This window comes from Solea solea, chromosome 8 (assembly GCF_958295425.1).
Source record: "Solea solea chromosome 8, fSolSol10.1, whole genome shotgun sequence".
NCBI lineage: Eukaryota > Metazoa > Chordata > Actinopteri > Pleuronectiformes > Soleidae > Solea > Solea solea.
The window spans coordinates 17,249,858-17,490,862 of NC_081141.1; the positions used below are offsets into that span (position 1 = coordinate 17,249,858).

At 40.3% G+C, this 241,005-nt stretch overlaps 7 protein-coding genes across 12 annotated transcripts; 4 read left to right on the top strand and 3 right to left on the bottom strand.

Annotated features, from left to right (window-relative positions):
- Window positions 1–13,036: 13,036 nt before the first annotated feature.
- On the top strand, window positions 13,037–47,555 carry fancc (FA complementation group C). 3 transcript variants are annotated; one of them, XM_058636064.1, is made up of 16 exons: window positions 13,037–13,195; window positions 16,684–16,931; window positions 21,401–21,488; window positions 21,649–21,743; window positions 26,343–26,450; window positions 26,531–26,595; window positions 26,888–27,052; window positions 27,555–27,711; window positions 31,364–31,419; window positions 31,928–32,027; window positions 33,218–33,293; window positions 34,765–34,873; window positions 36,792–36,969; window positions 38,087–38,299; window positions 38,992–39,197; window positions 47,416–47,555. In XM_058636064.1, the coding sequence occupies exons 2-15, from the start codon at window positions 16,770–16,772 to the stop codon at window positions 39,190–39,192; spliced, it is 1,773 nt and encodes a 590-aa protein (XP_058492047.1). In that variant the 5' UTR covers window positions 13,037–13,195; window positions 16,684–16,769; the 3' UTR covers window positions 39,193–39,197; window positions 47,416–47,555. The 3 variants fall into 3 exon arrangements, with proteins under 3 accessions (XP_058492047.1, XP_058492048.1, XP_058492049.1); XM_058636065.1 differs by lacking the exon at window positions 47,416–47,555 and adding an exon at window positions 45,449–46,997; XM_058636066.1 differs by lacking the exon at window positions 26,888–27,052.
- Window positions 40,357–113,562, bottom strand: aopep (aminopeptidase O (putative)). 3 transcript variants are annotated; one of them, XM_058636061.1, is made up of 18 exons: window positions 113,521–113,562; window positions 111,523–112,394; window positions 110,841–111,010; window positions 110,257–110,503; window positions 109,222–109,438; window positions 108,733–108,857; window positions 94,086–94,299; window positions 92,872–92,978; window positions 87,576–87,678; window positions 87,373–87,480; window positions 86,799–86,842; window positions 84,328–84,388; window positions 80,043–80,105; window positions 78,413–78,499; window positions 58,985–59,101; window positions 47,691–47,777; window positions 47,402–47,550; window positions 40,357–40,870 (listed from the first exon to the last, which is right to left on the bottom strand). In XM_058636061.1, the coding sequence occupies exons 2-17, from the start codon at window positions 112,350–112,352 to the stop codon at window positions 47,410–47,412; spliced, it is 2,721 nt and encodes a 906-aa protein (XP_058492044.1). In that variant the 5' UTR covers window positions 112,353–112,394; window positions 113,521–113,562; the 3' UTR covers window positions 40,357–40,870; window positions 47,402–47,409. The 3 variants fall into 3 exon arrangements, with proteins under 3 accessions (XP_058492044.1, XP_058492043.1, XP_058492045.1); XM_058636060.1 differs by having other exon boundaries at window positions 47,397–47,550; XM_058636062.1 differs by lacking the exons at window positions 40,357–40,870; window positions 47,402–47,550; window positions 47,691–47,777; ... (1 more) ...; window positions 78,413–78,499; window positions 80,043–80,105 and adding an exon at window positions 80,192–80,349.
- Window positions 113,563–114,202: 640 nt separating this feature from the next.
- On the bottom strand, window positions 114,203–166,713 carry dock8 (dedicator of cytokinesis 8). 2 transcript variants are annotated; one of them, XM_058635808.1, is made up of 48 exons: window positions 166,468–166,713; window positions 158,095–158,191; window positions 153,137–153,312; window positions 152,545–152,616; window positions 151,926–152,034; window positions 148,314–148,523; window positions 147,799–147,884; window positions 147,074–147,140; window positions 142,990–143,139; window positions 142,717–142,797; window positions 142,451–142,610; window positions 142,173–142,309; window positions 141,751–141,844; window positions 140,810–140,972; window positions 139,917–140,034; window positions 139,609–139,679; window positions 139,367–139,511; window positions 138,820–138,921; window positions 138,283–138,378; window positions 137,900–138,134; window positions 136,841–137,005; window positions 136,519–136,697; window positions 135,108–135,200; window positions 134,515–134,610; window positions 133,943–134,092; window positions 133,696–133,809; window positions 133,447–133,602; window positions 133,116–133,255; window positions 132,681–132,844; window positions 132,082–132,233; window positions 130,621–130,803; window positions 130,303–130,429; window positions 129,935–130,022; window positions 129,764–129,860; window positions 128,668–128,802; window positions 128,211–128,363; window positions 126,026–126,184; window positions 125,797–125,897; window positions 123,892–124,084; window positions 123,004–123,147; window positions 122,561–122,692; window positions 122,221–122,355; window positions 121,881–121,970; window positions 121,081–121,317; window positions 120,845–120,988; window positions 118,413–118,519; window positions 116,337–116,507; window positions 114,203–115,952 (listed from the first exon to the last, which is right to left on the bottom strand). In XM_058635808.1, exons 1-48 carry the CDS (start codon window positions 166,518–166,520, stop codon window positions 115,901–115,903), a joined length of 6,279 nt encoding a protein of 2,092 aa, XP_058491791.1. In that variant the 5' UTR covers window positions 166,521–166,713; the 3' UTR covers window positions 114,203–115,900. The 2 variants fall into 2 exon arrangements, with proteins under 2 accessions (XP_058491791.1, XP_058491792.1); XM_058635809.1 differs by lacking the exons at window positions 158,095–158,191; window positions 166,468–166,713 and adding an exon at window positions 155,842–156,125.
- Window positions 166,714–169,930: 3,217 nt separating this feature from the next.
- Window positions 169,931–184,125, top strand: cbwd (COBW domain containing). The gene is made up of 15 exons (XM_058636374.1): window positions 169,931–170,064; window positions 170,914–171,000; window positions 171,438–171,534; window positions 171,738–171,829; window positions 173,864–173,923; window positions 174,864–174,901; window positions 176,008–176,054; window positions 176,919–177,005; window positions 177,134–177,178; window positions 177,799–177,855; window positions 181,089–181,140; window positions 182,750–182,818; window positions 182,908–182,973; window positions 183,106–183,232; window positions 183,542–184,125. Exons 1-15 carry the CDS (start codon window positions 169,950–169,952, stop codon window positions 183,613–183,615), a joined length of 1,113 nt encoding a protein of 370 aa, XP_058492357.1. The 5' UTR covers window positions 169,931–169,949; the 3' UTR covers window positions 183,616–184,125.
- Window positions 184,126–186,768: 2,643 nt separating this feature from the next.
- Window positions 186,769–188,254, top strand: foxd5 (forkhead box D5). The gene has a single exon (XM_058636375.1). It carries the CDS (start codon window positions 186,942–186,944, stop codon window positions 187,998–188,000), a length of 1,059 nt encoding a protein of 352 aa, XP_058492358.1. The 5' UTR covers window positions 186,769–186,941; the 3' UTR covers window positions 188,001–188,254.
- A 2,676-nt stretch (window positions 188,255–190,930) lies between these two features.
- pgm5 (phosphoglucomutase 5) lies at window positions 190,931–217,075 on the top strand. The gene is made up of 11 exons (XM_058637170.1): window positions 190,931–191,471; window positions 193,442–193,604; window positions 193,690–193,836; window positions 193,910–194,035; window positions 194,128–194,318; window positions 197,115–197,269; window positions 204,147–204,262; window positions 207,708–207,843; window positions 208,665–208,848; window positions 212,901–213,038; window positions 216,272–217,075. Exons 1-11 carry the CDS (start codon window positions 191,214–191,216, stop codon window positions 216,359–216,361), a joined length of 1,704 nt encoding a protein of 567 aa, XP_058493153.1. The 5' UTR covers window positions 190,931–191,213; the 3' UTR covers window positions 216,362–217,075.
- On the bottom strand, window positions 216,588–220,180 carry LOC131464598 (transmembrane protein 252-like). The gene is made up of 2 exons (XM_058637172.1): window positions 219,715–220,180; window positions 216,588–219,031 (listed from the first exon to the last, which is right to left on the bottom strand). Exons 1-2 carry the CDS (start codon window positions 219,963–219,965, stop codon window positions 218,773–218,775), a joined length of 510 nt encoding a protein of 169 aa, XP_058493155.1. The 5' UTR covers window positions 219,966–220,180; the 3' UTR covers window positions 216,588–218,772.
- Window positions 220,181–241,005: the final 20,825 nt, after the last annotated feature.

Consider the following 241,005-nt stretch of genomic DNA (forward strand, 5'->3'; position numbering starts at 1 on the left):
GCTGCAAGAGAAACTTTTATACTCACTGTGCAGGAAAATACAAATACAGCACGTTATGTGTTGCTACATACTCCACTGCAAATCTGTCTGTGTATCAAGAAGATCGAGCTGTGTTCATTCTGTTTTTCTTACCTAAAATAAAAGGATAATTTTATCCACAGTTAAAATGTCAACCTGGGCCTCAGGCTGAGGAACTCTGTGACCCAGGATCGGCAGTTAGACACACGCAGTATGGCACATCATTTTCTTTTAAAGCCACTAAAGACACAGTGCTCCGCTGCATGCTGTCCAAACAGTGCAAAGAGGCAGGCTGACATCTTACAAATGACAGGGGGAGGAGGGGGGGATTTCGTTTGCTCCTCAAGGAAAACACTGAGTAAATGGAAAAAACAACAACAATGAAGGTAATAATGGGGGCAGTTAAAAGCACGATTAAGTTTGTGGAATTTGTAGAATGGGCACAATAATCTCAGTTTTTACGTAAGTGTGCTTTAAAAGGTCACTTATGGGTTTTCGATTTAAGTATTTTTATTATTAAATTTACAAGTCTACATGCTAAAGATCCAGTGAAAGAAAAGAAAAACAGCAACTGTAAACAAAAGATACACGTTCAGATTCATTCATTCATATTCCACCCCCAAATAATAATTAATCTATTCAAATATGTGAAGCAGTATTACATACAATCACCCCAGTACTTCATGACATAAATTCACACATACTGTACTTGCATACATGGATACAGATAAGTAATTAGAGTTCACTATCAATATATCCATCTTCTTCTTTAGCCTTATTTGTCATTCGTATATTATAGTATTTAAGACTATTTAAGAGTATTTAAGCAGGACCCGGTTTCTTTTTACACAAATATGTAAATGGTCTGTATTTATATAGCGCTTTTCTAGTCTTGATGACCACTCATAGCTGCTTTACACTACAGTTTTGCCATTCATCCATTCACACCCATTCACTCACACTTTCATACAGCGCATGTATTGCCATGTTTCCAGGGCTTGGTCCCAGCTCGCCTTGCCTTGGCACAGCACAGCTCGTCTCCACACGGTTTGGTTGGTTTTCCATTACAATACAGTACCTCCTCAACGTGGGCGGAGTCACCACTGCACGGCTGCATGAAACTGCCGTGACTTTGTTTTACACACAAAGTGGTGACTAGTGACTTGTAATGCAGTGGTTTCCAGTGTACTGAATCATTAGAATCAGTTGGCGCACAGACTCCTCTGTTAAATGATGAGATTTTAGACATTTCCTTGCTAAATGTTGGAGATTAAACCACTATTTCAGGATTGTTGTGTCGGACGTCGCGCTTGTGCCTCTTCCTGGGACGACACCAATCAGTGCACGGCAGTCTGACAGCATCACACATAGTATCGGCTCGGCTCGCTCGGAACCTCGCCCGTGCAGGTACTAAAAAAAGGATCTGTAAAAAACAAACAGACAGAAATGTAATAAAGGGTGAATGAAATATCTGTGGTCGTTTAGGTGATATGGTTCAATGAGCTCTAATGTTGTGAATTTCTTCCTCCTCAGAAACCCCCACCACCACCACCCCTCATCATCTGCTGGAGGACCCCGGGTCACCAAACCAACACGCACCCTCCTCTGGCCCTCCCTTGGCCTTTGGCTCCACTCACCTCCAGCCTCTTTACAAAAACATATACACACACACACACACACACACACACACTTGGAGTTGCCTTCAAAGGTGGAGCTGCACATATTGTGGAGAGGGCTTCATTGAGGCTAATGAGTGCCGGGTTGTTAATGAATGAGTGTTTCCTGTACCTGTCCTCAACCAACAGAAAAGGGGTTGGAAGTGGAGAAAGACAGATGACGGACAAAAGAGGAAGCGAGAGAGGAGGCAATTAAGACGTCCCCTCTCTGCTGCACTAATGGACGTTTCAGCTGTGGCTCTCTGCCCAAACCTCTTTGACAATGGAGCGGATATGTACTCCACGACTCCATGTCTTCCTTTTTTTTTCTTTTACTTATTCATTTCTATCCCTATTTCGCTCAACTCCTTATTTCCTAGCGTATGTGAGAGGACTTACACAGAGGGACATTTTTGCATATTCTTATGCTCAAGTCTTCCTTTTCCATCCATCTGCGCCCCCCCCCCCCCCCGTCCTCTTTTCATCCTGAAAGGTTTGTCTATCGTCACCTGCCGGCAGAGCTAAACCCTCTAAGTGTATACTCTGTTCTACATGAGTGATTGCCCTGCTGACATGACTGCATGGGACACACAGTCGGACACGCACGCACGCACACATATCAGCACACACTTGGCAGACCCGGGACCAGAGTTAAACATTCTTTATTTATATATAAGCAAAGTACCTTAAAGGTGATACTTGAGTACAAGTATCTTACCAGAAAATGTCTTTTGGTAGAAGTCCAATTTCTTTTTATAATATTACTTACGTAAAAGTCTTAAAGTATATGACATTTGCTGTACTTAAACGTATCAAAAATGTTTTTCTGATATCATTTAGCAATGGTGGCTCAGTGGTAGGAAGGCTGTGGGTTCAGTTCCTGGCTCTGCCAGTCCATATGTGTCTATATATATATATAGCTACCATGGTTTTAGACTCATACTTTGTCTTGTTTTCATATTGAACTTGAATTGAACTTGAATTTTCTGCCTTTGCTCGGACAAATAACATTTTGGATGAGATCAGCTCTTTACAAAAACAGCCACGTTATTTTTTTTTAACATACATAACACGTGACGGCTCTTCACCAAAATTGGCAGAATGCATACGCTACTACAGCTCTTCAGGAATCCTGCGAGAGAGAGAGAGAGAGAGAGAGAAAGAGAAAAGGAAGGGAGGGAGAAGTTGAAGACAGTGAGGGAACCACGTCCAAATCCTAGGAACAGCTGACATGATTCACTGTGCATTCAGCGCCTCTCAAAGGCTTCTGCTGCAAAAGCGTACACCTACAGAGCCAAAGATTGTATCTCCCCTCAGAGTCTGCAGTAAAAACCTCAAGAGATTGGCCAAGAGTATTATTAGCGTTGGCTGTTGTCACTGCATGCAGACAACACTCTAAATGAAATGCTGACATGCGGACTTTTGTAGTTCTCCATCGTTTAGGGCCTCATATTTCTTCGTCTTCTTCTTCCTCCTCTGTGTGGTCACACCTGAACCAACCTTGACATGAAAAGTCTGAGACAGGTGACTTTTAAAGGGAAATGGAGTCACTCGTGAGACATAGAGAGGGAAGTCAAAGGTATAGTCAAGGCGCAGAGAAAGGGGAAGAAAAAAGGTTTGGGAGCAAAGGCAGATGGAAAATGCAGGGAGGAGGAGAGTGAAGGAGGGGAGGAGGGTGGTCGATGGTGGATGGGAGTAGCCGTATGAGAGTAATTATAATGACTGATGTTGTTTACTCCCATTTCCCTTCGCATCATTTATTCTGTGGAGGTGGAAAACCCACCCACTCTTTCTTTGTGTTACAGATGAGTGCTACAGAGCGGTGCCAAGCCATGTCATAATCTCTCTTCTTCCGTTAATACTGGAACCATTTATCCTGCCCTAAGCTCCTCTCTTTCCATCCTCCTTTGCTTATTTTCTGCTTCACTTGGACGTCTCTGTTCTTGTCTTTGTCTCAACTTTCCATGCGCCTTTGTTTCTATCCATCTCGCTCTCGTCCATTCTTTTGTCTTCTGTTCTGGCTGTGATGACACGGACGTGTGTGAAACCCGTGATTGGGGCTCAGCACATGTGAGACGTGAACGTGATGCACGGCTGTTTACACTGACGATGACAAACTGGGGTTGGAGGCTGTCTTCCTTTCTTCCTTTTGTTTAATGTAGTCCTGGTGGGATGCATACTGTACACACACACACACACACCCACACACACACACACACTCTCTCCAGATGAACACACCACCCACCTCTTTGTTTAAACTTGGTGCTGTTTGTCTTTGCCAGAAAACATGCAGCAACGTATGGAAACAGATGCATCATCTTAAGCTGCAAGGGGGACAGAAGAGGGGTAAGAAAAAACCCCACATCGGAATATTTTCATCTGTGTCCCAGAGTGTTTTTTTTTATGTAATTAACATTGTATTAAATTTAAAATGGCAGCCACAAATACAGATTATTTAAAGACCTACACAGTATGAAACAAAGGGATACTATTAAGCAATTAATCATTTTTTTATAAAAGCCACACCAGTACAAATAAAATAAAGACAGAGAGTGTTGTGTTGTAATAAGGTTAAAACCAGCAGCTGCATGTTGCTTTGCAGTATAGGTTTATCTTCATAATGTAATATAAAAACAGTTTTTGAATAATATTGACCCATCTTGGCCAGCAGAGTAAAGGGAAATCTGTCAGTACGAGTGTCGAGTGAATAAATAAATAGTTCTGAAAACAGATTTCACAAGCTTTAAACACTTTGCACAGCAGGTAAAAGCCCCAAAAAGGAAATAGGCATCATTTCAATTACTAAAAGCTACAGTTAGTTTGTGGAGGGTCTTGGAGAGGAGAGGAGAAAGGAGAGTCATTTTTTATTCTTCCATCTGTGCTTATTGATTCTGGCACCATGACAGATGCCTAATGAGGAACAGGGCTGGAGGAGAGCGTCGACGACCCCGGGGGGACCCTCAGTTTGAATCAACACACAGACACATGTACAGAAAATATACGAGCAGATATGAGCGCACCACGTACCTACGTGTGCACGTCCGCTCACGCTTGATGTGAACACACAGAGAGGTGAGCTTTAAAAGTGAACTTTAAAAGTATTAAGAGACACAGAGGATAATATGGTAAAATGCTCGTTTATGTCACCGACATTCACTGGTTTTTGAAGCACTGTAAAGTTGTTATTCCAAGCTCTTAATGATGTTTCAAGATTCAGTACTTTATGGCGTCACCAACTTGGTCAATGGGAACTTAATTCTCTAAGCTTTTTTTTTTTTAAAGAAACCCACCGCAGAATAAGCCATAATTAACTGTAATAATAATATATATATAAAAAAAACAGGTTACAGGTATATCAGCACATATGATTGACTGATTGGAAATGATGTGGGTCTGAAAAAGTGACTCCCTCTCTGTCACACACTCACGCACGCACACACACACACACACACACACACACGCAGACACTCAAACTTAAACAGAGAAATGATTGGAGTGGAAGCTGTCGGAGAAGGATTTCAGAGCAGGAAGTGTGTAATTATCGTAGACAGAGGGGCAGATAGATGGATGTGTGTGTGTTTAACACTCCCACTCAATTTCCCTGCAATCTACTGGACTAATAGAAAGCAGGTGTGTGTGCGAGAGAGTGTGTGTGTGTGCGTGTGTGTACACAAAAGATACACTGTATGTGATTCACTGTGTCACCATTCAAAAAAGGACACACAGTTCCAGTATCGGGTTGTAAAGCGTAAACGATAAATGACTGACAGGGACAAAGTCGCGTTGGGGCCGATTCACCGCTGTTTTGAGGTCAAGTGGAGTCCTGGGGGCCCGGTGTAATCAAAAGTGAGTTCAGCTTTTTCGCAAAACAAAAACTCAGATTCATAATTCATACAACAAAGGGAAAACGAGAAATGCATTGTCCTCTGTTGACTGCAGTTAAACATTTTATGGTTTTAATCAGTGCTTCACTTACAACGTTCATGTTTCATGTATCTAATCAAGGTGGGGTTGAGTTGATTGTTCCTCTCTACATCATTAAGGAGATTGTGCCTTTATTTAACATCATTTAGGGCTTTGGGCTTCATCACTTGGGTTCTTATCCCAGAATGAGCTTTTTACATTTATATCAGTAGGGGGGTCAGCTGTACGGAGGCCCTCAATGGACAAACATCCTAAATGTCTTTTGAGATTTGATGCTAACCAAACGCTGCCTAGGTTCTCCAATACACTTAGGTAAGGGGGAAGATAAAGGGATATTCAGCTGCAACACGCCACATCACCAATACATTAGCTACATTTTATACACAGTACCTTTATACTTCATACACTGGAATTGATTGCATATGATTTTCAGCTGCTTCTCTACTTACTAGTTGATTACCGCGCTGCAGCTGAAGCTGAAGCTGGCAGCTGTGTAATACACGACCTTCTGTAATCAGAGGACATGCTGGATTAACCTGTGGAGCGCACACACACACAAACACACACCACACACATATAAAAGCACATACCTAATGGCAAAATGTAAACACAGTATAAAATATACTGTATAACAATAATAATAATAAATCATAAGATAACTACATAAAGACCTGTATGACTATGTGATGTTACCTAAAGGCTTTCATATTTGTTCTTCACAGTACAGTGTGTACATTGGTGTGTAGTGGCTGTGCTGTTTCACATTGGTCACAGAAACTCTCTCCCTCTCTCAGCCAATCCCCAAATACCTCTTAAAGCAACAACAACAAAAAATGCCTGGAAATGTCATGAATTGTGTCCTTCATGATTACACGTGTTTATACTTGGGGGTAAAATGAATCCCCTATAGATGAATGATGCAAAAATGAGGGATGTGATCTGTTCCTCTGGCCAGGATTTTGTATCTACTGTGGCTAATCAGACATTTTAAGGAAGTATAGAGGGTGAATAATTTCCTTTTATGCCTTCTCTGCATTGGACATTATTTTCTACTATCATGCTTCTAGATTGGTTAGTTGGTTAGAAGACGTGTTAATCAGCTGAGCTTGGCACCCGCGCCCCCCGAGACCCCCATGTGGAGGATAAAGCGGTAGAATTTGGATGCATAAATTGGACACATTATGTCACTCTGATCGTATATTGATTGGAGACACTTCCTTTCTCTCCTTCCTTCATCCTTGTGCCCTCCTCTTCTCTCTCTTAACATCCGGACATTCAGAATTGAGCCTGAACAAATCAGAAGATTTTTAATGACTCATTCCTCAGATTTGATTTGAATCAGAATCTTTTCTGTCTCTATTGCTTTACCTAGCAGGGCAGCCTCCTACATCCACAAAAAGCTTATCTCCCAGGCCCCATCATAAAGATTGAATAACAGATTTAACTGAAGCTGCAAGCTGTGCTTACGTGGTCTGAATCAGTTTTTTTAAGGTTTTAGCATCAGCATTCTGCACAACCTGTTGGAGAAAGGTCACACAGTCCTGTTGATCGTTGGCTTCACATCATAACCTTCTCCAACCAGCAGGGGGCAGGATATTAGCTATTCATGCATTGTCAAAAATTCAGTTACAAAGACATAATTTGCTAATTCTATCTGGACAACTTAGGAATTTCTTTTTCTTTACAAAAATGTATTCATTTTAAAAGTCTGTGTGTCACCACCATTAAAGAAAATTTGCATTTTCATTTTACTGTAAAATATATAAAATAGAAATGTCAAATCAAAAGTATTCACATAAATATAAGGAGCTCTAAAAATACAATACCAACTCCCAAAAACACACCCACAACGCACAAAACAAAATCATTTCATTTAAAAAGATTAAAAACACACAAGGTGTGGCTTAAGGGAAGTCCTGATGTCAAATATAAAAAGAGAACGCAATCACATCTCAACGCAGCTGATCGTGGTTGTTCATATTTTCCTCTCCTCCTGTGACAGAGGACACCACACACACACACACACACACTGAACCGACTGGCCAACAAAGCGAGCAGCAACAGTGTGTGGTGGTGCGTCACTTCTCTGGCAGGGCCAGGTAGGTAATCACTTTGGTCTGGACCTGAACTGGTAATAGGATTGGTCTGGATCAGAAATAACAAATTTGTCAGCAGCTGTGTGGCTCCCCGGTCTCAGTGAGGCCGGGATAAGCTCCAGAGTCTGATACCCAAGCTCTCCGCCCGGCTCCATCTCTCTGTGGCCAAACCACATGGTCCAAAAAACAAATATACTTTAAAAATTAGCTATCACGCTCTCTGCCTTCTTCCCCACCCCCACCCCCCAAAAAAAATCTATTTATGGTTGCATTTTTGTTTTATTAGGACTAGATTTATAATTTCCAGATGAGATAAAATAAATATGGTTACATACATTTTTCACACTTAGTTGTCCTAAACAGGACAAAATGAGGCTAATACCAAAAATAAGGTGGAGCATCTATTTTATATAGCCAAAAGCAATTTTTTTGTGTTTATTCTACACACACATACACATATATCACTGCCAAATTCAAATGTCTGGATTCAGTTTGTTTCAAAATCACAAACAGTGAAAGGACAATGACAGCATGCTGGGGTAGTTTGTTGGCAAATGGCCGTGATCAAGTACTAAAGCATACATACTGTACACACACACACACACACACACACACACACAGACATACGGACCAGTGGCTGCCTGACTGCGTGACAACCCGTCTCTTGGCTCTGTAATAATCACAGAGTAGCAGTACAGTAAAAACACACGTGGTTTACACTACATTTCTCCTAGCATCCATATGTGTGCCCATACAAGCAAAGGCATAGCAGCACACATGCACAGCCACAAGGACTCACACACACACACACACACATACGTGCAATACATAAACACACAAAAACACAAAACCATCAGTGTGTGGGTTTCCACTTTGGGCATCAAACCACGCTCTCAAGTTTTTTGCCGTGGTTTTTCTTTCCTTCTCTTTCGTTTTTTCGAGTTTTGCCAAGGAACTTGTTCCAAACCCATATGCTGATGTTTTTACAAGACTTAGACACACGCGCGGGTGCACACACACACACACACACACACACACACACACACACACACACGTACAGGTTTTTTGCACAGTTATTCTTCTTAGGACACTTCACCGACTTCCATTCATTTGAACAGTCTAAACAATGCATTACCCATAACCTTAGAATAACCACAATTCATATCTTAGCCCCAAACCTAGCCAGTTCCTTAGAAATTAGGTTCTGCCTCATTAGGACCAGGTTTTGGTCTTCATGAGGACGACTGGTCCTGACAAGGTCAATGTTTGTGCCAGAAAATGTCACATGCACACAATCATTTTGTGCAGAAGTGAGGACCATCATAGCCCCTTAGCCTAAACCTAACCTAAACCCAATTGTAACCCTAACCCTAAAACTCAAAAAAGTAATTTTAAGGGGTGACAGAATGGGAGGACCAGCTAAAAGGACCTCACTTTCCTAAAATGTCCTCACTCCTTTAGGTTTATAAGTTTATAACACACACACACAGAGAGAGAGAGAGAGAGAGAGAGAGAGAGAGAGAGAGAGAGAGAGAAAGAGAGAAATCTAGCCCTGGTTGACCTACATGGTGGCAGCAGCAGCTTGGGTGGAGCTGATGGTGAACCTGGACCATGGCCTTATGATTTAAGCTGCTGTCTTCACTGGACATGTTATAATGGAAACACCAGCATGAATGTTAAATGTTAAAAGAAAGTACTTTAGTCTTCACTTTAAAAAAAAATAATTCAAACATCAAGACCAGTTTTATTATATAAATATATATATATATGTATGTATATATATATATATGGTTAAAATCAAGTTGTGTTTCTGTGTGTGCACATTTCATGCAGGAATGCAAGTGTTTTCTTTGAAACATTTATTTATATTAATTTACATGTGTACACATATTTAGAAAAGAATCAGAGATTTAAATTGTGAAATGTTCATTTTCCTATTAATAACAGCAGGGGTGATGTCATTGTATTGACAAAATAACTCACTAACCAACTCGATTAAAGATTAAAGTCTAAATGACTGGGCTAGTGAAATTGAGAAAGCTAATAATAGTGGCCTACAGTTTCCTGGAAATGTGGTGAAATGTATTTTAATGGAAAACTTCAGACATTAAGAAAAAAGATACTGCCCCTCACAGACGTTTGTGCACACACACAGTTTCCATGTTCTCTTTGGGAAGCAGGCCACAAGTGCCAAGCGACGAGAGGAGCCACATGCACTCACACACAGACACACACACACACACACTATGTGGACACACACCTGTGCACAAACACATACTCCTGCTAACTCATACGCACACGCCGACATGTTTTTTTTTGTTTCCTCAGAAATTCTGGTGTTTAATGTGGAGCCACTGATAACTTGAAGCACATTCTGAGAGACTGCACTGCCTCACTGTGTGAGTGCAGGGCATGTGCATAAAGAATGCAATGCAGAAGAAGAGAAAGCTTTATTACCGATATTATGTGCAGATGAGATAAACAACTTTTGCCTGCAGCGTGATTCCTGGCTGTCATTTAAACTATAACTTGCTACAACTTGCACTAGATTTTGTCGAGTAAAATAATCAATGATACAGTATTTCATTCAAGTTATGATTACTTTTCTATTATTTCTATTATTTAGAAACATTTAACAGTTTTTAAGAACATCATTTTAAATTAAATTTGATTATGTTTTTCAGCTGGTGCAGAGTGTAGTTATACCATTATATAATAAAGTATTATGCACTTTTGCTATTGCTCGTTCATTTTAATACATCAGGTCATAACATCATGTAAGTGTAAAAATATAATGAGAGATTTAATGTCGTTCTCATTAGTTTTCTTTAGTGTCTCTGCATGTTTATTTTATGGCTGTGGCTCATGATGAGTTTTGTCCATAATGTTGTTTAAAGTTTCTCCAGGGTGTGTGTTTTTCTGTCTGATCAACTATCCAAAAGACAAACAAATTTACTTTACCTCCATAGATTAAGGAAAAATATATTAAATCATCACATGTTATGAGCGGAAACAAACATTTTATCAAAATGTACTTCCTATTGACAGGTGAACTTTTTTTATTTTTACACTTTGTGAATCAACAACGAGGAGAAGGCATGTGTAAAAGTCCATTAGTGATTGTATTTTCTCAATTTTTCTTTTATTTTTGTTCATAAAAACGAGCCAAGCGAACTTTGAACAGTGACTATGACATATTTCACACATTATTATGATATTGCAAACCATTTTAGCCTCTCTAAATACATTTTTTCATATTAAATGGGGAAAAAAGCAGCCTCAATGCTCTAAGGGTTAACCTCTTAATCTCTGATGACATATGATGGACATTTCATGACTTAATACAATACATTTCTTACATGTAGACCATGTCCCCATGCAGACACAAACACAAGAAGTTCTTTAAGTTCTATTAAGAGACACCAGTGTGTGTGTGTGTGTGTGTGTGTGTGCAGTACAAAAACTCACAGTTTTCTTGCATATACATACACACACACACACCATATGTTTGAACAACCATTGCCTGGTTCATCTAGGCTGCTCTGGGTCTGGTTAGAGCCTCTGGGTGATTTGTCAGTTGGAGCCATGCAAGCTGGGAACTCCACAAAGTTTGCTTTGGGTTTCAGAGGGACACACGCTCCAGGACCCCTGAATTCCTGGCCATGGTATGCACTCGGCTTCACTCTCTGGACCTTCAACCCCTTAAATGCATGACACACGTGTACGCGCACTCCTGCAGATGGAATCATAAACATATGAACAGAGAAGGTGTATATTTTTCAAATGTGGAAAGATTTGCACATTATACAAACACACACAGCACAGCCATTGTTCCAGGTATTCCTAAACTTCTTTTAACCCTTGAACTACTAATGAGTGGGTGACAGCGCGAGGTCAGAACCACAGCCAGTGAGTCCAACTGTTTAAATGTCTGACAAAAAAAACGATACTGTAATAAAACAAAGAGAAAAAAAGAGAAAGAGTGTATAAAGTAGTGTATAAAGAGATGAACATACTTATGGAAGGGTATATTCATTCATTCATTCATTCACTCATTCACTCATTGTCTACCGCTTTGCTTTATCCTCCACATGAGGGTCACAAGGGCTGCTGGAGTCAATCCCAGCAGAGATATAGCGAAAGGCGGTGTACCCCCTGGACAGGTCGCCATGCAGTCCATCGCAGGGCAAACACACAGAGACAAACAGCCATTCACTCTCACACTCACACCTACAGTCAATCCAGAGCAGGAGCCAATGAATAACTAATCTGGTCAGCAGGAGGCCAGTGAAGTGGAAAAAAACCTGACATGAACTTAAAATATATCACGATATTCCATCGTGATGTTGCAATATTGATATTTGTGATTTGATTGGTGTGCCGCATATGGCCAAGTGTGAGACCTCTGAGTGTCCAGTTAACCTCTGAAAGTCTTTCAACTATGGCAGGAAACCAGAGAATCTGGAGAAAACCCACGTGCAAACAGGGAGAACATGCAAACTCTATACAGAAAGGGCCTCGCTCAGACCGGGGTCATGAAGACTGGTCTTTTTGCTTAATTTGGCAACAGTTCTCACCACTACTTTTTGCCAGGAAATCCTCCTAAATGTTACAGACTGGATCGTTTTAAAATGAATATATTGTTCAAGAGGACAAGGCCAGAAAATATTCTCCCATGTAGAACTCCAAGACAATTTATAGTTGTGTGTGGTCACAGTGACCTTGACCTTTGACCATCAAATTCCACTCCATGTCCATGAGTCCATGTAAATGTTTATAATTAAGTGTCTTACAGGGGTTCTTAAAACATCATGTTCACAAAAATATTAAGTCACTGTGCCCTTAATGTTTTGACATTTTTATAAAAGTTAATTTAACCAATGATAATGTGGTGGGGATGGAAGAAGAAGTTGAAAGGGAAGCTGAAAAGTACAACCCCTCTCATCCAGGCAGTTCAAGAGCACATTTGGCCCCAGAATTAAACATATTATTTTATATCAATGAAATAATTCTAATGAAGATTTCTACATTCACAAAACAAACCTTTCTTGAAACCTAAATTCAGTGTGTTTGACAAGGAATTCCTATCATTCTTAAATACAATACCCTTGAAATAATGAAAATTAAAAATGTATAAAATTATTTACTTATCCAGTGATGTATGTATCTGTCCAATATGTTACTTTTACGTTGTAATTTTTATTCATTATTTTTATTTGTGTAAGGTTTAAATAAATATATTAAAAAAAAAAAAAAAACAACCCTCGGAGAATAATAGGACCTATGACTCAATTTCCCAGCAGGCACTGCGGGACTCTCTCAGCCAATAGCCTCCCCCGTACACGGAAATGTGAAGGAAGAAGAGGGAATTTCAGTTTGTGTGACTTGCCTTGCTAAACGTGTGTTGTTGTTGTCTGAAAATGTGAAAACTGAGTGGACGTAGCTGACCTTTGCTGTGTGAAGACCGACAATAGTTTGGCGTTTTTCCTGAACGTCTCACACGTAAGTCCACGTCTGCGTTAACCGCAGCTTTAGAGTACTTGTTCTACTCTTAACAGCCGAAATAGCTATCAGGGATGACAAGGCTGTTATGTTTTTGTCGGTTTAAAGCGTTGACAGGCATGTTCACACGGCTGTTATGTAGTGAAGTTATTCTGTGTCAAATTAAATAAAACTGATATAATATTTCCCTACAACTACATGTACATGTAAAGTGGAGGAAACACTGGCATCATGTGGTGTGGAGTAATTGGTGCACCTGAACGTTTCAGTGAAGGTTCGTGTGCAGAAAAGTGTGCAATTACTATCAAAAAGGGAGCAGTTAAGTACAAGACAGGAAGTTACAATTACTTTCATGAAATTGTATTTGTACCAATTATAGTTTAAAAATCTATTAAAAGTAAAACGTAGCTTATTTAAAATGTACTTGGATTCTTGATTAATTGAGTAGTTGTTTTGTCCATAAAATGTCATAAAATGTTGAAAAATGTTGATCGGTGTTTACCGAACCTGGAAAGATGATGTTCTCGAATATCTTGTTTTGTCCACAAACCAAAATTGGTGTTTTTGTTATATGGAGCTAAGAAACCAGAAGATATTCACATTTAAGAAGCTGGAAAATCAGATAACTTTTTTAAATTATTAAAAAAATGACCTCAAACCCATTAATTGATTATCAAAAATAATGATGATTTATTTAGTAATTGATTAATAATTGATTAGTCAATTAATCGTTGTAGCCCTGACATGGATTAAAAGTTTCTTATTTACTTGTAACAGAGTGTCCTGTGTAGAACAAAAAGTATAAGCAAATATAGATTCAAACAATTAAAAAACAACAACAAAAGAACAAAAAAACATTAACTATCGAGCAGGGTATTAATTCTATGCATTGGATATGTATTTTGATCTAATTTTCAACAAAGATTCATTATATCAATCAATTTAACAACTCACAGCTGGTTTAGTACAGAGGCAGTAAATTAAAGGTGTCAATTAAAAGGTCCAGAGAGAAAAGAATTCCTCATGCAAGAGTCTGTCTCCCCCTGTATATGTCCTACTCTCATTTTTGACTCTGGTCCAAACACTAATATGAGATGCCAGCATCTGTATCCAGATCAGAACAACTTAGCTAATATTAATAAATGAATACAAATGTATGCTTATTACACATTTTGCCCCCCATTTCAACATTCCACTGAATAAGTGAGTGGAGAAAACGTAACTGATACCCAAAGTCACTGAGCGGTTTGATGAATAAGGAAAGGAAATCATTTTATTTTGTAAACCTATAGCATTTGATTCATATAATTTTGTTTTTCATCAAACCATTTCAAGATCCCACATCTGTGTTGACTATGTTTTTGCAGTTTTTTTTATACATGTATGGGTTAGTGTGGTTGCATAAAAAATGCCAGAAATAAAGAATGTCAAGTTAGCTAAATTAAACTCTTCCTTTTATGACTATTACTGACGGAGCACTGAATCCAGGTGTCCTTAAATATAACATACTGCAGTGTACAGAAAATAATTTTGAGAAAGTTAACTGATTTGATTATACTGAAATAACGTCAACAATCTCATAATTGGAACAGCAAACTTACCCTTACCCAAAGTCCACAAACTTAGCTTAACAAATTTTCAAGGTAATATTTGACCAGTCACATCTCATTCCTATTCCAGAATGTGTTCAGCCAACATGAGAGCTCCTGTTGAGAGTGTGTTTGTGCTCATGTACATTATTTTTGTAGCATGTGTAACATGTGTTTGCGCTTACACCTTTTGTGTGAGTATTATGTACAGTATAAAATGCCTGTGTATATGTTGTATATGCCAATGTGTCTGTGCATGGTCGATGTTTTGGTAGGGAGTATCTGCTTCTTAGGTATTCAGCATGCAAGTTCTTTTCCACTTCTGCTTTACTGAAAACGTAGTCCCCAACACAAGTCAACAAGAAGCGTTTGTTCTTAATTTGGTTGGGCTTTTTTCCTCCCTGAAAATGAGTATTTATATATTCACATCAGTGAGCCATAGGGGCTTTCCAGCAGAGATGATGGCAAGGCATTAAACAAATCGTATGTAACGAGGTGATCGTAAAACACAACCCTGTGGTGTCCCACACAGACCTGTCATTATGGCAAAAAACAACAAACACACACATACCCACACACCATTCTCAGGCTATATGCAGACATGAAACACATCCTCACACATATACCCCCATGATATACCCCTGCACTGTCAATTTCTCAGTAGGCACTCTGGAACGTACAGAATGTCGGAAAAGGCTTTGTTGCCTACAGCTTAATGGTTTAATTGGATGGTTGTGGTAACAAGATCTTAACATAACTAGATTAAAACATGTTGCTTCAATTTATCTTCCACTTATTGTTACTTCCACTCATTGCATTGCCCACCTTTGCTTTTGTAGACTGTGGTAAATGATGTGGGCCACACATTCATGTATTAAAGCAGAGCTTCATTACATTGTTAGCTCATTATGTACTGGTGATGGTTGTTGTGCTTAGAAAGGTTCAGTTCTGACAGATTTATTTCAAAAGTATTTGTATATATTTATTTTTTTATTCAAATTATCTAAAAGTAACCAACATGCCAAGTCATGTCTTTAGTTATTGTATGTTTTATTCCAGGAATAGGGTACATCATTTATTAATAGGTAAAACTTGATGATTGTTTAATAATGTATTACTTTGATGACAACCGTAACAATGGAAACAGTTGCTCTTACCACGTCAAATAGTCCTAATTAATCAGTGATCAAAATAGTTGCAGATTAATAATCCTAATCGTAGCAGCCCCACCTTCTTGTAAGGATTTTCTGGATTGCAATCAGCCTTTCCCCCCAAAAACCCAACAAATCAACACAGTGTGTGTCCTTGGGGTAATAGTAGTATGGTTAACTTTATTTCCTTCCTCTTTAAACATTTGAAAAGCTAATAAATAAAGTGCTCTCTGCACTGCCTTTTGTTAATCACTCGTGGCTGTAGATATGCATCTTTGTGTATGTGCATGACAAATAGGGCTGCAAAAATGAATCTCCAACAATTTACATAAAGTGAGGAAGGTTCAAATAAAAACTTTTTGTTTAGATTTAGATTTTATCCTCTTACTTGAATACGATGGTCTTGCATTTTATGGAACAAACATGCAATCGATTAATCAAGAAGATAATCAACAGCTTAATCAGTAATAAAAAGCATAATAATAATCATTAATTGCAGCCCTTTATGACAGACAAACGTGGACACACTGTCGTATAGTTATTACTGTTCAGAAACTCCACTGTACACCTTTTAAAGATGTTTTGTTTTCACAAAATGTCACATTTGTTACAGTCAAACAGTGAAACTTTTTTAAAAACATATAGGGAGGCTGATATTTTACAGTTGTATGACGTGAACATTACTCAGTTCTAACAGTAACAAAAGTGCAGGTAATGAGGATACTTGTGTTTTGTTTATCTCATTCAGGTCTCCTTCTTAGCTCTTAAATAACTTCACCTAGATAAGAAGAAGCCCCATGTTTCTGTGGCTGCCAGTGATCCAGCTACAGCAAAATGACTGAGCCTTTGCTAGATGTCCAGGAGAAGCAGTTCTGGCTGGAAAAAGTGATGGCATGGGGCCAAGCTGACAGTTCAGACTCTCAGAAGGACATCAGTCTGCACCTGAGAAGACTAAGCAGTTACCTCCAGCAACTGCTGACACACATCAACAACATGGTAAGCACATAACATAAGTTGAGTCTTCTACTCCCATATGCCTGTAAAGTCTAATTTAATGGTGTATAAAGTGTATACAGGCTCAACACATCTTACCCAATGGAATAAATTATATAATAAACAGCTAATCAGTTATGCTGAGCAGCCAAAAAGCCATCTGATTAATGAAGCACAGAGTTGTTTCAAATACCAGTTCAGTGCTCACACACTTGCAGACGTGCACAAGCTCACTCTTAGTCCCCGCCAGAACATGAACAGTAAGTCCAGAGTTGGTAGGCTCCTGCTAACAGAGGCCGCTCTGTGCTCTGTGCAGAGGCTGTGTATGTCTGGCTGGCAGTGCTGCAGTGTTGAGTTAGTCAGGTAATAGCCGCAATGGGACCTTCAGCGCTAACCTAATGTATCCCCATATCAGGTCGGCAAATTTGTGAAGGCAGCAGAGGACAGGAGGGGTGCAAAACTTTCAGATTTCAGTGCTACTGTCATGCTTCCTCCTTTCACCTATTTCTCCTCAGGGCTCCCTCTTATAACCTCCCTTTCTCTCACATTTCTCCCTCACATAATATGCTCTTTTCCTCATGTACATAGTAGTTTTTCTTGTTAGTTTTAAAGTCATGGTGCTCTTGCAGGTTTTAATTTGTGACTGTCTTCAGTCCATGTGTTTTACTGTAACACTCTGGTTAGAATCAGTCTCAGTGTCTGTGTCTGTCTTATGTTTTAGTTTTTCTCTACTCTGGCAACTGTTCATGAACTTTTATAGACTAAAGCACTGACTGTCTTTCTCTGTTAGCATTATTTGGAGTGCACGTCATACAGAGGTGTCACTGTGATAGGGATAATGATCAAAATGATAAGATATGATATAGCTTATGATATGGTTTCATTTGGCCTGACGTTGTTTTCACTGGCAGATGACTCATAAAACACAAGCTGGGAGGAGAGCCTACTTCTTGGCAGCATTTTGTATCACTTAATGACTTTATTTTCCTGTGGCTTATGCCCTGAGATGGAAATTACCCAGAGTTATTATTAATTTCAAGGTACACTTGGTTGGAAGTTTTTTTTTTAAATCTCAGCCCTTTTAAAGCCTTTCTTAATGGAATTCTTTGACGTGTTTCATTTAGTCACAGCGCTCACTCTCTTCTGCATTGGGTTTATTGAATATTAAGCAGCTGTTTCACTTAGCATAGCGTTGCACTGAAGGGAAGGTGGACGGAATAGAATAATCTTGTCATTACTCAGGGGTAACCACCTTAACCAGTGTGACATTGTCCTAATTATCTTAAATTTAATTAAAAAAAACATTCAGGTTTTTGTATGGATTAAACAAATGAGATATAACTGAGCCTCTGCTGGCTCCAGCCTCATATTGAAAGCACAAATATGAGAGTCGATTGTTGATCGTCTTATTTACTTCTCAAAGGGAAATTAAAAAAAAATAAAAGCTTTTCCAAAATGTCAAACTATACTGCTGCTCTAGCTTAGCTAATGATGTACCCCTGTATCAAATGTCCTATTCAGACTAACAGTCCAAAATCCATACAGCTTTAGTTCATTATAATATATGACATTCATGACAAGCATTTTTATTCACCTATTCTCTGATTGACTAATGGCAGGGTTTTTCCATGTACATGCTTGCCATATACAGATCCAGATACAAGGGTGATGATATGATACATTTTGGGATACCATAAGCTAGACGTTATATTTTTTTCCCCCTCCAAATCATTTGAGAAAAGCTCTCATAGTTAAAATAACAATGTTTTATGCAGTAAAGTATTTGTCTAGTGAGAGGAGCAGGAGTCAAATGGCCAAAGGCCTGCTGCCAACACGTAAATGGAGGCGTAAATGCAACACAAAACCTCTGTTAAGAATATTTTCCAATAGATTGAAAGAGCACTTCAGAGAATCAATACCATATCATGCCATGAGGTATAGCAATATCTTAGTGTATTGATATTTTCTTACATCCCTGAATGTCATGCATCTTGTCACATTAGAAAACCTCTATGTATTTATTATTTTTTTGTTGCTACAGTAAAAACACGGTGTTACGACACACTCGAGCGTATGTTATGTTTATGTTCTCACCATAGTAACTTCAATTTGTTGTTTGGGCTACTCTGATTGCTGCTCGGTGATGTCAGAGACAGAAGTGTTTCCTCACTGCTCTCTTTATTATTGTCTATAAACTTGTCCCCTTTGCCTCCCTTTTCGAGAACATTCTTAGTCACTTCTGTGTAAGATGTCATTCCACTAATCAAAACAATACTTGGTCTCAAAGCTCATTATAATTAGGGATAATGTTGACAAGGCTTTGATGGTGATTTGGCCTCAGAAGTCAGTGATAATTGCTTTCTTTTGTGATGGCCTATTCCTATGGGCCTTCCTGAAGTCACGAAGAACTCTACTGTCTCTATTGTAAATGATCATTCCTTCTTGAATGCATCACTTACACATATATACTCACATAGACGAAACGTTTACCATGTGTTGTTGGATTGATAGGAAGGCTGAGTTTTGAGGGCTGCGTTCCAATCAACATCAGTTGCGTTATGGGGGATAATAATGAGCGCTTTGAAAGAGACTTGACTCGGCCCCTTACAATTATGCTTCCCATTAATGTGATCTCATCCACTTGAATGAGTCAAGTGGGACTCACTGTCTGGCTGATGCTCTTTTACAATGTATAGGCCTAAAGCTTCCATAACAATGCTTCAGTATGTCAAGACTGATTATTTCCTCATGAAAAGACCTCTATTGAGGTACATTTAAAATGGACAATGGACAGTTAACTGGATCAGTAACTTAGTTGGACTAATTATGAAAATGCGTTATTGATACACACATATAAGAGTATGACAGGATTAGAGGTGTTTACCTAATGCCAATTTTTGTGCACGTTTTTGCAACATTTTAATAGTAACAAATAATTACTGAAAAAACCTTTCCATTGCCTTTTATGTCTGTACTACAGTAAAGACAGTGAATATATTTTAAATGGAAAAAATAATGCAATAATTAATACTTATAATATAATATATATATATATATATATATATATAATATAATTATGAAAATACTAAACTTTGTTTAAACAATTACAAAGCAGCATTTATCAAGGTTCTGAGAACAAACATATGGAAACCTACATAAACCAGCAATAATCAGCCAGTTAAATAATATTTGGCCTTTAGACAGGAGTGTATTGACAATGATGTGATTATTGGTCCAAAGAAAGAAAGTTTTGAAAGCCCAACAGAAAAGCTTTAGCTTCCACAGTACATTCATGCAAGTGAAGCCATATTTGGTTAATAAAGTGCTTCAATTACACCTGGAGATTTTATTTTGTGGTCTATTCTCATGAAAGCTGTTATTAACAGTCCAGCTAGCCCAGGGGCAAAATTTGTGATATGCTCTGTTAAAATAAAAACTAATATTGTACACATGCATGATTCATGGGCAAGTGTGCATAGAAGCTTGTAAAATTAAGTCATACACGTCACCTTTTTTTTTTTGATCAAACGGATCAAACAGTTGATATGTTTTACAATATCAACTGTAGTGGTATTGTAAAACATAATTGAGTCTATGGATTTATTAAAGCCAGGAAAGCAGTCCGGTGGAATGGTACACCTGTGTTTTCTTGAATCAATTAATTTCACTTGAAAGTGTTTTTCTCCTGTTTAAACTGTGTGCTTGTTGCTTTTCAGTGGACAATTAAAAATGATTTCTGAATGCCTTTTTTCATTTATAAATAATGCCCCGCTGCCATATTGTCTCATGTTAGACTGGAACGATGAGTCTTTCAGTCACACTCTTTTGGTTTTGGTGATTTCAGTGAGCTCCCTCTGTAGCATGTCATATTTCAAATTGTTCCCAAAAGTAAGTGCTAATGTTTGCAAACGATCCTGATCCTGTGTTTTCAAAACAGAAATGTGTTGGAGATCAGGATCAAAGTTTATTCTGCATTAGGTCAAAACCATGGATATTCTAATTTGATGTGAGATGAAATGAATCACATGGTCTCATGTTGTTAACTTGCAGACGCATACACACACGCGCTTAATTCCTTCCAGTTACAGCACCATAGACCAGAGCTCGGTTCTACATCTGCACTGTGTTCTGTCTACTGTATCTTTCACTTTTGACATTCTGGTGAGATTTTTGACATGACGCAAACAGTTTGGGTTCTGTAATGTTTAGTGTAGTGGTAATAGTTTGCTAGGTTAAAAGGATAAAATGGGAAATGATGAAACGGGTGAGGATGTGTTGATATGTGTAATATTTTCATTTTGTATTTACTTTTATTTACTTGTCATGTTTTAGTTAGATTATTGCTTTATCTGTCTTGCACCTAAACAAATAAACCTATGAAGTGTAGCAGTTTCAAAGGTGTAAGGATATTTAAGATATTATTATTAAATCCATTATCTCATATCTGTGGTTATCTCTGTTCTTTGCCTCAGAGCTCCACAACAGAATCCATGAAGAGGCTGCCCTTCCTAGGCCAGTTTCTTGGCCGACTGTGTTGGAACGCTTATGTTACTGCTGATGGTGAGTGTTTCTGGGCAGATTTAACAGAATTACTATGGATCAGGTCCAATGTCATGTTAGCCTCTCAGTCTGAAATAAGGTTTTCAGAACCCCCACTAAAACAGAAGTACTAATGATAATAATGATACTGAGATCTTGGTGTGTACTATGATGTCTGCAGATACAAGCAGAGGGTTGCTGTTCCAGTGTCTGTGGGGACTGTACTCACAGCATCCAAGTAATGCTTTGGAAACAAAAGCCAACCAGTGGATACGGGTATGGAACAGATATTCTTTCTATTAACAACACTCAAGGTTCATTAATAAAAGAGCAGCAGAGTAAACTTACAACGCAGACTGTATTTCAAATGAGGGACAAGGTTTGTCATAGGTTTACGTAACCCATGACGTTTGTTTTTTTTAAATATATAAATCGGGCTGGAGTGCAATGGTTACCCAAATTAATCCCCTGTTCACACCCTGCCTAGAGGTATTGTTTGTATGTCATTTCCCATCATTACTTTAACCTTGTGCCTGTAATGTTTCTAATAAGATAAAAATATGAAATGCCATCCTTACCCGTATCTCTCTCAATAGTTTTGGTTTCATGATGTAGTATTTTTGGTACTTCTCACTAGAGCTGAAACGATTAATTGATGAATCGATTATTAATCGATTACTAAATTAATCGACAACTATTTTGATAATCAATTAATCGGTTTGAAGCTTTTTTCATGATTAAAACAAGATTTCTGATTGTTTAACCTTCTTAAATATGAATATTTATATATATATATTTTCTCTGGATAACACATTAATCATTAAAAGTCAATCATTTTGGTTTGTGGACAAAACAAGACGTTTGAGATCATCATCATTTCCAGGTTTGACGAACACCGATTTTTTATGGTTTTCTGATATTTTATGGACCAAACGATTCATCGATTAATCGACAGATTAATCGATTATGAAAATAATCGTTTGTTGCAGCTCTACTTCTCACCAAACATGGGTTCTATAATGCACCTGTTGTCTAAATGCATCCATGTTAAATTTTTTCTTGATCAGAAACAGCTGTACAAGAAATAAAATGGAACAGTGCAGCAGCCTCATTTGCCATATGATCTCCACTCCAGTGGGACATCATTTAGGGAAGATTAAAAGGTGAAGATAAAATATTCATGAAATTAAGTTGTGGTTTTAATAACAGAAATTGTAACTGAATATTCTCTGGCCTGATCCGTTTGCCGTTTGTTGGTGTCTGAATGAGTTCTGGACAAACTTGACTTAGAGAAAATTAACAGATCATCCTTTAACATATTTTTTCTCTGAGTGTCTTTAGGCTGAGATATTCTGTTCAATTTAACTTTTTAATAGGATGGATGAGTAAATGTCACAGCATATTCTGTAAAATATCAGCACGACTGTTTCACCACCTCTTGTCACCAGAGAGGGATTGGGCTTGATATTATGGTTGGTTGATCCTACTCTTTCAGTTTTTAGGGCACATACACAAAGGAGGGAAAGAGAACAGAGGGAAATCAAGATTCAGCAATTTTCAACTCTGAGAGGGTTCACACAGATGGTGTATGATAAACAATGTGGGACCTTCACATTTTAGCCAGATTAACTGTGTTTGTATTCTTTTGATTAATTTCTCATCTAATAAAACATCTTGCTAATTAAAACAGGGCCTTGAAAGTAAACCTTGAATTTGCCAGATGACCCATAAAAGGGGAAGCAGAGTGCATGTGTCTGTTGTTGTGTTTGAATCTATGTCTGTGTTTTTATGGGCACATGTTTTTGTATGCAATCTATATTAATTTAATGTGCAGAATGTGGCTGTGATGGAGGATGAGATGGTGCAAAGATTTATGTTACATATTTGTAAAGCCTTGATTATGATTAATTATGAGATTAGTATGCCTAATCAATAATGAAAATAATAGTTGGGTGCAGCTCTGGTTTAAATCCAGCCTCTCTATTTATGCTGTGTTTTCAACAGTGTATAGAACTAGTTAATCTTTGTTCTTGTTGTTTTACTTTGGGTTCACTCGGGCCACTCCTACCAAAACTGCACGCATTTTATTCTGTGTCCAAAGAGCACAAGTACAATAAACTTTCAGACCAGCCTCTCCTTTTTCTCCCTCTCTTTTCTTCCGTAGAAGCTTCCACTTCCCACTAATGACAGGAATGGCGGGAAGCACAAAAAAAACCTATTCACCACATCTCCGCCTGTCTTGAGGAGCAGGGCAGATGCATGGTTTTAGGCCAGAGATGGTGTGTGCCTCTGTGCGTCTCACTGTGCTACCCTGGAATGCTGAATGCAGCCTGTTTTTGTTAGCCCCATCTCATTTGCTCCCCAACATTGTTTTCTTGCTGCTGGTGCTCAGTGGCACCTAAAATACTGTGTTTGTGTAGCTTTGTGCATTTTCTAGCGTATATTTATAAGGTTCTATAAGGATACATGCGTTTTACTGCTACTGTCAAAACCATTAGTAGCCACATGGATTTGCAAAGAGTATTAAGCATTTTTTTCCGATCATGTCTTCACTTCACCCCTCCCTGCCTGCCTCTCCGTGCCACATCTGAGTGATCTCACTGTGTTTGATGAATGCTTGGTATTGCCACATAGCTACAGCAATGTTCAATAGTACTTTGCTCAACTGGTGTTTTTCTTAACATCCTGTACCAGCAAGGGGGACCACACAGTGCCACACAGATGCTGAGGAGATGACAGGTGATTAGGGCATAAGAGTGTAATATTAGAGGGTCAGAGGATAGACACTTGATACTTGAATGTTTGATGTGTGTCTTTAGTGAGGGGTAAACCATTGGTATTCCTTGGGGCTGCTCTGGCTGCTTTATAGTTTTAAAACATATTTCTAAATCTTAGCTCCCAACAGCTGTTATATTAGATGCTTTTATCTGAAGATGAAACAATAACACTTCCCTATCATTTTCTCCTTCCTCTTCTTGGGTGTCATTCCTACACTGACAGTTCTATTTATATTTAATACATTCAATCTAAAACGGTAGTCTAGCATTATGTAAAATATCATTGTGAATGACATGGAGGAATTTAGGTATAACTACTTTATGGCTCATTAGAATACATATTGTGCTTAATTGTACATGTCTGTATATAAATAACACGTGTCCATGTGTTCATAATGCGCTCTGTCAGTGCACCAAGTTTGAGCACAATGGCTTACAGCTCCATTACTTTTACTTGGTCACCCTGCCTGTCTTCTCTTCTCATTTCCCTCATTTTATCTTTGCTGTTTTGGCCATCGGAGGCTATACTTGAGTCTTTCATTGGTTTTGAGAGAATTCAATCATGGCCTAGTAATTGTTAACAGGCAGCCATGAAAACCAACCAAAGTCTTTGCCTTGTGCATTTTTCTATGTCCTATGTTTTAATTTTAGATTTATAGAGGGATAATTTCTATGGCAGCAGCATGTCAAAGCCCCCGAAGCCAGCTCAGCTGCAGTTTTCTGTGAGAGAAAGATGACTTTTGACCTAAAGTATTTGCCAGCCATCTATCCATTTGTCCTTAATCCCATTCCTTCTGGTGACCACACCCTTTCTTTCCCCCCTGATCCAAATGCAGCCATTACTGTGCGTTCCAGTCTCTCTCCGCCATTCCTTCTAACCAACCTTTCTTCTGTCTTTTATCCCCCAGCCCCTCTGTGCCTCCTTACAAGGGTGGGATAAGTGTGATTGGTTTTGTATGTACTCAGAGTGCAGGGTTTGAGGGTGCTCAGATGGTAGTGATGGGGTTGTTTTCTGAGACTATGTGGAGGGTAAGCATCCTAGCGTGCTGTAGGGCCTGGCCAATGAAACCACACAACTCCACCAACAGCACTGCAGCACTCCTCTCCCTGGGATTTTTTTTTTTTTTTTTTTCATAACCCTCACTGTTTTGCGACCTTGTTTTCTACATTATGCCTCCCTCAATCTCATTCTCTCCTCATCTTGATCACAGATTCTGTTTTATCTGCAGTTTTACAGTGATTTGTCCTTTTTTTTACTCCACTCTTTGTGGAGATGATGCTCCTCTGCTTTTGGTTCATCTAAGTTGTAAAAACAGATGTGTGCCGAAGACGTGAGGCCCTGGCTGTTTATGTTGGATCACACTTTGTATCAGTAAATCAACTTATCATGGTCAAGTAGAGATGATTGTTTAGGTTTAAATCAATCTCAAATTTAAACTTCTAGGCTTTTGTTTTTTTTTTTTGGAGGGAAAACCAGTTAAGAAAATTCTTGTTAAATGTGCAGTGTATTAATCATTAGATCACTGACTGCTGTGTGGCATCATAATTATTTTTTGGAAATCCTAACATGGACAGTAAAATGAGTCAATATGTCTAAAATCCTCCTTGTGTCATTAAATATCTTTATTTATTGAAGAAAAGATTCTTTTGAATCTTTCCTTTTTCTGAACATTATCCAAGCACAACTTCTGTAACATTTTAACTGACAGAGTAAGTTAAGGTGTGTTCCTTCATTATGATGAGCCCTTTTCACAGATGAGAATAGCTGAGTTTATATGTCTGGTTTTATCAGTGTATGATGAGGCCCCTTCTGAAAAATGCTTGTAAAACACCAAGGCTCTCCATAACAAAGAATGTTTATTCTGAACTTGCTCATATGCTGTCCATACATTCTCATTTACTGGAATGCCTTTTCACCACTCATGCGGTTCAAATGATATGACGCCATCCGAGTCATCCTGTATTCCAGTAACTAATTAGCTTTGATGTTACTGATCTGGGGGTCTAGGCAGATTGTATTAAATCCTGTTCCCTCATACAGATATGCACATTAAATGTTAATAATTTGCTGCATGATGTGTTTCTCACCCACCCACAGAATGTGTTACGTCAACTTGCCACAGAAGAAGACGATGCTGTGGCACAGGCGTTGATGAAGCATTTGGGTGTACCGTCTAAAGAGTATCATCTCAAAGTCCTGAGAAAGGTATTCTCTGTTTATTGTTGTTGATCTGCATTGTATATAATTGTGTTGACATAATGCATATTTGCATTTCCACTTTTTAGATGGTAGCATTGCTGCAGGAAAAGGTTGGAAAGAGCTGCAGCGCTCTGGGTGACATAAATCATAGGTACGGCATGATTATGTTCATAATTGATTTTCTGCTAATTAGTTTCTTCACTTATTAATGTATTTATATTGTACCTTTTCAAAGAACTTTAATTAACTGTCTGGTCTATGAAATTGTGACTAAAAGAACATCACATTTTCTGAAAGTCCTAAGCGATAAATATTTTGTCTTTGTCAAGAAAACATATAGATTCTCTACCCAAGATATTGTTAACTTTCTATTTCCAATCTTTCCCATCTTTGATAATAGTTTGCTATATATTATTCAACATCACCTGAACATCTCTGTACAGGTGTTCATGTGACAGCATTCTGGCTACATCAGAGGCATGTGTCCCTCTGGTTACATGTCCAGAGGCGGGTCCTCTCATTGGTTTACTGCTGCAGCAGCCAGGGACTTGTGTCAAAGCAGCTCTCAGTGAAAATTTCCTGGATGCCCTTACCTCTGCCTACTCAAGGTAGGGGAACATGGAAAGACACAGGAGTAGAGACGCGTTGAAAAGCCTAATTGTCTGAAGTAATGTTTCAGTTATAGTATCTTACATTGCAGTTTGTTTACAATCCATCAATGATGTTGTGCATGTTTGTGATTAGGCTATCATCAACAAGTTTCATTTAAAACTCTGAATGTAATGGAACAAAAAAAATCCCTTTTATTGGCATTTATGTACTACCTTTTGCTAATAAGCCCACAATGCATTGCATTTTACAGATGTTACTGTACAGCTTTCAAATGATGCTGCAAATGGATATCTCATTTACTGCTCACTCTTATTGTTTCTTCATTATACCAAGAATAGTAAAGTGAGGGGAGGGACTTACAATGACCTGTTTTATTTTCTACAAAGCTGTCACCAAACATGTGATGTATATACAAGTGTATGGATGGACTATATCCAATGATGTAAGATATGAAATCATTTGACGTGACATAAATGCATCACTTCTGTTCTTTTCCAGCCATGGTTTGTTATTGGAAGAGCAGGCAGTCGTCTCTTTGTGGTGCCACAGTCTGTCTAGCCTGGAAGAGGCGGTGCTGAGTCTGCTGCAGTCTGTTCTTACCAACACGGGGTCAACACAACACAAGCTGGAGCAGCAGGTATCACAGTCACTGCTGGTAGGTAGTTGGAATAATTACTGTGAAAACTTTCATCTTTAAATGCACAGTATGTAATTTCTGTCAGTAGGGGGATCTTTCATTCAAAACAACAACAAAACACCTTTTGATGATGCCATGAAGCAGCGTGGGATCATGGGAATTGTCTTTTTATCTTGTTTGGTTCCCCCGGTGCTTTTGTGCTTTATGGGGAGAGCTTCGGCAGGAGAAGTAAACTGGCTAAACAGAAGTGCAGAATATTTCTCTTTTCAATGTTTCATAGCGAGATTGACCCTACTCAATAACTGATAAATAAATGTTATATCTTAAACTTTATAAATTTAAGGAAATGCGCAGGTTAGATTCTGTCATTAATTACTATTCAGTCAACAGCTTGTCACCTGTATCAGGTTTTGTTTTTTCTTATTCTTATTTGCTTAATATTCCTTACCTCACCCTTCCCTTCAAGTGTGTTGAAAAGCCTTCAGTAAGCATCGAATCTCAAAAGATATTCAGTTAGCCCATTGTGGGCTATGGTAAATCCACAATGGATTTAAATTTAAATATGAATGTTTTATCTTTTATTTCTGGCAAATTCATCTAGTCACTCAAATGGATTTAGTCTTATTTAATTTCTGTTGATCAATTTAGCAATTAATCTACACCTGAATCCAGGTCTAGTTTAGTTTAAGGGTAAAATGTTTTTTTTTCTTTCAAACCAGCTAATGGAAACTGTTTAAGATTACATTTCATTGACCTCCATGAATAAGTATTTTGGTAGCACCTCAGAAATGTATTGTGGGATAGAATGGATGTATTCCATATGGAGAGCTGAACTTGTGATAAGGAGAGTGCATCTGAAGTGTCTGTAAATACCTCACATGTCATCTTTGTAACTGCTGAGGCCTCATTTTATCTTCACGATCTCAGATGCAGTGAAATGTGTAGAATGTTATGTCTTTGTACTGTGACGTTATGTGCAACTTTACTGCCGAACGATTTGGCAGCATTTCAGACTGCTGATAAATTGGCGATATATTGCTGCTGGTAAATGGGTTTGTTATGTACATAGTTTGACTCATCTGCCCTGCATTACCAATGCGCAGAGATCACTGTGCACTCCTTATGTGTTCAGCTCTAATTTGAACAGTTTTGTAAGCGGTAAAACCAAACTGTTACAATATAAGTCACGCTCATTTTGCTCTGAGAATGGACTGTTTTCATATGTACAGTTCTTTATTGACTGTTTTTGCCTGGCTAACTCACACCAATTGGCTTTGCTCTGCATGAATCTCACATCATTTGGCTAGCTCCAAACCACTTCCCACATCATTTGGCTTGTGCAACACAGACTTCACTGTGTGGCGGAAGCACTGAACCCTCTGTCACTGTAGCCCATGCTCCTCGCTTCATATAACTTAAGATCATGGCCAGTTCATAAGTCAGGATATTTAACATTAAAAGAGTAGATCGTTGTCATGACAGTGCAGTTGGAAAACAGCAGTGAAATGGGTTCAACTTTTTATCCCGAACTTGGAACATGTTGGAACAATTTAGAGCACCGACTTAATGGAGCATAACAATAAAATAACTGAATGTATTGCAGATTACAGACTATTCAACAAAACCTGGACAAAACTCTGAAAATAGAAACATTTAGATGTGTTTCCAGGGTATGTCCATGTCTTCCAATTGTTTTTGCCAAATGTCTTTGCCCAGCAATAAAGCAAATTTTGTGTATGGTTATAAATGGCATCCTGTTTACCTAAGTTGCTGATTGCATTACCTTTGGTAGCTATAAATGTCACAGAAACCTGAGTGGGAGAGAAGAATTGACTGGCTGATTTGCTTCATGTGAACTCGGGTTTGTCAGTTGTGTTGCTCCTGTTTTCCCAGAGTGATGGTCCACTTGAGCTGTGTTTATAACAGTGAGGCAATGTGCACTGTCTAATTTTTGTAATGTCAGTAAAAATTTAAGATGGATCGCATTCGGAACACTATAGTACGTGACTGTTGATTGCACTTCCAACCTATTGAGTTTGTAAATACTTCTGTGTGGCTAAGATGAATCCTCCTGTGTAAACACAAAAGTGTGTGTGTGTGTGTATTTGTGAGCTTGTATTTGTTACCTCTTTACCTTTTCTGGCATGAACCTTTTGAGACTAAAACCTGGTTCTAATCAGTCAGAAACTAATTTCTAAGGAACTGGTTAAGTTTAGGGCTGAGATTTAACTTGAGTTGTTTACCTTCTTGTTCATCTCTGATTGACCTCACGTCACGTGCATGCATACAGTACATGTAAACCCTTTCCACACACTTCACCCGCCATGGTTTTGTTAAGATATTACATCTGGTTAAGTGTATCAGTTGTAAAAAGGGTGGGCGGCATTTGTAAAAGTCTCACTTAACCTTCAGGGTTTTTTTTGGGTGTCAGATGTGTGTTTCATGTGAGTGTCTTTGGAGTCAAGTCTGTGTTATAGTGTGTGAGTTAAAGAGGGGGGGAAAGCAGGGGTGTGCGTGTGCAGACGGGCTTCTTCCTCTCCTCACCTTCCTTTCACTCACTTAGTTTAACTGCAATCAAAAATGGGAAATGTGAAATTAGGCTCACATTTCTTGTTTTGGCCCGTCCCGCCCCCCATGTGATCCAGTGAGAGACTTGGGCCCAATAACAATAAATACTCACTTCCTGGGCTTGACTGCCAAAAACAGGATGTTTGTTGTATGCTGTAATTGACCCTCCTTGAAGTGTTAGTGGTAAGGTATGGAGGAGGATGCTAAAAATCCCCACATGTTTTCACAAGGGGGAATCATGACAGTTTACACACATGCTTGCGTGCTGGTGTGTAACCAGATGCACGCTGACGTACTGTAATGCACACGAATGGTATGCGAACAGTTTGGCCACCCATACCCGCACAGTTAAGACCAGTTTTGTTTAGTTAATTAAATGTTGTTGCCCGAATGGACAAAAAAGAAACGGCTATATCAAAACAGAGAATGAAAGCATTTTGCTTTGTTTGTTGGGACATTGTAATGACACCATATAAACACTGGGTGGGGTTGTTTGTTCTTACTTTAATTGGTCTGGAGCACTGGCACACAGTCAGTTGTGCAGTAACATGTGTGTCTGGACTCAATAGAAAGAGACTCTTATAAAAACCAGGGTGTGGCTTATATATACTAGTATCATACCATTGCAATACTGTATACCAGTTACCACTTTTAACCAGGCACATCAGTGGCAGCTTTTAAATCAGCAACACGACAGGTTTGTTCATGTCGGATTTGACGTTCTTTTCCTTTCAGTGTGGAGGGGTTCAGGGAAGATTAATTAGGGAGTAGAGGAAATAAAAAGGGAGGCAGATATGAGCTGTACAGCTGTTAAATGTTTACACTTGGGTATTTAAGAATGTGTCAAATCTAAAACACATGAAGAGTGTACATTAGGAGATCATGAGAGAATCAGTCTGTGTGGGCCTGACAGTGGCAAACCAGCATTGAGAACGGGAACAAACTGAAGCATGTTGAGACGATGCAACAGTGACACCTAGTGGTCTCTTTTGTTAGTACATTTCTTTCTCATCTTGTGTTTTTTTCTGCACTTTGTTTATGTTTGGTGCTGGATGTTAGTGATTTTATAGATTTTATAGATTTGTGTCTTTCTGTGTTTCAGCCTAAAGCCTGTGCTCAGCATTACTCAATATTTTTGGTTGTAAATGACATCTTCAGGTGAGTGCTGGTGTGTTTTATTCTGAGATTGCTGTGACAGTTATGTTTTTTTGTTCAAAGTATATACAATGCTTTAAAAGTTTATTAGACCACCACCCAAAGCCACAGCTGCTTTAAATTAACAGCATTGGTAACAGCATTTTTTTTATCTTTCTGTTATCGTTAATACACCAGTATGTAGAAGCGCTTTAATTGAAATGATATTTTATGTATTGAAAAAATGTGTGAAGCACATGATTATTTCTTGGTTAAGCCCAGTGAGCTATAGGTGAATTCAGTTTTGTTATTTGCCAAATAAATAACAATAACATATTAAGTTTTTGAAAGATTTCTAGAATATTTATGTTTTCTGGTTTTTATGACAGGTGGTCTAATAAATTTGTTAAGCACTGTATATGCTACTTCACTTCAGTGTGCACTTCTCAGTTGTTGTTTTGCATATGTTGCTGTTGATGTGGTGTGTAGTACATTATATTGACACATATGTGTTTTTGTGTGTGTCTGACAGGTCCACCCTTAAACATGCTGAGGGAAACGAGTGTGTTAAGTCTCTTATACAAACCTTTACCTGCTGTTTCCTAAAGGAAAAGGCACTACTACAGCCTCAGGTAGGTGGATATAGTTTATTTTGGGCTGCAGGTGATGTCCATTAGTTAATCTGCCTATTGCTGATTTATCATTTGTAAAAAAAACAATGCATGATTATAGTGAATAATGGCTGTTAGAATTTCCAATTTTCCCATCATTTAAATTGAGGGGGGGAATATGTTTGTGTTTTTGCAAATATTTAGTTATCAGAATTGTTTAATTTGTATACTATTATTTGCAAAAACAGCAGATTAATCAACATTTTAGAGGTTCTTGGACAAAAAAGTACAAAATCTAATTGCAATATTAATTTGTTGGAGGTCCTATATGTTTTCCTATCACAGTTTATTTACTCTTCAGGTGCAGCTGATTTCTTAATCAGTAGGTACACGACACATTAGTCTACACTTCCATGCCATATAGGATGAGCCAAGTGATTCTTTTTTATACTGCTGCTTTAATGGTTATACTGACATAATGTTTAAGGATTTGAAAGCTATTCCTTTTAAGCACTCAGTGCCACAGAAGATAGAGTTTCACCAACTTCACCAACCAATACAATTTTGATAATACAGCAAAGTTTATGACGAGTGAAACTAATCATCATATTCTCTAGAAATCGATGAATTGTTACATTTATGCAGCAGGCTTAGGTGATGACACAGTGGGATGAACAGCATCCTTCTATCCTTCTGCAGGAAAACACACACACACACTCACAATAAACTTGCCTAATAAACAATGAATGCAAATCAATTTGTATGTAATAACTGTATAGAGAAAACACCCTCATAGACTCTACAAGATATACTTTATATAAATGCGTTGTTTTGTTGTCGTCCTACTTTGTATTCTTTTCCATTCACATCATCAAAAGGCAAGAAAAGGAGCAATGTTTCTTCATAGGTTTGATATATTTATTACTTACTGCACTATTTTGTGAGTAGAGTTTTACTCTTTTTCACCTCTATTTACCACTAGATGGCAGTGCTACAGTGCATTTACAGTAGACTCGGCTTTTAAATGGCTGTAGTCACACTGCACTTAACGCCACCTATTACACGCTACATTACACATTAGCACCTACTGTTTCACCGTTACACAGCCTCCCATTCAAAATGTCATTTTTCAGGCTGTCAGAGCACAGTGATGTATGAGTTCAAGGCAAATGAGATTTATCTTTTACAAAAAGTGCTTTCTGTTGTTCCAGATGTGTGTACCTTTGAAGGTTTTCTTCCCACAGACTCCTCGGAGTCTGTTGATTCCTCTGTTGACCCTGCCATCAGGTCAGTGTGCAGATACGCTCTTCCTGTTTTTTTTAGATAATTTACCCTCATACAATGAACAAAACCATGTATTGTATAAAGGTGCACTCAGGTACCCTTTAACCGTGCATACATAGTTCTCCTGCTGTAGAGTGAATGGACTCCAGTGTTCTTAATAATCAATAATAGTGAGCTATTATTGAACTCAAATCAATGTTTTATGTCTGCTTGTGACACGATGTTGAACTGAAGTGAAGGTTACATATTCTCATAATGATTTAAGTGTCATTTCTTATTTCAACTCCATACGAAAGTTTAATAACTGAAACCATTGATTATCTCACACAAACACACTAATTAGAGGTAGTCTGATTAATTTTGTAATAATTGGCATTGGTTGATTAATATTTAATTTCCTAACTGTGACAGCTCTACCACCTCCATTCCATCCACAGCCACTTTCTTATTTTGTTTTTTTTATTTGTTAGAAAAAAAAAGAGAGGCTTATTTGGCAGTTGAATGTAGGTTTAAATATTATGGCAGGGTGGATAAAATAACCAAATGATTATTTGTAAGTACATTTTTTTATTATTATTATTATTATTATGTGTTTTTATGTTTGATTTTTAGTTTATATATGTACATATACAGTACATACGGGTAGGTGAACTGATCAATCATGTGGGCGTACAATGTATATAAGTGCAGGGGCACAGTGGAGCAGTGCTTATCTGTATGTGCCCAGACTGGAGCCATTTAGGGACACACTGTAAACAAGCCAGAAGTCTGAGTTAATTATTACCCTCTGTGTGTATGTGTGTGCGTGTATGTGTGTGAGAGTGAAAAAAGTAGAAGAGTTGAAGTTTTATCATGATTTATGCACCATCTAAAATATACGGCTCAGCATTGCATTGTTCAAACCGTCAGAGAGCAAGATGTGGATTTAAGATACCAAGTGTCTGAAATATTTGTCAGTCTGTTTGTGAGTTTCTTGGAATTTAGTGCAAAATGTTATTTATGACAGAACAATGTAACGCATCACAATACCAGGCTTGCCCTTTAAAGCAGGTTTAAAAAAAAAAAAAATAATAATAACAAGAAAGAACTTAAAGAAGTTCATCCAGCTCTGCAGAAGAAATACTCACGTCTGTTATTTGGAAAGTAGACGGCAGTAACTTAACTTTATTTAGTGTGAAGTGTTTTACGTTTAAAAAGAAGAATCATCAGACAGACTATGGGTATCTGTTGTGGTTATTCTGTACTGTTATGTTGAGTAAATAATTAATGAATTAAGAAAATATAGACTCTTGTGCAAATGTTAAGGAGAGATTAGTGGCAGGCCTAATTCTTGGTTCAAAGGGCTTTATAATCCTGTTGTGGGACACGAGAGTGGCAATAATGTTGCTGTCTAACCTGTGTTGAACTGTAAAAAATATGCAGATTCTCATCAGTAGTAATCATTATTTCTGTGTTTCTGAATCTCGTCTTACAGAGATGCCTCAGGAGGCTTGGCAACATCACCTGAACTGGCTCAGCAGCTCATTACAGAGACTGACTGAGGAAGAAGAGGAGGGAGACGAAAACGGCAGCAATAGCACCAGGTTAGAGACAGAGAGGCTCGTAGAGAAAGAATGTGTTAATGTGTGTCTACTTCCATCACCCTAGTGAATTCTTATTTCCATTAGCTGCTGTTGAGGGGGTGGTTAGTCAGAGTTTTTCCTCCTGCATCACAGCAGAGAGGTCCTGGTGCACTGCATGGCTCCTCCAAGTGCTCATTAAAGGCTGTTAGCTTGGGAATGGGAGAGCTGTGTTGAAATCAAGTGTTGGAAAGAATGAGAAAGGGAATGAATGAAGAAGAAGAAGAAGCAGGGCCCAAGTGGACGGAGGAAAAATGAATTAAATGAAAGAGAAAAAGCAGCGAGTGAGCAGCCTTGGTTTGACAGATTAGAAGAAAATGAGGACATGGGATGTGGAGAAAAAGCAGAATGTAGTTGATGTCCTAGAGATGGCGACAGCTGACTTTATACCCACCAGCTGTGGGTTTTTTTACAGGGCCCATTATCCTCACTACCACTCCTTTTCTGGAGCACTGTGAAAAATTCCCAAAACAATGATCCGAGCCAGTGGTGGGAAAGTAGTACGTTGTGTTGCCGTAAGCGAAGATGCAGCTGCCAGAGCCTGCAGAGGGCCACTGCTGCTTGTATTTGGGAGCCAATGGGAAAGGGGGGAGATGAGGAGGAGAGCTCTAATGAGGGTATTAAGGAAATTTGAGAGAGATTCTTGTTTACGCTCTTCTAAGTTTTAGCCTCGCTGTTGCAGCTGTGTAGCTCCGATTCACATCTTCGTTCTCTTTCAAATCTCAAGTTCATCTCGCATTCGCATTTAGCAATATAATAATCCTTTTATGGCAATTTTTAAATAGCTCATGGTAATAGACAGCAAATTAAGTGTAATTTATTGGGCTGACAATTATCCGTTGGACTTAACAACCGTATTTTTGGGCAGCAAACTGGAGAAGGAGAGGGTTGCACGTTACACTTTACCTTGGAAAAACTGAGGGTTGGGATTGGTAGAGAGCCAGGCTATTTACAAATGAAGTCAGGCCACCCAAATCTCCTCGGTTTATTAAAACCTTTATATAGCACTTGTAGCCCCATATACTTGGGACGTCCCACTGTAATGTTGTTTGTAAATGGCAATTGCAAACAGAATTACCACACAGTTCAGCCACAGTTTGTCATCACTGCATCTGTGGATTGGGTTGGCTAAGATGTGATTTAGGAAGTTTATGTTACTTTGACCACATGCACCTCCATGAAGGCCACTAAAGTTGAGGTGAAACCAGACACACCGCAGCTAGACGTTGTGATTAGTTTCCAAAGGTCAAGAGCAGATTTTTGTAACCTTAATATAACTGATGAAATTATTCACTCCTTCAGAATTCTAGTCCACACAGCATGAGGCGTGTAGTTATGTTATCTGGTGTAATTTGTCACTGCTGCTGCAGCAGTAAAATCAAATCCTTTAGATTTGATCAAGCCATGTTGAGTCATGTGTTTGAAATCTAGTGTGCAACATTTAGGAGGTTTTGTTGGCAGAAACCAAACACATTACCCATTAATATGTTTGTAAAGGTGTATAATCACCTTTAAAATAAAGGATGTTTGTTTTTTATACCCTAGTAACAATCCTCTTTTATGTGTACTTTAGGCAGGGACTTTGCTTTATGGAGGTTGCCATCTTGTGCCACAATTTATTTTTTTATTGCAGCCTAAATAGACAAGCATTTTGAAGCTAATGCTTACTAGAAAAACAAAGAAAAATGGCTCCACCTACACAAACCAACAAAGAAAAAGAAATGGCCGGAGTGGGAAAAATGAAATAGTCTTTACATTCTTTCTGGCATACAAAGACCAAATAGAGGATGAGTGGACGAGTCCTCCCTTTTTCTCACCATTTTCTATCACTGATTCTTACACGTTACCTCGATTGCTTAGCGTGGTTTCTTGTCCTTTCCAGTAGGGGGCACCATAAAGTGTTTGAGTCCTGGTTCCTGCTGGTTCAGTGTGGCCACTGGGTGCAAGTGGCTGTTCAGCTACTGGGGACAAAAGGACTTGAGAACTGTGGCCCGCTTCTGTGGTTGCTCACCTTCTACTACCACCCAACCAACAGGGGGCACCAAAGAGCTGTACAGCTGGTAAGATTTGCTTTTGAAACATATTAGATTTATTTATTTGGCGCCTTCATACGTCTCGTTTACAAGAGGACTCGATTTGTCTCCGCCTCCCTACTCTCGTATTCACAACTTTGTAGTTGCATCGTGACGTTTCTGCTCCTTTATTCATCATTTGTCATTTTTCAGTGGATCTTAAGTTAATATATTATAATTCTAGACTTACAGAGTTTGTAATTTCCCAACAATTGATGTATATTAATGTTACCTGCATGTATAGCTGCTTTTCAGATTGTTGTGTTCAGAAATTCCCATGTTGTGATTGTGAACACAAGTTTCCCCTCCACTGTATGTACATTATACTTTGTTGTACTTGTTTTCGAGCTAATTAGCAAATCTTAGCATAAATATGGCACATGCTGTGTAGTAACATTGTCAACATGCTGATGTTACTGTATAATATAAACAGCCTTGCTGATCTGTTAGCATGGCTACAGACACCGAAGGGTTAGGAAACTCTTGTAAATCTGCATCAGCATTGCTGCTAAGTCATGAAGAATAACACTGTATTCATGTTCATACAATCATTTTAATTTGACTGCGTAAAGTTGTTTGTACCCTTTTGTAGACGAGACAATATCATAACTCGGCAGCACAACAATGTGGATGCTCTCTCAGCTGGTCTGCTGTCGCTGAAAGCCACAGAACAAAAACAAAGAGAGAAACACATTAAAGAATAAATTATGGATGACCCCTATCTGAGAGGGAGACAGTTGAGACAGTGGCGAGCAGAGGGAGAGATACAGATGAGAGAGAGGAGCTGGGTGAGAAGGGTGATGTAGTATTGATTTCTCAGTGAGTGTCTGGCCAGTTGGCCTGAGTTTCATCTCTCTGTCTCCTGTTTGTCCGCCTCCTCTCATAACCCTGGGAGACTCACTTTATTCACCGTCATCTCTCCAATTACGACCTTAGGTTCAACTCACACAGGTTGTCTTTGTTCATCATTTGTGAAATACTAACGTATTGATTTTTGTTCATGTGCAGGAAGGATACTTATGGCAATGCTTCTTGATTCCAGCGTGGTCTATAAATAAACGTCTCATCAGCTGACTTTCAGTGTATCTTGTTTACTATTTTCCAGGTGCGTACCAAAGAGGCGTGGAACCACCTCCGCTCTCTTCTCTCAGCATCTGCTCATCCACCCTCTGTCGACCTCCTGCAGCCATTGGTCACTCTGCTGTCACCACAACCTCAGCAGCCATCAGCGTCTCCTCTATCCATCCTCAGCCTCCTCGTGAACGTTGCCGTTTTTTCCCAGCAGCCACTGAGCGAGTCAACACACATTTTACAGACGGTGAGAAAAGTGATGCACAGTAAATATTTCTGTAATGTAAATGTAATCACAGTGTGGATGACTGTGTTATACTAATGGACTATACAAAAATGTCCTGTTATGAAGCCTCCTGAATTGCAAATTGACTGGTGCCATGACAGTTTTTGCCATCTGCAATTATACAACACCAGCTGTCGGCCACACTGGTGTCCACTGTATTGTCTATTTTCCACTAAATGGGAAAATTATTTATAACATCAACACCATGTGCTTTTGGAGAAGACCTGAAATAAGCAATTGAGACCATAAACTCCTCAGGAAAATGTTTACTGATGTTGTAAATCAATGAGAAGTGGGCTCATTTTCCCATAGACTTCCATTCAAGTCAAGTTCTTTTGGTGACGAGCAGAGTCGCCCCCTGGTGGCTTACTGCTTCACTTTGGAAGACAATGTCCATTTTCTCATGCAGTCTATGGTTTGCAGTTTGCAGTGGAGAATATTAGATATTATACGAGACACTTTAATATTAGGTGGTATTTGTGGGTCTGGTCACTTTCTTTTAATGCAGAATCTTTTATTCCATGCACATCAGCTCTTTAGTTTCTAAATGGGCAACTAATCAGTCTTTCAATTCCTTGTGTTGCTCTGAAGAGGTTTGGCCCTCAAGCAATATCTTTTTGTGTGTGTGTGTGTGTGTGTGTTGTTGTGACCAGGTGGTGGATCGGTCTGGTCTGCTTCAAGAGGCGGCGTATGTTCTCAGCTCACTGGAGCTCAGACTAAACGCAGGAAGCTGCTCATCGAGCAACACTAACAGAGTTCATGTCAGGATCAAGGCACTGCAGAACACTCTGACACATATGAATGCAGCATGGTCCATGGAGCCCTGCTGTGAACCAGACGCACACACACTGTAAAGGAGGTGAGAGCGCTTATTCACTCACACACACACACACACACACATGCATTAATACAAAGAACCACACACAGCAGTGAGTTCCTCCTCGGTGCAGGGTTTTTTCAGGACACATTTTGCCAATTGACAAATTGCACACACTTTTGTGTGGATGTGCTCGGGACAGTGACAGGAATATGTCAAAACACCTCACAGCAAGGACAGATTATGCAGAGAGGCTTCAATTATAAACACACACATAAACAGCACAACTCCAAGGCCCACAAGGACATTTTAGGAGTGACAGATCGCACTGCAAAGAAACATCAGTGGTTCAACGTCCTCCCACTCGTACCATATAACTGTCTCACAAAAGAAGTCCTTTAGGCTACACATGCTGAATGTGAGATATTTAGGTCTGAAGAAAACTCTCTGTAGTTGGTATTAGATTCATAATTGTAGTTAAATGACTATTTAAGTGATTTTACAGCATTAATATTGTATATCGTAAACAAGCAATTTCTGCAGATCTATAATGGCTAAATAATAGGTGAGCTGTGGCATCATTCAGGATTAAGTGAGCTTCCATTTGTTCTTTTTTTGTTAATTTGTGTAAATGTTATAGTAAGATCGTAGACTGAATCACCTCGCAGGTCAATGGTCTCCAATAAACATTGTTGTCTAAAATCATCTGAATAGGGTTTACAGATGTAGTTCTGTCCCAGAAATTATTATTAATTTAAATATTACAGCAAGAACACTTGTCTGAGCTTGTTTGTAAAGAAATATGAAAGAAATATGTAATCAGTCAATAGCACCAAGTTGAAGAAAGGGAAAGGTGATTTAAGTGACTTTGAATGTGGCATAGGTAGTTGGTGCCAGATGGGCTGGTCTGAGTGTTTTGGAAACTACTGATCTACTCAGATATTACACAGTTGGAAATGAAATGTAGGCAATAACTCAAATAACCATGAGATTCAGAAGACCATCTCTGAATATACAACGCTTCAGTGCTCAAAGCAGATGGGACACAGTAGCAGAGGACCACACAAAATGCTACTCCTGCTACTTTAATAGGTGTTTTGTGTTCCTAATAAAGTGGCTGGTTAGTGTATGCGTACATAAAATGAGTCTTGCTATATGTATTTATAAGGCTTTAGTGAATTAAGCTTGAAAAAACAAGTCATGGATTTACGAAAACAATTTTATTTTAACATGGAACACATGTGAACACAGCACAGTTATAAAACCATCAGTAACATGAATATAAAAATGCCCTGAGCATTGTCCATTGTATATATTTTCCAGTGTCGTTCCTGGCCAGAATGACATGAAGTCATTTGTTATCTATAAAAACATCATTCACCTGGAAGGATTTTCACTCACTCGTACTCTAAAGAACCGGCTCATGGATTCAGACTAAACACTCTCTCTCTCTCTCTCACACACACACACAGTGTAATTTTTTTCAGCTATAAAGAAGGCACCAGACTGTATCTTACTACACAGCTTGTATCGCTGGTGGTTTACATCATTTAGTTAGACTTGAATGAACACAACTGCTGCTCTTTTAAACCTCGCCAGTTGGCCTTGGCTTTATAGAAAGAGCACGGCAGCCTTGTGCTGTTCAGTGATTCTTCATCCCGCCTGGACCTATGTGTCCATTTGCCTCTTGTCCCCAACCGTCTCCAGTCAGCAACCTGAAAGAGGAAGATACCGACAGATTAGAGAATTACAGAAACATTTGCCAAATGTCTACAGTTTGTCCTCGATTTTAGAAAAGTTAATTACGAGTTGTGACACAAGAAAGCAAATGATAAGGACATTTAAAAAGTTGGAAAATAAACACACTAGTGTCCTCTGCTGTACAATGTAACAATGCCGCATATTCTATTCATCATTCTGCAAATACAATGCAAACCTAAAAATATGTCTTTAACATACTACAGATTAATACCTTTACACAGAGGGCTGCAACTGAAAGTCTTTCTTTTATTCATTTTCATCTATAAAATGTGAGTGTACCAAAACAGCTCAAAACCCAAAGTAAAATCATCACAATAATGAAATAAATAGTATCATATTTGGCAATCGATAATTGGCAAATTGTGTTTTGTTCATGAGATAATAACAGCAGCACATGTTTGTCCCAAAATATGTAAACCCATTGATAATTTGAGTTTTCTCACACTTTTTTTATAATGTTCAAACAACAATATTTTAAGGCTGCAGTTTTTTTTGCTACAAAAAGGACAAAATCAATAAAAAAAACAAACAAACTAATACTCAATACTCCTACTGTGCCAACACAAAAAAATACATGCCATTTGTAAAAACTAGGGATGGGAATCGGTATCGGTCCGATACTGATCCAAATCGCTGGATCATGTATAGGACACATAAAAATGTAGAGGCCAATATAATCCAAAAATCCTATATATCACATGCTTCATCATGCACAGACTGGTATCACCATCATTTATTTTTAGACCGGACAAAGATTTGAAAATTTGTACGTATAGTGAGAGGCTGAGTGCCAGTGTTGTTGGTTCGATGGTGAGTGGACTGGACTCCTGTTCCTGCTGAACTGAGCCAGTGGTTGTGTAGGACTGATAATCAGCTCAGTAGGCACAGGAAGCCAAGCCCCAATGTCTTTTCCCGTCTGCTCATGAAGCTCTGGTTAACCATGGACACCTTTTTTTTTTCCTTTTCTTTTTCTTCCTATGCCTGCAATGAAGTGCCAGGTCAGGCTGTGAGGCAGCGTTCAGCTCTGCCAAAACCCATAAGAAACACCAAAACTCCAGGTCCATTTAAACGGCTGCGGTTATTGGATCACACTTGGTTGTGAGAGGTGGGGCAGACACGGTCGAGTAATCTAAAAATAATTCATGCACTGTTGGCACGAAGAAAGGGTTCCGAGACTATTTTGGTCTGATGGTAAAAAAATGAATCCATCAAAATCACATTCCACCTCCTTTATATGAGGAGATGCACACACGTACTGTACACGCCGCATTAGTTTAAACAGAGGAAAGTGCAAACATATTATACTTCAAAATGGAATCTAATGAAATGGCTTCACACTGTTGGGTCTGCTTGATTTGTGGGAAGAGAAGAGAGTACGAGGCGGTGTGTGCTGAGCGCGTTTATTTTTGGTGTCTTTATACAATGTTGCCTTGCACTTTGATGTGCAGAGCGCCATTTCCCTCCCATTAGAGTGTAATAAATCACCTTTTAGATTTGTGCTCTGATCGCAATTCCTCTTTTCACAGCCCCTTTGATGGTCATTACTCTTTTAACAGGCCCTAAATATAGGTCTAAAAATGGCAGGCTCCACATGGCCCTCATTTCTAATTTACACATCTGTCCTCGTTTAGTCGCCATTTTGTCGTTGTGAATATGCAGCGCTACGGTCCCTCCTCGGGCCTCGTAATCTGATTGGCAAAAAAAGGCTGACTGGTTTTAAAATACCACTTTCAACCATCTGTCACTGTTTGGATTCGGGAACAGTCGGACCGGAACGGTACAACGCTACGCCGAGTCTCAACCACATTTGACTTATTTTGTACGACACCGCGGCGTTAGCTGATGAGTCCAGTTTGCAGGGATTACTTCACTGTGCTTACGGTGGTTGAACGCCACTTCCAACACAATTTTATTTCTTTGGCTATGTAAGACAAGGCTGAGATTTATTAATTGTTGTTTTGACAGATGGTGCTTCATTAACAAAGTCATAGTTTTTGCGATAAAAGTCATGCTGAATGATTCTGGAAACTGCTCTACACTAACACTAGAAACAAAGTATTGTTTTTCTTTGACCTGCGCGTGTTTTACTGGATATTTCTTCGCCTGACATAAAGTGACGTAAGCGTACATATATCACTCAGTACAGTATTTTAAAAATAAAATGAGGCTGACGGAAGAAATCGTTGCGAGATGCTTCCTCGCTCTTGTTTTCCTTCACAGTGTGGCACAGTGTGAATCCGTCTGCTTTAATGGATCTCTGTAACTTGGCTTCCTCAAGCTGAGATTAGATCGGAAATCAATACATATCAGCCAGCGACGCACCGGCCAAGAAATTTAAAGTTTAAAATGCGCAGGTGGTAAAATTAGCTTACCATAAAGACTGTGAACAGGGAGAACTGGCTATCTTGGCTCTAAGAATCAAGTTCTGAGCTCTATAAGTGTTTTTTTTTTTTTGGCTTTATTGGACAGGACAGTGAAGGTAGAGTGTCCCTTGCCACAGCCTCAGAGCAGAGAATGAAGCCAAATGATTACATGATTTAAAACCACATTTTTTTAAACCCTTAGCAACTTTTTTTAATCACTTCCTGTGGGGTGAAGAAATCAGAAGTGATGTTTTTATCACTTTACAGGGACTTTAAGGAGGCTCATGTGTTAAATTGTGTTTGGGTCAGAAAGTCAGTCAAGCTTTTCAGTGCTGAGTTCCAAAAACAACGGAGATGGAGAAAGGAAAGCAGGAGAGTTAAATGAGAAAAGAGGTAGGAGTGGAAGGTGAAAGGGGATGCAGGACAATCAAGTAAGGAGTGAGAAAACAGAAGACAAAGGTGGAGGAGTTCTGTGATTGAAGTCTACAAGCACACATTAGATAGTTAAAGTGGGAAAATAAGGCTCAACTGTACACACACACACACACACACACACACACTCATAGACATCATGCATTCCCTAGCACCTTTCCTCAAGCATCACACCGAAATGCCTCAATCCAACTCTGACCCAAACCCAATTCCAAACCTAAAACCAATCAAAATGCCCTTTAAAGAATTGTGGAGCAGCAAAAATGTCCTCATAAGGTCACAGTGTCCTCACAAAGATAGGTTTCAGTTCAAATGTGTCCTCACGGCCTACTGCAGACATGTACACACACACATACACACTACTGTAGGCCCATTGTTCTGCTTCTTTCACACCGAGTCATTGTCTTCCTTTGTCTGCTTGTCTGGGTCATGCTCTCCTCAGGTGCAGAACTTAGCCACTGTGAACAAAGAGGAAATCAATCACTGTTCACCAATCAGCTAAGCTCTGTGCCTGCGTGGAGAGAGGATACAAAACTGCCTGTCTGACCGAGTGATGCGCACACACACGCACACACACACGCACACACACACACATACATCAAGATCCTCTGGCTCCCTCATCATCCTTTCTTTTCTCCGCACTTGCAAATCATCACCCCCTCAAACACAATCACTTAGATAATCATGTCTTCTTTATTTTTATTTTTTTATTTTTTAGGGGATGACGATGAGCGTGTGTGTGTGTGTGTGTGTGTGTGTGTGTGTGTAGGAGGAGTTGTGGTTGCCATAGCAGACGGCTGGGTCAGGGCTGTGTGGTAATCCCTGGCAATGTGATTTTATCATAAGTCACAAATCAGCACGCCAGGAACCCTCACAACCCAGACATGAAAAAACAAGATCTTCCGTCTTTTCTTTCCCCCCTCTCTTTCTCTCTCTACGAACATCCTCATCCACGTCTAGTCCACCACTAATTTGCACCCCACTCCAAAATGAAAAATCTAACTTTCTCTGGCGATTTTCTCCTTCTCTATTCTCCCCCACGTCTGCCATCAGAGCACAGTCACGAAAGACCGGACCTGTGGGTCCTCGTTCCCACTTTCACACAGTTTTTCCTTGGTTGCCCCTCTCCTCCTCTCCCATTCGCCACGCTTGGCTAACCCAGCGATATGCCCCTCATTAAGCGGATCAAGAGGGATTCCAGAGGCATGTACCAGGGGAAGAAAAGAACGAGAGAGTGCGCGGGGAGGGGAAAAAGAAAGGATGGGAAGAGACCACCCTTCTCCTTTTAAAAGATTGTGCTTTTTAGGTTTAAAAACAGAGCAGGGAGCGCGCCTTCAGAGACATGTTGTTTTCAATTAAAACCTTCTCCGTCAGCCGTTTCCACTGTGCGCCCCCACCGTATTGTGGTCTGTGTATTGTTGAGAGGGGGGGGCGTAAAAGAGGAACTGCTCAACTTAAGAAAGAACAACAGGGGAACACACACCGAGCACTAAACATAAATCCATCTCCCCACAGTGTAATATGCAATAGCAGCGAGCAGATCTGTTCATCCATCATTTTAATTGGAGAGAGATTTGGACCTGAGCTCAGCTGACCACCGTGATCCATTGATGTTTACAGAGGCTTGTTTGGTTCAGTCCAAAGGGAAGCAGCAGTAAAAGTTAGCGCATTCATCTCTAAATGCTTTGTTTCTTCCTTTTCTTTTCTCCTTGTGCTGTTCCGTTTCTTTCTTTCCAGTACTTGTGGTGTAGCTCCATGGGGAGGAGAAGAGAGGAGGTGAAGAGTGATGACATGAGATCTGCAGCCACAGACAGATAGGCGCTACGTCTGTGTGTGTGTGTGTGTGTGTGTGTGTGTGTGTGAGAGCGATTTATCAGGACTGAGCCAGATGCTGAGCACTTGTCGAGAAAGCCTTTAACATCCTGTGCAAACGCATAAAGCTCTCTGTCTGTCTGTCTGTCTGTCTGTCTGTCTCTTTCTCTGTGTGTGTGTGTGTGTGTTTGCGTCTGAAGATAAAAGGCTGTCTTGTAGTGACTTGGTCGCGGCCTAAAAAAGGATTTAGCGCTGTAAGTCGCTCAGGTTGATCTGTTTTGGTGAAGTGTTCAGCCGCTCGACGCCGACCGAGCTCACAGACGCCTCGTCTGACCTCATACTCGCTGAATTGTGTGAACGCGTGAGATGATAACACAGCTTAACAACAAGTTAAGGTCAGGTGACTCTCTTTATACATTCATTTCAGTTTGTGATTGGTCACTATTTCATCACTGAGCGTTTTGATCTTTGTGGCTTTCGGGTCAGTTGGACAAGAGAAATATGAAGATTAGATGTTTTACTTTATAGAAATATCTAAAATGAAGAAAGTTTTAAAGTAAATTTTAAGATAAAATTGGACAAACTACTACTACTCTCCTACTATGTTTAACAGCCTTTTAAGAACAGTCAGGTTACTTGCCTCACTATACGCACATTTTTGAGCCAGGATTTATATAATTGACTGTTCACATTTCTTAAAGTGTAGTGTCAGATATTCCAGCTTTGTTATGAAAAGATCAGCAGCTTCAAAGAGACCTGTCTTCACTCCAGTCCTCCCTTCCGCTCTCTCTCTTCCTCCCCTCTCTGTCATTCTGTCTCGAAGCCATAAATTTATCTCTTCCTTCCATTTAGTCTGAAACCAATAAACCCCCCCCCCCCCCACACTGTTCACCCAAAAGCCCGCCGGTTGACAGTCGTGGTCATGCAAACACACACGGGAGGAATTTCAAGGTCATGGGTGTAAAAAAGAAATCACCCCACATGGAGCAGAGTCTGTCCTGAGCCCCCCCCACCTCACCACCCCACATCCTCATACACACACACACACACACAACCAGAAAATGCTTGCTGACCCGTTCTCTGTCTCTTTTTCTTTCGTTTGTTTGAGGAACACATTCCTGAATTCCTTCTCTGACAAACACATCCTGACGGCGCTGCTGTGAAACCGCGGAAAAGGCCCCATTCTGAGTCTAACACACCCACACACACACACACACACATAGACACAAACTCAGTGGGATCAGGAAGGAATGTGCAGTATAGGTAGCCAAGTGGACTAGAGTGTGGACTGTCTGCGGCGGCAGATGGAATCAGGATCAATCCACCGCAAACTTTCCTTTTACAGGAGCCATTTTAGATGAAAGGGTAGGATTATGAGCTATAAATATTGACTTTTTAAATGAAAAAAAACAACAACTGCAAAATGACAATAACTACATCGGTATCATTTGATAAGTTGTCTCTAAAGGATCAAATCAAAGGCATTTAGATTGAGAAGAAGAAGTGAACGGTGACTTTATAGCAAGTGAAAACCCTGAATTTGAATCTTTAACCCTTTAAACCTTAAACATTCAAACGTGTTTATTAAAGTAGTAAATATGATTTATACTGTTCAAATTTCAACTGCACTGTTTTTCTTTATGTAAAAACCAGATATTGAAAGTTCAAAATAGTCTGGAAAAATGGGCAAGAACACTTACTCTCAGGTCATGTTCTGGATAAAAATAAGCAGAGAAGTCCAGGCGGACATTTTGAGGCTTAGGTGTTAAAGGGTTAAACCCACATTTTCTGTAGACGCACCCGCTGGCGTCATTTCTCTCCATATAATGTTTAACAAAGGAAACAAATCAAGGACACGACGGCTGACACTCACGTCACCTCGATTGTTACAGGATCATCTCCGTCACAACCCGGCGTGCCGATTGGTCCATTTCCTCCTGGACCAACGAGAGGCAGCGACGAGCCAGAGCCTGCTGCCCGGGATCCTCGTGAACCATCAGCTCACCGTACAGATACACACCCATGGCCTGGAACACACACACACACACCACAACCATGTACTTTTATTTCTTGTTATATTAAAGCTGTTCTGTTTTTTTGTGAAACAGCATGTGACGGGTATAGTTTTCATTGTGTAAAACAGAGGGGGGAAAAAGTGTGTATTTACTTGGTCATGAACCAGGAAGTGTTCCACGTCCCCATAAGCCTGACCATATCCATGTTTGACCACAAGTTCACACCAGCGATGTCTCACCTGGAGGACAAACAAAAAAAGAATAAATCAAATCAATAAAACACATATAATGAATCTCTTTTTTTTTTTAACCCTCATATCAAACACCTCTTATTAAAGACTAGCACATAGTCATAGAGAAGACAACAATGATTAAGGAGACAATTAAAAACAAAAGTCAGTGTTGCCAATTTAAAGCTAACGGAGGTGAAAACATGAAACCTTTACCAAACTGCATATAATCACCTTTTAACAGTCAATAATAAAAGATATTACAGGGTTAAATTACTACACACTATTAATACCAGAGGTGGAAAGTAAAATACTTAGATTGGTCTTTTTGTGTACTTGTATTTTTTAAAGTAATTTTCTTAAGTATGTTTTTTTTTTTTGTGACCTTTGGCCCATATTGACTGTGTTGACATATTTTATTTTGTCAGCACTTAAAGGTTTGCCTTCATTTACAAACAATTCATGAAAAGAACCACAACCTTGTTAAAAAAGTAAAGAAGCTACTTTTTTTTAACTTTAACTTGAGTATAATTGAAAAATCAAAATAGTAGTACTTTTACTTCAGTGCTATACACATAAAACAAAGGCAGTTATATCTTTGTTTCTTTCTTTCTTTTTTTTTTCCTTCTGTGCTTCGGGCTACAAACTCAAACATGGCTCTGCCTCAGCACGACTAACAAAAGACAAACGGCTCATCTGACAAAGCTGGAAGTTCCACCGACAGTGAATGGGTTCATCCAGAATTTACAGAAATAACAGATGACAGCGTTTCTTTACAGAGGAATTAATGTAAAGGTCATGTTATAATAGTTTGACTTAATTCTGTGTGTGTGTGTGTGTGTGTGTGTGTGTGTGTATGTTTGTGCTGTATGTGTGCATGTGTATTGTTTGTGCGCATGAAATCTAATGCCTGGCCTTTCTCACAGAGGATCAATGGGAGCTCTGTTGCCGCGGTTACAGGAGAGATCAGAGACCAGCTCTGTCCCTGCCGCAGCCATCATCGTTCATCATCTGCTTTGAGGGTACACCTGCGCAGACGCGTTTATGGGCTGTAGTCTTGTGGAGGAGACGGAGAGAGGATGATAAAAGAGACCGAAGAACGATAAAAAAAAAATTCCGGATGAAAAATCTTTTAAAGCACTGTCACTACTTTTAAGCCTGACAGTTTCCCTTGGCTGTTTTTTGTGGGTGTTTCAATCTCCTCCATAACTATCTCCTCCACGCTCAGGACAATAAACTAGTCTTAACTTTGGAGAGTACAACATCCAAGCGTGGGATTTCTCGGTGATTCATTCCTTTTCAGCTTTGGGCATTTCTACAGCTCTTGTACAGAGATTTATTTTGAGCATTCGACAAAGGAGCCAAATGGATCTTTTGTGCTCTGTCAATGTATGACCACTCTTTTTCTTTCTTTTTCTACTTTGTGTCAGAAGTGTTGTGCTGCCCTCAAACTGTGTACGCAGCGTGACAACTAAGAAACGCTCACAGTATGTCATTGTAGCTTTTACATTTTTAATATGCTTTTACACCGAGCCAAAGTCAGGGGGAGGATTTCCTCTCTCTGACAGCTCACTTTCTGGGTTCATGTTCAGTTCCTAAAATTTAACGTGTGTCCGTCACAAGTTGTGAGAAGCGTCTTGTTTCTGCACATGTGAGACCTACTGCACATCTGCACATGATCTGGAACTGTAACTAACGATTATTTTTAGAATCGTTTTGCTCACAAACCAAAATGTTTAGTTTTTAATGATTTCTTTGTTATCTGAAGCAAAGAAACAAGAAAATATTTACATTAAAGAAGCTAAAACAATCAGAAATCTTGTTTTAATCATGAAAAAAGCTTCAAACTGATTATCCATTATCAAAATAGTTGACGATGAATTTAGTAATCGATGAATCGAGTAATTGTTTCAGCTCTAACATGATCCCTCTGTTGCTCTTATTTTTTGTCCCTGTACAAGGGTTTTTGTGGCGTGAGGGTCTAAGGACAGAGGGTGTCGATGGTGAAGTATTTGTGATGTTTGGCTATATAAATAAAATGCAATTGACTTGACTTGAAGCGTACACTTTAGGCCACATCTACACGGAACTGGAGCAAAAAAGTAAACAATCTTTAAACTTTGCCGTTTTTTTAAAACAGACCAAACTACAGTGTCGAGTCATGACCTTCTAGCATCATTTTAACTACTTTCCGAGAAGGAACTTTGCCACACGAGTGAGCTTCACCTAACTGTAGGGCAGGAGAGTCTGACTGTAGACACACAGAGAGAGAGAGAGAGAGAGAGAGAGAGAGAAACACCGTGACCACACAGACACAGAGTCAAAGAACAATCACTCGTCTGTTCATTCAAGTAAAAAATAGAGTCTCTGAAAATAGGTTTTGCTTTCTCCCCCCTTTATTTTATGATTCAATTTCACTGTTAATCTTCAACACTTGTTTTTTTATTTTTTTCTTCTCCCCCCCGTGTCTGAAGTCACTGGGGACAGGACGTGTTCTAGTGATATCCAGCGTCTCTTCAGTCTGTTTTTAGTTACTCTTCATCGACAGTAGTTGGCCACAACTGACGGATAATCTTTGAACACGAGAGTACGATGACGAATCCAGAGACAGTGAATGCCAGCGCAAAAGAGAGACGTGGGACTAATTACTTCACCGGTTTCCTAAAGTAGCGTATTCGCTGTCTACATGAAAACGCAAGGGACTCTGGGACCCGTTACTGTAAAAAATACAGTTACCCAAAATGCGATTTCCGTGTGGACGAAATGCCAATTATGCGCGTTCACCTACACCCGTTTCCGTGTGGACGGGCCACTTAGACTCCGCCTCTCAGTCTCTGCAGAGTGAAGCAACGCTCACACGTGAGAGAGCATCTTTAAATCATGGCATCTTTAAATCCTCACATTTACTCTGCACACACAGTCATTTTAATTTGTCTAACACAGGATTTCCACTTCCTCTTACTGTACATCCCAAATACACTATTAAAATTAGTAACTAACAGGTCTAAGTTAGCTGGATCTCTTCACCACCACGTGCATATGTGTGTGTGTGGTGTGTGTGCCCTCTGGTGCCATCCCTGCCCTTTTGGCCTGAGAAGCCCCAGCAGCTGTTCCATGTGCTGGGTTACATTCCTGGGGAGAGCCCTGGGGCAGAGCAGCTGCCCGGTGCACCTCTCTTTACCCCGTCTTTACCCCGTTTCCTCTCAGTGGGCCCCCTTTCCCTGACAGCACATGCAATTACACAGTGACATTCCTTCATTTATTGCGGCAGCCTCCCACACCACTCCTTCACCCTCCCACACCACCAGTCCTGACCCACACACATGAACACACAACTGCTACCACTTTTTAAAATTCTAATCAACAACATCATGCTGGAAGTTAAAAATACCAGCAACGTATTATTCTGCAGCAAAGGAAGAATAGCTTCTGCTGGAAGAACAAGGCTTGTATGTCTGAGGTTGTCAGTTCAAGTCTTATGATAACCCCCAAGTGACTGTTCTCAAAATGTTCAAAATTCTGACCTGGACGAGAAAGTTAAGTACACCAAGTTAGTCAGAGAATCATCATCAGCATGAATGGCTCACACCATCAGAAGGTCTCTTTGATGTCTGAGGTTGTGAGTTCAACTCTTGCAATCAACTGAATTTCCTCCAACTTTAGAACTTCAGACCAACATAAGAATTTAAAAATACCAGCAACGTGTTGTTCTTCAGGTCAGTAAGAATAGCTCGTGCTGGAAGAATAAGACTTGTATGTTAAAGGTTATGAGTTCAAGTCTTATGGTGAACTGTTTGAGTGCAATGTTCAAAGTAAACAGTCAAAAGCTCTAAGAGAACCTGAAGAAGAGAAGTTGCAGGTAGCTCAGCGGACAAGAATACTGCTGTGAAGTCCAGAGCTCATAGGTTCAGTTCTTGTGAGGACCAGGATATTTTAGAGGTCAACAGCCAAAGTGAAGATTGAAAGGAGACCAAAAGTCCTAATTACAGCAGGAATTGGTGGTGCAGTGGTTTTGTTCACAACCATAGGAATGTGTGAGTTACAAGGTCACCGGTTCAGTTCCACAGCCTTGCAGGTTGCAAGAGGTGAGGGTGAGGTTGGAGCAGGGGCAGGTAGTGAGAGGTGAGGAGAGGATGGGGCAGGGCAGGTGGCGAGGAGAGGATGGGGCAGGGCAGGTGGCGAGGAGAGGATGGGGCAGGGCAGGTAGTGAGAGGTGAGGAGAGAATGGGGCAGGGCAGGTGGTGAGGATGGGGAAGGGTCAAAGGTCAAATACTTTATATTACACTGTGAAGCAAAAGGTATCCGCATTAAGACAGTTGGGTGGTGGGGCCTTTGGCCCCACCACCCAACTGTCTTAATGCGGATTTAAGACAGTTGGATGGGGGTGGGGGCCTTCGGCCCCCACCACCTATCCGACTGTTTTGCTTGTTGTACTCTACAGGTGTGGCCGTTAGGTATCTTGACACTCCAACACCATGTGTGACTCAACTTGATGCAAGCTGACACATGCTGGCCACTGGGGGGTACGACTCACTCGTGCCCTCCTGGCCACTGGGCGGTACGACTCACTGCTGGCCACTGGGCGGTACGACGCACTTGGGGTTGGTCACCTGGTGTGTTGTGTCAGTCAGCAAGAGGTTAGGTTTGGTCTGTTCCAGTGAACAACTGCAAGGTTGGGGATGGGAACTGAACCTGCCACCTCACTATTGAGACACAACCTTATGGTTTGGAACAAAGCCACCACACCACACAGGCCGCCTTCGTCTAGGATTGCTGACTGCTTTTAATCTTGAGTTTGGATGTGGAGCTTTAAAAGCACCTGCTCCTCACAAGAACTGAACCTATGACTTCAAGACTTCACAGCAGTGTTCTTGTCCACTGAGCTCTTCAGTTCTTCAGGTTCTCTTAGAGAATTTGACTGTTTACTTTGAAGACTGAACTCAAACACTTAAGTTCTTCATAAGACTTGAACTGACAACCTCAGACATCCAAGTCTTGTTCTTCCAGCAGGAGCTATTCTTACTGAGCTGCAGAGCAATACATTGCTGGTATTTTTAACTTGTTATTTTGGTCTGAAGTTTGACAGAAGTGCAGAAGTTGAGTTGAACTCAAAACCTCAGAGACACTTCTTAAATGTCGACATTTTCTGCTTTCTTTGTGTGGCGGATTTAGACCAGTCACAGCCAGACTGGTCTAACCTCACGGTTGCCAACAAATCCACCACACCACGAACCCTTTCGATAGCTCGAAGAAGGTTTTCAGTCTTCACTGTGGAACCTTAAACTATAAAGGAATTGAACCGTCAACATCAGGACTTAAAGGCAGCTTTCTAACCAGCTGAGCTAACTGTCCACACTCTCCTTCAGGGTATTCTCAGACCAATCCACTCTGTGTGTTGAATATTGTGCTTAAAAAACTGCTTCATCCAAGATTCGAACCCCTGACCATAGGAACTCTAGTCTTTGACACATGAGCTATATGTCCTTGTATCCTTTGTCACACAATTTGGAAGTCTTTCAATAATAGAACCCACAACTTCAAAAAAAAGGTCACACTGATGAAATATTTAAGAACTTCTGTCCCACAACATGGGCAACATGGTTGGTGTAGTGGTTAGTCCTCTTGCCTATGCAGCAAGAGGACCAGGATTCAAGCCCCGCTTGGAACACAAACCTTTATGCATGGAGTTTTAGAGAACATTCAACACACTCTCACACCTTTAGAAGTCTTTCAATAGTAGATTACCCATGACTTCACAGACCTCAGCCTGATTGACCAGGTCAGTTGGTCAATTTAGAGTGACAAATTAACCTAATCCCCATATTGCATGTTCTTGGACTGTGGGAGGAAGCCTGAGAACCTGGAGAAAAGCCACGCACACACAGGGACACTATGAAAAACTCCATAGAGAAAGATCCTTGTTCCACCTGGGTCTCAAACCCAGATCCTCTTGTTTCAAAGGCAAGAGCACTAACCAAGAGCACTAAGGCCAGCATCCCGCACAGACATTCTTAAATACTTCATCAGTGTGATGTTTTTTGGTGTTTTTGGGTCATCTGTTATTTAAAGATGTCCAACGTTTTAATAGATTCTACGTGAGGACAAATAGCTTGGGTGGTTTAGTCAAAGACTAGAGTTCCTGAGGTCAGGGGTTCAAATCTTAGATGAAGCAACTTTTTAAGCACAATATTCTACACTGAGAGTAGATTGGTCTAAGAAAACCTGAGGAAGAGTGTGGACAGTTAGCTCAACTGGTTAGAGAGCTGCCTTTCAGTTCTGATGTTGACGGTTCAATTCCTTGATACTTGAAGGTTTAAGGTTCCACAGCCAAAGTGAAGACTGAAAACCACCAAGAGCTTCTCCCAATTATCAAAAGGGTTCGTGGCATGGTGGATTTGTTGGCAACCACAAGGTTGTGCCAGTCCGGCTGTGGCTGGTTCAAATCCACCACGCTCCAAATACCAAACTACGCGATTGTGGCTGGGCTGTGCTCCCACAAAGATAACAGAAGGGGGTCATACCATTTTATTTCATATTTTTCCCCAAAACAATCCTAAAAAAGCCATAAAAAGAAAAAAAAATTGATAGGAGTTCACTCCCTGGACTGCTGACCACACAGTTGGGTCCAGGTGTCCAGTAACTGCTGCTTAAAAATGATGAGCACATGAATTAGACTTCTGTGTGATTAATACAAGCACAATCAATCGAGCTGATTTTAAGACAATGATTTTTACTGTACTATAACAACACATAGGCCCATAGGTTCTGATAGTGGTTGACACAGTTGACCTCGGGAACATGCTGACTACTCCCTCACTCATTATCAAAGATTTTACTGTATCTCTACTAGCATATTGTTTCACTGTTGTACATTTTACATTTCATGTTTACTTTTTATGTTTAAAATATTTTTTTGTTTTGGATTGCTGCTGTGTCAAAACAATTTCCCCTCGGGAATGAATAAAGTATTTCTATTCTATTCTATTCTACCATTTTTGAGAAATGAAGCCTCAAAATTAAGTTGTCTTTTTTTTACTCAGAAAAAGGCCGAAAACAATTTTTACTGTACAATAACAACGCACTGGCCCATAAGTTCTGACAATGGTTGGTACAGTTGACCTCACGGGCATCCTGACTACTCCCTCACTCATTATCAAACAATTTTACTCGCAATTTTACACGCAAAAATCTGAAACCACCCTCCAGAGCGGAAAACTTGAATACGCTCCGCCGTATCGTCTCCATCTACACTGGCAAGATGCAAAACTCTGCTCAGATCTGCTCACGTCGCGTAAGCATTTACATCATATACATGAGCAAGAAACTACATACTATTACTTATGTCTTTGCACTCCTTGCACAATCAAATTGTATTGTTTTCCTATTTAGTCATTAGCCCAATGGCATCTATTAAGGCTGTAATCCCTCTCAAGGTTTTCTCCCATTAGATTTTTTTGGAGTGAGTGAGTGAGTGAGTGTTTTTGCTCACTTGAGGAGCTGTTGTTGTTTTCAGTCTAACATAAGCTTGTGAAGCCCTTTGAGACGTCTTGATTAAAGGCTCTTTAAATAAGCGTGAGGTGACTTTTTTGGGTTTTCTTTTTATGAGACACCCCTGGCCTTGTTTTTAAACTTGTTTCCCCTTGCACTGTTGTCCCTTCCTCCTCTCCACACACCACATGTCGTGGGGCCAGTCGACGCAGACAGTTCTAGATGTGGTTCACTTAGTCCTCCAGTCACTGAATGAATCACTAACCTGTGCACTAAACACAATACAGCCTGTCTGCTTGACCAACAGATGGCCTCAAACACACACACACACACACAAAACCACATGCACACACACGCACATGCATATGCATGTCCGCGTGTAGAGTCACACAGCATCTTGCATCACATGAGGCTCATATGAAAACAAAGAGAACCAGAGTCACGCACACTTTCTCATACATGCAAACACATGCTCGGCCTCACACAGATACGCTCATGCACGTATTCATGGTCACTCGCACTGTTCACAAATCAGCCCCACTGCACGCACACCGCTGTTAGGCCACATATTTCCTTTCACCGTTGTGTACATAATCGCGCAGATCACATATAGAGGAACTTGAGCTCGCACGCAAGAATTCACAGTGACTTCACCCAGAGAGAAGCTCTTTTGTCACTTGTGCTGTACAGTGTCACTCCTAGACTTTATTCTGCTTTGACTGCAGTCAGATATGTTTAGCACAGCACTAACAGGTGGTCAAAAGATAATATTTTTCAGCAGCATAATGCTCTATTATACTGCACCACATCTATTTCAGCCCATATAATGGCAGTGCACATGTCTGTATATAATATGCAGTACTCATTTTGGGTTTACATTGTGTATATTAGAGGTCAACTGATAGGGGAATTGAATAGATGATAGAATAATAACTATTAGGCCTGCTCAATTATGGGGAAAATAATAATCACAATTATTGGTGTCAAAATTGAAATCAATGATTTCAACGATTACTCTTTGACTTGAACAACAGCACGTGAAATATATTCCACATTAAAAGTGGCTTTGAAAATGGCATTTTTGATTAACCTTATTGATTGACCTTTAAAATAACTATAAATTATGTCTTTAGTCTTACCTGATGACGAGTGGGACAGGACGTCAGACACCGTTACAGAACTAAAAGCTAAATTTACGAGTAATAATCTTGTAAGTTTGTAATAATTGTTTTGTTTCAATTATTTTGTTTCTGTTCATCGTAATTGGAACACAAGTTTCGATTGATCACACACCCCTTATAACTACTATTTACTAAACAATATGTCTGTGCTCGAACCACATCATTAGCAGCCGTAACTGAATTTATGAGGTTCACTGAATGCACCTCGAAGCTTATCAGGCTGCGGACTCCACATTACTAGCTGTGATGCGCAGGTCCAGATTGTAAATTTACTATGTATTACCTTTATTTTTTGGGACTAATGAAGGGAAATCCAGAGAAGGCTATGAAGAAAAAGCCCCAATACAAACTAAATATTAAAACTCTCGTCATTCATGTTGTAACAGATCCTCATAAGAGGATGTGCTGCATGTTTGTGTCTCAGTTCATTCTGAGTCCATGCATTACCACCACCTTTCAGATACTATCGCAATCATTAGTATAATCCAATATCCATCCACTCTGAAAAGCTCTCATTCTCTTTGAGGCAAACAATGAGGGACTATGGGGGCTGAACCACACTCAGTCCTGTATTTATCTAAGAATTTTAAACAGATCAATCACCGCTCTTCTGACGGGGATGTTGTCTCAGACAGAGGGAAGCTGTGCGAGACCTGGAGATAAAAAAAGAGCCACAGCCACAGACAAAAAAAACTGACCACAATTATAAGAAGTAGGAGATTAAGCTCTTCTAAGATTGCCAACATTAGAGCTCGACCATTGCCTTGAGACAGGTGTGTACAGCTGTGTGTGTTTGTGTGAGTGTAAATGTGTGTTTTTTCATGCACGGCTATATCCATAATGGCCCTGTTTATTTTTAGAAAACATAAGAAGTCGTTTCCTGGAAATTGCAGAGGTGAATCTGCTTTCATCTGCCAGGAAAAGAGTCCTAAAGAGGCCCTAAACCTAAAGCTGGACCTGAGGGCAAACATGGAGTGAGCGTGAGGTCTATCATGAAAAATGAAAAGTAATACAATAACCTTAAGTCGATGACGTTTCTGAAAATAATGAAGCATCTGCAAATCCACAGAGATTCATTTAAAAAAATACAGAGTTCGATGAACTCGTTTTTTTTTTTTTTTTTTGCGGGAACGTGAACAAAGGCTCTGAATTTAAGTTTGTAATCTAAATAATAAAAATGTCATTAAACTCATCTTTCGTACAGTAACGTAGCCAGAGCGCTGGCTCTGTACAGCCCGGACATCTGTGCCTCATTATATACTGTATTGCTCCAACAAAACAGCTCGTATAACTGATAAGAACTTGTAAAAAAATAAATATGTACCAAATATTTCTTTTCAAGATGAGCCATGTGTTAATGATTGAGGTTAGCGTGGACTGTTTACGGGCTCTGTCCACAGCTGTGCTGTACAGTAAGGAACTCTTGAGAAGTCTAGACACACACACACAGCAGAGGAGCACAAACAGACACACACACACACACTCTCACAAACATTGTTAATAGTACCATTAAGGAAGTTTTTTTAGCAGCACTAAAACATGAAGTGAATACTTCTTGGATTTAGTCAGTAAAGGCGGCTGTAAAGACGATCACTGCTATTACAGCGGGAATGACTGCACATTACGAAGCATTGTTTCTGGACGGGAACGCGGAGGAAAACTACTTCTTATGATTAGAGGAGATTGTCGGAGCTTGAATATGTACAGATGGCCAACGTATTAAAGTAGAAAACCGCCAGGTTTAGTGAGGTGTCGGGCAAACAAATCGCTGCTACAACAGATTCACTGTGTCTTTTTTCTTCTAAAAGTCTCGAGAACAATGGTTCCCAACCTGGGGTCCAAGCCCCCCTTAGGGGGGTGCCAGAGATCACATGGGGGGGCGCAGAGCTTTGACTGCTCTGAGTTTGTGAGGTTAATGTAATTATATTTGTGCATCCCAAACAGACACTCTACTGGATAATTAGAAGTCAGTGTCACCCAAATAAAAACTATAATTTTCTCAATTTATTAAGCTATTTATCACCAACACTTTGATTTAATGGAAGCACAGGACACTTTTAATCTATACACACTGTGAGAATAGGAACAAAAACCTACAACTGCTGTTTATTTTTGCATATCAACTTTTTACTTTATTCTTTTTTGTGTGCTTGCCCTGGACAAGGGTTCGGGTCGGGGGGTCTGGTTTGTCCTGGACACAAGCAAGAGGGCTTCAAGGAAAAAAGGGTTGGGAACGACTGCTCTAAAACAAAGGTCTCAAACTTGGCCCCAGAGTCTATTTCATGTGGCCTGCCACTTAAAATCAACTTAAAATGTCTGTTTTTGATGTTTATGGATATTTCATTTGTATATGTTTTTTTTCTTCTTGCGAGTTACATATGTTTTGCCACAAATATGGTTTATGCAATGTTATGAAGGAATATCGTGATATAATTTTTTTTCAGTGGCTCCCTGGTCATTTGAGTTTGAGACCCCCTGCTCTAGGATGTCTCCTCTTACATTTTTCAGGTAACTTGTGTCTTCATACATGCAAATGTGTCATTTTACCTCAGCGTCTTGACTCTTTAGGTTGTAGGTCTTCTTCAGAGCTGGCATTGTCGCCGTACTTAGCTCCGACTCCTCCAACAGAAGCTCCAAGAGCATCACCAGCTGCTCCGACGTCAACTGAGGAGACAAAACAATTTGTGAGATTAATAGTGCTGACAAATACAAACTCCCTCAAAAGCTACGCTGAGATTTCTGCAAAATAAGTGTTATTTTTCTCACACAGGCAACTTTACAATACGTAAGAAGCAACATTTTTTTCCCCACGTCACAAACTGTCCGCCCACGTATGAAAAAATAATAATTTTCCCCAAGTTTCATTATCTTCTCTGTGCTAGGAAAGGTTTGATGAAAAGGAGATGCATTAGGCAATTAGCACAGTTTTACAGTAGCATACTGTAATAAAACAGAAATGGTAATTAAATAAATATGGATAACTAAATCAATCTCATACAACTGGGAAATATTACAAAATAGGCAAAAGAGGACAGACGAAGAGGAAAATATCATTTGGACGGGGGACAGCAGGAGAAGTGAAAGAGAGCAATGAATAATCTTTTTTTTTTTCAAATAAACTGCAGAGGGGTGGGAAAAAAAAGAGCAACAATGTTCAGGGACACTGCCAAAAAAAGGGACATCTCTCAGAGCAATTATTCTCTGTAGTTTGTTTGATTGCAGTGAGATTTAAATGAGATTGAAACAAGGAATACAAATTTAGAAGGAGAAAAGGTTCTGTCACTGTTTTACTGTTGCTTTTTAGTAGCAATAATGTACAGCGATGCTGAGGGAAATCTCACGGAAACAACCTATTTTCTTCTGACGACTAACATCAGCGGGGACGGCGGCAACTGAGCGGTGATTTTGGACGATTATGCCGAGGAGGAGGGATGTGGGCAGTGATATGAGAGAACGACTTCCTGCACAGGGGACAACTGTGCCCAGCCTTGCCTGCCTCTTTCTGCTAGATACACCCAGCAATCCCAGCCACACTTTCTCTCTGCTCCCAGTCTGGGGACTCAATTAATGTCTGAGGGCTCCTTGGAGACAAATGTGAAAATAGGCATAAAATGTTTGTGTGTGTGTGAGAGAGAGAGAGAGAGAGAGAGAGAGAGAGCAAAGAGACATATAAGAAAATGAGAAAGAGGTAGATGACAGAGAGCACACCTTTTTCCTGTTTGAGTTAACAGCCAGCGAGAACAGAGTAAATAGCTGGATTAGGGTAATATATATATTCTTAAAACACAGTCAATTCACTTAAAACTGTCTTTTGTAAATGTCCTCCTTAGTACTGCTGGGAAATACTTGACCTAAAACCAGGACATATTTCAGCATGTAGCTGTTGGAGCAGAGGGAATAACACCTAGACGCTAGTTGGCAAATGCTCAAATCAAACATTACTACCACGGCTGCTTCAAACACACACACACACACACAAACACACAGGTTTGCACAGATATTCTTCTTAAGACACTTAGTACATTGACTTGCATTCATTTGGACCTCCTAAACAAAGCATCATCCCAAAACTTAACCATAACCACTATTCTAATTGTATCCCTAAACTTAGCCAGTTCCTCAGAGATCAGGTTCTGCCTCATTATGACCAGGTTTTTAGTCTCCATGAAGACTACTGGTCCTGACAAAGTCATGTGTTCATGCCAGAAAAGGTCATAAAGAGGGAACAAAAACACATACACACACACTGCTGATCATCTAAGTCCATGCAAAGGTCTGATCTCCAGTCTTTTCCGTTGCCCTCTGTTGACTCTCCTCCTCCTTGTCCTCCCTGTGTCCCTCCTCCTTCCATGTTGTGAGGGCTAAGTGTTGTCTGAAGTGGCGTCTCCATCTCCTAAGGGTCTCTTTGGGGCCCACCCATAATCTCCTCACTCTACCACCCTTTGAAAAGTGAGGAGGTCCTCGGCAATAAAGCACTGCTTACACACACACACACACCACTACAGTACTTTGTTCCCGTTGTGCTGTGTGTACTTATAGTAGAAATCAATATGTTTATATCAGCGTCTCCAAAAGCATCGTGGTCAATGATGCTACATTACAAAACTCTCTAAGTTGTTATTATTATCCTCCCTCTCTCTCTCTCTCTCTCTCTCTCTCTCTCTCTCTCTCTCTCCCTCACACACACACACACACAGTGTACAGTGTGTACACAAATAGACAGAAACGTGAAAATCTGCCTCATCACACATAACATCTGCATTCAAAATCACCACAAACAAAGCACATTTTACAAAATAGGGGACTTCAAAAACAACTGTCTTTTATACTTCCACGTTTCGAGGGAACATGCCGTACTTTACTTTATTTTAACTGGCTCCAGTGCATATGTGACTCGTGCTTGGGATCACAATTTCTTTTTTTTTGGTCTAATGACGCAGCAAAGGCAGACTACCATGGTACCGTCAGGTACCACGAAACACAATGTCGTTATTGAGCATAATATTTATTTATCATTAAACACTAACCGGCTCCAATTTATCTGATGCCTTAAGATTTGTTAAAAATGTCTGCATTCAGGTTATTGTCATGGAATAGCGATTAAAAAACAGGATATTGGAGGCGCTGAAACAAAACATCACATGTACTGCACTGATCGTGTAGTTTAAAGTCGACTGTGTGTGTGTGTGTGTGCGTGTGTGTGTGCGGTTGAAGGGAATGGGGTGGCGGGGGAAGGAAGGGGGGGTGGGGGCAGCGCAATTACAGGGGAAAAGGTGAACTCCATGGCTGAGTACTCCCTTATTAATGGATAGAGTCTGAAGAACACTTGGCACATGAACATCAAACACACACACACACACACACACACACTGTCCCAGGCCATGACCAGGTCATGGGTACTTTAACAATAGCCCTTAATAGTGCGGTGCTGAAAGCACTTTACAACTGAAGAGGGAAACATATTCCCTACTATCTCAAACCATGTGAAACTATCTTACACACACACACACACACACCAAGTTCTGTCACATGAAAGAAGCATTTTATTCACATACTGTCCATCAAAGCTGAGGAATGCCAATGGTGGCAAAGCCAAAACATACTTTTTCTCTTTTTGACACACACACACTTATATATATTAAACTAGGCTATAGACACTTAATGTCATATATATACTGTATATATATATATATATAGTTTGTGGTGGACTTTAAGTGTTTTTACTTCCTTATTGCAGCTGCTTGTCTCATTGAGCTGTCGGTCACTGTGGCGAAACGTGCATGTGTGTTATTTGTGTGTGTGTGTGTGTCATTGTTCTGTTGAAGCTTTGGAGGTCAGCGTGTGACGGGGACATTTCGGCGGCATATTTCCCAGAGGTCCTCGCAAAAGCTCATCTCAATATAGAATTGTCGTAGGGCCGGCTTGTGTCAGCGGTTACATGTACGCGTGTTTTTTTTCCACTGTTTTATTTATGATGTCCATGTGAGTGAGATTGCAGGTGGTGTTGTGTGTTTGTGTGTGTGTGTGTGTGTGTGTGTGTGTGTGTGTGTGTCGGGATGTGTTTTGTTACATCTTCTGGGACCTTTTCTGGTATAGACATTGACCTTGTCAGGACCAGTAGTACTCATGGGGACCAAAACCTGGTCCAAATGAGGCAGAACCTGATTCCTGAGGCTTTGGCGCTGTGCAAAACCTGTGTGTGTGTGGTTGCGTATGCATGTGTACATGGTTTTTACATGAATGGGAAGCATTTTGAAAACATTTGAGTTTCATGGGTCAAGGTACCCTGCAGGTTTGATTCCACCTGCGTTTATTTAGCTGCGTGTCTTCCCTCAAGTACTCTCTCTCTCTCTCTCTTTCCCTGCTGTGTGTGTGTGTGTGTGCATGTGTGTGTGTAATAGCCCTGCTTACAATATCCCAATATATTGCAAAATATTGTATTCATCACTTAGCATAGTCTTCCCTGTTTGCAGATGTGTATCATATCGCCAGATTCCAATACATGGCCCTAGTCTGTACAACTTTAAAGGCCTTTTTAAGGGTGTCAGGTTTAAGTTAAGTTATTTCTATGTGTGTGTGTTTACATACATGTGTGTGTGGGTGTAAGAAAATATGGGTCTCAGCAATATTAGTCATGCTCATGCTGTCGCATGTTTGTACAGAACAAAATGAGTCAGACCTCTTAGGCTGCTGCTCGCAATGTGTTTGTGTTTACACTCAAATGACGCTTTATTGTGATATTTCTACCTTTAAACACTAATCAGGCTGCAATTAAGACGTGGTTAAGAGTGACCAAAAAAATCTGCACCACTTCCTTCTCTGTGATTGTGTCAGAGATGAAAAATGATTGTCCAAATGTTGAAGAAAAAAAAAGAAGGGAAATTTTTACATTTTATTCTGTGCCATTTCAACAATCCATCACTTGTTCAGTATTTCCATAGCAACTGCAGTGAGTACCACTCTCTGCGTTCTGTGCCGTGCATAGGAGAGCGAGCGTGTGTTCCTTTTAAGGAGCCATTATGCATTAGCAAGATTAATTTGAAATCTTTCCATTTTCCTTCATCTATCTCTCACATCCTCATGTGCTAAGCAGGCTCATGATCCGCTCGTCTCCTGCTCTCCTTCATGGTCATTCACCATTTACCATCACAGTTCTGCACGAGCCGCCTCAGACAACCTCTGCGAAGTGAATCATCACTGCCGTCGCCTGTGTTTCTGCTTCTACTTACTTTTCTGCAGAGCTATAACTGCCAGCCTATATCTATAACTTTAGTCCTTCAAAAGTAGTTGTAAATGGATGGTATTAAGAAGAAAAAAAAAGAAGGAAAATGACTAGAAATTGTCGACAAGAAGAAACAGTGATAGCACATAGGACAAGGAAGATAATAAAAAGATAGAAAAGGCACCAGTAGGAATGTGTAAAAGTTAACTATTGGACTAAGTGACCATAAAATCTATATTTTGTCTCCAAAGAACATAAGAGAAGCTCTTCCCTTGCTCTTGCTGCCATTAAATGGAATACAAAAGTATTGTGAATTCTTTCTTTTCATCCCTGTCCTCCTTTCTCTTCCTCCTCTCACTCCCTACCTCCGTGGTCCGCCGCTTGTTCAGTCACACTGCATTATGGGGGTTGGAGACATTGAATACGTGTGACATTATAAAACCAAACTGTGATTTCTGAGAGCCCATTGAACCGTGTGTATGTGTGATGCCATTCAACTGCTCGGCTGCCTTTTATTTCTGTCTGACCACAGGCTCATAAAAACACACTCTGGCACCAGCAGCTAAAGGCCTCAGCCCACGTCGCCTCAGGTGCTAAGGTTTCACTCATTCTTTCCCTCTAATCCTTCTCTCTCTCCCTCTCTGCCTCTGTCTGCACGACTCACAGTCTCCATACCAACTCCCTTTCACTGGTCCAAACTGTGCGTCTGGCTCCTCCAATTAAAAACCCCTCCCTGCTTCCTTTATCTTTTTTTCCGTCCGTCTTTATTTTACACTTGATTTAGGGGCCCAAACGTTTATCTCCACAAACTGCAGCGGCAGGCTCATGTCGTGAGGAGGAACAGAACACCAGGCAGCTGTTAAGATTCTCTCAACAGCCATGACAGCATAAATAGCATCACAAATATGTGCACTTTTAATTAGCCTGTAATTGCTCTATACAGCTGCACGGAACCCAAATGCACGACAAAATGGGGCAGATGGCCAGGAACGAAACACTGAAAAGAGACACACTGAAAATCAAATAACGTACAGAAACTGCCAGTGGCTGGGAAATGTGAAACCTTGGCAAATTCAAATTCATTTCCCTGAAATCCCTACCCACCACTCTTCTTAAATGGTAACATATTGCGTATTTCTCCAATGAATTAAGTTAAAGTGCAAGAAATAATGTCCCGGACTGAGTGTTTCTACCTTTTCCAGAACAGAAACAGCAGCTTGACAGTGTGTGGGAGAATATAGTAAGAGATACAGCAGTAACGAGAGAGCACTGTAAATATAAATCATATAAATACGATAAGTGGCGAAAGAAAAATAAATTCACACACAGCGGGGACGGGATGCTGCAATCTTGCGGTTTCATGCGGCTTAAAAAGACATTTTAAAGTGGCCTGCTGACATTACAGGATTTGTAAAATAATTTCCGGTAATGGTCCATAGAAAGCACTCATGCACACGATTACGCACACACACACACACACGGGGTGAAGATGCTGAAAGGTTATCTTTGAGTCACAAATTACAGCTGTTATAAAGGAGCTTTCCTTTTGTTATCATCTCCTCAAATGATGTCACACCTGCTTGGTGATGACCTCACAGATAAGGGTGGTCACAGACAGACAACCTCAGCGATGACCTACAGGTGTGACTGTGTGCATTCTGTTCGCCCTCATCATCAGTCTACCGTTCCATTTCACTGGCAGTGATTTCTCTCTTTTGTATGTCCTTGTATTCTTTAAGCGCCGACTTGTCAGTGTGTAGGTACCAGCAGACCTCATTGCACGCCAGCCACTGGACTGGAAAGTGCGCTATATGGGGCATGTGTCAGTATGGGCTCAAACTAAAGGTGCGGTCTAAAAGGTTCATGCGGAAAACCCCACGAAAATTGGCGTATGACAGAATGTATGTCACGCAGACACAGAGTGTACAACCTGGCAAAAGCACCAATGCATTACTCTGCTCTTTGGAAACTGCTTCAATAAACAGTTACCATATCCTTACAGAGAGGGATGAGGGTGTACGTGTTTTTGATAGTGTTTCTCTTTGTGTGGGTCTGGCTATTCCATGACAATAACCTGAATGCAGACAGTTTTAACAAATCTTAAGGCATCAGATTGGAGCCGGTTAGTTTTTAATGATAACCAGACAAACCAGACAAAAGAAATATAGTTTCTTAATCTTGATTTCCTTTATATTTCTTTATAATAATTGTTTACAGTCTTAGAGTGACTCAGGGTTACATTTCACTGTGGGTTATATGAGAGTAACGATGCATGTGACAAATAAAACTCTTGAATCTTGACAGACTAATCACCGTCGAGACTCAAGACATGCAGAGAGCTTTTGAGTGCGTCAGACACAAAGGGACAAATGAAAAGGTGAAATCGAGGTTCTGACGTTTCGTGACCTTGAAATCACGAGGACTGTCGGGATCGACCGTGTCATCAGCGTACCTTCTGATGCGAACACTGTTAATGTCAACAGTTAAAGTGGGAGGACTGTTCACTAAGCACGAGTATGAACATAATGGCAAACAAAATATTCACGGCACGTGCGACACACTGCAAACACACAAGTCTGTGTGCCTCAAGTATGCTGAATACATCTTTGAGCGTGTATAATAAAACGAGTGACGACCAGCTACCAGCGTGAATACGAATACCCGATATTTAACCCCCACCTTCATGACTTTCAGGTTCACGGCCTCGGGTCAATGCGAGCTTAGCAAGAGGCCAGAGCGGGGTTTCAAACCTGGGGTTAAGCTTAAAAAGCGCATACATGACCTGGTAGTAGAGGGGGGAAAAAACAAACAGGACACATGTGTGCATGAGGCATGTGCTCCGCTGCTCATCAGATACATTTTTGCTTCATAATCGCTTTTGTGAGCGTGTGCTGTTTGTTATGTAAAATGCTATGTTCCTGCAATTTGGCATTGATCATGGAGGCAATTAATGTGTTTTCTCTCCTTCTCATTACAGGCTCTGACTCACAGTCATTCACACATACACACACCTCCAAAACAGGGTACGTTTAATTAATCTCTGGCACTCTACGCTTCTAGCCAAATCTAGCCGTCTCCAGTGGATTCCTCCCTCGCCTCCCTCTTACCATTCCTTCCCCTCCCACTATCTATTGTTTCATTCCTAGTGGGGACACAGAGAACTCCTCAAACACTGCACACATTTCAGTTTCTTTTATCTTTTCACCCCTTTCTTCACCATTTCGAAAAGCACAGCTTAGGACGGTCTTTGATAATTCCTGTCACAGGGAGGCAGAAACAGGCACTGGCCTCCTCCTCATTGTCTCAGTTTCATATTTACTGGAAGGGCCTTAGATCCACCTACCTCACACATGTGTTATAACCAACCATAGAGAGTCACAACTGGGGGCTAAACCCAAGTCTAGGCAGTGGCTGCCCCTGCGTAACCCATGCGGCCTCAGTTAAAAGACAGTGGCCTTTAGGACAGAAGTAAGAACAAAAGGAGTGCTGTTTGTGTGCGAGAGACAAATATCTGTAGCATTTGTAGCGCAGTGACACATCCAAACAGCTGGACATCAGCTTAAACAAAGAGAGAGCATTGGGGGAGAACAGCGAGATACAGACTCACTTTTGTGCAACTGCACACGGACAAACAAACCCCATGTAAAAGCCACTATGAATTAATCATACTAACAAATATACCTTGTATTCAGTGCTCGACATAGCTCATAAATATGGGCGTTAGACCTCATTGTACTGAGTGAGTGAGTGACATGTTCACTTGTTTGAAGTCACCAGAACATAAACATTTATTGTTCTTTGCAAATGCAAGCAAGCATTTTTATTTTCTTTTAAACATATACATCCATTAGGATTAAATGCTCACACAAACTAACTCAAATTAAAGCAACTGACAGAATTGGTCGTGTTATTTTTATCTCATTATTATTATTACTATCAGTGGGGAGTCTCGGTGTCCTGTGATCCATCTACATCTTGCTTTGGGGGATTTTTCATCCTGCCAAGAACATGATTCCGAGTACAATGATGACGTCTCAGTCCAAAATTATCACCATGTTGGAATTCAGTTGAGCTCCGATGCTTAGCACACAAACACACTCCGGTACATCCAGTTACTTAACAGATATACAACTGCTCCTAGCCAGAACATACTGATAAATACAGGAGTATAAAATGTGATGAAGGCTGAAAATAGCAGGGTACCCAGGTTTAATTTCCTCACGTCATTTGTTCTGGCCTAATCTTGGGAGGGTGAGCGCAGCCCGGGGGCTCCTACTTAAATATTATCCCAGAGGAGAAGGAAAACAACGGTGGCTACCGTCCAAACAGCCGTTTCCTTCACAGGGCTGTGGATAGATATGATCAAGGGTGTCTTCTGCTTTTGATTATAATAATTATAAGGGTGAATAGGGCACACACACACACAGAGAGAGACACACACACCGAGTGAAGGGTTAAACAAACTTTTGTCGGGTAACTCCTGCTACTGAATCTTGGCAATTTTTACCATGCCATTCTGTAGTGATTGTGCTTCTAAATGTCAGCAAACACACTGAAGGCAAAAAATGTCAGAGCGCACACACATACGTGCACACAAACACACACACACACACACAGAGGGAGAGAGAGCTTAGATTTGTCATTTCAACCCAGGCTTAGCCAGATGTCAACAATAATAGGGGCAAAATGCAAACATGGACCTGCAATGGCCTCGGCAGTGGGACGATAACATTCTGCTGAAAGACAAAAAAAGGGAAACAGGGATGATACTGGCAGGCAGAGTCACACAGGAGGAAGAAGAGATAGCAGAGAGAGAGAGAGAGCGAGAGGCAGAGCCATCAAAATGAAAGGTCAAATTCAGAAAGAGAATACGGATTCTCCTGCAGATTCTGAGTTAAAGACAGAGTTTGTCTTCCTGTGGCTGTCTCAAGTTGGAGACACACAAAAGACACATCCATATTTGTTGTGTGTAACATATAGAGGGGTACGTGTGCTGTGTGCAGTTTAAACTCGGGGTTTAAGCAGCCCGAGTGGACAAAGATTTGCTGCACGCACACAGCCACATGACACACGACAACACAGAAACAGGAGACAGAGAAAAGACAGAGCGTCACACAGAGGCACGGACAGAAAAACAGATGGAAAGTAATGCAAAACCTGTTGTTTACTTTGCATTAAAAAAAAAAAAACCCAGGAAGACAATCCTTCGTTTTTTTTCCCCTCCCCGATGATAAGACCACTTCCAGCTTGGCAGCACATTATTTCCCAGACTGGGGTGTTTTGGAGCTTAAGCTGTCGCCTGCAGTATGGCTGCTGGCAACAAGTGAATGGTTTTTACATGCATCTGTCTGACTGTCTTAGTACTACATTACACCAGACCTTTGGAAAGATTAAGGCAGTAGTCATGTTGTCATTCCCTGGCAACGTGAAAGGCAGTGCAAACAGCTTTTTTTCCTTGTGATACAATGCCCTTATACCCATTATGACTTGTTCAGAAGTCATTTTAGAATACAGTTTTATTTGTATTGCCTCTGTGGTGTTTGGTCATTGTGTTTTGTGTGAGTGAATGGGATGAATCTTGTTTAAATGAGCAATTTTGTTTGAAGACATCACCTTGAGATTCTGCAGGAACGATGAGCATTTTATTCAATAACAACAAGAACTATAAACTCTTTTTCTTTCTTTTTTTAATGAAAGCAACACAGCAATTTAGGATAAATGTAATACTAGTCATCCTGTTTTTACATACTCAAAAGTTGGCCTGAGATATGAGATTCCATCTATTATATTTTATTGGTTTCATGCGCAGCGATTTCTTTTATATTCGGCATCTATGTGCCATTACTTGGCATGGATTACGTGTCTATATGCGTCTGTTTTTCGACAAGCCTTATTGCGTCAGGGTTGTCTGAGGGTAATGTTCACACACACCCCAGGAAAGACAGATGTTTTAACACTCAGCACAAAGCATTCATGTGCACACACGCACGCAGACACACTACCGCGACATTACCGACTGTACCTATGAAAGCTATGACGTGATGCTGCCTAAATCAGGTTTTATGTGAAAAGCATTGATTCATTTCCCCCACCACTAAAAAGCCAGCTCGGTTTTACAGCCCAGCCCAACATTGAACATGACGCTACACTCAATATCTTTTAGGAGTCACTGGGTGTAACACTGTGACCACAGCCCTACAGCGAGCGTTTATAGCACTGCATTATACCTAATGCCTATACTTGTGTTTGAATATACTCTAAACTAAATAATGCACAGTTGTGGGAGTGCAGTTCTTGTTTTGTACATTTGTGGCAGCCACATTCAGCAGGCTGTGTGTTCTCTCTCTCTCTCTCTCTTTTCTCTCTCCCTCTCTTTTGCTGATGCATTTTCCATGTGTGCTGGAAAGACAAACACAGCTGCACTTTAATGACACTCAAATGCTTCTGGGATTCAAAATGCATGCGCGTGTGTGTATGTGTGTACTTTTTGACCACTTCAGTGAGAAGCCTGTTAGTCTTGTTCTGTATAACTACCCCTAACTACCCCCCAACACCTCTACCCCCCACCCGAAACTCTTCGCCTCACCTTGTCTTTGTGTGTGCGTGCATAGGAGAGTTCCCCTGAGAGTCATGAAGGACTAAGTGGTATTTCTAAACTCCTTCATGCCTGCCATGAAAAAGCTTGTTAGCATCGTCAACCCTGACTAGTGATCCCTTTATGCCTTCGTCCTTTTTTTCTTTTTTTTCTTTTTTAATTTCTACCTCCCATTCACGAACACACACATGCAGACAATAGGGAGTCCTTGGACGAGATGAGACAGGCTGTGAGCTTCAGGTGACCCCGACAACAGAACTGCTGCTGAGTGATAAATGAGACAAATACACGCTTGCGCTCACTCCATCTCACTTTCTTTCTGTCATGCTCCTCCCTCATTAACATGGCAAAGATTGAGCCATCTCCTCTTTCTCCTCTCTTCCCATCTGCGACACATGCTGATAGGTCAACTTGCTCCTCTAACTCATCTTTTTCCATAAGCTTTTTGGTATCTACTGTAGCTTTTAGTACTTAGCTTTTTGTATATAAAAAAAAATTAACAGTAAGGAGGTTTTTACAAGGTGAGCCTGATGCGATTAAACTGTCAGATAAATACACTTAATATGTTCAGTTTTTACAGCGATATCCTGTCTCTTTAAGTGTATGTGGCTTTATCTGATTTAATGATTATACATTAAACATCCAACGTTTTGTCACTTATCACTTAATAGTCTAGCTTCAAGAGGACCCGCTTACTGTGCAGAAACCCTCAGAAATCCTCAGATTTTCAGACTCTGGTCTCTTGAACATACTTGTTATCGATCATAATCCCTCCCCTCGCTGTGTGCTGCTCCTAGTGTTTTTGCATAGGTGGTTAATGGATGCACAATTTGTGTCTTATCCTTATATATTTTTTATTCTATTTGTGTTACTACTTTGTATGAAATGAGCTGTACAAAGAAAATGTGATTGATTGACTTGATGGAAAACAAAAAGGTACAAACTCAAATAGTTACACAAACAGGCAAACAAACAGACCGGACAGTTTTATTGGCAGGTAAAGCTCAATCGATTTCGAAGCCGGTATGAGAGAAGGGTGAATCAAACAGCACTTGTTTGCCACACTGATCCCTTGATTTCTCGCACGATCTTTCTGCCCAGTCGGCACTTTTCAAAGAGATACTGCAGAAAATGACAAAGCCACTACAATACTTTTATTGATCTGTTTTTTTACCCAACCCCTGCGCAGTTGTTTCTGTAAATGTCTTGGATTCACCCTCTATCCCCTCTTGTTCATGTGATTGGTCACTATCTGAGCTTATGAGTTGAGCCTCCAGGAATCCTCTTTCTAGTGCACTCAAGAGGAATGTTGTGATCTGCTCTTTTGTAGCTACCATGTGTGTACTTCTGTCCTTGTTGTGGGTCAATCTACTGGTGTCATAATATAATGGTTTGCACATCTGCACTACTGCTGCTGCTGTTCCACTCATTTCCCCTTTCAATTTCTTCACAACAGTTTCTCAAGCTGAGTTCCAATTATTCACACCAGTGAGAGGAGACTCACATCCATCTGTCCATTAAAGAGGCAGCACACATGGAACGTTTGTGTCCCTCACAGTTTAGGGTGGCATTATTGTTTGGTGACTGTCATTAAGACTTTTACTTTTTTTCAGAGCAGGTGATGTGACATAATAAGGATCTCTGCCAAAAGCACACCTGTCATGTGTATGTGATGCAGATGTGTTTGGAAGCAGGCAAAGACAGTAGCTGTGACTGAAGAAACAGGAGAGGAAAACCAGTAGCCTCTAAATAGACTTGTCATTTTTCCTGCTGAGTGCAATCAAGGTTTTTAGGGGACCGATATATTGCAGTTTAAAGTAAAATTTCAGCATTAATCTTTTCGTCTATTCACCATCCATTTATTATTTCATTATAGCTCCTCCTCCTTTCAGATGAAAAGGAGAGTCCATGAACCCCTTGTCTGCTTTTCAAAATGACAAAACTCATTATCATAGGTGATAGTAGATCAAGCTTAATTCACTCTAGTCTTTTACAGTGTTTATTCTGCTGGTAATAGGACTGTGTTTTATTACTACATTGCTTTCATACTTTGCTCTATTGTTTATTTTGTTATGTTGCAAAGAAGCACTCTTTATGGACCACATGTTACTGGTTTTGAGTGAATTTGAAACTGAACCAGGACATTCTGACGAGTTCAGACATAAAACGTGGACATGGTTTGGCCATGTAAAGTCTGTAATATGCAATTATGCTGCAGAGCATTCTGATTCTACTAATACCACTAACTTCTGCATAGAATCCTCTCAAACAGTACGTGAGTATTTATGGATAAGAGCCACAAAAGCACAGTCAAGTGTCAAAACAAACTCAGTTGCTATTAGAAGCTTCTGCCTATGACACACCAAAGGCAAAGAATCATAAGTGGAAGGAGATACTGGCTGAGAGAAGGAAGCCAAGTAATGTTATATCATTTCATAAATGACCTCTAATGGAGATGTTGGTCATTGACTACAGGCCCGGCTGGGAATCCAAGTTTCCATTATGAGTAACTACTCAGCCTTCTAAATCCGCTTGTCTGTCCACGGCTTCAAAGTGAACCACAGTTAAAATTAACCATAACCATAAGCCTAAAGCTATAGGTAAACCAATATAAAGTGCTGTTCAAATAGTGCATGGTGTCGAGGCGGGTGGGAGGGGTCCTATTTTGTGAACTTGATGAGTGCAAAATCTCAGCTCATTTACTGTCAATGACAGGATTGTGGCTCACAGAGCAGGATTCAACCTGAGCCGATTCCCATTTGGTTTAATGATGGAGAAATACACACACACACACACTTTCTTCCAACCATTTCCCATCCTGATGTGATGAAGTCTGGCCGGAAACAGCCATTTCCCTGAATGTTCCCATCTCCCTCATCCCTGATTCATTGCCAATAAATCACAGAGGGAGGAATGAATAGAAATAGAGAGAGAGAGAGATGGACTGGGTATAAAAAGTGTAAGAAAGACAGAGTAGAAAAGTAGGATGGGGTGACAGTGTAAACCAGGAGACCAGACGCTAAAGATAGGAAAACAGAAATGAAGGAAAACCAGATGTTAGATGAGACATTTTCAGAACTGCGCGAAGATCGACCTTGAATTGCCAAATGTGAAGCAGAGACATCTTATCAAAGAATACAAGGAAAAACACAGATGTAACAAAAACTTCCTTCCTAAGCGGATACGCTTTATTTCATGGGTACTGGTCAAACTCTAAACAAACTGAGAAAGGGGAAGATGCAGTTAGTTAAAGAGAAACAGACAAGGCAGCTGAGTAATTGCCTACTCAAGCTCAAGCTCAAGTTATGACCAGCAATTTATTACACATGTGTATAAATCGTTAAAGTCTATGACGGCAAAACATGGATTGTCAATTGTTGTACATCTCCTATTCTTCTGCTGCGTCTACAGCAATCAAAGTTATGAATGACTGCAGCACAGAACAATACAATATGCACATTGCTCTCCATGGTTTTTTTTCCCACCCTCTATACTTACAAAAGCTTTGGCAAAGTAGCAAAGGCCACCTGCAAACCCCACCCAACTGAAGAGGCTTTTGATCATGGCTTCGTGTTTACTCTCCCACAGGGGCTCCGGTTACCAACACTAACTCCCCTTTTCTACCATCAACAGTGAACCTCCACTTAACACAGGGGATTCCAATCACCACTTCATTTCTCTGTAGGTTTAAATTATCTCCTGAAATAGAAGTTGGCTTCTGTGTCAGTATGGCAAATCTGCACTGCTAAAAAGAGCAATGTCTTCTTACTAGACATACCTCGGCTTCTGGCTTCAGACTATTAGAGTTTAAGGCTATCATTTGTACAATGAGCTGCTGACATAGATATGCAGTATCAACAACAGCCACGCCCGTCATGGAGGTAATGTAACCACAGATTGTAAAAAAACATCAAACTCATATCATTAGGTTTGGTATAATATGACTGTGATTCAATATAAGAGTGAAAACTAATGCCAGTGTATGCATTAATGCAAAGTTTAATTTAAAAAAAATAAATAAATAAAAAAAAAAAGCTGATCAACACGAGACTGAGAAGATCTATGTTTGACCATCTGACAACACAATCTCACTATGGTCCATTTAAAAGCAATTCTGGAACTTTCTGGGGAAAAAAAATACATAAATTGCACAATGTCACAACAACTGGTAAATGCCATTTTCTAAAAGGAATAATTTTCTTCTGGCAAAAATCGGATTCAACTGCTAAATAGTGGAGAATATATTGACATTTTGCCTTCTAAGCAGGCACATCTCAAGTAAATTGAACACAGTCCATTTCACCAGATGACACTCAACAGTTAAAAGTGCAGGTTAAAGACAGGCTGTTCCTGTTAACCTGTTCCTGTTGACATTTTTCAACGCCACAAACACAAACCTGATGGTGCATGTTTTTACAATAACCAATTCCATTGACTGAGAAGGTGCAGAGTGCTATGGACGTAGGTGCAAATGAGGTGGCAGAGTGACACTGAGACTGAAGCTGACTCATCGCCACCTTTTCTGCGCATGTTAAGTTACCATGGCAGACAGGAAGATGTCCCTTTTCTGAGATCACCCCCATGTCTCTGGGAACAATCTGCACAGGTTGTGCAGTACGTGTTATGAAGACTGAAATCATTGATGTGGTAAAAACAAATCTGAGGATAAAGTTGGGGGCAATACAAACACTGAATCACATTATTGCTGATTCATATAGAGGTTAAGTGTGCAGTTAAGAATAGATTTGTGTTGAACAATTCAGGTTTACATCATTTCTGGCATTTGTTTATCAAGGGGAGGGCTTATGTCAACACACATTTTCACTCACACACATACAATAACCTTTGGTAGACCTGTGTAGTTTTAATTGTGACCATTATGTCTGAGAATTCAATAAATAATGTTATTTTGGCCTTGCTATATCTGCCAGCCAATAAAGCCATTTCACAAACGAGTTGTGAGTTGAATGTACTCTATGGCGCTGCTGCTGCTGCTTTAAGAAAGGTTTAGACATATTATCATACCTATTGATCGCATTCTTTGGAGGGCAATCAGTTGATCAATACAAGAGCCAGGTCAATTACAACTCACAAACTCCTCACTAAGGGAGCAATTTGTTGCTAAAAACAGTTGACCACCGTCTCCCGCTATTTACAGCACTTCTCCCCTACAGGGTTTCCTGTCCTGATCAGCAGAGGCAAACGGACCCTGTCATTACAGAAACCGCAGATGAAAATGAGAGCAAAATGAGGCCCATTACCACACGGCGTGACTAATATCCCTCCACAGTCTTCTGCAGACACACACTGGACACGTGCACTATTATTGCACACGCACATCCAAGTTACACATGTTGTCAAAAAAAAAAAGAAGTCAGATGTGCACGCTGAGATGCTTGTGAAATTGAAGCACTGCCTCAAAAACAAGGACGGGAGGAAGTTGGTAATAAATTGTGGCTCTATAAAATTGACCAGATTTTGGGCTGCTCTGTAGGGGGTGTCTGGTTCTCTTATGTGTGTGTGTGAGTTTTTGTATGTGCATGTGCGTGTTCCCTAATCATCCATGATGCCATTAGTGCTTAATGCAACGCAGGCTTAGGCTAATTCCTGCCTACTAAAAGTCTTGCCCTCTCTCTATTGCTTCGCTCACCATCTCCTTCCTCTCTTCCTAACCACTCTTACCAGTGGTGTGCTTCTCTCATCTCTTCAAATATCCACTCAGCTCTTAATTTCCTCAAATGTTCACAGCACATTCATAACCTCTGCAGAAATCAGAGACATCAACCTCTAACCAGCTCCTGTACATACTCTCACAATTTCCAGTTTGATCCTTTTTCATACAGTAATTTCAACAACAAATTAAATTTGCTTCAGAAAAGCTAATTTGCTATTTCTTTAGCACTTGTGACCCAAGTTCCATTACTAAACTCAAGTATAAATAAATGTTTTAACAGGATAAGAATGTGCTCAAAAATCTACTGCTGGAAACCAGTCATAGGTAGCAAAAAAAAACAAAAAACTGGTTTTGGTAAGCCGTTTCCTAAATGCATGTATTTAAGTGGCTACTGATAAAGTATTATATCTATTCCAAAAGACATCTTTGAAAAATAAATTTGAAACTATGCATGAATTCACCAAAATCCAAAATGTTCCATTTCCACCAGTGTCCATGTGCATTTGTGGAGCTGGAAGCTGTGACTCAAGCCTCAAAGCTCTGCACGCAAACATAATCTCACCTGTACATTATTCATGCACATACACGTAACAGTCTCTAAAGTGAAAACAAAAAATGGCACAAGCATTTGTAGACATTAGAAACGGGAAGCTTCTTAAAAATTACCATATTTGTGAATTTGACGTTAAAAATAATACTGATTTTTAGTTTAATGATGTTGAGACTGTTTGCGTGCACTGTGGTGATTTAATTGATCACGTTTTTGAGTCTACCATTCCACCCTCCTGTTGTGTCTTCATCTGTGATTTATCCCAACTTTTTTCTTCCCCACCCAGCTCCCTGTCTCCTGTGTCTTTGCTGCCTTCTCCGTGTGTTTTTCCCTCCTTTGCCCATCAGGTCTTCCTAGTGATTTATAGCCTTGCAACAGGCTGGTAAATGGGGAGAAGAGAAAGGGAGGAGACGTGGATAAAGAGAGGAGGGGTTGAGTTGAGATTGGGCTGTTTGAAGCACATGAAGGAGTAATATAAAATACACCTGGTCCATCCATGGGGCACTTTCTGTACACAGAAACAAAGGGAGGGGTGAGAGATGTAGAGGAGGAGAGCGGAGTGGGCCGGGCCACAAGGAAGAGAGGGGTGGATAGAAGGGGGAGGAGGGGTCACTTCGTGTTTCCTTTCAGGATGGCTTTTATGGTGAAACTTCAAACGCTGACCTCCCACTCCTCCGCCCCTACATCCCCCTGCTCCCTCGCTCCATTCGTCCCTCCCTCCTTTTTCTCACTATTGTGTATGGCCAAGTGGATAGTAATTGGCTATTCTTTCATGAGGCTGATTTCAGCACTCTCTTTCCCCCCCACAGGAAGGGGCCCTTTTGCTGCCCCCTCAGAAGTAGGTGTATTTGTGTGTGTGTGTGTACGTTGTAAATATGCCAGACAGAAAGTATCAGGGGCTTGAAGGGAGCTGCACTGGCCGCTGACTCTACAGGCATTCACTATGTGCTCCAAATTACAACATTGAAATTAGAGGTAATCTAATGCAGAGAAACCAGGTTCCAACAGATTCTGAGGTTTCTCTCAGAATCTCGGGTACAGCTCACAGTCTATACATTTGCCCATGAACTAAGTTTATATTACATCTGTTGAAATTATGTGTTAAAAGGAAACTTAAAGCCCTAAAAAGTCTCTGGATATATACAATATTCTTGAATGAATATTTTTCCATCCACCCCACAGGCACTTTAATCACTTATTCATGTCATAAAAATGTTCTGTACAAAGAAATGAGCGGTTGTGCAAAATGTTTCTTTAAATCCACATAGAATATCTGATCATATTGCAAGTGGCATATAAAAGCTGCTTTACTCTCACTAATGACTCCTAGCCCTCTGTGGCTTATAGATCAGTGTGCATTCATTAATGATGAAGGCCTGTGTGCAAGTGAGTCTGTCAATTAGTGTGTGTGTGTGTGTGTGTGTGTGTGTGTGTGTGTGTGTGGAGGGGATTAGCCGTCCCCAGAGAGCCCTAATTAACAGACAAAACCATATTTTTTCTGGCAATTTCACCTTTTTTCTTTTTTGGTTGTAAACTAGTATCAAGGCCATGTTTACACTCTGAATACCCCTCAGACAAACACAGACTCGTTCTCACTGACCATGACCACAGTCAGACACAGAGCAGAGTACATAATATTATGTGATGTATACAAGCCCTTAAACAGGTCAAATATGTGGGCAAAAGACACCAAAAGACACAGATTGAACAAGTAGGGACGTCTGACTTTGTAGACACAACACATCAGCAGAATATAATTGTGTCGTACGATAAATTAAAATACTGTGCAGCTCAGGGATTACAGCTACTTTCTCAAAGCAAAAACAGAAGGGTGGGAGGCAGAGGTTTCCAAAGGACGAACGGACACCAGCAAGATTTAGACTAAAGCAGGGGGAAGGTAGATGTAGGCCTTAATACAGTAAAGTGCCTCCTACCTCTTTGTAGTTCACCTTGGGCTCTGTTCTCCTTCGCTTTCTGCCCTTCCCCTGATGACTCTGACTGAAGAGAATCCATTTTACAACCTGCAGGGGGGAGCATGGTGGGGTGAGGCGGGGAAGGCGGGAAAAACAAGGGAGAGAGTAGAGGTTAAAAGACACAAAATAGCCGGTTCTGAGTGACAGGGATTGGGCAGTGACAAAGAAAACCAATGCAGAGGTGATGATAAAGGTGTAACAATGTCAAAGGCAGAAGGAATAAAAAACAAAAACAAAGAATGAGTGGTCACATCTACAACAGAAAGTAAATACGCACAGACTTATGGTGCACTTTCCATAAAGTGGCAAGTCACGCAGGTTTAAGCGAACACACAGATGTCTGTGCAGCTATCTTAGCGAGGACCCTGTTAGACATAATGCACTTCCTAGCCCCTTATGTCTTAACCCATATGGTGTGACAGATCGTGACGACAAACCAGAACGTCCTCACTTTTCAAAAGTGTCATTGCCTTCTATGATTCATAAGTTTCCCCACAAAGATACATGTATATATACTGTATGTATATGTATATATATATATATATATATATATATATATATATACATATATAATATATATACATGTATATACACACGCACAAGCATACACACATAAACACATAGACTGAGCCACAAGCATTCAAGCCACGTTAGAATGTTAAGTGAAAACACACACTAACGTCCGTCTAAAGCTCCCCCTTGCTCACACACGCACATTAATTCTAACCTTTCAGCGCTCACTCGTGCTCCATATATAACAAACACAAACTGCCGGCTAAGACAAAAGAGTAATAGTGAAAGTATGTTTCTGTGACTGAGCCTGGAGTGCAGCAACTCCCTTCGCCACAGATGTCCATTAAACAGCCAGTCACTATCAAGGCCAAACATTATCCATCTACACTCACAGAGAACTCCCATCCACTTTAATTTATATGTCGACTTCATATAATACAATTCAACCGCATACTAAAAAGTACAGTTTCCTACAACAACATATGCATGAAGGTGTATATGACATGTATCAGATGTAATCGGTAAAGTATAAGAATACGAATAGTATAAGAATGTTTTTTTTATATATATTTCTCATATATTTGGCAGATATTCTGTTCAGCTTTGATTCAAATGTATTGAGTTTGACAGATAAGAGGCAGAATCAGAAAACAGGCAATTAAGAACAACATGGGACCTTTATAGGAAATCTGATAGGCAGCACAGAATGACACGCAACAGATGCACAGCGCTGTGTGCCACTCTTCACTCCGAGACAGACAGAGGGAGAGGCTGACGGAGAGAATGAGCAAAAGAGCGGTAGATGAAGGGCAGGAGAGGGACCGATAAGAAATGATATCAAACACTGTGAAGAGAAAGGTAAGAGGAAGAACAGAGAGGAAGCAGCCAGGACAAAATGTATGGGAAATAACAGACTGAAGGTACAGAGAGTGATGAGAAGCAGATCCGGCAGTCTAAGGTGCAAAATTTTTAAATCTAAAGGAGAGCTGCCCCCAAGTCTGTCTGCCACTCCCAGAAGAAGACGAGAATAAGGGACAGAAAAAGGAGAGAAGAGGAGAAAAAAAAAGAGAGTGCTTACCTCAGCTTTGACTTCTTCCACCAGCCTCGACTGTGACCACACGGCGCTCCTTTCATACAGCCACTGAACGACAGACGAGAAGGGAAAGCAGTGAGCCGGGGGCAAGTGATCAGGACAGAGTGGAATGCTTTGCAGAGACAGAGAGGGAGAGAGGGAGAGAGGAAGAAGGACAGAAAGAGAGGGAGGGAGAGAGAGAGAGAGAGAAAGGGAGAGAGCAGGAAGGGGAGGGAGAAAGAAGCGGTGGGAGGAGAGGGAGAAGGTGGGAGCGCAATCACTTGTTTCTCTGACAGAAACTCGCGACTTGACTCTGGAGAATGAGAGAAAGGAGGAAGAATGGAGAAGAGAAGAGGAAAAAAGAGATTTCATTTACAAAAATCACTTCAACTACAACTAACGACAGGACAGACAGCCACCCCTGTCCTCTACACATCCACATCTCCTCCACACACACACATACACACTAGGGCTGCAATGATTATTATCAATCGATTACTAATCCATTAGTATATTAATCGTCAACTATTGTCACCATCGATTATTTGGTTTTAGAGGGTTTTATTTAATAATTAAAACATGTATTCTGATATTTCAGCTTCTTAAATGTGAATATTTTCTGGTTTCATGGCTCAACTTGACAAAGAAATCATTAAAACTACAAAGAAAAAAAAATTGGCATTTGAGAACATCATTTTGAGGTTTGGAAAAAAACTAATTAACATTTTTCAACATTTTCTGACATTTTATGGACCAAATAAATGGACAGATTAATCGATTACGAAAATAATCGTTCGTTGCAGCTCAAACGCACACACACACACATTCAGAGAGAGAGAGATAGCCACACTTGCAAATGCACACCCACACGCTGAGAGCAGATAGTAGGCACACAAACATAAAGCACTTACTCGCTGACCTTATTAAGCTTTTAGCAGAGCTACTGCACAAGCGATGTGATTCACACCTCAGATAGGTAATGTATGTATTGTATGTTTGTGGTGTGTGTGTGTGTGTGTTGGTGGGGAGAATCAGAGGACACACATGGTTTCAGACCAGAGCGCATGTAAACAGGATCCTTGTAACACTTCACTTCTCACACACACACACACACAAACAAGTGCGATACAGCAGTGCTACATCACATTCTCACTGCACAAGCCACGATACACACTTAACAGGAATTCCGAGCAGCACACTGTTAAGCATTGGAGTTACCATAGGCACACACAAATAGTTCAGTTCTTCTCTCTGTGTATTACACAAAAGTACTTCAGCAGAAAATAGCACGAAGGTGTATGGAGAGGCAAAGGACAGAGAGGGAGAGGTGGACACAGAGAGGTACAGAGAGATGAAGGTGTTGGAGGGGGCTGTATAGAATGTGGTGAGTGTTGAAACAGTAAATTGGCATTGTGTAACAGGATACCACACATAGCTCTTTTGCTGCCTTGATCCCCACTGCCATTCCCTGAATAGCAAGGCTTTTGTCTACCTCAAACGCTCTCTTTGTCATGTGCCCCTGTCTGTGTAGTGTCTGATGAATCTGGATTAGGTTACATGTAGATATTCAGAGGTTATTCAGTAATACACACCAGTGTCTGAGTTTGGTCAATCAACAGTTTGGTGTTTTCGGCCTTTTTTTTTTTTCCTTGAACATACAGAGCCCTATCTCATGCCCGGAGCGAAGCTGTGCAAACTCCGGCGCAGGTGTCATTGCTAGTTTTTCAAACAGCGCAGTTGTCGTTTTCCCACTCAGTGCCCACTTCATGGGGGTAGCAAATGCACTTTTGTCCCCAGTGCACCTGTGGATGTGTTGGTCTTAAAATGAGGTGCGGTCAGGAACAATGTTGGTGCTATTTTCGAAGCAGCAGAAAGCCATTGTGCTACTGACCAACAAAAAAAACTTGGTCTTAAGTCAATAGCACAGTATTTAAGCAGTGCATCATGGGCGGGTTCTCACGACACATACACTTGTGTCACAGTACAGTGCTCCTACTCATCCACGTCCTCATCAGTTAAATGCATTAATGTCGGTGCAGCTCTTTATCCTGTGCACTCTAATGGAGTTGTTGATGGGACAGAGGGTCAGTAGACCGTAGAGGCAGAGGGTCCACCAGCCAAAGACCATGTTCTAATTAGCAATGGGGGTTGCTGGCTACCAGGACTGCAGCCTCCTCCTTTTCGTAAAAAGCACACTGACACACGGACGCAACCTTCACATCTCAACAGTGGGGTCACATGACTCATATCTGCTACTGTACTTCCGTCTCTTCCTCCTCTCCTCTATGAGTTAACTGTTACACTGCTTATGGAATATTTTGTAAAAATGTTATCTTAATATATGTGTCATTTAATTTTGTTTATTGCCTGGATTGAGATTTTAACATCAAATCTCAACAGAGAAAGTCTGAGCTCCAATGCTTAAATTTGAATATATATATATAAATATATATATAAATATATATATATATATATATATATATAGTCTGATGATAAGTCACAATAAAAAACATTTATTAATGCCCTAGGCAGAAAAGACCCATATATAAAGTTGTACAGGAAGGTATCAGGCTGAAAGCTGTGGTGAATAAAGGGTAGTCTTTATTTAAACAAGGTATCACAGCCCAGATCCATCATCCCAAAGGGAGTGCTTACTCATCTAAACTCTGAGGTCTAAAATAGGCCAGTACTGGCCTTCCCATTCCGCATCTCTTACTCCGGGATTGGTGAATGTCATTGTTTATTATTAGGCCAAACTATTTCCTGCCTTTCTCCAAATCAAGCACATTGTTGAGGGAGGCAGAGAGTGGCAGAGGGAGGAGGGGAGATTTTAAAAAATGTGTTTGTGTCTAGTGTACATAATACACGAGCACTTGCATTTGTAAAAAGGTTTCAATCGATCTGCCTGATCTTATTAGCCACTGACTCGCACTTCAAACACAAAAAAAGCCTCCGTGAGAGCACTCTAGCCATCACCCAATCAGGTGTGAGAAAAAAGCAGTCCTCCATGCTGTCCTTCCTACCCTCAGAGGCCCCTGAAGGCTCCAGTTACATCATCACATAATCTACAAGGTGAAGGTACCCAGACAATAACACAAGCAAAAACACAGACACACACAAAAGCACATGCACGCATAGTTATAATTAAGATCAGTTACCATGGAGATGGGAGCATTGAAGAAGCTGTTAAAGTGGATTGATTGCATAAGTGTATGTCTGTGCATAGCTTGCTATCCTTGTATCGTTTGACCATGGGTCTTTGAGCGCAACGCTCGCCTTGTAAAGACACAGAACCAGCCTGGTCACACAGCTAATGATAATGTTTCAACATCCCAATCATCATATGAACTGCACAATTAGCACTTTCATGAAATTGAGATGCTATCTGAACAGGAAGTGATGCCTGCCAGTGGAATGAAGGACATCATCATATCTTTGTGACAGGGACTTGACAAATCTGAATCTGAATTTGAATTGAGCAACACATATATTGTGAGTTTTTAATCAGGAAAGCCATCATTGCCTACTTACTAGCTAACAGTCACACATCATTTATGATGTAGCCATTTGCTTTGAATGTGAGACATCATTTTCATTATGGCAACATCATTACACTGCTATTGCAGCTGCTCTGTACTGACAAATGTGATGCCATGCTTGTCATCAAAGTGCAAATGCTGAAAAACAAACTCATCAAGAAAAAGCAATAAACAAAATTAACTTAAAAGGCCACATTGAAATTTGGTTCATGGGATGATCCTAAACCATTTTGATTTACTGTCAATGATGATAACCTTCCTATATCACATTGCACTCAGCATGTTTCCTTGGTGTGGCTTTCAAAACCTACAAATTAGGCTACAGTTTCCTAAGTGAAGCCAACGAGTTAACACAAAATAACCATTCGGTAATGCTTGGCCATTACATCTAATGATAAAGAAACAAACAGGAGTACAAACATAACTTGAGTAATTATTATTTTATGAAATATTTAAGATTAGATCAACATTTTCAGTTATGATATAAACTCAGGGGCAATATTTTTGGAAATACTGATACTTCAAAACCTCAAGTAATTTAGTTGATTAGTTATAATCGATGTAAAATGTAAGTTTAAATGTTAGTCCAGTTTGATTTATGAACCTCGTCAGTCTTTGTAAGTGGTAATTACCTTTTTCATACCTCACTTCTTACTATTTTCGATATAAGCGTGTTTAAATAAATATGTATGATGTGATCAAATTGTCGAGAAAAAGGAAAAAAAAAATAGAGAAAGAAGAACTCCTCATACCTCTGGAATGCCCGGTCGATCAAGCCAGTCAGCATAAATAGCACTGAGGGTGAGGCCTTCTCTGAAAACACAATGGCACAAGTGTTAGTATTATTCCTATTATTATAGCAATGACTGTTGTTGCCCAAGACAACCTATAAAAACATGGCTCTGGGAAAATATTGTTAGGGTCATGGCTATCTCGAGGTTTAGGCCAACACCTTAAACAAAACACACCCACCTTCCCGTACAAGGACAAGCAAACAGGCATGTACTGACAGTTAAATGGTCTCTATGTTTGCATGCATGTGTGTATACTGTATGTACATGTATGTGTGTGTGTGTGTGTGAGAGAGAGACAGAGAGAGGCTGTGGAGGGGTCAGAGTGGATGGTTTGCAATGAAAACGGCCATTCACTGCCCCACACACGGAACATACACAGTGTGCCAGGATTTGCTTTCAGAGACAATGGTGAATGCAAACAAATACTCCACAGGCAAGTATTATTATTATGAAGTATATAAAGAACACACAAGTGGAAGAGTAAATACACAGCACATCATTAATCCTGACTGGCAGTGCATACATTTCCACACTTAGATATATTACTGTATATTAATTTGAAGTTGTAATGCTTTTGTACGCTCATTAACCATTGGTCATGCTTTTCAAACTGAGCCATTATAGACGTGCTGCATTCTAAACACAGATATTAGATTAGAGAGTTCTAGTGAACACACCTTTCTTTTCATCGTTTTAAGATGAGATAACAGGGTAAGGTTAACTGGGTCAATGAGCAACTGCCCTGAACCTGGACGACTCTCTGATAACATTTTATCAAACATATTGGGACAGACACATTTCTTTTTCAACAATGTGACGACCGCACGTTTATTTTACACGACGTAGGTCTAGTATGACGGCATCTTGCAGCCTTGAAATTCAAGGCTAATTTATCTTGTGCAGACTTCAAATTACAATGGTGACATTTAAAGCTAATCCATCCAATAGAGGTATTTGACTATTTCATTTCAAGAGCTCAACCAACAGACTAATAAACTGCCTGCAAACACTGCATTACATCAATGCAAGTGTGGCTAAAAATGGCTTAGAGAGGCTAAAATTCTGCCGCAAGGTCAAGTTTGTGCTCCGTGCTTCCACACACCGTCGTAAAATGTGGGTCTCACTGCATAATTTCCTATTGTATATTTGCTGAAAACTTTGGCAGATGGAAAGTAGGACTTGTACAAATTGAAGCTCATAAAAACCTCTTTATACTTTACTGTGCACTAGGAGAGGTAATATTCCCAATAAAGCACCAATGTGTCCAGAAACTAGACATTAAAAACGTCACTGAGGACTCAACCACAAAGAAAATTTCAGCTCCTGGCATGTGGAGTCAACCCACATATAGTACACGCAGACTAAACATCTGCCATATCAACAGGGAGACACCAGAGAGGATTACATGGGATTATAGGAGGATCGTTGTTTTCTGTGGCAAGCAAAAGGTTAATACAGTTAATCCACTACCTGTCATATTGTTTAATAACACGTCTAGATGGAATTAAGTTTTGTGTCTCATAAAAAAAAATACATGTGCATACCAGTTCCTTCATGTTGAAATAGGAAACTTTAATTCAGTTCACTGGTTATTCACCTTTATAGTGATACAGGAGAACAAACCTTCATTTAGAAAATGGAACTAGGATTCCTGGAAAAAAGGATGTTAAAATAAACAGGTTTAGTCTTAATATATTATTCAGCCAGGATACGACAATGCAATCTGTCTGGAGTGTCTACTCTAATCCCAACCCTTGCTCTTCTACTTGGCTGTATAGCGAAAGAGGCATCAGATCCAAGTATTGACTATCCCTAGTTCCCTTTGTTTAATTCAGTCAATGTCTGCCAGTCCAGTGGCAGACTCAACAACAGGAAAGAAAAAACAATATCCAGAGCAGACAAAGAAGTGCAGAGGAAGAGGGGAGTAAGAAAAGTAAGGTTGAGTGTAAAAAAGAAAGTGAAAGACAGATGGGGTGAAAAGAGAAACAGCAAGACAGGCAGAGGAAGAGGTTAATGAGGCAATCAGGAGAAATAGAGACCTGAATGATTAAAAGAGCGCAGAGAGGGAGGGAGAAAATTAGAGAGGAGGGGAGCAGGAGGAGCAGTTATCCCTTTACACTTCAATTAATATGAGAGTGGATGAGACTGTTCGTTTAACACGATTGGTGTTGGGAGCTTTTCCTGGCAGGACCAAGTTAGTCAAAGAAGAGTGGCTAAACACACACATGCTGGTGAGCAACCGACATCTGTAACAAAAATCCCATGCTATGTTTAAACAGAAAACTGATGAATAACATATCTCTTTAATTTCTCTGGACCCCGAACAACAGGATACAACTACTCAGAGCCAAACCAAAGTTCAGTGCATCGAGGCATTTCTCATAATTCATGAATCATACTGTGAGCTTTATTCAAAGCCACTTACATACCTCGCCATGTGCGGAAAAGTGATCAGCAGCATTACCAAGAAATCCTGTCCAAAAAGAAAAAGAAAAAAAGACGGACAGAAAGAGACAGGCATACCTGATTTTAAGTCAGGAGTACAAGGTCAAGCAGTGTTTAATGTAACCTCCATTATTTAACACCAAGGATCAACCTGCCACTGAGAAAACAGGAGCCAGGTGGAACTCATCATGTATCACACACACTCTTACACATAGCCTACACACACACACACTTCCAGGTGTAATCAATCAGCCTCATGGCACAAGCAAAATAAACATACTTGGTTTAGCTGAGGTACAGTCATCAATTTGCAAAGCTGGAGCATTTTCAACTATTGTAACTGTGGCAATGAAACTTGCATGAGCCTCCAATTATGGGAATGCCCTCAGAGACAGGTCAAATTAAAACAGCTGCAATTCAACACTGAAAATTCCGCATTTTAGATACTAAATGTAAAAATGTGATTGTGAAGCAATTTGCGCAGTGTGAACAGGACATGTGTGATCCTTCCACAGTGGCCTATAAAAAGCCTGTGTTATTTCTGTGGAAATAACTCACCTGAGACAAAATGAGTTGCCCGTGGTATTTGTTCACAAACAGCCTGAAGAAGCTGATGAATTGCTGCTCACCCACTTGACTGGCCAAGAACCTGAGGAGGAAGTAGCCCTGGACAAAGGACAAGACAAAAAAACAAGACATGACCCGTCAGTCAAATGTTTTCCTGTCATTTCCTGTCTGCTTTTACTGCATGGGCCTCTTACTTTGAGATAGTGGACTTGCATAAAGGTTTTGTCAGGGTTGAGAGCATGTTTAACTGTAGAGGAGCCAGACTCGCTAACCTGACCGGTGTTGTCCATGTTGGGTCTGCAGTAGGACAAACAGAGCACAGAAACAGAAACACAGAGAAGGATACAATTGGTAACACGACAGACGGCATAGAGTAAACAAGTAGGTAAATAACACATGCAAGTCAGACGTTTGAAAGCAAATCAGTGTGGAATGGTATGAAAGAACCTGAGCACAGATTTTTATTTTATCCCCTTTTTTTTACAGACATTTTACTTGCAGGAAACCACATTTTCTGCAGAGCAAGAATACACCGTCAGCAACACTAAATCCAACCACTCAGCTGAACCTTTCAATGGAGAACACATTGCCAAGTTGCCTTACATTGCCCGAGGCAGGCTGGAAATCAAGCTGCAGATTTATAATTGCATGCTAGTGTTTATATGACCTCACAGTACTGCAGTCCGACTTTACTGCCCATGACTCACAGAGCTCACATATAACACTTCCACAGGAAAGCACCCGCATCTACGGCCGCAAAGGGCCACGCTCTGTGTCTCACTGTCACACAGATACAAATCATCCCTTCAAACACACAAACAAACACACATAAAACCAATTAAAGCCAAACAAACAGATGTGGAGCGGATGTGGACGTGGGAGCGCTGCGCAATGATAGTTTCAGTTAGCCGGTATTGATCAAGCTGAGCAGATTAACTCGGTGTGTCAATAGGAAGAGCTTGAAGGATTACCCTCCTGCCAAGTCGATACGCAAGGCGCCTGGCCCACCAATCAATACTCCCTTCATCACTGGCTACCACTTTTCCACAGACCTGTTTCATGACCAGACACATACACAAATAGGGAGACCACACATTCTTCTTCACACAGATTCATGTGTGATGTAAGAAGTCAATGATGCCACAATTTGGCCAAATATATCATCTATTTGATTCATTTGTCTAGGCATAGTGAGCCGAGGAGCTGGGACGAGGGGGGGGTTAAGTAGAGAAGAAGAGGAGGACGATATGTAAGAGAACTCGAGGAAAGGAGATAGACAAGAATGTTTGGTTTGCTCACTGGACTGAGAGAGGAAGTCATCAGCATCCTGGAATTTCTCAATTCGACTGGACTCTTACAGGAACTTTCGTCATGCATATGAGGGTGTGTTCCCACTTGTGTGCATGTGCATTTGTCATATAAACATTGTGCGTGAGGAAAATAAAGAAAAATGACCTGGTTTGGGAAAATCCATTCCAATATGGATTAACAATAAAAACCTTTGTAAAACAATCAAATATAACGCTTTGCTTAAATGCCAGAAAATGGCTCTTTCACTTTATAAATCAGCTTGTTTTAAACAATATCCCTTTTTCAGGTTTTTTTTGTTGTTTTTTACTTGCTCTGTGCCCAGTCTACTGCCTGTAGAGGCCATATCTGTCTGTTGCTGCTGATAAGATAAAATACATTTCAAAAAGGGAAAAAAGAAAAAAAGAAAAAGAGGGGCTGGGGCAAGAAACAATAACAATGACAGAACATGTATTTTCAGAAGACAAAAAATGTGCTTGTACGTCAGAGATGTCAGCCACAAAGCATGGAGAGGAAAAATGTTTATCCATCACTGCCGTGATAGACAAAGGAACTCCACCCTTCCTACTGTCCAGCGCAGGGATGTATGGATGTGTAAATCCCTGTCTTTTGCTGTCTCTCTTTGTCAGAGATGATTTACAACAGCTTAAAGCGGAATCGCTGCTCGCTGCCTTGGAGAATCACACAATAGCTCAATGTATTTCAGAATAAATGGTGCTCTTATCTGACTCGTGGGCCATGTGTGTGAGAGGGACGGTGTTTGTCTCATTCTCTCTCTCTCTCTCTCTCTCTCTCTCTCTCTATCTATCTATCTCTCAGTATGTGTGTGTGTGTAGCCATGCATACACCTGGGTATATCTGAGATTGAGAGAGAAAAGGAGTGGGAGGAAATCAGGAGCTATTACTGACAGAACTTAATGTCAAACACGCACACACATACACAGAGTGACAGAGGTTTATAGCTCCGCAAGCCATATCCTGACAAATTACACTGGGTTGACTGTGGAAACCGGATAAGGTAGAGCAGCACTCCCAGCAGCCCAGTAAATCAGCAGGGAGAATGGCGTCTGGCCCAGGCTGCCCTAAATATAACTCATCTGAAATGGACTGATAAACACTGGCCACTGGGGCCCCTGTTGGATCATGGGGTGTCGAATGTGACCCACTGAACTTGAAAAGCACAACCTGCCATTTAGTCTTTATTTGTGTGCGCGCGTGTGTGAACCGGTAAGGCGGTTGTGTGTGTGTGTGTGTGTGTCTCTCTCTATGTCCTACTAAATGGTCTGCATGGCAACCGGTCTGTATTTACATCGTGCTTTTTCAAGTGTCGAGGACCAAGTGCTTGAAACCACATTCACCCATTCACAGCACTTTTTCTATCATGCATCTATCATACCCACTCACATGCTGATGGCACAGCCACCAGGGGCAACTTAGGGATCCAACCCTGACTTTCTGGTTGGAAGATGACCATTTTTTTTCCTGCTTTTTGTGATGCCAAAAAAGCTACACGAAGACATACAGGACCATACATACTGTACAGACATGTCAAAACCTATTTACATGACTTGTACATCTGATGGTCCACTGACCCAGATGTTTCATTAAAAGATAGAAGATATCTGCAAAAAATGAAAATATCTACTAGTGTAATTGACAGGAATTCAGTGTATTTATCTAATCACACCATTTTTTTTTTGGACTTATTTACTTATTAAGGCTGAAGATACTTAAGATAATTTGTTTCAAGGTATTCAACTTAACAAGTGCCATTTTCTTGCTGCACTGGCAGATAATATTGCTTGAAGTAATTTTCCCCTAATAGTGGTTATATTTTTTCTTGTTTTTTAAAGGCATTTTTGAGGTGAATGAAAATAAACTGAAATAAGTGGGAAAAAGTGGGACAGAAAGAATGTTTGAAACAGGCACCAGGTGTTGACGATGACCAGGGAAATGGTCAAAGGTCAGCGATTAGGTCAGTATGAGTGGACAGAAGGAGGAACATCCAGGAAGTCATTTATATCCAAAACAGAGCGTGAGACAACTATCTCCTGCTCATAAGAGGATGACATCAGAGCCATTAGTCTTTTTTCACATAAAGGGTTCCCATGGTTAATCATAATCTTTTATGCACTCTATTTGACAAAATATACATGTATAACCAAAAAAGCAACAATGACTTTGTATGTTACTCTGTCAACTTGGACAAAGAACCTTTTTTTTACTGCAATGTCTAGCATTTTCCTGGAAATAACTCACTGTAATTTGGTGCTAAACGCTGAGAAAACAGGAAATTCTTTGGAAGCACTGTGACTGGAAAATGCTTGAGCCATGGCATGAGTTTAAGTTTTTGTACGTACATGATCTTGATGACACATAATCACGCAGTATCATCTATCTCCTAAATATTCATGTTAATAGAAGCAGAAGACACAAACAGACACATAACGATGCAACTAAAAGTGTAACTATTGTATGCGTTTGTGATAGTTAATGAAAAGGGCTTGTCTATGTCTCACCATGCTTTACAACAACATGGCCTAAGAGACCTGAGGATTTAGAAAGGGCATGTCCTTGGGTGGCAATTTTGCAATGACTTATTTTATTTATTTTTTCCAATAGTAACGTGTTCCCACGTAACATAATCAGTCAAAATGTATGTGTCCATCCATGTGTGTGGGCATGTATGTCTGTGTGTTTGTTGTTTGTAATTTTCACATGTTAAGCTTAGTGTTGTTGATTTAACCCCGTCAGGTGCAGAGAAACCCAATACTAATCCTCCTAATGACCCATGTGTCGACTTCATAAGGGAACACTGACAAAAAGACACAGCTCTGAAGTGCAAGTTTAACCCTTACACACAGTTTCCGCAGTCAACATGAAATCTATGTCAAAATACTGACCTCTGTCATATTTTTCCTCTTTGGCATCTTTTGGCATCTGAATTTACCTTTTTAAAACCTTTCATCACTTTGTGCTGTGCAAAGTCTTGATCTTTGTATTATTGATTCATATTTTATTGCTTTCATTTAGTTTTATTTGTATATTATATTTGTTTACATCTTTTTAATTATTTGTGAAGAAAAATACTACGCAAACACATCTTGCACTTTTCAGGGAGAAGTGACAGTATTTACGCTGCGAGTTCTATTAAATGAATGCAGTTTCACCTGTTTAGTGACAATACACAATAGAAGTTACGCTATTACAATAGGTGCAAAGAATAAAAGTGCCACGATTTAACATTCACTTAGCACTGTAGAGTGCTGTGCTGCAAGTGTAATTTTCAGATAAAAGCCTTTTCTTTTCATTCCAGCAAAAATGTGAAAAACACCATTTAAGAGTGAACTCATGGCTGAGCTTTACACCTGTAATCCCTGATGATACTTGTGCTTCTACACTGGTTAAAACAAACAGGGTGTGGGTCCCACATTGTCAGGATCAGATGAAAAGTTTGTGTGTTTGTGAATTCTTGCTGTGGCCGTTAGAGCTTTTCTAAGACATGACCGTACAGTACACCTGGATGTATTTGCTACCACACCTGCCACACCTGAGCCCCTGGAATGCATTTACCTCACTGCTCACGTGTGTCTGCACGTGCAAACACACACAAATATGGACCTTATATATCACACAAAAGTGAACTGTATCTATTACTGGTTTAAGACAAATGTAAATCCTTCACACATCTTTGCTGATTACTCAAAATCTCTTGCTTGATGCAAACACATATAGTTAAAACCATTTTTTTGGTCACTGTAGAAAATATGTCCTGGGTTTTTTTTTTGTCAGATTTTTAAAAAGCTATCAGTCATCCTTCTTGATGGATTACAATTTTGTTTGTTTTGACTTTTGCTTAAATAATTATCAGATTATCATGGCAGAAACAGGGCTTCGAATGCATATTTTATAACAGGAATAAAATAAGATGAGTAAAAATGTATCAGGCAAAAACATCGATACAGTTGTGGTAAGAAATACTTGCAAATCACATAAGAAGTGTTCGTAGTGCAATGGACCGATACTGGTTTTACACTCAAAGCTACTGGTACAGGAAGATGTTGACTGCTGGGGTGAAGTTCATGTCAGCGTTCAGTGCTACTTTACATCCTGTTTTGACCATAATGGCAACAGAGAAGAGATAATTAAAACAGACACGCTGAACCACTGAGAGAAACACACCTGAGGATCTGAAGTTCCTCCTCCGAGTTCTGCAACTCATCAGACAGCCGTCTCCACCTCAGCAGTGCCTTCAGCTCAGACTGTTCTGCGGTCTCTTCTACAGAGAGCTGGAGGAAGAGAGACGTGGATCATTTAAAGGAAGTGAAAGAAAGGCAGGGCACAGGAATGAGAGGAAGAAAAGATAAATATTGTGAATAGCATCAGCAAAAACAGAGAGAAACTGAGTGAATGATAAGTCAAATGCACTTTTAATAGGTATTGATGACTATTTTGGTCAGTATTTGCTATTGATTTAGACATCAGACTTCAGAGCCAGGCTTATATCAGGGTCATCAGGGTGACATGATTTAAAAGTGCAGACACAGGAAAAACCTTTGCGTAACTTTCCACAGTGTGGGAAAGCAGAAAGGAGGATTAAATCTGTGCACACGTCAACTCCCACATCAGAGCTGCAGTTAGTGTTACAAGCACGGGGATTCCCATCAACTCAACACTGTCTTCCTTACTTTGTCCTGTTGTTTATCAGTTTTTTTAAGGTCGGCTTAATTACCAGAGCACCAGACTCCCTTGGCAGTGGGAATGTCCAAATTTAAGAATGCATGTATTTTTTTGAGAAGTACACAGCAGTACCTTTTATGCAAACTCTGGTGTGCCTCAGCTTAGTCCTCTTACATTTTAGTAGCTTAGTAGCTTCATTTTGTGGTGAGCTCAGGAACTTCTTTACCCTTTCATTTCTTCGGAGCCAACTTCTCTGACCTCTTAGAATAAGTTTTTGTTTCATGATCGCCGCTCTCTGCATTGGGATTTGGCTTGTTTTTATAAACTCTTTCCTTCTATGATTCATGATTTTACTACAGTAATGTCATGCCCAACTCTTGACATGCAGTCCACCCACAACGGTAACATTTGGAAATCCTGGCTCAGAAGTAGTGGAAAGGGGAGGTTGGAATGTCATCCTGCATTTCCCTAAGTTGTTGTATGGAGGTACTGGATCATATCATATGGCAGTACTTTTATATAATGACAAGGAAAAAAAAATAAGTCCTACATCAACAAATATTACCTTGATGTTTCCTGAGGTTGTTTTTAATTTAACGTTTTCCCTTTCTCATGAGGGACTACCTCTCTGTAGTAGTTTCAGCATACAAGCTAAAATTAATTTTTTTATAAAATATCTGTAGTACAACAATGTTTTGGCCACAGTGGTACTGTACTTGTTGTGCTTGTGCCCAGATGATGTCCTCTAGGTATGTGGCAAAGCCCTCGCTGATCCATTCCTCAGTCCAGTCTCTGGCTCCTATAACCAGGCCAAACCAGGAGTGGGCAATTTCATGGCAAATCCTGGACCCACACAGAGAAAGGCCATTCTCTCCAGAACCAGGACCATCAGCATACAACACACTCTGGGACAGGAAGATTATGTGGGGGCTGGGGAAGACAAATAAAGATCAAGAAGTCAGATAATAAAGGGAGGAAAAAGTGAGAAAAAGTATAAGAGGGTACCAGGATAGAAATGTCTTTACAATCAAGACAGGGAAAGACAAGTATATATATATATATGTATATATATACATACTTATATACATATATATAACAAGAGGGAACTAAAACAGTACAAAAACAGTGGTGTTTATGAGGAAATAAAAACCAGGGCGAGATGAAGACACACGGTATACTGCTGAAGATGTTTCAAGATTTTTATTGTGGTAATGTTCCACACCTATGATTATAAAAACCTAGGCTGAACGCAGCGAGTAAGACAAACCAACACATGTGCACTCAAAGTATGGGAGTCACTCACGGCCTATCCCTTTTCTCCATCTTCTGTGTTATGTTTAGCAACGGGCAGCTTACCCATCAAGCATTCCTGCCAAACCAAATTGCCCTGCACAAAAGTAGAATACACATTGTTCATATTGTTTCCTGGACCAAAAGTGTCAACCCACAATTGGCAAAATAAATGAAATGAAAGATTTGTGCAACTGTTGTAATCTGCATCAAAGGCGGGTGATTTTATAGGTCCCACTTCTAGTTGTTTGTGACGTCAAGGCGACGCTGTAAATTTTAGGCTTAAAGAGGGTTTAGATGTTTTCATGATCCTTTACAATTAAAGATAATTATAAACCAAATCTTTGTCATTTCAAGATCTTGGGATTGAGAACAAAGTCTGACATATGTATACATTTAAAAAAAAATTACAAGAGTCTGTAATGTATTATGTCCATGATTCATTTATTGTGCAATTCAGTTAATTCTCTCAAGGAATTTAAATGTATGGTCTTAAAAGGGTCAATAAAGTGCATATGAAATTCATGCAAATATGGCAAATGGGCATTTTTGTAAATGCTCTCTTATGCAAATAGATATGTATACTATTTAGATGCTAATATATAAAAGACCAAGAATGAGGGACTATTAATGTTAACACAGATTCGAAAGCCTCATTAAACTTTTAAGCCAAAAGGAACACTATCAAAGAGATGAGCCAACCAAAATTGTGTGGTAAATTGTTAGCATATGTGAACTTGTGAAGACTATGTTCCAGTAAATGGATAATAGTTTTCCATTTTCAATATCTGATTTTGAAAAAGATAGAACTTTAGAGCCAACACCCCACCACTCCATAGTATCTGACAGCAGGTTGCCAGCAAGCCAACATGCTGGCGTTAAGAAAGGATATACAACTGGAACGTTATTCCAAGGCAATAATGTCCTGTCATCGTTACCTATTGTTAAGATACTTCACTTCCACAAATTCTGTTGCCCTCGATGAATTTAAGTTCAAATGTCAAGTCAATACACCAAAATATGGGTGGACTAAGTGAACGGCAGATTGTACAATTAAACCTAAAATAAAAAATACAACTACTGCACGAAATGTTCATACGCTCCACTTCAAATGGAAAAAGGAATACAGCACACATGACGTCTTATAGCCATGAAACAGCACTGGTAGAACATGATCAATTGAAGTGCTCCGTCAAAGCCAAGGTCATGGCTGAAGACTTCTCTGTTGCATTCTTTACTTCTTTCTTATGTAACAGGCTCTGGTTGTCCTGAGGGGCTTAGGGCCAACTCTGTGTGAGAGGCAGGCTGTTCTTCAACAGAAGAATGGAAAAGAGGTCACAGAGGTGCAAATGAATGGTCTCTCTCACTCCTGTGGCCCACATAACAACACCAGACTGTCTAAGGTTCCTTTCACACTCTCTAGATCTTAAGTGTCCAACTAACATCGACCTGCCATTGGTGGGAGAATTTATGGCGAACTGCAGGTCTCTACTGAAAGCATTTTTTCAAAGAATCAAACCACCCTATGACTCCAGTTGCAGCAAACACACCGGTGTGAAAAATCTGAGCCAACTTGCCTGATCTCAGTGTGTCTTTAGGGTCTCTTTTGAGACTTTATAGTGCATCTGCAATATATATGCAGTGCGGTCCTTTATCTGCAACTGCTGAGACACACCAGCTACATTTACTTCAGCTCTAATATTGACAGTTCATTCCGACAGCTATGGTACAGTAAGCCCACATAGTAGTGACACTGATGGAATATAGGACGGTGGAAAATGTGCTACTGCTGAAAGATAAGCATCTTAAGTTATCTTGTGTCCTTACTTACTAGCCATAACCTAATTATGGTGACATGTTCAGACAATTACAGAGGAAAACATAGTAAAGGCATAGGTTAGACCAGGTCTGCCACTGTCTATATTGGAGGAAAATTACATTGGATATCTGAAAACAAGTAAAAGTAGTCCGCATTTCCCAGAGGGCCTCTTTATCAGATCGAAAGCAGGGAAAATGTAAACATCATACAACATGGTCTTAAGGGCATCATTTCAGAGACAGCTTTTCAAATCTAATCCCACATTTTCCTGATTACACAAACAAAGGCTCTCACTGGAGCAGGGGATGCTAACATTAGCCTTATGAGTTTTTTGTGTTTTTTTGTAGTCTAATCTTATTCCACCACAATTGGAGAAGCATGCCTTTGTTGTCAGTTCCAGCTGCGCATTTGTCTGCGTCTGTGTGTGCAAGAGTGTGAAACACAAAGACAGTCTTTCAGAGACGGCTCTTGCACATGCTCCTCTGAGGGAGGCGGAATCCATTACTACAGTGACAAATAGTGTCATCCCACCATGGTGGAGATGAATAACAACAGCATCTTTCACATCCGCTGATACACTGAGTGACATTAGTTGACATCAGGGACATGTCAGGGATACAGGCATGGGAGGATTTTCACACACATCCTGGCATATGTAATGCCTGCACCTTCATCTCTCCCCTATGGATCTGAGAGTAAAGTGTGCTGTGGGGATGATTGCTTGTGTGTCTACAGTTTCACTGCTGTTTTAAATCAAATTAAGTCTTTACATTTGCACAAAGTGTTGCCGAAGTGTGTATTTTGCAAATTGGTAAATGTGACTTAAAACTGTAGTGCGTAACTTTTGGATGTAAACAAAAATCCATAATATTCATACCATTGTCCCACTGTGCTGATTAAGCCAATCACCTCCACATGACTCTCTCTGTGTTTCTCAATATAGCAGTGTTTCGATTTTGCCTGTTTTCAAATGGAGGACGGAGCAAACAAATAATGTTACATTGTTTGTGTTCTGCGAAGATCAAACACAGGCAGAATAATTCCATCAGCAAAAACATGCAGCCTTAAACTGGGAAGTGATTCAAAAGCAAATGCCTCCACCAACACGAACATTCACAACCAAATTTGACCCATTAACAACCCTTTTTTTTGAGAAAGTCACAAATATGTGAAAAGAAAAATGCTCTCCTGATGATATACATCCACCCCTTAATCAGATATGTTGCATAAGTTACCAGGCCAAGTTTAAGACAGACACAAAAGGCAACAAAAACAACTTCTTTGGTTAGTGTAATTCAGTGAACCATTGCATCACCACAGGCTGTGAGTCCATGGCAATACATACAGTACATCTTCATCTCACCAATGAAGCTAATTTGATGTTGATGATGTTGAGGAGGATTACACACAAATATGGTGTCATACCAAAACACAACCAACATCCAAATGGAAACAAACATGAAAGTTGTAGGCTGTAGTCCTGAAGTCTACAACCAAACTTTAAGTAGTTTCCTATTTTACAAGTTAATTTTGTCCAGATGTTAAATCTGTTTTAGAGAACCCAACAAAAGGTCTATTGAAAAATAAATTTGGTCCATGCCCTTTCTTCAAGGTTACTTCAACATGTTGACTGTACATAACTTTGTATTTACTGATGTAAATGTAAGTTTATATGCAACCTTCCGTGCATCGATGAATTAATAATTGGTAATGCCCTCTCTCTCTTTGAATTCTGTTCATTTTTTTTAATTGACTGCTTCAGTGACTGTGCAACAAATTGCCCTTTAAAGATTAATACCAGACATGTTCTTTTAAAGATTGTAATAAAGAAATTATATTTTAATTTCCGGGACACTGAACCGTAATTTTTTTTTCTACCTTTTCCTTTATATGTACTGGATCTTGTGTGCTTATTTTCATGGATCCAGCCAGTCCATCACAGAGCCACACATATAGACAAACAACCATTCACTCTCACACTGACACCTATGGTCAATTTAGAGTGTCCAATTTGCCTAATCTCCAAAAGGTGCTCACTATGTTTTCATATTTAAAAAATGTACAAACATTGCTTTGGCTTCACATCCACAAAGGGATGGACAAAGATCATAATGATGAGAGGCTTTCTGTATCAAAAAGTATTAGAAAAAAAACCTGAGGTGACCTTTTTGACCATGGAACCCCTACTGGCTCTGAATCGCACAAAATAAAATACTGATTAAAGCCTGTCTGTGCTTTCTCACACGACTCTGAGTCACCCACGGTGACTTGGCCCTGAGCTGCAGAGGTGTCAGGGCCAGGGCAAATTTTCAATTTAGTAAGACACAGATTGCTATAGTGATTAGCTTGTCCATTTCTACATCCATTATTTATCCTTCCATCTCCCCATCCATCGTTCCTGGCTGTAGGCCATTTTTCCCCCAGTGGGACACTTCCATGCATAATGCAGCAGGAGCCCTATCATAGTCCTGTAATTGACATCCCAGCCCAGCTCAGCTCATAGCTGAGACACCAGTAAAACAGCCCCACGAGATATAGGAATGAGGAAAAAAGATGATGAGTGCTGAGTGAGTGTGTAGGGTATGTGTAAACGTGAGTGGCAGCAAGAAACTAATTAAAGGTGATAAAACTAAAAAAAACAATCAAAGACAGATGGGCTAAAATGTGACAAAAGAAATAAAAATAGGGAATTGAGGATGTGGGTGTGTGAAAAGGAGTAAGAAACATTATGGAAAGAGAGAAAATGACAAAACAGAATAGGAAGAGAGCACATACTCTTGTTTGTCATCAAGTTTTGCTGTTTCTCCAAGTGCAGTGTTAACTCCCTGGTGTGATATTTGTGGATCTGCTGCTGAACCACTCTGACACAAGATCGATTTGATGGGGAAATTTTAACACGTTTTGCACATAACCACATGCCCGTGCAGAAACATGTGGGCAAAGCCCTTTAAGACACAATGACAGACAGGTAAGGAGATAGACAAAAGGCAAATGGAAAACAACAAGCACTCAAAATTTGGGTTGGCGCAGACTGGCCTTTCTTAATGTCAGCTTACGGGAAGAAGCTTTGTCTCATTTTCCCTCCCTCTCGGACAGAGTCTGTGGGCTATTTTAGACACAGGGGTCTATTTGACCAAACTCCTACCACCCTTCGTTCTTTTTTAACAAGTCTGACTTCAAATGTCTGGCATTCCAGGCTGGCTGCAGATCAGCTCTCTGCTCCCAGACAGGGCCCCACAGGGCCAGGACAAATGCCACTCCATGTAGGGCCTGATCACATGAACAAGGGCCAAGCTGGGGCCCCCAGAGAGCCACCCCACCCACATACACGACATTGCATCAGAGCCTGAAAATAAATAGCTAAATAAAAAGATATCAGAGGTCATCAGGAACTGGGAGTCAACTCTGCCACTCGGTTGAGGCTTTGTTGTGCCAACGCATGAAAACTAAGCGGTGTGTTTCAACGTTAGTTTTTAAACTGCTGTCAAGTACTTAGAGTAAAAAACATTCCTATTATTCTCACTGGTATATATATCACACTGGTGGTATCAAAGCAGGTCAGAACCTGATGAAATTACGAACAATATTTGGTGTGCACAGAGATTTAATAAAAAAGATAACAACTATATAAGCTGAAGGCATAATGTAAAACCCACATTAACCAACAGAAAGTCACAGGCACAGACATGGACACACACCCACATACTTTCAGCAAATCCACTTTGAATCCATATCAGCTGGGAAGTGATAACAGATGTCTGATCCATCCACCTAATAATGATCCACAACAATCCACAGTGCAGTTTGCTCCTTGTTTAGTAAAGAATCCAAAAACTGATGTCACTCCAGAGGAATGTTCTTGTGAGTGTATATGTGTGAGTGTGTGTGTCTGTGTGTATGTGTATGTGTGTGTGTGCTTGCATCTACGTCCAAGATGGTGGAGGAGGGAAACAATTTAAACAGCATGGACCCCTATTTGTCTAGAATTTAATGTAAGCTCTCTTTATGTGGATAAATGTTGGTATACTGCTGTTATACTGGAGACCACAACAACAGCTGTGTTTTGTTTACTTCCTGTGGCGGCTGTCTTTACCACTCTAGACAGGTATGGACAATGATGAGTTCAGGGTGGTGGAACTCACTTTAAATATCAGATGTCAGATAAACCCGGTCTATAAAACAAGAGTGCGGTAGTCGACGGGTGAATAACAAAAGCATATAAGTGAGAAGCTAACAAATACTCACTAAATAAGCGTTGTAAAGGATTATCATAGCTATTAACATGCACATCCCATTGGAGGCTCTCTTTTCTCTTTCACAAGGCTATAATATCATACATTTTCTTGCCTGCAGGATAATAAATCGTCATTTTTTCCTCTCTCTTATGTAACATTGGAAAATGAGACGATGTGGAGAAATTGAGATCACTCAGTACTTTAAGGCCGTATAAGAAGTGTTTGACAGAATGGAAAGATGGATGAAGGCTAAATCGAAGTGAAATTAGCCGACAAGAGCAGAGCTGTCTCTTCATCTACAAAAGTTTCAGACAAGACCCTGCAGCTGAAACACAGTGTGGGTTAAAGGTGTTTGCAACCACCAACTTACATAATAATACAACAGCACATAAACGTTAAAATCACTTTGATAAATACAAAGGTAACAAGGTAAAATAAGAAAAAACAGGTGTTAACGTACAAGGAAAATTATTTGTCTGCAAGTAATATTTCTTCTCACTGTCAAGTACAATCAACTTTTAAAAATAGGTCACAATATAACTGTAAAGTTTTTATTTTTATGTTTAAGCTAAATTATTTTCTAAATCAGAATTGCCATGCTATAATAAATATTTGGATTATCACAGAATCGTATTGTGATATTATTGGTATCATGGCCCATGTATCGCGTAACGCATCGTATCATAAGGTTCTTTGTGATCCCCACCCTTAGTCATATTGTAGGATAAAATAAACTGATGTGCCTTAATATTTGGACATCAATGGAGCTCAGTAGAGTCTTTTCAAATGGTTTATTCACAATAAGGGAAATAAAGAATATTACTAGCCTTGTCCTTTGAGACAGATTTGGTAGTGGAAGATGCGTGCAGAAAACAAGAACCAAAAGTTGGGGTAAAATATTTCACAGGGTAAATTATATAAACCTTGGCTTAATGGTGCTGAGGGGATCAGTGAAGTGAAATGATGCATCCTTTCAACACTCATTAATACTTAATAATGAATCACATTTCAGCCAAATACAATACAAGTCATTTTGAAGGAAATGTGTGGCCTGGCCAATCAGCAGACCACCTGACAGACCTGACAATACAATTCACAGAGCCATGTCACTAGCATGGCCAAAAACAGCCTTTTATGGCAGCAACTATGAGACCAGCTTGGAGCACAGCTCGTTCCGCATTGATAAAAGCAAACACAGACATCGGAAGCATTACCAAAAGCATTTCACAGCACTTTGTTTCAAATGTCTCATTTTGGCCGGTTCAGCACAGGCGTTCTATAGAGATTAAATCGTCTGACTTTGCACAGAGAAATGAAATTACCCCCTAGCCCCTAGGCTGCAAAACCACACACATAGACATCCTAGGTAGCACACCAACAGCAGCAGCGTCCCCTACAGCATACAATGGACCTATCCATCTTTCCACTGAATGGGACCTATGGACTCATCCATTAGTTAGGAGAGTGGGTGTGCACTGACAGGCCTGCTTTGCTGCAGCACCTAATCCAGAGTTATGGCACAGTGTGTCTGTGTTACTGTTAAATGTAGTACTATATGCCAACTGTTGCTAGCAGGTTCACATCTTAGGGCAGTTCCAAGCGACACACCATCACTCACCAACCACCCACTATAATTGCTGCACATTTGGCACCTGGGGACAAGACAGCATATATGACGGTGACTATAAATTTGAGCAATGCTGCAAACACACCCGAGAAATGGTTGATTGATAGACATTTCAAAAACTGTATTGCATATGTTGCTACCCAGTCATTATTGGAGGTGTGTGTTTACACTAAAAATGTACAATATTTTCCTGTAAAGCAGGGGAAGAGTTAAAAGATGGCTCCTGCATGTGTGAAAAGGTACTATAGCAGAACAGGTAAGTCAATACTGCAGATAGAGAGGGGAAGCTGAGAGGCCCAAGATAACTGGAAAGGAATGTCCCCGCAATAACAAAACACTTGCTTAACTTGACCCTGCTATCTTCATTAAGGGAACAGAGAAAGGTCTGACCAAAGAGAGACAAGGAAGCAAGAGAAGATGAATAGCAGTAGCCAGTGCTTGTGAGGTTTCCCGTGGGTGTCCCATGTCTGTTTGACAGGAAGTGAATAGAGGAAAAGGGGAAACTGAAGAGAAAAATAAATAAAGTTCACCTAAAAATCTTGCAATCACTTTCAAAGTGTCCACAGGACACTCCCTCTCCTTCTGTCCAGGTGCAGGCACGCAGAGCCGTCTTTTCAGCTTCTGTCTCTTTTGTGCGGCAATACAGAAGAGAGGGAGATCCACTCAAGGCGGGAAGAAAGAAGCACCTCATCCTTGACAATTTGATTAACAGCTGTCTCCTGTGCCAAAAAAACACGACCCCCCACGCCCCCAACCTCCCCACCCTCAATACTCCTAACTACCTCCTGAAAGAGCAGAGTCTGTGTCGCACACTTCTAGGGTTACTTCACAGATCAAACTGGAGAGGAGAGCAGAAAGGCAAGAAATCCACTGAGACATCAGACGGAAGTGGGGAGGACAAGCAGTGGGAGGACCGGGAAAGAAATGGAGTAAGGAAGAACAGAGAGAAAGGGAGCGGCACAGGTCAACAAGGAGGCAGGAGGTGCAATTCAGTAAGGGTGCAAAGTGATGGGGAATCATAGGCAATGAGGCGAAAGACTGTGACTGATGCTGGAAACTAGAGCAGGTTAAGATTAACATCTTTTTATTGGCATTTTGTGGACTGCTGTTATATTTCATTTACTGTACTTTAGAGACATTTTAGAGAGTAACAAACAGTGATGCCCCCCCCCACCCCGCAAGTTAATGACCTTTCCTTAATGATCACCTTTATCTTTTAAATGCTGTCGGTTTTGAATGATTCAAATTTTATTTATTTTAAGTTTATAGTTCATAACTGAAAATATGTGTGTATTTATGTTTATAACACATTGGGTAAGAATTGATAAGGTGCCATGCAATTCACATGCTTTATTAATGGAAAAAACAAGCTGAACAGAGCAGCAGTGTGAATTTCTTGTTTGCTTTTGCATTTTTTAAATGTTTGAAATAGATATTTTATTTTTCTTGCAGTTGTGTCGCCATGTGGGAATAATGTAATGAAAGAACAATTTTTCTGGCGCTGAAATAAAGCGAACCCAGTGTCTCTGCAGGAGAGGGTAAATCAATCTAAAAACCTGTGCTACACTTTGGGAAATGGTCAGCAGTAATGGTGAGAGTATGCAATTTCTAGTTAATGGTTTAAAACATACAAACCTACTGGTCTGGCCCTATAAAAGATGAAAAAGAACTGGTAGTGCACTGGAGGGTTCCAGTTCAGCAGGGGATTATCCTGAAGGGTACTAAGTCCCCCCCCCCCCCAGGAACAACAGCTCACTACTTCCTCCCAACAGGGACCAATGACCAATGCAACATCCTGCAAGCTCATAAACAAACAATGCAGTCAACTGAAGTCAGCCTGAAAATCCTCCAGTGCCACTAAGAGAGGTCAAGAGGTACATAGCAGTCATATTTTTTACCTTGTGCCTGTGACAGTTATATGGCTACATAGTTTGGTTGTACTGCAAGTGGAATTGCAAGTTTAACTACATGATTCATTTTTTGTCCACTTCTTGCAGGCTGCCACCTTGCATGGGATGGTAGTTGTGTTAGAGGAATAAAACACAATGGTAAATGTAAAACTGTGGACACTCATAGATATCCTTTGGGAGACTATGAAAAACTATGTTGCCAAAACTATGCTGTAAAGATGTTTATGGGTTGGCAAGTTGTGCAGTGTGCTTAAGTTATTCTGCTTGAATAAAACTGTGATAATCAAGGAAGCTGGTAATAAAGGTGCAGTGAGACATGCTGAGAGATATTTTTACGTGGTTCTGGGTTTATCTGAGCCCGCCATCAAGTGGTGTAGAGAGGCCCTCCCTTCCCGTCACCAAAACAGCAACATCAAGGGACATAACATACAGTAAATGTGACTTGATTAAAGCTCTGACGATTTAACCAAATAACATGGTAGCGAAAAACAAAACCTCACCTGAGAAGAAGATAACAGGCAGTGACAAATGATGTGTGTGGCATTCCTATGATGTAATCCCATGGCACACATCCTTAACCCCATTATTTGAACAATACGTGCATTCATACAAAAACAAGCACAGGAATCTGCCTGTCTACAGTGGAGCAAAACAAAACCCACATCACCCGCACTACTCGGAGGCCTGTTTCAACACTTGTGTCATTTCTCAACAAATGCAGGGAAACTTCCACTCTCTCGCTCTTTGGGCCTTCAGTCAGACATGTCTTCATATTTGGCCATGCATCTCTGATTAGGCCTATCAAGTTCAGCCAACACTTCAGGACTCATTGACCTCAGCTTCAAAAAGCGCAAGGAAATGCCGTGCCCTTCCTGTCACTCCCAGTCGGAACCAAATAACGTGGTTGTGATGCAGTTAAGAGATTGCACATCCAAATAGAAACAGAAAAAAAAAGTGTATGAGCTAAGGCAGAGGAAAAAAAAGACACATTACTAATAGCTACTACTCAGTAAACAGCGAGTGGTCCGACCATGACAACTGGGAGCAGATTCATTAGTATTTACAGCTTCAGTTTACAACTTTCCCATGTCCTTCAATCTCGCAGGACAAAGAGCTTTTTAAAAAAAGGACTGGAAACAGGAGTAACTTTTAGGGATTCCCCTACTGTGTTCAATGCTTTCAACTCTTTTCTCCTCTTGTTTCCTCTCATTCAATGTTTAACCATATTGTATTTTTGTTCCTCTCCCTTATCAGTCTTGAAAGTTTTACTAATAGCTCTGGAAGAGGTTCACACAGCAGAGCTTCTAAACCCCCCACCCCCACCCTCTGTGTCCGGTTTGTCATGGAAACTGACGAAAAGACAACAAGAAAATGTGGACAAGACAAAAAGAAAATCTATTGCTCGGCAAAAAATATGCCTGATGCGGGATATCTGCATCCATTAATAACTTCAACTCTTAGAGCCAAAGTGGAGTATAAGGATTATGCAGGAAATATAACAGACTGATGGTTTAACTTTTACACAAAATAAACTAAATTTGGTTATGCAAAATCCTCCAGACTGCTGCCTGGCTTAATGCCCTGGAAGCAACATTTGTGTGAGCCTAGTCCTCTTTGTGTTTGTGTGTGCACGTGGCAGAAAGCCTTGTGGGTGCACAGTGTACGTGGCACAGCCCTTGAATGCAGACCTGCCCTTACTTGACTTCTTAATCTTCGTTTTCCTGCCCTCCCTCTCCGTATCTCAGTGTAAAAACTTCACGGCGCTGTGATTCCCCCTTACTTTGCCTTCACCCTCCCTTCTCTGTATCACACTACAACAGTTTCATGCCCCCTTGCTACTGCTCCTTGGCCTAAAGCCCCTCCTCTCCTGCTGTTTCCACTAGGGCACTGCACAAAAACTTTGCTTGGCTTCATCCCAATGACTGGGGCCCACATACCTCCCAATCCCAAGATTAAATAGCGCCAGTCTCTGAAGTCCTTCCAGAGGCTAATGGCTTTTGTTGCTGGAAATAATCCACACATCCTCTCCCACATCCTGGGGGTCTGCTGGCCTATCATGAATCCTGCCTTTGCCCTCTTCATCCCTTTCCCATCTCTATCTCAATCTAGGCTTCTATTTTCGTAGACCTCCCTGTCTTCCTATGGTACCACCCTGTGGTTACATGCAGTGGCAGCATGCAAGACTGAACCACCTGCATTGAGGGTGGGATGCAAACAGTTGAACCATGTAGAGTTTTATAGGGAGTGAGTGCAGGTGCTGTCTGAAGCTTAATGAAGGCCCTAAATCTTTTCTCAGTCATCTGCAACTAACTAGAGTTTAAGCAGCCAGGGCAAAGGGGAGAAGTGCCTGGGAGCTATTCACATACAGCAAAGAAAATATCTGTTGAGCAACTACCACAGAAGAACAGTGTCTGTGTAAGCATTTAATGTCTGCTCTAAATAAACACATCAGAGAGACATACTTTCTCAAGATTGGAGGGGGGTTGTTTGTAAATGACAGAGCACTCTGTATTTTGGGTGAAGTAGTTAAAACAAATATGCAAAGTTGAGAACAAGATCCAGACTGTAACCATCTTGTCAACCTCTATACTTCAAAATATCTCTGATTGAGAACAGTCTTGGAAATAACGTCAGCATTTCAGGCAGACTACATTTCAATTTAGGCATGAGCTCATATCCTGTAGAAGGGACAACCAAGAGTGAGGAAGAAGACAGACTGAGAGACAGACAGACTTCACAACTCACTGAAACTGTGCTCAGTGACCACCATGCTTTATTCTACATGTATGGTCTTTTATGTTTATTTAATTTTGACACTATTCACATAACTTCTAGCTGGTTTTCTATCACAAATATACAACCAAAGCAGCAGCTGGAAAAAAAAACCTACACACTGCAAAACACTATAAAACTTGACTTTGCTAGATGCCAAGCTGAAGAGAAGTTGACCAAACAACAAGGTTGGGAGGAGAGGGGAGGCAAAAATTAAAAACCAAGATGTAGTGGAGAGCGGAGAAGTGGCACAAGCTGATTTTTTTACCATTAAAGTCAAAAATACGGAAAGAGTGCGGAGGTGGGGGAAAAGCCCAGGAGAAGGAAACTGAGGGTGAAGTGGGAACAAACAAATACAAAGAGGAGAATTATCTATGGTGCATATTACAGTAAATCTGTCATCCTGTGGCTTAGTGGCCACCAACAAGCCCACAGACCTCCACTGAAACTACACACACACACACACACACACACACACAAATACACATAGGTCTAGTGTGGAGCAGAGAGCCTGTTGACCACCTGAAACCTCTGAAAAAAAAAGGAAAACACAGAAGACTATGTACTTAATGACTGAGTAAGTTGTGCTGTGCCCAGTGAGTGGGTTAACCACCCTTTTCATTAAGAGGGTCAGGGTCTGCGGTTAAGATTTGAAATTAAAGCAAAAACAAAAAAAAAAATGAATGGAGAAGGAAGAACCATGATATGTTTTGGAAGAGGGGACGGAGAAATTGAAAAATGGAGTAAACTAGGCTGTCTTGTGTTCAGAGATGTTCAGAGATGTTGTGGGTAAAAATTGAGAGGAGACAATGAGGGAAAAGTGTTGTGAACTGTTTAGGACGGAATGGAGTAAGGGAAACAGTGAGAGATGAAGAAAGTAAGAGGTGCTGAGTTTTGGAAGAAGACTGAAGGAAGAGAAAGAGGTCAGAAAACACATTTAAAAGTAGAGGGTTAATAATGGGACAATTACAGAAGACAGGAACAGCATATGGAAAAGTGCTTCAGAGGAGGCCTGGTAAAGAGAGTAAAGATTCCTTGGTCTGCCAACTTTAATATATTTACATTTTGCGCAGATTGACCCTAGTACTGCTTAACTTTTTAATGTTACCTTTCTTGCTGAGAAAAATACATAGACAGTACCACATCCTAAAGAAAACCAAAAGAAATGTCCCACAGGGAAGTGTTGAAAGCTGTTTTGTTTGGGAAAGAGGAGGGATGACAAGTGATTGAATAAAGCTTAGAGGGAGTTATAGCTGAACTCTTTAATTCAGTAAAGAATTTCAATGTGAAGAATCTCCACAAAAAAGATTGAGACAGAGTGTGTGTGTTTTGAAATCTGAAGTATGTCATTAATCATTTGAGCCAGAAGTATTTTATTACTTGAAAAATCAAACCATAAGCAGCAGGACAAAGTTGAGAAAATAACAACGTGCTGAGTTTAGCTTCAGACTTCAGTGTGGCAAATCTTTGATATTCTGTTTCCTGACAAGCTGTAAATAACAATATGCGGACACCTTCCTGCAGAACACAGGGATGGGCATGCATATTCAATTATTAGCTTGACTATAAAGAAATTGATCAGTTACGGTCACTATTAATTAATGCATTTTGGACATGGAATGATCACCTTAACCTTCATTTCACTTTTCTTCATCCCTTTAACTGTATCTTACTCCCTTCATAAAATTGTTAATATAAAATTGTCTTTACCTGGCCATGCCCAAACTGGAGAACCCTGCAGGAACAATGAGAACATCAAGGCGGGAAAAGGGGTGGACCCCAAGAACGGCATGGGCTGCAGCCAAACATCGTGGCAACAGCTTGAAGACTCCCATCTGCAACGGGAAAGCAACAGGTTTCTCGAAACAGACCTCAGAAAACTACAAGTTCCACTTAAAGCAGCAATTGTTGTCACTTGAATGTTTTACAATAGTTATGGCTCACCTATGATGAGCTGAGAACTGAGTAAATGGACACAAGTCTGTCACTTGATATCATAAGTGTTATGTCATTTAAATCCCCAATATAAAGAATGTTTTAAGTGGATCTTATGAGAATACAGTGACATACATTCATCAGTCTGCCAAGAGATGGTGGTTGAAAACATATGGTATGGTGATACAAACATGTGCTGATGCTATTTCACTCTTCTAATCAAATAAAATATAATTAGCTCAGCCTTTTTTTGATAAACTCCACCTGGGCCTGTTGCAGCAAGCCAATGGGGCCAAACACACGGTATGGAATCACCCGCTGGGACCTAGACGACTGCTCAGTAAATCGGCAAGGGTAGTCACCATGGGAACAAGAGACTCTGCTGTCATCAACCATGCCTGAATAATCAGTTTCAGAAAACTCCTCATCCTCAAGGGAAGCGTAAACCAATGTAGAATCTGAGCAGGTGGTCTGGTCTCCACTGCAGCAGATTATAATGGGGGAGAAAAGTTAAATCCAAGGTTAATTACAATGATTTAATGAATTTTCATACTGAGAGAAAACAGTTCTTCAGTTGGTGAACCAAACATGGCACAGATAAGTCCTGTCTCTCTGTACTAAGCAGGAAAATATGTAATACATATACATAACAAATCACAAATCACAGTAATCCCAAAAATACAGATGTTTTGACATACAGCCTCATTTCTCTTAAAACCAATACCCAACACTAACTCAACACTAACTCTATCCTCAGCATCAGAACTGTTCCAAAGGTTTTTCGAGCAACATCCAACTTTCCTTCCCGCCAGTCAATGAAAATAAAGGCCTTCCTTGTAGTGGGAGATTCCTGGGGCGTGTAGTAGGCTACGGCTGGGCTGCTGCTGGAGGAAAACCATGAGGGGAGGAGGATGATTACTGGAAACCCTTGGCAGCACTTCCAACTTTCTGGCCAGTGAAGACGAAGACCCCAGCCCAACCCTGCCCTGCCCACGGTGAGCCAGCTCTCACTAATGTTAGTCTGTGCTCTATGTCCTGTACTTCTATAAAATTTTACTCACTTCAGCTTCTTTTTGCTCATTGCTCTTGGGAACTGTACCCAGCTCGCTATGGTGCAAGTGTTTAATGTATTTGCCATAAAACACTGAGTGAGTGCTGCATCCTATCCATCCCCTTGAACTTTGACTGCTCAATTTCATGAATGGAAAAAGGAAAGTTTCACCATAGAATGCTGAAAGTCCAGACTTACATTATTAGCAGAATGAGGCGAAATAACACAGAAGATAAAAAATATGATACCTGCCAGTCTGGAGTGGAGAGCCCTTTATTACTTTGCTGGATAAGCCTCCAGTTTCAGACACAAGCTCAGCCTCAGTCTGCTCCCCAGACCCAGGTTTGGCAGTCATGCCACAATATGTCCTGTCCTTCACCCCTGGTTCCAATGCTGAGGGAATTTCTGCTGTGACTTGGCACCAGTGGCCCACTGCCAAGGTGAAGGTGGAAGCAGGCATGGGCATCGTGACGAAGTAATTCCACACTGAAAAACCTGCAGAGTAGAGAACGAAGAAAAATGTTAAAATGTCAGAGGTAGGAAGATTAAAAGACATTTATATGACAGCTTTTAGAGACAGAAATGAAAGAGAATTTTTGGAGTCAATTGCCAGTTTGTTCCATTTCATTATTCAGTCACGTGTTCTTCCTCAAAGTTAAACTTTAAACGTAAGCAACATTGCAAAACTTTCATTTTGTGAAGATAGAAGAAGCTGCACACAGTACAGAATAAAAGCCTCATGGGGCAAATTTGTGATGGTGGCCTATAATAATAAAACCTGACTTTAAATCGACTGGTTGCCACAAAGTGTATGTTAAAAAAAACAGCTTACGTGTGTCTCCATCCTCAGTGGGTACAGCTTGCTCCTCTCCACTCATCAAAGCCAAACACTCACTAGGGGCCCGTACTGATGCCTGCCATGTTGACATGGCAACAGGCGGCTCCTGGCAGGGGAAGAGGGCTCGGTTGTTGATGGGAGACCCGGCAGTGTAAACACACACCCTGGAGAGGTAAACAATGGTAAACAATAAACAACCTTCATTTAAATGCGTAAAGGATTCACCAAATGCACACAGAGAGAACAAAATATCCTGAAAAGCAGGTTTTCGGGAATTGATGAATGTGTATTTACATTCTGTTTTAACATTCCAGGATTAAAACATTTGCTTTTATCAGACTGATACAGTCTTTTACCTCTTTTAAACAACTGAGCTGTAAGACATTATGTGCTGACGCATTCACCACCTAGCTCTAATCAGCCATTTCAAACACATCATGCTTCATGGTCCCATGACAGAGGTGGAATTTAGTGGAGTTTAATGAGCATTTACATCATATTTGGGCTTTACAGACTGTATCCGATTTTACTTACTGCTTCTTCCAATATCCGATCCAGGGAATTTGACCAGCATTAGACAAATAACAATACAGAGTATCGTCTTGGCTCATCCCTAACTAAAAAAGAAACCATTGTTCAACCATATGGTTTTAATGATTACCACCATGAGACATACCTGCCATCCTGGTCATTGATCCACTTCACAGAGCCGCCTGTTGGCCTTGTTTCATAGCAGATCCGAACAGTGCGAGGGAACTCCTGAGGAGACGTGACCCCCGTCTTCCTTATCTGCAGACTCCATCTGTCTCTATGAAAATGCAGAGAGCTGCCATCCTTAGTACCAGGGGCATGGCTACACAGCAAAAAGAGCTGGTTCTTTTGCCTCCATTGGCTAGAAGGCAAGGATATGAGTTTCTCAATAAAGGCTGCTTGTGGGTTCACTGAACTGAACCCTAACCTCTCTGATGTGTGGCCTGATGGGAGACTAGACATGGCTGAGACAGAGGTGACATCCACCTCCTCGATCTTTGACACATCTAGGTCACAGCAGTCTAACACAAAGGTGAATTCACAGTCACTAGTGGTTTGCCACAAATGTGAGGAATGAAGACTTTTTGTTTCAGCTGCAGTCTTTGACCCAACCCCCAAGAGGGTCGGAAATTCATCTTTTTCTCCAACACCAATCATCTTCTCCGTGCTTGTCAGAGTGTTCTCGGGTCCTTTTGTTCCATCCTCTATTATATCCACATCATGAAATCCATACGCTGACTCCTGACTCATTTCAGCATCTTTAGCTTCATTACCAATTGCAGGTCCAATGCCACCCTTAGCATTAGTTTTACTCCCACTGCAAGGCTCCAGGAACAGAACAATACTACCACTGATGACCTTCCTTTCAAAATGAACACTCAGGTCCAGCACATAATGTCTTACAAGTATATGGTTAGTATTGGCCCGTAGTGGAAGGTCATCCGTGTCAGGATTTAGGTCTTCATTTGGTTCCATGTCACACAAATGGCATTAGGGTTAAGCAGAGAATGGGAAAACCTAAGAAGAGACCAAAAAATACAGCTTAATTTATCTATGTTTATTATGTGTGAAAACTTTTGCAGTCAGAATCATTCCATTCAGCTTGCCTGGGGCATAAGGGAAGTTTGGCAAGACAGAGGTGCAATTACTATTTACAACACAAAAAAACATTCAGAGGTTATTGAGTGCAGGAAAAGCCATGGTGTACCCGATCAAGTTTGTTTAAAACATCCATCTCTGGCCTTTATGAATCCGTTTCTCTAATAATCTGAATTTTATTAGTATTAAAACATTAATTTCATGTTGCTGCATATCCATTTCCCACAAGCTTTGTAAAACATGATTACAGCTTCAATGTAAACTGCTGGAGTAAACTATGAAAATAAACTATGAATGAGGCTCTGCTTTAAGAAAGCAATCTATTTCATTAGGGCCATTGTCAGTGATTTCCATAAAATGTATTAAAACACAGCAACGCAATCAATGCTATATTAACACAGACAATATTGGATTTATGTATAAATTGCATCATAGATTTGATTATAAATTTAATTGTATATAATGAACAGACTGAAATCAGCTTGGTATGATATGATCTCTTATTTACTTTTAATAATTGAACTAAGCATTGATGGTTGCTATGGGCTTAGTGAAGAAAAGACAGATCAAAAAAATGATAAATGACTAAAGGTTATTAATTGAGGAGACATAAACTCTGACAGGTCGGGACACAAACGATGCAACGCCTTTACAATGCAAGCAAAACAGGTAAGAGCCTGCCTTTCATTCATAATTTATTATTATTAAAGGTTTTGCTACATAGCAAGAGAATAACTACTTTAGTACAGGTTTAGTGATGGTTAAACACGCTGACACACAGATATTTAACTCAGCAGGAAGACAGCAGTGTGTTTTTTTTAAGTTTTCAACTTTGGTGGCGTGAAGCTAACTTTGTCAGTGACATGTTAAGCTACAGACTCTCGGGCTAAATTGACACAAAAGTCCGTACACAGCATAATAACATAAGCAGCAAGGTCACCACTAAACAGACAGCAGCGTCACTGTGGACAACGGCGAGTTTAACAGCGTTTGACAAAACAACTGCGGGGAGAAAAACACATGTACCACGAGTTTAGGATACTACCTTGTTGTGAATGAAACACAAACAGACATTGCAATCTCCGGGATGTGAAGTCGCACGACGATGACGTCACAACGACGCGACGACATCAGATTGTAGTTTTTCCATGGATTTTTCACCCGGATTCCTCCCACCCGTCAAATCTCGTTAAATATATTTTAAAACGCGGTAAATGTGCTTCACGTGGTATGTAAGCTATTTTAAATAAATGAATGAATTTGCGTTTTAAAGACTAATATTGTTTAGCGTTTGTCTTATAAACTGTCAAGGACAAAATGTGCCACAATAAACCAGTAATACCCATAAGAAGATTAGACTTTGGTGGTAAAAAGTTATTCCTTTATTTATTTACTTACCTAAATCTTATATACTATTACTGGGTCTTTTAAAAACATTTGTCTGTTTTGATCCTTTTTATTTGAGTAGGGATTGCATATTAACATCAACATGCCTATATAAAACAAAATAAACAAGTACATTAAGTGAAAAAAACAATATAATAAAGAAAATAAAAAGAACAATAACAACAGATAAGGGGTACAAAAAACTTTGGCTGTGTTCCAGTGACCAACTGACAATCTAAAATATGTGATGCGACAAGACAAACCAGGAAAGTTTTTTACAGTGAACAAAATGTGAAAGTGTGCATTCTCAAGAGTTAAATAACAAACAACCAAACACAAACCAATGTACATATATTGCTTTATTCAGGTGGTTTAATACCATTGTATGGATGGCAAGTTAGATTTCCACATCTACCAGAGCACAACAGGTATGGACATAAAAATAACTCATAAAGAAACATAAATGCAGTCTCCAGTGGTTCAATACCACCAATATATGATACAACACCAGCTCTCAGCAATTTCTGGCATGTTTCAAAAATAGGTATACATTTTGATGAATAATTAATACTCACGCACGCTGTGTTAAAGTTTTTCATATTATTTATCAACTTTAAAAACATTCACCAGTTCATAAATATGGGATGTAACTAGAAACAGAGCAAAAAAACAAAAGAAAAACATTTTTAAACCAGTATTAATAATTTAAATAAAAATGTATGCCCACTTTTGAAACACCAAGCACATAACAACATATAACACTAATGAAATGAGCCGTTTCATGGATGTCAAATAAAATCAGAACATTTCTCTTGTGGAATGTATTCAGACATACTGAGTAAACATAATTCACATTGCAAAAGCACAGCTGTGTGGGGTGATTTCTGAGCATCTCAGTTCCTACAGAAACGAGAGAGGAATTGAATTTGGCACTGTGTGTATCGCTGGAAGTCTATTTACAAACAGGTACTGAAACGGCAGGATCTTAAAGTACCTAGTCAGCCACTGAATCCTGCTAAATACTATTTCCAATTAATATAATTATTGCTTTTATTTATTTTTATCTAAAAAATACATCTCCATAAAATAAAAGGCAAAATAGCTTTTCATACCTCTGTAAACATATTATTTATTATCTGATCTAATACATCTCCTATATACAAATGTGGATTTAGAGATAATGTATATTAGAGACCCAAACAAGTCCATCTGTCCTGTGAAATTACATCAGATAACTCTTAATAAGTTAAACTCTTCTACTAGCTACACGTTCAGGTACTGTGTGTCGAAAAAAATAATAGGACAAGAATAGCTTTAGGAGTTTACACAGGTATCAATGCGTTCTTTAATGTACATAAATCAATCTATAGCATTGCTACTCTAAGTGGCACTGAGTGGAATTTCAGAGGCCCTTTAGCATATGACAGAATCATTCATCATCACTGAGTACAAAGTGACTTCAGTATGGCACTCAAATCTTCTACTCGATAAACACATGTTCATTCAAACATTTACACCCACATACAAACAGGACACGGTAATTACTGGCATACATACAGGCCCTGGGCCAGCAAGGGCCTCAGAGAGGAAGTCAACTCAGCTTCTTTACCAACCAAGAGGAAACGTTTGCAGCATTATTAGGACTTGCAGTTTTATATACATATAAAAAAAAGAAATCAACAGAGCCTAAGCATCTGCAGATTTTACAGTGAGTGCTCAATAAGCCACACTTTGCTTAATTTTCCCACTCTCCTGTTTTATGTGCTCACCTCGCCATGCGTAACAAACCACTTTGACATCATGAATGTGGACATACAACAAATAAACACTGCTGGATTGTTGCAAATCTGCGAGCTCTCCATTGTGGACACAATGTACTGCCCCCCCCCCCCCCACAAAGGAGTGCCAGGGTATCACCAGCAATTCCTTTCCTTGTTTTTCCCTCATCTTTTATCTTATCATCTCTCTTCCTCTCTCAGGTGTGTGACAGTCTCTCCATCCCGCTTCGTAGCACGGTGTCTCAGATGAGTTACGGCATCTCAGGAGTTTTCCTCCTGAGCTCTGCGGAAACTTAAACGTTTGAAGGAATCCCTGTGAGAGGGAGAGGACAGCGGAGGAGAGATGACAAAAAGATAGACACAAAAGATGAGGAATGATGATGGGCACGAGGAAGAACAGTCAGGGCAGCAGAGATACTGGATAATGCACATTTGTCACGAGGATGGCACAAAGATAGGAACAACTGCTGAAGGTGCAATGTATGCTATGCTTTAAAGTTCAACTCTATCTGTACACAACTGCTTTATCATCGATGTCTGCAAAAGTGGACAGCGTGAATGAATCTCTGCTCAAATCCATCACTTCTCACTTTACTTTGGGTTTAGCAACAATACAGAGTGATGAAAAGATCAATGATATGTTTTTTTTTCTCTTTCAACACAGGATTGGCTGTTTGATTTTGGAGGATCAGTCTACCTGTTCTCTAGCCGAGGCCTGATGATGGGTTTATAGAGCTCAGGAATCTTCCTCTCCAGCATAGGCCTCAGGCTCTCTCTCAGGCGGTTATAGTTTTTCTTTAGCTCCTGTTGGTATTCCTTCTGGTCAGAAGTGATCAAGTGCTTATTCTTCTCAACTGCTTCGCCACACCTACAGGTGAGAAATCACACGGAGTCCGTTTCAAATTCTGTTTTCTTACAAGACATCGCATGAGATGAACAAAGACCTTGACCTTTTTAGTGTAATAACATCAAACCTGAGCAGCTTCCATGATTCTATCAAAAGAAATCTTTCACTGATTAATGTACTTCACTTGGGTATAATACTATACTGTATATCCAACAGTATATACATATGAGAGCTTTCAAAGTACCCTGTGTACCTAGAATGAGAGTCAAACTGTAAATAAACCATACAGGAGAGGTAAATTATTAATTACTTATTGGAAAAAGCCAAGTGTCGTAAGACAAAGCACTACAAGTCTGAGCTGCACAAAGAGAAAATGAAGGTACAGGGTTGTGTACCCTGGCAGTCTTTCTCAGGACACAAATCCAGAGATGGGGATAATTACAAACACATGTCTGAGTTTATCTCTTAGCTTTTAATGAAGGGAATATGGAAACTGCAATGTCGTAAAAACACAAGGTATAGTAAATGCACAGTGCAATGGGATTTAATGACGGTTCACAAGAGGAACTTGCTTTGAAATTGTATAAATGTGTGTGGCTCTTTCATTTGCAACACCCTTACAGGTTTTTTGAGCTGCCACTTTAAAACAAACAAACAAAACAAAAAAAACATTAACTAGAGGTAAACAATGAGAAGTGGGACTAGAAACGCCAGCTTGTGATAAGAAAAAGTAACGCAAAAGTGGATTTCAACTTCCTTTAAATCCGCTTGCACAGTGCACCACGCTCAGAGCCTTAAAATAGAGCCCACGGACTTCAACAGTCAGTCTGACCACAGCTCATTTCAAGACCAACATACCCATAGGTTCTCAGTGCAAGTGCATTTGTTATTGAAACAAACACAAGGCAGTGGACAGGAAAATTGTGGGTCTGAGAGGGAGACGATGACGATAACGTAAGAAAAAAAAAAAACGGTGTGTTTCCTGAGTGGATACTTTTTAAAGACGCCACAATGAGATCGCCATACCGTGCCAGCGTGCCTGGATTTAGGATAGGAAATAAACCTTTCTGAAATTACAGTAAATATTTGCCATCCTGGTTGCAGCAATCAAGGCAGCTGGAATGTGACACGAGGTTTAGAAAATGAAAACCACCTTTTTGGAGGCGAAAAAGTACATGCCCAGAGGATGAAATCACGCACACACACACACAAACACACGCTTACAAATGCAAAACAAGCCTTCTGCACAAAATCAGCACATCCTCAGTGGGAGGAGTGGTTCAAATGAGGTTATGCATATCCACAATAAACTGAAACAATAAACAATAAACCTTTGCAATTCCAGTCCATCAGTGTCACTATGGGAAATGAAGCTCCTTGCATATCTTTATAAAAAATATTAGCACCTTACAGTTTTTAAATTTCGGTCTATTGTCTTTTTTTAATGTATGTGATCTGTCTATGTGTCTGATCTTATCTGAGGGTACAGCTTTGCACCTTCATGTTTACCAAATGTGTATTTTAAACAGATTCTGACAAAATATTCACAGCCACAATGGGTTATATTCATTCACGGTCACACTACCAGTTTAATTGCATTAGGTATCATGTGGTTTGTGATTTAGTGGCAATTATAATTTCCATCTCTGCAACTTGACTCCATCACTCACAGCTATCAACAGAGCTCTTTTATCTTCCGGTGTATGTGCAGAGCATCCTGGAGAAGCCCTGCGTTCATTCAAAGACTCCCCAAGATGCTGCATTTCATTTTCTAAAAGTATTGTTCTATACATCTACATACCAAGAGAAGAAAAGCAAATGCAAATAAAACCATTGGTGAACTAGTTTATAACAAATGATGTGAGTTTATGGCTCTAGTAGTACAGTAAGTTGTCAGTAGGTGATGTTTCTCTGAACGCTTCTTACCTCATTATAAACTCTTTGAAACACAGGCGCAGTTTATTGTGGTGGCGGAAGAGCTTTGGATCCGCTGGGATCTCATTCAGGAAGACCTGGGCCACCTCCAGTGGGCCCTACAACGGGGGGGGGGGAGAAAAGAGGGAAGGGGCAAAAACAAAAGAGACCGGGTAAGAGAGAGACAAAGATGGAGAAAGCAGAACAGAAGTGCAGGAAGGAACGCGAGGAGGAAAGAGAGGAAGTGTTTGAGAGCAAAGGAGTAAGGTAGAGATGAGAATGTGCCTCATTCAGACAAGCGGAAGGGACTTGTTAACTAAATACTAATGGGCCAAGATTCTAAAGTAGAATATGAGAAAGACATCTGATCGGTGATTACCACGATTAGCCAGCTGTATGGCTAATATTATGGCTAAACCTGCACAAACAAACCATTTGGCTCCTATTTGCCAAGTATGAAATCGAATTGTCTTAACTTATATCCGCCATAAAATGCAGCGCACTTCCACAGCGCCTGCATCATGACAGGCACAGTAAAACAGCTCTTATTAGCATCATAAATGCATTGGGCCTTAGTCCTTTGTGTCAAGAGCTGTGGACCCACACACCAAAACACAGCCTCCTCTACTGATTCCAGTCGAGAGTTATATGTTTACAGAGAATCTGAACATCAGTGTTATGTATACAACCATCAGATCAGAGCGAGGGACCTGTCAGTACGATAAAGCATAGGGGAGGGAGGGAGGGAGGGAGGGAGCAGACGCTGTCCCTATTTCCGTCATTACTCCAGCATTCACCACGCTGGCAGGACCTGGAAACGATCAGATCAAAGAGAGTGCTGGTTAAGCACGGCGCGCAGCACAGACATGAAAGGAAGAGGGGCCATGAATTGACATTTTAACTAAATCAGGGGAAAAGCAGAGGGAGGATTAGGGTTATGGACGGGCTAAGGGCTTTGATGTGTGATCATTGTCATGTCTCCCACCTGCACTCTGTGACTACAATGGCACTGTAAATGTGATAAGATAAATAGAGGTAAATTATCCTGGTTTATTTCCCCCCCTGCACATTACGTAGGGACAATGGAGCCACAAATAATAGAAAGACCAATCATATCAGGGAAACAGCCACGAATGGTTAAAAATGAAGAATGAGATCAATTCAGATACAATTTTAGCCGACAGACAAGAGTGTAAAAATAGAAGCAGTGGCTTTATTCACAAAAGCCCCATTCACACATGTGGTATTAACATCCGTCCTCAGTGATAAGATCGTATGTGGATACAGTCAAGTATGACTGCTCACACCAAGCAAAAATGCTTCCTGGACGCGTCTCCTGTGACCACATGAGCTCAGATTTGGCTTCCCCGCCCTTTGTTTAAATACCCGTTGATGTCATAACTTCTGGCAAGAACAAAATGATGTTTTTGATTATGTAGAGATGTCACCGTGTTTCGTGTGTGCATGCGCGCAGGAACATCATTTTGTGTGCCAACACACTTTGCTTCCTTCAACGCACTTTAAGAGCTATGACACCATTATCAATTGCTGTAAGAAACATCTTTAAAAGGAGGGTTACGGAACGTTACGAGTAACCAGCAACACACTTTAATGATGTGAGTGCGTCACTTGCTGTACAGACTGTAAAGCCCTTTGAGGCAAATTGTGTTTGTGACGTTGGGCTGTATAAATAAAATATACTTGACTTGACTCGACTTAAACAAACCAATTAGGAGGTGATCAACATTACTCCATTTATCAACGTAGTTTCAGCTCCTGAACCTCTCCAGCAGAACTCGATACACTGGTAACATTAGTTGACATTGACTGCATCCTCACTCTGTGTTTTGGTTGCTTTTGTGGTTTTAGAAATAAAGAAATCCAGAATTCTTTCGTTTTCCCTATGTCATTTTTGACCCTTATACATTGACCCGCGTGGGCTGAGGTCCTCGTGTTAAAATCAACATACTTTAAATATGTTTTAATATATTACCGGAGAAGCAAATTATCATTCACAGCTAAAAAAAAAACAATTATTCAATTTTTGGTCAAATAAAAGGAGAAAAACAACCAAGCTATATACACACTATGTGTTCCACCCCTCCTCAGTCTTCCCCATTCCCTATGTGTGTGTCTCAAAGTAAAAAGTGAATCAAAGCTCTACTCATGTAGTGGAAACGCGTCTTTAGAAGAAATACTGAGGATGTCAGCTGAGGAGGAAGACTCCGGTGCATTCTGAGGACACATCATGCTCATGCATGCTCAGCAATGTGTCCACATGCTTAAACCGCCTCTGAGAGGGCTTTTGTGATCAGATCTGAAGACAGACTGAGGACAGATTGGGAGCATTCAGACTTGTACCTGCACGTGCCATCTGCATGTGATCGGATCACTCAGGTCAGATGTTAATAATACCAGAGCTCACTGCCGTGCTCCTACATTACCTGGTTAACAGTGGCTCCAACAGAGCCTTGCAGCAGCATCTGTAACATCTTGGCATCAGGCTGTTCTCTGTGAGTGGCAACAGCCAGCTCTCTGGTCTTCTTCTGCATGTCTTCTATGGCCACTTCAATAGGAGTCAGGTCAAACTGGGAGCAAAAGTCAGACAATATCATACACATTCATTGCAGCAGTCTTCAAGCAGCAAATGTTGTTTCTACACCATGGCTCTGGCCCTTACCTCCTCTTTCTGGATGACGTTGAGGCGCGTCTTGATGTAGGGGAAGGCATGCATGGTGGTGAGAATGGTCTTCCTCTTGTACTGCTCATTCAGTTCACCCCGGGGGCGTCCGCTCTTGGTGAAGGGTGTGGTGTACATGAAGCGCCGCAGGTTGAAATTCTTCTCAAAGTTTGTCAGCCGGTCTTTCATCTCGTAGTCGTCAAAGTAGGGCTCCACATAAGTGATTTGGATATACGCCTGGAGGAGGAGCGGTGGTATTTTTGATTCATAAAACCAGACTGTCAATTTAATAATAACTCTGTGCTTTTAGCTGGAGATTGTATGCATGTATATGTTTTGCCAACAGCCATTAGAGGGCTGGGCCAATTTTTGCATTCCTACCCTCTGGACTGATCTTTATTTTTAGGATTGCTGCACTAATGAGCACAAACAAATCTCCGCATGTTCTTTTCTTCTGCCAATTTGCAATGTAGGCAACATAACACAAAAATATAAGATTGCACATATTCAGCTTTTTGTAATGTATTACAAGCATTTGGTTCTTCACAGATAATAAATAGTCATTTATATTTAGCCAGGTCTATAACTCCACACTGACAAAAAAATCATGTGTATGTTATATTTTCTCTGTTTTAATCCAGTGCAAAGTGTCTTTGAACAGTGTTATTTTGAGAAAAAAAGGTTAAATTTGATTTACTATGTAATGGTAAGTCATTGCCTATTAAAAATCAATTCAAAATCATTTGCTTAACATCTTTGGATCTTCCTCTAATGGGTGTTGTGATATTATTGTCTCCTACCTTGTTGGGATTGAGTTGTTTTCTGTCCACAGGTGTAGAGTCCTTGATCATCACCAGGGTGTCATCTCCAAAACACTGATTGTAGAAGTTCTAGGAATCAGGAGAAAACTGGTTAGTCACTTATCACTAGTTTTGGAGCAAATTGGACTTGTGGAATGATTTCCCCCCCCCCCCTTTAGGCATGTAAATAAATACCAATCTTTTCTGTTGCATGCAAAGAATATTAGATTTCACCAGTCTAGCCAGGCAGCATCTTGCTCTGTTTATTCTGCCACCATCTCACATTAACTCACAACATACACATGAGCACATTCTGCATGGTCTCTCTCCTCTCTCGTACCTCCAGCCTGTGTGATATCTCCGGCAGATGTGTGATCCCTGGCTCCTTGTAAATGAATTCTCGTTCGTCCAGGTCACCTAACTTGGCCCCATAAAAACCCACCCGGAAATAGGTTCCAAACATCCTCTTATGGCCCTGAAAAGATACAGCAAATCTATATTAGAAAGTGTAGCTATAGTTATCAGTGTGACATGATTTTACACATTCTGTAATCACTTTAAAAAAAAAAAAAAAAAATAGGTACAATAATTTAGGTACATGATACCTTACAGTGTTCTACTGATTTTCAAACATTTACCATATAAACGAGGCAGCTGCTACAGTGCCCTATGGCCATTACCTTCTGAATGATGTTGTCAAAGGCTCTCTGTAGTTTGTCATGAGTGGACGCCAGTTTTCTGAAATCTCTGTGAGCCTCAAGGATCGGTATGATGATCTTGTAGACCTCATTCACTGCCTCATAGAGACCACCCTGGAAAGACAGACACACAGACGTTACAATTTACTCCACTACATTGGCATGAAAACAATGCAAATTAAACTATCTCCAAGAGACAACATCATTATTTTATATGTTTTTTATATTTGTGTTTTTGATACATCCCTGAAGCTGTTTCACTTACATTTGCTGGTAAAAATATTATTCATACACTAATATTTTTGAGTATAAGCTGCTTCATTTTTCTAGAGCGAGAACATAATCTAAACTAGATTTGGATTATTAGTATGCAGTACAGATTTGCGACACAGCCACAGGTTCCTACTCATAAATATGAGTCTCACATTGCTGAAGAGCTCCGCAGCCTGCTCAAGCAATCCCACCAGGCCGCTCTCGGTGAAGTAACGTCCTGAGCACACGCCATCCTCGTCTGGGGACAGGATGTCGTCTGACACGGCCGACTCCTCCAGCACATTGGGGGAGATGTTCTGAGGAGAGAATCAGTCAACTAATTGATTAATTAAGCCTCTAATCAATCACAGGACTTTAAGAGGAGATGTCCGACAGTGGGAAACTAAACTAATTCAATGACCGTCCAATCAATGGCCTGCTGTCTGCAACAGGCCAGAGTGTCCTGTACCAGAGGGCAGTAGTTCTTCTGTGTGCCACAGCTCATCAATAACATCTTCACTGTTCCTGTTTTCAGTTTAAGGGAGGATGTATGCAAGGGACCATATTTAAATGTTGACGTTGTGAGTGTACAGCTCCCCCCACTGGACACGGGGGCTTCCCTCCCTTCTACACCTTCTAAACAGCAGTGTGATGAGTGTATTTGATGATGTGATTGACTTTGTCTACGATAAATTGCACTGTGAGCACCTGACGTCGTATGAAACAACATTTCGTACTGAAGTGGAAACTTAAGTTTGACATTAATTAAACTGAACTGAATTTCCAAAGACTCTAAAATAAATATAAATATATATATATATATATATATATATATATATATATATATATATATATATATATATATATACACATATATATAAATATATATATATATATATATATATATATATATATATTTGAGATATTTATCTAATATTTAGTTAGTTCCTGTATGATTGCATTTGACCTCTAGTTTGCTTGTCTACTTAAGCAAAACACTTTCTTTTAATCAAATTCATTCACATTCATGATATGTGTACATCCACACTTGTGTTTCCTACCTGGAAGGTGACACTCCCAACAGGCAGGTACTTGTGATCCTCCAGCATGCTGAGGTACTCAGCCACCAGAGCTGCAGCATGGACCAGACACATAGCAGACTCAGTGTAACACTTCCTGTTTATGTGCTTCTCTGCCATGTTCTGCAGCCAGGTCAGACGAAGGTCAGGAGATGTCTGATAGCCCTTTGCTATCCTGGGGATGAAAGGGGGGGGGGGGGAGAGAGAGAGAGAGAGAGAGAGAGAGAGTATTTAGTATTTGTCCTTTTTCTTCCTTCTTTCCTTTTCCTGTTAATAGCCTTATTGAGATTAAAATCTCAAGAATGACTCTGCCAAGAAGCAGCATTGAGGAATCAAGTTATAACATGCGCAGGCTACGAAAAACGTAAACTATCAAGCAAATCAAAAAAGGGCATAATAAAAAAAGACAGTCAGTGGTAGTTAAAGAAGACACAAATACACATAAAGTATGTATGCTGCATACTGTAAAGGGAGATGGAAAACCCTCCCTAACCAAACAGAGGCGGGGTCGTTGATTTAAAGCTGGGGTTTACACGTCCTCAAACACAACACACAACTCAACACACGCTGCCTGGACACTGCTAGATGCTGACTTAAGCGCTGGGAGGACATCCATGTTAACATACACTACATCATGTCTAAATCACCTTTAAGACAACACTTAAACACACAGAATGTAAAAATAACAAGACGCTGAGGGAGCAGCGTGGGATTATATCTTTCAGATCGCTTCCTGATCAAGTGACTGATCCTCTGCCTTTCTCTAGAAGTCGTTTTTTATGTACAGCTTTTTTTTTTTTTTAGTTGCATACGTCCACAAAATAATTTTAAGAAGTGTGACACACTCCCTTCTCTCTCTCTCTCTTCCACTTGCTTTCTACGCATTCGGAAACATTTTGGCTAATGTAAGTGCACTACTCAAAAATACGTTATATTAGACTTGTTGTTTTCAGATATTTTAATCCAGAAATCCAAATCAATGGCAGAGTATGCCAGGGAATTAATGAATCCATTCAGCCTAAATATATTATTTAATCATGTTTATTACGGTACTGCAAGGGCTACAGTCACTAGGTTTTGTTTTTTTGTTTTTTTATTGTTGACTATCACCACGTAAAGAGGATTTCAACAAATGAAGTGTTTGAGAAAAGGTCCCAAGCTTTAATTATGGTTTAAGCATAATTACAGTACAGTTTCTGTCCACAAAACTAAATGTTTGCATGAGACCGAGTGCTGATTATTGGTTTAGTGGTGTTTTACAACACTCATTAGCCAAACACTGAAATAAATCTAAAAACAAGATGCTGATCATGAATGGATTCAAGCAACTGGAGGATTGCCTGTACATTGGCCTGTATGTGTGTGGGCAATCCAAGGTACATATTGAGGCGAGTGCAGTCAAATGTGTAAAGTCGTTCTGTACAGCTGTCAGGTCACTGGGGCCAAAACTCAAACACAAACATGACAAATGATACTTGTACGGTGATATTAGAACATGTCGAGGTAAAGTGCCTGAATCAATATACAGCACATGTAGGCTCTATTTGTCTCAGTGCCTCCCTGGTCGTATTTCTCTACCCAAGCACCACACAAATTCAAACACATACACACACCGTTTGCATCTGCATATACACAAAGCCAGATCAGAAGACTAAACTGCTACCACATGGTTACCATAGTGAGGGCAGCAAATACAGGCACAACAGCCCAGACCACAGAGAAATAGGAACCAGCAGCACACCAGAGGGAGAAACCACAGTGATGAGCGAGGGGGAAAGATTAAGAGACGGACACTGAGCACAGACAGAATTACGAGGACGGCTTTCTTTAACAGCTAATCTATAACCTACAGTCATCATCCATGGACAGTGTGTTTTGGCTTCTCACCTGTACATGAGGTCCATTAGCATTTCAGGGTCTTCCTGGAACTCCCTCATCTTCACTGTGTCTGACAAGATACTGTTGAGGTTTCTCAGGAGCTCATCTACCTGCAAACACAAACAAACCCTAACAGGCATGAGGTTGTGATATTACCAAAAATCAGCGACGTAATAGAGTAGTGGTAAAGTAGTAGTACTTTGCCTGTGTTTGTGCATTTGTGTGTTTTATTACATACCTGTGAGGGCAACTGCGTGTTCTGCATCTCGGTGTCCTCCCCTGCATATGCCAGGATAGTGCGCAGTGAGCGTCGCAAGTATTCGTCCTGGAAGTCGGACGACTTGCCCACCAGTGAGGCAAGTGACATGGTCACCTGCATCTTCACTCTCGAGAAGTTCTGACGGAGAGAGACGTGACCACAGTGAATGTCACCATTTTACATCTAAGACAAAATGAGCAAACAGTAATGATTTGCTCTAATACTGCTACTGTGTGATGAAGTGTAAATGCATGAGTGACATAAAGGTTGAGCTGAATTTCCACTCTAAACACTCTAAAATGATACATTCACTGCAGGTCAGAAAAAGGTATTATATATGTATATATATATATCCAATAGCAAGTCACGGCCCGAATTATATGCAGTATACTGAGGCAATACAGCTTTGCACGAAGAAGAATACTCCTTTTTCTCTCCCTAATTGACTAAATTGACCTCTAAACTGCTTGGTTACCATTAAAGTGCCAAGAACGACTAATGCATGTTTACCTCAGGAAAAAGGCTCTTCCTCAGAACCATTCTCTATTTTTCAAACACATCAGTGCCTGAGTATCACATATATGAATACCTATTAAATGCAGTTCGCTAGTTTGTTTTTCTTTTTGATATTTAAAGTCAATAATCTGTCCCATGCTCCCTACCCTTTCCTTGTCTCTCTATTTTTCACACTACCTGTGCAAAACAAAAGGCCTGACAAACAGCCATCCATCTTCAGCAGGGGAGACGGTGTGTATGTGTGTGAGAGATTGTGCTTGTGTATGTGTGAACTCCCATCTATCTCCAGCATGACCAGCTAAGCGGGAAATGATCTCCCATTAGCACAGACATAATCACCCATGGATCATCTCTACGGCCCCATTCTGTTCAACTGAGCATGGAGCCAGCGACTAACCACCCATCACTGCCCTCTAACTCGGTGTGTGTGTGTGTGTGTGTGTGTGTGCGTGTGTGTATGTGTGGACTCAAAAGAACCCTAAATGATGGCTTAAGTCAACAGAAAAGCCTCTGTCCCCATTTTCTTCAGGTTGTTTTCAATGTGTACCCATTTCTAGTGATTTTTTTTTTCTTGGATCTTCGAAAAACAGCAACAGATATTTTCACTTTACATTGTGAAAGTGTACAATTTAAGAGCTGGGGAGAGGGAAGAACGTGTACAACAGAGGACAGAGCGAGACGAGGGCGGATGAAGGGATGAAAACGTAAACAGAGGAAAGATAGGAACTCCTGTGCGAGGGAGTCGCACAGCTGATTCAAATCAGATTTTTTTTGTACACCATATAAACAAACAAACAGTGGGAAATACTCCCTTTAAAGTGGACACGTCTGTGTGTGCTCCATGGACTGGTGTCTGACTTTCATTAAAGTGTGCAGACTGTAAACACAGGAAATATCGACGGCAATGAAGGCTATCGAACCAGCAGAGAAAATGAAAGAAGATACTCTGTCTTCCATCTAAACCGCCTGTACTTTGGATTTGTCTCACGTCAATTTTCTTTTGTTTTCTTTTTTTATTTCCCTCCATCACTGCGTTACCTCTGGCCAAAACATTGCGCTATCTCCATTACGATTTCCTCCTTTCCGCCTCTTTCACGTTCCCTTTCTTCCTGCCCCTAAGGCAGATATACTCACACATTCACACATATAGATGTACTGACACACACACACACACACACACACACAGGTCTGGCTTTCATTACTTAAAGAGGGGTTGGAACATGGCTAGGCAGACAGTGACATATCTCTCTGCTCTTTTCTCAGAGACACATCCTTCAGCAGAAACTTTCTGCAGCACGCTCAAAATAGACATGGAAATGATATTAAAGCGGAGCAGGAGAGGAAAAGCAAAGATGGGATAAAATGTGTGCGACACCCTGCGTCTTTGTATCGTCACTGGGAAACATATCACAAGCAAAGCTGAACTCTTGTGTGCGCCTAAATTGAATTTAATCTGACATAAATGCATTTTCTCCTGAAAGCTTAGATGTCAGATAAGGTTTTATCTGACAGAGCGGTAGCACATGCCTGACATTTGCTACGCTGTGTGTTTCTCTGTGTGTGTGTGTGCATCCTCACAACCCACCAGAGCGTATACACAAAATCATATTTATATGTGATTACATGGTTTCGGTGTGCGTGTGCTTACACTGGCATTACTGTAGCTGTATCTCATGATGAGATAGAGGGTGGCACAGGCCTGGCTCCTGTTCTCATCAACAGGGCTGCTGCAGTAATGTAGCACCTTCTGGCACAGGTCCGCACACTGCTCCGCCTCCTCCTCAAACAACAGGTCCCCGAACTACAAACAAACCAAGATACATGATGTCAAGGTAGTACACACACACACACATACATATATACAAAAATAATCTCACTTTTATCAGCAGTTTGCCGCCCACTCAAATAAATAAGAACATTTAATGTAGACACAGGTAGTGTTCATGTAAACACACCAACCCACACAACATCCTCCTGAAGTACAGCACAACACAACACACACACACACGCACACGCACACGCCTCATTAGCACCAGGTTTTGGTCTCCATGAAAACTACCAGTCCTGACAAGATCAGTATTCACACACAAACACAATCAAAGTACCTTGACAACCAGTGCTCTGAGTGTGCTGAAGGTGTGAGAGAGGAAAGATGTGCTCTGGTTGCAGGTAAGCGAATGCAGTAACACCTTCAACACCCCTCCAACCACGCTGTCCTTGCAGTCGGCCAACGGCAACGCCTGGACATGAGACAGATGGAAGCATTGACAATGTGACTAATGACGACGGGGAACCAGTTGCATGCAAAAGCTAATGTTTAAAGTGTGTGTTAAGTGATTAAAAAATATCTTGTGACTTTGTCTGTACTAATCACCTTGCTAAACCTGAATGATTATTTTAAATAATGTCAAATTTAGCTACATCGTCTGCTCTGAGGCATTAGAGGTGTGTCCCATGGAGGAGCCAAACACACACACTCATGCACATAAATGCTTTAGTGGGGACCAAAGCAGCTAAACGTTGCCGTTTTCTGTGAAGTGAGGCACATTTTCACGATTAAGACATCTCAACTACCTTGCAAAGCAAAGGCAGCGATGTAGGCGCTGGTGCAATTATTCACAAGACAACGGTTAATCACTGACAAAGCATGCCAATGGAGTCAGTGAACCATGTTTTTAAACGTGCCTAAAAATCCTGAACAGAACACTGGAGAGAAAGTGTTTTCAGTCTTTACTCCACATTTCTGACATACATTATATAATGTGTGATGAGGAGAATCTATGCACTTTGAGCTATGAGCGTTTAGTTACACAGACACAAGTGAACAACAACAACAACATAAATATAGATTAATCGAGATTAAATTCCTTCCATGTGTGACAGTATATTGAACATATCAATCTTTGCGTTGAACTTATTTTCTCATCTGCATCATGGCAGTTCACAGAGTGATATCACACATACAGCATTTCTCGTAAGAATCACATTTCTCTGGTTTGACTTAGTGCCTTAAAATCATTCTCCTGAAAGAAAGCTGAGCAGAGCTCATTTCAACAGCCTGTGAGGAAATGTTTTAGTACATCAATTATGAAGGAACATAAATGGATTTTTATATTAGGGCTTGCTACCGACAGATATTTGTTTTGTTGACTTTACAAATACGTTTACAATAACAAATGCATAGTGTTTGCGTTCTCTGACCTGGACGATGGTCTCCAGCAGGTCCAGTACTATGAGGTTTGTCTCTGTGGCTAAGTTTCCACTAATCAAAGCCTCCTGATCCAACTCTGCTTTAGTCCTGGACAGAAAATGATATAAGTGAGACAGGAGAGAGAGAAATCAAAAAGATTCACCACAAGGGGTGTGACATACTTGTCGTGTCGGTCATTGGTCTGTCTCCACTGAGTGAGGTCTTTCCTCCAACGCAGGTTCTCTCTCTGACGCAGAGTCCTATCTGTTCCTTTTAGCGATTCAAAGAAACACATTTTATTTTATTTTTATTTTATTTAATACAGCTCTAACCAACATACGGTACACTCATGTTCAAACAATGCATGACACCTGCACAAAATGGGACTTGGTACTTCCCATTGTTTGCAGACTGTACATTTACAAACCACTGATAAAGTGTTGAACATGTGTGAGCTCACTAGATTTGGAGGTAGTGTGAGACCAATTCAAATTGTGACAGTGTAGCAGTCCAGGTTGTAATCCTGAAGGTGCAGGGGAAAATACACTACCTCCAACTCGTTTCATCATTTCGCCACGGGCGCCCATGCCTCTCAGCAGGGCTTCTTCTAGCTGCAGCTTGGCCTGCTGGGACTTCTGTAAGGCCTGGGTGCTCACTTTGTCACTGCTCTGTTTACCCTACACACACACACACACACACATATGACATATACACAACATTTCTGCATGATAAATACATATGCACACATGGTATACATAGCCGTATGTGTATATAAACACTGAATTATTTATTATATATAAGACTCTTAGAACTGCACTGACTCAAACCAGAAGAAAAAGGGAGAAAGTAAATACATGAGCAAACTGACCCTGTACTCAAAGCAGGACACGCAGATGGTGAGGAGCTCCAGCAGCTTGTTGAGCTGTGAAGGAGGCATATCTATAGTCCAGCGCTGAATCAGACTCTTCTCAGCGTTCTTCATCACCCACAGGAAACATACCAACAGGTGGCGACTGGTGTCGGCTGCCAGCGTGGCTACAGATTTACCTTGCTGAGAAGAGGAATGTAGAGAGGCAGATACGATCATGATGGTGCGGTGTAATATATTGACCTGACTGTAAAGCATGAAATGTCAATCTGTACATCTACTGTAAGTGCACCGGCACCGATATCAGTCACATACAGTCATTTTAGACCATTTATGAACGTATGAAGCTGTTAACAACACATTTGTGCTGAGTCATTTCAAAGACAAAACTCTCCAACTATGTAACAAATATTTTTTCCCAAAAAGAAGAAATAAACAGCCCAAACATTTTTACAGTTATCAGTATTGGACCGATAACAATTCCCATCCCTAACCCAGACTTGTACAGTAGACAAAGACATACAGACAGACAGATTTCATGTTGTTCTAGTGAAGCGTTGTTCTTATTCCCATCTTAATAGGTGCTAAATCTACTGCAAAGTCATTTACTTTCATTTGTGTGATGATGAATTGTTTCTATACAGGGCTACTGCTGCTATACTGTGTGGCAGCTTTGATAAATGTTGTCATTAACCTCCTAGTGCTCCAGGTTTCCCACCAAGAACCCGGTTTCTAGGTATCTGTTCCACAGCAGGAGAGAGGGGAGTTCACCAGAACCGGCATCAGATATTTGTAGCCACATATTCACCAAACATCACTTTTGAAAATAAGCTGCATACTGACAGTTTTCTTTCTGTTGCTAAAAGTAAAAAGACTCAAATATTGTTTTTAGTGGAACAGCTTCGAAATGAAGAGCACTCTGGAAGCCGCCATGTTTGGATTGTTTGGATTTGTGATTGATCCAAGGCTGATGGCACAAACTCACAACAGTATTTTACCCAACAACAAAGTAAAAGTGATTCATCTCTTGGAAAGAAGCTAAGAAAGCAAAAGAGAATGGCAGTAGTCAGTTTTCGTGCCTGTGTTGTTGCTGTGGCTACACTTGATGGATGTGTTTGTCAGAGAGGACGACCCTGTTCACTTATGATGCCAATGCCTGCCCATAAACCATCTCCTGCAGATGTGTGCGTCCGTGTGATTGTGTGTGCGTGCGTGCATGTGTGTACTGTATGTTTATGTGTGGTTTTTCCACGATGGATGAAGTGTGTGTGCAACTCTGACAGCTAATCAATCTACTTCACAGCAGCTCACCTGTTCAGAGGCAGACAACTTACAGGTACAATCACACAAACACATAAACAGATGCACTTATGAACTTTTTCAAAATGATTTTTTTTTTTTAAAAAGGCATACTACAGTAAGTCATCACCTTCAGATTAGAAAATAATTTCTGAATTTTACCATGGATGCCATGGAAACGAGGACATTCCGCCCCAGTGTGTTAAAGGGGTTGCCAGCGATCGCCAAGGCAACAGACTGATTGATGGGTGGGACATTTTCAAGGTCATCCTCAGGTACGCCTGTCTTGTTCTTCCCGCCACGTGTGTCAGAAACTACAGAGACAAACAGGGTCAAATACTGTGTTTAACTGAAGGTAGGAGCCTGGAGTGCTAAAATAGACACAAGAATAAATCATTTCCACAGCTATACTGTCGATGTTTAACAGGGAATTACAGCTACAACAAAGGTTATCGGTTACGGTATCGTAGCGGCAGAAATGCACAATGAAAAACACTGATGTCTTAAGTGCACTTGACATTTTTGTGGTCGGCCAAAAACTTTAGAACCCACTGTTATTTTTTTATTCATTTGGAACTTGCTGCTGTGATGTAATTGTTTTAAAAGTCACCACTGTGTTCTAGTTGCTTAGCTCTCATTGTTGTGTTCTGTAAAATAATTCCTGTAATAATTTACCATGGATATGTTGAGTCTGTGCATATAAAAGAGTCTGGTTGACATGGACAATCTATCAATGTAAATGTGTGTGTGTGTGTGATTACCAGTGAAATCCAGATAATTTGTAGAGTCGATGATAATCCCCACTAGGGGGAGGTAGAGAGTAGCCACCTTGGCTCTAACTTCAGGTTTAATACATCGATGGTCAAGATCATGAGAACACAGCAGGCTGTAGATGGCATTGATGGACTTTCTCTGGACTTTTCCCCTTTAAAAACACACACACACATTTATATATACAGACATATCAAATGTACTATCTGAATACACTAATAACATACGTAAACTGAACACAGACATTTACAGATGTATATTTGCCTGGTCTTTTAGTTTCCACTGAAAATGAAGGTTTAGCAATAAGTGACATGACTTGAAGAAAGCTGGTTAAGCACTAACTTACATTACACTACAGATTTGTGTTAATGAGGTTATATGAGGAAGTATCTTGGATATACAGTAATACGCCTGTGTTTCCTTACCCCTCCGACTCCATGTCAAGGGCGGCACTGAGCTCCGTCAGCAGCAGACCTGTGAGGTAGTGCTGATGCTTGAAATCCTGAGAAAGCTCAAACAGCCCCAAGATCCTCTGCTGCTCCTGGAAACTACACGAACCAGAGTTCTGAGGAGGAGACAGAAAAGAGAACCACAAAATGTAGGTCAGATATTTGTTTCATACATACATTGTTTCATGCTTTCCCTAGAACGTCTACTCTTCAAGAGGGTACGATAGCCCCAACACTTTTCCTATTCACGGAATTTCTATTTCTATTATTCCTTCTACTTGCTAATAAAGGATGATAAATTAGAGACCTGTGAGGAGATGGATGGGCATGGCGAGGCAGGGGCAGAGGCAGGGCTGCTGAAGAAGAGGCTCAGGTTGAGGTAGTGCTCATGACTGCACAAGATTCGCAGGAACTCCAGGCGCATGCTGATCAATGTCGGCATGGAAACACTTTTAGCCGACATCTAGGAGAGAAACCAAGCAATTTATTCTCGGTTTTGCACAAGCAAAATGTTAAAGATACAGTTGTTACAGTTTCACCATTAGTGCAATTTCACCTGGTTGCAGTAGTTTTTCACCAGCTGGAAAACAAATCCTCGATCCATGAGAGACAACAGGTCATAGAGGAAGAAGGCCAGGCTAATGTTGACTTTCTCTGCTTGCTCTACCTCCTAAAACAGCAACAATCAACAAACAGTGCTAAGTGGATCTTGTCGATCACTCTGACCTGTGGTGTAGAGGGCACCACCGACATAATGACCACTGAGGCTGAAACTGCCTCCACCAAACAAGCACTGTCCAAACCTTTTGTTGTTTGACAAGGATGGTCCCGATTTCTGCTGTAACCACAGAAACAATGGTGGTCAGGTCGTCTTTAAATCGGTCAGAAAAGCGATTTCTTCGAGGGACATTGTGGTTGTCCAGGTAAGACACGTGTTGGGCCATGCTTTTCACCTGTTCAAGCAATCACACGCCAAGCAAACAAACATGAATCATGAAATATGAACCCCTGCGCTCACAAAAAAAAACATGGACAATTCCAATGACAAAGACAAATGTGATTTAAACGGATGATTAACACACAATCACTCAACTTGCCAAGTAACGTGACAGATGCAAAGTTGATTTGATAAAAAATGTGGCCCGACAATGAAATCTTCATTGATCATATTCTATTCTCGTTTTTCATTCAAATGACTAAAGATACCGTCACAGCTTAAGTGAGTGTCTTTTAGACTGAAGAAATAGTGAATGGGAGGCATCAGAGTGAACGTGAAACTTTCAACGCCCAAGAAGTGATTATCAACGTGTCCTTCATCACACTATAAAGCCAACAGTCATGTTTAATACACAAACACACAGAAACACAAACTGACCAGTAATTCAAAGAAGAACCAGGCATATTTATACACGTTCTCTCTGCAGACCCCCGTGCTGACGACCATCTGTAGGGCCAGCTCCTCATGAAACTGCTGTAAGACAGAAAACACACAAACTACAGTGAGACCCGGCCTTTTTGGTGACCGCTGATTAAATTAATACAGTACATCTCTAGCAACTAACTAGGAAATCATTTCTGGCTGAGCATTGACCAGGGAATAAAAAGAGCGACAGTACTGCTATACTTAGTGTCACACTGCCCCCATGTGGTCACTTGTGTTAATGTCTAAAACTCAAGCTGTTCAGAGTCTGCAATGTACTGATAATTCTGACAGCATTGATTAAGTAGGTTCACATTTGTGACATACCATCAATCAATTACTATGAGGTACATAAAAAGAATAAATATAATATTTACTGACATCCAATTATGCTTTTAACAAAGATGTTTCATTTTCCCACTGACACTTATTGATATAAACCCTTTTTTTTTTTCTCAATGCTTCAAAGGTACTGATAATGATCAAAATCCAACATGTTGTGTTGTTGAGAAAATCTGAGTCAAAATTGAGAAGTGAAAGCTTTTCACCTTTCTGTTTGAGGGACGTGTGTTTCCTGCGAGATTCTGGTGGTTGTTTACTTCCACATAGGTGGACATGCGGCAGCCAGGGTTGTTGAGACCCTGGGGACGAAAACACACGCAGGATCTATCATCACGTTGAACATGATGGATGCTTTCATTAGAGTGGGTGGCTCGTGGTCTATTACAATACCTAATGTACTGAGGGAATGAATTGCAAATTACTGGGGGGGGGTTTGTGTGTATTAGGGAGTGTGGTGAGATACACAGATGAGTGTGCATGTTACAGCAGCCTGTTATTATCAGGTTATTATTAAGTGGTTACTTCTTTTTTAACGCAATAGTTTATTATAAAAAAACGTCCGGTTGTAGGTTGTAACATGAAAAGATTGGTGAATAAATGTGAATCCACAGGATCAAGGAACTTAAGCAAATGCCTTGCGGTACTTCGGGTCAACCGTTCTGGATGCAGTTCAGATGGTGAAACCATGATTCTCCAGCTGATCAATAAGAAATGATGCTACCTCCAGTTGGTCGGGAATGTAAATACTTACCTGTGATGAATACTGGACTGAACTGTGCTGTGCATGTGATTAATTGGGTCTCTGAACTCAAATACGAGTGGCACAGTGGACACCGGATTATTGATTACACGTCCAAAACAAGTTACTCCCCTCCACACCAACAGATAAATTAAAAGTATTGTTTTGAGTGAAAGACTCATAACATATCACATAAGATCCACGCACTCTTCATATGTGTGTCACACTCAAAAGGGTTTGTGTGGAAGAAGAGAGCCACAACAATACTACTGTTACAATCATAATGAGCCCTAATCCTTAATTAATCCGTTATCTCCAGCCGTCCTCCCAGACAGGTTTGTATTAAGACGTGAAACATGTTACATTTTTACAGTAAGTTATGACATTAAACCACAAAATGTATCACTGACACATTTTTCTTTTTGCTGGAGTGGCAGTGAAATGTTGCTGCACCGTGTAGTTTGTTAAATATGTAAAACCATTTAAGAGCCTGGCGATGGAACTGGCTTTCAGAGAACATTATGGCAAAAGGATCCATTTTAAAATCATGTTAAAAAATCTTAAAATCAATGTTATTGGCCTCTAAGAGTACACAAACAATACAAAATAGTCTCTCAGCATCTAGAAAAGCCTCCACAAGTGAGGAAAATTCAAGTCTCCTGACCTTCAGAGAGATTTGTTTTGATCAAATGGGATTGATGATGATGACGGAGGTGGAGTGGCTCAGTGGTTAAGACCGGTACCCTGTGTGCAAAAGACTTCATGGTCGCAAGTTCAACTCCACCCCTGGCTGATTGTACTCAATTCCCTTGTAAGTCGCTTTAGATAAACGCGTCTGCTAAATGACATGTAACGTAATGTAATGAAACCGGGTGTACCTTGGCATTGAAGATGTTTTTAATCTCAGCATCTTCAGCAGAGGTGTGAGGGCCAGGGATGTCAGGGTTACTGCTGCTGCGGAGTCTGGATTGGAGAAGCATATTCCCAACTGTGGCTGCTGTGGCCCGACCCATGGTGCTGTAACGAATCTCTGTCGAAGATGTCACACCCCCTGAACCTAACCACAGATACATTGACAAACACACACACACATACGAGTCTTCAGCTCTTAAAATAATCAAAACAGATACAGTCACAGGACATTTGCCATACGGAGGAAAAAGTAAGCAAATTCATGTTGAGAAATCAATGTGTCACTACCTGCATTAGGCACATCTTGAGGGGGGTCAGGCAGACGAAACACCCAGTAAAGGTAAGTCGCCAAGAGGCTGTTCCTCCCCTGCTGGTCCCTGATCAACTCCTGGCTGTTATGAAGACTGTTGACAATGGACACCACTGATTCGAAGGCTATCTGTGCCAGATTGGCTGTAGAAGACAGTGGTAAACATGAGTTTATTAGTAAATGATCATGAAAAATGCCTGTTAACTTTTAAGAATTTCAGGTACAGTACATAGTACATATATATACAAAGTGGACATAGTCTTCTGGTTCACCGAAGGAAGTAAAAATATATTGAATAGCCACCAGGAGGCGACTCTGCTGGTTGCAAAGTCAGTTTCAATGGAAGTCTATAGGACACTTTGCCTCCTTACTTGATGTATAACATCTGTAAACATTTTCCTGAGGAGTTAATGTCTCAGCCTTCTAGTTTCAGCTCTTCTTCAATAAAACATGTCAATTTTGTAACTTCTATTCCTTTATTTAGAAGAAAACAGATGATAAAGCACGGCACATGAGTGGACATCAGTGTGATTGGCAGCTGGTATCAGCCAATAGAAGCCAGGTTGCTAACTTCCAGTTGCAAGCAGTCACATTACTATTACTAATATAATTCTGGAGGCTTCAAAACATGAGTTCATATTCTTAGTGGTGGTTGCCAGTATGTAAACCAATTAATGGACAAATATAAATGGATACATTACTGGATAAACTGGTCAATAACTGGAAAAACAATAATATGGTCTTGTGGTATTTTAACAAAAAGGATATCATGTTGTCAATATCATTCAGCTATAGACACTAGTCTCTGAATTGTAAAATGAAGACTTTAAACTACAGTTGTTCATCTCTTCAAAATTCCCCACTCTCAGACCACATGTCTGTCACATGTGTTAGCCGAACTAACACGATGAACATTTCCAAAAATATATACACATAAAAAGATACGAGTTACGGGAAACCAGTTAACTCTTTCACTGATATTTCTGATATTTCACTGATATCAACACCCAATCATTTAATTGGATGTACTCTCTCACCGGTCTGGCCAGCAATGACCATGGGCTGCATGATGAGGGTGAAGAGTTTATCCAACACCAGGTGAAGGAAGAGGACCAGAGGCTCTAAACTGGATGAGGACAGGGAGACGATGCTGAGCTTCAGCTCATGCTCCAGCTTGTTCTCTGGAATTTTCTCTTCTCGAACGCGCAGAGGGAATGTAGCTCCGCCCTCCAAGGCATGGCAAAGCGTGAAGAAGCGCTCCAGGTGGTTGTCCTGGTACAGAAATTGCATGAGTGGTAACAATGTGGGCGATAAGAGGGACGATGATAGAAGCAGACGTCATGTGGGTGTACATTAATGTTTGGTGCAGTCATCCTACACAAACACTGTGTTTGTGTTTGTGCGTTCAACCATAACTCACCTGTGTGTGTACAGATGACACAGCCTGGATCTCCAGGTTGAAAAGTCCTTTATGACCCTCCATCCACTTAACTGAAGCAGCCTGAGGAGGAAGTTTCTACACAGGGAATATAACCGTGTGTCAGTCTGCATGTTTCTCCCTCTCATGACCTTTTAAAATGCTCCTTTACGTGGTAGGGCTGGCCAATATCACAATAAAACTTTCAGTACATAACGATAATGTGTTTATGCATTGCACAAAAATTCTTTGACGTATGACACAGCATTGACATTTAATGGATTACCTTAGAAATGTTTGTTTATCCAGTGTTTTCTTGATATAAAAAACACATTTTAAATCACTGAAGATGTTCACTTAAGAGAAAAAAACGTGTCTTTTATCATTGTACAGTCATTGTTCCAATATAGACTGAGGCAAATAGCCTTGATCTTAACTTTTTTGCTCATATCGCCCAGCCCTACATGTATGAAATGGAGTATTTGATTTTAGTGGTGATCCAGGTCTCTGCTCTCTCTGTGCAATGATGGACGTACATACCTCGGGTGTGTGCAGTGAATAGTTGACAGGTAGTCGATCCAAGACAATGGGTAGACAGAACTGACCGGTCTGCAGCCGGTCATTATGCAGTATGGGCAGCCACTGGATCAGAGGCAAACAGCAGCCAAACAGTATGTCAGCTACAGGCATTTTATCAGACAGTATACCAGTGGTTCACTATTATTTTCTGTCATGCCCCCCCTAGAGGACAGATTGCTTTTCACATCCCCCCTGTATTGAAAAACTTTTGAGAAGCTGATAATATTTATTTATTTATCTATATGAGTTGTCCCACCCTGCCTCTCACGCCCCCCCGATACCTCACCGCACACCCCAGGGGGGTCTGCCCCACTATTTGAGAAGTAATGCAGTATACAATACCTGGCAACCTGATCTAAATCATTGTTTTGCTTTATATTTCTTTAATCTTTCTTAATTTTGTTTGTCTTGTATTACTATTAAATGTCATAAATCATTTGTTAACTGACATTCTGTACATTACTAATAACATTTTTCTCTATTTATATATATATATATAGCTACTCACGGAGTATCCGATGAGGGTCTCACAGCTGCTGCTCTGGTTCTGCTTCTGTTGGCAGCTGATGTGGTAGAAAGTGAAAAGCAAGTGATGTTTCGCCGTCAGGAACGCTGGGAGAGCCAGCTTCACCTCCTCATAAAAGTCTGGAGACCTGAGAGATGGAGGGAGGAGAGATGAGCAGTTACTCAGACTGTCTATATAACAAAATGAGGCTGTCACAAATAATATAATCAGTAAAGTGTACTTGCTTGTTATGGTAGGTAACGGGAGTGTAGACTTGGTGCAAAAATTCAGGGCCACCTGATTTTCCAAAAATGACCTGAGAATAAAGAGAATAAACACAAATTACCGGTGTATTAATCAAGATTTGAATTTGTCTTATGGCACAATACAACATCAGTAATGCTTTGATTAGTGTAACTGAGGCTTCTTGCATTCAGATCCGGCTCAGATTAACGCTGAGCAATGTACAGTAACGTCATAACATCGGTGTATGTATTTCCAGACGTTCTAATTGTTCATGAGGTACACAGTGATCATAAACAGCAGCACTCACAGGCAGGGAACAGCTGGGGTCTTCTCCGCTCATAAACTGCATTTTGATCGTGATGTTTCTCGCTGATGTCAGTCTGTTGACAAAGTTGAGCCTCTGAGGGTAAATGAAGAGGAGGTTCCTACAGAGACACGTGGGGATAATGACACAGAGAGACTTAATGTTAAATTATTACATTTAAAAAAAGCAGTTATAATGTACATCACTAGGTGGCACTGTTTTCTTAGAAAACAACTTGGTCATGTAATGGTAAGGTGACAGTACATGTCACAGAAAAATCAAAACAACCAGTAATTTAGAGTTGCCTTTCGTGGTTTAAATACAACACTGTAATCTGGTCCTGAAATCTTGAATATGAGGACCTACCACACAATCTACTGTACAAATGCTGAGAGAACAATAGCATGTAATTACCCTACAGAGGATTTGTTCACACATGAAGTAACTAATGTTCTGTAACAAGAGGAACCATTTTAGAACTGAACTTTGAGTAGAAGTGAGCCCCCGCTGACACAGGCTGCCTTGTTACCGTTGAACTACACTGCAGTTTTGCAGGTTTCATGAACAGAAATGCCTAAAAATACCCGAAAAGGAGCAAATGCTCAAAGTGATGTCAGCTCTTGAGCGACAAGCATAGCATGACTGCTCTCGTCGCTTCTGGCTTTCCAGAGCTATAAAAACTGCAAGAGCTAACAAACCTGTTCAAACTGCAGGCTGTGACTCATTTGTTTTTTAAAAACCATCTTTTTTTAATTGATACTGTGGGGGATGAAGGCATAAGCGGTTTCCTGTGACTATCTTTTTTTAAAAACATGCTTGTTGGATCAGGTTGTTTTGTTGTATGAACAGAAACAAGTATGTGGTCACTCAGTGACATAGCATGGCCGCTGACTCACCTGTAAATGGTGTGAGGGACATAAACCTCATTGGATGGGAACTCCAGCACCTCTTTCACAGGACGAATGTTTTTCTCTGCCACTGGTATGAGAGGGATGAGCTCAGTGGACAAACATCCCAGCGGCGTATCGATGACCGGAGACATGTCCAGTTTTATGGAACCTAAAAGACACGAGATAAGCTCACACTTGAACAACAACAACCTATTTTATTTTTGTGGCTAATCAGTAAGTTAAGTTAAGTGAAGTTATTTTTATTTGTATACATTTTTGGTAACACTTTATATTAAGGAACACATATTCACCATTAACTAGGTGCTTACTAACATGCATATAAGTAGCACACTAGCCCTATTAGTAATTATTAAGCACATATTAACACCTTAATCTGGAAAAATCTTAATTCATGTCGTCATAGAGGTAGAATAAGGTTATGTAGAATAAGGTGTTAATGCGTGCTTAGTAATTACTAATAAAGGGCTAGTATGCTACTTATGCATGTTAGTAAGCACCCAGTTAATGGTGAATATGGGTTCCTTAATATAAAGTGTTACCACATTTTTTTTATACTGATACATTTTTCTGGAAGAAGTTATGTAGCATTGTTTGTGAAAAGAAAATAAAGGAGGAAAAATATTTGAAATGTACAAAAAAAACAATTAAGGAGTCTTTGTATTGTGTGCTAACATGAATTTCTTTTAAAGCAATTTCCTGGAGTCTCTGCAAAATCATAGATTTTATGATTGTATGGCACACAAGCTAACCCACAATGTGTCATTGTTTACACTGCACACTGATAAATTGAAGTCTCTGTCCAGTCAGGCTAAGCAAAGTGGCTGCTGGCTGTAGCTTCATAATTCCATGTACATACATGAAAGAGGTTATACATCTTCTTAACACTACAAAATAAAATAAAATAAAATTATGGAATGAGAGATGACCTGGTATTGTCTTAATTCTTCTCTGTGGAGTAGAGTTTTTCTTGATATCAGCCAGAAACTTGAGTAAGTCCTCATCACTCAAACGATCTCCTTCCTGAGACATACAAATGTACATACACACACACACACACACACACAAACAGTCAATTTAAAAGCCAGTTAATGAGTGAATTGTGCACAATACAGCATTAGGATACGAGTTCAGTTGCAGCCTTTGCTTGTAAGAAAATAAATGAAATATGCTTTGCAGATGAGTCAATGAATGACACTTGATTTTATCTAATGTCATAGAGAAGGTACTAGAAACTGGAGTCCTTAACATAGCAGATTCTACCAAATAATGAGACAAGGCCAGGCTGTCAACACTGTCAATATCTCTGTCACATTTTTTACATGTCAGCCAGATTGCCTGCGTGTCCAACCTGTTTGAAGATGGTGCTGATAGTGATTGTCGCAGGTTTGAAGGAGGAAATGTTACAAAATTGATCATCGATGGTGCTGAAACGTTCAGAGTTCCTCCTGGGAAGCTGTGTCTTCCGGTCAATGCTGCTGGATTTAGCTGAAGAAAAAATAAAAAATGGAAAAGGTGATAGGTCACATGATACACACAATCAAAGGAAAGACCTATAAAAATGCAAAGTAATCACAAAGGGTTCCTGTCAAGCATAGGCACTCATAAGGTCAACACACAAGCACACACCTCTTAAACTATCGGAGTCTGTGACATCACGGTCTATCGCAGCAGTTGAGATGACCTCCATGACATTAACAGTCGCCCAAGCAAAAGGCATGCGATAGCGACCCAGCCTGTGGCAGAAAGCCTCCGCCTGGCCTCGCAGCTTCTCGAGCTTGTCCTTGTTCTAGGAATAAAATATACAATGAATGACTTACCTTTAGAAAGACAAATTGTTCATAACATTTATAGTGATTTGTGTAAAGTGACACAAGCAGAAATGATCGCATTACCTTTGAAGAGTCAGATTCTCTCAGTGTCATGTAAGGGTCAGCACAGTCACTGATCTCTCCCTGCTGGAGAACCTTCTCAAGCTGGAACACACGCAGGAAGTACATTAGCCAAATCAACAGCTCAGCATTAATGACAAAAAAGGAAATCTATAGGTCAATGGCAAAGGCTCAGTATGCGGAGGAAGAGGTGTAACACTGAATTACAGGGTATATAAAAGTGCTACACACTGTTATTGGTCTTTTTTTAATAGCTGCTATGGATTTCATTGTTACCTTGATGACCAGGTAGATATCTGGGGAAGGGTAGGTGACAGAGAAGACGGCAGATCTGGCCAGAGTGGACTGATCCACTTGCGGCGTGTGAGTTTTCAAGAAATTTTTAAACTGTTCTGAATTCAGATCACAGTAGAAGTTCTCCGATATCTGTAAGAAGATAGACAGTGACAACATTTCTGAACAATTATGGCAAAAAATTATTATTACGACTATTTTTTTCATCAACATTGAAATCAAGATTATGCAATGATTTTTATGACAAATGTTTTTTCATTGCAGTATATTCAGTGCTGGTGCAGGAACAGCAGCAGTTGTTATTGGCTCATGCAGACATGTAATCAGGCGGTTGTTTAGGGAGCACTTGACTTGCTTTGCATTCTATTGGTAGAAGGTCACTTTCCACAGGGAAGCCAAAAATCCTTGCTCGTGATTAAAATATGATTGCGCTGCCTGACTTCACATCAAGGTTCATTTTTAGCAGTAGACACCACTTTCATGTAGCTGGTGTGGTTTCCGCCTCCTTGCCTGCAACATTTGTGACATAACATGCCCTGCCATGCGTGGAATGCCACCAGGCCACATGTGTTCCAAATACCGCCACACTGAGAAACACAGAGAGAGTCGCGTGGTGTTGATAGGCTTTATCAGTATTGTGATGTGTAAATGAATAAATAAAAAGTTACACACGACAGCCAAAACTAAAGGAATTGGTATAGAAAAGACACATAGTTTCATATAAACCAAATACTGATCCTGAAATATCATCTGTTCAGTCCACGCTACTGTTTCTCCACTCAGATCCCCAATGACCTGAGGCTAGGAACACAGCCATATGTCTTGGTCTGGTCTGGCCATATGTGTCATGTGATACTATTCACTGGAAAGCCATTAACTGCTCTTTTTCATTCTGCTCATCCCGTAGGACGTCCATTACACTGACCACACCAAGGCAGACTGCTCGTTCGCCAAAAACAAGCCAGTATCTTAAAGGGATACTGTGATCAAATGACACACTCTGGAGATGTAATCTTGGTAGATCACAGTTGGTTTTGGTAAAATCTAACTTATCCTGTTAATATTGCCCAAAAAGCTTGAAAAAATAAACCCCTGCACACGTTTATTTTGATTGAAATGACCCGGTTCACTTTAACATGAGGTACAGATTAGAACATTTGTTTCAGATGGTCTCAGTGGACGACTCTACCTCTCACTGACAAATAACTTTGTAGAAATCCTTGCTAAAAAAAAAAATCAAAGACAGCTGACTTATATGGAAAACTTGTCAAGTCTGCGTGTGTGTGTGTGTGTGTTTACAATTCAAAAACGTGATATAAGATAACATTGTTTTCAGATGCACATTGTTTCAAAACTTGGCTTCTTTTCTTTTCTTTTCTTTTTTTTCTTACTTTTTTAAGTATTAGCAGCCATGTTGCATGATTTGGCATCTTCTCTGACTCATTTTAAGCAATACCTATGGACCTATTGTGTAATAGCACTTATTCATTTAGTGATAATAATAAGATTAAATAAACAGCAGGAGACAAACACTTGCAGAGTAGCCACCAGATACTGTATGTCTTAATGTCTTGTTCTGATCACTTTTTGTTACCTGTCGTTAGTATAAACATATCATTTTTGTTTTGTTTGAGTGGTTTTTTTTTTATATATCCATGAACCTGATACCATAAGTTGACCACTTGCTGGGTCAGATTCTGTGACTGCACCTCGGCTGAGGGACCAGAGGGACATGATTAATAGCCCTAGTTTTATATGGAATTAACTGAACATCTGCTGAAGATTTCACAGATGTGCGACAACAAAACTGACGCGAATGAAAACCAAAAACAGACATAGCAACATAATTCCCCATGGGACACGGGAGACAGGAGAGAGCATGTGATGCAGGAAACAGAATATCTGCACAGAGGAAGTAGAAATGAGATAATAAGAAACATGACACTCTTCAGGAGGAACAACAGACAAATGGTGATTTGAAGCAAAAGGGCAATAAAAAGGATGACAGATTTAACACAATTAAATCACAGACAAAACAAGCTCAACATTCTCTTCTTCACTCACACAGGGACACATCTTTAAACTCTTTTACAGTCTGGAAGTGTCTCTCCTACTCAGCATGAAGTTGAATTAAGTTGGATAGTATAGAATAGAATAGAATAGAATAATAGAATAAACCTTTAACAAGATGGCCTGTGATAATGTGGATTTCTGTATATCCTTCAAACGTCAGTGAATGACATACAGAACCAGTCAGAAGTCTGAACACACCTTCTCATTCAGAGGTAACTCGGTCTTCCTTTCATGGGGCGATACTCATGAGAGCCAGTTTCATCGTAGCGTTTGATGTTCTTTGTGACTGAATTTGAGGATACGTTCAAATTTCTTGAAATGTTCCAGATTGACTGACCTTCATGTCTTAAAGTAATGGTGCCCTGTCGTTACTCTTTGCTTAGTCGAGTCGCTCTTGCCATTATAAAGATTATACAGACAGTAGTCAAATAGCAGACCTGCACAACACAACTGATGGTATCAAACATAATGGGAACCTCCGCAAACTCCTTCAAGACAGTTGGAAAACCATTCCAGGTGACTAGCTCGTGAAGCTGAATGAGAAAATGCCAGGAATGTGCAAGGCTGCCATCAAAGCACAATGTGGCTACTTTGAAGAATCTAAAATATAAAACACATTCTGGTTTCTTTAACACTTGTTTTGTTTACTACATACTTCCACATGTGCTCCTTCATAGTTTGGATGTCTTCAGTATTATTCTACAATGTAGGAAATAAAAACAAATAAAGAATCAAATAAAGAATCGTATAGGAAGGTGTGTCCAAACCTTTTACTTGATACTGTATATTGCCTTATTCGCATCCCAAGATCAGCCTTTACTATTAATAGATAATTTCCAAAATAAGGGGCTGTTAAATTGCTTTATTGAACTTGACTGTCTGTGTTAGAGCATCAAGCTAGACAACAGCTGGGCAGCACTGAGACGAGGGAAAGGCCGGAGGCTTAATAAACCCCATCTCATCTGAGAGATCCATGAGCACTTAAGTACAAACTAAGTCCTTCCATCCCCTTCACCCAAAAAATCCAGCTGTGCAAATCCACAGAAAACATGCAAACAGCCATCACAGCTCAGAATGGTTGACTGGGAAAATGTAGCGCAGTATTACTGGTGAAAGAACCAAAACACGACCACCCCAGGAGTATAAATATGTGAGGATGAGGAGACATAAAAACCTTGTGTTCCCCCTTACTACCACTTAGACCGCCATTCATCAACATGAGGTGAAGGAAGAAAAACATGCCATAAATGCAATTTTTATACACAACAGATGTTTGAATGCAACTTTTTTGACTTGAGACTGTTTATTAAATAAAGTTAGGATCTATTAGGTTGCTTTCAGTTTGTGTTCATTTACCTATGACCAAATTTTTTTGCCATATTTTACAACTGTCACCACATATTTGCTTTCTTAGCTTCAGAGCCGCATATGGACACTGATCTAAAATGACTTGTATGACTCAAAAGTGCGATGGAACAACTTTCCTCTCACTCCCATTCATACACAGCAGCAGGCAAGACAAGGAGGCCTCTTGCACTAAAACACAATTAATTACCATCTCAGAAAGGACTTGTGCTTTTAAAAATGGGTGCTGTTCCCTATTAATCCACACCGATTTAAATTGATAGAGAATAGTTACAAAAGTGTTATATAGGAGGTTTAGATTTTAAAACAACAGCATTTTGTGTTATGATATTACAAAAAAACATGAGAATTACATGTATTTGTGTTTATTCTGTGTTTCGTTTATTTAAGTGTAGTTTTAAAATGGTTCTGATACACATGAGGCATTGATTGTGTATTATGCACTAAGACTCTGTTGTTGAAAACCTAACATGGTACATACAAGAGCAGTGATCACGAGTACAAGTAGACCCAACATCATCTGAGAGACATTCTGACAGTTTCCATAACAAAACACAAAGAAAGGTTTCCAAACTATCATATTTCTTAAATTAGAGAAAACCCTGAGGCAAGATTAGATTTTCCTCACCTTTTTCTTCTCTTTCAGGTCGTACAAGGCCATTGTGGCAAATACAGGCTCAATGTCAATCTCAAACCTGTGAATCCAAAGAGGAGAAATGTTATTTAGCTATTCAATTGTAGTGAGTGAGGCAAAGATACAAGGTATAGTGAAGATCAGTATTTCCAGTAAGTACTTCCAGCTGTTGTGCTCAAATTCTATCCTATTTCTGCCTCTTCTATTCTATTACTGTGAAATATTGTTATGATGAGAAGTGACAACATGGATTAGAGTAAGTGATGACATGTTTGAAATGAGGGTCAAAGGAGCTGAAATGAAGCTGCCAAACCATTGCAAGCTGAAAAATGCATTCAACTCAAACATTGGCAGTTTTTGTATGTGTGTGTGTGTGTGTGTGTGTGTGTGCAGTGTACACCAATCCCTCAGGGACAGGGAGGAACAGTGATTTTCTGCAGAACAATTCCTGCACAGCACTCCTCCACCCTCCCACAATGCTCTATCCATCTCATCTACTTGCATGTCATTTTGAGACAGCCACTCAGACTCTTAATTCATGATCAAATGTGACACACAAGAATTCTAAGTCATTTTCATGAACGGAGGGGATAATTTATTTACATTTAAACACCACCAACAGCTGGTTTCTTGTCCAATTTCTGAGTGAAACAGAAGACAGCTGTTTAAATGTTAGCGCTGTTCTCCCTCCTACATTATAACGAATATGTATGACATACTTGATGGCCTGGCATCTGACCAGGATGCGGTCTCCAGTGTGTTCTTTTGGGCAGTCAGGAATGGGCCGGATCTCCACTGCATCTTCCTGGAACACAAATTCATCAAAAAAAAAAGTCAATATAAAAAGCGAAAGAAAGGAGGTTTTTCCATTTTAAAGTTGTAAGTCAACATCAGAATGGGCACATTTATATTTGAAATATTTCTTTCTTTTTTTTATTTTATTTGTTTACCCATTATTTAACCAGGAAGTCTCTTGAGACTGAAATCCCTTTTATGGGAAACCTGATCAAGAAATCATTAAGCCCTTAGTAATGTTCATATATGATATACCAGAAAAATGTGTATTATGATTCCCCAGAGACCAATGTGATATCTACAGATTACTTTTTTCCACTATAGTCTAAATTCCCAAAGGTTTTTTTGTGGCTGGGATGAGCAGATATGATACTCAGTATGCGGTATGTAGGTCTTCTTTAAAACCCTCACCCCTATGTACTTTGACTCCTTGTCTCACCTCATCAGCTGGTGGGTACAGTGCAAACAGCTCAGGGTGTCTGTTTCCCTGCCGTGCCTCCTGGTTAAAACGGTCCAGCTCCTCATGGCTGCTGAAGGCCAGCAGACCCTCCACTCGCTGGTCCGGAGTTAAACACCGAAGGTTAAAGTCAGAGGAGGTCAGCGTCCGGCCAGAGTCATCACTCAGCCCAGCTAGAGTTGGAGACTTGACCTAGGGCAAAGACAGAAAGAAGGGTGGTGGGTGGGGGCCAGGGGTTGGGGGCAGGACAGAAAGAAAAGGGTGAGTAATGAAAAGACGTGAGGGGGAGAGATTGAGCAATACAAAAAAAAAAAAAATGGGTCAAGGAAATAAAAAAATAATACATTGGTGGATATCTTTAAAAGGTGCAGTGTGCAAGGTTAGGAGATTTTTGTTGTTGTTGATGTTATAATTGTGCTTTTGTTTGGTGGTGTGCTGTGATTGAGGAAGAGTTTGTGTGTGTGTGTGTGTGTGTGTGTGTGTGTGCGCACTAGCAGCACAGGGGCGGGTGAGGCAAGAAGCAATGTTCCCACCCTACAGCTGAATGACCATGTTTTTGGAGCAGTAGAATTCACAGGGGCCCTTCGTAGTGTTTTCAATCACACTACAGCCTGTTTGCAGAGTGGGGATCTCACCGGGCAACACTGCTGAATGCTGAGTAGTTGGTTAGCATTTTAAATATTGTGATTTACTGGGTTTCACTGAGAATATTTACTTACTGTATTTATTTTCTTTTTTGACATAGTTCCTAGACTCTGATGCCTATTGTGCTTGATTAATGTCGCACTTTTGGTACTCTGTTTTTAACTGTCGCTGGTGAACTGTAGAAAATTGAACTGCCGTTCAGGAATGAATAAAGTTTTCTGAATCTGAACCTGAGAACTAAACACTGCTTTACTGAGAAATACAGAGAGTCATGTGTGAACTCTGCCTCAACAAGCACCAGCTGGTCCTCCAAGTATCACCTCGACACTCAACACTGCATTTAATGAATACTCGCCAACATACACTTTATTCAAAATGCAGCCTCCATGGACATGCTGTCAGCAGAGACAACAAACGGGCATTTAGACAGACGTTTTGGCCTGAGACAATGACAGTCTTTCTTGTTGTTCCTGATCAAAGCTCATTCATTGTTGACTAGTATGTAGCATATGTTCAGAATAGTCTTTGTGTAATGACGCATGGTTGGTGTTAGTATATGTTGAACATGTATAGTCAGACAATTGTGTGCATTTTTCATTTGACCTTCCAACGTCCTGTACTACATGTGGGGTGGTAGTACTCACTTGTTGCCTGTTATATCGACACGTTGTGCATTAACTTATCAAATTCTGTAATTGGAGCTCTCCCAGCCGGCTTGGATTATAGTAGTAAAAAGGACCGAGCTGAGCCACTGAACCAGAGGAACAGTGACCAACGATAAGCTGCACGCAACAAACTGCATATTTTTTGACATCCAGGTTGACATTAAGGTTACAGACTGTTGGACAAAAAGAAGCAGCAGGCCATGGCATCAACTTGCAGAGTTAATCCTAATTTACTGATTTGAGGCATAGATGCCATGACCACCAAGTGATACAAGCATATATGAATAACAAAAATCTGATTTTAACATAAACACCCTGGATTTAAAAATATGTCTTTAGGAATCTGATGAGAAAAGCATGTAATAACCAACGTTTTTCCTTTTTTTTGGACCCTATTAAAAGTCTTTCATGAACAAAGGTTGTTTAACATTAGAGCTAAAAAGAAATGTGATGAATTGATTGAATACTATATTCGTATATAGTTTGACTTTCTTGTTTTAAGCAAACCAATCTTTGCTTTCATTTGTTTCAGCTTTCTCTTTATATTATTGTTGTATTGTAATGTCATTATATTATTACATGAACTCCTGCTCATAAAATACCTTTGCAGATACAGTGATATAGAGAAATGAAAGCTATTAATCCTCCTCGAGACTAAAAATAACAGAATAAAACATCATTTGTTCATCAGTAGGAGGACCCAGTTTGTCACAGGGACCATGAGGAATCACTCAGACTTAGCTTTGGGGTAAGTCATACCCTCACTGCTCCCATGCTACATACTGTTTGGGTCAGTCCCGCTACCCACCCCTCTGTCCCTGTCTCTTTCACTCCCATCACCCATCAGTCTCAAACCCAGTTCTAACACCACAGGCAAGGACAGACCAAGCTTCCACTCTGGCGACGCTTCACCCTGTTGAGGCTCCACAGTACCATCACACCATGATCCCAGGGCTGTTTCTAAAGCAGCCTGGACCATAAAAGCAACCTATTAAGCGCAGAGGAACAATAGTGCTGTTCTTCCCTGCTCTGTCCCTTTGCTTTCTGGCATGTAGATTATGCAGAAGCCCATGGCGGTAATGAGGGCCCTTTGGTTTGAGTGATTAACCAGAATTGGCAAGGATGCAACAGAAGGGGGGGCTGGCTGGTGAGGAGAGCTGGTTGGGTAAGTAGCTTGAGGCTGAGAGTGGCAGTGACTGAGAGTTGGATTGGCTGTGACTGCCTGACGCAAGAAGCTCAAGATTTGGCCACTTAGAAAAGGGAAGTGGAGAGAGAGGATGGGAACCTGGCTCAAAATCACATCAATGGACAACCAAGGCATGAATTTGTAATGAAACTAAGAGGTCATGTCCTGATGCAGATGTGAGCTTCTGATTTAAAAAAAAACATTTGAACAAAACATTCCTTTCAAGTTAAGTGAGAACACAACACTTTTTGCAATTTTGCAATTGGGGGCATTTATTATAATCAAGACTAGTACCACAGTGGCAAGTGTGTGATGACTAACAAAACACTGTTGTGCTCACTATTAAAGCTTCCTCCCCCCGCCCCATTCTCACACCCCTCCCTCACATCTCACATTCAGTCATGCTGGCATTGATCAGTACGGACTACAATACAGCTCTCACTAATATCTCCACCTCACAAAAGACACTTTAAGTAAATTCCTTTGAGTATGATTCTAAAGCTCATACAGCTTTTTTCCCCCTTCCCCAAAAAAGTGACAAAGCAGCAGTTTGACATTTTTTGGGAAACAGCTACATATTTACTTTCTTGCCAAGCGTGAGATGAGAAGAGTGATACCAATCTGTATGTCTGTTCAATAATTAAGGAGCCAGGACAGGAAGGCACTTAGCTTAGCTTAGCATAATGACAAGCCCACAAATCAGCAAAGCTGCAGCATCTCTCGCTCTCATAGATCCACCTACAAGTGTCACTAACGCTCCATAACTATCATTTAAAACATTCAATGTTAACTTTTTCAACTTTTGTTTCTTCACACTGTTACACAGTTGTTACTTCACACTAAATTAAAGTGTGTTACTGCTTTAAAACTGGTTATAGAGTGAAGCATAAGCTGAAAAAGATTCAAGGGCAAACACTTCTCCTTTATTGAGTGAGTGTTGGCTAACATACACAGACTTTGTGAAACTTCAATAAGAATAAGTAATATTTTCTTACACTAAAGATGTATTAGTTAATTAAATAAAGCTTTGTAGAAATTGCAAACTTCTTAGTTTGAAAGTGAAAATTCAGTGAATGAATTGCATTGATTTCTCCTTACTGGTTTCAGTTGCTTTTCTGGCTGGACATCGGACTCGAAAGTCTGTTTCCGGAGGAGTTTGTGTAATCCATCTCGCTCTGAATATGCGCCCCAGCCATCCCCCTGGCACCTTTACACACACACACAAACACACACACGCAAGCAGGCAGAAAAAAACAACACACATGGTTACAACAGATACACCTCTGCCCTTTTAATCAATCCTGATAACAACACAAACTGAAGTCTTGCGCAACATGCTCAGTGTGAGTCTAGTCTAGTGTGTGTGAGTGTAGGTGAGAGAGAGAGAGAGAAAGAGATAAACCAAGCACTATCAGAATCAGACAGAGGATCCCACTATAATGTTTATCAGGCTCTCTCAGTCAGGCCGTTTGTTTCCTGTTAGACAAACACATGCAACTTCTCAGACAGTTGGCAGCTGTTGCACAGTCTAAAAGCAAACAAACTGTACCTAGTCGGCTACTACAGTCTCCGATTTGTTTTGTTTTTAGTATCTATAATAAGCAGCCTTCATTATTTGAACATCAATTCATTTAAGAATATTAAGTGGTGTTTCAACGTTTATATCCCGATGTACCGATGAATGACTACAGGTATCTGAGTCAAAGCATACATTTACCTCCGAGAAACCACAAGCCATGGCTGGATGTAGCTCTTCACGCAGTCTCTGACATGGGGCTCCAACTCCACTCTACAAGGAGAAGGACAACGATGAGGAGGAGAATAAAAAGATATGCAAGGAGACATTCACAGACAACTGACAACTCAGCATTCCTTGGTTTATCTTTATTCAGTATGCACATCAAGGTGTGGGACAAGTGAATGTTTTAAATACTGTGCTCAGTAACAGACATTGTTGTAGTGATTTGAGAGATTCGTACAAACTCTTTTAGTCCTCTGATTTAACAGTGTTTTGATATTTTAATGTTGCAACTACATGACTTTTGACATAATGAGAAATTGTATGAATAAATCATTTTTGTTAGTATAGGCAGCCTGTGTCTTCGGGGATAGAACGGGTTGGCTACTGTTCCCTGAGTTGGGGTTTTAGTCCCTAGCAACCTGCAACCCTCATGTGGAGGATAAAGCGGTAGACAATGGAACTTGTGTTCCATTCATTCATATACTGTTTTATATTCAAAACCTGTTTATTGGGTAACCTAGTAACTCGTTCGTTTTATGCCACAGTCTACTGTCGGTCTGCAACGCACCCATCCTCAGGAACAGAGAATCTGACAGTGCGACACTCCTTCTCCACCTGCTCCACTTCCAGGTCATCCTCAGGAAAGTCTCCTAGTTCGTGCATGAGGTCCGAGTGTCCACTTCGTAGCTGTGACATCAAGAACTCCTCCAGGTCCAGGGGCTCCACTGCGTCATATGACTGGGGCTGAAGAAGGAAATGGAGGAAGAAAAAAACACGATAAAATATCCAAAAAAAGAGAGAGTTACACTGCACAGCCAAAAAGCACGTGGATGCTGGTCAGTCACAGGAACAAAACAGCAAATCAACAATGAAAAACCACCACACTATGATATGACTTTACTTTTCATAGAATAAAGTAGGGTAAGTTTGGGTTAGGGTGACGAAGGCAAAAGCAATTGTTTCAAACAAAGTAGATGAAATGTTGTACAGTCCTTAGTCATCATATTCACATATTCAACGCAGGAGCGAGGACGGAGTAAAATGAAAATGTGGAATAGGTGCAGGAGGTTAGACCAAACCTGATGAATCATGATTATTTTTCCAACACCTCATGCCTGTCGAGGAAAAGAAGTTATGAGCACCTGCATATACAGAAGCTGGAACAAACTGGCCTGTATCACACTTCTTTTTCCCCTCAGCTAACCTATTTTTAGATGACTCACGCTACAGAGCCTGAGCGGATCAAAGAAACGGCTGCAATCACTTCTGTATACAGTAAAAATGGGTTGATATTCTCCTATGAGACTTCTGTATTGGGATATTTCTCCAGGCTTACTGAACTGAAACAGCTAAATGTAGCAGTTACCAATTTACCTTCCAGAAGTTCTGTTAATGAGTGTTTTCTGCAATCCAGGGTTTTGAAAAGACATTTTTCGGTTTCATTTATAGTAGCATTTCAACTCAAAGGCTTATGTTTTGAGAGGCTCTGTTCACTTTGGCCCAACATTTTACTTTTCTACAGTACTAGCTCAGTGAGCAGTTAGTAGGCAACGCTAAAACACTTTATTTACTTTCTTGGCCTGATTGTATTGTATTTAGTTCATTATTAGCAAGAGCAGTTAATGTAGCAGGTGGGTCAAAATATTGATTTTGTGATATATCGTCGGCCTTCCTTGTGCAATACGATAACCGATAGACACGTTAGGGCAAATATCAATATTTTAATTAATAAATTGAGGTGCTCTAAAGTAAACAGTCCCTGCCAGTTTCACTCGCCGGGCGTCGCTATGTGATGTCTCCTCGAGGTGGCGTTGCTCAAATGAATGAGTGAGACTTGGGCGGAAGTTACCTGGTCGAAGAGGAGGGAGTTCACAGCAGAATAATGATGGAGAAAGCCAAGTTAAGAGATGCCCCATCCACGTTCAATACATAAACCTTTTGCACTTTGTTCTCTATGTTGTGAATAAATAGAGAAATGCCGCACTTTTAACTTTTACTTAGACAGGTATCGTGATGCATCGCTATATGATTGCAATATATTGATTATCATAGAATAGTTGTATCGTGATATTATTGGTATCGTGGACCATGTATAGCGTATCGTATCGTGAGGTACCCTGATTTACACCCCTAGAAGCAGTTAACTTTATAAACACATTCTCAATTCAGATAAATGTCAGAATGACTGATATGCGATGAGCTTTGTTTTTTTGTTCTTTTAAACTGCAATTATCGATACTATTGAATCTCAATACTCGCAATAAATTGGCACACAAGTATTGTCGGTGCAAACTGATGGTGACGAAAGCATATAGTCCTCGTCCTAATGGAAACATAGTGTAAAGCATATACAGTAGTGAGAAAGAGAGAGAGAGAGAGAAATTAGCCAGTGGCATACACACTCACATACAACAGAGAAGGTAATGATAACTGCAGCAACAACATGAGTCACTGCTGTGCTCAACAGAGCAAATTCCTTTTGCCTTCAGACAAGTTTTTACACATCGATTTCCCCTAAGGGATATTTTTCTCTGCAGAGCAGTTGTGAGCAAATTGTACCACATGAGTTGGTATCAATGCTTTCCATGCAACATGAAGGAAGCAGAAAGCAGCAAGCGAGACGGAACAACTGAATCATTATTATTTTAAAAGACAGGCCTTTTGATGCGTTTGAGGCGGAGGAGGCGTCAAACTTGACAAGTGTCTCTACAGTGGCGACCTTCTCCATATGTGCATCTCTGTGTCTCAAAGTTCAAACAATCGGTGTAGCGTGGCTTATTTTTCTTGATTGGTATGGAAGCTAAAAAATACAAATGAATGCAAATGTATGCATGCCTTTGATCAGTGCCTGCTGCTCCGTGGAGTCACGAGAGGGAGCTTGCATGAAACTAACTCCTCTTGCCAAATCAGCAGCCAGACTTGTTCACCATCAGCTTACTCATTACTGATTTTTATAGGTGATGACTTTATGAGAATGGGGTTTGTTTTAAAAGCAGGAAGAACTACAAGTGTACGTCTGACAAAACTCATTGAGCCACATGGTCGAGGAGAATAAAAGGAGCTTTTTAAACATTAAAAAAAAAAAAGACATGAAAGCATCATCACTGTGCTCAATGCTAAGTGGTGAAATGATGGAGAGAAGAACGATATTAAGAATGACAAAAATCCAACTGCAGCCACATTAGTGATAAATCACAGCATTTACAGCAACCAAGCATGTTAATAATCACATTATAATGTTTCATGTTGTTCATATGAACATTGTGGACTTACCCTGCTGAAAACTTAAAAGCGGTAACGTAAAAAAGGAAGCGCACAAAATGGCGCACTCCGGAAATGGGAACCTGCAGTGAGCACCTACTGATACTAAATGCTTTCTGTTGAAACTGAGTCGCGATGCAGTGCATAGATCCTTTTTATATTGATCCTCATATTCCTAGATGCTGTAAAATCCAGTGGTATCATAACCAAAAGTGGAAGAGGTGTTTGTAGCCAGTCAAAGTGAATGCTGAAGTTGAGCCTTACTCTTTGAACCCACAGAGTGATTTCATAGCTTTGCCGCTTTGAGACAAAAGTGTCTCGCAGTTTAGAGTTGACAACGGCATTACAAGGAAGTGACATTAGCAAGGCGTCCCTGCATCAAATGGTGTTTCAACAGACAGGAAGAGAAACTACAGACACACACACATGCTGATTATACACACCCACAAGCCCCCCACACATTCATAAAAAGGTTTGTTTATCACAAGGCTCTAACTCCTGACAGAGATAGGGCTTTTTCTGGATGTTCACAAGCCTCTCTAGCGCTTCCTTCACACATTCATAAAGCTCTAATGATGGGAATTATACTGAAAAAAAATTATCCTCGAGGACTGGAAGTCATCAACTCCACCTAGCTTCAAAAACTGGTTGTATGAGGTTTTCTTTGTCTTTGATGATGCCTCCAGCTCTTATAATGTATTGTTTACACACATTTATAGCTATGGATGTACTACAGTATGTACTGCTAATTGTTTTCAGATTGTCAACCCATTTGAGATCAACTTCAAGTACAACTACAAGTATTTATTTGCTTAGTTATGCTGTTGTTGTTTCATATCCCTAAAGTATGATTATTATTATTATTTTTGGTGAGTGTGTCGCCAACAGTGGTATGAGTGTGTGTGTGTGTCTTTTTTGTAACATCCGTTTGTTTGACACATATTTCAAAACATTTTCATCAAAATCTCTCAATATTAAAACAACAACAAACACAGATTGGTCCAATATTCATCATCTCAGGCATAAAACATAGCAGCGGTGAGACAGAACCCATGTGAATTGAGCCATAACACAACTGCAACAACAAACATCCCACCCTCATCCCTATGCTAGACATGACTACTGAATCATGGGAAACCATCATCCCAGAGATTATAGTATTAAAACCCATCTCTTGCATTTTAAATCCAGCCATATTAAATATTTGCCCGTGTAAACTGCAAGGTAAGCAGGCCCAATCCGTGCCTGTCACTTGCCAAGAAACTAGTCCATATCCCAAGCAAGCGTGCTGCATACTGTGTCAGCTGATGAGCTTAAGGATCATTGCCAGGAAAGGTCTTCAGATGTGACAGGAGATTTAGTGTCTGAGAGCCTCAGAAAAACTTGACATGAGAGAGAGATGTTTGGCGGAAGAGACGGAAGAAATATGAGGAAGAGACAGAAATAGAGAAAACAAATCAGGAAGTATGAACGAGAGATATATTAATCTGGGTGGTAGAGGTTCAGAAGGCAATGCAGAGCAAATCCCTGCAGAGGATTACTGTGCATCATTCTGCCGGCTTGAGAGAGCAGGATTCACTCTGGCTACCCGCTGGGCTTCATCATTAACGGCAGGAAAACAACCTGTCATGGTGGCAGTCAGTGCTCTGCAAAACCTAAAGGATGACTTTTCCAAACAGGCAGAGTCAGCCTGATTTGAACAAAAGCATGCTAAGCCATAAACAGGTTCTCATATTATCTATAATTACAGGACGTAAAGATCCTTTCAAGCAATACCCAGTTGCTTATTTTGCGGCAATGCAGGAGGCAGATTGTGCAAAGAAAGTAACTTATACTGAGGCTGAACTTCTACAATTCACATTCTCATCTCCAGGATTGGACAGTGAACTCAGAGTCAGACGGAGTCACTGCTAATGACAGTAAAGAGGATGTGAAGAAGATGCGCTTATAGGCCTGTGGTGGTGTAAGCTCTAAAGACGTGAGTGCAGCATTAGAGGAAACCGCTGACATTCTGCTCACAGTATTTCCCCATTAACTAGCATTACACCACCAATAAGTGGAATAATCGACGGACAGACAGTATCATGCCATGAAATATTACAATATTTTGATAAATATGTTAATACTTTCTTACAACCCCAACACATACATACATTCGTATAAAACATACTGCATGATGAGTCCATATACAGATTTATAATTGGCTGCTGTGACAAACACCTGCTGGAGCCTAGGACAAGTTGTTTTTACAAACAGAAAACTCACCACAGTGATGCACACTGAGGCCGAAGAGTTGGAGTTGGACCGGCTGTGATATACGCCTTGGTTCCCATACTGTCGTCTGATCTCTGAAGACGAGTGCCTGGGACAAAACATGGAAACATAAACAGAATCATGAGGTTGTGTAGAAGGCAGAAAGTAACAGTTACAACAAGTATACCATAGTCCAAGTTCAAATCAAAGATAAACATGATGGCAAATATGACAAAGGGCATTTGTGTGTGATATTCTATAATAGAAATCGGGCATTGAATTTTCTACAACCTGATGTTTAACTGTTATTTAATCAACAACATGGTGTGACAACAATTTCACCATTTGATCTTACTTGCATCAACATAAATTGGCCAGCCATGATGATTTAATTCAAACCTTTGTACATTCTCTCTACAGAAGTGCATCTCTGCTGGCTGTTTAAAGAGCTAAGCTTTTGTTGCATAGATAGAATCCTGTGATTAATAGGTGTGATAGGCGTGTCTTTTTTTGCTATTGTTGTTTCAAAATTACTTGTTTTATGCATGCGTCAGAGTCCGAAAGAGCATATTCATTTGGAAACACTGCCACTAAGTGAGTTTAAGGGCAAAGACTTTAGCAAATAGGTCACATCGCCCTGACTGCTTTCTCTGTGGTCAATCTCATGGGTTCATTATTTCCCCAAGGTCATTGTTGCAACAGCCTTGTTACTAATTACCACCACAAACCCATAAACACCGATGCAGTGGAGGAATGCAGCATGTCAAACCCACAGAGGCTGCAGAGTCATGAGGCACGTTAAATGTTTGAGACATCTCCACGCAACAAAATACAGACTAATATTTTAATAACACCAAGTCTGTTCACAAATCAAGAATCATGTAACGCTTCAACAATGTATCTACTCCAATCAAACTGTCCATAATAGAGCTGAAAAATTTGTTAGAAATGGTGTCAATATTTTCAAGTGTTAATACTATCAATATTTACTATCAACATTTTATTTTGCAACTTCAGTCTTACATGTTTGCATTGACTTTTAATGTATAATTTATAGGTCATTTATAGTTATTTATATACATATATATGTACACATACATATATACATATATATATATATATATATATATATATATACACATATACATACACGATAGGGTGTGTAAAAATCTTGAAGTCCCTTACATCAAAAATCATCTACAACTGACATTTAATATCATATTTATTGTAAATATGCAGATATCGGCCAATACAGCATTTGAATTTTACTAAAATCTGCATTGGCACCCAAAATCAAACCTTAAGAAAACTGTCCTTTCCCTCCTGTACACGATAACAGCATGACAGGCAGTGTTAAGGCAAGGGAGGGAGAACCGTTTACAAATGATACTTGCAGAGCAAAGTCCAGCAGTGCAGTGCTATTCATTTCATTTCATTTACACGCAGCTCACTATCAGAAAAGAAACACCACAAGAGATTTAAAACAAGTCATGGATGTGCAGTGGTAAACAAAAACCAAACTCAATCAGGTGAAGCCAAAGCCACACACACAGTTTGCATAGCAGTGACTTTCACAATTCACCATTGCTGGCTGCATATCAGATTTACCAGAGTAGTGCGTGTCCATTTTTAACCCGGGATTAAACATTTTTCGACCTGAGGGAACAGGGATTAAAGTATGGCCAAATAAAGAAACTGATGAGGTGAATAAAGAGGCAGACAATAATGCAACACAATGCACGCCAACACCTAACAACAACAACAAAACTTAAGTCTCCATGCCTACTTTTTACACTATGTGTAAAGGACTGTGTGTAGTTACTCAACTTGCAGGTCTCGACAAAACAAAGTATCAAATGCTTGTTGCTCTTTCAGCAAGTTTCATTTTAAAATAAGAATACTGGGATTTATGTAATTTTGTATATTTGCTACTTTAATTGCCAGAAGCAAGCCCCATTCCTTCTTTCCAAGACTATTCTTTCCAAGAAAACAAACAAAAAGGACATTTTTTTCCCAGGCGGGTGTATTAAGATTCCACCCAAGGCAATTAAAACCCTGTAAAACCTCCTCATAACTTGACTTCTAAAGAGACATGAACCATCTGAGCTCATAACCACTCTGTGGTCAACATGCTCCCTCCCTCTACATACTGTATCTAAGACAAAGCTTGTGCATTGTAAATACAGAATGATTTACATATACACACACACGTCGTCATCACAAGCACGCACACGTGGGATTGCTTTCTTGCATGAACTGACACACATTCAGAGCCTGTGTATAAAAAGATTGTGCAAGACAAAAAAAAAAAAAAGCAGGAGTCCGTTCTTGTCAGCAGAAGCGAGGAGGCATTATTTGACCACGAGTAGACAAACAGCTTGTCACAGCAGACAGCATCTGTCATTCTCCTTTGTGGCATAAACCCAGAGCTGCTCTGGTCAGGAAGACAAAATGCAGGGATTTGAATTTTGGTCATTTGGGGCAAAATAATACCAGAAGCAGCTTGTGCCATTAGCCCTTTTTACTGAAACCAACAAGACACACGGACTGAAAAATTAATGACTTCTTGAAATGAATCGACGCAAAGACATGGCCTCACTGAGGCACACGTTCAAATGTCAACACTAACAAGAAATGTTTTTTACCTGGAAGGACACAAGGGTCATACACAATGGTTTTAATAGGGAACAGTTCACCACCTTTTAACGGAGCTCTTAAAAAAACACCATTATTGAAGTTGACAGATTTGATCCTGAAAGAAACGTCTGAGGTTTTGGAGCCACATCTTTCAGGACGCTGGGCTTCGGGTCTGAGATCCGTGAAAACGAAAAAATTCCCCACATTATTCACCACAGCTGAACAAAGCCACGTCAGCAAATCAGCTGACGCTGCAACTCCATTGAGCAACACCGAAACCTCTTTAATGAGCAGAATAAAGAATAAGTTTGTGCTCGGGATCATTATTCATTACTTCCTATGCAATGAATGAATGTGAGCAGTACATACCTCTGAGCAACGTACCCAACCCACATTGCTCCCCATTGATTACTTAATTGGACACTCAAAAAATTGACCTGAGCCACAGGCATCCAGTGTACTCCAAGTGCCAGTCCCAAGCCCAGATAAATGGAAGGGTTGTGTCGGGAAGGGCATCCAGCATAAAAAAAATTGACACTCATTATATCATACACAGATTGTTTAACATTAATATGATTTGGTGTCCTACAAAGTCATGAAACAATATCTTGAATCACTAAAATAGACCATGATGACTGATCCATGTTAGATGAATCAATACCCATGTTACCACAGTTAGTGTGGTCCTGCACTCTGATTTCCTATGTGACCCGATATCATCGCAAAGGAACCTCATTTCTTGTGTGCGTGTAAAAACACTCACTATACATCACTACACAGCATGCTTCTAGGTCATGAGATCACGTGAAACAACTGAAAATCTGTTGCAAAATGCCAATTTTGTTTTTCAAAAATACACAAAGTCAGTGACAATAAATCACCAGTTTCCTTTGTCTTTTATTTCCACGAGATATATAATTATGACTATGTAATCAGCACTGATGAGGACGGCACACTGGCACAGCTGTTCCCGGGGAGTCGAGGCAGAGCCAGAATTACAAATGACAGGTATGAAACGAAGCACATTTTTCTCTCCCATCATCTTGCTGTTTGTCAGAAACAGAGCCCAGTATATCACACTGCACATCAGTTACCTAACTTACTGCATTAGCAGGTCATGTCATCAAACCAATTAGGAGAATATTATCGATCAGCCTAATAATTCTTTCATTATTAGGTTTTACTAATCAAAAAGTTGTTCTGAAAGTGGATACCTACATGTTCACCAGACGATTGTCACACTTGCACAGAACTGTTATATCAATGACTCCCTTCACAAACACTGCATATGATATTCTTTTAACCGCTCATATTTAAGTTACACTATGATAATTAGCTGATATAAAAAGGTATTTAAAGAGAGAAAGGAGAGAAAAGCTTGTTGTATACCTAGATTTCATTATTTCTATTCTCTTGTCCACTGGCCAATTATCCTCTAGTGTGGGGCAGGCTTTAATCTACTTTAATTAAAGCGGCTTTGTAGACAACCCCATTATTTTAATATCTATGAGCTGTCAAATATCACTCTAATATCTCAGTAATGTCCGTTAGATCTTGAATGCTCAATGCTATCAACCATATTTTCTGGTTTCTGTGCTCCATATAACAAAGAAATCATCAAAACTGAAACATTATGGTTTGTGGACAAAACAACACATCTGAGAACATCCATCATTTCCAGATTTGGGAAAACCTGATGAACATTTTTCCAAATTTTCTGACATTTTATGGACCAAGCAAGTAGTCGATTGATCGAGAAAATACTCGTTAGTTGTCGGCCTAATCCAGTGGCATTGTAATTATATTAGAGGCGATACTGTCTTTGACTTCGCAAAAGCCACATATAGATTCTCCAGACTCGCACCCAAGTTCACAAACCTTAACCTCCTATAGAAAGAGTCTGGCCCCTTTATATTATGTCACGCTTTCTATAGCAGGCCTGCACTTGCTGTGTGTGCATATGGTGTGTTCCTGTCAGCATTTCTGGAATCATTAGCCAAGCATACCTCACAGTGAGTGTGGCTCCAAAACTACACTATCACTGCTTTAGCCACAGTTCTGACTGAACGGCTCACAAATACACAAATCTACAATGTACATTTTCTCCACAAGACACTTGAGACTCTCATCAGGCATGCTGTTCAGCTAGTCAGGCGACAATTACCGCCGTTATCATCATCATCATTATTATCAAGTCTATCTACAAGATAGAGGTGGGTGGCTCCTTTCGCTTTTACGATATAGCCCATTGTCCCTCATTGTAAGTTTTGTAGAGGAAATGGTGTGGTGTACATGACAGGAGGAGACCAAAGGGGTGGACATCCCTGTGTGTCTCATACTATCATATGTCTCCAGACTTAATGGGTCTTACCACTATCAGTGCCATCACTCAGCTCAGCTTCCTGTCAGAAGCAGGCACGCACAAACACAGCAGTCATTTAGCAGCTCCAAGCGAGAACAAGTGACCAAAGAAAACTCCTAGCGTTTGTAAAACTTAACCACACGGTGAATCATTTACACACACACACACACACACACACAAATATACATATATATATATATATATATATATACACACACACACACACGTCTACTTCACACCCTGTCAGCCCCATAAATCATTTGCCCACCAACAGCCATGAGGGTTAACAGATGTCATGGGCCCAGAGGAAATCAGATGCAACTCAATCCGGATGCCCCCTATCACTTAAGACCATTGAGCAACAGAGGCCGTCACACACCCACAGCTGTCCTCACACCTGTTAGCATATGCTCAAAAGAAACAGCAGCTTCAGGGATGGAATATTGGTGATCTACTCACTCACTCACTCACTCACTCACTCACTCACCAAAGCCAAACACACCGATGCTCATGAAGAAACACACACACTTCCTGATTTAAAACGGTCAAAAGTTAAAAAAGTGAAGTGAAACCAGAGCCGCTCCTTGTCCACGTGTGCAGGATTTCCTTCACACACCATCCTGATAAGAGAGAGGAACTGCACGAGAACACATCTTTTTTTTTTGTTTAGTGCTGGATATGATTGTTGCTTATTTAATGCAAGAGTGCAAACATCTCCCCAAAAATTGTTCATGTAATATGAGTAGCGATGGGACAATATACGATATTATCGCTTATCGGGATTAAAAGCACTTACAATAAGTTAGTCGTGGTGAAGTTCTATTATCGCGATCATCGAAAAACATGAATATTTTCACGTGAGTGACTTGAATCCCATCTGACTCCCCAGCATACAGTGCTTGTGATCCATCTCTTAATATAGGGAGCTGCATCTTTCCTCAAGACTTATAATTCATTCATTCGTCATGTAATGAACCTGTTAAATTATTTTCCACTAAAAAAAAAAAAGTATCCTACAGTATCTGTGACCACCGTAAATGCAGACATAAGGCTGCACCTGTTTAATAAAACTTTAATAAATTATATTAAAATGTAAATCACAATTTTTTTGGTCAGGATCATCATAAAAGTTGATATAAAATATGGTCCCATGCCTATATGTGACAATGAACTGCTTCAGTACTGAACACATGCGTTTCACCTTATGACTAGTGTTACTCCATGCAGTCTGTTTGTTTAGCTTTCGTTGCCACGGTTTCCTTGGCTGTTCCATGAATTGGCATGATTTGTGTCACTATCCTCACACATCCATACATTTCACCACACCACTGATTCCACACTTAGTAACTTCCTAAAGCATTTTAAAATCTGTGTGGACTCCCTCCTCTTCTGTTTCAAGGCTGAGCCATTTGTAACAGTACCATTGCACAAACAGTTTAGATCACATGTTATCTCTTTGAAATTGCAGCCTGAAGGTAACCTGGGGGTTTAAGAAGGGGTTGCACATAATTGCATCATCAGTGATCCCAGCCAGGGAGTAACAGTACACCAGTGGCACATCATCTCTGCTGACCCTCCTGTCACTTTACCACTGTCCACCAAAGCATAATTCATTAAAAAAATCACACATACAACATATCAAAGTACTAATTATCGTATCTGACCCAAAATGACACAACCGATATAATCAAAACACCAAATAACTTTAAGTTCACATGACCTGCATCATCATTAACTGGCTGAGCAGTATCATTAACACTATGAAAATGCTATGAAACGCAATGTTTGCTACAGTACAGCATCTTCTATGCAGCTCGTCTGCTGGCTCATCATTGGATTCAGGCTGTGACTCAAGATCCCTCACCTCCCTCAGCAGCTGAACTCAGCTCAGCTCAGCATGGCACAGCAACTAATCATTACCTCTGTTGCCCTTTAGAAACAAATGCATGGTACCTTCACAGTGGATGAAAGTGATTATTTTGACAGGAATTGCGATTGCTATATGATTTGCGATAACAGAGGGAATTTTTTTGTCATTTTTCTCATTTTCCTTTGAAAAACATATTTAAAATGATTACCGTGTGATATTTGTGCAGATAATGTGAGACACAAATACTGTATGTTCTCTTCAGTGTGTAGAAAAAGATGTGGATAGATCCAGACAATTCATCTAAAATGATACTTTGACACACAATGGATGGATGGATGGATAGATAGATAGATCAAAACAAATGACAATTAATTTAGTAATCGAATAATAATCGTATAATTGTTGCAGCCCTACTCATAAGTATGTTTGTGTACATATATAATCACTTAAAATAAAAATCTTTCCATAGCCTAATCTTGGAATCAACTTTTTATATGCACTTTAGGGAAAGGGCCTTGCTTTATGGAGGCTGCCATGCTACATGTCCATGTTTCACATGTTTCAGCAGCTCCAAAGAATGTGAGCAATCTGTCATCTCACCATCAGATATCAGTACTGTAATTCTTACACCGTGGACCTTGTAAAAAGTACAAACATAGCAAATAACATATACATATTCCACTCCCTAACCAACACACGATGAAGGTAAAAAGTGTGCCTCCTCATCATCATCCAATGACCTACATTAAAGACAGCAATCACCCTCTCTGCTCTCATACACTCTCCACAGAGTGAATGAACCCTGGTGCACTCTCAAACTGCTGTAAAATCACACTTAAATTGTGCAACAACAAGGCACAACCCTGTTTGACCTGCACTGCTGCTCCAAGAGTGGCCCTCAACACACTTCATGTGTCTCGGACTGTGCTGCTGTGGGGACAAAAATCAGTGTATTTGTTTAAATGAGTCGCTCTATGGAAGAGGCATACACAATGGACTTCCTCCACACCTGGACCAAGTCACAGCAGGAACTATGACCACATCCCTCCTCGTGGTGCTGACTGGTCAGACTTTACACATCACAGGAAAGAATCATATTAGCAACACTAGATATAGAATCAGCATCCTCCTCACAAGGAGGAAATGGCACAGTAAGTGCAGTTTGCTTCACTTCAGAGTATGAAAACAATGAGCCTACAGGGAAGAAACTAATATTCATGAGCCATCACATGACTGTGTCGCTCCTCTGACAAGTTCTGTAAAAAGTAAAAAGTTGGCTGACTGTCGTCCTCTCCTTCTCAGAGTGAAATAACTAACCTGCAGCATTAACATTCACAACATGTGGCTGCCTGCTCCACTGTGGAATCCCCTCCAACTGTCAGGAGAGGGCTCCTCCGTCCTCCTCACCCACTGCTCTGGAGAGAGGAGGAACCAAGAGTTGAGCTCCTCCACTCCTCAAACTTAAACATGACGCCCTGACAAACACCACTGGACTTTTTTTCCCCGTCTCTCTTACCTGTTGAGTTTCAGGGCGAAAGCTCGTCGCTCTGCGCTGCCCAGAGAAGCCATATGTGAGCCCGAGCTCCAGCTTCGGCCGCACTTCTTCCTCTGCGCTGCCGCCGAACCTCGCTTCTGTCACGGACGCGCCGCCTCTTGCTGCTCGCTACAGCTCCACTGTCATGTCCACACTCATCTCTCTGCTGTGGCGGCGGCGGCGGCAGCAGGTTCGCTGGGTGTACACTTCCGCATCTGACTTCAACTGTGTCGCAAAGACAGGGAGAGGGAGAGAGAGAGAGAGAGAGAGAGGGAGTGAGAGAGGGAGGGAGGGGGATAGCACGGGATAGACGGGACACGTGCGCTCCCCCGCTGGCTAAATAAGCTTATGCGTATTTAAGCTTTTTTGTCTTGTAGGAACATTTGTTAAATGGATTAGCGCAACTCATTCTGAACGCAAAAAAAAAACCGTTTCTACTGTGAATCGTGTAACATTAAAGGTGGAGACCCCAACTTTATTATACAACAGGGCATATAATCCTGTAGTCCAGAAATTGAACAAAAAAATTATGATGATGATTATTGTTAATATCATACAGTATATATACATATATCATATCATGTTAATATGATAGACAGGTGCTCTGTCAGAACAGGCATACCAGGGGCCCCAAAGACCCCCCCAATTAACTTTCAATGACACCCTACCAAGTAAAGGTACTTTTCTGAGAAACACAAGTCCGACCAAGGGTTTTACCGTTCAAAACTGTACCAAACTGTACCAAACCAAACTGTACCATGATGGAAATACGCCAAAAAAAACATAAATAACAAGTGGGCCCCCAAGAGTCGGTCCTGGTAGCATATTTGGAGTACATGGAGCCCCTAAAACCCCACTAATATGCAGCTCACCACTGCTACATCAAAAAACACTTAATGGGGGCCATTCTGACTGGTGGGTGGGTCAGTGAGATAAGGTCTCACCTCTCAAAACACACTGACCTCATGAGCTCTGTACTAGGCTGACCTGCGAGTGGCAGTAATGAGCCCCTCAATTTAGGGTGTACAGGTGATGAGGGCGGGGAGAGATGGTGAAAGGCCCCAATTAGCTTCTTTGCCTGGGCCCTCGCAGAGTCTAGGATCGCATCTGTTCATAGAGCAGCATGGAAGGTAAGGCAAAGGAAAGAGAAGAAGGCAGTAATGCAACATTACATATGCTCAGTGTAAAAACACTGCATACAAATAAACAAACATTACTTTTTAGTTCTGTTCCTTTCATGATTGTTATTATTACTAATGGTGGTGGTAGCAGTGGCTTTTTTTTAATGTTTAAATGTTTTCATAAACCGTGCACATCATCATTTTATCATATATGCACCTGTTTTATCTGAATTTAACAATACTGTGCTGAACCCCCTGTTTATTAGCAATTATCCTGTTCATTAGAAGTTTGCCTCATTCATTTTATTTGTGAGCGCAAATAGAAACCAAAACCAGTTTCAGGTGAATGCAAATTAAAAGACTCACAGTGGCCTATGGGAATGGGATCAGTTCTCCCTAAAGTTGCTATTTCATCCATAGCCAAGATTAAGTCGTGCAATAGTGAAGGTGTGGAGACTGTTTACATAACAAAGACTGGACACATGCGGAAACAGCAAACAAGTTCACTTCACGTTCACTTCAAGTTCACTCTACAACAGAATACTTTTCAACAATTGCAACTTATACCTTTCACATTTGGTAACATGTTGACATGAAATGGATGCTCTGTCAAAAAACCCTGCTTCCTAACAGACAATCCCTTTTTAAATGTATAGTGTGTACTGTATTTTGTTAAGTGTAAAGTGTTATATTCTTTTCTAACCCTGAAGCAATTTTCTTTTTTTAAATTCTAGGTTTGTGTTTCCCCCATAGGGAAGGTTTATTTCTGTCCATTAAGTTGATTTTCACACAATAATATGTCCTCATTTTGAACATCACATCATTTGTCTGCATTTATGTTGGCATAAGAAGGCATACCTGGCTATTTGAGTTATTGTCATTTTTAAGTGAAAATGTACAGAGGCACTGCATTTATAAATTGGTTTCTGTCTCCCTCTTCTGGTAGCTTTTTGTAACCACCCCAAGTTCCGTCTGATAAACTAGGAGGAAAAATAAAACGTGTTTATTTTTCAATGTATTGCTGTGAAAATGCTCTATTTATTGGCCATTACCTCCGTGGCTAACGTTAAACTTATCTTTGGTCTATTTTCTTTTTGCACTTCAACTTACCCGGGATTTACTCGCGAGGTGAAGCGGAACCATCGTCGCTGCGTCCGGTTTTCAGCCGAGTCAGAGCAGTGTAGCACATTGTAAGTCACACCGGAAATCCACAGCAGTGTATGAGTGTTCAGGACAACATTGTTGGAGATAATAACTTAATCAGGTATTTATTTACAGTCTCTTTAAATCAAATGACGTCTGTTTGTTGTGGTGTCGAAGAGCAGGTTTTTGAGGTAAAGTCCACGTTGGCTGTTTAATTCACCTCATCTTAGTCACCGAGCATTAATACTGTGTTGCTGTTGATGTTGTTCTTCAACGTTCTCTTTATTGGTCAAGGAATTTATAACGACATTAACTGACCGGGCTGTAAAATAGGAGTTTTTTTTTATTATTCTTTATTGATAACAGTATGTGTTATAACTGTATAACCCATACAGTGCTTAACACACCACCCAAAGTAAGGTTTATGCCACACCTGCCCTATATCAACAGGTAATTATCAAACTCATTTTTCACGTTTCTGTAATGTTTCTGTAATGGTTAATACACCAGTATGTACAAAACTCTTTAACCGAAACGGTATTTATAATGATATTAAGATGTCAAGTTATTTACTTGCATTGTTGAACAGAAAAATGTGTTTTAGTGGTTGATTGTTATGCTCGATTAATTTCTGTCTTCTCTGAGAAGCCCAGTGATACTTAACAGACACTTACAGTATTGGATGACGAGAGAATATTCCAATAATACAGCATATAAAATGTACACAAGTTAAGAAAAAAATCCATTCCATAAATTAAAAATATAAATAACAAAAAAAGCCCAAAACAATGTGCAGTAATCCTTCATAAAAAGATTATGACAGAAATTCCGAAGTTTTTTCACTTTTCTTTTTTAAGTTAAGTAATATAAAATAAAATAAAAGGACTAAAGACTTTTATTTTTTAACCTTTAACTCCATTCTGCTTTTATTGTCATAATTGCTTGTTTGATGTTTTGATTGTACTTGTTTTTACTTCCCTTTTTTATTTTATTGTTACTCTCTGCTCATTTTGAGATCATTCTACGAGGTAAAGAGGTAAAACTGTAGTACTATCATTATTATTATTATTATTTTTATCTTCAAACACGTGCAGAAAGACAATGACGTTGGGAGAAACATTTGTCAGCCTACATTTACTTCTCTTAATGGATCTTTATAATGTGTCTGATGTGATCCTTTAGGAATACTGCACTTCTGTTATGGATGGCATGGTGATGGATGACGATGATGACTGCCCAGAACTGGTGTCCATTGATGCCCAGCCCGGTCCCACTGCAGAGCAGATACCTGTCACCATCATTACAGGATACCTTGGTGAGACACTATCTGTGTCCCTCACTCATTAATAGATTGTCAACTGAATTACAAAAAACAAAACAATGTTTGGTTAGTCATCATTTTTAGGAAAAGGTCCACAAATCCGGAATAGTCCATCTTCCATCAGAAATAAAAATTAGTTGATTTTTAACTCCAGATCAGTGGGTTATGTAAATTAGAGAATTGACAACAGGTTTGGATGTGAGTGTGAATGGTTATTCATATCTCTATGTCAGCCCTGTGATGCACTTGCAACCTGTCAAAGTTGTTGCCTGCCTTCAGCTCTGTGTCAGCTTTGATTGGTTCCAGCTCCCTCGTGACCCTTAATGGGGTAAGCAGTGAAAGATGAATGAATGAATATATTCTTAAACAAAGTCAAACTGTAAACACTGAGATCTTGATCTAATTTCTAATTGATTTCTAAGAATTCCATTATTTGTATTCTGTTACTTTTGGGTTGTTTGTCATATTCACTGTTTGTAGTCATCAGTGTATAATGCTGTGATCATCTTTGCCTTATTGATGATGTTTGCTGACATGTGTTTTTTGTTGGTCTCTCTGCTTGTTGCAGAGTTCTGGATTGTTTGTTGACATGTCTTTAAAAAAACCTTACCAGGGACAAGGTCTGCAATTTAGCTACGTCTAGACATTTAGTCTTTTACATTTTACTCAGAGGATGTTTGTATAAATCAATAAAATCTATTAAATAAAGCAGCATGTTCCCAGACCAGGGTGCTGTTGACCGTCATGATGATAGTGGGGAAATGTAATAATCGGTGCTACCACTAATGACCAGTCTGCTCAGACATTCCTCATAAATCCGGTGTTTTCTCTTTTTCTTTGTAGGTGCTGGAAAGACTACACTCCTGAACTACATTCTGACAGAACAACACAGCAAACGGATTGCTGTCATACTCAACGAATTTGGAGAGGGTAAACTCACTGTGTGTTCTTTTGAGAGCTTAAAACAGATATGTACAACTTTAGTAAAGCTCCTCTCAATACCATGAACATGTTGCCATGCTCACTGAGGTGTTTCAGATTATCACCACATGAGGGCAGCAGAGGACTCAGAGCAACTCGCCAGTGTTTCTTTTATCTTTCATCACAGTTTGCTATCTATTGTGCAGTGTACTTGTGTTTCTTACTCAGTGTTTTTTTTCACATATGTCACTTTTCTTAAAGTTTAGCTATATTTATTCTGCTGTTTTGCCAGTTTTTAGTTTTTCATTTTATTCTTTTAAAAGAAGCTCCCATTGCTATTGACGTTTGTGATTGTCCTGTTAATTTTTGTCCATATTTCTTGACAGCAATACAAAATATTTGGTAGAAGACTGCTCGATCTCTTTCAGTGACTAATTCTGTTGCAGGCAGCGCCCTGGAGAAGTCTCTTGCAGTGAGCCAGGCAGGAGAGCTGTACGAAGAGTGGCTGGAACTGAGAAATGGCTGCCTCTGCTGCTCTGTTAAGTATGAAAATTTACTGTCTCCTATTGTTCAGAGGATGCTTTTAAGTTGTTGCTTAACAGCTTTCTGACCTTACAACACGACACATTCTTGCTTTGTATTACGTTTTTGTTTCATGTCACAACAGAGAATTAAAGTTGATGTTTTATTAATGAGCTCCGTATTTTCCATTTTTAATCATTAGTCACTGTTTCTCAACTTTTCAGAGACAACGGTCTTAAGGCCATTGAGAACTTGATGGAGAAGAAAGGAAAGTTTGACTACATCCTGTTAGAAACTACAGGACTTGCTGATCCAGGTACACAACAACAAGTTAAAGGAAGAGCAGTTACTGCGATAGCTGATAATTATATTAATCGCAATACATCTCAAAATGTATACCTTGTGTTAAACCTCATGAACTCACCTAACTCACTTATGAGCCACATCTTCCTTTTAACTGTGAATGATGTTTTTATAGCAGAGGTAGAAAACACCTTAGGTACAAAATCTTCCTGCTAAAAAAACAAACCAGGATTAAAACCACATTGACTCCGAAAAAACAGCATAAAAAAGACCGAATAAAGATTTTCACACGCTTGCATCACAATGTCCCAGAACTCTTTGATCACTAATGGTCACACGTCAGCATTAAAGGCTGGTGGTGGGATGATCCATTCAGACATTTCTAAACAAATCACTGCATTCTTATGCATGTTTTTTAAAACTGTAGTACGTCATTTTAAAATCCAATCAAGTCTCTCCTACATTCAAACCACTGTAAAATTAGTTTGCACAATTCTGATTAACCCTATCAGCTCCACTCGACTCTCTCTGTGGTGTGTAGTGTAGCAGGGTTTCGATCTTGTGTCACCCAGATAAATTCCTTTGCAGAACACAGGAAGTGATTAGTTTTGTGTCAAATCCAGACGGAGGGAACAGCAGCATTGTGCAATAAAGCAAGATCACTGCAAACAGGTTGGACTGACTATGACTGGACACACAAAGACCAGTCCACAAAAAAGAAGTGAATTCTATGACCGAAAACCCCCCCAGCAATTTGATTGGATCAAAACAAATGTGAGAGTGATCTGTGTGTCCTGCCCCAGTGTTTTGGGAGTGACTGATCTGCACTACAGAGGATGTGATTATCTGGATGACTAAGAACCTTCAAAGACAATCCATTCTGCATTTTATGTTCAGTAAATTATAGACTGTCCCTGGCTATTGTCTGTTTTCTTACTCAGAACAACAAGCACAATTTTTAAAAATGACATATGGATCAGTTAATGCTTTCAATATGATATATGTCTTAATAAAACCCTTGCAGATTTCTTCACAAAAACAAAGGACCAAACTTGGAAGCATCTGATGAGCCTATTATCATCATTGCAGCCAAAAACACTAGCTTTCCATTCAGCTCAGGTTTAAATCAGGAAATAAATACGAGGCTATTAGAAGTTGAGGGCTGTAGCGATCAAGGTGTGCCGCTAAATGACAGCTGTCAGGATGTAGCGCCAAGGGCAGACGCACATGACTTGGCCTCACAGACAGAACCAACAGAGCATGCTCAGACTTGAGGCTGTCCTCGCGTCTCTGCCACGTCATTGGCTGAGACAGGCTCGTTATCAACCAGGACAGGTCTGTCATTGGCTCCGGCAGCGCTGTCAATCACGTAGGCTCCCAGGGGATTCTCAGTCCTTTCCATCTAGGAAGAGGTTGGATGGGTTTATGTGAACCGTGCCACTCAAAAACAGTGTTTTCATTAAGCAGCCATCAAATATTTACAGTGCTTTCTTTTTCTCGCTTTGCAGTCCAACAAAATGGCATTTTGTGAACACACTGTGGCTTGCATGGGAACACAGGGTCTTGTAATAACTGTGCTCACTGGCAAATGGAAACAAACAAAATGTACCAGCAGGAGATAAACAATTGAAAGCTTCTGATATTGGTTTGATCTGCTCCACAGATCCCGGGCCAGAGAAAAGAAAAAGTCATGCAGGGTTTCTGAAAGTGCTGACTCTAAACACAAATACATATGATTTTAATTCCTCTCAAAGAATATTAAAAACAACTGTGGTAATCATGGAATCATGCAATATTCTCTGGTTCCAGCTTTTCAAATGTTTGGATTTGCTATTTTCTGGTGTTTTCAGTTAGAAAATTTGGCACACTCTTATTTCTTTTTTACACTTTATGGACTAAATCATTAATGGATCGGTTGAAAAAAATCTGCAAACCAATCAGTTGTGAAAATTATTCATTAGTTGCAGTCGCTGTTTTCATGTGTCTGTGTGTATCGTCTGTACATCTGTCGTTGATATCAAACCTAACAATTCATGTCCTATGGTAGGAGCTGTGGCCTCCATGTTCTGGGTCGACGCAGAGCTCGGCAGTGACATCTATTTGGACGGTAGGATGTTTTAATGACACACGCCTCTTTGACTCTTTGATGCGGTGCCCGTTTGTCCGTCTGCTGCGTTAAATGAGAGTTGCTCGGATATCACTGCTCTGTTTCATGTAACTTAAAATGAACTAGACATTAGCTGCTTTTCAGACATGCAATAAACTCTGGAGATTGTTGCGGGATGTGTGTGTGAAAGCTAATATCTACACATGTCTTGCTCATATGAGAACCCAGCATCAAGAATCAAGAAATTGTCATTATGAGGATATAACAAGATTTTGCAGTAGGAACAACCCGCCGGAGAATCCACAGAGGGTGAATGGACACGTGTCCTACCTGAATCCTGAAGTCAGGTGTCACCTCCACACCTGGATCCTCTGGAGATTCTTCTGCTGTTGTGAACCTCTCTCACCCAAACAATGTCCTGCTGCGTTCCTCAAATGTGAATGTTCAGACCCAATTTTCTGGACATTACTTAAAGTTATGACAGATAAGAAAGCTTTTTATGTCAGAACTGAAAGTTGTAACATAGAATAATTACGGTGGTTTCGCAACTCGGAGGCTTTAACTCTTTCCATAAACCCGATAAACACAAGTATAATACTGTATGTCAACCGTAGATCTAGTAGAAACAGCATTTTAACTACAGTTCCAGTACAATTGATAAGACACACTTTTGCAACCTGACCAAAGGGTGCTTGACTTGTAGGGAGGACTCACTTTATTTATCTGTGTGTTTGCATGAACGGCATCTTTCTCCTCACACCAAACTCTCCGCTGTTCTCTTTGTTGTGACTGACTATTGGTCCATAAGTGTACTTCAAATACCTGAGACATTTGTATGTATACTGTATGTCGGACAGAACTTAACAGAGTGTGCACCAGTTGTGATACTTCTTTACATTTATCGAACCCCAGTAACTTATAAACATCCTTCATCCTCTAGGCATCGTCACCGTCATCGATGCCAAGTATGGACCACAGGTACGTGACGAGAGGCTTTTCATTTATTAAATTCTATATAGTGTCATTTGCTAAAGTAATATGTCAGATTTGATCTGACATAATCAGTTCAGTCATCTGTGGAACATTGTCGGGATTACAGTCCTGATTTTCTACGCGCTTTGAGTGATTTGTAAATGAAAAACAGCATTAAAATCAAACTTGCTGCAACTTCAAAATTACATTGTTGCGAAACTTTGCTCCGGAGCACCGGCATTAAAAAGTAAATGTTTATGACTCTAAACCCAAAATAGGCAGTTTAAGTTTGTGAGAGTGTCAGTTTCCCCACCAGCAAGTCACACCCTGCCCTCCCCGTGGTATTTAAAAAGAACCAGGATACGTGACACCTTGATAATGGGCTCAATGCCCAGTGAGGTGACACATTTCATAGCCTACTACGTGGTCCTTGAAGCAGAGAGAGAGAGACAAGATGGCAAAATTCCTGACCGAAAGAACGAGAGGATAACTCATTGTGAAGGAGTGACTGATATGAGAGATGTGAACTTTGTAATTGGACTGTCACATCCACTCACCTTCCTCTCTTTTAATCCGTCTCGTGAAATATCCATCTGTCTGAGGGGGGGTTTAACGGTACCAGAGCCTTTGGCCTCACAGCCTCTGAAAGGCCTTTGTTTCTCGACACAGGCTGAAATTGGTCAATCTCATATATTTTCCTTTTCATCTAATATATTTTTGTCATTCAGGCAGTGACAGGTTGATGTCAGATTGATACCCGGGGGTCACGATCCAGATTAACATCTCCTGCCTTTTCTTTTATTAGATATTAAACCGTTTTTGGACAATGCTGCGTCCCCAGTGACGGTGGGGATGCAAGGGATAATCTCCTGGGATTTCACGTGTTGAAAAAGTCGCTTAGTTCACAAAGAGGAAATCCAGGCATTTCATTTGTGTCACTTTATCTGTCGTGTTTTGTGTCACGCCTGCTCTCTGATATTGGACTTTTACATGAGTGTATTTAAAGTTTGAATTCTCTGTGGTCAGTGTGAGCCACATTGCACTTTGAAGTCTTTTGTATTTTCATTTGGTTGGTGCCTGTGTAAGTTGTGTGCTCTCTCTCTGCTCTGTAGCAACTAACCGAAGAAAAAGCAGACCAACTCATGAATGAAGCAGTCAGGTATGTTTAATTGAGCTTTGGAGGTAACTTTGGACCTGAATTCACAAAATATACAGATTAGAATGATTGTGAAATGAATAAATATGAAGCGAATATGTGCAAATAAGATGGTAAATATTTGACTGGTTTATTACTGACAACAAAGCAAGTAAAGGAATAATCAATATAAGAAATTGAGTTGATAACGTCCGACATTATAGTGCTATTGAAATCTAAAGAATCTGATCTGTAATGTACCCAATATCTACTGATGAGGGTTAACACCTTGTCTGTAACCGAGTGTCAACAACCTTCGAGGGACCTTAAATCTCCTTCCATGTATTAAATTTGACAGAGAAAAACTAGTTGTTTGCAGTTTTTTGTAAACTATCATGACTGGGTGTTTCATTGGAAAGAAAGCAAATATGTGCATATCCAAAAATATCAAAGTATTCCACAGAGACTAAACAAGAGTTTCAGTATCCACCAAACCTTCCTCCCATCTGCCTCTCTCTGTCCGTCTCTCTCTGTGTCTCTCTGTCCGTCTCTCTGTGTGTCTCTCTGTCCGTCTCTCTGTGTGTCCCTGCCAGCAGCTGTATGGTGTTGTTGTTGAACAAATACGCCGATGAAGAAAGACCGGTTGCATGACCCTCTGCATTCTTTGTCTTTGTTTGTGTTTTCACCTCTAAACTAAACAGTGCCCTGCTTTCATTTGAGTGTGGCACACACTGACCTCTGACCCTGTGGACACTTGGACACACACACAGAATGAATTAACAAACAATTTGACAGGGCTGTCACCTCTTGATTTTAGCTGGAGAAGTTTCTCTCTTCTCATTGTTCACTCACTAAATGGACACTGTGTTGTATTTAATGTACTTTCAGGCAGGTCGCTCTCGCCGACCTGACCGTTATCAACAAGACGGATCTTGTGAATGAGGAGGAACTAAATAAAGTCAGAGACACTGTCAGGTCAACAACTTAATCTTCTATACTGCTTATTTTCTGCCGTCTCCTACCTGTTACACTTATTTTTCAGTGCATTTTGGACAATTGTACTTTTTCCGTAGCATGTATTAACATTTTTCCTCTCTCTTCAGATCAATAAATGGTCTTGTCAAGATTCTAGAATGCCAGAGATCAAGGTAAGGGTTCTTTTCTGGAAAAAAAAAAGAACTGGATCGCTTTTGTGTGTGAAAAGCTTTTTGTTAATTTTTCCATGGCCAGGTCCCCCGCTTTGTTTCGTGTATGAACGCCACATGCTGCTCCGTCTTTGATCTTTTGCATCAAAGATGAAGCATTTGAGGCGTGACATTGCTCACACGTACACATACACAAACTGAGATGTCCTGAGTAAACACCAGACCTTCATCGGGGTGTCCAGTTACCCCTTGAGTCTTTGCTCTTTGACCTCGAGTCTTCAAGCCAGCGTGGTTGCACATGTGCCAGTCTGCGTCCGTGCAAGTATGTGTGCAAATGGCCCCTTTTGTTTTAGCACGTTGTGTGTCGGGTAGCATCTGACTAATCCATGCAGTGTGTATCAAAGTTCAGACCAGGGTGAGCAGATGAAAGACACCGTGCTGTGAGGGGTTAATCGGAAAAACATTCCCATTGCTTGAGTCATCTCACTCAGTTACCATTGATTTTATTTTTAGCAAATCTTCCAGAAAATGCTGGACTTTCTTACCTTATTTATTACCCGCTGTGGTGTGGTTGGATTAAAATGAAACTGGAAAAAAAAAATAAGCAGTAATCTTCTTCACAGGGTGGATCTCTCTGAAGTTCTGGATCTGCATGCCTTTGACACTAAGGATGGAGCAAAGTGAGTTGGTTTTGTTTTCAATTTAAGCCTCATGTTCACCAAATATATTCGTTTAGAAACGCAAAAAGAGCAAAAACAACACAATGTACTCTATTTTTAAACCCAAGATCACTTGGATGATGTGGTTTTAAATAAACCTGTCAGTGCTTTCTGACACTAGAAACTATGTAATACTGGCTACACATTCCCTGAGAAGTGCATTGTTAAAGGATGTCTCGGCAGAAATTTAATTGACTACATAAAAAAATCATTTGTTTTTCATAGCCTTAGAATAAGACTCAAAGGGCCGCTAAAATGCAGTTCCCAAAATCGTGTGGAACAAACCACAGGTGTTTTTAAGCAACCAAAAACAAAGAGTTGCTGAGATGACCAGCCTCACTGAATAATCAACACATTTCCCTGAGAAAAATATTAGAATAAACCATGTCAATGGTTTATTTCACTCACAGTAGCTTTGCTGCTCGATGTGATGTGGAAAAAAACCTGTTCTCTCTGTTTACATCCTCTCCTTCACCGACCGGCTCAGAAGCTTTGTCTGGATGACGGAGGTTCACAGTTATTTCAGAGTCAACGAAGAGCCTTTTAACCTACATATTTGGCCCCAAGTATCAAAAGTTGCGCGCAGAAAGTGCTCTTAATGTGATCGTCATCTTAATGTGACACAGACGAGCCCAGCCATCTTGCACTACCATCTTTGTGTCTAGAAATAAACCTGCATCATTCTTCTGCGTGTAAACTTTGCCATGTAATATGGTCATTAGTTTAAACTTGCCCCCTTTTTTAAATCGTCTGTTCTGTTCTTGTGTTTCTTCTACCTTGCAATTTGTTTGTGTCAGTCGTTTTTCAACTTTATACTGACGGTGTAGATTTTTATGCAACCTGACTAATTTCTGGGTAAAAGGGAACAGGACAGGAGTGGACTGGTCACACCTCTGATTACGGTCATCGTTCTATCTAAACTTTGACAGTGGACCTGCAATGTGCTTTGAATGCAGCCCCACAAATGAATAAAATGACACAAAATCTCAGGCTGTACCACTATATTATTACAGTACTGTTGCACTTTGCTTGTGCACAGACAAATTGACACTGTTTTTGAAAGTAAAGGTTCTTTTTCAGAATCTCTCATAATTTCAAGTAGGTGTTAACTAAAGGGAATTTGTGTCTGTGTTTTCGTGTAGAACAAACACTGTAACAAGAAAACAAAATGAAGATTGAAAGGCTTCATTATTAATAAAGATTAACACAGATTTATTCAAGAAGAGAAAAGCTGTTAATTTTTTAGAATATAACAATAATGACTCGGTTTATTAATGGTGCAAAAAATAACATGAAACTCTTCAGTTGTGAAACTGATACTTTTCTGCCTTTGAGTGACTTAATATATAATATAATCCCGTATAGGAAAACTGTAAAATAAAGTTGTCAGTTGTCTCTGGTTGACAGACAATTTATGGGTGAAACTTTTCACTGCTGTTAGAAGATTCCGTGAATGGCGACGTCACTCTGTCTGCTGACGATACTGAACATGACATTGTACAGTAGCTGTGATGTCCTATTTAAAAAGCTCCCAGTGAAAGATCAAGAGCTTATTTTGGCTGAATCAATGGCCTTTGTTGCTGTTCCGTCTGAACTGTGTATCCAGCAGTCTTTGATACTATTGCTCACCGTGTTTCTCTCTAATTAACAGAGTCTTTTATTGAGCGTCCCCCTGTTACACCACAGGGTGGTCATCATATTGTGTCCCCCCGTAGAATGTCATTCTCATGAATAGAGTCTGTGTTCCTCATGTGAATGAAATGGGCCGCGGTGTTAAAGCTCTCTTACATGCCCTCTGAGACCAGCTGCAGAGGATTAGAGCTGTGTGTGTCCACTGCCCTCTCTCGAGGACTCCCCCATGTCCCAACACACAGCTCCTTTCCCCGTTGCCTATCAGAGTCGGGGCCCCTCCTCCTTCTCGATCCCATGCTGGCTGTTTGAAGCGGCCCCCCCGCTGCTCTGCCTGTGTGGTACTAACAGCACACAGGGCTCAAACTGCTGGACACAACGTTTAGCCTCCTTGTGAGGTCTGATGCGGAGAACAAGGGCTGTGGTTTATTTGGGGGTGGTAGTGAGTGTTTTGTAGGATTTAATTGCCGTTTCTAAAGTTTTCACAAGTCCATTCAGAGTTGTGTCATTAAGCACTGATACGGAACACTTTGTGTTATACTGTGAGGAAACGCACAATGGAATAAATGGCGCGGCCCGAGATGGTTTAATCCGCTCTTGTTCTGCTGCAAAGACAAAAGACTTGGATAAAAAGCTCAAGTACATTTCTTTGTACTTATATCCAAAACAGTTCTTTCGAAAAAATAATTATGTTTAACCTTTATTGAGGCAGGGCAAAGCTCAAACAAGGCAGCTATAACGATGAGCTACAGTTAAGCATGTTAAGTAGCGATTAGAAAACATGTTACGATAATGAGGTCAAGCGGAAATATTATAATAAAATCGTTTAAAATCAAGGATTCTAAAGCATTTCTATAAATTATTTTAAAGATTTTATCCAAAAACAAATCCTTAGTTTCCCAAACTTGGTTTATGAGCCCATGACTTCTACTAGTGTAAGTAAATATTGCAATATTTCATGGAATGATACTGTATTGATTGTATGAAGTGCTTTATCAGTGTGGAAATATTCTTGTCAGTGGTTTTGTGCTGTATTCAAGCTTCAGTTTGCTCATATATGCATATTTGTCATGCATATAACACAGTTATTGTTATTAGGTACCATTACTGTAAAGTTCCACAGTTTTTCTTAAAATACACTATTTTAAGTCTGTTTAGTTTCTTGCCCATACACAACCCTCATGACGACTTGTGAAAATAATTGTGTGATTTACCATTTACCTCATTTATTTATGAATTCATCTGTTACAATCCATGATGATGCCATACAACAACCCCCAGAGCAAGAATAAAAAAGACATACAAAAAACTCATGGCGATTCATTAACATGACCAAATATAAACAGTCAAAAGAGCAAAGACGGACACTTAATAATGTCATTATTATTCACTGTAGTGCATAAAATTCAGTGTGCAGAGCCGACACAAACTTTTATAGCATTTTAAGCATTTATTTACTAAAAAAAATGTTTATACTACGTTTGATGATGGCGAACATTTCGTAACTGTCATTGTTTTGATTGTAAATGACTGTTGGGGTTTTAATGAACTTTCTCCTCTGAAAGTTTGGCAGAAAAGCTCCAGCTCGTGAAACCAACACAGCCTCACCTTGACAAGGTATTGTTTGTCTGCTCTGAACTGTTTCACACTCCTTCACTCCCTGTACTTAAATTTCCTTGTTTTGTTTGCTAATTTATTTCAACACATCATGTGCCTGGAGACTTGTGGGGGGGGGGGGGGGCGACACACTCCCCTGAGGCTAAAACGGTGCCTTGCATTTCCCCAGGCTGTAACACTTAAGTGAAAACTCCCTCCCTGCTTTGGTTTTTGTGTTGAGATCAATTTGAGTCTTTTGATGTTTTTTTGTTTTTTTTTACTTACACTACAAGATGCAGTCTGGGTTCATACACGGCAGCATGGACACAGCCACTCTAGACGTCTGTATACTCGGTGCACCATGTCGGCTAGACTGACCATAGTCTTGGCTGCATATTATGGCTCTCCTATTGTTTTGACTTGAATCCTGGTGTCATAAAATGTAGCATACAGTTTCTGGTTCTACAAGAAAAGCAATTTTTACCCTCAGAACAAAAAAAACACAATTTTACAAGTTAATTTTTGTTTTCTAAGATCTATATATAATTGCAGGACTTGTCTCATAGCATGTGTCTTGCTGTTTTCTTGTAGCGTTAGAGCAATTGACTGCTTGTGGCAATTTGTTTGTGTTTTATAACCATGAACTTTTATCACAGGATGAGGAGAAATGAGGGCTGTTTGCGTGGGCAAATAATGCCATTGTTGTCTGTTTTCTCCGGGTTCCCTTTCCCGCATGAAGCTCAACATCCCTCCGAATCCCCCCTCCTCCTCCTTCCCCATGTTGCTCTTTTCATGTAAATGAGAGTGCTGTTTTTCTGTTGTTATACCAAATGACAAGGAAGTGTGTAATCTTAACACTTCAACACAAAACCCCCAAATATCTGCAAAGTGCTCTTTTAATGCTGTAAGGAAGCGTTGAGAGGTGTGTGTGAGTGTATGTGTGAGAGAGAGGGAGTGTGTGTGTGTGTGTTTCGACACAGTCATCAGCCGGGGCGTAAAAAACAAATCTTTTGGTGTAATGTTCATAATGACTTTGCTAAATTTCAGAAATATTTGTTAAAATGGAATTAACTGTGACTTAGTCAGTGTAAACCAGTATTACACTGAACACAAATTAAGTCAAATAACGTAAGTATACTTTGAGTTTCATGCCATTTTATATATAACATGCATTTCTAAGACAAAACTAACACCACCAATAGAATTAAAAATAATAATATTATACAATGTAACCGGTGAATATGATGTACTTTTTACATTTGGTGCTTAAATATTATTCTCAGCTCAACTCAAATTTATTTATAGAAAAAAAAAAACAATATAAAAAATAGAAACATAAAACATTTAAAAACGGTACAGAGCATAGTAAAAAACAACAACACATAAAAGCAAAACAAACTAACAAAAACTATAAGAGTCCAGCTTAACCTGTGGAGTAATAGTAGTTTTGTTTAGTTTAGCTTTGTACTGAAGTGCCCATATTTATTTATTAACTTAATACTTTTTTCATTGTGGCTTTGCTACTTGTACTTGCAAGTGTTAATTTTTACTACTAAATTATTTATATATATATATTTTCAGTTTCCTGGCTATAAATTCAAAAACATTTCTGTCTGCTTTTTATCCTCAGAGTATTTTAACGGTGACGCTTGAAGCGGTCGGAGACGTCTCCGAGGCCGCCGTAAACGTCTTCATCCAGGTACCGTCACACTCCGCATCATTCACTCGCATCCCCGCTGCCTTCAGTGCTTTTGAAAAGGAAAAACCTCCATCTGCCTCTGTTTTCAGGAACTCCTATGGGAGAAGATGTTCAAAAACAAAGAAGGGCAACCCATGACCGTCATCCGGTTAAAAGTACAATAGAGCACAGTAGTCATGCCAGTGTCAGCAGTGATCAATAACAGGCATCTGAATTAAGCAGTGGCAAATACTGTACTGAGTGTGGGTTAAAGTGTCACTTGTGACTCGTGACTTGTGTGTTTTCAGGGCATAGTGTCACTTGCTGGAAACGCCCACCAAGTGATGCTGCAGGGGGTCCACGAGCTCTACGAGCTGAATGAAACTCCACAGCTTTGGGAGGAGAACCCGCGGATCAACCGCCTGGTCTTCATAGGTGAAGACTCGCACGCATCACACACACACATTTATCTTGATGTTATTCTTTAACACCGCTGTTAAGATTGCCAGTACAATGAGTTTCAATGTATGGGTGAAAATGGGCGGGCTTCTGTGACGGTTTTTAGGTGGAAAATGTGCGCGTAAATAACATATATTTACAACTTGGCAGTATCCTCTGATTTTTGCATGAATGCCTAAGAGTGACATGAAAATACAAAGAGAGATTTTTATCCACAGGTTTAGATTTTGTCTGTGTGTTTACATAGCCATGCTGTGATAATGCTCACTCCGCTCTGATTCACAGGGAGGAACCTGGACAAGGATGTTCTGCAGGAGCAGTTCAGATCAACCCTGGTGCAGGATGCAGACAGAAATTAGCTTTAAGATCGCGTTTCCTCTTCACATCAAAAACTGCTAAGCCTGGAGCAGAAACTGTGGCTTTGCCCAATCTGCAAACCTGGGACTGTTTCAGGTGTTAATTCCTTTCCCTCATGAAGACGAGGTATGTCCCAGGATGGCTGAGGTTACTGTAGAGATGGAGATCCATCACAACCAGCTCTGAAAGCTATAGTAAGAGTGTTCATGTTGCTGTAGTCCCCAAACTGAATGCTGAGTGATGTTTCACACCCTAAAACCTAGAATAAAAAACCCCGTAACAAACTAAAATGAGTGTACGTACAAGAGACACCACAAGAATCTTGAAATTGAATCACGAAGCTGCTATTTAATGAAGACTGCTTTCGGCGAAATCAGCTATTTCTGAAGGTTGGGAGCACAAATAGTGTTGTAAGTTGCAAAGCGATGAAACTGTACTTTATACATGAAGCAGCTATGATTATGTATGTGGCTTTTAAATTATTCTAAATAAAGTTGGGGGGTTTTCTGAAAGTGTTATTCTGTAATTGTCCCCAAACATAATCAAAAATTGAATTTTTATATGTATATATATATATATATATACACACACACACACATATATATATATATATATATATATATATATATATAAAAACACCCAATGTGAATTTGTGTAAATTTGGTAAAATCAATGTGATACCCAGCAAAGTGTGAACACCTTGTGTGAAAGCATTAACATCTTAACTTTCATTGTTATTAAACGCATACAAAGAGTCTTTTAACATTTGCATCTGCATTAAGTGAACATGTGATAATTAGAATAGTTTACAATTGCTACTGAATAACGATTTACCACAATTATAGCTAACTAGTAATAATAATTTAGTGTGTGCCATGCAAACCTGTGTGAGTCCTCGTTCTTTTCAGTGAAATAGGTATTAGGTATTTACTGGTTTGATAAAGTCTGAAACTAGTTCCCAGTAATGTTTTTTGTATAATTTATCTGTCCCATGAGTCAGGATTATTTATTCACATCAGTGGCTCAGTTTCACTTGGATTACCAATAACAATGTCTATATATTATCTACTACAGTGGAGCCAGTGGATATATGATGCTGATTATTTTTTGGCCAATATGTTTAGCCATATTTCCCCCCATCTGATAAAATATAGCAAAAAGGATAGTACTTAAATAAGCTTGTATCAAACACTTATGGTCTATCTACTTTGCATTATACGTCTGCAATGGCCTTTTATGTGTTAATGTGTAAACTAAATATTAAATACTAATATAACAAAAGGTTTCAAATCAGTTTATATCGATTATTATTACAATAAAATAACAATGAACCAACTACTTTATGGACAAGAAACATTTCAGAAATGTGAGGCACGCATTGTGTGTTTCGTCTCGATGTGTGTTTGCACAGTGCATAAACATAGTGGACTAAAGTTACATTGTGTGGGGATTTATACTGTCATGGAATTATTGCTCAGCTCTATTAAATACACTAAAACAGGTCATCATCAAAAACTGAACTTTGACTATTAAACGTCAGTGCCTTAGGCAGCATTTATCAAGTTTCTGAGAACAACGCTGCGTCAGGTCACATAAACGAGCAATGATCGGCCAATTTAATTATTAATATAATACTTAGCTGATGTTGGTCCATCTGCCAAACACACCTTTGCTGAAACACTCTAATGCAAATTTCAACCTTTATACCTTCTGGTATTTATAATATAATAAATAATGAAATGTATAATTTATTTTAATAGTGTAGTTTCATGTTGCAGCTGAATATTCCCCATCACACACTTCCATTCCAAGTGCATCAGACAAAATCCTCCCCCTGCAGTCAGGCCCTCTCCACTATCCACGTGCATTGGACCCGAATTTTATCGATTTTTTAATACATAGAAATACAATTGGAAAACAACTAAACTGCATCTTTTAGTCAACTGTGAAAGTGTGTAGTTTGTGAGGGTCATGTAGCCTCTCTAAAGTGCAGTATATCAGTTACATGGGGGGTGCAACGTGTAGAGAATGGGGTTTCACTTAGTAATTCCCCCATTTCTTATTTTCTCACCAGGAAGTTGGCAGTCCTACTTCAGTTATCATTAAAACTCAAAAGATGTTTAGTTTGTCCTTTGTTGGCCATTGATTCCTGCTCATTGAAAAATAATTTCATCTCAATTTTTACACAGTGGACCTTTAATCCTGAATGTGAGGTCACGCAGACACAAAAATCTCTCCCTCTGTCTCTCTGTGTCTCTCTCTCTCAAACACACATCCGCACACACAGAGTTGGCGCAGTCCGGTGAGGAAATAGATGGAGTTTCTCCAACTTTGGTGATTTGCAATGGAGATGCTTTAGCAGCACGGTCTTAACACCCGCCGTTGAACCGGTTTGCTTTGAGGTTTGTCTCTGCTGCTTATTCATCCCGGTCGTAAAGCGGAGCTGAGCTCTGTAGGCCAGGACGCACTCAACAGCTGAGCCGTTTCCTTCTCGATTCTGATGCTGATGGTCTCGTTAAGACGACCATTGCCTCTATTCTTCGCTGGCTGCGGGGCGTCCTGCCACGGCCATTTTCATGGCCACATCACCCGCGGGCATCCAGAGGTGGCAAACTAAACGAACCCGCAGGGGTTCCTATGGGAAACACCTGGTTTCTTATCACGGGTTAGGCGTGGTGTTGAATTGCCAAGACTTTCCCACCTCCCACTGTGATGCATCGCGATTTTATTTTTAATATTAAATGATTAAATAAAACATGGCACATGACAGTTTATCATCTTCATTTTCAAATATATGTATACACCAACGTCCTTGTCTGTGTGTTTTATGTTGGGGAGTCATTATCTAAAATAATACAACAAATGAAGCCCCTTCACTAATTACATATGAAACATTGAACTTTGGTTCTTCTTTAATTTTATAGGATGTAGACTCTCATATCACCTGTTTCATAATGTCAATAAATCACACAAAAACACAAGGATTCACCCCTGAAGTTGTGCTCTTTTTTGCATGAATGGGCCCTGCGCACTCAGCTCCCTCCCCACCTGTATTCTCTGCTCGTGCTCCCCGCTGTGAGGGGCTGCGCTGATAGGTTCACAGGGTGAAAGGGACTGGCCTGCAGGGCAGCAGCCTCTCAACATATAAAGCCCCAGCTCTGACAATCACAGTGAACAGCTGGAGCACAACGTGTCCGGAGAACCAGACGCCAGATGCGCTTTTACGCACGAATAGTTACCTCTGGTTTTTACGCACGGCGAACTTAACTTGCCTCTTTGGCACAGTTGAGGATTTCTCTACGCGTCTGTGAACATTGTACGTGTGACCATGACTCTCTCCACTGAAATTGAAGCTTCGCAACACGTCGCCCTGCCTCTGGAGAAGGATGAGATCGACATAGTGGGCGAGGATAAACCCACACACGGGCGTTTCTATGGAAACGAGTGCTCTACAGACGCCGGCTCCTCAGCAGAATCGGGTGCTGAATTCGACTCATCAGGCGCTGACTCGTCAGGGGAAAGTGAGAACAATTTCTGCGCAGACGCACAGCCGTCCAGAAAAGTCCAGAGCAGCTCGGTGAAGCCTCCCTACTCCTACATTGCCCTCATCACCATGGCCATCCTGCAGAGTCCGCAGAAGAAGCTGACTCTGAGCGGCATCTGTGACTTCATCAGCGACAAATTCCCCTATTACAGAGACAAGTTCCCCGCCTGGCAGAACTCCATCAGGCACAACCTCTCTCTCAACGACTGCTTCATCAAGATCCCAAGGGAGCCTGGGAACCCGGGCAAAGGCAACTACTGGTCTCTGGACCCAGCTTCAGAAGACATGTTCGACAACGGCAGCTTCCTGCGCCGGAGAAAGCGCTTTAAAAGAAACCAGCCCGAGTTTGGCAAAGACGGACTTGTGTTTTACTCCGGGGTGAACTTCCATCGGCCTTACGGGCAACCATATTGTGTACAGGGCCAGGTTAGCTCCCCACCAACCGCTGCTCTCCGGTACATGCCCCTGCAGGAGGGGATCATGATACCTCCCTCTAACTATCACCTTCTGCCTCTGAACAACCAGGGGAAGAGCAGCGGCGCTCAAGATTTCAGAGCGCAGCTTTGCGCGTCAGAGCCCGTTGTGCCAAAGCCCGTGCCAAAGCCTGGCCCTTTAAAGTGCTCCTTTAGCATCGACAGCATCATCAGCAAACCCTCACCCTTCAGCCCACAGAGCCCAAACCCACACAGCGCTCTGTTCTATGGTCACCTCGTGTCCGGTTCTGCTGCCGGTTTGATTCCGACGCTTGTTCAGCCTCCCAGGACTCCATTCTGCCCGCCGGCCATGCTCAACACCTCTGCCCTCATAAACGAGCGCCTCAGACTCTCCTATTCTCGCTGCTGAAGCCTCTGGCCTTAAGAAACTTGACAGTGTTTGTATGTTTACACGTTGGGCTATAGTTCATTTCTTAAAGAAATGCTTTACATTGCATGATATTTATGTGAGTTGACATTCAAAGTGATGTCTGAAAAAGATTCCATTGTAAATAAGATAAGTGGTAATATATTTGTGCAACACGCTGCAGAGGGAACTCGACCTTTATGAATGTTTTTGTTTTGTTTTGTTATTAAGCTGTGAAAATAAATGTCTAAAAATGACCTGCTGTGCTTTAGCTCCTTTATCTGGACACACATTTTTTTTAAATTGGTACATGATGGTTTGGTTATAAATGAAATGATTTAACTGCAGTCTGCCAGATTAGATATCAAATATTGTAATTGAGACAAAATTAGTTTCTACTGATAAAAACACTTTATTCTTCATTACACAATTAAAATCTCGACATAAGAAAAGAGATGTGCCTCATTTAAGTGATATAACCTAAATGTTGTCAAAATGTAAAAAAAAAATGTTAACAAAAAATGTATTATGATATATTTGTTGATGTTTCAAAAAGATCTTCCCTATACCATTTTCCTCATAATACCTCAGATAATTTCGATTTACAATTCTATATTGTTTTTTTAATATATTTAATAATATTTTACAAGACCTCTTATTTATTTCTTTATGACAGTTGCACATTTGTGTCCTAATTAACTCCAACTACATGTGTGTTCCTGAAGTTACCAGTGAGATACAATATTGGACCTATTTTTTGTGTTTCATTTAACAACTTTAAGTTGCTTTAATCATGCTACACGTTTTGTGTGTATATACAATTTTATATATACACAAAACTTTTCTGTTGTGCAGTGCTTCCCTAAGTATGTTTGGCCCACAGCCCACTAGTGGGCATTGGTACCATTGAAAGTATGGGATAAAAATAAATAAATACAATCTTATAATTGAATTAATTGAAACCAGGGGCGGAGCTACAGGGGGGCAAGGGGGGGCATCCGCCCCCCTACTGCAGAGCCCCCCCAGCTGCCCCCCTTACTTTTAAAACTTAACTTGTAAAAACATCCGCCACTATGTCCACAAGCTTTTCAAAGCATTGAAACAAACAATAAATTGACCGAAGGTGAATCATTGTAAATATAATCTTAGGCCCCTGACCCACTTAGCTACGGCCCTGCATCAAACAATAGTTCACAGTCTGGCTCACAAACAGCGAGTCTGCTGCGGTGGCTTGCCCTGCATCCCGGCGAAGAGTGGAGCGACTGAGCGCCCCCCCGAGCATCTGTAGGTGAAGCCAGTTTCCCCAGGTGAAGTTTAAACACACCAATTTAACTTAAAGTTACATTTATAATGAATGTAATCTATGCTAAAGGCGATTCAGCATTAGCAATAACAGCGCGTGCATTAATTAGCCAAATGTGAAATCGCTCGCTCTTGATTTGTAAGAGCATTTTTGAGTAGTTTTGATTTTAGTAAAGACAAGAACAGCTTCATACAATATATTAAAACCTGTCATGTTTTAATCCATAACGTTTACAGAGGGTCGCCGTTTCGTTACGTTACAACGCACTACACATTTCTATACTATAAAACCACTTAATGTCACAAATCACAGCAATGAGGCTGCACACAACCTAAACCAGGTGACATCATTTACGGTCTAAGTGGGAAAATAACAAATACAATAGCATTAAGTAGTCTAAACATAACTGTTGTGTGTGTGTAATTAATATTTTCTGATAGAAAATGTGTGATACTTGAAATGAAGGAGAAAAGTAGTCAACTGGAGAGACCAGGAGGGTCAGAGCAGGAGAAGGCCCAGAAGGAGATGAACAAATAAGTGGAGAAGAGGATGTGAGGGATGAAGAGGAAGAGGCTGCTGCAGATTCAGAAAGTGGGACAAAGCTAGAGAGTGACCACCAGTCAGATGAAGATGACAGGGAGGAAGAGGGTCCTAGGCCTTTTTTGCTCATTTTGCTATTAATAATTTTACTTTTGAAGAGATGCACAGTTTTGTTTAGTTTAAACACTGGGCTTGTTGCTGTTGTCCATGATAAAACAGTAAATAGTTTTAAAGTATTTTTGTGTTTGTTCTGTTAAATCCATTTACATTTGGGGATTCATACATGCCACCCTGCCAAGACCTCTTGCCACCGCTTTGCCACCCCATGTAGAATTTTCTAGATCCACCACTGATTGAATCATATTTTCTTTGTTCTGTGAGGGGAAAAAACATTTTAAAATATATCAAAATATGACTGATGAAAATATGATGTCTCGGTTTCATTTTCACTTTTTGAAAATATCTTCTATGTTTTGTTTACAAGTAAACAGTTGAGGCTTTTGAGTTATGGCTAATGTAATCGGTAATCGATCATCTGTGTACCTCGATAATGTGATATTTTCCTGCTGGTGTTTATGTCAGAGGACCCTGGGGCTGATGTAAAGCCATGAATGTAAGTGCAGTTCTTCCTACAGCCTCTAGGTGGTACTGTTTACCACCTGCTTGAGCTTACACGCTGTCTGATGCTGACTTCTTGTGACCATTTAAAGTGCAAACAATAAATACCATATCGTAGATTCAAATAATTTATTTTTACGCATTTTAAATCTACCATGTGCATTTTTATGACCTGTAAATAAACAGTGGACAGTGAATGTTGTGTATTAAAAGTTTAGTCAGTCACCTCTCATGTCTTGGTGGTGGACAGTGTAGACAGCACAGATAGGAGACAGTGTCCGGTTTCAGACTGGGATTGAAACAATTCCCATCTGCCATCAGTCACTGGTCTATTTTTGTCCTGAGGCTCAGCTGATTGTGGGCCTTGAAGACTCTGACCCTCCCTGGTCTTTTCTCTTTTTTTCTCCTCCCCTCCTCACTCACTTGTTCAGGCTTATTAGGAAAAGAGGGAGTTGTCTCTCTCTGTCTGTGTGTGTGTGTGTGTGTGTGACAGGCAGCAGCAGAGCAGTGGAGGCTTTAGCTGTGTGTGAACTTCACCAGTGAGGGATGCAGCTCTCCATGTAGAGGAGCATTTCTTTGTTGAGACAATACATCTTTTAGAGAACATAAAACATACTTAAAATAAGTGGTTTTACAGATTGCAGGACTCCCTCTTTTTTTTTTCTTTTTTTTTCTCCCCACTTTGGAATCTTGTTCCAGCCTCAGCCAAAACTCCACACCTCACTTCAGGCTTCTGTTGGATCCCGACGAGGAGGATGGAGACGAGTCCCATCCCTGTGGTGACGGTCCAAACCGCCCCCTTCGACGACCAGCGGCCCGGCACCAACGGGCTACGGCGGAAGACTGCGGTTTTCGAGGGCAAGAAGAACTACCTGCAGAACTACATCCAGAGCCTCCTGTCCTCCATCGACCTGCGGGACCGACAGGGCTGCACCATGGTGGTGGGCAGCGACGGCCGCTACTTCAGCCGAGCTGCCACCGAGGTCATCGTGCAGATGGCAGCAGCCAACGGGGTAAGAAGAGAAGAGAGGAGATGGTCTGGATTTGGACATACAATAGTCTGACGTGCATTGTTATTTACAATGTTCTCTGCAACCACATTTTGAACCTAGTGTTTTTCTTTAAATTAGTTTCAATCTTGATTCATCAGCTAGCATGTCCATATGGGCCCCATTTAAGCTCAGAATATGGGTCCCAAGTGGGTTTGTGTGGTTTCCATGGTGTGTTGTCTCACTTGGACACATTTTGCAGGTCCCATGTGGTTTCAGTAACATGGAACCCACTGTGGTGATGGTTGGGACCCACAAGTGATAATGGAGGCAATGAAAGAGATTTGTAATGGAAACACCTTTAAAGTCTCTGCTAAATAAACTCGCCAAGAGTGATTATGAAAGTTTGACCAATAAAGGTAAACAGAAGGCTGTGGTTTCAGAATGTTGATGTGGACCAGGGGTGTCCAACATGGGGGTCTGGACCTCTGCTAGGGGCCACAGTAACAACCTAAAGGGTCATAAGATGAAATGACATTTCTTCAGGTTTTTTTTACTCTTTTTTTACAACTTTTTTATTGAATGCAAAATCTCTCTTTTTCTCTCAGGGTCATAAAAGGAACATTGTTTCATAGGGGCCAGATAGATAGATGTTTGTGTTGAAGCAGCACGGTATTGAGAACTTTAACTGTAAGAAAGGACTACGAAAGATACACACATCACAACAGACTATTAAAGATGATAGAAATCTAATAACATACTTTATTTTCAGAATCTATGTTTTCATCCGTATCATTAAAAATGTAAACTGCTTCAGATAAGACGTGCAACATCAGTCATGAAGGGACCCTTCATTTCGTGTCACAAGCAAAGAAATCCTTACAAAGAAATTCAAGAGGCACTGCAGCTTGTAAAAGATCCCGTAATTATGTGAAATGCCTTTCAATACATTTGAAATCAAATAACTTTATTTAGGAACACTAGTATGTATCAGTATGAAACAGAGCAATAAATAGTCCTTAAAAAGTACTCCAAGACAACATGAAAGCTTATCAGACGAGTTCATGTTGTGCCTGCAGAGATTTGATGTGACAAACGTGACAAAAATGTAACACGACAAATCACTGAAACGGGCTGAGCAGCCACGTCCACCTCTGCAACATCTCCTCACAAACGGTTCGGGAAAAGGTTCAGTCATGAGTGAAAGTGATGGTTTGTAGGAACAATAGGAACAAGCAAAGTAACTGAAACTCATCCCTAAAATTGACTGACCTCAAAGTGCCAGCGGCAGATAAATGACAGCAGGAGGATGGAGCGAGAGACAGACACACACACAGTGGAGGAAAATCCTCACGGCTCATTTAAAACGTTTGCTCTGAGATCTTTGTGATTGGCTTGGTCAGGTTCCAAAGGAAAGAAAACTGAAGGGAATATAATTTGTTGTTGAGATCGGTGTGCTTTTCTGCTGGCCCAGCCAAATGTCTCCTGACGTCCGTCTTATCAGCAGTTCCATCCATCCTGCGTTATTTTCCTGCCTACGTGTGCCCCATCCTGTTCCATCTATGCTGGCCCAAACTGCTCGCTCTGGATATCCCCTCTCATATGGCACTGGACCAAAAGTCAGACGGGAAATAGTGCAGATATGTCTTTTATTGTTTTTAACACTGGCTAGTGATTTAAATGTAATCAAATAGTTTATACAGTTTGTTGTAATCTTTTGAGGAATAAACACCTCAGTCCTTTGTACTGCACATGCATGGAATGTTATGAGGATACACACTGACGTAAGGAGGACACATTCCTCCACAGTGAGGACACTTTCAATTAGTATGACATTCAGGGCTATTATGGGATGCTGCTTTAAAAGTAGCACGTAAACCATGAATTCTGGCACCATCTTTGGGCCGATGATTTGAAAGTGAGCCGTCGAGTTGTCAACGTCCTGGAATAATCTGCAACTGACACTACACCTCACTCAATGTCTTTGCCTTCAGATTGGTCGTCTCGTAATCGGCCACAACGGTCTCCTGTCCACCCCAGCTGTTTCCTGCATCATCAGGAAGATCAAGGCCATTGGTGGCATCATCCTCACGGCGAGTCACAACCCAGGAGGCCCCGGCGGAGACTTTGGAATCAAGTTCAACGTGGCAAACGGGGGTGAAAAAAGGATGAAGCTGGATACCCTGGGGTTGTTTCAAGGCCTTGCTAGTAGTGTTTGCTCATCTCCTAATTTTGTTGGCAGGGCCGTCTCCGGATACAGTGATGGAGAAGATCCACCAGGTGAGTCGAACACTCGAGGAGTATGCCATCTGCCCCGATCTCCGCATTGACCTCTCCAGGCTGGGAAGACAAGAATTTGACCTGGAGAACAAGTTCAAACCTTTCAGAGGTACAGTACTTTACTCACTCGTCACAAAAATGCATACTTGCCACTCAATGCAAACGATCTCTTGTGTTTCCAGTGGAGATTGTCGACTCAGTTGAGGTCTACCTACAGCTGCTGCGGAATATCTTTGACTTCAGCGCCATTAAAAGTCTCCTGACAGGACCAGATCAAGTAAAGATACACATAGATGCAATGAATGGAGGTGAGGGAAATCATCACCCACTGTTTGTTTCTGGTTGTTTCTGTCTCGTCTTCTGTTCTCATGTCCTCATCTTTTCTCTCCTCTCCTCTCAGTGATGGGCCCCTATGTACGTAGGATCCTGTGTGATGAGTTGGGGGCCCCAGCTAACTCCGCGGTGAACTGTGTTCCTCTGGAGGACTTCGGGGGCTGCCCTCCAGAGCCCAGCCTGACTTATGCCACCGCTCTGGTCGAGGCCATGAAAGGAGGCGAATTTGGCTTTGGAGCTGCATTTGATGCAGATGGGGTAAGACATCTGCTTTCTATATGATCTTTAAAAGTGACTTACAGTATATATGTATTTAAAAACCTTTCCAGATAATTGAATAAACAAAGGGATGATGTTGGACAACGTGATTTAGGATTTTCATATTTACTTTCCCACATAAAAAGGAGCAGTGAACTGCCCCGAGGCGCAAACAAAAGCCCCACCAAAAACTGAAAAATCATGTAGATTTTATAAAAAACAGACCAATTTTGTATCAGATTAAGACGTTGATTAGCGTACAGTTTCCCGTCAGCGATGAAAGTAAACAATGATTTCAAAAATGAATGCAAACAATGCCTACAGCTGTTCCAACTTTTGTTGATCACGCACAAACTACAAAGGCTGTGTTGACAGAAACTTGTTACTCTATCCTGTACGGCAGGAAATCATGCTGTATGATATAGAAGTATCGAATGTGGACCAACCTTTTTGATCAGGACTTCATCGTACAGCGAGAAAACAAAGAACATGTAGAAGAAAGGAACCACGCTGTGGGTTTATGTGATGAAAGAGCGGCACAGTGTTCACAATCACTGAGCTGGTTGAGGGAAACCTGGACACGGAGTGGAAAAACTACAATTGCGATACTTGACATCCTGAAGGAATTTAGTCTGTTTTTTTTTGGTTTGTTTTTTTTGAAACTCAGTTTCTCATGAGAGCCTTTTGTTAATCCTGTAGAAATAAACTCCACCACAGGTCTGACACACCACCGCTGTAAATGTGCTGAACTAAACAATGTGGAAACACAGCAAACAAATGCTGGTATTAATATAACTGCACACATTGTCATGTTCCCCATCATCTTTATTGGTACTGTTGTTGCTTGAAATTAAAATAATCCTTCCCATAAGCCACATCAAGTCTCAGCAAGAACGTTACATGCTGTGCTTTTGTCAAAGCGGCCTGTCTGTAAAGAGCACAACTTATGCGATTCCCATCATTCATCCTGCTCACTGATATTTCCCAAATGTCTGAAAGGTTGTTTTGCAGCTTCGCTTGTTTTTGTGTCGTAAAATAATAACAATAGATACATTTAACAAGCATAGAGAAGCACATGCTGGAATTACTATCCAATACAGTATTTGAATTTTGTCACAAACTATGACAATGCATTTTTTATATATACATACATATATATATATATATATACATACATTAATATATATATATTTATATATATGTCCTGGGCTATAAAATACTGTATAACCAGTGCATTCATGAATTCATTCATTTAATTTGTTAATTTAAGTTGGACTCCACCCATAGATACCAGAAAGAACTGCATTTATATTTTATTTGTTTTTGTTTGCTCCTTGATAATAGGAAGAGCAGCAGTGGGAATCCGAAGTAAGACTTTATCCATGATGATCAAACAAGCAGCTCACTTTTTCCACAGTGTCAGCCAATAGTCATGTCACCCTTTTGCTTAGCGTCAGGGGAATTATATTATTTTATATGATCTGTTTCTCCTACAAAGTTTGCCGGTGTCTTCACAATCATTAGTGCCAGTTGTTATTATCAAATCAGTCAATGTTTCTTTTTTTTTACGTTTACAGTTTTTTCATCATCTGTGGCTCATTCTGTCCCATGTGGCAGTTCTTTACAATTTACTGCATGTTAAAAGAGTGTATTAACAGTTTAAAGACAGGAAAAACAAAAAACAGACTGTAGTTGTACATGAATATGAGATTTTTTGCATTTTAATTTTGAAATTCGAGCATTATGAAACAAATGCATCACCAAACCTCAGTGGTGGTTTTTATCACCCAAAAGCACCGTCTTCAAGGCGTATTTGGATAAAAATCACCAATTTGCCGCCTTCCTGCATCGACGTCAGTGAAATGACCGTAATAGCTTTGAAGTGCAAATTCTTTTACAGATCTTTAAATCTATCTTTAAATTACAGTAATGTAAAGAGCTCTCGCCCCAAACGGGCCGCCGACGATATGCTCGGTGTTGAAAGGGTTAAAATCGGGTTGCAAATATATATGTTTTTAATGCCGCCTAATTTCCTAAAACAAGCTGGCCTCTGCAGTGGCTCCACCAGAGTAAACTCTGCATCTGTGTGGGATTATTTTCAGCTGCAGATTTATACACACAGAGAGAGTGAGTATTTATGGCAGCCTGTAGGATTAACTCTAAATAAACTGCAGTGGTCATATTCATCATAAAGGAGGAGCATGTCACCCAGTGCAACTGTGTTGTCCAGTCATGTGTTTTTAATAGTTTTGTCGAAAACAATGGCTTTTTTCTGGCACAAAGGAATCCCCTATATTATTATTAGGTGTTGGCTACGTGGAATACCAGTTTATGATCTTTTTTTTAATGGATTTTTGCTCGTAAATGAATAATAAAAGAGAAATTTAGTCTGACTCTAGTTCTTCCCTTATATAATTAGCTTGGCGAAGGAGGCCGTATTTTTGCAGGCGTTTGTCTCTCCGTTGTTTGTAAGCAGCATACCTCATAACAGCTCAGAACTGATTTTGATTCAAGTTCCTGGGAATGGAAGAAGAAATGGAAGAAATGATAACATTTCTTGTAGCGATCCACGTACCGATCGAGATACACTTTGTGCCAAGAGTTCTGCTAAAGGTGTCCGTTTTGTTTTGAAGAAAGTCATTTAACATGATCTCATTGAAGTCTATGTTACTGTGTACAAAATCTCCAGATCTCCGTCCATATTGACACCATGAGAAACTGAGCGGCCTTGTTGGAGGCGTGTGCTCTCGTAGAGCTTTCTCTTGCTAAACTGTATGATTTTGTGCTGTTTGTCAGGACCGGTACATGATCCTCGGAGGAAACGGCTTCTTCGTGAACCCATCTGACTCAGTGGCCATCATGGCCGCCAACCTCTCCGCCATCCCCTACTTTAGACAGCATGGCGCCAGAGGCTTTGCCAGGAGTATGGCCACCAGCACCGCCCTTGACAGGTATAAGATACACACACACACACACACACACACACACAGATAGACGATGAGCTCACATACACACACACGTATACTTTTACTCACCGCCTAAAAATATTCTCTGTTATGTAAAACTAGAGCTGTGCAGAGGGCGCTGAGTGAGAGGATGTGATCCCAGCTAAAGTTATCCACATTTACATTGTTCTAGTCAGAGGGATCCCTGGCACTGCACCCCACTGAGGCTTCAACAGAATGCTCCTCAAGGGTAGTGTGCCGTTAAATGCCATGAGGGAACCACAAGAGATCAACTATAGTTAGTTCACACTGCATTCTGTAAATGTATCGTGTACTCTTCGAGTTAAATGAGACCCGAGGTCTTTCAGTCTCTCGTCTTAGATCGCGTAATAATCTATTCAAAATCAGTAAGCTCATGAAAAACTGACTTTATTTTTCCTGTGTTTTTGGTAATTGTAATTTTGGTCTCCATGTGGACTATACTGGTCTTGACATGGTCAGTGTTTATGCTAGAATTTGTCTTAAAGAGTACACACAATTTTTAGATAAATAGCCTTTTCTCCAGTTTCTACTAGAGACGTTTTGTCTCCTTTATCTCTATTTTCCAAGTGTTGGTCTTTGTTGATCGCTTTGATTTCCTGGAACCCATTACTTTGTTGCGCAGTCTGCCAAAAGTGGAATTACTTTATAGTTTGAATGTCTGTTTTAGATCATTTACCAGACGTTATCAGATAGAGTGAAATATTATCAGATAATGCCACGCTCCTTGTCAGAAACAAATAGCATTTTGTCAGGTTTTCTTTTTTTTTTCCCCCTGTTAAAACCAATTTCACCGGCGTACTCTCGGGTAAGCGTATTGAGCTCTCGCTGATAAGCACTGACATTCTCAGATGACAGAGTCACTTTGTTCAACACAGCTTCATATAACAGGCTCTTCGGGTTCTCACACAACACTGCTGTCTCTGGAGATCTGACGTCCATATCGGCGCGTCTTTGACGGCTTCTAGGGAGTGTTGAAGTACTTAGCAGTGTGGTATTGGATCCTGGAGTCGACCCAAATGTAGGCCTTTTTAGGAGAATGTGTGGCCTCAATGTGTGTCTGCACGCTGCAGTGTTTAGACTGAGCAATCCTCCCTGCTGTGTGTTTATGCATAGTCAAGCAAACTGTGTTATAAAAGCCTTGATGAATGTGATGTTGTGTATACACTGTGTGTATAGTTGTGTATCTGGGAGGAATAAGGGAAAATGATGGGGAGGAGAATCCATTTGTTCTCAAGTTGAGCAGTGAACTTTCTTTTGTTGTTGTTATATTTCGATCAAGAGACGGCTGAAGTTAAAGATGTAGAACCTCACTGTTGCCTCATTTGAAGGTGTGTGTGTCTCTGCGAAACACACTGTAAGCAAGGTCTGGTGCAAAGATGTTGGGAGGGGTGAGAAGGAGAGAAAGTAGGAGGGATATTTTACTTAAAGGAAACATCTGCCTCTCCTGTAACTTAGGGAGAGGAGTTCTTTACAGAAACCATATTAGCAAATCAAGCAGAATCAAATTGTTTTAGTTGTAATGGCTGTTATGGTCGCAGGTTACGAGGATGTGTAATCAGGAACTAAAACGTGTGCTTCTACCACAGGCTGTGCTTTTAATGTCACACGTCCACACATTGAGTGTTGCGGTTATGTCAGATCTGTCACTTGTGTTTTAGTGGGATGATAAATGGAAAATTGGTAATGATCACAGATTGGTCACAGATATAAGACGCCCCAGCTCCAGTCACAGTGATGTCACAAAGCAGTTTTCCCAAACTAGTTTGTATCATGTACTCACAGAGGGTTATCAGTATCCTCTTCCTCAATGTAAATGTGTTAATGAGTTATTAAAAAAACCCAATAGGTTTATTTTGTTGCACCCTATTTCACCCACTGTGCACTGTATATCCATCACTTTAATGAACATTTCTGACTTCCAGAGTTTTATAATTTGAGGGCAAGGTATACACTCAGCAACCACTTTATTAGGCAGGACACCTAATAAAGTGTCAGTAGGGTGGCATCTGGTGTTGTCTTCTGCTGCTGTAGACCATGTTCTTCAAGGTTTAAGATGGTCTTTTGGATACCTTGAGTTACTGTGTTCTTTCTACCCTGTTGAACCAGTCTGGCCATTCTCCCTTGATCTCTTGATCTTCATCAACAACCAGAATGCTCACTGGATATTTTCTTGTTTTTGGACTATTCTCTGTGTACCCAAGTGATGGTTGCAAATGGAAATTCTAATAGATCAGCAGTTTTTTGTTCTTTTTTAAATACTCAGGTTTAGCGTGTCTGGCACCAACAACTATTCCATGTTCAAAGTCACATTTCTTTGCCATGCTGATGCTCAGTTTGACCTTCAGCAGGTCATGTCGACCATGTCTACATGCCTAAATGCATTGCTGCCATAAGATTAACTGACTAGATCTTCATTGTTATCTTTATACCAAACCAGTTTTATACGGGCTGGACTTAAAAAAAGATAAAGAACTGAAAAATGCTGTCATCGTGTTCAAATGCTATACGCACCAGTATTTTGACAGCGGGCAAGATGCAGCAGGGAGCCAAGTTAAACACTGACCTAACAAGCACACTTTTCCACTTTGTATAATATTATGATATGATAAATATCTTTTTAACACAGCTTTGGAAACCGTTTGAAACCAATGTTAGCACTGATGTCTCCACAACACGTAAGAGCTATGACCATTTACAGAAATCACCTCAACTTTATTTTCCTGCTCTCAGATTTGGCCGATAAGGCAAACGCCTTCAGTTTATTAAATTGACATGATGTCCAGTGACCTTTTCTGAGTCAGGTCAGGAAGGAGGTTTTAAGCCCAAGTAAAGCACCAGCCTGCTGTGCTTTTTGTCCTTCAAGTCCAGGCTGTAGTGCAGCTATGGCTGCATACCATGTTTGGTAAGATATCAAACCAAGGCCAAAGGCTAACAATATTTCACTGGACACATGCAGGGAAGGAAAGAAAGAAGGACAGACTGTCTCTCTTCAGTTTCATTACATGTAATGCATATCATTCTTTAGGCAGAAAAAGAGTTGCAAAAAACTTCCACTCTGTAGTCTTCAGTCATTTTGTTCAACCATGAGAATGTATTCATTTGAATTAGTGCATGACAGGTGAGACAATTCATAAATATAGTCGGACTGAAGGGCTGTTAGGCCACATGACCGTATAGTGGCTAGCACTGTTGCCTTGCAGCTAAAAGACCTGGGTTTGTGACCCAGTCTGACCAAAGGCCTTTTCTGTATGGAGTTTAATGAGTGTTTTTTGGGTTTTTCCAGTTTCTTTTCCAGAGGTTAAGGGGACACTCTAATTTGACTGTAGGTGTGACAGTGAATAGTTGGTTGTCTCTGTGTGGCCCTGCGATGGACTGGTGAGGATAAAGCAGTAGCAGATTTTTAAAATATGCTATAATCTGACGGCACATCTCAACATCTGCTACATCAGCTTCATAACTTTTTTATTTATTCCTTATATGATAAAGGAATTTATCAAGACACATGATCGATGTCTGTTTTCTCACACCAGAAAAGGACTGAATTTTGAGAGATAGAGAGATAGAGTAGAGGCTTGAGCAGCTGAGAGGTCACACCTACACACAAGGGATTACAGCCCTAAATAGAAATCTTCCAAATTCAGACCCTGTGTCCCTGATTATATTCATTGGCCAAAATTCTTTAGTTTAAAGCGGGGCAGAAAAATCCCTTACTACTCTACGTTTGCTGCTGTCTATGCAGTTCATATTATGTTCTGTGAAAGATTCCAGCTCCTGAGTTCGGATCTTGACCCGGGTGTTGTCCACATAACTAAAACAATGGATAAGTGCAGTTCCTGCTCTCCACCTCGCCACTATGAAAGATACTGGTGACCCCATAGCACACCCAAATGTTCTGCCTGTAGAAACCTTCATGATAGTCAAAGTAGGTCAGGGAGTTCAAGCATGGAATGTGGTCTGCAGGGAGAATGTGTTGGTGTCTTCCATGAGCTGTTTTCTTGTTTGTCTTCTCTGCTTCTGTGGTGTGGATGCATGTGAAGAGTAATCTGACACCATGGTTTCCTCCGGGTCCAGTTTAATCTCTTTGGCTTCGTTTGCAAAGTCCTGGGATTTTTCGATGTGGTGTGGTGTGTGTGTTGCTAAACACCGCTGACTATACCACGCCAAGTTATTCCGTCTCCATGTTGATTGAATGGTTGTTGTTCCTGATTGCTGACTCAGTGGCTACCACTGGGATCTGTTGTGATAGAGACAGCAAAATCTTGTCCCTTAGCCAATTTCATTTAGTTCATTTCAAAAATGAAATGAACTCATTTCGATGTTAGCAGTTAAGTGTTTCAACCATTTTCTTTTGTCAGTAGGATGGGCCCTGACGCTACGAGGGAGCATAGGTCTAGCATAGATTTTCGGCCCCTTCTTCTTAAGCTTAATGCATCTGTAGGAAAATACTAAGAACACCAACATTATTGGATGATATGTTTCACTGTTGGACCGCACTGTTGTCCTGAAATGGAGCCATTATGGTTAAATATTTGATTTTATGAGTGCTTTCAGTACTTCATTTAATAACTGATCTCATTTTCTGATAGTGTGATGATGATGCCACTTATACAATATGATGGAGAATTTATATATCTTCAATATAAGCTTCAATAAGTCTCCTTAGCCCTAATATTTAAATGGTAAAATCAAATGTCAGTTATCCGAAGTTGCCCTCTAAACACAATATTCCCACCAAATTGGGTGACAATCCGTCCGTGCTGAACTTGATTGTTGTTTATGTTTGTGTTGGTCAACTGCAGTGTTTATATTCTCACACTGTTAACAACAATTTTGTCCCAGTGTGTTTGCGAGAGAGTTTGAAAGCGGAGCAGTGGTCGGGTCAGTTTCAGTGCTTGTGTTGGCTGTGGACATGCCATTTAAAACGCCATCAGATCTTGTCAGGGTGCCAGGAGTTTTTAGGAATTCCAGGCTTTCCGTTCCAGCTCTCACTTCCCCAAAGGAGAATCAAACTGGTTTACTCTTATTTGGTAATTTATCCCATCCTCATGTAAACAACTGTAATGGGCACTATGCGGAGGTTTATTTATGTGCATGAGGATTGCACGGATGTTTGTACAAGTATTACCACTTAAAAACCTTGAATGTGGCTCAAATCCACATTTATATTTCTCTGAATTCCCACAATAAAAGCATTTAAAATTGGTGGGGTTTTTTTCACTTCTTTGCTTCTTGTGGAACAACAGCCTAAATTTCTTTTAAATGCTGCTGGGCAGGAAGTGCAGAGTTTGGTGAATATTATGTTAAAAACAAAACAGAAACCAAAAGGTTTCAAAATAGATACAGTTCTCGAAATGCTCCCAAGAGTGGAGGGGATTTGCTGAGTCTGTGATTTTCCTCTGTGGGTTCAACACCGTAAGCGTCTCCTTTCATATACAAGTGGTAATTTAATCCATTGTTATGATACATGTACTGATATTTTGCACGTTGTGATATACCGTCTCGAACAAGCACCTTGTCAGCTTTAATAAACTCACCATGCGTCTGTTATCATAGACCGTAAACAAACTTTTAAATTCCAGAAACTGAGATTATTACCCCAGTGTCCTTTACTGTAACTGCAGCCTTTTCCTCGAGGCCTATTCGGTACAGACAGAAAACTTCCGTGTTTCAGATTTATTAATGCATTTAATTATTGCTTCTGCTTCTTTTATTTTATATTGTTATTGTTATATGTATTTTAGGTCAAGGAAAGTCCTCAATGATCATGTAAGCTTCTATATTCATAGAGAAAAATTTAATAAAATAGAAAGTTGAATGGTTACATGACTATAATTGACCATAAGAACCTACAAAGAAGGCATTTTTGTCTCCTCAGCTCAAAGACAACATGACAACATTTAACTCTGCATTACAGATACAATTTCCGCAAATTCCGTAGTATTAGTTTTCTTAACAACTTCTATCCTGTCAGAAATTGCGGGCCTTTTTCTTGTTAATGCATTAGTACTGCACAGTAATAATATTAATAATATCTGTAAAACACATCTATCCTTTTTTATGCCGACATGTTTTGACATGACAGATTTGTAACCAAGTTGCTACTGCTACAATGACATGTAATGTCAAATTTAGCTCCGGTTTAATATCAGCTGTAATGGGAATATAATAGTGCTTGTGTATGGAAGATGAATCTTGAGGTATTTGTACTGTAATTATGCTGCTTTTCCATTTGAATTTACATACTCTGCTAATGTTTTCAGGCGGTTCATAGTCAAGGGTAATACTTGCACTGTTAAAATATTTACTGATTTTGATTGTCAATTTTTCTAAAAAAATACCCTTTTATAATAATGTTGTGCATTCCCACACTGTATCCAGCCTTATTCCTCTGCAAATGTGGATTTAAAAGGACTGCTAGTCTTTCCTCTTTGCTTCTTCTCCCTAAAGTCTTTGTCTTTGCGCTCCCTCTCCTCCCAAACATCGTACTGTCTGCACCCGTTTCCCTCTTCAGGACCCCAACATACATGTTTACACACACACACGCACACTCCGTGTCCTCCTCTGTGGCTCAGGTTCAAAGCAAACATCATCTTAAATGTTAGCTCACTTTGTTCTCGCTGCCTTTGCCTTATTAAATGATTGGATGAGCCGTTGGCAGATCACGGTTGTCTCACAACATTTGGTTTACTTTATTTCAAAAAGGTCAGAGGATTGCTTGTAAGCTTATCTCTATAGCAGAGCTGGGGGGGCAAGATACATACAGTGCATCTTTTGTGAGCATAATCTTGACAATCTTTGTCCCAAACTTTGTTTTAATTTCTCTCTCTGTGCTTGTTTTTAGAGTCGCCAAAGCCATGAAACTGGCACTTTACGAAACGCCAACGGGTTGGAGATACTTTGGAAACCTGATGGATTCTGGCCGTTGTTCCCTTTGTGGGGAGGAGAGCTTTGGGACAGGTATGATAATGATGGCTATACAAATGCTGACAGGAGCAAATGTATGTATAATGTAAGGTCTTGACTATTTTTATTGCTATTTCTGTAACTCCTCCTATGTAACTACTATGTGAACAACACATTTCCAAGAGATGTGATTGATAAAAGATTTAAAACATCATTAATACATGCCATTTGAAACATATACACATAGATTAACGTAAAGTCAAGTAAAAGACTGGGAAAAAGATTCTCCATGACACATCTATATTTTCTCTGGCATGATCTGGCACAGTCATTCGCTCACAATAAAGCCCTCCACCATCAAACTGTCATCAATACAGAAAGGAAATGATCCAGTAAATACAGAGACAGTGCAGCAGTAGCCTGTTTGCATAAGGGTATAAGGTCACTCATTCAAACCCTCGGTCCGTCTCGGAAAATGTGAGTCGGTGTGTGACTGAGAAATCCCCTCCTCTCAACGGCAGCTGTTGTTGAGGTGCCTGCAAACAAGGCCATCACTGGAGGACGGCAGCAGCCAGCTGCTGCTTCCTGAATATGCAGCTGGGACGCGATTAAACATTTCAGCGGCCAATTGTTTCCAGTCAACTTTTAACTTGAAATGAATGGTGAAATTGGGTCGTTATTAAAACGTGTTATGATAACAATGTGTGCGCCGCTTAAAGAGCGGGAACATTCAACAACACACTGCAATTAAGTCCAGTCAGTGCGGTTAACTGCAATCCAGAGGTGTTATCCCACAGGAATTGGCGCACACACAAAGTTTAATAGCAGTGCTGGGCATTGTGCTGCTGCAGATTCATATTTTTGATTCATGTCTTAGTACAAATCTTTTGTTTATTTTAACACACAGCATATCATTTCCGACTCTAGGGGTCTTTCGATCAAAACAATAACAAAAGACTTGGTTTGATGGTGTCGGGAAGCAGCGTGGTGACATGGAAATAGATGATTTGTTGACTCTTTTGGTTGCCGTGTGTGCGTGTGTGAGCGCCTCAGTGGCAAAATGTTGAGCATGAACAGCTATGAGTACCATGTCACTATACACATAAAAATAATGGCCATGAAAATACAGAAATGAAGTCCAAGTGTTGAAATCGCAACATCCCTTTAAAGATGAGCATTCCCTTCTCTGGCTGCCTCATATCTAGAGTTGAAAGTGGTGCTTCCTGACTGCCTGTAGCTCCAGTCAGAGTCATATAATGAATGTGAAGGCGGTGACACTGACTGCATGTGTAAATAATCCCCATTCTTCTGCTATAAAAGGAGACAGGGGCTCCATGAATCACTGCAACATGTGAACAGGAGTCCAGTGGTTTCTATGAATACAAATGCAGGCACGTACGCAGAGTATATAAACAATGTGCATGCACAGATGATACATGCACATTTGCTCTTGCCCTCCGTCTACAACTGTTAGTCAAGCTTACAGCTTCCTTACCTTTCCTAATGTCAGTGAATCATTCTCTTGGATATCACCGATGTTGGACAGAGTGAAATGTAAGAAGTGGGAAAATCCTTCACATGAGTAGCAGTATGTAAAACTGTGTGTAAAGGATCAAGTCATGGATGTGAACAAGTCAGATAAGAGCAGCTTTTAGAAAAATGAGGGAGAGGGAATTGGGTGAGTTTAAATATGAGAAGCATTGACGTGGAGGAGAGAAGTGGAAGCAGTAGAGACGCAGAGAGCAAAGAGGTCTATGGGAGCTCACTCGGTGTCTAGCCATGTAAGGCCAAATGCTCAGAGAGAGAGCTGCAGAGTGGTAAATCATCAGAGCCACTCACCACTACTGCTCCTCACTACCTCCCCATACACTTGTTCAAACACACAGCGGGACTTATGGCACGCAACATATTAAAAAAAAACAAAAACATGATGTTATGTAATATTTCTTTTCTAGAAGTGTAACATACTAAGGTCAGCCCCAAAGTCAGTGAAGGTAACAGTAGAAAATGTTTCTCCCTAGTGTTTCCAAACACTGATATTGTCATAGACTGTATATAAATAATGATAAAGTCTTCCAGGTAAAAGTGAACGCACGGAAGTAGGATAAAAGAAGCTGGTAGCCACCAGGGGGCGACAACGCTGGTTGCAAGCATGATGTTAATTAAGAAATTTGTTACATTTTGTGCGTGGGTTTTATCCAGGTTCTCCAGTTTCCCCCCACACTCCAAAAACATACAGATTTGGGGATTAGGCAAATAGACAATAAATCACTTCACATGAGTGGAGACCAGTGTGATAGTTGCCTAGTTGCAGATGATGTGCAGTGAATTTCCAGTTCCTAAAACTGTCATGGCGCCAGGGGAATCTCTGGATTTCAAAATGGTAGTTCCCGTTTCATCCGTTAGACTACATGCTGTTCATATACAGTCTATGGTTTATAGTGCCAAAGCCGGGTTGCTTTCCATTTGATCAATTCCTCGCTCATAACACAGAATGGTGATTTTCTAGATTACATTAAAGGTATTAGATTTACAGAAGCTCTCCTTGTGTCTTTAGTTTTGGTCGCATATTAGAGCAACTGCATTGTTTTTTTTTCGTTTTTTATTTATGAGACTGCTCACTGCAGTTATCATTTTTTTTATAGTGTAGATGGAAAAGATGTGGTTGTGCCTCAGAGGTTTACTAATTAGATTTGTAGGTGATCTTCTGTGTCTGTGTCAGAGAGTCAGACAGAGGGAGACTGACCATGAGCCTGGGATTAAATAATGACATCAGTTTCCTAACAGCTGTATAATGCAACAGCCAGACATAGACTGTAGTACACTTCCCGTTTACACGATATGATATTTAGAAACTACTGTATACAATTATGTATATGGTAAAAGACATAATATGCATTTTGAAAAAGTGTTTCCACTTTGGGCTCTTGCTGGGAAACATTATGAACATATTCATCTAAAATGTCAGAGTGTTCCCTGAACAGATAGCTTTACTGTGCAGCTGTCTTTGACAACAAACTGATAGCTCCCCAATGAAGGAGACTGACGAAGGGTGTGATCTGCCTCTCTGACTGGGTGTATTAGTGTGATTATTTGGGGTGTGGGGGAGTGGACATGTGGGAGATGCTGTTTGGAAGCATGTGGCACATTTGGTATGCAACCCAACCGCTCTCTTTAAAAGCTCTTTCATAGGTAAACGTGGCAAAATACATTTTATTCGCAAGGGATGTATTCATAATTGCGACTCCAATTTTACATCCTTTTTGGAAAAACATATTTATTTGCCATCTTGTCGAGTTGAAAGATTGTTTTGCAGCACATTAGCTGTATTATTTATTGGTCAGCAGTGGGAAGTTGCCTCTCCTTGTTTCCAGTCTTTGTGCAAAGCAAATACTGTATATAAAAAGAATTCAGAATTTTGTAAAAACTGAATAGCTTGCATAGGACCAATGTTACAGTGCACAGCAGATGTCATGTCATGTTTTCTTTTCATCTTTAGGTTCAGATCACATTCGTGAGAAAGATGGTCTGTGGTCAGTGCTGGTGTGGTTGTCCATCATGGCAGCGAAGAAGCAGGGCGTGGAGCAGATTGTCCGAGAGCACTGGGCCAGGCTTGGACGCAACTACTTCTGCAGGTAATCAGTGTCCTTTAAATGACTATATCTTGAATTTATGACAACCAACAAGGCCTGTGACTCACTTCATGGCCCCACTTTTCCCAGATAGGCTCAACCTTTGTGTCAGACTCAAAGCCAAATATGTCTCAGAGATCTTCAGCTTCATCTCCTCCTGGACTCCTCACTTGTTGCTACTTGCTCTTATTTTAACCTCTCCCTGTGAGAGGCAGAGATTGCTGCTGCAGTGTTCCCATTGACAGTTGGTCCAGACGTTTACATGATGCACATATGCCACAACATGAAGCTGTATAGTGGAGAGGACATACTGATCAGGCCAAGCACAAGATCACATATTCTTTAAAAACAACTATATCATCGTTTAAAGAAAAATCAATTAATTACCCTGACAAATGTTTGCGTCTTGGAGATTCGGATCATGTCATAAGGTCCATTGTGTTGTATATAGGTACAAATGTGATATGCTTCCCAGGGCCGCCATTTTGTGCCACCATGTTTCCACGGCAGTCTGAACAGACAAACCAGCATGAGCAAACAAAAAACAACATCCTTTCTGGTCACCAAAGGCCATCTTTGTTCCCTGACATGCTTGGGAAAGGGGGTGGTGACCTGCAGTATCACCACTAGATGTCACTAGTTCTTACACACTGGACCTTTAAGTTACATTGTCAAACACTCACTATGTCTGAGTTTTTGTATTGCATACATTAGAAAATGTATTAGAGAAAGATCAAAGAAATTAAAGAATGTGTTTTATCTCTAAAATATTTCCTCATATTTTCCCTCTCTCTGCTCTTTGTTTGTGTTCCGTGTTGTATCAGGTTTGACTATGAAGGTCTGGATCCCCGCGGAGCTTTTTACCTGATGAGGGACCTGGAAGCAGTCATTTCAGACAAAGCGTTCACCAGTCAGAAGTTTGCCGTCGGTGACCACATATACAGCGTTGAGAGGGCTGACAACTTTGAGTACATCGACCCTGTGGATGGATCTGTGGCCCGAAACCAGGTGAGTCTGACATGACCATGGAGGATGAATGTAGTAGAGATTTTATACTACAGAGTTAGACAAGTGGAAGTGAAAGGGAAAGTAATAATATTTCAGGGTTGCTCTTATCAAATATGCCAGATTGATATCAGATAGAATATTGACCTTGTGTCAACATCTAAAACGCTCAGTTTTGTTTAAAAAGCTGTCTCTCATTCAGTCACGGAGGTAGCCAATGTTTTGCTATCTATGGTAGCTTACGCAAAAATAGCAATGTTTTTTGAATATGTAAACCTTAAGTTAGGGTTAATGTAATAATGAATTAGTCCTGACCAGCAGCAGCTGCACTAATAAATACATTTTCGACATTTTCTTAGCCTTGTAGTAATTTGGGTCAAATCCAACATTAAATTTAGTTTGACTAAAAAAATCTGACCTGAAGACATTTTATGCTCACGATCACACAGTCCCTCCATCTTGCTTTCTTTTATACACACGCTCTTAGTCTTCACACTCTTGTGGACCAGACCACACACTGAGCGTCAGTGTTGTCTCATCGGGAAGGTTCCATGTTTGGACATGACAGTCCGTCTTCCATGTTCAACCATAAACATATGCACACAAACACAGATTACATACAGCACAGAATGCTTTGCACACACACACACACACACACACACACACACTAATAACTCCCTCACTCACTGTAACCTCCCTCCCTCCCTCCCTCCCTCCATCCATCCCCACCAGTGGAGTTTACCCAGCTGACTCCCGCTGTTCTGTCCACAAATGTGTGGAAACTCATTCCTGGCGTCAACACTTCTTAGCATGTGCTCCACCTAATACCACACACAGATTTACTCAGCCATCCTTTTAAGGACTGTCATAGTCATCCATTCATAACAGCCTAACCAGTGCATCATCCCTAACCCTAATAATAACAACTAGTTAATGCCTTACCCTAACTTTAACCTAACCACAATTCCAATCTTAGCCCCTAATCTTAACCAGTCCCTGCCTCATCAGGTCCAGGTTTCTCCTAAAGAGACAATGACTACAAGAACACACACACACACACACACTCCATGACTTCAGAGGACATTGCATTGACTTACATTAATTTCCTGGAGACTTACTTTGACCTTAGCCATAATTACTATTGGCCTATTCCTAATCCTAACCTTAAAATGCATCTTAACCTTTTTTGTCCCCATAACGAAGACAAGTCCCCATAATGTGACTGTGGAAGCAGATTTGTCCCCACAACATTAGTAATACCTGGACCACACATGCACAAGGTGACACTGGAATGTCAGTTGTCCATGTGAAAAAGTGTGAAGACACTTTTCATTGATTAGTTTATTTGTCAGGGACAATGCAACAAAAATTGCATTACATTTCTAGCCAAGGCTAATTTGCAATCTCTATCTCCCTGGTGAGGCTTTTTACTCACACAACAGGCTTTTTAATCAACAAACTCACCAGTCACTTTATTATGTGCACTTGTTCAACTGCTTGTTAGCGCAAACATCTAATTAGCCAATCACATGGCAGTAACTTAAAGTATTAAGGCATGTAGACGGGGTCTAAACGACCTGCTGAATTTCAAACAGAGCATAGGAATGAAGCAAAAAAAGTTCAAATCTACTCTGAATATCTCGGCTGTTTTACCCTGGTTACAGTGACTCCACAGCACACAGTTTGTCAGTTGCCCCAAAATGTTTTTTTTACCTCACTGGTAAATCCTCAGTCTGCCTAGTGTGTGTTATTACAGCACACATTCCTCCCACAACAGAATTATATCAGCTGTCGTCTCACTTGCAGCAAGTGTGTTTGAAGGGGAGGGCATTGGCACAAACACTTAAATGCGAACACACGCATGCAGAGACACATTTTGGGGATTTACACAGCAGGGACATGGCAGCTTTTCTTCAGTATATATATCTTAGACACATACAGTGGATGAATTCACAGACAGATGGATAGATAAACCGACATAACTGTAAAATATGTGATGCCTAAACATGGACACTGAAGCCATACTCAGTGCCATGTTTTGGGGTTATTAAAAGGTCTGTGTGTGTAACATTTTGGAGGGTTTAAAAGATATTGAAGATGGCTAAACTACCCATGAGTATGTTTGTATACGTTATAATCCCTTTAAAATAAAAAATAATTTGGTTATGTTGCCTTAGAATAGAAAAAAAAAAGATGTTTATGTTCTATAGGCAAGGGCATTGCATTGTAAAGTGTGTCATTATAATTTCCTTGCGCTAACACACCTGATTCAAATCATCATCAAGCACTGCAGAAGCCTGATAACGAGCCATTTATATGAATCAGGTGTGCTGATGAGGCACATGAGCTATAGATTCAAACTGCAGCAGAGCATCTGAACGGAGCTTTTTCATAGCTGCACAGATGTTCCTGATCAAATTAATCAAGGCTTTATCAGCACAGATTAGTAACACCTGTGTTTACCTACTAGTTCTTGCCAAACGGTTGTCAAAAAAGGTCTGTACTCAACCTGTATTTTCCTTTCCTGAAGTACTTAGGAAAAAATTACCTTGTTTCTGTGTCTCGTATCAAGGAATTAGTCTTGTCACAGAAAACTCATATATGTAAATGGAATGACTTATATCTAATATACAAGATACACAGGCCAATGAACTGGTATGGTTCTACTTTGGGACACTTGATATTTACAGTAGCAACTGTTTTTAACAGCCTCCTGATAGCTGCTGCGAACCTATTGTTAGTGATGAGCTGACTGACTCACAGACTCACAGGCGGCCGGACGGACATCTCTCATTTTTTTTTCTTCCTTGCTCTAGTCAGATTAGAAGTGCCATGGTCTATAAAAATGAAGAGCTGAGTCATTGTTTAAAGAGGTTAACAACTATTACTGTATGGGTTAATGTTGTACTAGGGCGACTATTACTACCACAACAGTTCATTAAACTCTTCTTAAAGGGAAAAGACTCATGGTTTGTTAATGTTAAGACTTTTTTTTTTAGTGGTGAACACATATTTTATATACTACAAAAGAAAAGTCAATCAAAGTCATCCTGTTCAATGTTTCATGAAAACTCATGATTTATTTTGGTTATTTTGTCCCAAAACATTTTGCTGTCTTCCTCCTGAGCTTGTCTTTTGCTCTAATGGGATAAGGAAAGAGCCGCTGTAGAATCCAGCACAGATAAGAGTCATCACACATGACTTATCTTCCTTACGTCAGACAGCAGAGCTGTAGCTGGTCACCCCAACGCAACAATTTCCTGTTTTCCTTAAAAATGTTCAGGCTAAGTTCAAAAAGTGAACACGTTTTTAAGTAATTGCCAAAAAACAAAATTATGGAAACTTTAGAAATGCAAACTTTTAAATGTTCCTGAAATAAATGACAACGTTAATGCTTAGTTATCCCTTTAAATAAAGGTTATAATCAGATTCATGCAGAGGAATCCAAGATGAACAGTCCCCAAACTGTATATACTGTTACTTCCCTCTAGTGGATATTGACATGTACTACATTAAAAAACTAACATTAAACATTTTTATACAGTACCAAATGTATGATAAATAAATATTCAAATATTTATATGAAGGGCACAATGGTTTTTTGCTGTATTTTATACTTTAGAATGAGATAGATTAGATAGAAATAGATTCAAATCAATGAGTCATTTTTGATAAAAACAGCGCTACAAGCCTGCGTACTAAACCTGTGCTGGTTAAGCCATTATATGAGTTGGATTTCCTCATCACATGTTATTATAAACAGAAAAAGATAAGATATTTCTTTATTACTCCCACAACGGGGACATTTGACACAGCCCATGCAATAACAAAGTTGACAGCAAAAGAAAAGTAAAAGAAAATGTGGGCACAACATAAGGAAAAATATAAATTTAAAAACATAAATAAAAGAGCAATGCAAACATACATAAATACACTGAATTGATATTAAGATTATTATTATTCCACTCAGTAAAGTAATTGACTTTGGATTTGTTAAGTTGTCATTACATGAATAGGGAGTTTTATAATGAAGTCCTGGCTTTGTTTGTTTCCAGGGTTTGAGGATCATCTTCACTGACGCGTCACGCCTGGTGTTTCGGATGAGTGGGAGTGGGGGAGGGACAGGCGCCACCGTCCGCATTTATGCCGAGAGCTTTGAGAGAGACCCTGAGAGACACGACAGAGAGACACAGGTACAGTGACGCAGTGATGACTGCTTATCCATGTATTCTAGGACAGAGTCACTTAGCTGTACCAAAATAAACTATTTGAAAGGTCCAGTGTAACATTTAGGAAGGTGTATCGGCAGAAATGGAATATACTCTATGAGTATGATTGTATCAGTAAATAATACCTTTAAGACAGTGGCGGTTGCTGGTCTTTGAAACATATACAACATATATTATACATAAATAATAATATAAAACTTAAATGATATAATCTATACGTACAAACGCAAATTGTCTATTTCGCAGAAAAGTTCTCCGGTGTCTATCAAAAACTGGTTCCCGCCTTTCAGACAGTTCCTCCAATCATTATGCAGAAGCCCAGCGTCCGCACCCAACTCTCAGAAGCTGAGCTTCTGTGGAAGTTGTTGCCGCATTTGTCCTATAAGCGTTGCGCTGCTTTTAATGCGGAGGCTGATACGGGAATACGAAAATCACGTAAGACGACACGTCATCCATGATAAACGGCTGACTGAACGGACTAGTGGCACGTTCTAATTTTCTGCTTTGAAACATTAGAAGTTATGCTCTACACTGAGACTCTGCTCTCTTTATCCTCAGCATTTATTCTCTGTACAATGTATAGATTCCATATATTATACATAACAGATCACATTGTCCTTTGAGTGAAACATCTCACGCCCCTGTTAATAAATCTGTAAATACACAAAGCCACAGTTGAAGACTTTGGATTTTCACACGACACTGCTGAAGTTGATTGACTTGTAGACTTTGGAGTGATTAGGAACACGATCGTACCTTACCTTGGGTGTTGGGATAGCTGGTGTACTTTAACCATACAGAGGCTGTAATAATGTTGTTGTCATCATGGCTAGATGGGCCACGTTTATGTTTTGATACGGAGCGTTCTGTGCTTTAATTTTACCCATGTTTTCTAAAGCCTTGAGTCAACAAGGACGACCAAAGGACAGGAATTACTGTCTGACATTGTGGTGTCCTATCACAAAGCGTCAAGTCTGTTAGTGTTTTTGTTCTGCTTAGTTTATTTATCGTGTTAATTTAGGTTAAGTTCATGTCACTGTGTGGGTTTGATTTTCACTTCCCCTTTTATTTTAGTAAATATCATGTCTCCCTGTCTCGTAGTTTTCTTAGTTGTTTTGACACATCTCCCCTAATTCCCTCATGCACTTCACCTGGTGATCCTTAAGTAATCACTCGCACCTGCCCTTGATTCCCTCTCCCCTATATAGTTCCAGTTCCAGTTCCCTTGTCTTTTGCCAGTGCGTCGTTTATGCTTTCGAGAGAACACGTCAGAGTCCAAGTTTGTTTCGCCATCGCTCAAGTGCCTAGTCAAGTCTTGTTTTATCTTCTTCTGTAAAGAAGTGATTTTGTTTTTGTCAGAGTATAGTCAAGTTTAGTTTTTCCTTCTGTGAAGAAGCGATTTTGAGGAAAATAAAGACTCTTGAAATCATTCATGGTGCCTACTCTCTCGTGCACTTGGGTCCAAGCAGTGTATTCACTGTTCCCAACATGTCCTCAAGCAAAATCCATGACTTTCAAATTGTTTTCCAACACTATGAATCAGATATAATTTAGAATTTATTTGAATGTAAATGTCAGCGGACAGAAAGAGTCCAGTCTGTGAGGGGAAAGTTCCCAAGTAGCAATAAATATAAAAACAAGAATTAGTTACCTTCTGCAATCTCTCATTAATAATAAATAGAATCATAATTCATTCCTAATCATCCTGCTCCTTACCCAGCACACAAATCATTAAACAACATATACAATTAACATGCTTATTAAGCTGTTAGACTAGAAACTGCAGATACTGCAGTTATCTATGGCACAGTGAGCTGAGCAGCAGAGCCACAGTCTGTGTGTGTTGCTATTTTGTCTCCATTGACACTGAAGCTGCTGTGTTTAACCTTTACAAAGTGTACTGGACTATGTATTGTGCATCACATGATAATGAAGGATTACAGTTGACACAAAACTCCTGAGTCAAGTCATATAAATGTTAAGCAAAGTTGGGTGGCATACACCGAGCACGTACAGCAACATCAAATACTCTGATGTACTCTGTGATGCTGTGCGGCAAACACATGCTGCTCTTTGTTCTTTTGCCCTCATACATTTTGTGTGTTTTATTTACAGGTATGTTCTAAATGGTTTGTCACCTCTGATCCAGGTTGTCATGGCGCAACACGACGTTTCCTCATTGCCGCTTTCTTTATTACACCGCAGTCTTTCCTGTGGTGCAGACTTTATGAATGAATTATCTTTCACAAGAAACAAGAACTGGTCGACAAACTAGGCTATTGCCTCAGTAAAGTCCTCTTTACATGCGTGTTTACACAGTCTTTATAGGGCCACAATGACGTAAGTCATTCTGGGTTACTGAATGTGGCATCTGTTTAATTATCCGTTTATCTGTGTCAGGTTTTTGGCCCCAAACTCACATGATGCCTGTATGTGCTGCAAAACAAAGCAGCTCGTAAAAAAGGTTAATGTCTATGAGAAAAAGCACTCACACAATTGTAATTTAATGTGAGAGAGATAATAATAATCACACATTCTGTTCATTATATAGTGTCTGAAACTAACTTAAAAACTAACCAAAATCAAACTACTGAGACAGAACTCTAATAAATAAAGTACTGTGCAAAAGTTTCAAGGCACCACCAGCTTTGTTATTTTTATATTCGTCAAGTTCTGTGATCATTGGCATTTGGATTAGAATGGTGGGACTGAAAGTTGGACTTATATTAGCAAACTGTCGGGCACGTCTTGAACAAACCTGGCGTAATAGACCTTCTTCACAGCAGACATGAAATAGTAGGACAAACACAGGTTTTAGTAATAACATTAATTAGCGTCCAGGCTTAATTAAGAAAGCAAGTGTCGTGCTATTGTTCAAGTGTAAGAGTAATACTTAATATGTTGAGGAAAGCCTAGGACATTTTCACAGTAAAACATAGAATAAAAGAAATGATAAATTAAGCTTTACGTACTGTATTTCAGCTTTGAGTTCATCTTTGCTCAAGTGATTTACTGTATGCGAGCAGGTTGTCATGACTGTAAATGCTGCTTAGCAAGTCAGAGGAACAACCATTCATTCATCATCTACCGCTTTATCCTCCACATAAGGGTTGCTGGTGCCAATCCCAGCATGTTCAATAGTCCAGTAGACATTGTTTAATTCTCCTCACTGAAAAAGCTGTGTGTTCTTACTGCAGGTGGTGCTCGGGCCTCTGATCGCCATCGCACTGAAGATCTCCAGCATCCACGAGAGGACAGGTCGCCGTGGACCTAATGTCATTACATGAGCAAGCATGACAACACACACACACACACGTAAATATACAAACACTCACATTCACAGTCATCTACTTGTATCACGCAGGCTAAAATGGCTTTGTTGTTTGTTTTGTTTTTTTAAATGTGCCTTCTCTGTAGCTTCAGTTTCATTATTTCTTTAAATGTCAACTAAAGTGAGTGAGCCTATTGTGACTGCTGCAGTTTATTTTTAAAAACAAGAAAATGTCATGAGTGTTGCACATTATTATCGGTTTATTGATCGGCTGTGTGGAACAGTGTCAGTATCAGAAAACAAAGAAGGCTATTTAATTATCTTGACGGACAAATCATGAAAACAAAAGAAAAACAAGTCATCAGTGCGCAGACTGACATTTAACGTTCTGCCTTGCTTGAAAGTCCTAAGAGAAAATGTTTTGTTAATCCACACTGATGTTTTTTTTAATCACCTCTCATGTTGCTCGTACCTTATACAGTCTGTCAGTGTTTGTCTTCATTTTCATGCAGAAATAGAAATGGTTTTGTGTCAAAGCTTATTGTTTCTCTATGAAGAAGTGGGAAATCATCTGCAGCCCGAGGACAGAAATATAAACTAATGTCGCTTCAAAGAGGAAAAAAAATAAATATTGTTAGTTTAAAACTTTGGGAAAAATACAGTACGTAACCATCTAAGATATATTTCTTTTCCTTTTTTTAAAAATCCAAATAAACGTTCTGTGTGTATAGTGGTTGTGCTGGTTTTCTTTTATAATTGAATTGGACACGTCTAATGGGACAAATAAAAACACATCAGAGTGAGAGATGCTGCCTTCAGGCGGTTTTCAGATTTTAATTAAACATGTTCTTAATTAAGAGCACTATCCTGGGTTGGTACTTAGCGCCGTGAGTGAACATCCTTGAGGAAAAGTGGAGGCTTTTTTGTTGTGGGGTGAGCACGCGGGCACCTGTTTGTGGAAAGTGTAGAAGCTGCTGTGTTGATAAGAAACGAGCCGGGGATTTTATCACTGTATGGCCTGAGCGAGACACACAGAGCAGGATCTCATAAAACGCTGCTGATTGCCGTCATTACGAGTTGAGGACATGCCAGTGGATATCCGCAAGGATGTGTTCACTTAGTCAGCCAGACTTTACAGGTTATTGCTGCATCCGGCCGCTTTATAATGTCGACTGAGCATCAAAGCCCAAAGTTTGTCACCTCACACTTTTAGCTGAAATGAATTTGACGTTTCAGAGACTGGTGTCAAATGAGTCGTTGCATTAGATGTGCACCTTTTTACCAATTTGGGCTTTAAAAGGCTCAAAGTTGCAAACCTGAGCACATTAATGCTTCACCTGTGTTTTTATTGTGCTTTAAACTCAACTGTCAGAAAGTACATTGTAATATTAAAAGGACCTGCTGGGACAAATCGTGCTGTTGTACAGACTAAAGAGACATTATGCCTCATAACATAATTAAATATATACACTAAACAGGCACGGATGGAGTCGCAAATACTTTACATACATTGTGAACATATTTCACTACATCTCAAATTAGTGTATTGTATGTTATTTTGTGCATATTGTAGTGATTAACTCCAGACACACTGTATATCTGTTGGATTTATTTGAAAGTAGTGGTGTAAAGTACATTTTAATTGTTAAATCCCTGTTTTATTTTTTAAGCAAACGTAATTTTAGTCTTCTTTCCAACAAGGTTATATGTACGCTGTCTTGTTCACCAGGTTTGCATTGAAAAATAAGTTTTTCAACCTCAATTAAATTTCATTTGACATCAAATCTAACATAAATGTTGTATTGCCTTAAGGGTCTGACACACTTTTCTTCTAATACTTTAAGGACAGTATCTTGGATACAATAGTATTTAATTACATTATTTTAAATATTCTTCGTTCAGGTCAGACAACATGAATCCTAATTATAACAGGTTGCCCAGTAATAAGACACATAATAATATTATTGTTGAATATTTAGAAAGAAATGTGAACACAATCATTTTCTAAATACCTTGACATTTTTTTTTTGTGTAACACAAATATAGATCTCCCCTGACCAGATGTAGTATAATTCATTTATACACAGAGGTCTTTGATTTCACAAATTGGAAATAAAGTGCAAATGTAAAAAAGTAAAAAATAATAATACTTTGTCTGTGCAAGCAACAGGATTAAAAATGTCATGTCAACAACTTGAACACGAAGCTAATCCTCATAAACATCTGTGTATGATCACAGTTCAGAGGGAAAGTGCTGGCTACAGATCCACGACTCAGTCGTCCTCAATCGTCCTTGGCTGCCGAGCGACCCGACCATGCAAGCCTTTTTCTATTTTCAGGCTCAGTCCGGAGCTCGTGCCTCAGTGCAAATCAGCACCTCGTCTCTCAGACAGTAAAGCAGAGACACGCCTCTCCCCCTTCTTCAGTTCAGTGTATGGACAGGGCCTCTCTCCGCTCCTCTGCACCCACCTGTCCCTGCTGACAACGCTCGACCTGACTGTACCGAGGAGGCTGCTCCCAGCTCCACGTGCAGTCTGGGGCCTCGGATCCGTCCTGGTTGTACAGCGGCGGAGCGAGACTCAGCACAACGTCCACCGCGTCGACCACAACCACAGTTTCGGGGACTGTGTGAGAAGAGACCTGGTTTCTCTGGGACTCTTCATATGATGGAGGAAAGGAGCTTGGTCTGCAGAAACAAAGAGTTGTGTTAGTTTGGTTTTTGTTTAGATGTATTTGTTTTACAGAGATAATGTGCATGTAATCAAATTTCAGCTTTTTATTTTAGATTTATTCACTATTCCATGAATTAAAGTGTGTGTATCCAATGCATTGCTCTTAAAAATGGTTGGTTTACCCATTTTAAAATACAGACAAAATACAAAATGCTATGTTATGCACAAAGTCAGCTCTTGTCGTGTCATTATACTGTGAATTATTTGTGGTAGTTTGTGTGTCATCTTTAAAAAGCAAGTTTTCATGTAAAACACTGATTTTGATCTTCATTTGAAATAGAAAAATGGTTGAAATTGGGTGAGAGATAGAAAAACGTTTTGTGTAAAAAACGTTTGTGTATTTTTCTCCACACCAAGAAACTAACTATAACTAGTTGTATTATAAAATACATTACTTTACTGTATTTAGTGATGGAAACCTACTTTTGTTTATTGAAATGTACTTTTCTGACAGCTTGTCATTGGTAATATGCTGCACACCCTATGGTGTACATTTAGATATTTTATCATTTTTTAATTTTCTTTTAGATACAAAAATCTCAGTGAGTATGAGAAGTATAGAATGTATTACTATTTTAATAACAATGTAAATAATATCATGGATATCAGTGTAAGCAGGGCTCACAGGTGTATTTACCTGTCAACGGTGAAGACCTGGATGTGATTTTGATGTCCTCCTCTCTGGTACATCTTGGTCCTCATGTTGTGACACATGGTCCAGAAGACCCCGGTGATGACCGCCATGAAGCCCATGACAATGATGATATAGGCTGGGATGTTCACCTGTTTAGACACCAGGTAGACACCGAAGCACACCAACGCAAATCCCACTCCAGGCAGCAGTAAACGTGCCAGAGACCACAACTGCTTTGTCACATTCACAGTCATTTTAACTCACTTGAAGCAACTTCCACAAGTCCTTTCCTCTGTTTTTTGTTCCTTTGACAAAGACACAAACCTCCACAAACCTCACAGACAGTGATATCAGGTACAGAGATGATCAGGGAGGCTTAGATTCATCCAGTGCCTGGTCTGAATCGTGCAAATTCCCAATCCCATGTCGTGCCAAACAAATGCTGTTGCAGCTGAAAGTGTGCGACACGTTTCTCTGCCTCCTCAGACATACTGTAAGGGGAGGTTGCTGGAATGTTCCTCCCTCCTCGGTTGTATATTAACATTGTATTAATCTGGGGTCAGAAGGATGAGCGAGATAGGACGACTGCAAGCAAAAACATTGAGAAAATTCTTTTGGCTGAGAGCTGATAAGAGAACAATGGACGAAACTTGGTAGTGGACATGGTGAGTGCTGCATATCTCAGTATACGCCGTTCTTTCCATTGTGACAACAGGAGGAAAATAGGTGGTTTATGTAACGTTAAAAGCTGTGGTATGATGTGTAAAATGAGGCGATAAAGTTAACTTTTCAAACTCTCTTCATTACATAACCTGTACTGACAAAAATAAAGATATGGGACACTTGAGTTGTGAATGTTATTCTATATTAGCTGATCTTTTTTTCCCTTTACTTAAATTCCCGCAATGGGATGATTACTTAACTGAGGTAGAGAATGGTAAAGATTTATGTACATGTTTGTATGCATTATCTTTCAGGTCTAAAATCTAAGAAAAACTCATTCCCACTTATTTTAAATTCCTAACAGATACTCCCCATTGCTGTGAGGTGTCATCATATTCAATAAATCCTCTCGCCAAAATGACCACGTGTTTCACATGTGTCTCCTGATATAAATATTACTATTAATTTGTAACCATTTAAACAAAGTGTGGTTTCCTTTGTTAAAAGCAGTTTGTTCTCTAGTCTTTTTTTACCAGAGAATCTCACAGGCTGAAATTTAGGGAAAAATGTGAGGTCATATAAAGAGAGACAGTTTTGTTTGTTTTGTTTACATTACATGCAACAGAACTACTGTCCCTTTCCCCCCCCCCAGAAAAGCTTTTTTTCTTTTTACAGTGAAAGGCTTAAAAAAAAAAAAGAAGGTATAATTCTATCTGATGAATTATTAGAGAGGTCACCTAACAGTGAGAAATAATTCCAGATAAGTCTGCATGTGTTGACTTGAATACCACTATTATATATTATTGATGTTTGAATTCTCCAAACTATTGCTGAACAACATGAAAGAACTTTACATATGAATTTTGAGTTAATGTGCCGTTTAATCTTCATTATCAGTTGCACATCTGGCAGTGAGCTGCAGCCAGTGATGATAGAAGAGGACAGCGTTGCTCAACATTTGTCTCAAAACAGTTTACGTGAGCCGTGACACAGTGGACGTGCCCTCAGTTTTTGTTCAAGTGGAAATGTATGTGTGTGTACAATAATGTTAGGATACTAGATAATGAAGCACAATTTGAAAAGAAATGTATTTGCTTACCTGACAATTGTGTATGAGATTTATTTAAATTGACATGTTCTTAAACATACAGTATTGATACATTTGGATGTGGGAAAATTGTTAATTGGGCCATAATATCTTTTTTTTTTCCTTTCACCCTCAAATTTTGTTTAAGAGCTAAATCTTTAAATAAATTCTACACATGAACTTTGGCCTTAATGCAACAAGCTGTAATGTTCAAAGTATTCAGTGAAAATGTGACTTCCTTGTTACATAAAGCTGAATAATAAACAACGGGCTTGAGCAGACCACACCTAGAACTCGACCAAGGGCTCAAAACAACAATTTTCATTTTTCTTTTTCTTCTGAAGTCCTGTGTTGTTTATGACTCTGCAGTGAAGACTTTGGATTACTTATGCTTGTTTTCAGTGCAACAGCTTATTTTTAAGCTCCTTGTGCAAAATATAGGACAATAACAGACAAATCACGTCTATAATAAGACTAAAGTAACTGAGCTGACTCAGCAATGAGCACGGGACCATGACTCTTCCTCTCTGGCCTGCACCTTGTTCCTTGTTTATTGGTGGGCATCATCATAAGTCATCTTTTAATGATGCTGCATCATGAATGGTGCACAAGTCTTTCTTTATGAATGAAATCTATCCGCTTTGCTGAGATTGTAACGGTTTTATGAACCTTATCAGGCTTATCAGCACAGAGTTAATCCCTTAAGCTTGGCAAGGTTTTTTGACATGTTAACACACCCTTGTGTTTGATGCCTACATTAAAATGGAGCTTTCTTAAAAAGGCCACAATTACTGAATGATGAGTGTTAATAGTGGTACTTTGCTGAGCAGAATATTAATATCTGTAGTTTATCCACACATGGTGTTATATGGAATGGCAAATGGCCTGCAGCAAGAGGCACTCTGCTGTGTTTTGAAGAGGATTATAATGACGTTCGCACAGTTATGCTGCAGATAGCGTAGATTCTGACAACTCTATCTTCAACACTCTTATCACAAATTGTCTGTGCTGATAGTGCGAATGAGCTGACTGTTAAAAACAAGGGGGGGGGAGGAAGAAGAGACGTCTTAAAACCAGGAGAATGACACTGCAATATGCTACATGCCACATGGCGGATAATCAGAAGAGAGCATTCACCTGGGCTGTGGTGTAATATCCATCTGGGACTGTGTTATTGCCCCAGGGAATTTCAGTGTCTCTGTCATCACAGCAGATTCAGAGGAGGTGAGAAAATCCTATTTCAAAGTGTTTTTCTGCTCCCCTCCAGAGGCCCGTTTTTATTTATATTAAATCATTGTATGCAAGCGTGTGCTGTGAGCCTTTGGTGTCCACATCAGCGTCAGCTGTTGGTCTGATATACACTTGACCACCAGTATTGTAACATGTATTGCATACAAACATCTAGATGCAGGTGATAAAAATAAAATAAAAAAACTGGATTTATTACTGGCAGACCAGCTAAAATACTCTAATATTATAGCGATCTGTCAAGGAAGGTAAATAATATACTTATCACTTTTAACTTACTCAAGCTTTATAGTTACCTCTCTACCGGTTTGATTTATTTTTGTCACCTGTTTGTTATGAATGCTGATTTGTCCGCTTACTGGGGCCCACACCGTGCAGACAGTAAGTAAGTAAAGACTAATGAGTTATTTGTTGAATATTGTTTCCCAACTCGCTGTATTGGGTTTATAATTTAATCAGGTATTTTTGCATATGCCCTAAACTGACTATGTGCACTCAAAAAAAAAAAATCCCATTTAAGATAAACAGTGTCTTGACAATTAAAATGTGAAACTTTACAAATTATTAAATAAATATTATCTGTAACATAAGACTAAAAAGACATGTACAGTATATAGTGTATTTGAAACCTTTATGCTCCTTGTAGGTGTCACACATACTTATACACACACGGCTTCTTTTAGACCTAATTATTGAGTGGTAATTATAGACATAGTGAGACAGGGAGCCATTAGTTGTGCCGGTTATTAATCAGCTGGACACTGATAAGAACCTGCCATCCCCTCTGTCATTAATACACATCAGGGTCAGACGACACACTCAGCACTTGTGATGCAGTCACAAGACACACACACACACACACACACACGCACAGTGAGTGACTGGATATCAATGATTGATTGTTTTGATGGTCAAGTAATTCATGGTCTGCATAAAAATTAAAGGAAATCATTTGTATTTGTAGTACCGAGAGAGGTCCAGTGAGGGCGATGTTGCTTTATTTATTTTTTCATCACTGCTAAGCAAGGGCCCTACAATAGTGCTTGGTTTATTCTAAAAACAACTCAAGGAAGAAATCTGAAATATGTTCAAGAGTGGGGAAAAATATCTCAAACTCGCAGCCCACATGGCCCTTCAAATCAATTTCATAGGACCCACTAAATGTGGACACTTAAATGTTTATGATATTTATAGATTTATGAATGATTTCTCTTGTGAATTATATGAAAAACACATTTACTTTGAAATGATGTAAAATATTCTCACAATTGATGCTATATAATGATGTAGTTTTAGGATAATATCACCCACCCATACTGTATTGTTTGTAAAATGTTGTTACAGATAAGAGATGCATCAAAAGTTGAAAGAAAAAGGATGTTGAAGCAAAGGCTTAAGTCAAAGGTAAGGAGGATAGGACGAAGAAACTTTCACAGGTATTTGTCTTTTCTTCTAAGTGGCTCTCCCACCATTCTTTCCATGTTAGCTGCTCTTGTGTGCAGCGTTTCACTGCTCTCTCCTGTCGTAGCTGTATAAAACCTCGCACTTGTCTGGACTAGCTGAGGCAGGAGGGGATCAATGAGGAGATCGATAGGGTCCGTGGGAGTCCTAATGGCCCTGTTGCTGCTCCCTGACTCCCTGCCTGGCTGCGTGAAACAACAGCAGGGAGCATCCTGTGTGACTTTATGTATGTCTGTGTGTGTGATCCAAATGCTGTCCTCAACCCCCGCCGAGTCTACACTGACACTCAAGTCATGATACAGCACCACCTCAGTGATTGTGCTGTTTTATGGAGCTGATGGCTGAGGATGATCTGTATGAACTACTTTTACTTCTCTTTCTGTCTTCAACTTACAGTCACTGAGGGTAGACTAAAGTTGCATCCCACACGGATAAATATTTGGTGTACAGTAAAGTTAGAGTCCACTCAACTCATATTTTACTGTCCATTTAGTTTATTTCAAAATGTAAAGCTAAACTTAAGTACCTTGAAAGTAACAAGTGCTATTGTAGTAATATTAACTCTGAACTTCCTACTCCAAACTCCAAAATTAAAGTCTTTCAAGGAATCTACTGACTTGGATTTACATCACGTTTTTCTGTTAATGTTTTAAATCTAGACTTCCTTTTCAGGGTTTTTCCTCAGTGGTGCACCTCTTGTCACACTGTATACTGCTCCAAAGTTGCTAACGTTAGCATAGCTGCTAATGTTAGCAGCTAAAGTTACATATTTTGCTAACATTAGCAACCTTGCTGTTGAAATGACTATTATTAATTGGCTAACATTTAGCTCACAGCTTAATTTGCTTAAATTTATCTTTTTAATCTTAACTTGTGCTGACAAAGATTATATCTATGATAAATGTTTGAAGGGGAATTTTTACTAACAAGCTGTTAGCTAAGCTAGACAAGCTAATGCTAGTACTGAAAAGAACACAAATGATGAGCTCCAGTGATGGAAATGACTTCTCAGTTCAGAGCACCAGAATATTATCGAATATTCTTTCTTTAGGAGCTCAATATGTTCTCATGTGCTAGCTCAGGTACAACAATCTCATATCACTGTAGCAGGTCTCACTGCCACTGTGAGTGGAATTTAACATGAACTTTAAGTAATACATGTACACAAAACAGTACAAACTTAGTGCTGCTATTCTTTATATGCCCCTGTGCCCCATGCACTGCGCTGTTCAACTCTTCCTTCATGTGCTCAACACTCTCGCTCAGACCAACAAGCTACTGCATATATAGAGAGAGGAGAGCATGATTACAAAGCAGCTTCAGCTGTGTCAATCAGCTCACCTGTGACTGCTTTCATGAGCCGTCTACACACCTGCACTCCCTCATGCAGCCACACTGACCTCCACAATATATTACTTAAAAACATTAGGAATCTGAGTCTCTAAATGCAAATCATAATTTAAATGTTTATGTTTATTCAGAGGTTTACAAGAATGTTTAAAATGTATCTCTGAGTGGACATTAATATCTAATACTTTTAATTAATATCTAGATTTTAAATATACAGATTCATTAATTACACCAAATAATGTTACACTACTAATAGTTATGCTACACTGTAGTGTTGCTCCACAAAGACACTTAAAAAGCTGATTTTGCTGTGCAATGATGGAGCTGATATTTGTAATACTTGTACTTTAATGCAGTTTTAACCTTTGCTACTTTATTGCTAGACCAATGACCTTGGAATTAAGTTCCTAAAAGGACATTTTATGCAAATACCATGATTTATGTTCAGTACCAACATTATGGACAAAACCACAACCAACATTGCGCCCTACGGCGAAGCAGAAAAATGGTGAATGAACGCATTCACACAGGGTGAGTGGCACTGCTGTTATGATACATGAATTTTCTGACAGGTCTGCAAAACTGTGTGCTGACATTTCCAAGATTTTTTTTGATTTTGACAAGATTGTCCGAATCTTTACTTTGGGAACAGCACATTTTGGGAAAATAACCGGAACACTCAAGTATGGGGCACCTGGCTTGAGTATGCTCGATGCAGGACACTTGCCCACTGCCCAAAAATGTGAAAAATGTTGTCTGTGGCTCAGTGGGGAGATTAATCTCTCAAGTCTGAGGAAAAAGTTAATGGTTTTGCGCACATTAGGTGTGGACAATGAAGTCTTGCGTTACACCAGACAGGGAGGGTCATTATGGGAATTGCTGGTATTTTCTTCTCTTGTGAAACCCGCCAACTTTATAGAAGAGCAAAATTAAATTGGGTAACCCCTCAAAGGGTACGTCTGGTCTATTGTATTCTACATTTTTGCTCTCAACAAGTCCCATAAAAATACACAAACCGACATTGTTTTGGTTCATCTCTCAATACTTTCTGACTTCCCTAAACTGGCACTTTGCCCAACTCTTGTGGTTGGTACTGAACACATAAATCACACATACTGTACATAAGGCCTCAGTAAATTCTGAGCACTGTAGTTTTAACAAAACGCCACTTAAAGAGGAAAGTGTGTGTTCAATAGTGTGTGTAAGCACAAATTAATAAGCTCCCATAAGGCACTGGATGCACTTGATAATAGAATCATAACATGGTTAACTATAATCTAGTAATGGCATTCTTTAAAAATAGAAAAATATAGAATACTTTTGGTATTAGTTTAGCAGTTGAGTAACATTTTAGTTGAGTGCCATGCTGCTAGGCTGTTTGAGATCATAGATCTGACACATTGGTATGGAACAAATAAAGAATTGGACATATTGAAAATGAGACACCATGGAATCGTTTTGTTGAAATAAAACTGCCAAAAATGTTTTATGCATCGGACAGCCAAAAACACGTGTGGCATAATTTGTTTCAACACTGCTCAATAAGTTTCCACTGTATGTTGTTTTGTTGCATTTGTAGTTTTCTTTGTGTTCACCGTCTGTCCATTTGATCTTAAACCAGCCCCATGTGGTTGAGTCTGGAGATGGTGCTGCTTCTCCATCATGTGAAGACATCACTTTAATTCTCTTTTTTCTGTCTGTTCTTCTTTTGTTACTGGTCTTTTTCTCAGCATTCTGACAATAACACTGTTATAAGTGCTATTTCCTGCTGCACTAATGATAGATACCAGAGGGTGTAGAAACAGCGAGACAACTGGAGGAATTGTCAATCCAAAAACATGCAGATTTGGGGATTAGGCTAATTGGACACTCTAAATTGACTGTAGGTGTGAGTGTGAGAGTGGATGGTTGTTTGTCTCTGTGTTTACCAATTGGACACTGTCACTTTCTGTTGGGTCATCAGCTAAAACTGATACAGTTTAATAAAAAAGCCCTCATCATTCATACTCTCATACAAGCTGTAATGATGTTTTGTTCAAACTGCACTACCTAAGGTTTCTGACATGTATGGACAACATATAGAAATAAAGGTAACGTTGACGTCTCCTAGTGTCACCACTGGGGTCACACACTCTGGTTGTGTTAAGCAAAACATTTAATTTAATATCTGACAGAAATTGCATAAAACAAACGAAAAGACACATGTGGAGCTCCCTAAACAAATGAAATAATAAGTTCACATAAAAGTCGTACCTCTTCCATGCCATATCACAGCAGAGAGGCAAGAAGTAACCACTCTCAAAAACGGACAACATGAATTTTGCGGAATTATACGTTAACATTTATTACAAAATAGTAATTGGCGTTGTTACGCTACATTCCTCAAATTAAGAGTTCCTTTGTCACAACAGTTTATTGAATAATTTAATTGAAGAATAAGCGATAGAAAAAACACTGAAATTTACTGAAATTCAGCACGAAAAGCTGTGTGTGTGTGTTTATGAGGACTGTGTTCCTGAATGTGTGCATGTGTCACATAAGGGTTTAATCACTGCCACAGTTGTGGCACATGTACACAGCAGCCCACAGGCTGCAGGGTTTGTGAGCCAGGAAGTGACAACGTATAGACCAAACGCCAGCCTAAACTTTTATAATGAGCTGTTACAACTGTCTCCTCCCTTAGTGGCATCACATGGAACTGTTTAAGTGTTTCAGTATGAGTTTTAAGTGAGCATAGATAGGAAAGCATACACTTATTAAAAAGGAAAAAAAAGGCTACTTTATATCATAAACAATCATTGTACATATAGGATGAATGGTAAATGCAAAATATCCTGGACTCTGATGCCTCATTGTCTGTTTTTGTACATTTGTTTTCATTATGACTTTGATCTTATTTTGGTTAAAATTCTGCATGTTCTGGATGTCAGCATTTTACTTTACAGGTTTTTGTTGTATTTTAGTTTTATTTAGTAGTTTATTTCATCTAGTTTTTCTTCCTGTTTGTCCCTCCTCCTTTGACTCCACACCTGCCCTTCATCTGACTCGTTAGCATTGCCCAGGTCTGTCCTGTGAGGCTCCTCCCATCTCTGCACCTGCAGCTCATTCCCTCGTTTAAGACTTCATATATAAGTGTTGTTCAGGTTTGGAAATGGTTTGTTGGGTCCTTGGTCTTTGTGTGGGTTGTTCACTGTGCTGTTGGGTTGTGTAGGCATTATTTTGAAAGTGCTGTGTAAAAACTGCCAGTTTCAAGATTGTGGGACTGTCTTGACACCTGACAGATCATTTTGTGTGATGTTGATGGCAACTCTTGTTTCTAATTTGTCAAACTGATGGTTTAAACACTCCTCAGTAATTCCATGCTGATAATGTCATCTCCAAACAGAAAAAGCAAATCCACACGTTCACCTCCACCTTGTGTCCTTTTGCTACAACTGTGGTTTTTACCGAAGCAAACACATTTTCTCTGATTTGACATGAAAGATGTGAGACCAGGGTTGTGAAATTCTGGGAATTTTAAAAGTGGAAGGTTGGAAACCTAAATACAGTTGGTAAAAAAAGAAATTGTAGCATAATATTGGCTAAAACAGTCAGATTTAATGTGAATCCAGTTGAATATAATATACTATTCCTCAATCACCAGGACATAGCACACTACTTACTGCAGGGCAATTGAGTCCACACCTCCCACATGTTCATTTCTCCATATGCACAGTGGTTTCTAGAATTCTGAACTACTAAAACTTATTTTCTGAGCCCACAGCACAGATACAGACTACATGAAGTCAAATAAGTTTTGATATTATGAGGTAGATATTTGATCTATGGTGTTAAAGTTTAGCTAGCTTACTGGTAAACCAGATATGCTAAATGTAAGCTAGCTAGCAGAAGCTAGCTTATTTTGGCGCTAGCTACTGCAAATGTGATGCGGTTTCTTTTGCGTCCTGCTAAACAGTTTTGTTACCACACAAGATTTCATACCTAACCCTAACCCATCAGTTGTAAAATGTTTTGAAGACCTAACCATGATTTCAGCTATCTACATATCTGCATTTTTTTTGTCATCTTATTTAACAGAAAAATGCCCTATACGCCATCCAGTGTGTGGAGGCGTTTCACACCAGCTAAAGTTGATGGAAAGTCTTTGTTTATGTGTAAATATTGTGTTAAGACATATGTGAAGAATGCCACAAAAATGCAGCAGCATATTGCAAAGTGCCCAAAATTTCCCCAGAGCTCAAATGTAGCAGACAAGAGTTCTACTCCAGACAAATGATACCAAATTTCTAGGTAATTCCCATAAATTCACATTAATTCCTATGGGAAGTTTTCAATTTGGAACAATTCCATGGAAAATGTATGCAAATTTACCATGAATTTTCCACTCCTTTGCAACCCTATGTGAGACAAAAGTTTAGCATTCTCGCCATAGAGATATTTCTGATTTGTAGCAGTGTTGATGAAGCCTGCTGCAGTGTATTTGTTATCTAGTGTCTCTCTGCTTCCCTCTCTGTGTCAGCATTCATATTTACACCCCGATACAGTGCAGGTTCTCTCAGTGCGCCCACTCAGAAATAAGTCGTGAAAAAGTACAATATATCAAGGCTGCTGGAGCTTACTGCTTTCTGAACACCCTGCTGATTTCCCAGATTATCAGGCCTCACACTGTCGCCTCACTTGTGGTAATAAACATGTAATGTTGTGTTGGTGAGGAAAAGATTACAATTCAGCAAATTGTTGCTGTCTATAATTTATACCAAGAAGATGAAATATTTTTAACAATAAGGGGGGGCTTCAGTAACCAGATGTCTTAGTCGTCGGGTCATCGGAGGGTTTCCTTTCGGCTATACATCAAAAACAGATGGGGGGGGGGGAAGCCTTTAAATAAGCATGTGGAAGCTGCATTTGAGGGGCCATTGTTGGGAAAGTGTTTTCAAAAATGTGTGCTGAATACACAAGTACTTAAATAACGCTGAAAAAACATGTCTGTTTGTGATGAGGTGGAGCCTCTAATTTGCACAGTCAGAGTTCCAGGACATGGAACAGCATCGGGCAGGTTTCTGCTTTAGTTCAATGAGTAAAGTTTCAATCGTGTGGGTCACTACTGTATGTTTGATTAAACCTATAGAATATATACAGTGAAGCTAAATGGAATGCCAACCACACCCCCATCAGAAAATATCCCTCTGTAGTCCATTAGAGCTCCCACAAATAAGCCTGTGATCCAAGTCATATGCCACATACATCACATTGTGGATGTGGGGATGTAAAGTTCAAAGATCCGCAATGGAATCATGTTGGAGGCAGATGTTGCGCTATATAGCGAGAGTTCCCCATGTAACACTCCTTCTGGGTAGGGATGATACGACGATAAGGCCAGGGACGTGCTGCATAGGCCGGAGGGAAGAGGTAATAATCGCAGCGTATAATTCAGGGTAATGAAGGCTCCACCACTAGATCGGCCATAAAGAATGATAGGGGAGGCAGACAGAGAGCCGCTCATGCGTTTGACCTCTACTGGCATCCGTCCACCTCCTATAAATTTGTGCTGTGGTTTGACTTCAGGCAAAGGGAAGAAGAAGAAAGGGGGAGACGAAAGAGGAGATGGACAGATGTAGAGAGAAACCAGGAGGAGGGGAATGAGTGGCAGAAGGAACACATGATTGAGCCTCAGCTAAGACACGGGGGTCAACTCTTGTTCTCTGATCTTTGAAGAAATATACTGAACTTCTTGTCTGAGTCGGCTGGACCCAGAACAGTGCGCGCCATGATGTACTGCAACATGCTGGAGCTTATCTGAGAGGTATGACACATGAAAAGAGGAATCTGTTTGTTTGATTTCTTGTGATTGCAACAGCTTAAGGATTCTGTCAGCAGTGAGTGACAAACATGACCAAAATAAACCATGGCATCTCTTACCATCAAAGAAAACATTGGGCCATCTCTAACTCAAGTCTCTCCCACTCAGTGCGTCCCTCCCTCTCTGTTTTCCCTCCAGTTCATCGGTATGCAGGCGTTGTGGCAGTATATTGTGGGCACACTGGGCTGCGCTGCTCTCCTCTACATGTCTGCTAAATGACAGTAATTATTTTCTTGGGCTGCAGGCGACTCATGCATGTTTTATTTCCACCTCCCCCCATCTGCCTGCATGGCAATGCATGGCACACACTGTGGTGGAATGGGAAAAAAACAAAAACTGAGAATTTTATTTCTCTCCATACCTTCCTATGGGTCCCCACTGGGTTTTCTGTACTTAGTTCTTTTTACAGAGGGGGCCTTCTTTTTTATGGTACATTCGGGGGGGGGGGTTGCAGCGACTGACAGATGCTGTTAAGCTGGTCTCATGATGGTCCAGACACAGATAAAGACGCTTAATGGTAGTTTCTGCACACTGGCCCCTGTTGTAAGCCTTTTGCCACAAAATGGCTACCATGTTTCACTTCAGGTCCAGGTTGATTTCATCCAACCTACAGTGGCTCCAAGAAAAAGGATTCCTCTGACAGTTGATTCCTCCAGACTGTTGAACAACAGAAAAACCAACCATGTCACAACTCAGTCAAGGTTGCCTGATAAATGCATCCCATTAATTCTGGAGAAGGTTGCATTTTTTTTTTCTTCCTTAGTGGCACCGTGTTGTGTGTCACGCCGTCCTGTGACATGCAGCTCGTTTGGTGCGACTCAGGGGATCTCTAATACCCTGCAGCTTTCATAATGAACATGTGGCTTCCCTCTCTTGGGCACAATTTAGCGTAATTCATAAGCAGAGGACGGGGCATTAGCCAGATGGTGCTGTGGGTGGCATCCTTTCTCTGGCCATGCATTAGAACTGAGCCGGTCTCTACATTCCAGTGTGAAGAGACAGACAACGTATCTGCTTTCTGTGTGTGTGTGTGTGTGTGTGTGTGTGTGTATCTGGGATTTCTGTAGCACTGGTTTTCGCAGGGGGCCATGAGTAAAAAATTACAGAATTTAATCAATACAAGAATAAATTTAAATACGGTGTGAAAAATTTCGAATGTTATGTTTGGTGTCTGAGCTCATCTGCAAAATGCTGCTCAAGTAAAATTGAGAATGTGCATGGATGCCACAGAGACATGGAAATACAAATTTGAATTTGAATTTGCACTGAAATCTGCACGGCTTCTTCTAAACCAATGTCTGCAGAAATCAAGCATCTCATGCAAACAGTGTCCTGCTTTGTTTTTCATAATGTGAACGGCAAACTCCGGACGATGTCTGGACCCAAATCTCCAGATGTTACCCAGAGTTCATGTCTAAAACACGGCTTATGAGAGGTTGTTTGTCTTCTTTGCAGTCTTCCGGCAAGTGGCATCCAGAAAGTGTCATCACTGCCTCCTTATTGTGTGTCTTTTTCTTCTCTCATCCATAGTTTGATTGTCTGGGTGTGTTGCTCCTGTGATTGGCTGTGTCCAGATGGATGGATAGATTGGTGTCAGTGTGACTGCTGGGTGTTGGACTACTAACAAATCCATAGTCTTCTCACGCTATCAGGTCACCTTTTATATAACGCTTCTTTTACTTCTGCCTCTACTGACCAACAAAATCCACCTCCACCATGTTCCCACTTGTGTTAACCTTCTGTGGTGTCTATTATGTTGTGGGAAAAACTGGTTTTGAAAATATAGCACAAGATTAGAAAAGTCTGGACATTCAGACACATGTGTGGGTCAACTTTTGACTTGTTTCTTACTTTAAATACATGACTCCTGTTTCTCCTGAGTGAATTTGAATTAACCAGTGAATTGTGTTTTTAAAAATCTTTATGTACAGAAAACAACATACACTGCATTATATTTTACTATATATTCAATATATATTGAACATTTGTGATATTGATATTGAAAAAAAATTTAAATATTATTATTGAATTATAGCCCAGCCCTAACTTTTACCATATGAATAATGCTAATAAAAGCAATATCAACAAAGGGAAGGGCTTATGAATAAAAATCAGACGTTTATATTAACTGCAGATACAATTGTAAAAGGCACCAATTATTTCAACCTGCAAACAGTGATATACACACGTGTACGTAGCACAGCGAACTGACACACACACACACACACACACACACACACACACACACACACACACACACACACACACACACACACACACACACACACACACACACACACACACACACACACACACACACACACACACACACACACACACACACACACACACACACACACATTCTGATCAGCAACTCAACCTTGCATGGCTCTCCTCACTTCGTCAGTGGAGGTGTCAGTGTCCCCATGGCAACAGTATAATGGGGCAGGCCTAATTCAGTCCCAGGGGCAAATAGTGGGTCTAGTGGAGACACACAGGGAGAATTGGTCTGGGTCTGAAACCTATTCAAGTCAGAGCTGATGTGCTTTAGTCGCCGCATGCTCAGTCACCGAGGAGAAAACTCCACAAGTTCACAACTTTCACATCCACTTTTAATCCCTCCTTTTGGCACAAGTCCGCTCTCCTCTTCCTTTCACTCTCTCTCTCGCTCTGATTATTTTCTTCTCCAAACCCATGCTCCCACTTTCTTTATTCATCCACTTCTTGATGACTACTCTCTCTCATTATGACTGCACGTCCTTGCCTTTCTCCGCGTCTAAACTCCCTCCACTATCTCTCTCCCCGTCTATCTCTTTGGTCTCTATAAAATCAATACCTCATACACTCTCTCTCTCACTTCTCTCTCACTGACATTCAGGCTCGGGAACCTGATAGGATTTCATTAGTACCTCTGGATCTTGTTGTATTATTGTTATCCCTCCCCGAAGAAGACAGGGATTAGCACAGGGGCTGGAGACAACTTAAAGTAATAAGCCTGCAGCCAACCGTCCTCAATCACACATGCACAGATACAGCAAATACATGCACCCACAAAAGGTGAGCAGGGAAAGGGAAGCAGAGAAGAGGCGGCAAAAGATTCACATGCAAAAAAAGGGAGGAGGGAGTCAGCACAGCACACTGCCCCTATTGTTATTACCGCACCAAACCAATCACACAGCTTCATACGTGCAGCGCAGAGATTGAGACTCGCAGCTTGTTAGGGAGGGAACAGTATGTTACGGGGAGAGAATGGTGTGTAACTCCTGTCACTGGTTCTGCATATAGAAAGGCCTGGGACTGGCCCGGGGCTATCTGTGTTTGCAGATGGGGGGAAGGGAGGAAGGAAGTGGGTAGATTTGCATCCCTTTGACTCTATATCTCTAAGCACCAGAGGAAGAGAAGAGAGGAGAGGAGAGGAGAGGAGAGGCTGTGTGAAAACACCAAAAATTAGACTGAGGAAAAACTGCTGGTTGGTAGCCGCTGCTGATTGGTGCTGTCAAGCTCAACTCATGCAAGCATTTAATCCAGTCTGATTTACATACTCTAGTGTTCGCCACAGTTGCACTTGACATAAAGTGTTTTTCACTAATACAAGCCCAGCCACACTCGTGAGAGGGAGAGAGAAGATGTAGAGCCGAGGCAGCACTGCTCACACAACCATGCACAGGCTCGGAGATTGGCCATTACGTTGACTTGAATAGATTTCTTGTGTGCATGAATAGCCCAGTGAGGAGAGGGAAAAAGACTGTTTCCTCTCCGTGGGTTCATATTGATATTCATAGTGCCTCTCCACCACGAGAGCACAAATGTCACTGAAAATGGCCTTGATATATGCGCTCATTCTTTCCTCTTCCTGTCGCTCCATCCCTCTTTCTCCCTGTCTCTCTTCCCCTTCTTTGTTCCCGTTCACCGGACGCACGGTGTCGGCTGCTGCCGGGGGGGGGGGAAAAAAAAAGGCAGTCAGTGGATGGATGACAGAGTGAGTGGAGGACACCATGCTGTTACTCATTTAGGCCTTTTAATCAACGTGAGCCGAAATGTTAAAGCTATCTCCTCCTGAAAAGTCCTCTTAAGCTTGATTATGGTGGTGTTTATTCCTGTGGAGCGGCCCCAGCTCGTCACAACACACCGCTCATACTATTTAAAGTCACTTTACCTGGAATCACAAGCTCTGTTTTGGGCTATTTTGCAAGACTAACCGTGGAGGCTGCCACATTTGGGCTTGGATTCTGTCTCTATGTCTTCATCCAAGACACAAGATATTGAATTTAAATGCGACAAACAAAGATGTGGCTGTTTATGAGATGTGCATGTTTTATGGCAGTGAAACCAAACGGGGGAATAAGAGGAGTCAAGTGAGTTTTTCTCCATTTCTCAGCATCATTATGACATTATAAACACTGGCGGACAGATTTAGAGCCTTTTGGACAGGCATCCGGCACAGTGCTGGCAATAACAGTGAGAGATGAGGTGAAAGTATTTTTGGGTGGGAATAGTCAGATCACAGGTGCATAAATCTCTCTCTATCTGTTGGCGCTCGTCTGTTGCTCACACATATAGGCACAATGTGGGGATGGATGTTGGGATCTGTCTGTGTTTCTCAGTACAGGGGCTCATTCGGTAAGTGACTTGCTTTATGTCATGACAGGCGGAGGCAGCAGCAACACTGTGCAAACAGGTCGGAGTGTGACTGAAAACACCAAAAAATGGCATAAACTTGGTCATTTTTAACTGCTGAGTAACTGCTCCTTGTCCTGCCACTGCATACACACAAATGCTCCCTCAGTCTGTTTTCAGATGAAGGACATAGCATACAAATGATGTTACAGTGTTTCTGAGACAGAATAACATCCATCCATCCATTTTCTACCGTTTTATCCTCCACAAGAGGATCACACTGTGCCAATCTCAGCTGACATGGGGCGATAGGCGCGATCACACCCTGGACAGTCCGCCAGTCCACCGCAGGGACACATATAGAGACAAACAACCATTCACTCTCACAATCATACCTACAGTCAATTTAGAGTGTCTAATTGACCTAATCCCCATATTGCATGTTTTTGGACTGTGAGAGGAAGAAACACACACACACACGGGGCGAACATGCAAACTCCATGCACAAAGGCCCTTGTTCCAACCGGGTCGTGAACCCCGGTGTTCTTGCTGCCAAGGCAAGAGTGCTAACTACTGCACAGAATAACATCTACAGCAAAAATCATTAAGAAGCTATGCACTGCAGTATTGAAGGTGTTCTGAAGAACAGAAGAAGAACCATGATCAAAATGCATATGCATAAGAGCAAATCCCCCGCAGAGTTGTTGCACGTTCCAAAGCACAGCTCCCCGATCTGGTGTTGGTTCAACTGACATTTGGCTGACTTGTCGCGCATAGCGCCGTATCTTCCAATTGCTTATAATGATTACTGATATTGGAAGCAATAAAATATTTGTGGGCCAGAAATTGTGAAAGAATAAAATTAAATGACGTGTGTAACTTTGTTCTAACATTTTATGTCCCTCTGAGGCTCGTTCCCGCCTTGCCTGAAAATGGCGAGAATGTCAAAAGGCGTAAAAAAGATGGCACCGCAGTGTGTGCTCAGGGTGTAAGTTATGGCCGTAACTTTCTCACTCTGTCAGGCGCTTTAACCGTCTGTCCTGGAGGACACATTAACTTGGTATCCTTAAATAAAGTCCTTTAAATAAAGCTGGGGGAGTTAAATAATGAGAAAGCTGCTCCCACTGTCCTTTCTGCTTTTAAATGAACCTCTGCCTTTCTTATTAATGTCCCCTTATCGCTCATCACAGCCACTGACCCGCTGCTGTAACCCCTTCCCACTCAACCACATGAGAAGCTCTGGCAAGTGGTCGCCGCAGAAGTAATTGAGGGCAATTTTCAAATTAAAATTTAAACCCCTCGTCCATCTTCATGGGGTGGGAGGCGGCGGAGGAGCCGGAGGGGGGGGCGTTTTGGGGGCTGATGACTTGATCAGGTTTTGTGAGCGAGGCAGGTACTCGGGCCGGGCGAGGTGAGATGATGAACGAGCGGCATTAATCTCTGTGACAGAAAGAGAGGAGTTAGCAGCGGTGATAGCGGCGCTAACGGCTTTAATTAGCATTTAATCAGATGCCTCGGGGCCGATGGAGGGGGAGAGAAGAGATCAAACTCCAACGGCCTTCTGTAAGACGAGTAGGGAAGGAAGACAGTCCCTGTGGTAGTCGACCTGATGCTGCAGGCAGTGTTGGAGAACACATGCCTGTGATCTTCTCTCTTTTTCTTTTTTTTTGTACTCCTGTAATGATAGCAGGCTCCATGCATCACAAAAGCCCCAGACCTTTCTCAGAATGATGGTAATGTTAGAACGCTTAAAGAAAAGTGTCTTCTCAGGGCTTTTCCTCGATAGTTTTGACTCCACAAGTTACTAATGATGACGGCGAGACAACTGGGCACCGATCCACAAGCACGAGGTCTCATGCTGGACTGAAGGGTCGTAAAGTGGGAAGAAATGCCTTGTGTATGCCGGGTTCATAAAGAGAAGTTACCTCATCAGCATAGACATGATTAGTTGACTACAGTTGGAGGACGTCCAAGGCTTGGGCAGACGCGTCGCCGTAGATTTACCTGCACAATTGAAGGGTGAAAATCAGGGTTCTTTTTCATAAACGGTGAAAAAAAACAAAGGTGTATACATCAAAATAAAAACAGTATTTCAAACATCACAGAGCATTAATGGACGTCCATTTGTGCCACCACTGATAAACTGAAGCATATGCTTTGTAAACACATGATAATACACTGTGTGGTTGGAATCATCTCAATAGAAGCTTTGGTAGTTTTATTCAATGCTGCAAGGATAAAAGTTAACGACAACTTAAAAGATAAACTTCACTGGACGTGATGGCATTTATAAACGAACATAGAAAGCATCAGTGCATCGATCAGTACTAAATCCAGTCTTGTATAAAGTACTTTAAAGGGATACTTGAGTAAAAGTACAAGTATCTTACCAGAAAATGACTTTAGTAGAAGTTGAAGTCACTTTTTATAATATTACTTAAGTAAAAGTCTTAACGTAGATGACCTTTACTGTACTTTTGTACTTTTTGGACTACACTTTTTTGAATTTTGTACTTAAGTACAGTAACGATGTATTTGTACTTTGTTACATTACAACAACTGCCTTAATTCAATCTTGACTGTTGGGAGAAAGACATACATCACTACTTAACTTTCAATCATTTTTTCTTGTCATGCATGCGTGACGTTAGGCTGATGTTTAACCTGCTTTTTGTTTGTAGGGAAATATCTCTCTGCATTTAACCCATCCACCCTTCCTAGAATTATCAGAGCAGTGTGCAGCAACTGAGCAGCGCCTGGGGAGCAATGGGTGTTACACTAGCAACTCCCTGATTACAAGGCCGGTACCTTTTCCACTTGGCAATGGGCTGCACCATTGTGTGGAGCAGTGGTCAGCAATTGGTTTCATATGTTCACAAAACAATACAAATTCCATATCAAGTTCAGAGCTTTTATTCTGGAAAAAAAAAAAGTAGAATTCACAGCTAACGTAAACTAAATGTTTGGTTTACAAAATAAACATAAAACACTGGCATTGTCATGGACGAGGGAGTAAACGTCTGTAAAATAACTACTTGCATAGTATGTATCTCACTCACATTTGTCTTTGTAACAAGCTGGTGATTAAAGACAACGTCCACATTGTTGGCTAAAGGCAGCAAACGCGGGTTTTTGTTTGTGACTATAGACGTTTTAACTTTTAGCTTTGCCTGATGATGAAGATACGATTCATATTCAATTGCTTGCAAAAAAAATGCGCCCTCGACTACATTCACTTGCTGATCCCTGGTGTAGAGCTTATGAGAATTAGAAAAAATAAAAATCTAACATTAACACTAACTAACTTTGTATGCATGATGTGCTCCAGGGCTGGAGGTTCTCGTCTCATGTTGTCTCACCACACTTTGAACAGCGAGTCCATACTATAGAATCTTCCACAGTGGCACAGTTGCTTCCTGTAGCACCCACAGCTTTGTGTTGTTGTACTTGGTTAAACTACAAAACAAAAACATCAAGACCAAAATGTGGTGTTGACGCTGTGGGACAGTGTGTGTGTGTGTGTGTGTGTGTGTGTGTGTGTGTGTGTGAAGGAGAGGGAGTGAATGCTCTGGATAGTTTTGATGGTGACGATGAGGAAGAGGACTTTTGGCATGAAAGGGCTGAGTTTGTAATCATGATGTCATTAGGAGGATACAGTGAGACAGACTGGAGGAGGCTGCTGCACCACACGTCACCCAAGGGACATCATTACCAACTGGAAGTGAGCAGGGACCTGAGCACAGGTCAGACACACAGGAAGTGGACACACACACACACACTCAGAGAAGTGTGCGCTTACTCGCATGGATACACACATTTACCTGAGTGTGTTTTATTCTCCAACACACACACACACACAAACACACACGGTTTCTCACAGCCAGACATCCATCACATAACAAATGGACAGTTCTGTCTGGCATGTGAACGCAGACGGGCGCTTTTGTTACTAAACCTGACAAATTCCTCAATATCTAAGTGGACACCTCTATGGACGCACGTGCCTCGCTAATGAGCGCACACAGATGGACGACACACACGTCGACGCATACCGGGAGCCCGCGCTGTGCTAAGCTGTGGCGTGTTCGCCGGTGTATCCGTCTGCGCTTCATTACTGTTCACACGCAGACAGTTGCAGTGTTTTTGTGTCAATGTTTAATGAGGGGCTGGGAGTCTAGGGACCTTTCTGCTGTCAGGAGCTCCTGTAGTCTGGAGCTACCACCTGTTCCCATTCACTCCCTAAAGGCCTCGACACACATGCAGGAAAACACATGCAGACACACGGAGGCATGCAAACAAGAAGGAGCATGCACCAAAACATGTCGACACAAACACACCTGACAAAACTGCATACACTGATTTAGTCATTCTGTGGCACCACTGTCAGTGGAAACATGCGTGTAAACAGGTTGGTGCGGTCGGCTGCACAACACGGCGATACACAAAGACGACGGGACTTTTCGACTGATCTAGTGCATATTCCTCGTCAGCCTCGTCTGAGATGACAAGTGTGAAGGTTGCTGCCAGCCAGAGTGATCCGTCTCTGACTTATTCTGACACGGCTGTTTGATGGAGATCTGCGCCGTCCCGACTGATGCGTCGACTGACGGACGCCTTCAAACGCACAGGCTGCGTTCAGTCCAGTAACGATCCATGACAGACCTCCTGAGACAAAAGTGCAGCTGTGCAAAAAAATAAAGTTTACTGTGTCAGGGTGCAGGGGTACGGAAGAGTGTTAGGGCCATATGAAGAAAAAAAAAGAAAGATGTCTGAGATTTAAGTCAGAATTCTGACTTTCTTCTCAGACTTTAATCTCAGAATTCTGACTTTCTTCTCAGACTTTAATCTAGAAACTGACTTTTTTTTCTCAGAATTCTGACTTTCTTATCAAACTTTAATCTCGAATTCTGACTTTCTTCCCAGACTTTAATCTCAGAATTCTGACTTTCTTCTCAGACTTTAATCTCAAATTCTGATTTTAATCTCAGAATTCAGACTTTCTTATCAG

Excerpts from the sequence above, each read along its gene's own strand:
- aopep (XM_058636061.1), bottom strand. The coding sequence starts at position 112,352 with ATGGAACCAAATGAAGACCTAAATCCTGACACGGATGACCTTCCACTA. Across the intron at positions 108,858-109,221 it reads GCTTGCTGCAACAGGCCCAG|ATGGGAGTCTTCAAGCTGTT; the intron begins GTGGAGTTTATC and ends TTCCCGTTGCAG. Across the intron at positions 84,389-86,798 it reads ACTTTTCCGCACATGGCGAG|AGAAGGCCTCACCCTCAGTG; the intron begins GTATGTAAGTGG and ends TTGTGTTTTCAG.
- pgm5 (XM_058637170.1), top strand. The coding sequence starts at position 191,214 with ATGGAGACGAGTCCCATCCCTGTGGTGACGGTCCAAACCGCCCCCTTC. Across the intron at positions 194,319-197,114 it reads CTGCATTTGATGCAGATGGG|GACCGGTACATGATCCTCGG; the intron begins GTAAGACATCTG and ends GCTGTTTGTCAG. Across the intron at positions 213,039-216,271 it reads GACACGACAGAGAGACACAG|GTGGTGCTCGGGCCTCTGAT; the intron begins GTACAGTGACGC and ends TTCTTACTGCAG.
- foxd5 (XM_058636375.1), top strand. The coding sequence starts at position 186,942 with ATGACTCTCTCCACTGAAATTGAAGCTTCGCAACACGTCGCCCTGCCT.
- fancc (XM_058636064.1), top strand. The coding sequence starts at position 16,770 with ATGACTGAGCCTTTGCTAGATGTCCAGGAGAAGCAGTTCTGGCTGGAA. Across the intron at positions 16,932-21,400 it reads TGACACACATCAACAACATG|AGCTCCACAACAGAATCCAT; the intron begins GTAAGCACATAA and ends TCTTTGCCTCAG. Across the intron at positions 27,712-31,363 it reads AGGTATCACAGTCACTGCTG|CCTAAAGCCTGTGCTCAGCA; the intron begins GTAGGTAGTTGG and ends TCTGTGTTTCAG.
- cbwd (XM_058636374.1), top strand. The coding sequence starts at position 169,950 with ATGGATGGCATGGTGATGGATGACGATGATGACTGCCCAGAACTGGTG. Across the intron at positions 177,006-177,133 it reads AAAGTCAGAGACACTGTCAG|ATCAATAAATGGTCTTGTCA; the intron begins GTCAACAACTTA and ends CTCTCTCTTCAG. Across the intron at positions 183,233-183,541 it reads CAACCGCCTGGTCTTCATAG|GGAGGAACCTGGACAAGGAT; the intron begins GTGAAGACTCGC and ends TCTGATTCACAG.
- dock8 (XM_058635808.1), bottom strand. The coding sequence starts at position 166,520 with ATGGCTTCTCTGGGCAGCGCAGAGCGACGAGCTTTCGCCCTGAAACTC. Across the intron at positions 138,379-138,819 it reads ATTCACTGCACACACCCGAG|AAACTTCCTCCTCAGGCTGC; the intron begins GTATGTACGTCC and ends TTCCCTGTGTAG. Across the intron at positions 121,971-122,220 it reads AGATATCACACAGGCTGGAG|AACTTCTACAATCAGTGTTT; the intron begins GTACGAGAGAGG and ends CCTGATTCCTAG.
- LOC131464598 (XM_058637172.1), bottom strand. The coding sequence starts at position 219,965 with ATGACTGTGAATGTGACAAAGCAGTTGTGGTCTCTGGCACGTTTACTG. Across the intron at positions 219,032-219,714 it reads CAGGTCTTCACCGTTGACAG|ACCAAGCTCCTTTCCTCCAT; the intron begins GTAAATACACCT and ends TTGTTTCTGCAG.